A 256630-nucleotide genomic window follows, 5' to 3' on the forward strand; every position below is an offset into this window, starting at 1 on the left:
ACAGATGGCTGTCAAGCCTCTGCTTAAAGACCTCCAAAGAAGGAGACTCCACCACACTCCTTGGCAGCAAATTCCACTGCCGAACAGCTCTTACTGTCAGGAAGTTCTTCCTAATGTTTAGGTGGAATTTTCTTTCTTGTAGTTTGAATCCATTGCTCCGTGTCCGCTTCTCTGGAGCAGCAGAAAACAACCTTTCTCCCTCCTCTATATGACATCCTTTTATATATTTGAACATGGTTATCATATCACCCCTTAACCTTCTCTTCTCCAGGCTAAACATACCCAGCTCCCTAAGCCGTTCCTCATAAGGCATCGTTTCCAGGCCTTTGACCATTTTGGTTGCCCTCTTCTGGACACGTTCCAGCTTGTCAGTATCCTTCTTGAACTGTGGTGCCCAGAACTGGACACAGTACTCCAGGTGAGGTCTGACCAGAGCAGAATACAGTGGTACTATTACTTCCCTTGATCTAGATGCTATACTCCTATTGATGCAGCCCAGAATTCCATTGGCTTTTTTAGCTGCTGCATCACACTGCTGACTCATGTCAAGTTTGTGGTCTACCAAGACTCCTAGATCCTTTTCACATGTACTGCTCTCAAGCCAGGTGTCTCCCATCCTGTATTTGTGCCTTTCAATTTTTTTGCCCAAGTGTAGTACTTTACATTTCTCCTTGTTAAAATTCATCTTGTTTGCTTTGGCCCAGTTGTCTAATCTGTTAAGGTCATTCTGAAGTGTGATCCTGTCCTCTGGGGTGTTAGCCACCCCTCCCAATTTGGTGTCATCTGCAAACTTGCTCAGGATGCCCTCAAGCCCATCATCCAAGTCATTGATAAAGATGTTGAACAAGACTGGGCCCAAGACAGAACCCTGTGGCACCCCACTAGTCACTACTCTCCAGGATGAGGAGGAGCCATTGATGAGCACCCTTTGGGTTCGGTCAGTAAGCCAGTTACAAATCCACTGAATGGTAGCATTGTCTAGCCCACATTTTACCAGCTTCTTTACAAGAATATCATGGGGCACCTTGTCAAAGGCCTTGCTGAAATCAAGATAGGCTACATCCACAGCGTTCCCTTCATCTACCAGGCTTGTAATTCTGTCAAAAAATGAGATCAGATTAGTCTGACATGACTTATTTTTCAGGAACCCATGCTGACTTTTAGTGATCACATGTTCTGCTTAAATATAAATTAGATATTATTTGTCTGCAAGAAACCCATATCAAGAAAGATCATAAAAGATTACTAATAGATCCAAAGTTAGGAATTGAATTTATTGCGGCTGATGATAAGAAGAAAAGAGGGGTAGTGATCTATGTTAGATCGTGTTTAGAACCACAACTGTTGTATACAGATGAAGAGGGGAGAATTGTTATGATTAAAGTGAAACATCAGGGAGAAATATTCTATATTGTGGGTGTGTATGCACCGAACGGGTAAAAAGCAGAGTTCTTTAAAAAAACTGGAAAACAAACTGTTGGAGTATGTGGATGGGAAAATGGTATTGATGGGAGATTTGAATGGAATATGTGACCCAAAAATAGATAAGACGGGGAAAGGAGGGACAGAAAAAACAGGGAAATTACCACAAGCTTTTTAAAAAATGGTTAATAATCTGGATATGGTTGATGTCTGGAGACATAAAAATGAAAGCGAAAGAGATTATACCTTTTTCTCTAATTCAAAAAACATGGCGAGTAGAATAGATGCCATTTGGCTATCAAAAGAGGTAGTGAGGAGAGTTCAGGAAGTTAAAATAATACCCAAAACGTTATCGGACCATAATCCAATGTTGTTAAATTTAAGAACAAAATGGAAAACAGAAATAAGGTGGAAATTAAACAATTCTTTACTTTACGATGAAAAAATAATAGAAGGGGCAAATAAAGAATTAAAAGAATTTTTTGAGTTGAATGGTAATAGAGAAACAGATATTAGAATAGTTTGGGATACGAGTAAAGCGGATATAAGGGGGTATTTTATAAAAGATAATAATATATTGAGGAGAGAAAAAGAGAAAGAGAAGAAGAAAATTATGGAGGAATTAGAGAAAAAAGAGAAAGAATTAAATAAAAGACCCCAGGATGAGAAATTAAAAAGAGAGATTAGTATACTTAAAGTGGAATATAAGAATAAAATAGAACAAGAAATGGATTGGGAATTAAAAATTTGGAAACAGAATAATTTCGAATTTGCAAATAAGCCAAGCAAATATTTAGCTTGGCAACTAAAAAAGAAAAAGAATGAAAAAGTGGTAAATAAAATAAGAGAAAATGAAAAAATAATAGATAAGCCCCAAGAGATCATGAAAAAATTCGTTAAATATTATGAGGAATTATATAAAGCAAAAGAGGAAAATAAGGAAGAAATTAAAAAATATTTAGAGAAATATAGGTTAAAAGTAAATATAGAAGAAAAGGTAAAAGAAATAGAAGCACCGATAACAGTATTAGAAATCAGGAATGTATTGAAAAGATGCAAATCAGGAAAATCTCCAGGTCCTGATGGATTACCAATAGAGTATTATAAAAAATTAGATGATATTCTCCTCCACCAGCTAAAAGAAATCATGAACCAAATATTAGAGAAAGGAAGGGTTCCAGATTCCTGGAAAGATGCATATGTCACCATCATACCAAAAGCAGGAGCGGATTCGGAATTGGTATCCAGTTATAGACCAATATCATTACTAAATTCTGATTATAAGCTATTTGCGGGAGTAATAGCTAAATGATTAAAGGGGATATTAAAAGAGGTGATACATCCAAATCAAGCAGGGTTCCTTCCCGGGAGACAAATATCGAGTAATACGAGAAATATAGTAGATATTTTGGAATACCTAGAGTTTAAAATAGACAAAAAAGCGGCATTATTACTGTTGGATGCTGAGAAGGCATTCGACAATGTCTCATGGGAATTTATGAAACAACAACTAGAGATATTGGGGTTCAAAGAAAAAATTAAGAAAGCGATAGGAGCAATCTATGAGGAACAAAATGCAAGATTAATAATAAATGGAAGTGTCACCGAAGGTTTTCAGATAACGAAAGGAACTCGCCAGGGATGCCCCCTCTCCCCGCTATTGTTTATAATGATATTGGAAATTCTATTGAATAACATCAGAAATGAGAACAAATTAAAGGGAATTGTAATTGGGAAAAACACCTATAAAGTGAGAGCGTTCGCTGACGATCTAATAATAACAACTCAAGATCCAAAGGAAAATATACCAACAGCACTAGAAATAATAAACTCATATGGGAAGGTGGCAGGTTTGAAGATTAATTATCAAAAAACGACGTTACTTACTAAAAATATGAATGCAGAAGAAAGGGAGGAATTACAGAAACAAACAGGAATACAAGTTAAAACGAAAGCAAAATATTTAGGAATTTGGATAGCACCAAGATGTATTAAACTATATGATGATAATTATAAAAAAGTATGGGGGGGAAATTAAACGGGACATGGAGATATGGAATAAATTGTCGCTATCACTGTGGGGAAGAATCTCAGCGGTTAAGATTAGTGTACTCCCGAAAATGATCTTTTTATTTCAAACGATACCGATTCTAGGAGGTATGAAGTGTTTTTCAGAATGGAGAAAAGAGTTAACGAAATTTATCTGGAGTGGCAGAAGACCTAGAATTAAATATCAACTGCTGACCGACCGGAAGGAGAGAGGGGGGTTTGCCCTCCCAAACTTAGAGTTATATCATGCGGCAGCAGGTTTAACTTGGTTAAAAGAATGGATAACTCTGAAGGACACAGAATTACTTGATCTGGAAGGGGTGGACAACCGTTTTGGTTGGCATTCATATTTGATTTATGATAAGGTGAAATCCCATAGAGGCTTCTTGAATCATTTGGTAAAAAAATCATTATATTTGATTTAGAGTAAATATAAGGGAATTTTGGAACCCAGGATACCTCTATGGGTTTCACCAAAAGAGGTGGTAACTGTCAAAAAACTTAATATGGATATCAAAAATGCCACGTACCATGAATTATTGGAAAAGAAACAAAATGAACTATCACTAAAGAAATATGAAGAAATAAAAGAACATCTATCATATTGGCTCCAATATTTTCAAATAAATCAAAGATTTATATTGGATTAAAAAAATGAAAAATCTAAATTTGAAATCGAATTGATTCAAAAGAAAGGGAAATTTATTTCAAATATTTATGATCTGCTTCTAGAGTGGGAACTTAAAGAAGAGCAAACTAAATCAACAATGATAAAATGGGCCCAAGATTTTGGATATAATGTCCCAATAGAGAAGTGGGAAAGACTTTGGAAACAAGATATGAAGTTTACTGCCTGCTATAACTTAAAAGAAAATATATTAAAAATGATGTACAGGTGGTACCAAACACCGGAAAAAATAGCCAAAATGTTTAAAAACGACTCGGATTTATGTTGGAGATGTAAAAGAGAAAAAGGGTCAATGATGCATATGTGGTGGAGCTGCGCTGAGATAAGTAACTACTGGAATTTGATATATGAAGAGTTGAAAAAAATATTAAAAAATACATTTAAGAAGAAACCAGAGATATTTTTATTGAATTTAATACCGGAGGAAGTTAAAACACCAAAAAGAGTATTGCTTATGTATGGGATAGTAGCAGCAAGGATTTTTATAGCTAGAAATTGGAAATCAGAGAAGGTACCAAAAATAGCAGAATGGCAGACACTGATGGTGGAGTATATACAATTGGCAATGACATCAGCAATAATAAGAGGGCAAACAAAACAAAAAGTGAAGAAGGAATGGGAGATATTTAAAGAATATTTAGTGAAAAATGGAATATCGAACTCTCTAATAGCGGATTTAGGCTGAACTTGAATTATAAAATATGAGTAAAAGATAAGTGGTTAACGTATCTATGAATGTGCAGAAAGCTAGGAATAATAGAAATTACAGACGGAATAATTGGAAGATCAACTTTTATTTCCATTTTCTTTTTACTTTTTTTCCCCTTCTCTTTTTTCTTTTCTTTTTCTTTTTTTTTTTAGGTTTGTATTGAGATTGCATTTTTTCTTTTCTGTCTTTTTTGTTGTGTGTATTTCTCTCTCTCTTTTTTTGAATATGTGATCGTTTGTAAAGTTTGTATTGCTTGTATTTATGTTTTTTAAACAATAAAGATATTTTAAAAAGAAGAAGAAGAAAGAAACATTCTTCATCCACCCTCTTCGATTACATCTAGGAGGTTTCTGTTTTAAACCTCTGAAGAATTCCATTATCATTCCACCCACTATTACCTGTGAACTTTTTGTTGGCATGAGGACCTTGTTGAATATCTATCTAGCCTATTGCTGAATGGTTCAGTCGCGTAAACATTTATTTTGCACAGTGCTTTTATTCTATGACTCTGACCTATACATGGCTTTGTTAATTATTTGGCTTAGTTGAATGACCATGATTTCATTCCTTTAGATTAGCTTTCAAGTAAATTTCCTTGTTACATTTTCCAGCCAGAGTGTGGTGGTTTTGGTTGTTTATGGTTCATATTATCACCACAGTGATACCTTGTATAGCTTGCTGCATCTGGGGGGGGGGGGCTTCAACATCCATGTTGAGGCGACTGGCTCTGGGGGTGGCAGCTCAGGAATTCATGTCTACCGTGACAACCGTGAGGTTGTCCCAACATGTTGTTGGCCTCATGCATATCGCCAGGTGCACGCCAAATTAAGAGGAGAACCCTCACTTCAGCAGGGATCAAATTAAACATCAGAGAAAAACATTCAGAGCATCAACACTGAATTTCCCCCCAAAAAACCACGTGTTATCTTTTTAAATGAGGAATATGTATCAACCACCAAACAATAATACTTTAGCAAAAATAAAGATAAAAAATATCACAAGAAAAAAGAGAGAAAACACTTTCCCCCACTCCAAAAGATTAAAAAAATAAAAAATAAAATCCATGGTTAATGTTGATTTTTCTGACAAGGAGATCAAACGAGGAGGTGAATAGAGGCCACTCCCACAGCCGCGTCCCTGTTTAAACTGCAAGCAGCCACGCCCCCCGGCCACCCTGATTGGCCAGCTGGGGGGCGTGACGCAGCTAGGAGTTCATAGCTGTCAACTTCCGGATTGGAAGTGACTTCCGGTGCCGGCTCTGCCCGATTAAAAACCTTCCTCAGCCTCAATCCTGCTCTCAGGTTCCCTTTTCCTCCCCCAAAACCACCACTGGCCATGGAGATGGAAATTCCAAAATCCCGTTTTTGCTACTCCTCAGGGAAGCTTCTGTGGGTATTCATCAAAATCTCTATATCCAATATTGCCTTTGCATGCTGACCCCAGAAATGTAACACACACACACACACACACACACACACACACACACACACACACACACACCCGTGCAAGCCTTGGGCCTTGATGTAACAAAATCCCCTCAGATTGAAGAGCCTCTTGTCAGAGGTTCTGAGGAGAGAACAGTAAAAATATAGAGCAGGCATGTCAAACTTGCAGCCCTCCAGATGTTTTGGACTACAATTCCCATCTTCCCCAACCACTGGTCCTGCTAGCTAGGGATCATGGGAGTTGTAGGCCAAAACATCTGGAGGGCCGCATGTTTGACATGCCTGATCTAGAGGATTTCATGGGTGTGTGTGTGTGTGTGTAAATTCTCATGTATACAATTATTTTTTCCCAAGGTGCTTTGTAGCAAAGAGTTAGATACTTACCTGTATTTTCAGATTTTCAGAGATCCCCTCTTCTTATCCTTTTGTATAACGGGCCTAAAAGAATGTTTCCTGTGCTAACATGTTTTATTCTATTAAAGATTGTACTTCTTGTTGCTCCTGTGTTGTTTCAAACTCAACAGGTATAATATCCATTTCCCTTGACACTTCCTCCAGGGATTTTAGGAGGGTGATATCCTGTTTTATCCTGAGAGAAACCCTGTGAGGGAGAAGAGGCTGAGCTGAGAGACGTAGGAAAAGGAGACACATTAAAGTTTATGGTCAAAAGGGATTTGAACCTGGGCCTTGTCATCCCTAGTCCAACACACTGGGCACTCAGAATGGGTCCCTTTGAGGTTTTATTGCCCTACTGAGTGTTTTATGGCTCAGCAGGGCATCTTCCAGCCCGGCACACTCCCAGAAGCTGCGCGCTCTCGGCTGTAAAATGCAGAGTTCCGTCTTCCCCTTTCTTGCACAAACGGAAGCTTGTGGAGCCTTCAGAAGTAGCTCATGAATAAATCCACGAAGTCCAGCTTCTGCTAATACTACTGAACTTTATTTACAGTGAAAATAACAAACAAACCTGGTGAGAAATCTGGCATGGTTGCGTCTTCATTGCAACCAGAAACGAAACTAAAAAACAGCATACAGAGAACAAATGAACATTCCCGTATGTAGGGAAAACTCCTCCCTCCTTCTCCTCCTCCCCAGTGACCAGCGTCACAGCTTCAGGCTTTTAACCCTTGCCAGCCTGAAAAACTCCACACCCCCTCTCGCCTGGACACTGGGGAACAGTGGGTATCTAAACTCACCCCAAAAACAACCCTTCACAGAATTCCCCATGACGTTGGAAACTCAAGGGCTTTGTGAACCCATCTGCTAGGTTCTCCTGGCTTGGACAGTACTTCAGCTTTACCAAGCCTGCCTGTACGCTTTGACATACGTTCCGGAAGCGAATGTCCAGGTGTTTGGTTCTGGCCTTGAACTGTCCAGACTGTGCCAGTTTCAAAGATGGCTGATTGTCGCCCCAAACAGTGATGGGCTGGCTACAATCACCATATATCTCCTGGACCAAACATCTGTAGTACTCCAACTCAGTACAAAGTGCAGACAACGCACAGAATTCAGCTTCCGTCGATGACATAGCGATTAGGCTTTGCTTGCGCGACCGCCAACCAATCAGAGAATTTCCAAACCTCACTACTAAACCAGTCACTGACTTCCTGTCCTCTTGATTGGCCCAATCCGCATCTGCAAAACAAGTGAGTTGTGGCTCACCTTGTGCCGACATCTCCAAACAGAACTCTTTGGTCTCCTGCAAATACCTCAGCACTCTCTTAATGCCATTCCAGGCATGCACACTAGGCTTTGAAGCCTCTCTGCTAAGCAAATTTACTGCAAAAGCAATATCTGGTCTACTCCACTGTGACAAATACAACAGACTTCCTAGAGCAGACTGAAACACTTCAGGACTCTCAAACGCTACTCTGTCCTTTACCTGTGACTCTTTCACGAAATTTGTCTCCATGGGTGTTCTGACTCCTTTACAGTCAGACATTCTGAACTTCTCAAGCAACTGTTCAATCTTGCCTTTCTGGCTGAGTAAAAAACTTCCATCCTCAGACCTATCTATCTGCACACCTAGATAAACTTTCACTGCACCTAGGTTCTTGAGTTTGAACCTCTTACCTAGCTCTTTTGCAAACTTTTGCACTTGCTTCTGGCTCTTAGCTAAGAAAATCAAGTCATCTACATAGACCAGCAACAATTCTTGCTGTTCTCCTTCACCTCTGAGATACAGACAACTGTCAGCTAGACTCTTCCTGAAACCTAGGCTCTCCAAAACAGAATCAAGACATGAATTCCAGTTTCTCGCAGATTGCTTCAAACCGTAGATCGACTTGTGCAGCTTCCACACCTGACCTGGCACATCGCCCTCAAACCCAGGTGGAGGCAACATGTACAGTTCCTCCTCAAGGTCAGAGTTCAAATAGGCGGTGTCCACGTCGAAGTGGTTGACCACTAGACCTCTCTGCGCTGCTGTCGCTAGAAGCATCCTAAACGATTCCAATCTAGCAGTGGGGCTAAACACTTATGAGAAGTGAAGTCCTTTCTGCTGCGTGAAACCTCTTGCCACTAACCTGGCCTTGTACTGAGGTTCACCAGTCACTGTGGGTTTCAACCTGTAGACCCACCGACTGCTCACTGCTTTCTTACCTTCTGGCAACTGTGTCAAGCTATACACACCAAGAGATTGCATGGAGTTCAACTCCTTCTCCATTGCAACTTTCCACTTACTAGCTTCCTCCACTGGTAACTGTTGAACCTCTTCAAAACTCTCAGGTTCACACACTGCTAGGTTCGCCCATACACTGATGGCTGAGAACCTATCAGGTGGTTTACCTTTCGTGGTGCGTTTAGAACACCTTGGTCCCACATCCTCCCCCTCTAAATCCGAACTGCTTGTCTCTGACTGTGGCTCTCTTGGACTTGCAGCACTGTCAAGAGACCTACTATGCTTTGCAGCCCCCTCTGGGCTTGATTTGGGTGATGTGGGTGACCTACCACGTTTGCTGTACTTCCCAGGCTTGGCCTGGGGAGAAGTCGGTGTGCTTCTGACTTCTTGCTTCACTTCCCTAGGAGCTACACCACTTGGACCAGCTGCCTGACCTGGGTCTGGCCCTGCAGCACCTGGAACTCCAGCATCAGCCACCTGAGTTTCCTCTTCCTGGTCAAAACCTGAAGACCAGTCAAGAAGAACTTCAGGGTTAGCATCCAACCCTCTTGTTCACAGAACGTAGCACTCCTGCTAATGTGAATGCGGGATTGATCCCCTTCTGCCGGCACAAACCTCCAAGCCTTTGAGTTTGGTTCGTAACCGCAGAAGATCATCTTCTTGGATCTTGGTCCCCCTTTTCTGCGCTTCTTTTTCGGAATTAGAACCCACGCCTCACACCCAAAGGTTCTGAAATAGTGCACCTTGGGAACCTTGCCATACAACATGTAGTAGGGCGTGGTTTCCACAACTGAACTATACACGCGGTTCGTACAAAAATTAACAGCTTTGTAAGCCTCCCCCCCAAACTTCTGTGGTAGCCCTGCATCAAAAAGAACGGCTTCCACCAGCTCGGACAGTGTCCGAAACTTTCGTTCAGCAACGCCGTTATCTTGTGGGCTGTAGGGGGCAGACTTCCTGTGTCTGATTCCCTTGCTACGAAAGAACCTCTGTAGCTCTGAACCCAAAAACTCCATCCCCCTGTCACTCTGGAAACATTTGACAGTAAGGGAGAACTGTAGTTCTACTTCGGCTACCCATTCCTGTATCACTTTTGCAGCCTCTCCTTTGTCTTTCAATGGGATAAGCCAAGAAAATCTCGAAAAATCATCAATTAAGCAAAGACAGTATTTTGAACCTCCAAGACTTGGGGTTCCCATTGGTCCAGAAAGATCCATATGGACCAGCTGGAATGGCTCTGTGCTCTTCCTTTCAGACCTAGGATAAGAACACGTTTTCACTCTGGCTTTGGAACAAGCTCTGCATTCCAAATGCCTGTGGCAGGGTTTAAACTTGCACCCTTGTGTACATTCAGTGGCCTTGGCCACGTACTTAAAAGAAATGTGCCCAAATTTCCGGTGCCAGTCATGAACACAACCTTCATGTATAGCGCCCCCTGGGGCACTTGGGGTATTGGCGCACTTAGCTTGGGCTTCACCAGTGTTACTTCTACCTGATTGCCCCCTCCCATCCAGGACAAACAGACCATCTGACCCAACAGTAACACTGACCAGCTTAACCCCATCTCTGGAAATGGTACACACGTCATTAGCAAAACCCAAATCAAAACCATCACGCATCAAACAAGAGACACTTAAAAGACAGTTTTTCATGCCTGGTAAAACATAAACATCAAGATCAGTGTCTAAACATTGCATATAAAAAACACCACTGCTTTTTATAACCCCTGTTGAACCGTCAGCTAAGTTCAGGGATTTTTCCTGTTCCAATGGCCTGCAATCACGTATCTGGCCTGAAGGGGGCATGATGTGGTGGCTGCTTCCACTGTCGATAATGAAAGTAAGACAGTTCTGTCCCTTGTTTCCGACCATCGCCATGGCAGCTGAGCTCTCGCTGTTATCAGCAACTTTCTCAAAACACTGTGCACGCAGCTGCGTCGCTTGCTTCTTGCCCCCACCTTTGGGCTGGTCACCATGGAAACCTGGCTGGGTGGCCTTGGCTGTTTCCTGAGCTCGGCAAAACCTGGCTCGGTGCCCAGGAAGATCGCAGCGAAAACAATGGCCTGCAAACTTCTGTCCAGTGGTTTGCGATGGGCTTGTAGAAACTGCCCCCCCCCACTGGGCTCCTTGCGTGTGTGGAACCTCTGCAAATGGCGATTTGAGCCACAGATCCAGCAAAGCTTCTCAGCAACACCTTCAGCACGTTTCCAGGCGACGTACGCACTTGCTTCGCCCCCTCTGCCTCCAGCAGATTGGCCTCCTCTGAAACCCCCTCCTCTCGTCTCCTTGAGAGCTGCAGCTACTTCACCTGCTGCTTCTGGTGGGTTTGGGCTCTGGGCGTCAAGCCTGGCATCATCCCTTTGGAACTGCTTCTCCCTGCAACTGCCTGCCAAGGGAGTGGTCTCCAGGACCTCTTTGTGGCTCTCCACTCCAGCCATTTCAGCATGCATCCCTCTGTTGCTTTGCCTTCCAGCCATTACTGCTGCTGTGGGGTCTGTGCACTTAGCTAGCCCCTCCTTCTCAAAGCTAGGGATTTTTCTGCTGCTTTTCAAACCACTTTTGCAGTCAGCTTGCTGCTTTCTGCTGTTACAGACCCAGGCATTTAAACACAGTCTCTGGGTTTTCCCAGCATGTTCCACAGACCCTTGGGTCCCAGCCATTCTGCCATACCGCCCCCGGGGCTTAGTGTCCAGCATTTACTCACTGAGCTGCTGCTTGTCCTCCGGCAATGGCGATGGCGAAATTCCAGCTTCCAGTCCAGCGGCGTTCTACCAGCGAGTGCATCTACCCCTACCGACTGTAGGAGTAGGTATCTCACAGCTGGCTTTTCTGTGAGCACTTCTGAGGCTCTCACAGCTACAATCACTCTTTCTGCCTGAGTGATTGATTAAGGCTCCATAACCTTTGAGGTTTTATTGCCCTACTGAGTGTTTTATGGCTCAGCAGGGCATCTTCCAGCCCGGCACACTCCCAGAAGCTGCGCGTATGTAGGAAAAACTCCTCCCTCCTTCTCCTCCTCCCCAGTGACCAGCGTCACAGCTTCAGACTTTTAACCCTTGCCAGCCTGAAAAACTCCACAGTCCCTTCAGAGCATAGCTGCCAAGTTCTCCCTTTTTTTAAGGGAAATTCCCTTATGCTGAATAGGCTTCCTCGCGAGAAAAGGGAAAACTTGGCAGCTATGCTTCAGAGATGTCATTGAAAGCCCTCCCTGCAAACTTCCTGCATGTTGTAGCTTCTCTTAAGAGACATGGGGGAATGATCAACGGTCTCCAATGTCTGTATACTAATGCACAGAGTATGGGAAATAAACAAGATGAACTTGAGACAGAGAAGGGAGGGAGGAGGGAGGAGGGGTCATATTTTGTGACCGCTTCTCAGTATGTATTATCATGTAGTATCATGCATGTTGCTTTAAAACAAAGATTAAGTAGTTGCAGGTATGTTTATATGAAATGCTTAGTGGAAGTGTTCAATTATCTGACTTGGTCCTGCTTAAAACTATTGACTGTAAAAGGTCTGGAATTCAGATTTAATCCTAATTTATTGTTTAATTATTTCTCCAGTAAATTAATGAAAGACATTTGTGAATCCAAACTGATAGGTATTTTTCATCCAAATCACAGTTTCAAGTATTGCTTGCTTTGTAAAGCTGTGGGAGAGGCATACATTACAGCAAAAGAATTTGATCAAGTTAATGTGTTTTAATCAGCTATTGACAAACCAAATCATCTATTCAAAAAGCAACTGAGATTCTTGTACAGAAGCTGGTAAAATGTGGTCTAGACAATGCTACCATTCAGTGGATTTGTAACTGGCTGACTGACCGAACCCAAAGGGTGCTCATCAATGGCTCCTCTTCATCCTGGAGAGTAGTGACTAGTGGGGTGCCACAGGGTTCTGTCTTGGGCCCAGTCTTATTCAACATCTTTATCAATGACTTGGATGATGGGCTTGAGGGCATCCGTAGCAAGATTGCAGATGACACCAAATTGGGAGGGGTGGCTAATACCCCAGAGGACAGAATCACACTTCAGAATGACCTTAACAGATTAGACAACTGGGCCAAAGCAAACAAGATGAATTTTAACAAGGAAAAATGTAAAGTACTATACTTGGGCAAAAAAAATGAAAGGCACAAATACAGGATGGGAGACACCTGGCTTGAGAGCAGTACATGTGAAAAGGATCTAGGAGTCCTGGTAGACCACAAACTTGACATGAGTCAACAGTGTGATGCAGCAGCTAAAAAAGCCAATGCAATTCTGGGCTGCATCAATAGGAGTATAGTGTCTAGATCAAGGGAAGTAATAGTACCACTGTATTCTGCTCTGGTCAGACCTCACCTGGAGTACTGTGTCCAGTTCTGGGCACCACAGTTCAAGAAGGATACTGACAAGCTGGAACGTGTCCAGAGGAGGGCAACCAAAATGGTCAAAGGCCTGGAAACAATGCCTTATGAGGAACGGCTTAGGGAGCTGGGTATGTTTAGCCTGGAGAATAGAAGGTTAAGGGGTGATATGATAGCCATGTTCAGATATATAAAAGGATGTCATATAGAGGAGGGTGAAAGGTTGTTTTCTGCTGCTCCAGAGAAGCGGACACGGAGCAATGGATTCAAACTACAAGAAAGAAAATTCCACCTAAACATTAGGAAGAACTTCCTGACAGTAAGAGCTGTTCGACAGTGGAATTTGCTGCCAAGAAGTGTGGTGGAGTCTCCTTCTTTGGAGGTCTTTAAGCAGAGGCTTGACAGCCATATGTCAAGAATGCTTTGATGGTGTTTCCTGCTTGGCAGGGGGTTGGACTGGATGGCCCTTGTGGTCTCTTCCAACTCTATGATTCTATGTGCTGGGGCATAAGGGGATCACAGCGGGCAGACATTTCTGGGGGGTCATTGCAGGAGTGAGGAGCATTGGGCTGTAGGGGTGGCCAGGAAGTGTGCGAAGCGAAGGGCAAGTTCACTCCTTGTCCTGAGGATGGGATCTGGGAGATGGGGAAATGGGAAGGTGAATAGGGCCCCTCCTTCCTCCTGATGCCTCTGCTCTGTACCTGTGGAGCCCAGGAGGATCTGAGAGACCCTGAACTCCAAAGTGTACTTTCATGGTGCAGATCCAGCAGCCCTTCCCCATGCATTCCCAGCATCCACCTTCTCAGGAGAAGACCCTCCAGCCCTTTTTTTTCTCCAAAGAGAAGCCCTATGTGCAGGATAGAGATTGGCTGGCCCTTGTGTCAGTCATGGTGAAACTCTCCCTTCTCAGCACTGATTGGCTTGCTGTTGGGTCAGTCGGGAGAGGAACCCGCTCTGCAACAGAGGAAGCAGTCTGCCTCCACAGAGGAAGAAATCCTGCTCCACAGGATACATGATAACGGTCACTGATTGCACTACCTGGGGAGTCTGGCCATGCTTTTGCGCTTTTGCCATGGTTAATACATTAGTTCCTGAATCCAGGTCACAGACTCACCCTATTCATACACAAATATGCCCTTAAGACTGCATTTGTAAGCAAAAAGACAATGGGAAGGCTTTCCCCATTTTTCTTCCTTACTGCAGAGGTATATTTGAGGTCATTGGGAGAGTCAAAATGGCTTCAGGATTGCTCTCCCATACTATTTCAGACACATAGTTCATATATGTAGATATGTGTGCATTTATGAGTGTTTACTCTATATTGGAGACCTTAAAATTCTTATAACAAAGTGAGGTTTCACTGACAAAGGGCTGCATTCATTGAGAAAATGGGGCTAAGTGAAAGCACTTGCTGTTAACAGGTGCCCTGCGGTGCGATTGGCAAATATCTGGATACCGTTTAGCTGAGCAATGTTTGCAAAGGCCGTTTTCAGGGTCGGTTCCACAGGTTATTGCACATTATCAGACGCTGGCGATTTTGTCAAAACTACTCACTGAAAACTGGCACCTGGATGGGGGGCTGGGCTGTTTCTCCTCCGTATGTCTTGGCTACTAACTACCGGTAGAAAGAGGACGTGAATGTTATGGAGCAAGGCGGGAGAGGGGGGGAGACGGTAGTTCATTCATTAGCCTGCAAAGTAGTCCGAGGTTGACGTGCTGATAATAACAACAACTACAACAAAACTCCACCAGCTCTCACAGGGAAATGGTTCCTTAAACGAGCAGCCACCAAGGATGAGCACTCCATTTAAAATAAATAAAAATATATATTTCCACCATATCAAAGCTGCTCGGAGCTACAGCCAACTTCAAGGCATCAGGGATCCTGAGTGATCGCATCCGAATTTCCTGGAAAGGGAACACGCCCATTTGCAGACCCAAAAGAGAGAAAACGAAACCTACTCTCGCTTCCTGGAGACTCCGCCATGGCTGCCACTCGGAGTCTTGTCCACGATCTGTGCAAGGTAACCACTTGCTACATCTGCCAGGAGTATTTCAGGGATCCTGTCATCATCCCGGAGTGCGGGCACAACTTCTGCCGATCCTGCCTGATCGAGTGCTGGGGGGAATCCGAGGGAGAGGCTTCCTGCCCTCAGTGCAGGGAAACGGTTGAGCAAAGCAGCATCAGGAGAAACCAGCAGCTGGCAAATGTTGTAGAAATAGCCAAGAAATTCAGCCATCTGCACGGAAAAAGGGAGGCAGAAGGAAAAGGAAGGGTCTGTGAGAAGCACCAGAAGCCCCTGAAGCTATTCTGCCAGGAGGACGGAAGCCCCATCTGTTTCGTGTGTAATGTTTCCAAGGAGCATAAAGGCCACGAAGTGGTTCCTATAGAGAAGGCGTCCCGGGAGTACAAGGTAGGAAAAGGCAGTGGGTCTTTCTTGCGGGTGGAATAGCTGCAGACAAGAGGGGCTTGCAAAAATAAAAATAAAAATATTGTAATGTATTCTCTCCACTTGCAACCCAAAAGGAATTCTCCAGCAAGAGACCTTGTGCAGCCTGATAAAACTAAACTTCCGAAACTTTATACAATAAACATTTCTTTTTCCTTTTAAGGAATTGAAGTGCACCAGTGACCCCCTGAATGCAGGCTGCAACATCTAGGAATAATTTAATAAAAGGGAGGGGAGAGATGTTGGAGTGTGTTCATTGTGGGGGATAAATAGCAAAACCCACATGTTTCTCAGCTCAGATATAGGGCAGCTCCGTTTCTGCCTCAACGGGGTTGAAAAAGGGGAACCTCTGCAAAAGACCCAGGGATGTGGGGCAGGGAGCAAACATACAATTCAGCTTGCTTGTTAATGTGTAGCGCAGCACAATTTGGTCTTTGTTTTGTTTTCAGGATCAGATCAGCAGCTGCCTAGAAAATCTGAGGAAGGAGAGAGAGAAAATTCTAGTACTTAAAACTGACACAGAAAAGGAAAGCCAAGACCTGCTTGTAAGCATCATTTTTACTTTAAGGAGAAAAAGTGCTATAGTCGAGAATCAATATCTGGGGAAAATGAAGATGGAATACAGAAGGGGGTTTCTTTTTGGCCAGCTGTATCTCCCACAGAATATGAAAGACCATTTAAAGGAGGGGGCTTGTAAGTGTTTACGAAGCTCTTTCTCAGCTGAATATGTCAGGTGTGCCCTTCCAAGGGAATTTGGATAACTGGCCTCTTCATCTTTTAACAGCAGGCTAGATGCCTGATATTGGCCCACTGTTCTCTTCTTTCAATCTCTTTGCTGCAGAAACAAACAGGTGCAGAGAGGGAAAAGATGGTGGCTGATATCAGGCGACTGCGCCAGCTTTTGGAAGAACAGGAGAAACTTATTCTGGCCCAGATGGCAGAAGTGCAGAAGGAGATTGCAGCAAAAAGGAAGGAGCACCTGGCCAGACTCTCCGGGGAACTCTCCTCTCTTGAGAGCCTCATCCGGGAGATGGAGGAGAAGCATCAGGAACCAGCGAGTGAATTCCTGCAGGTGAGGCCTGGTCTTGATGCGAGAGGGTGAAGTGTGCTGCTTCAAACTACAGGCAGGAGGATAACATGTCTTAGCCCCCCATCCCCCAAAGAAAGCTGCTGTAAAGAAAACAATGAAGTACATGAAGGGTGAAAGGCCTGGGATCGCAAAAGGGGCCCTGTTAGATCAAACTACAGGCCCCTTCATTCTAGCATCGTGTTCTCGCATTGACCAACCAGAGGTATCTGGGAAGCTTTAAGAACCAGTAACGCTCTGATTTCTTAATTCCTTATTGGACCCCCTCGAGCCCCCTTTTTAACGGTTCCAATATCGGCTCCACTTTACAGGTTTCATTTTTTTCCCCAAAACCTCCTATTTCCCCGTCTGCAACCTATATAATTGCTTAAAATCCCCTTCAAATGTCTAAGTTACAATACTTCTTAACATATATTCTAAATTTCTTCCAGTCTTCTTGCAGCTTCTCGTCTCCCCGGTCGCGTAGTTTCCCGGTCAGGTCAGCAAGTTCCATATAGTCCAACATTTTCATCTGCCATTCATCCACTGTTGGTAGCTCAGATGTCTTCCAGTACTTTGCTAGTAATACTCTTGCCGCAGTCGTGGCATACAAAAACAAATTCCAATCTTTATTAGGTAATTCTCTTCCCATTATGCCCAAAAGAAAGGACTCTGGTTTCTTAATAAACGTAGTCTTAAAGACTCTTTTCAATTCATTATAAATCCTTTCCCAGAAGTCCTTTACTAATGGACACGTCCACCACATATGATAAAACGTTCCTATTGCCTCCTTACATTTCCAACATTTATTATCCTGGTTATGGTACATCTTTGCAAGTTTTGCTGGGGTCAAATACCATCTATACATCATTTTCATCATATTTTCTCTCAAGACCGTGCATGCCGTAAATTTCATATTCTTTTTCCATAACCTTTCCCAATCCTCCATCATAATGTTGTGTCCCACATCTTTTGCCCAATCTATCATTACCTTTTTTGTTTGTTCATCTTTCGTATGCCACTGCAGTAGCAGATTGTACATTCTGGAAAGATTCTTTGTCTTTGGATCTAGCAGTTCTGTTTCCAGCTTGGATTTTTCCTGTGAAAAACCATTTTTCTTATCTAGCTTATACATTTCATTTATCTGGTGGTATTGGAGCCAGTCATCTACCTTACTTCTTAACTGCTCATACGTTTTTAACTTTAATTGGCCTCCTTCCTCCACCAAGATATCTCTATATTTGGGCCACCTGGCCTCCGTAGTCAATTTTTTATGAGCCTTAGCTTCCAAAGGTGAGATCCACAGGGGTGTTCTCCTCTCTAATAAATCTTTATATTTAATCCACACCTTCAACAATGATTTTCTAATTACATGATTTTTGAAACTTTTATGATTCTTGACTTTGTCATACCATAAATATGCATGCCATCCATAAGCATTATTAAATCCTTCCAAATCTAAAACATCTGTATTTTCTAGTAAACACCAATCTTTCAACCAACAAAAAGCGGCAGCTTCATAATAAATCTCAAGATCTGGCAGGGAAAAACCTCCTCTCTCTTTACTATCTGTTAACAATTTATATTTAATTCTCGGTTTTTTCCCTTGCCATATGAACTTAGATAACACCTTCTGCCACTCTTTAAAGCATTCCACCTTATCTATAATTGGCAACATTTGAAACAAAAATAACATTCTTGGCAATACATTCATTTTCACAACTGATATTCTTCCTGACAAAGACAATTTTAAATCCGACCATCTTTCAACCTCCCTCTTGATCTCATTCCAAACTTTCACATAATTATTTTTATATAAATCCAAATTTTTCGCAGTTAAATTCACCCCTAAGTATTTCACTTTTTTCACAAATTGTAGGCCGGTGGCTTCCTCCAATGTCTTTTTCTCTTCCGGTGTCAAGTTTTTATCTAACACTTTGGTTTTACTTTTATTCAATTTAAAACCAGCAACACTGCCAAACTCTTGGATTAAGTTCAGTGCGTTAATCGCACTGGTTTCTGGGTCTTGCAAAGTTAAAACAAGGTCATCAGCAAAGGCTTTTAACTTAAATTGTTTCCTCCCTACCCCCACTCCTTTAATCGATTCCTCTCTTCTAATCATTGACAAGAGCACCTCCAGGACCGATATAAATAAGAGGGGTGATAGGGGGCACCCCTGTCTGGTTCCTTTTTCAATTCTAATTTCCTCTGATACCCCACTATTTACAATGATTTTTGCTTTCTGCTCTGTGTAAACTGCATTTATCGCATTCATAAAACCACTTCCCGTCCCCATCCTTTCCAAATTCTTCTTCATGAAGGCCCAAGAGATATTATCAAATGCCTTTTCCGCATCAATAAAAATCAACATCGCTTTTTTGTTAATTTTCTCCTGTAAATACTCCAAAATATCAATTACATTTCTAATATTATCCTTCATATGTCTGCCCGGCAAAAAGCCAGCCTGGTCCGAATGAATCAAATCCCCCAACACCGTCTTCAATCTGGAGGCCAAAATATTTGCAAAAATTTTATAATCCACATTCAATAAGGATATGGGGCGGTAATTCTTGATTTGAGTTTTGTCCATTTCTGGTTTTGGTATCAGCGTGATGAAAGCTTCTTTCCAGGAGTCCGGTGCCCCCCCTCCCCTCAGGATCTCATTGCACAAATCTGTCAGTGGTCTTATCAGCCATTCCTTTAAAGCTTTATAATATTTAGCTGTCAGTCCGTCCGGTCCCGGGGCTTTCCCGAGTTGCATCTGATTTATTGCATTTTCCACTTCTTGTATCGTTATCTGGTGGTTAAGTAGGGTAGTTTTATCCTCTGGAATCTTTTGCAACCCATTTCTGTCCAAAAACTGCTCGAGCTTGTCCAAATTCTCCTTTTCTTTTTTTATATAGCTGTTTGTAGTACTTCTGGAAGCATTTTCTGATCTCTGCAGGTTTCTCTATATTTCTCTCATCCTGAATTAAATTTGTTATTATATTTTGCTTCTGTCTTTTTTTTAGCTGCCAAGCAAGTAATTTACCGCATTTATTTGCAGATTCGAAAGTCCTCTGTTTCATCCATTTAATTTTCCATTCTATTTCCTGATTTATCAGAATTGCATACTGGGTCTGCAATGTCTTGATTTCTTTCTGTAATTGCTCACTCTTAGGTTTAGCTCTCAATTTCTTCTCTTTCTCTTTCAATTGATCCAGAATATTATTCTTTTTCTCATTTTGTTCCTTCTTCCTCTTTGCATTCTGCTGAATCAGAAGACCTCTCATAACTGCTTTACTTGCGTCCCATACTGTTTTTTTTTCCAAAGAAGTATTCAAATTTATCTCAAAATAATCTCTCAACGACTTCTGAGCAATCTTTAAGACCTGTTCATTTCTCAACAACGAATCATTCATCCTCCATCTGAAAGAACCCTGCTCAGTTAATTTTAAGTCCAGAAATACTGCATTATGATCAGAGCATGTCTTTGGGCAAATTTCCGCTTTATGTATTCTTGGCGCCAACTCTTTCATAATCCAGATATAGTCCAGCCTACTCCAGGAATTTTTTGATTGAGAGAAAAAAGTTTGTTCTTTTTCTAATGGGTTCTTGAGTCTCCACGTGTCTATTAAGTCCAACTCATCTATCATCTCAAAGAAAGATTTGGGTAATCGTCCCTCATTTGATATTTTGTCTCTTTGGGATCTGTCCATCATTGTGGAGACTGCTCCATTCAAGTCTCCCATCAAAAACATCTTATATTCCATATAGTCCATCAGAGTACCATGTAGCTTTTTGTAAAAATCCGCTTTGCCATCATTTGGTGCATAGATTCCAACTATTAAAAATTTCTCGCCATTCGCTGTTATTTCCACCGCAATATATCTTCCCTCCTCATCCTTGAAAATTTTTTTTGGCTTATATTTTTCTTTAACGTAAATCACAACACCCCGTTTTTTCACCTTGTCAGCTGTAATGAATTCCTCTCCCAATTTTTTGTTTTGTAAAATTCTTCTATGAGATCTATTCACATGTGTCTCCTGGAGACAAATAATGTCCAATTTTTGTTTTTCCAAAATATGAAACACCCGGTGTCTTTTCTTGGGTGCGTTTACGCCGTTCACATTCCAAGATACCGTCCTCAGCGCCATGATGAGTTAATCAAGTGCGCCTGGGCCTGCCCCCAGACCAAGATCTGCTCCCAATCCTGTTAGGGGATCAGTACCTTGTTCTGGCAGTCTTGATGTTCGTCCTTGTCCTCCTTTCAACTCTGCTCCGTGGTCCTCCAGAAATCTTCTTTTATCCTCCAAAGATCTTATCTTAATTTTCTTTTGCTGGTACTGAAAATGAAGACCCTCCGGAAGATCCCAGGTGTAGGGTATGTCTATTTTTCTCAATGCTGTGGTTAAGTCTAGGTACTCACGTCGAAGATCAAGCAGGTATTTCGGTATGTCCTTATACAGAATTACTTGGGTATCTTTTACTCTTAGGGTCTTTTGATAATGTAGCTGGAGTATTCTATCTCTCTGTTCCCTTGTCTGGAATGTCACCAAGCAGTCACTGACTGATTTTCTCTCCCTCTTTGATCTTGTTCCAAACCGAAAGGCTTTCACTATTTGTGTCTCCAGCTCATCAGTAGGAATGTCCCAAGCTTTGTTGAATTCTTGGATCAATGCCGCCTTCAAATTGTCCTGCTCAATCAAGGGAAGCGATCTCACCTTTAAATTTACTTCACGTTCTTTAAGCTGGAGCAGGGAGATCGCAATTTGTGCCTGATGTCCTTGTCTTTCCAAATCCCGCACTTTCCCTGTCTCCAGCTGTGTAACCCGTTGATCCACTTCCCCAACCTGGCCCTTCACCTGTTGAATTTCTTTATTCAATGTTCCTAATTCAGTCTTAATCAATTTCAATTCTTCTGTATTCTTTTTTAGCTCTTGTGAGGTTTTATCCTGGCTCTCCCTCAAACCACTCAATAATTGCAAAACTTGATCCTCAAAAGACGGCGAGACTGACCCCTTCCGTCCTTTTTTAGCAGTTGCAGCCGCTGATGAGAGCGTGTCAGTAGTTGTCATATTTCCCCCAGCTGCAGCTTCTATTCAGAGCAGCTCAAGGTCAAAGTCTTATCTCTGTTGTTTCCCACAAGAGCAGAGCAATTGTTTCCCACCCGAAACAAGCTGTTTTCCCTTCAGGGGCAGGCCAGGCACTGGCTGTTATATTGTTTCAATGGCGGCTGTTATACTGTTTCAATGGCGAGGGGGGGAGAGATACTGCAACATTTTAACCTCAGTCTTTGCAAGTTTCTATTAGTCACAGGCAGTCTGCTTTTCTGCTTTCTCAAATACCAAGCCTATAAAAAGTTTCAAAGTAGCAAATTCAGAGCCTTTCACAGTTAATTGCTGTCTCACTGACCGGTCCCCGCTCCCGCGGGGGAGGAGAAGTTTTCCTTTTTTCTATTTAAAATCACCTTCTTACAGGGGAAACAGCACAACAAAGTTCTTTTCTCCCCACTGCCCCCTGTCCCAGTGGGGGGTGTTCTTTGATCCGCAGGATTTAAAGCTTGCCGCTGTAAATTCTTAAGTGGCTGCAGCAGTCTTTCCCCTGCTTCTTAATTGCCGTTACAAAGGGAGAACCCGACCTCCGTTTCAAAGGCTCTCCCTCAGCCAAATTAAATCCAATTAAGTAAGCGATAAAAGTCTCTTACTCACGGCTCATCAAAGTTCTTTAAACTTAATTTTGGAAGAAGTCCGTCGCTTACAGCCCTCCGGTACTAGCGGCTTTGTGTCCGAGGGAAGCAAAACGCCTTGGGAAGCTCGCGCCTCCACTCCGTCCTCTCTCAGCCCCCCTAAATTAGGGGTTCTGGGGGTCGGAGGAGGCACCCCACAGCCTCTGCCAGGTCCACGTCAGCGAGAAGCTCGACCCGCTGCTCTTTTGGGGATCGCGTAGCCGCCGCGATAGCCCCTTATCCCCGGAACACGCAGAGAAGCCACGGAGCTGGCTCTCTTACGACCGATCGGGCCAGCGACGTTCCTGGAAGTCGTAATTTTATTGTTATTATTGTTTTTTTTCTTCTTCATTGTATATGTTTTCATTATATGTTATATTTTGGATGTGGACATTTGGATTTGGAAATAAGATTGTCATGATTGTCTTTATTTGTTGTTTATAATCGGAAAATTTAATAAAAAATATTAAAAAAAAAAAAAGAGAACCAGTAACGCTCTGCCCCCCTCGTGTTTCCCTGCAAGTGGAGCTCGAGTTTGGAGCACGTTGTCAGTCAGGTGAGGCAGTGGAAGTGCTAGACCGTTGTCTTGCCTCGGTAATGGAATGGATGAGAGCCAACAGACAGAAGCTCAATCCAGATAAGACTTAAGCAGTATAAGTGGGTGGTTCCCTAGACTGGATGGGTGGGAGATGGCCTGCTCTTGATGGGGTTACACTTCCTCTGAAGTAGTGGGTACATAGCTTGACGGTTGTAAATGGGGCTGCCTCTGAAGTCGGTTTGTATTATTTGGTTGTTCTTGTTTTGTTTTTATTATGAACTACCGTAGCTGTACCCGGTCATGCGTTGCTGTGGCTCAGTCAGAGCCCCCATTTCCCAGGACAGGGGGAAGATGTCACCCTCCACCCCGACCCCTCTCTGTTTCCCCATCACATACCATATCCACAGTTTGGGGAGGGTCTGCATGGTTTCCCCAGCGGATCCCGGTGGGCAAGGGGGCCAGCTGGCCAGCTGCAGGTCTTGTTTGAGAGGGTCTCCCATTTCCCACGCTGGATTCCGGCGGGCGAGGGGGCAAGCGGGCTAGGTGGAGGTCATTAGCGAAGGCAGACAAGTTGAGGGCGACAGAGAGGGCCGAGGTGCCGGCAACGGAGGGAGAGGATCCCACCCACCCCGGTCCCCCAGAAGATACTGCCGGTTACCCGCTCCAAGAACAGTCTACATCCTATAGGATTGGTTACAGGTAGGTAGCCGTGTTGGTCTGGGTCGAAGTAAAATAAAAAAATTACTTCAGTAGCACCTTAAAGACCAACTAAGTTTTTATTTTGGTATGAGCTTTCGTGTGCATGCATCTGAAGAATATCTGAAGAAGTATCTGAATAAGTGTGCATGCACACGAAAGCTCATACCAAAATAAAAACTTAGTTGGTCTTTAAGGTGCTACTGAAGGAATTTTTTTATCCTATAGGATATTTTCCTTTGATATCCAACAGATGGCGCTATTGTTACACAAAAGGATATGGTGTCTGTTCCTTTGACATCCAACAGAGGGTGCTATTTTTACACAAAATCATATTTTTACCTGTGACAGGTGTGACATCTATATAATCTAAGTCTAAACAAGCACTTCCATATTGGAACGGAACATTTTGTCAAAATTTCAACGCAATCAGTCAAGCAGTGGTACCTCGGTTTACGACCGCTGCGGTTTGCGAACGATTGGTTTGAGTACGCCGTGGACCCGGAAGTGTTTACATCCGGGTTCCGGAGCGCACGGATGCGCAGAAGTGATCTGCGCAGTGTGCACATGCGCACAAGAACCACTCCGTTTACGGACTGCTCGGGGAGTGAACGGCTCCCTGGAACCAATTGTGTCCGTAAACCAAGGTACCACTGTATAGGGTGGTACACAAAATGGATAAGGACAACAGCAGCAATAACAACTCTGATGACAGTGCTCTGGCTCCACATACATCTTTCCTTCTTTCCTTCCAGGATATTGGAAGCTTCTTGCAGAGGTAAGTGATGGAAAACCCCTGCCTTATTCTGATGCTACAAAAGTTCCTTATTTAGCAGGTGGGAAACTCACTCTCCAATTCCTCCTTCTAGAGGTAGTTTAGGACTCCATTGTCCATTTCACGTGATCACAGACAAAATAGGGACACATTTCCCTAGGCATTTGTATCTATTGGTTCCATCTACAATCACAGACAGGAAGCCATTCCCACTGCATATTTCTGAAGGCTATTCTCTGTGATGGATTCATTTACTTTGTAATTGATAGAAAAAGGAAGGACATTTCCAAAGGTAAATATCTTCACTGTAACTTACCCTTAAATATCCAGTGTATTTCAGGCTCCTGCCGGTTCTTCCTCAGCCATTAGAAGGTAAGAAAGTGCCCTGCTGGATTTGGCCAGTGGCCCATCTAGTCAAGCATCCTGTTTTCACAGTGACTAACAAATCACTGTGTAAGGATGCAGTATTGCTCACTTTCCAGAAAAAAATAATTTGCATATATCAGCTTCTTTACCGTCAATCTCATATTCCTATATTTCCTTCAGTATATTTTGGAAGCAGGTGTATGTTGGTTTTTCTTCAACTTCTTAGATGCTTTCTAGATCCACACATCATCTAGATGCTCCCTTTTGCTCCCAAGTCTTCATGATATATTCATCATCATGCCTTTATCATCAGAATGAGACACCTGCCTTGTCAGAAGGATGGTGTCTTGACTTTGTTCTTCTCCTTCCAGGTGTCAGGCAAAGGAGAACTTAGAGGATCCTCCTGTGGCCTTTCCTCCTGCCTTGAAGTGGAGGATCTCAGCCTTCAGAGATATAAATTCCCGCCTGAAGGGAGTCATGCAGCAGTTCAGAGGTATGAATGAATTAATTAATACTTTATTACGGTCAAAGACCAGCTCTTATAAAAATTCCTTTGGAAGAACAATTCCAAAGAACATATCATACATGTGACGCTTTATACAACAATAAAAACGATATTTATAAAAGCAATGGGGGTAAGAGTGCTTAAAAGCTTAAAATTTAAAACTTAAAAAGCTGCCACAGAAAACTGAGCCTGTCGCTCAGGGAACCATGTTTTGGGACATTCAGACGGGCTGGTTCTTCCCAGGAGAGAGTCTATGTCTGCATATCTGGACACAGAATCTGGCGACCATCCTGGTTATCTTCTGGTCTTTACCTAAACAGCAGCAGGTCGTATATTTGCTTTTCCGGGAGGCCTACTGACCTCGCCAGTATGGGATCCAAGATCTCCCTGCGTGCTTCTTCATAGAAGGGGCATCTAAAGAAAAGGTGCTCTGGGCTTCCTATTTCCCCTAATGGGCAGACACAGAGTCTTTGAGCATATGGGATTTTTTTGTAGGATCCTTCCAAAACAGGCATGGGCAGTGCCGCGCTTCTGGCGAGTGTATACACCAGGGTCCCCAAACTACGGCCCGCGGGCCGGATGCGGCCCAATTGGCCTGCCAATCCGGCCCGCGAAAGGTCTGGGGATCAGCATCCCCAGGTCTGGCGATCCTGCGCCTTTCCCCCACCGCCGCCAAGCTAGTGCCAGAGCCGAAGTGCGGCGCTGCGGCTGGGGGCTTTTCTCCGTCTGCCTCCCCCTTGGCTCGGGGAAGGCAAATGGCGAGCAGCGCCGCACTTCGGCTCCGGGGGACGCTCTGTTGGTCGGGGTGGGGGGAAAGCGGACTTGGCTTTTCCCCCCACCCTGACCGCCACAGCACAGATCTGATCATGCCGCCGGTGCGCGGCGAAGCGGCGGGGGAGAGAAGCACTTCTCTCCCCCGCCGCCTCGCCGCGCACCTCTAGCATGAGATGGGGCTTCGGAGATGGTCTCCGAAGCGGCGTCTCATGCCGCCGGTGCGCGACGAGGCGGCCGGGGGAGAAGCGCTTCTCTCCCCCGCCGCCTCGCCGCGCACCTCCAGCATGAGACGGGGCTTCGGAGATGGTCTCCGAAGCGCTGTCTCATGCCGCCGGTGCGCGACGAGGCAGCGGGGGGGGGGAGAAGCGCTTCTCTCCCCTCCGCCGCCTCCCGCCTGTCTTCCCCGGTGGTGCATTCGTAAAGCGAGGCACCACTAAAAAAATATAGTCCGGCCCAGCACAGGGTCTGAGGGCGGTGGACCGGCCCCCGGCTGAAAAAGTTTGGGGACCCCTGGTATATACCCTTCTTGCGGTTTTTGATAAGAGAAAGGAGAGGTAGGGTGCCGGAGCGGCTATATATCTCTCAGGTTCACCCATTTTATATTCAGGGTATCTTGAGCAGTCCTGTTGTCTCTCAATGTCTATGAGTCTTTGTCTGACCGTGGCTTTTGCTTGGCCCAATCCCATACTTAGAAGGTACAAAGCCCATTTTCTGGAGAGTGTTCAGGACTGCTAACTGCCAGCCAGACTGGAACTGGTCACAGAGGATCAATGGAGCTATTCCTTGGGGGAGCAGATTTAATGTCAGCCATTTGTAAATTGATGATAGGCTGATTAAAGCCTCCACTCTCATTGTTCCCATTTCAAGTCTGACCCATGCACTCGAAACGGATCTGGGGACGTGTAGGAGGGCTTTGAGAAATTTGGATTGTACGCACTCCAAGGGAGAGGAGGGCGGACCCAGGAAGGCTCCGTAGAGGAGCTGAGCCAGTGTTTTGGCCTTAAATAGCTTAAGGGCCACAGGAATGAAAAAGCCACCTTGTGTTCTAAAAAAATTTGAGGATGCCGTTTGCGGTTTTTTCGGCTGAGCTCCCGATAGAATTTATGTGAAGGTTGTTGGATCCTGAGGCCTGTACTACCATTCTGAGGTATTTGTAATTTGTAACTTGTTCTAATTTGTGGCCTTGAAGTTCCCAGGTTCTGAGCTTTGATTGTTTCCCAAAGGCTATTATCTTGGCTTTTTGGTAATTGATTTTAAGGCGTTCGGTTTCGCAGTATGTAGCAAGCTTCCTTATTCCCCGTTTGAGTCCAATGAGGGTTCTGGATAGGATTACTGCGTCGTCGGCATATAGTAAGACTGAAATGTGCCGGTTTGCAAGCTTTGGTGGACGGAATTCTAAATCATTTAATGCAGCTACTAAATTATTTAAATAAAAATTTAATTGTAGTGGGGCCAGAAGGCACCCTTATCTGACACCCTTATACGGTAGGTTTTAATGGGATCTGTTAGATGTCCTAGGTGGCTGCTCCTAACTCTGAGGCACAAATGGTTTGACTGCGGCGAAGGAAGGCGATCCGTGCGCTTTACTTGACCCCCCTCTCTCTTTCTCAACTCCACCAGGTGAAGGGCTAAGTACCACAAATGTTTCCCCCCACCGATCAGGGACCGTTGCCGAAGCCATGGGCAAAGGCGACCCAAAGAAGCCCCGGGGCAAGATGTCCCCGTACGCTTATTTCGTGCAAACGTGCCGCGAGGAGCATAAGAAGAAGCACCCGGACGCTTCGGTCAACTTTGCCGAATTCTCCACGAAATGCTCCGAGACATGGCGGAGAATGTCAGCAGAACAAAAAGGCAAGTTTGAAGACATGGCAAACAGTGACAAAGTTCGTTATGAGAGGGAGATGGAAAGTTATATTCCTCCTAAAGTAGAACCTGAAGAAGATGAGGAGGAGGAAGAAGACGAAGAAGAGGAGGAAGAAGATGAAGAAGAGGAGGAAGATGAGGAGGAGGAAGAAGAGAAGATGAGGAGGAGGAAGAAGATGAAGTTATAAAGCTGCTGTAAAGATTTTGTGCTCAAAAGTCAATGATTCTGCTAAGAATGTGAAGTTGAGTGCAGCTCATTGTTGCTACAGTATAAAAACTGTACAGAATTGTTCTAGTTACAGGTAGGCAGCCGTGTTGGTCTGACGTAGTCGAAACAAAATAAAAAAATCCCTTCCAGCAGCACCTTAGAGACCAACTAAGTTTGTCATAGGTATGAGCTTTCATGTATCTGAAGAAGTGTGCATGCACACGAAAGCTCATACCTATGACAAACTTAGTTGGTCTCTAAGGTGCTGCTGGAAGGAATTTTTTTTATTTTGTACAGAATTGTGTATAGGTAACGTAATTGTAGGGAGACCTGTATTCTGATGTAAGTAGTAGCTGAATGCCACTACTGTTAGATTTTTAAAAGCTGATATTGTCAAATGTTCAGGCATATTTAATGGTTCTTTGGATTCAGCTTGATTTTGAGCAGGGTTAAAAAAAAGGTAGTAAAATTGGTAGTCAACCTTGTCTTGTATACTATTGCATTGTATTACTTTTATAACAACTTTGTAATAAAATTATGTATATTAAAATAAAAAATGGAGGCACAAATTCAGGAGAGGGGGTCTCTGCTTCTCAGAAGACCAGGCCACTGCAGCTCTTCCGTCCATGCCTTATTTCCCCTTTTTTCCCAGAGGCATCTGTTCCATGAGAGCAGCATGCTGGGCTAGATGGCCTCTTGGCCTGAGCCTGCAGACTCTTAGGAAGCCCCCAGCCCAGGATGGCTGGCTTTTCTGTTCCTAGTCTCAATAAGACACAGGGGTGATGTGAGGGGGAAATATCCCTTTGAGCCATAATCAAATGTAATGGATTTTTCTATTTATTGTTCTATTAACAAATTTTTTTGACTAATATCAGTACTGGCAACATCCAACTTCCCACTGTACCAATCTGTGTCTTTATAAAGAAATTGCTTGACTAACTTTCCATAAGGGGGCGGACGGGACGGGATCGGGGACTGCAGAGCAGATCTTCTTCCTAATGTCCACCAGCCTGACTAATTTTTAAATGGGCTTCTCATTATGCTTCCACTGGCCACCTTTTCCATAAATGTGAGGAACAGTGTAGAAAAAGACGAGTCATGTAGCCCAGGCATCCCCAAACTGTGGCCCTCCAGATGTTTTGGCCTACAACTCCCATGATCCCTAACTAACAGGACCAGTGGTCAGGGATGATGGGAATTGTAGTCCAAAACATCTGGGGGGGGGCGAAGTTTGGGGATGCCTGATGTAGCCAATCAGGTCTGGGGAGCCAGGATGGAGTTTCTGCATTGAAGGTGGGAATGGCACTTCCCAGGTTTAACTGGGTTTGGCTTTAATAAAGATATCTATCTTTCTATCTATCTATATCTGGGACGCGGGTGGCACTGTGGTCTAAACCACAGAGCCTAGGGCTTGCCAATCAGAATGTCAGCGGTTCGAATCCCCATGACGGGGTGAGCTCCCGTTGCTCGGTCCCAGCTCCTGCCAACCTAGCAGTTCGAAAGCACGTCGAAGTGCAAGTAGATAAATAGGTACCGCTCCGGCGGGAAGGTAAACAGCGTTTCCGTGCGCTGCTCTGGTTCACCAGAAGCGGCTTAGTCATGTTGGCCACATGACCCAGAAACTGTCTGTGGACAAACGGCAGCTCCCTTGGGCAGTAAAGCGAAATAAGCGCCACAACCCCAGAGTCGTCCGCGACTGGACCTAACGGCCAGGGGTCCCTTTACCTCTATCTATCTATCCATCTATCTTGCCCTTCATCTTGAGACTGCAACAATAAATGCATTAACACAATTCATAGGAAAAGAAAGCCATACATATTAACAGTGAAATACAGTTGTCAATTTAAAAGATTGAGCTATCAATTTTCTGCATCGCTCTAACCAAACCACAAGAGATAATTGAATTTGTTCTTGGCTGATTGCTCATAGTTTGCTTGGGAAAAACAAACCATCGGCCCAAATGCCTACCAGGGACTCTCTGCATCGCACTGCAGAACATGGAAGGGAGTCCCTCAGAAGGTGGTGGACTCTCCTTCCGGGGAGGTTTTTAAGCAGAGGTTGGGTGGCCTACTGTTGTGAATGCTTTAGTTGGGATCCCTGCATTGCAGGGGGTTGGACTAGAGCAGGGGTTCCCAACAAAATTTTCTCGAGGACCCCTCATCGAGCCGCTATTGTGACAAGGACCCCCATTAATTCCTAATCCTAAAATTAAAAAGCGAGAGCCAAATTAAGAGTCTTTTTATATTTTATATTTATACATTTTTTTTACAGTTCTTCCTCTTCATCTGTAGGCCTTTGTCGTTTTACCAAACCACTTTTTAACCAACGGTCCATTTTTTAACGACGTGAACTGTAGCTTCCGCGAAAAACAACGCTTTGTTTACAAAGACGACTGTTTTGCAAAGAGGCAGCGCGCGCCAGGGAGGAGGGAGGGGAATGGAGAAGACAGGGTACCTGCGCAGTAGCGCACAAATGAAGCCGACGCGCGCAAAGCATCTTGGGGAGGTGAGCGTTAGTAGAATGCGTGCGCTGCCTCTTTGCAAAACAGTAGTGTTTGTAAAGCGCCACCTAACGGCATACAGCAGAACTACTGCCTCTATCTAATTCTAGTTTTGCGCTAGACTCTGCTCATGCAGGAAGCGGCCAAAACAAAAAATCTGCTATCATACGAAATATATTTAATATATTTTTTATTCTAATAGCATCTTGTGGACCCCTCTGGCATAGCTCGCGGACCAATGGGGGTCCGCGGACCACCTGTTGGGAACCACTGGACTAGAGTGTTGGCAAACACCTTGTAGACGCCAGGGCCCCGTGCCCTACCGGCCGTCAACCCTCCGGTGCAGCCAGGAGATAACGACCTAGACTCAAGAGCCTAGGCACGCTGTTTGCAGAATCCACCTAGCTTGAGCAGCCAGAGAGAGAGAGAGAGAGAGAGAGACGTGTTTGCATATTTACAGGTGTTTATTAAGCATATCTCAGGAGAGAGAAAAATGTGTCCTCTCCTCCTTCATCAGCACAGCAGAGACAAAGCATTAGCAATACACAATGGAAGTGCACAGACATGTGACATACGACAGCTACCTTAAGGTGGAATGAATTCCCAACATCCTCCCCCATTCTGTGTAACCTTTAAGCACCAGTATTTCCCATCTGTAGCTTTTGTACATAAACCTGAAGTTGTTCCTTGTTAACAACTTTGGGCAACAGATCAGCAGGAATCTCGTTACCTGGCATGTAGGACGCCTGAATAAGTCATTTCCGGATACACTCCTTTGCACGGTGTAACTTGATATGCAAGTACTTGGTCCTTTGCGTGCAACTCTCTGAAGCCAGCAAAGCCAAACAGGACCTGTTGCTTTGGTACTCCTGTATAGGACAAGTCACCTTGACTCTGACATCCTGAATAGAATGTTGTTGTTGTTGTTTAGTCGTTTAGTCGTGTCCAACTCTTCATGACCCCATGGACCATAGCACGCCAGGCACTCCTGTCTTCCACTGCCTCCCGCAGTTTGGTCAAACTCATGTTCGTAGCTTCGAGAACACTGTCCAACCATCTCGTCCTCTGTCGCCCCCTTCTCCTTGTGCCCTCCATCTTTCCCAACATCAAGGTCTTTTCCAAGGATTCTTCTCTTCTCATGAGGTGGCCAAAGTATTGGAGCCTCAGCTTCACGATCTGTCCTTCCAGGGAGCACTCAGGGCTGATTTCCTTAAGAATGGATAGGTTTGATCTTCTTGCAGTCCATAAGAATCTCAAGAGTCTCCTCCAGCACCATAATTCAAAAGCATCAATTCTTCGGCGATCAGCCTTCTTTATGGTCCAGCTCTCACTTCCATACATCACTACTGGGAAAACCATAGCTTTAACTATACGGACCTTTGTAGGCAAGGTGATGTCTCTGCTTTTTAAGATGCTGTCTAGGTTTGTCATTGCTTTTCTCCCAAGAAGCAGGCGTCTTTTAATTTCGTGACTGCTGTCACCATCTGCAGTGATCAAGGAGCCCAAGAAAGTAAAATCTCTCACTGCCTCCATTTCTTCCCCTTCTATTTGCCAGGAGGTGATGGGACCAGTGGCCATGATCTTGGTTTTTTTGATGTTGAGCTTCAGACCATATTTTGCGCTCTCCTCTTTCACCCTCATTAAAAGGTTCTTTAATTCCTCCTCACTTTCTGCCATCAAGGTTGTGTCATCTGCATATCTGAGGTTGTTGATATTTCTTCCGGCAATCTTAATTCCAGCTTGGGATTCATCTAGTCCAGCCTTTCGCATGATGAATTCTGCATATAAGTTAAATAAGCAGGGAGACGATATACAACCTTGTCGTACTCCTTTCCCAATTTTGAACCAATCAGTTGTTCCATATCCAGTTCTAACTGTAGCTTCTTGTCCCACATAGAGATTTCTCAGGAGACAGATGAGGTGATCAGGCACTCCCATTTCTTTAAGAACTTGCCATAGTTTGCTGTGGTCAACACAGTCAAAGGCTTTTGCATAGTCAATGAAGCAGAAGTAGACGTTTTTCTGGAACTCTCTAGCTTTCTCCATAATCCAGCGCATGTTTGCTATTTGGTCTCTGGTTCCTCTGCCCCTTCGAAATCCAGCTTGCACTTCTGGGAGTTCTCGGTCCACATACTGCCTAAGCCTGCATTGTAGAATTTTAAGCATAACCTTGCTAGCGTGTGAAATGAGCGCAATTGTGCGGTAGTTGGAGCATTCTTTGGCACTGCCCTTCTTTGGAATTTTGATGTAGACTGATCTTCTCCAATCCTCTGGCCATTGCTGAGTTTTCCAAACTTGCTGGCATATTGGGTGTAGCACCTGAACAGCATCATCTTTTAAAATTTTAAATAGTTCAGCTGGAATATCATCACTTCCACTGGCTTTGTTATTAGCAATGCTTTCTAAGGCCCATTTGACTTCACTCTCCAAGATGTCTGGCTCAAGGTCAGCCACCACACTACCTGAGGTGTACGAGACCTCCATATCTTTCTGGTATAATTCCTCTGTGTATTCTTGCCAGCAGACCCTTTGTTTTGAAATGAAACAAAGGGTCTTCTGGTTTCTCTTTAAGGCTTCCAGACTCAAAAGAGAGCAGGGCAATTAAAGGCACAGAAGTCCTGTCCTCTATTGAGTCTGGCAACCCTACATATACCCCAGAAGGAGGCAGTCTCCAGCAGAAATCCTTCCATCAGGATATCTGTTAATGGTCACTGATTGTTTTACCTGGGCAGCTTGGCCATTCTTTTGTGATGGTAAATACTTTGGCTCCTGAATCCAGGTTACATGCTCACCGTGTTCATACACAAAAATGCCCTTAAGACAGGATTTGCAAGCAAAAGGAAAATGGGAGGGCTTTCCTCATTTGACTCCCTTACTGCAGAGGAATATTTGAGGTCATTGGGAGAGTCAAAATGGCTCCCCATACTATTTCAGATACATGGTTCATATATGTAGATATGTGTGCATTAATGAGTGTTTATTCTATATTCAAAACCTTAAGATTCTTATAGCAAAGTGATGTTTCACTGCCAAAGGGCTGCATTTATTGAGAAAATAGGGCTAAGTGAAAGCACTTGCTGTTAATAGGTGCCCTGCGGTGTGATTGGCAAATATCTGGATACCATTTAGCCGAGCAATGTTTGCAAAGGCCGTTTGCAGAGTTGGTTCCAGAGGTTATTGTATATTTCAACAGGTGGAATGTGGCATACAAACATTATCAGATGCTGGCGATTTTGTCAAAACAACTCACTAAAGATTGGCACCGGGATGGAGGCCTGGGCTGTTTCCCCTCTGTATGTGGTGGCTGCTAACTAGAAAGAAGAAGTCAATGGAGTCGGGGGAGGGGGGCGGCAGTTCATTCATTAGCTTGCAAAGTATTCTGAGGCTGACATGCTGATAGTAAACAAAACAACAACAACAAACTCCAATAGAAAAAATCCTTCCAGTAGCACCTTAGAGACCAACTAAGTTTGTCATAGGTATGAGCTTTCATGTGCATGCACACTTCTTCAGATACACAGATTCTTAGATAGATAGATATTTCCATCGCATAAAAACTGCTTGGGGCTCCACCCAACTCCAAGGCAGCAGAGATCCTGAGCAATCGCATCTGAATTTCCTGGAAAAGACACGCCCTGGAAGGAAGGAAGAAAACCAAGTGAGGATTGAACCAAAGGTCAGCCTCTTTCTTTGGCCTAAGCCCCACCCACCCCGGCCTGATGTCCATTGTCCTCCCTGGCCAAGGGCAGGTCAAAGGCGGGCCCAAGAAGGTGGGAGGCACCTGTCCAGGTGAGCTCTCCCTAGGTGTCGTAAACCCCGCCCACCTGTGGGGAAGGGAGGGCGGGAATTGCAAACTTAAAAGAGAGAAAACGAAACCAGCTGTCTCTTGTTGGCGAGGGAGCAGCCATGGCTGCTTCTGAGGGTCCCGTGCAGGATCTCTGCGAAGAAGCCACTTGCTCCATCTGCCTGGATTATTTCAGGGATCCAGTGATCATTCATGAATGCGGGCACAACTTCTGTCAATCCTGCCTGATCCAGTGCTGGGGGGAATCCGAGGGAGAGGCTTCCTGCCCTCAGTGCAGGGAAACGGTTGAGCAAAGCAGCATCACGAGAAACCAGCAACTGGCAAATGTCGTGGAAATAGCCAAGAAATTCAGTAATCTGGTGGGGAAAGAGGAGGGAAAAGGAAGGGTCTGTGAGAAGCACCAGGAGCCCCTGAAGCTCTTCTGCAAGGAGGACGGAAGCCCCATCTGTGTCGTGTGTAATGTATCTAAGGAGCACAAAAGCCACGAGGTGATTCCTCTAGAGGAGGCGTCCCAGGAGTACAAGGTGGGAAAAGGCAGTGGGTCTTTCTCGGGGGTGGAATAGCTGCAGACAAGAGGGGCTTGCAAAAATAAAAATAAAAATATTGTAATGTAGTCACTTGAAGCCCAAAAGGAATTATCCAAAAAGAGATCTTGTGCAGCCTGATAAAACTAAACTTCTGAAACTTTATACAATAAACCTTTCTTTTTCTTTTTGAGGGATTAAAGTGTGCCCCCTGGCCCCCTGAATGAATGCCCAGGAGGATTCCCCTACTGAGCGCCTGAGGGCCCCAGTCCTGCCACTCACCACCTGGCTCCATAAAGGACTGCTGTTGCTGCTGCTGGGCAGGGAGGGCTCCGTTTTTTGTTTGTTTGTCTTAAATTGCTGTTATTTTTTTACCTATGTCATTTTAAACTGTGGTATTACTGCTGTATTCTTAGTTTTAGATTAATGTGGAAATTGTTTTCCATATGGTAGGAGTATTTTTTGATGTGGTTTATTTAGTGTTTTTGACTTTAGTAATTATGTAAATCTGTCATGTTGTAAGTCTCCTTGAGCATTTTTTTAACTGTGGAAAGGCGGCATACAAATAAAATGCTGGAGTAACTCTCCGGGGATGAAAGATTACAACATCTAGGATTAATTTAATAAAACAAGGAGGGGGGAGATGTTGGAGGTGTGTTCATTCTGGGGGATAAATAGGAAAAACCCACATGTTTCTCAGCTGTGATATAGGGCAGCCCCATTTCTGTCTCATCTGGGAGGAGAAAGGGGAACCTCTGCAAAAGACCCAGGGATGTGGGGCAGGGAGCAAACATGTAACCCAGCCAAACTTGGGCTTTTTTTTCTTTTCAGGATCAGATCAGCAGCTTCCTAGACAATTTGAGGAAAGAGAGAGAGAAAATTCTAGTACTTAAAGCAGACACAGAAAAGGAAAGCCAAGGCCTGCTTGTAAGCACCATTGTTACTTTACGGTGAAAAAGTGCTATAGTCTCTAGAATCAATATCTGGGGAAAACTGAATATGGATTACAAAAAGGGGTTTCTTTTTTAACAGCCTTATCTCTCATTTAAAGGAGGAGGGCTTGTGTTTATGAAGCTCTTTCTCTGCTGAGTATTGGCTTTATCTCTCTAAAATATCAGGCAAGCCCTTCCAAGGGAATTTGGGTAACTGGCCTCTTCATCCTGCAACAGCAGACTAGATGCCTGATATTGGCCCACTGTTCTCTTCTTTCAATCTCCTTCCTGCAGAAACAAACAGATGCAGAGAGGGAAAAGACTGTGGCTGAGTTCAGGCAACTGCGCCGGTTTCTGAAAAAACAAGAGAAATGTATTCTGGCCCAGATAGCAGAAGTGGAGAAGGAGATTGCAGCAAAAAGGGAGGAGCACCTGGCCAGACTCTCCGGGGAACTCTCCTCTCTTGACAGCCTCATCTGGGAGATGGAGGAAAAGCTTCAGGAACCAGCCAGTGAACTCCTGCAGGTCAGACCTGGTCTTGATGCGAGAGGGTGGAGTGTGCTGCTTCAAGCTACAGGCAGCCCCCAGCCCCAAAGAAGCTGCTTTAAAGAAAACAATTGGCACATGAAGGGTGAAAGGCCTGGGGTCACAAAAGGGGCTCTTCTAGATCAAACCACAGGCCCCTTCAGTCCAGCATCGTGTTCTCGCATTGGCCAACCAGAGGTCTCTGAGAAGCCTAAAAAACCAGTAGTGCTCTGTCCCCCTGAAAGTGTTTCCCTGCAAGTGGAACTCAGCTGCTTAGTATTGATAACTGATTGGGGTTATCCGGAGATTTGGAGCACGTTGTCAGCAATATGCTGGTGACTCTCCTTTACATCTGCAGGTGAGGCAGTGGAAGTGATGGACCAATGTCTTGCTCGGTAATAGACTGGATGAGAGCCAACAAACTGAAGCTCAATCTAGAGAAGACTTAAGCGCTATAAGTGGGTGGTTCCCAAGACCAGATGTGTGGGAGATGGCCTGCTCTTGATGGGGTTAGCCTTCCTCTGACGGAGTGGGCACATACGGTAGCTTGAGGGTTATATATGGGGCTGCCTCTGAAGACAGTTTGGATTATTTAGTTGCTTTAATTTTATGTTTATATTATGAATTTTATGTTTTTATCTTGTGATTTTATCTTGTGAACCGCCCAGAGACCTGTGGGTATAGGATGGTATACAAAATTGATAAGAAAAACAGCAACAACAAACTGATCACAGTGCTCTGTGTATAACTGGATCCACTGAAATCTTTCTTCCTTCTTTCCTTTCCTTTCCTTTTTCTTTCTTTCCCTCCAGGATATTGGAAGCTTCTTACAGAGGTAAGTGATGGAAAACCCCTACCTTATTCTGATGCTTCAAAAGTTCCTCTTGTAACAAGTGAGAAACTCCGTTTCCAGTTCCTCTTCCATTTCACAAAATCAGTCAGGAACAGGGACATGTTTTCATTTTCATTCGTATCTATTGGTTCCATCTACAATCACAGACAGGAAGCCATTCCCACTTTAAAGCCCTTTGCAGCCTAGGACCCTCTTACTTACAGGACTGCCTTTCCTGGTATGTCCCGCAGAGGACCCTAACGGGGCCGGCCCTAAGGCAAGGCTGGGTGGCGCAAGGCGCCAGGGTGCCGGGCTGCCGGGGGTGTGTGTGTGCTGCGCTGCTACATCCGTGCGGCAGCCGCGCTCGGAAACGGGGGGGTGCCGGAGGGATAGTTCCTGCCAGGGCGCCAGCTATGCTTAAGACGGCCCTGGACCCTAAGGTGCATGAATAATAGCTTAAGGGTCCTGGGCCTTAAAGAAGCCAGATTATCCTCCACCAGGGCCAGGGCTTTTTCAGTGATGGCTCCAACCTGGTGGAATGCTCTGTCCCACGAGACTAGGGCCCTGCAGGACTTGACCTCCTTCCGCAGGGCCTGTAAGACAGAGCTATTCCGCCTGGCCTTCAATTTGAATGAGCCTGATCCTCCATTCCCTTTTCCCTTTCCTTTTTCTATGAAGAAACCCTTCTGGAAGCCCAGAATTAAACTCTTCCCTGGTCTCCTTGCTAGCCCTAGCAGGACCAACTTGGCCAGTTAGTCCTGGCGATCACTTGATGTTTACAGAACTGGGTTTCCGCCCCCACCCCACTGCCCCCCAAAAAATCACTGAATTTTTTGAATTTTATTGACATGGATGCTACATTTATGTTGTATTTTATGCTGTTTTTTAAGTCATTCTTAATTAATGTTTTGTATTTACAGTTAGCCGCCCTGAGCCCGGTTTACAAATCGGAAAGGGCAGCTTATAAATAAAATATTATTATTATTATTTAATTAATTACATATTTCCGAAGGCCTTTCTCTACGAAAGGGGGAACACCCCAACGGTGCTTGTAAATATCTTCACTGTAATTTAGACTTAAATATCCAGTATGTTTAAGGCTCCTGCAGGTTCTTCCTCAGATGTAAGAGTGTGAGAAACGGTCTTGAGAATCTTCCATGTTCAGAAAATATTGCCTTAATTTCCAATATTTCTCCCATTTTTCAATGTAACCACTGTGCTAAAATACATTTATAATGTTAATTGTAAAAGGCACTCTAAAGAAGTATGAACTTTCTTGTTTTAGAAATGCACAAAACAGATCTATTTTGTTTTGTTCATTAATAACATGAAATACTTCACAAAAATGGGTGTAGTCCTAAAATCTGTGTATGGACCCAGTATTGTTCACTTTTCTTCAAAAAAAACTAATTTGCATATATCAGCTTCTTTACCTTCAACCTCATATTGATATATTTCCTTCAGTATATATTGGAAGCAGGTTTGTGTCGGTTTTCCTTCAACCTGTTAGGTGATCTCTAGTCTAGATCCACACGTCATCTAGATGCTCCCTTTTAGCATAGGAGAAACCTGCTCCCAAGTCTTCATGATATATCCATCATGCCTTTATCATCAGAATGAGAAACCTGCCTTGTCAGAAAGCTCCTTGCATTGGAAGGATGTTGGCTTGACTTTGTTCTTCTCTTCCCAGGTCTCAGGCAAAGCAGAAATTTAAGAATCCTCCTGTGGCTTTTCCTCCTGCCCTGAAGTGGAGAATCTGGGACTTCTGTGATATAAATCCCTTCCTGGAGGGTGTTATGAATAAATTCAGAGGTAGTAAAGAAGGGTGGAAAGTATTTTATACTGCATGTTTAGAAGTGTTCATGACAGGCTCCGGGTCATTAGCAGTGCCAGGAAAATGGAAGGCTTATTTATTTATTCTCTTTCAGTATCTAGAAGCCACACTTTCATATGTAGACGACTCACAATTGATTTTTCTTATTGAAAGGGGACAGTAAACCCTTCTTGCTGGGATCTTGGGGGAGCCTCCCAGATTCCAGTCAGCAAGATAAAGGGTTTGAAAGCTCTTTCCACGAAGGGTTTAGCCACCACTCAAATCACTTTTAAGACCTCTGCCATGATTACTGGTCTCTGAGAGGCTCTTGCGAGATCTCAGATTGCAGGGGTGATTCCGGGTGTTGTTCTGACTTTGCACGATTTTCCTTTATGCACTATCCCCAGGAATGTAACCCTCCCTTAAGTTGCCAGTTGTCTGTAAAAAAATTGTACTTGACCACTTCACAATTTCTCAGCCAGGCTTTGGGTGCTTTCACACATCTCACTTTTTGGGAATTTCTCCTGTTCGTTTGGCCCTGAGATTGATGTAAGGGGGGCAGAAGGAGGGAAGGAGGGGGGCTGTCCAAGAGCCAGCCAGGAGCAGAGGGGACTGGGGTTGAGGCCTCCCATCCTGGAACAGGGATGTCTGGATCTTGTTGTGGATGGGGAGATCTTCTGGGGGGTCTGTCCTCCAAGATTTGGGAAGGCCTGAACCTTGACATCATTCCTGCCCTGGTGATGCAGGGTGAATTTCAGATAGTTTTAACTGCAACTCCCATAATCTCTAGCTGGCGTGGCCAGTGGTTTAGGGAGGATGGGACTTGTAGTCCACAACTACCCTGACTACAATCTCATGAGCTTATCTTGTTCTTTCCAGGTTTGTTACCTGAATGATGCTGTGGTGCTAAATCTCGGTTTCTTTTCCTCTTCCAGACACTGTAGAATATGAACTTCAGCTGCGAAAAGGTACATTTTCGGGTCAAACAGAGGCACAAATTCGGGAGAGAGGGGATTCGCACCTCAAAAGACCAGGCAACTGCAGCTCTTCCGTCCATGCCTTTTTCTGTGCCAAATGTCCGTAAGACACCCAGGGGTGGTGTGAGGCCAAATGCTCCCAGCACATGAGGGGGAAATACCCCTTGGAGCCATACCAAATCACCACCCCTTTTAAGTAAGAGTAAGGTTTAAGAGTGGGAAATAGGGGGAAGGCAAAAAGTGCATGACCACAAATAGCTCAGAAAATCACTGCAACAGCCTTTGGGGGCTAGAAGGTAAAAGGGTTCTGGTGTCAATGGCAGGGAGCTGGGGGCTGCCTGAGTGTCAACTCCAGGGGTCCTGCATCTCTGCAAGATGGGGGTCTTCCCTCTGATATTTTATTGGAGGGGAGACATGATTTCTCTGCTTCAACATGATGGTGGACTAGAAAACTTTAGTAAAAATCGCTTTTTGACTACCTTTCCATAACGTGGCAGGAGGGGGGGGGAGAACTGCAGAGCAGATCTTCTTTCTATTGTCCACCTACCTCACCAATTTTTAAACGGGTTCCTTCCATTGATGATGCTTCCACTGCCCACCTTTTCCATAAATGTGAGGAACACTGAAGAAAAAGATGAATCTCATAGCCAGTCAGGTCTAGAGAGCCAGGGTGGGGTCTTTGCATTGAAGATGACAGGTAGGAATGGCACTTCCTAGGTTTAACTGTTTGGCTTTAATAATGTTACAGGTATTTAACAATTATATATACACACACAGACACACACAGACACACACACACACACACACACACACACATATAGGGATTGCAACAATAACTGCATTAAAACAATTCATAGGAAAAGAAGGAGATTCATATCAACAATGTAATAGATGTCCATTTAAAAGATAGAACTATCGATTTTCTTCATCACTAACCAAACTGCAAGAGATAATCAAGCTTGTTCTTCGCTGACTGCTCATAGTTTGCCAGGGGAAAACAAACCATAGATCCAAAGGCTACCAGGGACTCCTGCAGAACATGGAAGGTGGTGGACTCTCCTTCCTTGGAGGTTTTTAAGCAGAGGTTGGGTGGCCCGCTGTCATGAATGCTTTAGTTGAGATTCCTGCATTGCAGGGGGTTGGACTAGAGGACCCTAGGGGTCCCTTCCAAATCTACAATTATACAATGCACTTTCAAGAATCCCAAGTAGGACATTTCACATAGGGGTTGGGGAAGCCTAACCACTTTCTTGCTTTTCAGAAACTACCTGGAAGGATGGAGTATAACATAAATGTAACTGAAACGGGAAACTTGAATGGTGGTTACAAGGAGGAGGATGCCAGTTTTACCTGGCATGTCCAGCATGGTCTGCCCCTTCTACCATGAATGGTGGGGGTGACCTTAGACAAGCTGCTGTCTCTCAGCCTCAATCCTCCCATCTGAAAAATGGGCAAAGTAAGGTTGACTCAACTTACAGGGTCATTACAAAGGTTCTATGTAGATAATGTGTGAACCCTTGAAAGAACTGCAAATGTTTCCAGAAGTTGATGGAGTCCCTGTTCATTTCAGAGGGGATGCTATTTCTGTCATGTACCAAAAGAAAAGTCAGCTTCCCAGTTGACATCGTTTCTCTTCTCTTTCCTCATCTGCCCCCACAGAAAATGTAACTTTGGATCCAGACACAGCAAATCCTATCCTTATCCTGTCTGAGGATCGAAAGAGTGTTGGAGAGGGAGAAGTGAGTCAAGACCTGCCAGACAACCCTGAGAGATTTGACACATTTGGCTATGTGCTGGGATGTGAAGGTTTCACATCAGGAAGACATTTATGGGAGGTCATTGTGGGAAGAGAGGAGGAGTGGGGGGTGGGGGTTGCCAGAAAGTCTGTGAAGAGGAAGGGTGTTCCTACTGAAGGGATCTGGGGTTTGGGGAAGATGAGCGGTGGGTACAAGTACTTCTTCCCCCATGAGGACTTCGTTCCAAGTGAGGAGCCCAAGAGGATCCGAGTGACCCTGAACTGTGAAGGGGGGCGGCTGTCCCTTTACAATGCTGATACAGCAGCCCTTCTCCACTCATTCTCAGTAGCCTCCTTCTCAGGAGAGACCCTCAAGCCCTTCTTTTTCGTGAGCGAGGAAGCAAACCTGAGCCTCTCTTGACTGAGGGTGGAGACAGACAAGCGTATATTCATTGCCATTATGACGTATTCAGTCTCCTCTTCAGGACTGAGCTGACTGGCACTTGAGAAACCACATTTGCAGAACTGTGATTGGCCATCCCTTGTGTCCATCATGATGCAACTCTCCCTTCTCAGGACAGCTTTGTAAATGACACTGATTGATTGGGTCCCCTGTCAGTCCCCAAACTGGCCTGTTCTCTCTCCCTTGGGAATGGGCTATTTCTGTCAGTGCAGGAGGTGCAAAGGGGGGGAAAAGCAAGAAAATGATTTAGGAAACAACCCCCCTCACACACACATTCCTGTTTCAATGTAGTTCTCTCTCCAACCTCCAATTCTGACAAGTTTTCGACAGACAATACCATCATCTTTTCTGAATAACATCAAAATTATGCACGAACATCACTTAAATCCTTCCTCAGCCTCAATCCTGAACTCAGATTCCCTTTTCCTCCCCCAACATCTTCACTGGCCAGGGAGATTAAAGTTCAAAAATCCCTTTTTTTGCTACTCCTCCGGGAAGCTTATGTGGCAATTCAGCAAAATCTCCATATCTAAAGAGACTTTTTGTGAGTTGAGTACAGTTGCCCAAAACTCACGCACAACTTACTTGCGATCAAAACACAAATTAATAAATAGAGAGAGGGCTAGAGATGAGGAAAAACTGTTAGAAGGGACTCTGAGATCTCAGAAAAGTCTCCAGAACCCAGAAAGCAATGGATTTGGCAGTGGGGGAAAGAGTTTCTAAGTCCACCTTGCTTTACTGGCCTCTAGGAAGGTCAAGATCTCTAGCTTCGAACAAGTGGGATGGTTGCTTGGGGGGCATTTTCAGGGGTTTTCCTGACTTACGCAATATTGCCTTTGCAGGCTGACCCCAGAAACATTAACCCACCCACCCCCAGAGCAGGTTTTGGACCTCGATGTAACAAAATTCCCTCTGACAGTGATGAGCCTCTGTCACATGTTCTGAGGAGAGAAAAGTGACAATCCAGACTGGATTTCTGACGGGGTAAATTCCTATGTATACATTTTTTTTCTCCAAGATGCTTTGTAGTGAACAAGCAGATACTTATCTGTATTTTTTAGAGATAACCTCTTCTTATCCTTTTGTGTAATGGGCCTGAAAGAATTTGGGGATGTGTTTCCTGTGCTAACATGTTTGACTCTATTAAAGATTATACTTCTTGTTGCTCCTGTGTTGTTTCAAACTCAACAGGTATAATATCCATTCCCCATGACACTTCCTCCAGGGATTTTAGGAGGGTGATATCCTGTTTTATCCTCAGAGGAACCCTGTGAGGTAGAAGAGGCTGAGCTTGAGAGACTTAGAAAAAGGAGACATGTTAAAGTTTATGGTGAAAAGGGATTTGAACCTGGGCCTTGTCATCCCAAGTCCAACACACACTACACTCAGAATCTGAAATCTTAACAATGGTCCCTTCAGAGATGTGCTTGAAAGCCCTTCAGAGATGTGCTTGAAAGCCCTCCTCTACAGTTGTACCTCCGCTTAAGAACTTTATTCGTTCCGGATGTCCGTTCTTGAGCCGAAACCGTTCTTAACATGAGGCGTGCTTTCGCTAAGGGGGCCTCCTGCTGCCGCCACACTGCTGGAGCGTGATTTCCGCTCGCATCCTGGGGCAAAGTTCGCTACTAGGAACATCTACTTCCAGGTTAGCGGAGCTTGTTACCCAAAGCATTCGTAAGGAGGACGGTATGTAACCTGAGGTTCCACTTTATATGTTGTAGCTCCTCTTCAGACCTTCCTGTGTTGGCTGTGAATGTCTGCAGTAGGAGTCAATCCCGTTTGAGTGAGGGGCAGATTTCAGGGGCTTCCCTGCATGAGCTTGTATTTCGCACCTGGATCCATTCTTGATCTCAGCATTCCTATTAAAAATGAAAGCAAATCCCCCAAGTCTGAAGTCTGCCCTCCCTTACTTGTGGGAATCCCACCACCAGGAGAGAAGTGAGTCTCAGCCGTATTGACACCCTACTTTTTAACACACAGTCAGTTGTGGGCAAATGGGGAATTAAAGGAATGCCAATTGCCATACCATGTTTCTCCTTTTTTAAGACACTGTCTTATAACTGGTTTCCCTTAAAAAAAAACACACAGGGTGGCTTACTTTCGGTGGGATGTCTTATTTTTTAATTACCGGTATGGTTTTTACGGCTCAGGGCGCTGCTGGGCTCTCTTGAGTGCTTGGCGCTGCAGCAGCCATCGGTTCCGGGTGGCGGGGCGGCAGGCATCCTTGGCTGGGCCAGGCAGAGGCTGCTGGCTCAGGCACTCCACCCGTCGCTGCAGGGCACTCCAAGCTCCTTGGCCGGGCCAGGCAAGGAAGAAGCAGTGAGCCCAGTGGATGGCGGCAAGCACGGAAGCGGCAGGGACGGCGGTGGACGAGAAGGCGGAGCACGGGGATGCAGCCAGCAAGGCGGGAGCGCGATCAGCTGTTAAGCGGCACTCTTGGAGCGCTGCTTCACAGCTGATTGCGCTCCTGCAGTGCCGGCCGCATGGAGTGACTCTGTGAGTGGAGGTGCCTGTGGGGGTTGGTTTGCGCGGCGCGGAAGTATGGCTTATTTTCGGGGTATGTCTTATATTTCTCAAATGCTTAAAAACCCTGCCATGGCTTACTTTATAACTACATATTAAAAAAGGGGAAACAGGGTAGTTCCCCACCTCATTTTCATCTGAAGCATTGCAACCAGTGCCAAACAGATGGGGCATACAAAAAGGGAGAGGTATTTTAATTCAACATTTTTACCATCGTTACCCAAATGGCAATTCTCAAATCGGAAGAGGAAGTGAAGGCAGGACATCTGTAGGAAATTGAGCCTACAGTGGTACCTCGGTTTGCGAACGCAATCCGTTCCGAGGAGGCATTCACTCGCCGAAGGCACACTTCTGCGCATGTGCGAAGCGCCGATAGAGCGCTTCTGCGCATGCACGTGCTGGGCAGATTGCGTCTGCGCATCCGATGCCGTGGAACCCGGATTTAAACACTTCTGGGTCTGCGGCGTTCGTAAACGGAGGTAGGCGTAAACCGAGGTTCCACTGTATAGCCATAGCTGCCAACTTTAACCTTTTCTCGCGAGGAATCCTATTTGGAATAAGGGAATTTCCCTTTTAAAAAGGGAAAAGTTGACAGCTGTGCCTATAGCCCCGTGCCTACTTCCCTGGGATAACCCCCTTTGAACTTACTCTGAGTAGACATAGGAGTGCCCTTTATTTCCTGGATAGACAAAAAGGATTAGCTCACAGGTTTAGGTGATTGCCTAGAGAAAGGTCTTGTTCACACAGCACATCATACAGTTTTGGCCACTGACTTGCACACCCTTTTAAAGTTGGTGAGATGAAGGGTTTGAGACCAAAAGCCCTTTCCTGTTGTTTGCCTCCACAGCTTCAGCTTATTCAGAGGTAGACTGCCTCTGCACCAGGAGGTTTCATTGAGCAGGATGGTGTCCTCTGGCAGCCCCAGAAACAGCCCTCCCTCCCTCTGACCTGGCCAACTACTGCCTCAGGGTCTGTGCAGGTAATTCTTAGAATTACTTTATCATCCTTAATGAATACAAGCAAAACATTAATGTGTACATAGGGATGACTCTGACTACTCTTTTTTGTGTGTGTTTTCTCCCCCCCCCCAAACCTTTAGGCTGTCTATGGGCCTGAGGACCCAAAAGCTTTCCAATGTCTCCCCCATGACACCTAAGCCCTTTCTTCCGCTCCGGACTGAACATCTCCAACTCCACTTATATCCTGCCCTGTTAGAAAGGGAAGTTTGGTGTGGGAGACAGGGGGGAAAGGGATGAAGGGCCCACAGCAGAGGCAGCTGGGGAATGTGCCGTGTGCCAGCCCTCCCGCCAACCTGAGGAACTGATCTCCTATCAGCCAGCCCTGAGGACCACGACTGCTGCGGTTGATGCCAGGCTGGCTGTGAATAAAATTCATCTTATCTCTCATCTCCTCTCATGTGGGTGAGGAGGCCAGTCTGGTCTGAATTCCAGAGGCCTGGATGGGTAAGCAAGATGGAGTTGGGTCTCGCCCAGTTGCGCCCACCTGGGTACCCGGTGCAGGATCAGGGCAGAATTGGGAGCTAGCGAGTGGATGGTTGCTGTGGTCTAGAGGGATTCTCTTTTTCTCTCTCCAGCTGAATGGGGATCTAGAGCATCCGGGTAGCTCAGGATCCCTCAGGATCCCTCTCCCACTTTGTGATGCCCATTTGGCCTTGTGGTATCCTCTCGAGCTGTGCGGGATTATCATTATCATAATCCTCATTATTATTGGCTTAATGAATACAACACAAATGTTAGTGTTTACATTGGGAGAAACTTCTGCTAATGCTACTTTTTTGGTGTCCTGGAACTATGATGCCGGCTATGGGCCTGAGGACATCCACCCCAGAAAGTTTTCAGAACTGTCCCCTCAGCTCTTTATTCAGTTACAGACCCTTCCGCAGAATGTCAACACAGAGACAAGAGGAATCATAGAGAACTTATAGAGGAATTATAGAGAACTCGGGAGTGCAATTTCTGTCATGGGTCTAAAGAAAAGTTTGTCTCTGAGCTCCTGCTGTTTCTGTTCTTTTTCCTCGTCTGCCCCCACAGAAAACACAGCTTTGGATCCAGGCAACTTTGGATCCTGCCTCATCCTGTTTGAGGATCAAAAGAGTATCAGAGATGGAGATGTGGATCAAGATCTCCACAACAATCCTGAGAGATTCGACACACGTCTCCATGTGCTGGGGCATGAGGGGATCACAGCGGGGAGGTCATTGCAGGGAGTGAGGAGCATTGGGCTGTGGGGGGGGGGCATAAAGTCTGTGAAGAGGAAGGGCAAGTTCCTTCCTTGTCCTGAGGATGGGATCTGGGAGGTGGGGAAATGGGAAGGTGAATACGGCCCCTCCTTCCTCCTGATGCCTCTGCTCTGTCCCTGCTTGAGGAGCCCAAGAGGACCCGAGTGACCCTGAGCTCCAAAGTGCCCTGTCACAATGCAGATCCAGCAGCCCTTCTGCATGCATTCCCAGCATCCACCTTCTCAGGAGAGACCAGCCCTTCTTTCTCTCCAGGGAAAACCCATATATGCAGGATAGAGATGGGCCGGCCCTTGTGTCAGTCGTGGTGCAACTCTCCCTTCTCAAAGCAGCTTTCTACACAGCACCGGTTGGCTTGCTGTTGCGTCAGTCAGGAGAGGAAGCCCGCCTCTTGTCCTTCCCCCCAGGAAGCTTTCCCAAAGGAGTCACTTGTTTGGTTCATGTCCTCTCTGAATAAAGTGACAAAGGACTGCATTCATCTCCAGGCAACAGGAGAACGGGGCCTTCTTTGCAGTGGCTCTTTGTCTGTGGAATGCTCTCCCCAGCAGGGAAGTTTGCCCGGCAGCTTCATTATACAGTACACCTTTAGGCATCACGCAAAAATGTTCCTTTTTAACCAGGCCTTTGGAAAATCTGCTTGACATCCTTTTAAAATGTTATTGGGTTGTTGTTTTTATTCTGATTATATGTGTTGTGATTTTTTTCTGTGAACCGCCCTGAGACCTCCAGGTATACAGAGGTATATAAATTCGAGGAAGAGGAAGAGGAAGAGGAAGAGGAAGAGGAAGAAGAAGAAGAAGAAGAAGAAGAAGAAGAAGAAGAAGAAGAAGAAGAAGAAGAAGAAGAAGAAGAAGAAGAAGAAGTGGTGAATGGAGCAAGGCGGGGGAGGGGAGCAACAATTCATTCATTAGCTTGCAAAGTGGTCTGAGGCTGACGTGCTGATAGCAAACAAAACAACAACAAAACTCCACCAGCTCTCACAGGGAAATGTTTACTTAAACGAATAGCCACCAAGGATGAGCATTCCATTTAAAATAAATTAAAATTAATATATTGCCACCATATCAAAGCGGCTCGGAGTTCCAGCCATCTCCAAGGCAGCAGGGATCCTGACTAATCACACCTGAATTTCCTGGAAAGGAAACATGCCCATTTGCAGACGCAGAAGAGAGAAAACGAAACCATCTCTCTCTTCCTGGAGTCTCTGCCATGGCTGCAGCTCAGAGTCCCGTCCGCGATCTCTGTGAGGAAGCCACTTGCCCCATCTGCCTGGAGTATTTCAGGGATCCAGTGATCATTCATGAATGCGGGCACAACTTCTGCCGATCCTGCCTGATCCAGTGCTGGGAGACATCCGAGGGAGAGGCTTCCTGCCCTCAGTGCAGGGAAACGGTTGAGCAAAGCAGCATCACGAGAAACCAGCAGCTGGCAAATTTTGTAGAAATAATTCAGAAATTCAGCCACCCGGAGGGGAAAGAGGATGGAGAAGGAAAAGGAAGAGTCTGCCAGAAGCACCAGGAGCCCCTGAAGCTCTTCTGCAAGGAGGACGGAAGCCCCATCTGTCTGGTGTGTGACAGATCCAAGGAGCACAAGAAACACGAGGTGGTTCCTCTAGAGGAGGCGTCCCAGGAGTACAAGGTGGGAAAAGGCAGTGGGTCTTTCTTAGGGGTGGAATTGCTGCAGACAAGAGGGGCTTGTAGTGATGATGATGATGATGATGATGATGATAAGCATTCTCTCTACTTGGAGCCCAAAAGGTAATTTCCAGCACGAGACCTTGTGCAGCCTGATAAAACTTCTGAAACTTAATACAATAAACATTTATTTTTATTTTTGAGGGATTAAAGTGTGCCGTCTGACCCCCTGAATGCATGCTGGAGTAACTCTCCGGGGATGAAAGATTACAACATCTAGGAATAATTTAATGAAAAGGAGGGGGGAGATGTTGCAGGTGCGTTCAGTGTGGGGGACAAATAGCAAAACAAACATGGTTCTCAGCTCTGATATAGGGCAGCTGCATTTCTGCCTCAACTGGGATGAAAAGGGGGAACCTCTGCAAAAGACCCAGGGATGTGGGGCAGGGAGCAAATATATGATTCAGCTTGCCTGTTAATGTGTAGCGCAGCCCAACTTGGACTTTGTTTTGTTTTCAGGATCAGATCAGCAGCTGCCTAGACAATGTGAGGAAGGAGAGAATGAAAATTCTAGTACTTAAAGCAGACACAGAAAAGGAAAGCCAAGACCTGCTTGTAAGCACCATTGTTACTTTAAGGTGAAAAAGTGCTTTAGTTTAAAATCAATATCTTTGAGCATGGGAAAAATGAATATGGAATACAGAAAGGGATTTCTTTTTGAATACCTTATCTCCCACAGAACATGGAAGACGGTTCAAAGGAGGGGGTGCGCTTGTGTTTATCAAGCTCTTTTGCTGCTGAATATTGGCGTAATCTCTCTAAAATGTCAGGCATGTCCTTCCAAGGGAATTTGGATAACTGGCCTCTTAATCCTGCAACAGCTGACTAAGTGCCTGTTATTGGCCCCCTGTTCTCTTCTTTCAATCTCCTTCCTGCAGAAACAAACAGGTGCAGAGAGGGAAAAGATGGTGGCTGAGTTCAGGCGACTGCACCAGTTTCTGGAAGAACAGGAGAAACTTCTTTTGGTCCAGATGGCAGAAGTGGAGAAGGAGATTGCAGCAAAAAGGGAGGAGCACCTGGCCAGACTCTCCGGGGAACTCTCCTCTCTTGGCAGCCTCATCCGGGAGATGGAGGAGAAGCTTCAGGAACCAGCAAGTGAACTCCTGCAGGTGAGGCCTGGTCTTGATGTCATCAGGTGGAGTGTGCTGTTTCAAAGTATAGGCAGGAGGATAACATGTCTTAGCCCCCCACCCCGCAAGAAAGCTACTTTAAAGAAAGCAATTGAAGGGTGAAAGGCGTCCATCCTCGGGTCACTAAAGGGGCCCTGCTAGATCAAACCACAGGCCCCTTTCAAACTAGCATTCGGTTCTCTCATAGGCCAACCAGAAATCTCTGAGGAGGGGAAAAAACAATAGTGCTCTCCAAACCTGTGATTCCCAGCAGTTGGCACTCAACTGCTTAGTATTTATATTATAACTTACTGCAGAAATGGCTCCACTGACATCTTTCCTTCCTTCCAGGATATTGGAAGCTTCTTGCAGAGGTAAGTGATGGAAAACCCCTGCCTTATTATTATGCTAGGAAAGTTCATTTTTAATAGGTGAGAAACTCGCGCTCCAGTTCTCCCTTCCAGAGATAGCTTAGGATGCCATCGTCCATTCCAGAAGATCACAGACAAAAATATGGACATGTTTTTGTAGTCATATGTAGCTATTGGTCTCCTCTAGAATCATTTTCCTGCTTGGCAGGGGGTTGGACTGGATGGCCCTTGTGGTCTCTTCCAACTCTATGATTCTATAGGAAGGAAGCCATTCCTTGTTCTCCTCCATTACATATTTCTCCCTTTTCCTTGATGGATTCATTTACTCTGGAATAGATACAGAAAAGTGGGGACATTCCTTATAGAAAAGGTAAAGGTAAAGGACCCCTGCCAGTTAAGTCCAGTCGTGAATGACTCTGGGGTTGCGGCGCTCATCTCACTTTACAGGCCGAGGGAACAGGCGTTTGTCCGCAGACAGCTTTTTATCTACTTGCATTTTTTAGCGTGCTTTTGAACTGCTAAGTTGGCAGGAGCTGGGACCAAGCAACGGGAGCTCACCCCATTGCGGGGATTCGAACCATCGACCTTCTGATCGGCAAGCCCAAAAGACTCAGTGGTTTAGACCACAGCACCACCTGCGTCCCTTAAATATCCAGTGTATTCCAGGCTCCTGCAGGTTCTTCTTCAGGCATAAGAATGTGACAAAGGGCCCTGCTGGATCCGGCCAGTGGCCCATCTAGTCCAGCATCCTGTTTTCACGGTGACTAACCAGATGCCAATGTGAAACCCACGATCAGGATCTGAGCCCCAGAGGACACTCCCCTCCTATGGTTTCAGCAACTGGAGTTCAGAGGCTCCACTGCCTTTGACCCAGCCACCGTGAATAGTAGACAGTGAGAGCCTTGTCCCCCAAAGAATTCCTTTTTTAAATCTTCCCTGTTTAGAAAATACAGCTTTAATTTCTAATATTTCTCTCTACTTTTAATTTAACCATTGGGCTAAAAAATATTACTAATTTTAATCGTTTGAGATCGTCACTAAAATTGACGTAGTTCTAGATCTCTTTCTAAGGACCTTGTATTATTAATTTTTCTTCTAAATCTCAGCTTCTTTACCTTCAATCTACTCTTCAAATATTTCCTTCCATGTATTATGGAAGCAGGTGTGTGCCTGTTTTCCTTCAACTTCTTCAATGCTTTCTAGATCCACACGTCATCTGGATGGTCATTTTTGCTATAGAACTCTGCTCTCAATTCTTCATGATAGATCCACCATGCCTATATCATCAGAATGAGACACCTGCCTTGTCGGAAAGTTTCTTGCATTGGAAGGATAGCGACTTTGTTCTTTTCCTCTCAGGTCTCAGGAAAAGGAGAACTTAGAGGATCCTCCTGTGGCTTTTCCTCCTGCCCTGAAGTGGAGGATCTGGGACTTCTGCGATATAAATCCCTTCCTGGAGGGTGTCATGAACCAATTCAAAGGTAGTTAAGAAAGGCACCAGGGATTTTATACTGGATGTTTAAAAGTGTTTATGAAAGGACCCAGGTCATTTGTAATATATTTATGTTATTAATTTCTTTTCATGTCTAGATGTGAACAATTTAATATACAGATGATTCACAACTTATTCTGATTTTACTTACACAATCAAAACATTATGTGGATTGCAGATAAATCAATAGAAAGCAGGCAGGAAGGCCTCATTGGCCAGGCTCTGGAGGCTCTCCTGAGAAATTCCCTACACGGAAATTGCTTTTAAGCCCTCCTCCTTGCTTACTGGGCTCTGAGATGCTCCTGCAAGATCTTGCCGGGCTTTATGCACAATGCCCAGGGATGTAACCCTCGCTTAAGCTGTGAGTTGTTTGTAAAAAGTTGTATTTCATTGCTTCACATCTCTCAGCCAGACCTAGGTGCTTTCACACTCCTCTCCCATTTCCCAAGTAGCCTCAACTACAGCCTTTTTGGGCATCTTCTCTGTTCCTCTGGCCTTGAGATTGATGTAAGGGGGCAGAGGGAGGGAAGAATGGAGGCTGTCAAAGAGCCACCCAGGAGCAGTTGAGAACTCCAGTCCTGGAACAGGGATGTCTGGATCTTACATCTATATGAAGCTGCTGGGAGAGATCATCAGGGGGGTTTGGGCTGGGGGAGGAAGGGAATGTTAGCCGCTTTGAGACTCTTTAGAGTAGTGATAAAGAGGGATATCAAATCTAAACTCTTCTTCTCTTCCCATCTCCCAGCCAGGCCTTAGGTCAGGCATGTCAAACCTGTGGCCCTCCAGATGTTTTGGCCTACAACTCCCATGATCCCTAGCTAGCAGGACCAGTGGTTGGGGAAGATGGGAATTGTAGTCTAAAACATCTGGAGGGCTGCAGGTTTGACATGCCTGCCTTAGGTGCTTTCACACTCCTCTCCCATTTCCCAAGTAGCCTCAACTACAGCCTTTTTGGGCATCTCCTCTGTTCCTTTGGCCCTGAGATTGATGTAAAGGTGGCAGAAGGAGGCGGGGGGCTGTCAAGAAACATCCGGGACCGGAGGCAACTGGGGTTGAGACCCTCAGTCCTGAAACAGATCTTACACCTAAGGGTTGATATTGACGGGGAGATCTTTTGGAGGTCAGGCTCCTCCTCTTAGTTATGAGCAGGCCTGAACTTGGACATTGCCCTTGCCCTCGCTTATGCAGGTATGGCCATTGTGGCTTTCAGACATTTTCAGCTGCAACTCTCATAAGTTCCAGCTGTTGTGGCTGGCGGTTCGGGATGATGGGAGGCACCACTCTGGCTACCACATCTGCAATCTCAGGAGCTCATATTGTTGTCACCAGATTTGTTATCTGGATGATGGAGTGATGCTAAATCTCTCTTCCTTTTTCTTCTCCAGACACTCTGGACTCTGGACTTGAGCAGCATCAAGGTAAATTTCAGGGTCTAAAGGAGGCACAGTTTCAGGAGAGAACTGTGCAAAGTGCTTTGAACACTAGAAAGAAGTGCAAATGTTTTTAAAAAAATCATTATTAAGCACTTACGGAACACCCCAGTTCTGAATGCAGTGCATTTTCATATTTCTCTCATGTGTCTAAAGAAGTGTCAATCTCCCAGCTGACGTCGTTTCTCTTCTCTTTCCTCATCTGCCCCCACAGAAAACGTAACATTGGATGCAGACACAGCAAATCCCTGGCTCTCCATCTCTGAGGATCGAAAGAGTGTGCGAAGGCGGAAACTGTGTAAAGACCTGCCAGACAACCCTGAGAGATTTGATACACATGGCTACGTGCTGGGATGTGAGGCTTTCACGACAGGCAGACATTTCTGGGAGGTCATTGTGGGAAGAGAGGAGGGGTGGAGGGTGGGGGTTGCCAGAAAGTCTGTGAAGAGGAAGGGCAAGTTACTTTTTGCTACTAGGGAAGGGATCTGCGGTTTGGGGAAGTGGGGCGGTTTGTACAAGTTCTGCTCTCCCTGTAAGGCCCCTGTTCCAAGTGAGGAGCCCAAGAGGATCCGAGTGACTCTCAACTGTGAAGGGAGACGGGTGTCCTTTTATGATGCAGATACAGCAGCCCTCCTCTGCACATTCCCAGCAGCCTGCCTTTCAGGAGAGACCCTCCAGCCCTACTTCTTTGTGAGGGAGAAAGGGAACCTGAGACTCTCTTGACTGATGGTGCAGACAGAGAAGCGTATATTCATTGTCATTATGACATATTCAGTCTCCTCTTCAGGACTTAGCTGACAGGCACTTGAGAAACCATATTTGCAGAACTGTGATTGCCCATCCCTTGTGTCAGTCGTGATGCAACTCTCCCTTCTTGTTCCAGCTTCATAAATGACACTGATTGATTGGGTCCCTTGTCAATACCCAAACTTGCTTGTTCTGTCTCCCTTGGGAACCGGCTATTTCTGTCAGTGCAGGAGGTGCAAAGATGGAAAGAAGCAAGAAAATAATTTAGGAAACAACAACCCCCCCCCAATTATTCCTGTTTCAATGTAGTTCTCTCTCCTACCTCAAACTCTGACTTAAGATTTCTATAGACAACTAGCTGACCCGGCCACGCGTTGCTGTGGTTCTTTCCTGTGATCCCCACCCCCCACCCTGTCCCAATCCATGACGTATCCTGCCCCTTCTCCCTCCACCCCGGCTCATCCCTGTGTTTCGGTAGGATACCCTTCCCTCTGTTGTTGCATGGTTGATTATGTCATTTGGTTTGTGGGTGTGGCTTAGATTTCACAGGAAGGGAGGGGGGAGGAGGGTATAACGTCACTTGAGGGCACTGTTTGACTTGGTGGAAACCCAGGTTTCTACCTGCCCAGATGCGGAATTTGAGGGGTTTTTTGTCCCCCTCGGGGAGTGGCCTGGATCGTTGTGTCAAAATTTCAGGACGATCAGTCAAGCGGTTACGGAGAAAAGTGCGGCCGACACTTTCAAGATTTTTACATGTTTATATATATAGATTGCCTTTGCATGCTAACCCCAGAAATGTAAACACACACACCCGGTGCAGATCTTGGGCCTTGATGTAACAAAATCCCCTCAGAGTGAAGAGCCTCTTGTCAGAAGTCTGAGGAGAGAACAGTAAAAATCTAGAGGATTTCATGGGGGGGGGTGTGTGTAAATTCTCATGTATACAATTATTTTCTCCAAGGTGCTTTGTAGCGAACAGTTAGATTCACTACAGTTAGACCTGTATTTTCAGAGATCCCCAGTTCTTATCCTTTTGTATAAGGGGCCTGAAAGAATGTTTCCTGTGCTAACATGTTTGATTCTATTCTTCTTGTTGCTCCTGTGTTGTTTCAAACTCAACGGTATACTATCCATTCCCCATGACATTTGCTCTAGAGATTTTTGGAGGGTCATAATCTGCTTGATCCTCAGAGAAGCCCTGTGAGGTAGAAGAGGCTGAGCTGAGAAATTTAGAAAAATGAGACACGTTAAAAGTTTATGGTCAAAAGGGATTTGGACCTGGGCCTTGTCATCCCTAGTCCAACACACTGGGCACTCAGAATGGGTCCCTTCAGAGATGTCCTTGAAAGCCCTCCCTGCAAACTTCCTGTATGTTGTAGCTTCTCTTCAGACCTTCCTGTGTTGACCGTGAATGTCTGCAGGAGCAGTCTATCCAGATTGAGTGAGGGGCAGATTTCAGGGGCTTCCCTGCATAAGCTCGTATTTCACACCTGGATCCATTTCTTGATCTCAGCATTCCCATTACAAACGAAAGCAAATTCCCCAAGTCCTAGAAGGCTCAAGGTTGGGGCTATCTGCCACCCATAACCTGAGCATAAAAGTTTTTCAATAAAGGTTTTCTTCCACATGGGCAGGTGGTAGATGGGTTCAGTGGGGGAAAGCTAGGAGTTGTACAGCAGATTAAAAAAAAACCACTAGCATCCATCCTTTCCTATCTTTCACACTAGCATTCTTAAAAAATAAAAATTTTAAAATCCATATGAAAAAGGCTCTGAAGTCCAGCTACCTTCACACCTGCAGGGGGCAGCAGAGACCACGAGTCACCACTTCAATTTCCTGGAAAGGAACCCCACCCCTTTCTTGAATGGGCAAAAGAGAGAGTGAAACTTAACCCGCCCCCGCCGCCCCATGGCTGCCTCTGGGGTCCCATCCATGCAGGACCTCTGTGAGGAAGCCACTTGCCCCATCTGCCTGGAGTATTTCAGGGATCCAGAGATCATCCCCGATTGTGGGCACAACTTTTGCAGAGCCTGCCTGAGCCAGTGCTGGGGGGAGTTGCAAACTGGGGCATCGTGTCCTCAATGCAGAAATACAGCTCAGCGAAAAAGCATCAGGCCAAACCAGCAGCTGACAAATGTGGTCGAAATAGCCATGATAGTCAGTCTTCAGGGGACCCCAAAGGGCCTGAAGGAAAGGGGGGGTCTGCAAGAAGCACCAGGAGCCCCTGAAGCTGTTCTGCAAGGAGGACGAAAGCCCCATCTGTGTCGTGTGTGACAGATCCAAGGAGTACAAAACCCACCAGGTGATTCCTCTAGAGGAGTTGCCCCAGGAGCACAAGGTGGGAAAAGGCAGTGGGTCTTGTTGGGGGAGGGCAGGATAGCTGCTTCTGCCATGAACTTTAGCGGCAGATGGGGTGGCCTCAAACCTCCCGTTTGAAAAATGGGGACGATAAAAATGACTTTGCATACAGGGTCCATGTAAGGATTCGATGCAGATAAAATGCTTGAAGTGCTTTGAATACTTGAAAAAACATGTGACTTCAAGAATTATTATAAAGAACTTGTGGAGCATCCCAAACGCAGTGCATTGAGCGGGAATGAAATTTTTGTCATGTGCCTAAAGAAAAGTTCGTCTCTGCGCTTGTGCTGTTTATGTTCTTGTTCCTCGTCTGCCCCCAGAGAAAATGCAACTTTGGACCTGCCTCATCCTGTGTGAGGATCAAGAGAGTGTGAGAGATGGAGATGTGGATCAAAATCTCCCCAACAATCCTGAAAGATTTGACACACACATCCCGATTTGCTGGGGCATATGGGGATCACAGCAGGCAGACATTTCTGGGGGGGTCATTGCAGGGAGTGAGGAGCACTGGGCTGCGGGGGGGGGGGAGTCTGCGAAGCGAAGGGCAAGTTCCCTCCTTGTCCTGAGGATGGGATCTGGGAGGTGGGGAAATAGGACGGTGAATACGGCCCCTCCTTCCCTTCTGATGGCTCTGCTTCTGTCCCTGCGCAAGGAGCCCAAGGGGATCTGAGGGACCCTGAACTCGGAAGTGTCCCTTTCATGGTGCAGATCCAGCAGCCCTTCTCCATGCATTCCCAGCACCCATCTTCTCAGGAGAAACCCTCAAGCCCTTCTTTCTCTCCAGGGAAAACTCATATGTGCAGGATAGAGATGGGTCAGCCCTTGTGTCAGTCGTGGTGCAACTGTCCCTTCTCCGACCAGCTTTCTACACAGCACTGATTGGCTTGCTGTTGGGTCAGTCGGGAGAGGAAGCCGGTCTGCAACAGAGGAAGCATCTACAGCAGAAATCCTGTCTCCATGGGATACCTGATAATGGTCACTGATTGCACCACCTGGGGAGTCTGGCCATGCTTTTGCCATGCATAGCTGCCAGGTTTTCCCTTTTCTCGCGAGGAAGCCTATTCAGCATAAGGGAAAATCCCTTAAAAAAAGGGATAACTTGGCAGCTATGGCCATGGTTAATACTTTAGTTCCTGAATCCAGGTTACAGACTCACCCTATTCATACACAAATATGCCCTTAAGACCACGTTTGTAAGCAAAAAGACAATGGGAAGGCTTTCCCCATTTTTCTCCCTTAGTGCGGAGGAATATTTGAGGTCATTGGGAGAGTCAAAATGGCTTCAGCATTCCTCTCCCATACTATTTCAGACAAATAGTTCATATATGAAGATATGTGTGCATTTATGAGTGTTTATTCTATATTGGAGACCTTTGTTGTTGTTTAGTTGTGTCCGACTCTTCATGACCCCATGGACCATAGCACGCCAGGCACTCCTGTCTTCCACTGCCTCCCGCAGTTTGGTCAAACTCATGTTGGTGGCTTCAAGAACACTGTCCAACCATCTCATCCTCTGTCGTCCCCTTCTCCTAGTGCCCTCAATCTTTCCCAACATCAGGGTCTTTTCCAGGGAGTCTTCTCTTATTGGAGACCTTAAAATTCTTATAACAAACTGATGTTTCACTGACAAAGGGCTGCATTTATTGAGAAAACGGGGCTAATTGAAAGCACCTGCTGTTAACAGGTGCCCAGCGGTGTGATTGGCAAATATCTGGATACCGTTTAGCTGAGCAATGTTTGCAAAGGCCGTTTACAGAGTTGGTTCCACAGGTTATTGCACATTATCAGACGTTGGCGATTTTGTCAAAACGACTCACTAAAAACTGGCACCGGGATGGAGGGCTGGGCTGTTTCTCCTCCATATGTCTTGGCTACTAACTAGAAAGAGGGGTGTGAATGGAGGGAGGGGCGAGGGGGGGAGACGGCAGTTCATTCATTAGCTTGCAAAGTAGTCTGAGGTTGAAGTGCTGATTGTAAACAAAACAACAACTACAACAAACTCCATCAGCTCTCACAGGGAAATGGTTCCTTAAACGAGCAACCACCAAGGATGAGCATTCCATTAAAAAAAACATTTAAAATAAAATATATAAAACTCTATATTTCCCCCGTATCAAAGCTGCTCTGGGCTCCACCCAACTCCAAGGCAGTAGGGATGCTGAGTAACCGCACCTGAATTTCCTGGAAAGGAAACACGCCCATTTGCAGACGTAAAAGAGAGAAAACGAAACCAGCTCTCTCTTCCTGGAGTCTCTGCCATGGCTGCCGCTCGGAGTCCCGTCCGCGATCTCTGCGAGGAAGCCACTTGCCCCATCTGCCTGGAGTATTTCAGGGATCCAGTGATCATTCATGAGTGTGGGCACAACTTCTGTCGATCCTGCCTGATCCGGTGCTGGGAGTCATCCGAGGGAGAGGCTTCCTGCCCTCAGTGCAGGGAAACGGTTGAGCAAAGCAGTATCACGAGAAACCAGCAGCTGGCAAATGTTGTAGAAATAATTAAGAAATTCAGCCATCTGGGGGGGAAAGAGGAGGCAGAAGGAAAAGGAAGAGTCTGTGAGAAGCACCAGGAGCCCCTGAAGCTCTTCTGCCACGAGGACGGAAGCCCCATCTGTGTCGTGTGTAATGTTTCCAAGGAGCACAAAAGACACGAGGTGGTTCCTCTAGAGGAGGCGTCCCAGGAATACAAGGTGGGAAAACCACCCCACCCTCTGAATATATATAAGGGTCTGGTTGCTTCTGTTTCAAGTGTATCTGAAGAAGTGTGCATGCACACAAAAGCTCATACCAAAATAAAAACTTAGTTGGTCTTTAAGGTGCTACTGAAGGAATTTTTTTTATTTTGCTTCGACTCAGACCAACACTGCTACCTACCTGTAACTAGAAGGTGGGGAAAGGCAGTGGGTCTTTCTTGGGGGTGGAATTGCTGCAGACAAGAGGGGCTTGCAAAAATAAAATTAAAAATAAGAAAATGTAATTTATTCTCTCCACTTGCAGCCCAAAAGGAATTCTTGTGCAGCCTGATAAAACTAAACTTCTGAAACTTTATACAATAAACGTTTCTTTTTCTTTTTGAGGGATTAAAGTGTGCCCAGTGACCCCCTGAATGCAGGTTGCAGTAACTCCCCTGGGACAAAAGATTACAACATCTAGGATTAATTTAATAAAAAGGAGGGGGGACATGTTGGAGCTGTGTTCAGTGTGGGGGACAAATAGCAAAACCCAAATGTTTCTCAGCTCTGATATAGGGCAATTCCATTTCTGCCTCATCTAGGATGGAAAAAAAGTTTGGAAAGTGTTTAAAGATTACATAGCAAATTTTGTGGGAAATGCTGATCTTTCAGATGACTTATGAAGGCTCAAAAATTGTATATCAAAATGGAAGTAAGGATATAAGTATTTACAGTGGTGCCTCGCGGCTAGACGAATGCCCTGCTAGATGAAAATTTCGCTTAACGAAAGGGTTTTCTGATCGGAGATTGCCTCACTATACGACAAGGTTTTCTATGGCCACTGCTTCATCTTGCGAAGCGTGGCCATAAAAACCTCCGATGAGAAAATCAGGGCATTCATCTAGTGAAAGGGGAACCAGCTGTAGGGTGGGGAGAAGGCAAAGGAAGATGAGCTGTCAGCGCCTATCAGATGATCTTCCTCTGCCTTCTGCCCGCGCTGCAGCTGGTTCCCCTTTGTGTTCTGCCTTCCGAACCCCCGTCAGATGCCGGCTCTGTCGGGCAGGGGGGGAGGCGCAGGAACGATCCTGCGCCTTTCCCCCACCCCGCCTGTTCCCAGGAGCTGAAGTGCAGGGGCTGCGGGGGCTTTTCGCCGCCTGACGTCCCCTTGGCTTGGGGATGTCAGGCGGCGAAAAGCTCCCACAGCACCGCAATTCGGCTCCGTCCCCTGCTCTGTCGGGCGGGGTGGGGGAAAGGCGCAGGAACGATCCTGTGCCTTTCCCCCACCCCGCCTGTCCCCCGGAGCCGAAGTGCAGCACTGAGGGGGCTTTTCGCCGCCTGACTTCCCCGAGCCAAGCGGCCGATCCCGGGCCGGCTTGAGGGCAAGCGCGGCACGCTTTCTCTTGTTAGCCCCGTGCGCTGCGCTCGCCCTGTCCTGTGCCAGCTCTGTCGGGCGAGGAAGCACCCGATGGTTCTCTCTGCCTGCTTCCCCGAGCCGTAGCGCATCGGGTGCTTCTTCGCCCGACAGAGCTGGCATAGGACGGGGCTTCCGAACCCCCGTCCTATGCCGGCTCTGTCAGGCGGGGTGGGGTGGGGTGGGGAAGCAGACTCCGCTTTCCCCTCACCCCGCCCGACACAGCGCAGATCAGCCGAGGCTTTTCGTCCAATCCGCGCTGTGTCGGGCGGGATGGGGGGAAAGCTGTCGGCAGCAGGGGGAGAGGAAGGAAGGAAGAGAAAGGGCTGCTTTCTCTTCCTTCGTTCCTCTTCCCCCCGCCACCCAACAGCCCACATCTGACGGGGGTTCGGAAGCCCCGTCAAATGCCAGCTCTGTCGGGCGAGGCAGTGGGGGGAAAGAACCTCCGCTTCTCCCCAACCCCCGCCCGGCACACACCTCTCTTGACTTGGGGAAGGCAGGCAGGCAAGAGAGCAAGCACCTGCCTGCCTTCCCCGAGCCAAGAGAGCACCCATAGGAACGCATTAATTGACTTTTAATGCATTCCTATGGGAAATGGTGACTCGCTAGACGAAATTTTCGTAGGACGAATTGAGTCCTGGAAAGAATTTATTTCGTCTAGCGAGGCACCACTGTATATGAGTAGAAGGGGGGAGCGCAATATAAGATTGGCTGGAAAGAATGATAGGGTGGGTGGAGGGGGTGTTAGAGATGAAAAATTCCTCGAAAGATTCCATCAACAGTGTCTCCGAAAAATTGTACACATCACTTGGGAAGACAGGCGAACTAATATCAGTGTAGTGGAAGAAGCAAAGATCACCAGTTTCGAAGCAATGATTCTTCAACATCAACTTCATTGGACTGGTCATGTTGTGCGGATGCCTTCCAAAGCAACTGCTCTATTCCGAACTTAAAAATGGAAAGCGTAATGCTGGTGGTCAACAAAAGAGGTTTAAAGACTGTCTCAAGGCAAATCTTTAAAAATGTAATATAAACACTGACAACTGGGAAACACTGGCTTGCGAGCACTCCAGTTGGAGAACAGCCTTTACCAAAGGTGTCATCGGCTTTGAAGACACTCAAACTCAGGATGCAAGGGAGAAATGTGCTAGGAGGAAGGCACGCTTGGCAAATCCACACCATGATCAACTCCCGCCAGGAAACCAATGTCCCCACTGTGGAAGGACGTGTGGATACAGAATTGGCCTCCACAGTCACTTACGGACTCATTGTTAACGCCGTGTTTATGGAAGACAATCTTACTTGGCTACAAGTGATCGCCATAGAAGAAGAGGAGGAGGAGATGAAAAATGGTTTTTATTATGTATTGATTATGTATTTTTTTTGTAAGTTCTGTAATTTATTTTTGGTTTAAAATAAAACTTTATAAAAAATGTGTAAAGGGTAAAGGGACCCCTGACAATTAGGTCCATTCGCAGACGACTCTGGTTTAATGGCCAAGGGAGCCTGCGTACAGCTTCCGGGTTAATGTTAATGTGTAAGGCAGCCCAAATTGGATTTTGTTTTCTTTCCAGGATCAAATCAGCAGCTGCCTAGACAATGTGAGGAAGGGGAGAGAGAAAATTCTAGTATTGAAAGCAGACACAGAAAAGGAAAGCCAGGACCTGCTTGTAAGCACCATTATTACTACTTTAAGATGAAAAATGCTATAGTCTAGAATCAATTATCTGGGCGGGGGGTGGGGAGAATATGGAATACAGAAAGAGGTTTCTTTTTGAACAGCCTTATCTCCCACAGACATGAAAGACCATTTAAAGGAGGGGGTGAGCTTGTGGTTATGGAACTCTTTCCCTGCTGAATATTGGTGTAATCTCTCTAAAATGTCGGAAGTGGGCTTCCAAAGGAATTGGGGTAGCTGGCCTCTTCATCCTGCAACAGCAGACTAAGTGCCTGATATTCACCCACTGTTCTCTTCTTTCGATCTACTTCTTACAGAAGCACGTGGAAGCAGAGAGAGAAAAGACTGTGGCTGAGTTCAGGCGACTCCACCAGTTTCTGGAAGAACAGGAGAAACGTCTTTTGGCCCAGATGACAGAAGTGGAGAAGGAGATTGCAGCAAAAAGGGAGGAGCACCTGGCCAGACTCTCCGGGGAACTCTCCTCTCTTGACAGCCTCATCCGGGAGATGGAGGAGAAGCTTCAGGAACCAGCGAGTGAACTCCTGCAGGTCAGGCCTGGTCTTGATGCAAGAGGGTGAAGTGTGCTGCTTCATAGAATCATAGAGTTGGAAGAGACCAAAAGGGCCATCCAGTCCAATCCCCTTCCAAGCAGGAAACACCATCAAAGCATTCTTGACATATGCCTGTCAAGCCTCTGCTTAAAGACCTCCAAAGAAGGAGACTCCACCACACTCCTTGGCAGCAAATTCCACTGCCGAACAGCTCTTACTGTCAGGAAGTTCTTCCTAATGTTTAGGTGGAAGCTTCTTTCTTGTAGTTTGAATCCATTGCTCCGTGTCCGCTTCTCTGGAGCAGCAGAAAACAACCTTTCTCCCTCCTCTATATGACATCCTTTTATATATTTGAACATGGCTATCATATCACCCCTTAAATGACAGGCATTTTTAGTCACATAGAAATGTTGCTGGAAAGAAAACATGAAGGATGAAAGGCATCAGTCCTGGGGTCGCAAAAGGGGCCCTGCTAGATCAAACCACAGGCCCCTTCATTCTAGCATTGTGTTCTCGCATTGGCCAAACAGAGGTCTCTGAGAAGCAAAAAAACCAGTAGTGCTCTCCAACCCTGTGATTCCCAGCAGTTGCCACTCAGCTGCTTAGTAATTATAACTGACTGCAGAAATCACTACACTGACATATTTATTTCTTTTGTTCCAGGATATTGGAAGCTTCTTGCAGAGGTAAGTGACGGAAAACCCCTGGCTCATTCTCATGCTACAAAAGTTCCCGTTCAACGGGTGAGAAACTCACTCTCCAGTTCCTCCTTCTAGAGATAGCTTAGGACTCCATCATCCATTCACAGACAAAAACAGGGACACATTTTTTCTAGCTTTTAGTCTCATCTACAATCTTGGGAAGGAAGCCATTCCTCGTTCCCCTCCATTGCATATCTATGAAAGCCCTTCTCTGTGATGGATTCATTTACTATGCAATTGATACAAAATTCAGAAATGCACATACCAGATCTATTTTGTTCTACTCATTAATGCAGTGGTTCCCAACAGGTGGTCCGGGGACCCCCAGGGGTCCACGAGCTATGCCAGAGGGGTCCTCAAGATCCTATTAGAATAAAAAATATATTAAATATATTTCGTATGATAACAGATTTTTTGTTTTGGCCACTTCCTGCATGAGCAGAGTCTAGCGCAAAACTAGAATTAGATAGAGGCAGTAGTTCTGCTGTATGCCGCAAGGACTACAAGAAACTTGGAGATTAGGCAATGAAAAAGATCCTTCCATTTGCAACCACATATCGGTGTGAGCAAGCATTTTCTTCCATGTGTTTCATGAAAAACAAATACTGTATAGGAATCGGCTCGACATGCGGTCGGATTTCAGAGTGAAAGTTTCAAGTTTGGAACCTAATATTTCAGAAATAATGGTCTCAAAGGACAGATTTAACTCATCTCATTAAGAACTGAAAATTAAAACTAACTGTATACTGATGGAGTACTCTGTTGTAACTATAAAAAACGTATAAATATAAAATGTAGAAAGACTCTTAATTTGGCTCTCACTTTTTAATTTTAGGATTAGGAATTAATGGGGGTCCTTGTCACAATAGCGGCTCAATGAGGGGTCCTCGAGAAAATTTTGTTGGGAACCCCTGCATTAATGCTTCACTAAAACTAGTGTAGTCCTAAAATCTCTGTGCAAAAGCCCAGTATTGCTCACTTTTCTTCAAATAAATAATCTGCATATATCAGCTTCTTTACCTTCAATCTCATATTCCTATATTTCCTTCAGTATATTTTAGTTTTCCTTCAACTCGTTAGGTGCTCTCTAGATCCACACATCAACAATATGGTCATTTTTGCCATAGGAAAACCCTGCTCCCAAGTCTTCATGATATATCCATCATGCCTTTATCATCAGAATGAGACACCTGCCTTGTCAGAAAGTTTCTTGCATTGGAAGGATGTTGGCTTGACTTTGTTCTCCTCCTCCCAGGTCTCAGGTGAAGGAGAACTTAGAGAATCCTCCTGTGGCTTTTCCTCCTGACCTGAAGTGGAGGATCTGGGACTTCAGCGATATAAATCTCTTCCTGGAGGCTGTCACGAAGAAATTCAGAGGTAATAAAGAAGGGCTGAAAATATTTTATACTGGACATTTAAAATTATTCATGACATGCTCCAGGTCATTAGCAGTGCCAGGAAAATGGAAGGCTTATTTATTTATTCTCTTTCAATATCTAGAAGCCACACTTTCATATGTAGATGACTCACAACTGATTTTACTTATGCAATTGAAAGAGGAGGATAAACCCTTCTTGCTGGGCACCTGGAAGCTCTTGTGAGATCTTGGGGGAGCCTCCCAGATTCCAGTCAGCAAAGTAAAGGGCTTGAAAGTTCTTGCCATGAAGGGTTTGGCCACCACTCAAATCACTTTTAAGACCTTTGCCATGAGAGGCTCCTGCAAAATCTCATGGGGCCATCTTGAGATCTCAGATGGCAGGGGTGATTCCGGGGTCATTTTGACTTTGCACGATTTGCCTTTATGCACAATCCCCAGGAATGTGACCCTCCCTTAAGTTGTGAGTTGTCTGTAAAAAGTTGTCCTTGACCTCTTCGCATATTTCAGTCAGGGTTTGGGTGCTTTCACACATCTCACCCCTTTCCCAAGTAGCCTCACCTACAGCTTTTCGGGCATTTTTCTCGTTCCTTTGACCCTGAGATTGATGTAAGGGAGGCAGAAAGAAGGAGGGGCTGTCCAAGAGCCAGCAAGGAGCAGAAGGGACTGGGGTTGAGGCGTCCTGTCCTGGAACAGGGATGTCTGGATCTTCTTGTTGAGGTGGAGATCTTCTGGGGGTCCTGCTCCTCCAAAATTAGGGAAGGCCTGAACCTTGACGTCACCCCTGCCCTGGTTATGCAGGGATAGCCTGTATGGTGAGTTTCAGATAATTTTAACAGCAACTCCCACACTCTCCAGCTGGCGTAACCAGTTGTTAGGGACGATGGGACTTGTAGTCCACAACATCAGGAGTGCACCACACTAGCTACAATCTCATGAGCTCATATTCTTGTTGCCAGGTTTGTGATCTGAATGATGGTGTGATGCTAAATCTCTGTTCCCTTTCCTCTTCCAGACACACTGGAATATGGACTTCAGCTGCAAAAAGGTACATTTATTTATTTATTTATTTATTTATTTATTTATTTATACCCTGCCCATCTGGCTGGGTTTCCTCAGCCATTTCGAGTTCAAACAGAGGCAGAAATTCGGGAGAGAGAGGATCCACTTCCCAAAAGACTGTAGCTCTTCTATCCATGCCTTAAAGGTAAAGGGACCCCTGACCATTAGGTCCAGTCGTGGACGACTCTGGGGTTGCGGCGCTCATCTCGCGTTATTGGCCAAGGGAGCCAACATACAGCTTCCAGGTCATGTGGCCAGCATGACTAAGCCGCTTCTGGCGAACCAGAGCAGCACACGGAAACGCCATTTACCTTTCTGCTGTAGCGGTACCTATTTATCTACTTGCACTCTGACATGCTTTTGAACTGCTAGGTTGGCAGGAGCTGGGACCGAGCAATGGGAGCTCGCCCCGTTGCGGGGATTCGAACCACTGACATTTTGATCGGCAAGCCCTAGGCTCTGTGGTTTAACTCACAGCACCACCCACAGTCCATGCCTTATTTCCCAGAGGCATCTGTTCAGTGAGAGCCGGGTGTTGCACAAGATGGGCTCATGGCCTGAGCCTGCAGAGTCTTAGGAAGCCCCCAGCCCAGGATGGCTGACTTTTCTGTGCCAAATCTCAATAAGACACAGGGGTGGTGTGAAGCTCCTGGCACATGAGGAGAAAATATCCCTTTGAGCCATACAGGTCCCTCATAAGATCCTCTTAATTTCCCATTAAGAGTGGGAAATAAATGCATGAGCACAAATAGCTCAGAAAATGGCTGCAACAACCTTTGGGGGCTGGAAGGTAAATGGGTTCTGGTGTCAGTGGCAGGGAGCCGCCTGAGTGTCAACTCCAGGGGTCCGGCTTCCCTGCAAGATGGGGGTCTTCCCTCAGCTTCTGTATTGGAGGGGAGACATGACTTCTCTGCTGCAACATGATGGCAGACTAGAGAAACCTGAGTAAACTTAATAGAGCAGTTACAGGTAGGTAGCCGTGTTGGTCTGACGTAGTTGAAACAAAATTTAAAAATTCCTTAAAGGTGCTGCTGGAAGGAATTTTTTTAATTTTGTTAAAAGAGCAGGACAGAATTGCACCACAGACCAGGGTAAAAGGCTCAATGGGAAGACAGAAGTCCAGTCTGGCCTGATCCTGTACACCACAAAAAGAGAATCGTAAGAGCTGGAAAGGGGGCAGCAGGTGGCAGCATAAAGGAAACTTGTTGTTGTTTAGTCGTTGAGTCGTGTCCGACTCTTCGTGACCCCATGGACCAGAGCACGCCAGGCACTCCTGTCTTGCACTGCCTCCTGCAGTTTGGTCAAACTCATGTTGGTAGCTTCGAGAACACTGTCCAACCATCTCGTCCTCTGTCATCCCCTTCTCCTAGTGCCCTCAATCTTTCCCAACATCAGGGTCTTTTCCAAGGATTCTTCTCTTCTCATGAGGTGGCCAAAGTATTGGAGCCTCAGCTTCAGGATCTGTCCTTCCAGGGAGCACTCAGGGCTGATTTCCTTCAGAATTGATAGATTTGATCTTCTTGCAGTCCATGGGACTCTCAAGAGTCTCCTCCAGCACCATAATTCAAAAGCATCAATTCTTCGGCGATCAGCCTTCTTTATGGTCCAGCTCTCATTTCCATACATCACTACTGGGAAAATCATAGCTTTAATTATATAGACCTTTTTCGGCAAGGTGATGTCTCTGCTTTTTAAGATGCTATCTAAGTTTGTCACTGCTTTTCTCCCAAGAAGCAGGCGTCTTTTAATTTCGTGACAGCTGTCACCATCTGCAGTGATCAAGGAGCCCAAGAAAGTAAAATCTCTCACTGCCTCAGTTTCTTCCCCTTCTGTTTGCCAGGAGGTGATGGGACCAGTAGCCATGATCTTAGCTTTTTTTATCATATTTTGTGCTCTCCTCATTCACCCTCATTAAAAGGTTCTTTAATTCCTCCTCAAATTCTGCCATCAAGGTTGTGTCATCTGAATATATGAGGTTGTTGATATTTCTTATTATCTTAATTCCGGCTTGAGATTCATCCAGCCCAGCCTTTCGCATGATGAATTCTGCATTTAAGTTAAATAAGCAGGGAGACAATATACAGCCTTGTCGTACTCCTTTCCCAATTTTGAACCAATCAGTTGTTCCATATCCAGTTCTAACTGTAGCTTCTTGTCCCACATAGAGATTTCTCAGGAGACAGATGAGGTGATCAGGCACTCCCATTTCTTTAAGAACTTGCCATAGTTTGCTGTGGTCGACACAGTCAAAGGCTTTTGCATAGTCAATGAAGCAGAAGTAGATGTTTTTCTGGAACTCTCTAGCTTTCTCCATAATCCGGCACATGTTTGCAATTTGGTCTCTGGTTCCTCTGCCCTTTCGAAATCCAGCTTGCACTTCTGGGAGTTCTCTGTCCACATACTGCCTAAGCCTGCCTTGTAGAATTTTAAGCATAACCTTGCTAGCGTGTGAAATGAGTGCAATTGTGTGGTAGTTGGAACATTCTTTGGCACTGCCCTTCTTTGGGATTGGGATGTAGACTGATCTTCTCCAATCCTCTGGCCATTGCTGAGTTTTCCAAACTTGCTGGCATATTGGGTGTAGCACCTTAACAGCATCATCTTTTAAAATTTTAAATAGTTCAGCTGGAATATCATCACTTCCACTGGCCTTGCTATTAGCAGTGCTTTCTAAGGCCCATTTGACTTCACATTCCAGGATGTCTGACTCAAGGTCAGCAACCACACTACCTGGGGTGTATGAGACCTTAATATTTTTCTGGTATAATTCTGCTTCTGTTAGGTCCTTACAGAAGGAAACTCTTACTTATCTTTAAAATTATATTCTTTTTTTAAAAAATATATTTTTATTAATTTTCCAATTAAAACCAATTATATCACATTCATTATTTCAAATTATACACATATATATATCAATCAAACCGAATGTTATGCCAAATCATCTAGAGAATTTTTTTTTGGGTTCCCATGCTTCAAGAAATTGGGGATTCCTCGCAACCGTCCACTGCCGTCTTTTTTCTAAAGTTCAAATCGTCTCTCCAAGTTCATAATAATCCAGATCTTCCCCTTACAGTCACATAGATGTTTTCCACTTTCAACCGATTGTTTCCCAGCTGCTGAGATAAATATCAAACAGGGTTTCACAGATGTTCTTTCTCCTGTGTGGGTTAATCAGTCCAGCCTCCCCATAAATCTTCTTAGTCTGGAGCTCCCTGTTGCGTCGAAGCAGCGCCATCTTAAAAAGCTCAAATCACTTTCGTTTTCTCTCATAGCCATGTAGATTAACGATCTTTATAAAATTTACAGCTTTTCCAGGCAGAAGACCCAAACATCAAACCATAAACTCTTGGTAAATTAATGGATCTCCTTGCCCTATAGCTGAACTTAGCTTCAGGTCGCTGCTCCAATTCAAAGTGCGTCACAGCTCATAAATCCTCCGAACGCGTCCAGGACTCCTTCCGTCCGACTAGGGGGGGGGGGGCTTTTCTCATCGGCAACTCCACATCTTTAAAAAATATGCTCAGTAACAACAGTTTATAAAGTTCAACTCACACAGTCTTTTGCTTCTCTTTCACTCCAAACAAGCCAGGACATCGCGTCTGGGAAGGTACGAAGTAACTCATATGAAGAAAAAAAAAAAACTCACTTCCCTTATCGCTCCGTCCCCATCAATCCTTCTTCCAGATGAAATACAGCCTTTGACTCCTCTCCCTCAGCAGCATAAATTTCTCAGCAGTAAACAGCGCTTCTTCCCCTCCTTCTGAAGTATGTCCATAGATTTAAGCCTAATTATCTTCTTTAACCATGGAAATCCCCGCCATGCAGATTAGCGTCCGGGAGTCCTGGCCCTCGTAAGTGCTTTTCAGCCCAAGCTCCCCCCACTCCATAAACAGTCGGAGTGGGTCTGGGGGCATCGCGGGCCAGCGGCCCCTCTCCGTAACCCCCGGAGAGGGTAGGGGGTTGCCATTTACTCCCCTAGCAACCGCCAAATTCCTTACGAAGGTCAGAGGGATTGAAAACAGGTCCGCCATTCCTGCCGGCGGAAACCGGAACCTCTAAAATTATATTCTAGGATGCTTTTAGACAACAGCAGTGAGTAAAATGCATAAAGGCCAATCAATACAACAATAAACTAGAAAAACATTTAACAAAAAATTGCACTGGCAACATCCAATATCACATTTAATTTCCAAAGGCTGCTGTATAAATGTGTCCTTAAAAAGAAATTGCTTGATAAACTTTCCATAATGTGGCCGGGGGGGGGGGGACGGGACTGCAGAGCAGATCTTCTTTCTGATGTCCACCAGCCTGACCAATTTTGAAATGGGTTTCTCATGATGCTTCCACTGCCCCCCTTTTCCATAAATGTGAGGAACAGTGAAGAAGTAGCCAGTCAGGTCTGGGGAGCCAGGATAGTGTCTTTGCATTGAAGGTGACAGGTGGGTGTTAGAAATTTGGAGGAGATTGAAGCTCTCACTCTGGGGAAGAATCTCAGCGGTAAAGATGGTAATTCTACCTATGATGCTCTTCTTATTTCAAGCAATCCCCATAATAACGGGACAAAGCACATTTAAAGAGTGGCAGAGGACCATATCTAAGTTCATTTGGCAAGGACAGAAACGGAGAATCAAATTTAAACTCCTAACAGATAAAATAGAAAGGGGGTGTTTCACTCCCTGATTTAAAGTTGTACTATGAGGCGGCGTGCTTCACGCGGATAGCAGATTGGTTGAAATTAAAAAACCCACAGTTATTAGATCTAGAGGGATATGAAAATGTCTTCGGGTGGCATGCATACCTATGGTTCTATGTGGATAATGTGTGTTAAGTGCTTTGAACCCCTGAAAGAACTGCAAATGTTTCAAGAATCCTTATTAAGAACTTGATGAACATCCCTGTTTCGAATGCAAAGTCATGGAGTCCCTGTTCATTTCAGAGGGGGTGCTATTTCTGTCATGTGCATAAAGAAAAGTCAGCTTCCCAGTTGATGTTTTTTTTTTATTTTTAACATAATTTTTATTGGTTTTTACAAATTACAAAAGATGGTACATACATAAACACCTTTTCCACCTTCTTCCCACCCCCCTCCATGGGTCCTCCCCTGCCACAGAAGTATCCCACGCAGGTGATCAGTCAGAAGTGGTCCATTTTATGATTGGGTTTCTGTCCTCCTCCCCCTCCCCTGCCCCCCAAGCCCCCCCCTGCCACCAGGGAGCTCCAGTGAACCAGGGCAGTACGCAGGAGTTCATCCATCCAACCATCTATTGTCATACCAAAAAAAAAAAGAAAATACAAAAAGAGAAAAAGAGAAAAAAGAGAAGAGGAAAAAAAAAGACAAAAAGGAAAAAAGACAAAAAAAAAAAATTCATCATAATTGTTAAATTCATAATTGTTAAACCATATTTTGTGGGCTTCCCCACCCTCCCACCCTTCCCCGGTTTTCCTCCCTTATTTATCATCTTCAACAGTTTCATAGTTCATATTTTATAACATACACCTTTATATCTTATACCACTTTTAAACTATTATCATTTTCGCCTATTGTCCAATCACTGAGAAATCAAACTCCCATTTTTTCTTCCCGTGCCTAATTTTTACCCCTCTATAGGCCTCCATATTTTCACCTTTTTCCAGAATCAATTCACTTTTTAAACCTATAACTATTCCCAAACTAACCTTACTCCCCCCGAGTACCTGCTCCACCCCTCCAATCCAGCAAGTTCCATAGTCAGCAGTCCAGTTATAGTCCTATTAACCCATCCTTACAATCACCACTTCACTTTCCCTTCACCCCACCCCCTGTTTGCAGTCTTTTGCCATCCAGGCCTCCATATCAGACCCCTGAGCTTCTTCTCTTCTCTGCTTAATTTTTCCTTCTTCCCTGTGGTCATTCTGGAGTTCCAGTAAATCCAGTCGTGCCCCCCTCGAAGGGGAGGCACTCCATCCAACTTTTTGTAGAGTAAAATCATCATTTTTTTCGTGATGGGCTTCATTTTGTGTTAAATCATCACAGTCATCATCATTGTCATTCTCACATTCATCTTCTTCAGTTTCAAAAGCTTCATCTTCTAGGAAATCATATTCTGTCATCACAATCTGGAATTGTTGCTGTAACACTAGCCGTTGTGTCTCCTCTTGACATAGTTCTATTCTTGTTTCCCACATTAAGGTCAAAACAGTCCGCTGAAACTCAGGCGGGTACCTTTTTGTTGACATAGTTCAGTCCTGTCAAGGTCAAAACTTGTCACATGGGGTGGAATATGATCGCAGTCTATTTTCTCGACTCCATTTTAACAAGCTGGCTGCATTCTTAAAAATAAAGTTCGAACTCACATTTCAAAAGCATATAAACCAAAAAAAAATTCCCAAAAAGTCCAGAGATAAAGATAGAAATAAAATTTAACTATAAATCCTGGTCAGCTCACTGGGTTTTCTGGGCTGCCGGCTCCCGAGAAAAAGAAAGGTCTTTCTTAGTCTTAACTTCATTCTGCAGGGCAATCACAACAGTCTCTCTCCCCTTTTACCCTGCATTTAGGGGAGATTCTCTTTGATGCCTTTGAGGAATCCTTTTAAGTTAAAATCTTCTGTTTACGGCTTCGGGTTTCTGTTTACTGTCTCTTATGTTACCGTGGGGGGGGGGGTGGCTTCCTCTTTTCCCCTCTCTCCCAGGTCCAAATTGTTGCCTTAATTTACATTCCAAAGAATCCAAATTACTCACAGTCTATTCATTTGCTGAATGTTCTTTGAAGAATTGGCCACCTCCACTTCCCAGACTCGCAGCTTCGCACTCTCAGAGCAGCAATGTCAGCCTGTCCGCCGCGGTTCACCTCCTCGCTCTCGGGGGCTTAAACAAAGCCGATCCGGGGAGGAGAGAGCCCGCTTTTGGCGCCGCCAGGCAAAATCTGTCCCCAAAAAGCACGATTTGGGGCTTTTAAGGAGGTTTCGTTTCGCTGGAACGATTCCCTCCACCTCTGAAGCGCCGAGGTCCGCTCCGCTGTGCGGACCCCCGTCTGAGCAAGATGGCGTGGTCAACCGGAAGCCCCCAGTTGATGTTTTTTCTCTTCTCTTTCCTCCTCTGCCCTCACAGAACATGTAACTTTGGATCCAGACACAGCAAATCCCTGGCTCATCCTGTCTGAGGATCGAAAGAGTGTGAGAAAGGGAGAAGTGCGTAAAGACCTGCCAAACAACCCTGAGAGATTTGACACACATTTCTATGTGCTGGGATGTGAGGGTTTCACATCAGGCAGACATTTCTGGGAGGTCATTGTAGGAAGAGAGGAGAGATGGGAGGTGGGGGTTGCCAGAAAGTCTGTGAAGAGGAAGGGTGTTTTCTCTTTTGGTCCTATTGAAGGGATCTGGGGTTTGGGGAAGTGGCTTGGTGGGTACAAGTTATGTTCCCCCCATGAGGACCCTGTTCCAAGTGAGGAGCCCAAGAGGATCCGAGTGACCCTGAACTGTGAAGGGGGACGGGTGTCCTTTTATGATGCTGATACAACAGCCCTTCTCCACACATTCTCAGCAGCCTCCTTATCTGGAGAGATCCTCCTGCCCTTGTTTTACGTGAGCGAGAAAGCAAACCTGAGACTCTCTTGACTGAAGGTGCAGACAGACAAGCGTATATTTATTGCCATTATGGCACATTCAGTCTCATCTTCAGCACTGAGCAGACAGGCACTTAAGGAGAAACCATATTTGCAGAACTGTGATTGGCCATCCCTTGTGTCAATCATGATGCAACTCTCCCTTCTCAGGCCAGTTTGTAAATGACACTGATGGATTGGGTCCCCTGTCAGTCCCCAAACTTGCCTGTTCTCTCTCCCTTGGGAATCGGCTATTTCTGTCAGTGCAAGAGGTGCAAAGGGGGAAAGAAGCAAGAAAATAATTTAGGAAACAACAGCAACCCCCCCCATTCCTGTTTTGATGTACAGTAGTGCCTCGACTTACGAATTTAATCCATTCCGAAGACACCTTCATAGGTCGAAAAATTCGTAAGTCAAAAAGCGCCATTGGAAACGCGATTTCCCATAGGAATGCATTGGAAATGGAAAAATTCGTAAGTCGAAGCAACCCTATCTAAAACCGCCGCAATTTCCATTCGGATGTCGAAAAATTGTAAGCGTGCGGCCATTTGCCCCATTCGTAAGTCGAAAAATTCGGTTGTCGTGTCATTCGTAAGTCAAGGTACCGCTGTAGTTCTTTCTCCAACCTCCAAATCTGACTTAAGATTGGTAGAGATAATACCATCCTCTTTTCTTAGTAAAATCAGAATTATGCACGGGCCTCACTTAAAACCTTCCTCTGCCTCAATCCTGCTCTGATTCTCCCCCAAGACCTCCACTGGCCAGGGAGATGGAAGTTCCAAAATCCCTTTTTTGCTGCTACTCAGGAAATCTTATGTGGCAATTCAGCAAAATCAGAAAGCTGTTTGCTAGTTGAGTACAGTCAGCCCAGAACTCACACACAACTTAATTACTGTGATCGCAGCCTGGCATCCTTCGTCAAAACACAACTTGATAAATGGAAAGAGGGTGAGAGACCAGGAAATATTGTTGGAAAGGACTGTGTGAGATCTTACAAAAGTCTCCAGAGTCCAGAAAGCCTTTGGCAGTGGTGGAAAGAGTTTCTAAGTCCACCGTGCGTCTCGGACTCTAGAAAGGTTGCATAAAGCTCTCAAGATCTCTGGCTTCGGACAAGTACGGAAGATTACTTGGGGGGGGCATTTTCCGGGGTCTTCCTGACTTATGCAATATTGCCTTTGAATGCTGACCCCAGAAACCTAACCACCGTGCAGGTTTTGGGCCTCAATGTAACAAAATCCCCTCTGACAGTGAAGAGCCTCTGTCAGAAGTTCTGAGGAGAAAACATTTACAATCTAGAGGATGTCCGGGGGGGGGGGGGGGTTAGATTCCCACATATACAATTATTTTCTCCAAGGTGCTTTGTAGCAAAGTGTCAGATACATACCTGTATTTTTAGAGATCCCCTCTTCTTAACCTTTTGTATAACGGGCCTGGAAGAATTTGGGAATATGTTTCATGTGCTAACATGTTTTATTTTATTGAAGATTGTATTTCATATTGCTCCTATGTTGTTTTGAACTCAACAGTATAATATCCATTCCCCATGACCCTTCCGCCAGGGATTTTAGGAGGGTAATATCCTGTTTTACCCTCAGAGGAACCCTGTGAGGTAGAAGAGGCTAGGCCGAGAGACTTAGAAAAAGGAAACACATTAAAGTTTATGGTCAAAAGGGATTTGAACCTGGGCCTTGTTATCCCAAGTCCAACACACTGGGCACTGAGAATCTGAAATATTAACAAGGGTCCCTTCAGAGATGTGCTTGAAAGCCCTCCCTGCAAAGTCCCTCTATATCAGGCATCCCCAAACTTCGGCCCTCCAGATGTTTTGGACTACAATTCCCATCATGCCTGACCACTGGTCCTGTTAGCTAGGGATCATGGGAGTTGTAGGCCAAAACATCTGGAGGGCCGAAGTTTGGGGATGCCTGCTCTATATGTTGTAGCTCCTGTGTTGTTCAGACCTTCCTGTGTTGACAGTGTATGTCTGCAGGAGGAGTCTATCCAGTTGTGAGTGAGTGGCAGATTTCAGGGGTTTCCATGCATAAGCTCGTATTTCGCATCTGGATCTCAGCATTCTGATTAAAAATGAAATTAAATCCCCCCAAGTCTGAAGTCTGCCCATTCCTTTATTTATGGGAATCACACAAACAGGAGAGAAGTAAGTCTCAGCGGTATCTGCCATGTCAGTGAGAGAGCAGGTATCCTATTGACGCCCTACTTTTTAACACACAGTTGTGGGCAAATGGAAGGGGGGAAATGAAAAGAATGCCTATTGCAATAGTTCCCCACCCCATTTTTTAAAAAGAAATATCTTTATTGTTTAAAAAGGCATAAATACAATCAATACAAGATACACACATATTCACACATTCAAAAAAAGAGAGTTATATAAAGGATCAAAAAAGACAAAAAGGACAAAAAGAAAAAAGAAGAAAAAAAGAATTTAAAAAGAGATAAAAATAAAGATTGGTCTTCCAATTATTCCGTCTGTAACTTCTGTTATTCCTAATTTCTTGCACATTCATAGATAAGTTAACTACTTTTTTTTTATTCATATATTGTAACTCAGATTCAGCCTAAACCCACTATCAGAGATTTCGATATTCCGTTTTTCATTAGATATTCTTCAAATATCTCCCATTCTTTCTTCACTTTTTGTTTTGTTTGCCCTCTTATTCTTGCAGATGTTGTTGCCAGTTGGATATATTCTACCATTAACGTTTGCCATTCTGCTGTATTTGGTACCTTCTCTGATTTCCAATTTCTAGCTATCAGGATCCTTGCCGCTACTATCCCATACATAAGTAATACTCTTTTTGATGTTTTAATTTCCACCGGTATTAAATTTAACAAAAATATCTCAGGTTTCTTCCTAAATGTATTTTTAAATAATTTTTTCAACTCATCATATATCATACTCCAATAGTTACTTATCATAGGGCAGCCCCACCACATATGTATCATGGATCCTTTTTCTCTTTTACATCTCCAACCAAGGTCTGAATTGTTTTTGAACATTTTGGCTATTTTCTCCGGTGTTTGGTACCACCTGTACATCATTTTTAATATATTTTCTTTTAAATTATAGCAGGCAGTAAATTTCATATCTTGCTTCCAAAGTTTTTCCCAATGTTCTATTGGGACATTATATCCAAAATCCTGGGCCCATTTTATCATCGTTGATTTAGTTTGCTCTTCTTTGAGTTCCCATTCTAGTAGCAGGTCACCCCATTTTCAACAGAAGCATTGCAACCAGTGCCAGACAGATGGGGCATACAAACAGGGAGAGGCGTTTTAATTCAACATTTTTATCAGGGTCGCCCAAATGGAAATTCTCAAATCAAAAGAGGAAGTGAAAGTAGCACATCTTTCAAATCTTTTCTGAGTTCTGGTTACAGGTAGGTAGCCGTGTTGGTCTGGATCGAAGTAAAATAAAAAAAATTCCTTCTGAATTTTTTTCAGAAAGGTGCTACTGAAGGAATTTTTTTATTTCTGAGTTCTGTAGAACAAAGAGGAAATTGAGCCTACAGCCTTGTGCCCACTTCCCTGGAATAAGTCCCTTTGAACTTACTCTGAGTAGACGTATAGGAGTGCCCTTTATTTTCTGGATACAGACCAAATGGATTAGCTCACAGGTTTTGGTGATTGCCTGGAGAAAGGACTTCTTCACATGGCACATCATACAGTTTTGGCCACTGACTTCCACAGCCTTTTAAAGTTGGTGAGACAAAGGAGGGTTTGAGGCCAAAAGCCCTTTCCTGTTTTTCGCCTCCACAGCTTCAGCTTATTCAGAAGTAGACTGCCTCTGCACCAGGAGGTTTCACTGAGCAGGATGCTAAATTCCTGTTGAAATTAGGCTTTCTTAGCACCATTTCCCCCTCTTCAGAGGTGGGGCACCTATGAGAATGGTCCACCCTCAGATGCTGGGGGATTTTCTGGCTGATATGACTGGCACTTCTGTTGAAGCCCTGGTCAATCTGTGAATATCCGGATAGCTCACGATCCCTCTCCCACTTTGTGAAGCCCATTTGGCTTTGTGGTATACTCTCAAGCTGTGCAGGTTAGTTGTCATAATCCTCATTAATATTGGCTTAACGAATACAACACAAACATTAGTGTCTATGTCGGGATAAACTGCTGCTCATGCTACTTTTTTGGTGTCCTCACGGGACTCCTAGGCTGGGCATCCACCCCAAAAAGTTTTCAGAACTGTCCCCTCAGCCCCCTTTATTCAGTTACAGACCCTTCTGCAAAATGTCAACACAGAGACAGCAGGAATCATGATCCACAAGGATCCAGAATATGAAACTGAAATCAGTTTTTGGTGGATTTGTAATTCCCTCAAATGTTTTGCCTTCCTTTTTACTCCGACATAGAGCCAAATTAAGAAGGGAATCCTCACTTCAGCATGGATCAAATGAAACGTCAGAGAAAATTGGTCAGAGCATCAACACTGAAAAAAAAACATACGTAATATTTTTTTTTCCTTTTGGAATATGCATCAACCACCAAACAATAATACTTTAGCAGTACAAGTGAAAAGAGTGAGAACCCTCCCCCCCCCCCGCCCAAAAATAAAAATAAAAAATGCCATGGTTAGTGTTAATTTTTCTGAGAGGAAGGACAGACTGGAGATGGGATCAGTGGATGGGGGGGGGGGGGAATGGGAAGAAGCTGGACCTGAAAAGCAGCTTTAAAATTCCCCAGGTCTGTGGGTGTGGATGGGTGTCCAATTGTCCCGTGGAAATGTGCATCGCAGTGGAGGATTGGGCTGAACATTGTGCCCTACAGGTTGGAAAGAGTCGGCAGAGTTAGATTCATTCCCTGCCTGGCGTTGGAGGCTGGCGGTGCAGCTAAAAAATAAACAAAAGCACTTTTCTCTGCCTCTCCTAGGTGCATGGCTCCTTCCTATTAGCAGCAAGGAATTCTGCCCATTCTCTTTAAAAATACAGTAAATAAATTTCCATATCAAAGTGACCCAGTTCCACTTAAAGGCACATATCTAAGGCAGCAGAGATCCTGAGTCATCCTGCTTGAATTTCTGGGTGGGGCAAGCAATAGCCAAGAGCTCCGGAGCAAGGAAATCTTAGAGTCACGCCCGTGGAATCTCCTCCTTTTTGCGCGCGAAAAGCAAAGAAAACGAAACCAGCTCTTTTCTTGCTGGCGGGGCAACCATGGCTGCTGCTCGGGGTCCCGGCCAGGATCTCTGCGAGGAAGCCACTTGCCCCATCTGCCTGGAGTATTTCAGGGATCCAGTGATCATCCCGGAGTGCGGGCACAACTTCTGCCGATCCTGCCTGATCCAGTGCTGGGAGAAATCCGAGGGAGAGGTTTCCTGCCCTCAGTGCAGGGAAATCATTCCGCACAGGAACCTCATCCCCAATCGGCCGCTGGCAAATGTTGTGGAAATACTGGTAGCCGAGAAAATCTCTCTTCCAGGAGAAAAGGGGGCAGAAGGAAAGGGGAGGGTCTGCGAGAAGCACCAGGAGCCCCTGAAGCTCTTCTGCAAGGCGGATGAAGCCCCCATCTGTGTCGTGTGTGACAGATCCAAGGAGCACAAAAGCCACGAGGTGATTCCTCTAGAGGAGGCGTCCCAGGAGTACAAGGTAGGAAAATGCAGTGGGTCATGATTTGGGGTGCAGTGGGGAGAAATAGGTGTGGACAAGGGAGACTTGAAAAATAATCTTTTAATACACACACACACACCAAACAAGAGAAAATCTCCAGCAAGAGATCCTGGGTTGCTTCACAGGAACCAAATTCTGGGATGCAGAAGGGTGGCCTAAGCACACTATTCAACTTGCCTATTATCTGTATACTAAAACGTTTGTTTCTAAAGAAAGGAACCAAACTGCTTTCTCTTCAGGATCAACTCTGCAACTGGATAGAAATTCTGAAGAAGGAGACACGGGAAACTCTGGCAGTTAAAGCAGACTTTGAGAAGGAAAGCCAAGACCTGCTTGTAAGTGTTGCTCTTCCCGGGGTGTGAAAAAGTGCCATATATTTCAGATTCGCTGTCTAAAATCCAGAAAGGTGTGTGTGTGTGTGTGTGTGTGTGTGTGCATGTTTATCTAATGCACCCCCTTACTATTTATAATGGCCTGATTGCCCACAGGAAATGAAACAGCATGGTGTGATAAGCTTGCTTCTGAATATTGGCGCAATTGTCAGATGTGCCCTTCCTAATGAATTCTCAGAACTGATCTCTTGAGTCTGCAACGCCACACTCCGGTTCCTGAGACTCACCCACTGTTCTCACCTTTTCACTTTATTTGTTGCAGAAACGAACAGAATCAGAGAGGGAAAAGATGGTGGCTGAGCTCAGACGGCTACGACGGTTTCTGGAAGAACTAGAGAAAAATCTCCTGGCCCAGATGGCAGAGGTGGAGAAGGAGGTTGCCCGGAAAAGGGAGGAGCACCTGGCCAGGCTTTCAGAGAAGCTCTCCTCTCTTGACAACCTCATCCAGGAGATGCAGGAGAAGTATCAGCAACCAGCGAGTGAACTCCTGCAGGTAAAGTCTGATCCACACGGTGGAGTGTACCAATTCACGTTACAAACGGGGAGATACTATTTTTGAAATCTCCCCCACCCACATTAAAAAGTAGCCAATCAGGGGAGGAAGGCTGAACTGCTATACATTATCCCAGTCTTCAACACTTTACAGCCTGAAACTCACTTTTAAACCAAACATGCATTTTTTAAAAACAAAAAAACCTGACCCTGCACAAATGGCTGTACTTTGCCATTTGACTCACTTATCTTACAATTATAGATCTGTATGTATTTGGTGGGGAAGGTTTGGTTTAAATATATATACAGTATATGCCTGTTTCTGCTTTAGCTGTTGAGCGTTTGAAATAGACCCACTCCATGTTACACAGGGAAATGTCTTCACTGAATTTCCCTGTTTCTTTCCCTCTAGGATATCAGACGTTTCTTACAGAGGTAAGCACAAAGATCATCTAGGATCGCTGCTTGGGAACAGCCACATCTAAGGTGTAGGAAACTACAGTGGTACCTCAGGTTAAGTACTTAATTGGTTCCGGAAGTCCGTACTTAACCTGAAGCGTACTTAACCTGAAGCGAACTTTCCCATTGAAAGTAATGGAAAGTGGATTAATCCGTTCCAGATTAACACCCCCTAAAACAGCAATTTAACCAAAATTTTACTGTCTAACGAGACCATTGAGCCATAAAATGAAGGCAATAATAAATGTACTGTACTATAAAATAAATCAGACAGTATTTTAGGTGGGGGGAAAAAACATTTGCAGTGCAGTGGTACCTCGGGTTAAGTACTGAATTGGTTCCGGGGTGCCATTTGCACCACGAAAAGTACTTAACCTGAGCGGCACTTCCAGGTTAAACATGCCCAACTCCTGCAACCGTTACTCATGAGGCATGTGGCTTTACAGAAAGCTACTCTTCATTGGAAGAGTGGCGGATTGATGATGGTCTTCTCCCCCAGGTCTCAGGCAAAGGAGAAGTTTGACACTCTCCCGTTTGCTTTCCCCCCTGCCCTGAAGTGGAGGATCTGGAACTTCTGCGATATAAATCCCTTCCTGGAGGGTGTCGTGAAGAAATTCAGAGGTAATGAAAAAGAGCTGCAAGGTTCATGTTAAAAATTGTGCATGGATGCCTCGAGGTCAAGGGCACAATACTAGACTAGTATAATCCCTCCTTCCCGCTGCAGGGAGGCCCAAGGACCAGTTTAGTTCAGTATTGAATGAAAGGTTAATTGCACAAGGCCAGCTCCAGTTCCCAATTCTTTCACATTTCCACTACAGGGTCATCTAGTCCAACCCCCTGCAAAGCAGGATTTTTTTGCCCAACATGGGTCTTGAACCCGTGACCTTGAGATTAAGAGTCTCCAAGGCTCATGTTATCATTACCAGATTTCTGACCGGGAATGGTGGCATGGCACTGAGTCTCTGTTCCCCTTTCCTTCTCCAGAATCTCTGTGGTCAGGACTTCAGCTGAGAAAAGGTAAATTTCCAAGTGTGTTTGGGGTGAGGAGCTCCAAGAGGTCTCCTTCGGAAGGGGGTCATTGGAGGCACATTTCATGTTCATTTCACATTTCATTTCACATTTCATTTCTGTGTCCATTCACTAATAAAGACTGGCAGACCATAGGTGGCGGCAGCACACAGCTTAAACGATCCGGCAGGTGGGTCCACTGCTCCACATCAGAGAGATTTCCCCCCATATGCTTTAAGCTCAAAGAACCCAAATTCTGTTGTGTGTCCTCTTCTGCCCATGACTCACTCAGCTGTGTTTTTTTCTTCATGCACAGACAATAAGATTATATCCTCCTTAGCCCATGAGTCCAGACATGTTCCCTTTCAAGACTTCTCAGATGTTTCTTTGTTATTTTGTCAGGGATGTTCTTAACCAAAAAAGGAAGGTGGCAACTCTGCTGGGTTAATTCCTCCTAACTCATAATCTCCTAAAATAAGGGAGGCACTGCTGAACACTTACATCCAGGTTTTCGCCGTTTGAGAACCAAGGCACCACTGTATCGCCCAGCCCTACAGTGCAGCTGCCCCCAAGAGCCTGCTGGCCTGAGGCAACTGCCTCACCACATGGAAGCCTTGTTAGACATGGAAGCCTTGTTAACAAAATAAGGAAGTGCTTTTCCTCGCCATATGTTTAGACGTAATCCAATCTCCCACCTGACATTGCTAGTCTTCTCTTTCCTCACCTGATCCCCCCACCCCTACCCCACTGCAGGAAATGTAACTTTGGATCCAGGGACAGCCCATTCCCTGCTCATCCTGTCTGCAGATCTTAAGAGCGTGAGGAAGGGAGAAAGACATCAAGACATCCTAAACAACCCAAAGAGATTCGACTACCAATACTACGTGCTGGGACGTGAGGCGTTTAGGGAAGGCAGACGTTTCTGGGAAGTCGCTGTGGGGAGCGAGGGGGAATGGGCCGTTGGGGTGGCCAGAGAGTCCGTGAAGAGGAAAGGCGAGTTCATCCCAGGTCCTAAGGAAGGGTTCTGGCGCATAGGGAAGTGGAGTGATCAATACAGGGTCTCCACTCGCAATGGGCACCCTGTTTCGATTCTGGGTGGGGAGCCCAAGAGGATCCGAGTCACCTTGAACTGTGAAGGGGGACGGGTGTCCTTTTACAATGCTGATACAGCAGCTCTTCTCCACTCATTCTCAGAAGCCTCCTTCTCTGGAGAGACCCTCCTGCCCTTCTTTTACGTGAGCAAAAAAGGCATCTTGAAACTCTCTGCCTAAGGGTGGAGACAGATGGGCCCATCTCACAGCACTGATACAGCTTCCTCCCCAGCAGGGGTGGGCTTTGGCAATATTTAGCAATACACTGCCCTAAGCAAGGTCAAAATTTGCCAACCCCAAATGGTTTTTCTCAGTTGTGGGCATTCTCAATTTTGCGCCCCCTTTAGCTCAGTCACCCTAAATGCAGGATCAAACTCACAAGGTTACTTCCGCCCTGAGGAGGAGCCATAAGTTGCAGCAGAGTGATTCGCTGGCCCATGTGGCATTCATGACGCCACGCCTCCTTTTCAGCCCGGTCCTGTACAAGGGGTGCTACCCAACTGAGCAGACCCTTTCCATTGTTTGACAAAGTTGGCCCTGTTTATTGACTTAAATGGGTATACTTTGAATAGGACTAGCTTTGGGCACCACGCACAGCAATGATTTTGGCTGGTTCTTGGGTCAATCAAGAAGACTATCATCATCATCATCATCATTTATCATTTGTACCCCGCCCATCCGGCTGGGTTTCCCCAGCCATTCTGGGCAGTTTCCAACAAAGATTAAAATACAGTGGTGCCTCGACTTATGAATTTAATCCGTTCCGAAGGCACCTTCATAAGTCGAAAAATTCGTAAGTCGAAAAACGCCTTTGGATACGCGATTTCCCATAGGAATGCATTGAAAACGGAAAAATTCGTAAGTCGAAGCAACCCTATCTAAAAATTCGTAAGTTGAAAAATCCCTATCTAAAACCGCCGCGGTTTTTCCCCGGATGTCGAGACATTTGTAAGCGCGCGGCCAATACCTCTATTTGTAAGTCGAAAAATTCGGTTGTCAAGTCGTTCGTAAGTCGAGGTACCACTGTACATTAAAATGTCACACATTAAAAACTTCCCTAAACAGGGCTGCCTTCAAATGTTTCCTAAATGTCAGGTAGTTGTTTTTCTCTTTGACATCTGATGGCATTCCACAGGGCGGGTGCCACTACCGAGAAGGCCCTCTACCTGGTTCCCTGTAGCTTTGCTTCTCACAGTAAGGGAAGCATCAGAAGGCCCTCAGCACTGGACCTCAGTGTCCGGGCAGAATGATGGGGGTGGAGACGCTCCTTCAGGTATATTGGACCGAGGCTTTTTAGTGCCAGCTTCTAATAAACACATGTCTGTATGCAGTTTTGACCAATGTACACCCCCCCCCCGCAATATATTTCTCCTAGCATAATGCATCTTTGTATGTTATTTTCACAACAATATTCATTTTCATGCTGCCAGTTTTTGAGCACTTTCACCCAATAGATATTCACAATAAGTATTGGGAAATATTTGGATTGCAATATTTGGATAAATGTACATTTCAATGGATAGCTATGTTTAGGTTGTCAGGTGGCTATTGGAACGTGTGGATCAGATTGATTCAGTTTTCAGAATGTTCCTTTTTCAATTATTTTTTAAAGCATATTTTTATTAAAGATTTATTGGTTTACAAAAGTATGTGCAGTGTCTCTTTTTTCCAAGTTACATTTCCTACAGATCAGTTTCATTTGTTGAGACATTAGTGTTACATTAGGAAGAAAAGGGGGGTGGAGGGGGCGTGGTGAGTGGGGGTGGGGTGGCAATGCTTCCATTCTACTTAGTGTACGTGGGGGTTTTTTGTGTCAGCCTCGCTTGTGCGGGTTCTCTTTACTATTCACAGTGGTACCTCAGGTTAAGAACTTAATTCGTACCGGAGGTCCGTTCTTGACCTGAAACTGTTCTTAACCTGAGGTACCACTTTAGCTAATGGGGCCTCCCGCTGTCGCCGCACCGCCGCATGATTTCTATTCTCATCCTGAAGCAAAGTTCTTAACCCAAAGTACTATTTCTGGGTTAGCGGAGTCTGTAACCTGAAGCTTCTGTAACCCGAGATACCACTGTACAGTGGTACCTCTGTTTGCGAACGCTTCTGGTTATGCATGCTTCGGGTAACAAGCTCCGCTAACCCAGAAGTATGTGCTCCTGGAAGTGAACTTTGCCCCCAAATGTGAGCTGAAATCACGCACCAGAGGTGCAGGTGCAGCGGGAGAAGCCATTAGCGAAAGCGCGCAACAGGTTGAGAATGGTTTCCTGTTACGAACGGACCTCTGGAACGGATTAAGTTCATAACCGGAGGTAACACTGTATTCCTTTGGTGGTGAGAGAGGTTGGGGTTGGCCTAGGGCAAGCATCCCCAAACTGCGGCTCTCCAGATGTTTTGGCCTACAACTCCCATGATCCCTAGCTAACAGGACCATTGGTCGGGGAAGATGGGAATTGTAGTCCAAAACATCTGGAGGGCCGAAGTTTGGGGATGCCTGGCCTCGGGGGATTAAGGAGGCAGAGGAAATATTTAGGTTTTTTTAGGAGAGCCAATATGGCTTCTGGATTGCTCTCCTGTACTATTTTAGACATGTGGTTTATATACGTATGTGTGTTTACCTTGTGCAATTATCAACAATTATTCTATATTTGAGAGCTTAGAATTCCTGTAACACCTGGCACCTATATAATGATGGTGCCAGATGAGAGCATTCCACAAGTGGGAATTGGCCCAACATGGGGATGTCGTCTACTATCATTTAATGTGTGTGTGTGTGTGTGTGTTAGGACAGCGTTTTTCAACCACCGTTCCGCGGCACACTAGTGTGCCGCGAGAAACTGCCTGGTGTGCCGTGACGAGAAGGGTGAGATGGGCGAGATGTTGCCTGGTGTGCCGCGACGAGAAGGGCGAGATGTTGCCTGGTCACGTGCCGCGGCGAGAAGGCGGCCGCCATTAGGGGGCGTTGACCCGCCGGAAAGGAAGCCAGCTGGGTCACGACGCGGGGCGAGCGCGGCTCTGAACAGCCACCACCACGGCCTCGGACGCGAGAGGCGGCCGGCCGGTGCTGCTGCTGCTCCTTTTCTCGCTCTCGCTCCTCTTGCTGGCGGCGCCCAGGGCTTGGTCGGCGCGAGGCCGACAAGCAGAACAGCCTCCGGAGGGCAGCCAGCGGCGTCTACCGGGGCGTGAGCGGCCTCTTTGGCGAGAACGTGCGCACCCTGCAGAAGGTGAGGCGCCAGGGAGGCCGCAGCGGCGCCTGGCCTGGACTGAGGAGGGGCAGGCCCGTTGCTCCCGGGGGGTCGCGCGGGTTGCAATGGATATCTGGATATTTATCCAGTGGATAAAAAACGGGGCAGGTGCTGGCGGGGGCACGATGCTTGCCTTTGAGATGTGGGAGCGAGGGGGCAAGCAATGACCCGGAGAGGCAATATCCGTGTCCTCTGGGTTTCTGTCAGTAAGGATAGTGGTTTGTTTAATGGCAAGATAATAATACTGTAATGGGAAACTACGAACTTTACAGCTATTCAAGAGAATTACTTTATATATAGTCAATATAGGCACAGAGTTAAATTTTTTAACTTTTTTAATGGTGGTGTGCCTGGTGATTTTTTTCATGAAACAAGTGTGCCTTTGCCCAAAAAAGGTTGAAAAACACTGTGTTAGGATATCTGATGGGTTTGGGACTTTGGAATTGAAAAATCTGCTTTTAAAAGTCCTGCTCCTCTGAATATCAAAGGTTATGCAGAGCCGGTAAAATTTTCTGCTATCATCGCGTACAGAAAATTCCTTTACAGTATTGCAATTTTTACATATTTCCTGCAGACACCCCTTTACTAATGAGCATCGTAAGCTTGAGTGCTCTGCTTAAACACAGAGCTGCATTTCTATGTTATCTTCTCCAGGGAACAGAAAGCTATCCAAGTGGGACTTGGGTGACCTCTGCCGGCACGTGGCGAATTAAGTGTTGGAGAGCAAGAGGAGAAAAATGGCTATCTGTCAACAGATGAATGCAAGCCCAAGAGGCTCAGTAGTTTAAACCACAGCGCCACCTGCATTTTACCTTTTTTTGTGCATGGTCAGTGCTGCTTCGGCTACCTAAGTGCAACAATACTCACAGCCCGAAACAGGTTACAGAGGCAACGATATGCTTTTGTGGACTAGACTCCAGTTCACCAAATGCATGAAACAACTGGAATATTTATAGTGTGCCTGGAATAATCCTACACAAAATGGAATGGTAACAATCCCTTACTTCCATAAAAATCATATTAAGAGACCACTTGTTGCTGTGCATATACAGTACCATACATTTAAAGTACATTATTATTATTAAATGTATTATACTGTCCTTCATCAGAAGACCACAGAGAGATTTACAGCATAGAGCACGAATGTCAAGATTTAATATCTGTACAATATTAACAAGACAAGTCACCCAAGACTCTGAATTGTGCCTCAAAACAAACTGTCAATCAGGAAGCCAAAGGGCTTGTCTCCTGAGTAAATTTTATTTATTAAATTTCTATACCACCCTTCATCTGAGGAGCACAGGGCAGTTTACAATATAGAAACACAAAAATACATAGCATAGTAACAAAACAAAACAAAAACAACCAATAGCCCCCACCTTTATTGAAACTCTTCAAATGGAAACATTGAAATTCATGGAAACATTGAATTCTCTCTTTAAAAACATTCTTTAAAGTTTTCTTTTATGTATTTTTAATTGAAGCAGGTCAAACAAATCAATATGATAAAAACAACAGAAATGCAGGGAAAAAAGCAGCGAGTGACTTCTCAGTTGGGTTTCCACTAGGGAACTCTGAGGAAAACATTTCTGATTTTCTGAACATGTACAGCAGGCATCCCAAACTCAGCCCTCCAGCTGTTTTGGGACTACAACTCCCACCATCCCTAGCTAACAAGACCAGTGGTATAGTCCCAAACCAGCTGGAGGGCCAAGTTTGGGGATGCCTGATTTACAGGGTTCCTCCCATGGGTGAGCTCTCTAGTCCTGAAGTACCATCAAAATTTCCCCTACATTCCAAGCATTCATGGTTTTTTGTGTGTGTCCTGTGTGGAGCTTGCACATGGATTTAACTATTTCCCACTCAGGGCATTTGCAGGGTCTCTCCTGTGTGGACTCCCTAGAGCAGGCTTCCTCAACCTCGGCCCTCCAGATGTTTTGATACTACAATTCCCATCATCCCTGACCACTGGTTCTGCTAGCTGGGGATCATGGGAGTTGTAGGCCAAAACATCTGAAGGGCCGAGGTTGAGGAAGCCTGCTCTAGTGTCTGAGGAACACGAAGCATCGATAAAAACTTTTTCCTACACTCCATTTATGAGGTTTCTCTCTCTTGTGGAGCTTGTGGCGTAGCTTGAGGGGAGGCTGTGGGTCTGTGGCCCTGGGCACATTTTCTTGGGGCGCAACCAGGCGCCCCCACAACAGGCTCCCTCATCGGAGCCTGGCTCCAGCACATGAGGGAGCTGTGGAGGCAGCTTTCTGGCGCAACAGTCCAATGCTGGCAGCTGCAGCTATACTCCAGGGCAGAGAGAGGAGAGTTGGTGGCAACTTGGGACTGAAAAGTTTGTTTACTGAGCTGGTTGAGTCACCTAGTGTGTTTTTCCCTGTCAGCAAACAGTTACCTAGCAACAGCTCCTGATTGGCCAGAGTTCCAAGGGAGGCAGTTGGAGTGGAGTGACAGTGTGAGAGATTCATGGAGTCTGTGAGGGGGATTCTGTCAGGAGAGTTTGTTCTGACAGTGGGTAGAGCTGAGGAGAGCCGAGAACTCACATGATATGCTCTCAGGTTCTGAATCGCAGAACACTGTTAAAATAGAAAAGACACAGTCCCACACGGTGTTCACAGGAAAAAAGAGTCCTCAGAGGGAATACTGACACAAGCATCCCCAAACTCGGCCCTCCAGATGTTTTGGAACTACAATTCCCTGACCACTGGTCCTGTTAGCTAGGGATGGTGGGAAGTTGTAGTCCCAAAACATCTGGAGGGCCGAGTTTGGGGATGCCTGCTCTGACAGGAAAGGGCAGTAGCTATTCTGAGGCAAAGGAGGATTTGGGGGGCTGTAAGGAAACAGTCCAGTTAAAATCCTAAATTCCTGAAGTGTGTGTGGAGAAGCCTGATCTATGGAAGATGTGTAAAAGAAAATAACCTTAAGCCTGAACAACATTCAGCCTTTAACTTGAAACCGTACTCATTTTAATAAAAAGCAACAGCACTGTTTGTTACATTTCGGTGGAAGAAGAACCAAAACTCCTTGTTTACATCTGTTATAATACAGTTTGTTTGCAACCCGTTTTCCCAAAAGAAAAACCCACTGTCACTCGTGATTCATTCTCCTGAGGGAAAAGGAAACAGAGGGCTGGCCTAGCGGCACCAGGGAGAGAAAGTGCTGTTGTGCCGTTGCACCCCTCTCCTTGGCTGGGTGCCGCCGTGCGAGGATGCTGCCAAGGCAGTTTTCTCACGCCCAGCTGCAGCATACCCTCCACCGCTGTGTGGATCTTATGATGGCTCAAAAGGCACAAGCGTCAAGCAAAACACTCTCTACACTTCATGCAGAAGTGTGAAGCCTCTGGTGTTTGAGAAGGTGTGCTTGTTGGGAGAAACACTTCACGCACTTCACACAACGATAGGGCTTTTCTCCTGTGTGGATCCTCTCATGAGCCTGAACCTGCGATTGCTGAGTGAAGCGTTTTCCGCACTCAGAACATCCATATGGTTTTTCCCCTGTGTGGAGCTTCCAGTGACTCCTCAAGCCCGAGTGTTGGGAGAAACACTTCCCACACTTGCTGCAACGATAGGGCTTTTCTCCTGTGTGGATCCTCTCGTGAGCCTGAACCTGCGATTGCTGAGTGAAGCGTTTTCCGCACTGAGAACATCCATACGGTTTCTCCCCTGTGTGGATTCTCTCGTGTGCTATGATGTGTGACTGCTGGCGGAAACGTTTCCCACACTCTGGGCATTGGAAGGGCTTCTTTCCAGTGCGAACTCTCCGGTGGCTCAGGGGGACCTCTTTCCTTTGCGGTTCACGTGTTCGCTCAGAAACCGTGGTTTTTCGACAGAACAGGTTTGATGCTCTAAGCAACCGTGAGGTTTTTTCTCCAGTGTGGCATTTCTGATGTTCGATAAGGCAGATCTGAGGGAGATCTTTCCCATACACAGGGCACAACGGCCGTCTCTCAACATCACCTGCAAAGGATAAACAACAATTCACTTCTGAACTTGAGAAGGAAGGAAAGGAAGGTAGTAAAATTAATAAAGGAAGAAAACAATACATGAAGATGTGCAAGAAACTGAAAATGGTTGGGGTGTCTGCGTAAATTTATCATCTCTCTAAGTCTGTCACACTGCTCAATTATTTTTACTTCGCCCTACACAAGGGGGGGGGGCATTCAGCTCCTTTCTGTGAACCACAGGAACCAGCAGTCCCATGCAATTTATCTGTTACTGGACGCCATCTGAACTGACTACAGGCTGAGTATGAAATGTTTTAATATTCCTTCATAAATAAACTTCTTGCACATAGAAAAGCAATGTGTCAGGGAAAAACTTCCAGCCTTAAATGTCCTCAATGACAGGTTGGTTATGAATGCACTTGGAGGTTCACTCCCCCCTTCTTTTAAAGCAAGCATTAAGACATCAGACCATAGAATCATAGAACTGCACAATTGGAAGGGACCCAAAAAGTCTTCTAATCCAACCTGCTGCAATGCAAGAGCTGGATAGTGTGTGGTGCTGATAACCCTAAAGTTGCAGGTTCAATCCCTGAGGGTCAGCTGCACATTCCTGCATTGCAGGGGGTTGGACTAGATGATCCTTAGGGTCCCTTCCAACTCTGTGATTTTATGAGACAGCTAAAGAATCTCTGACAGATGGCCATCCATCCTCAGGGTTTTTGCCTCTCACCAACCAAGACAAATATTCCTAAATAGGAGCCAAGATAAAATAGTTGATTTTTTTTAAAAAGCAACCTTGGTTCTCAAACTTAATTTGTTCTGGAAGTCCGTTCAACTCCCGAAACCGTTCGAAAACCAAGACGCTTGGCTTCCAAAAAACATTCAAAAAGCGGAACACTTACTTCCGGGTTTTCAGCATTCGGAAGCTGATTTGTTCAGCAACTAAGCCGTTCAGGAACCAAAGTATGACTGTATAGTGATTCTTATAACATGGCAAGGGACAATGTCAACTGGAATCTGTGAACTAGTCCACAGCTTAGGGGAGGCACAGAGGCTGTTACAGAGGTGATGACAGTTCTCTTCTTCACAGTGCAGAATAAACTTTGTAGATAAGCAGAGCTGAGGTGGCAAAAGGAATTAAAAGACTTCTACCATAAGGATGCAATGTTTTCTGGGTGATTATAACTCTCTCTTGGAACAAAATGGCGCATACATAAGAGCCAATTCTCAAGAGGCAATTAAGAGTTCCTGGTAATCCCCAATTGGTTTTTGTTTTTGTTTTGTCAACCAGGTTCCCTTAACTTCTCACCTGACTTGGTGTCCGACATCTCTGATGCATCCAAGACTTGAGTACACGACACCCAGGGCTGTTCTCCCTGTTCCAGCTGGGAGATGAGAGGAGGCTTAGCCAGTAAAAATCCTTGCCAAGAAGGAACAAAAGAGTGAGTAGTTTGGTGGAAACTTCCTAAATTTGGGGGTGGGGAACCTGTGCCTCTACAGATGTTGTGGCATTCCAACTCTCATCAACCCCGGCCAACATGGCCAATGGCCAGAGATTTGGGGGTGTTGTAGACCAACAATACATGGAAAGCTGCAGGTTCCTGGTTCCTGCTACAATTGAAGGGTGGGGTGGGGAGAGAACAGAAGACAATACAAGCTCCTTTCAAAAAGCTGTGCAGGGCAGATGTCTACTAGCTCCATCTAGTATGCTGGCTGAGATTCTATCTGCCTGCACACTGTCTCGCCAGAGTGGTGCTGGTGCATGCTCTGGTAATCTCCTACTAGGACTACTGCAATGTGCTCTATGTGGGGGTCCCTTTGAAGGTGACTCAGAAATTATGTACAACTAGGCTGGTGAAAGGGAGTGGCTGCTGGGACCCATATAACACTGGTCCTAAAGGATCTACCTTGGTTCCCAGTATGTTTCTGAGCACAATTCAAAGGGTTGGCGCTGATCTTTAAAGCCCTAAATGGCCTCGGCTCTGTATTCCTGAAGGAGCATCTCTACCCCCCTTTGTCCAGCCCGAGGTCCAGCTCTGAGGGCCTTCTGCCGGTTCCCTCACTGCGAGAATTTCTTATACTGATTCCCGTGTTTTGGTAATTTGTAAACTAATTAGAGATTTCTCTTGAAATAAGAAGCGGTACACAAAATAAATAAATCACCACACTGATGTTTAACTACCGCAACAGCTGTGCTACCCCAGGAGAGCTAGATTTCATTTTTACAGACCACCCGACCGTTGCCTGTAGAGCTCAGCACAGAAACCAAAGAGGCTGCTGACGCAAGCATAAAGCAACACATTTCCATGTTGCCAATGTCCCAGTGCTCTCTACATTCTGGAGAAAGAAAGCTTGAAATGGAAGTCTGACCAACTGAAATAAACTCAACTCTCCTGAAAATGTAAAGGATTGGTGGGAGAGAAGACAAACACACAGGTTCCTTGCAAATCATTCAGCCTCTACCAGAAGAGTAATCAAAATGCTTACCTAAGGAGGCCAAGTTCTCATAATTCTCCATCATGACTTCAGCGTACAAGACTTTCTGATACGGATCCAGCAAATCTCCTTGTCCCTCGGTGAAATACACGGCCACATCCTCAAAAGTTACTGGACACTACAGGTAGAAAAAGGCCTCGGTTGTTCTCTTCTTTTGGCTGGGACTTAGCCCAGGCATCCCCAAACTTCGGCCCTCCAGATGTTTTGGACTACAATTCCCATCATCCCTGACCACTGGTCCTGTTAGCTAGGGATCATGGGAGTTGTAGGCCAAAACATCTGGAGGGCTGCAGTTTGGGGATCCTGACTTAGCCAAAGTGATGCCTAAAATTCAGAGATGGTGGCAACCTGGGAGGGGTGGCCCATAATCTGCAGTGGTGATGTCATCTCCTTTACTTATCAGAGTGCTGTTCAAGGATGGGTGATGTATAATGATAATGGCATAAAGGTAAAGGGACCCCTGACCATTAGGTCCAGTCACAGACGACTCTGGGGTTGCGGCGCTCATCTCGCTTTAATGGCCGAGGGAGCCAGCGTACAGCTTCCAGGTCATGTGGCCAGAATAACTAAGCCGCTTCAGGCGAACCAGAGCAGAACACAGAAACGCCGTTTACCTTCCCGCCGAAGCGGTACCTATAGGTGTGACCAAAATATGGGCACCCCTGTGTGTGCGAGAGCGAGTGAGCATGAGGAGGGGGTCCATTTCTTTTCAACTGCCCAAGTAAACCGTGGTTTGCTTCTTTCCTCTAGCACCACCTTGGCCAACTTGGTTCTTTCCTGATGCTTTGGACTACAACTCCCATCAACCTCTGCTCCCTGCACAATGTACTAGAGGCTTGGTGGCACATTGGAAACATGTCAGAATTTGTCCTTCCAACCCCAGAATTATCCATTATGACTAGCAGAGCAGATACCACCTACCCAATCCTTCACTAGAAATGCTAAGCATTCAACCTCGGGTCGTCCAAACGCCCAGCGTGCAAAACTGCAATTATTATTATCATTATTATTATTCCCTACCCATCTGACTGGGTTGCCCCAGCCTGAATCACTGGCAACGCTGTTGCTATTAAGTGTTATTATTATATTTATCACCTTTATTAAAATGTACGCACCACCCTTTGTCAATAGAACACAAGGGAAACCAAGTCGGTCTCGGTTGCGGCATCTTAAAAGAGGCCACCATTCGAATCCCGCGCCATCCCGCCTCGTTTAAGAAGAGGCTGCGCGTAAGGGAGACGAGTTACTGCAAATCGCGCACGTGCGCAACACGCACACACGTTCGGACGATCACCCGGGCCTTTTGAGATCGTGGGAACTGCGCGCAGCTACGAGCCTCTTCCTCCCGAACCCGCTCGAGCTCTGCCCAACTCGGGCAGGCGCAGCCGAGGAGAAACGCGCCCCTAATTCGCCCCCAAATTCCTGCAGAAACCGAAACTCTCTCCCCACCGCGCCTCCGGCATTTCCCCGCCGCCACCCACCAGCATCTGCACCACGCGAAGAGCAAGGATCATTCAGAGAGACGTTCCCTCGAAGCTGCTTCCTTTCTTGCCAGTGCACGCCCCGCTTCTTCTATCCCGGGATCTCAGCCCTTCGGGCCCCTGTTCCAACAACCTGCAGAGGTTTAGACCACTGGTCCCTTAGCCTAGGAATTTGAATTTCCTGGAGGATTTATTTTGCGTCGTTTGCGTCCGTCCGTCCCCCACAATACCACTTCCTGCCGGTCCTGGGAAAAGCAGGAATCCAGGGGTCTTCGTTTTTATGCGCGCGCGCACACACACGCAGCCTGAGTTTGAAAGACGACATCGAATCAGATTTGGAAGGGACCCTGAGCATCGTCATTAGTCCAACCCCCTGCAAAGCAGGAATACGCTGCTGTCCCACGTGGGGATGGAATCTGCGACCTTGGTAGAATCAGCTCCATGTTCTAACCATACTCTGCTCCCAAGGATCTACTTGTGGTGCATAAAAAGAAGCTTTTGGAGTTCATTAATCATTTTAAACCATTGCCCTTGGGACACGTTCCACCATGGGAGGGTTAGAAGAAAGTTGTGCAGCCTTGTTTTCTCCATATTGGAGGGGGGTGGGGAAGCAGTGAAACTAGGCAAAAGATTCACACCCACCATGCAATGTAGACTATAAGAAAGGAAAATGTAACTTTTTTCATAAAAGCTATGGGTCTTGGAGAAGTTGAATCTGCGTAGAAGGATTGCAAACTGAAGTAATTGTGAATTAGAATGCTTCTATTGTATGCTTTGACTGGTGTGCAAGATCATTCATGTCTGCCGGAGATTAGCCTTTTATCGCTTGAATAAATAAGAAACATGGACTGTGGGAGATAGAAATGTAGTACTTTCATATAAAAATCACAAGGCAGCAGTTATTAGGTCATTCTAAGGCATAATGCTGCTATGAGGCAGAATGTTCCCTTGCTCAGTGCCATAGATGCAAGACTCATGCAAAATGTAGCTTTCCTTCTTCCATGTGCTATAAGGCTGGTTGTAATACTGGATAGTTTTTTCAAAAAAGTTGGATCAGCAGGCGTCAGCGGGTATAGAGCTTGCTGGCACCACTCATGGCGACACCTGCTGATGGTCAAGGATAAAGTATAGAGACATTTATTTCCAGGTACCCGGTATTTTCTTTTGCTTGAACTAAAATTTTTAAAAATTCCTTCCAGTAGCACCTTAGAGACCAACTAAGTTTGTCATTGGTATGAGCTTTCGTGCGCATGCACTTCTTCAGATTCTTTCTTTTGCTTGGCCTAGCAAATAATTACATAGGAGTCCTCCCCAGCCAATGGGGAAGAGGGGAGGGATCTTGGGCTCGGGATATAAATTTGTGCTTGTACTAATCTGGGTGTGGTTACACCAGACACCTGTCCTAGCAAGAACGTATCAGTAAATTTCTTTTGCTGTTTCACCAATCTTGTTCAGGTTTTATTGGGAAAGGTCCTAGGACTCAAAATCCTGGAACAAACCTACTTTATTTCAAGTTACAGGTTGGTAGCCATGTTGGTCTGACGTAGTTGAAACAAAATAAAAAAATTCCTTCCAGTAGCACCTTAGAGACCAACTAAGTTTGTCATTGGTATGAGCTTTCGTGTGTATCTGAAGAAGTGTGCATGCACACAAAAGCTCATGCCAATGACAAACTTAGTTGGTCTCTAAGGTGCTACTGGAAGGAATTTTTTTATTTTGTTTCAACTACTTTATTTCACACATAGACCACTGCCATTATCCCCATATGGCCTGCTGAGTTTCCCTGCTAAGCTATGAAACTGAAAGAAGACTGAAAGAATTTAAAAAAATTAAACAACTATTAACAATTTGTTAGATAATGTTTGGAGCATCGGAAAATGTTGATGACAATGGGATGGAACACAGCCAATAAGAAACAGTGTACAGTGGGAAATTTCAAAGGAAAGACATTGATTAGGGTTTGCTTGGTTTAAGGGGAGGACGAACAAAGATTGAACTGTTAAAAAGCTTTTCTAGGAAATACGGTCTGCCTCCCTGCTGCTATTACAGGCTGGCTGTTAAGGCGCCTGGGAAAATATGGAGCCAGAGGGTCGACCTTGGAATTCCTATTTTAGAATGAACAGAGGTATTTGGACTGGAAATTTAAGAGGTCTGCACAGAATCTTTGACAGAGTGGACTGTGCAGATAAGGAAAAACATCTAGTAAAAGTGAACTATTGGGCTTTCATACATGCAGAAGGGAGGAAAGGAATTTATTTTAGAAAGGTTGATTGGTGATTTACTGTGGATTGACAATTTGTGGAGTAACCTCACTTGTAGATGCTGTAAATGTTAAAATATTGTATGTGCAGGAACTGGTAAGTGAACAGCGGGTGGTTAAGGATAAGTAAGTTTTTTTAAAAAAACACCCTATTGTAATATAAGATTAATTGTAAGGAATGGAATGTGAACTAGAAACAACTAGGAAAATAAAGCAGCAACAAAAGGAAATGTTGGACACATCAACAACGTAGTGCAAGAAACCAATTTTTGTAGAAATTGCATTAAATTTGGGTTAATTTGCAGCTGATCTGGTAAAATTTAGAAAACTAATAAAAATGATTTGGTGAAAGGTTCCCTTTATCCGATTAAGAGAAGTCATGTGAAAAGAACGGAAGGAAGAACTTTACCTGCCAGGTGTGCAGCCAGAAATTTTCATGGAAGGCACAAAAATAGCCACATGCCTACGTCACTTCAAGTGCAACATTCATGTAGAGGAAAAAAAATCTGTCTTGGGCTGAGTGTTACAGTTTTCAGTATACTGAAGTGTGCAATCAAATACACACACTTACCTGGGAGTAAGTTCCACTGAGCACATTGAGTTATATCTGAGTTAACATGCACAAGGGCTGCTCAGTAAGAATTAACAAAATGGAAATATCCGAATTTCGCATCGTTAGCGCTTCTTAATTTTAATTCAGATGGGAGCAAAGTAAGACACAACATAAATTCAAAGCTTTGCATCGTTTGATCCAAAGCAAAGGCAACCTACATTAATAACAAGGAAAGCAGATGTAACATATGCTAATAAACTCTGTTTATGCAAACATTTTAAATGCAAAACTAAGGAAAGCTAAATGCACTTTATATTTTCAAGAAAAAACGACCCCACCTCCACTAAAATATTAGGCACTATGTACTCATCTGATTTAAAACCAGTATCAAAGAGACATTCTCCTGTGGCAAATAGGGGAAGCCTCTATAATTAAGGAGGCAGGGAAATGTTGAGTTCCTTATTTTTCTGGATATTGATTTGCTACAAATTGCTCACATGTGTGGGTAGACTAGTAAAAAGAAAGTGAATTTAAGGCACTAGGTTGATTTAAACAAACAAGCAAAATTATGTTAATCAAACAGGGAGAGATTTTTAAAAGGTTGCAGTTGGTGTCCCAAAGAATTCATCCAATTTATTCAAGTTCTCAAAAGGCGACAACACTTTGCAAAGGCAGGCAGCCACCCTTGTGGGCTTACAACACACCCTTTTAAATTGCCATGGCCTAAACAATCTTCACAGCTCGTCGCCTTCAGCAAACTAGAACCTTTTCCGCAGCTTCTCCTATCAACAGTAGCAGCACTTTGGATATTATTCCCTTCTAAGCGCCCCTGCCCCACACCAAATACACTCCTACGACCACACTGAACTGCTTCTCAAACAGCTTCCCTTAAAAAGCAGAGGAAGGGGAGCTGGTGCCCTCCCAGGTCCAATCAGCACCAGTCAACACAGCTGGAAGCCAGGGATTATGGGAGTTGTAGTGCTGCCAACGAAGATGGAGGTTCCTCACCCCTGCCCTGAAGTTCAAATTAGACATTGATTTTTTTTGGGGGGGGGAAACCTGCTAGTCAGCTGCATCTCCTTTTCCTGTATGGATGGCTCAGTCAGTAGACCACAAGACTCTTATTGATCTTGGGGTGGTGGGTTCGAGCCCCACATTGGGCAAAAGATTCGTGAGTTGCAGGGGGTTGGACTAGATGATCCTTGTGGCCCCTTCCGGCTCTACAAATTCTATAACTCTCTGACCCAGAACTAATTAAATAAATTACAGTCATACCTCGGGTTACGTACGCTTCGGGTTGCGTATGCTTCGGGTTGAGTACTCCACAAACCCGGAAGTATTTTTCGCCCCACGCGCGGTCTGCGCATGAGCAGAAGCGCTCTGCGCAGGTCGTGCATGCGCAGAAGCGTGATATCGCGCTTTTGCAAAATGGACGCTCGGGTTGCGTACTTTTCGGGGGTGCGAACGGCACCCCGGAACCGATCAAGTACGCAACCCGAGGTACCACTGTAATTTAAACTGCAAGAAGGCATGAAAAGGCATGAAAATCACAGCCAGGCACTCTGGCCTATCAGTCTACCCCACTTGTCAGAGTTTCCACAACATCCTCCAGCGATGCGGACCGAGCCACCATTCAGGCCAGTCTGGTAAGTGCTGCTGGCTTTTGAAAGGGGTTTTTAAAAAAAAGGTTTTAAAAGGCTATAGGTGTTTGCAGGCTTTTTCAATGATGATCCCCACTACACGTAATTTCACATGTATGCACGGTACCCAAGAACGTAACCCCTGCGTTAGGTGGGGAGATGGCTGTATACCGTAATATTTTAATAGCTTTCACGTGTGCAGTTGTTTTACATGTGCGGTTTTAAAATTATTTTTAAACTAAATTTGTATTTTAAATTACATCGCTTTAACTTTTTGACGGATGCTGCCCTGGGCTCCTTTGGGAGGGAAAAGGACAGGACAGAAATTTAATAAATAAAAATAATACGGTTAATTGTACTTGTGAAATTGCTTCGAGGTGCTTTGCAGGAAGAAATTAACAAATAATAATAATAATAATAATAATAATAATAATAATAATTCCAGGAGGCAGGGAAATGTCAAGTGCAGTAACATCACACCGCTGATCTCTTTTCACTTGATGTTACTGGAGAAACTGGAGGAATCAGATGCACGTCAGTCGTAAGCACAAATCTCTCAATTCACGTCAAGTTCAGGGCCTTGGAAAAAGCACTGTTCAATGCAAACAGCTCTGGACTCAGGTGCTTCAAGAGTTTATTCACCTGAGAGAACTCCCCAGTGCTGAATTCGGAACTGTGGCAGTCCAACGTGGGTTCACATTTCCAAGCTTAGTCCTGTGCAAAACTCTCTGGGCGATTTGTTAACAGGGAAATACAACTCTCATGGGTCATTTCATGTCAAGTGATCCAGTGACTTTTACCTTGCCATTTTATATTGCTTTCAGTTTCCTAAAAGTAGTACAGTTGTACCTCGGGTTATGTACGCTTCGGGTTGCGTACTTTTCGGGTTACGTACTCGGCAGACCCAGAAGCGTTTACTTCCGGGTTTGCCGTGCATTCTGCGCAGTTCGCACATGCGCAGAAGCGCTCTTTCGCAGTTGTTCGGGTTATGTATTTTTCGGGTTACGTACCGCAGCCCGGACAAATCAGGTACATAACCCGAGGTACCACTGTATAAGGGAAGATCCCAGATTTCAGCAAGCTATCATTCTGCTTTGAAATACATTTTTAAAAGAAAAACCTGACTGGCTTTTAATTGAATAACTTTTAAAAGAAATGCCTGAAGGTCTTGTTTATTCTGTTATATTTTACTTCAAGAAAACCCACTTATGCTAAATAGAATCCGATAAGGCAGACATCTACGTACAAAATATTTTTATTGAATGTGATATCATTGAGATCCCAACATGAAATTTTGCAGAAAGCTCTTAGAAATATGAAATATTCCATATATTTTTTGGGGGAAATTTTAATCATATTGATTTTTTAAAATCACCTTTAAATTTTTTAGCTTAATTTTAAAATTTAAAGGAAATCCATCGTGTGCCACATCATATTAAACTTCTGAAGAGATTGATATTTTTAGTTTTGAAATATCTCCATTCTGGGCTGAGCTTTTAAGGTTTTTGTGTAGTAGGGCATGATCAAAATTGCCAATTTTTTGAAATTCCAAACCTTCGTACCTCAAAAACGGGATGAGATAAAAGAATTAAAAATTTAGATTCAAACTTAGTTTTGCTCATTCAACAAGTACTAAGTTTTAAGAAAACTGGATGGTAAAAAAAGTAATTAAAAATTGGATCACTTGATATGGAATGACCCTCACTAAGGATTCAGAGCGCTTCTTGTTTGACTGCTCCAGGACAAGGCAACTTCCCTGCGGCAGACAGCTTCTCTTTCACGTGAAACTTCTGGTGCTTCACGATGTGCGACCGGTGAGAGAAGCACTTCCCGCACTCCAGGCACTTGTAGGGCCTCTCGCCCGTGTGGACCCTCTTGTGAGCCAAGACGTTCGAGCGGTCCGAAAAGCGCTTCCCGCACTCGGAGCAGGCAAAGGGCTTTTCCCCCGTGTGGACCCTCTTGTGCCTCACCAGGGACGAGCTGTCGGCGAAAGACTTCCCGCACTCGGAGCAGGCGTAGGGCCTCTCCCCCGTGTGGATGCGCTGGTGTTTCACGAGCCCCGACTGCTGGGCGAAGAACTTGCCGCACTCCAGGCACGTGTAGGGCTTCTCGGAGGTGTGGACGCGGCAGTGCTTCACGAGCGCCGAGGGCCGAGGGAAACACTTGCCGCACTCCAGGCACTCGTAGGGCTGCTCCCCAGTGTGTATCATCCAGTGGCTCACGAGGGCAGAATGCTGGTCAAAACATTCCCCGCACTCCAGGCACTTGTAGGGGTTGGCTCCTTGGTGCACTCTCTGGTGCGTCACGACGTGCGACCTGTCGGCAAAGCACTTCCCACACTCCAGGCACTTGTAGGGCTTCTTCCCCGTGTGGACCCTCTGGTGCCTCACGAAGGCCGGGTGGTCGGCAAAGTGTTCCCCACACTGCAAACACTTGTGGGGCTTGTCCTGCAGGTGGGTTTTCTGGTGGGCCAAAAGGGACGACTCCAGAGCGAAGCCCTTTCCACACTCCAGGCACGTGTGGGGCCTATTGGGCGTGTGGACGCGCCGGTGCTTCACGAGGGACGAGGGCTGAGGGAAACACCTCCCGCACTCCAGGCATTCGTACGGCTCCTCTCCGGTGTGGACCCTCCAGTGGCTCACGAAGGCTGCATGCTGTTCGAAGCCATCGCCGCATTCCAGGCATTTGTAGGTTTTCTCTCCTGCCTGGGTCGCGACATGGCCCGGCTGCCGAGCAAAACACTCCCCGCACACCAAACACCGGAAGGATTTCTTGCCCACCAAGATTCTCTGGGGCACAACGCCACAACGATTCCCGCACCGGGGGCACGCTTCCATTTCCAGAGGGTCACCTGGTAGGAGAAAGGAGGATTTCTTAGTCCATTTTACAGAGGTATCATTGAAATAATAATAATAATAATAATAATAATAATAATAATAATAATAATAATAATAATTTATTATTTATACCCCGCTTATCTGGCTGGGTTCCCCCAGCCACTCTGGGCGGCTTCCAACAAAATATTAAAATGCAGAAATCCATCAAACATTAAAAACTTCCCTAAACAGGGTTGCCTTTAGATACCTTCTAAAGGTCTGGTAATTGTTGTTCTCTTTGACCTCTGGTGGGAGGGTGTTCCACAGGGCGGGCGCCACTACCGAGAAGGCCCTCTGCCTGGTTCTCTGTAACTTGGCTTCTTGCAGTGAGGAACCGCTAGAAGGACCTCGGCGCTGGACCTCAGTGTCCGGGCAGAACGACGGGGGTGGAGACGCTCCTTCAGGTATACTGGACCGAAGCCGTTTAGGGCTTTAAAGGTCAGCACCAACCCTGGAAACTGTTTTCTGTAACTCTATTACTGCCAGGTATGGCATAGCCTCCAAGATAGACAAGAAAAGGCTCCAACGAGCAGTAAGAATTGCAGAAAGGGTAATTGGTGCTAGTTTGCCTTCATAGAATCATAGAGTTGGAAGAGACCACAAGGGCCATCCAGTCCAACCCACTGCCAAGCAGGAAACACCATCAAAGCATTCTTGACATATGCCTGTCAAGCCTATGTCATAGAGACACTTTATGCTATCCGAGCTAGGAAGAGAGCAGAGGGAATTGTCGCAGATCCTTTGCATCATCTGTTCAATTTACTTCCATCTGGACCTCGCTACAGGACTCTATACACAAAAACGGCTAGGCACAGGGAAAGTTTTTTCCCTTGTGCCATCAAACTGTTAAATTCGTAGCTGTGTAGCGGAAGGGGAGGCCAGTTATGGGTGGGGTTCCTTTGCTGTGTTATTGTATTGTGAGTGGAACAGTGTTTGTATAAGGTACGTTTACATTGCAATGTAGTTGAAGCAAAATTCCAAGTATGTTGGTACTTGGCCAATAAGTTATTCCTATACGAATGGAATCATAGAATTGTATAGTTGGAAGGGACTCCTGAGTATCATCTACTCCAACCCCTTTCAATGCAGGAATCTCAGCTAAAGCATCCCTGACAGATGGCCATCCAACCTCTGCTTAAAAAGGAGTTCAAGAGGGCTCTATAAAGTTTCTTTCTATGTGAAGGAAACAGGAAGGTTTCTCCAAGGAAGAACAACTCCACAACCTCCTGAGAACCCACATTTTATGTTCTATGGAGTTTATGGATCATTAAGCGTACATAAGAGTGCAACGAGACTGAGTGTTTGGGTGGGGGAGGAGGCTCGTTTAATTTCATTGTACACAGGTTGTACAATGACAATAAAGGTATTATTATTATTATTAATAATCCTGTTAAAATAGAATAGAATAAATAAATAATTGCCAACGAAGTTTGCTGCTGGGCCTGGGAGGGAGGGAAGCTCGTAAAGAACAACAATAATATGTAGAGGTAAAAATGAATGAATTCTTCACTGTGAGTGTCCACCTGGTTAGTGGCTAGTATGTGATGTTTTTTGTGGTTTTAATTGTTTTTAATCATCCTCTATGACAATTATCTTGAGATAGTGGTTTAGAAGTGATTTAAGAAATGGATGGTGATGGTTTTGTTGAATCTATGCTGTTACATCTTGGTTGGAACAGCCTTACTTGTTTTTATGATTCAATTATTGTAACTTGCCCCGGAATGTTGTGGTGAGGGGTCGATAAGAAAATAAATAAATAAGTAAATGCAGAAGTGGTAAGGAGTGTTCCAGACAATCACTAAAAGGGGGAGGGGCAAGAGGAGAAGATCAGCTGGCTGAGGTTGTTTTTTTAATCACCAACGACTTACCTGAGCAGGCGTCAATGATCCCTGCTTCACCTCTGTTTTGGGATTCAGGTACCCAGAGTTCTTCTCCTTGTTCCATCTGGGAGATGAGTTCAGGCTTTGGGCACAGAAATCCTGTAGGCAAGTCAATGTGAGTGTGTCAGTTTGCATTTCTTAGTACATAAAGTATTGCTCTAATGTGTAGAGATCTTTCCTATTCTGCTTAGTTCAAGAGGGCTCTAGAAAGTTTCTTTCTATGTGAAAGAAACAGGAAGGTTTCTGTTGTTTGGATTATTTCTTCTGGGAAGCTGAGTACAGCTGGTTTATACTGCTTCTGTTAATCTTTTTGTCAAGGCCATACTGACTACAATAGTAAGGCCAGGAGGAGCCTGGGTCTCACTCACTTTCTCATTTCTGTCTCCTTTGTTCTGGTGTTCCGTTTCTGTTTCTACAGTTTAAACTTATTATAAGTACTGTAAGTTTTATTGTAATTGCTGCAACTGGATTTTTTATGGACTTTGCTGGATTTGTGACTGTTATGCTCATTTGCCTTCAGTATCAGTAAAGCTCTGCTGGATGAAGTACAATTGCTTCTGGTCTGTTTTGGGGGAACTCTGCTGCGTGTTTAAGTTTCTTCCTGCTCTTCCTTCATGGCTGACAGACAGTTATTATTACTTGATGTACCTTGTCAGAGTTCCTGAAATAGTGTTAGTCAAACTGAGTCCTGGGGAAATCTGAGATTCCTCAGAAGCTCTTCACAGGTGCATAACAAGAATTCCCACAGATGAGCTTCTATCTTATATAGTGCAGATATGGGTTGACAACCTCAGTGAGGATCAGGCCTCTACACCTCAGCCTAGGCTACCTCCCGTGTCTTTCACCTTTTGCAAAGCGAGTCTGCAAACTCCTTACCCAGTGAGGCCACATTCCCATAGTTCTCCATCATGACATCCCTGTACAAGGTCCTTTGGTCTGGATCCAGCAGAGCTCCCTGGCTCTCCGTGAAATACACGGCCACATCTTCAAAAGTCACCGGACTCTGCAAGAATAAAGGGTTTTGTCTAGTTTCCACTACTTCATGAACGACATTTCAGTTTTTGTTTTTGTTTTTTTAAAAAATGTAATCAGTTAGTCAGTGAATAGTTTGAAAAGATTTATGGCATGTTAGCTTTAAAAAATGTGATTTTACAACAACTTCTTTGTATGGGTAACATTCCTAGTTCTAAGCTAAAAAGGTAAAGGTAAAGGGGCCCCTAGACCATCAGGTCCAGTCGTGTCCGACTCTGGGGTTGCGGCGCTCATCTCACTCTATAGGCCGTGGGAGCCAGCGTTTGTCCGCAGACAGGTTCCGGGTCATGTGGCCAGCATGACAAAGCTGCTTCTAGTGAACCAGAGCAGCGCACGGAAATGCCGTTTACCTTCCCGCCGGAGCGGTCCCTATTTATCTACTTGCACTTTGATGTACTTTTGAACTGCTAGGTGGGCAGGAGCTGGGACCAAGCAACAGGAGCTCACCCCATTGCAGGGATTCGAACCGCCGACCTTCTGATCAGCAAGCCCTAGACTCTGTGGTTTAACCCACAGCGCCACCTGGGTCCCTAAGTTCTAAGCTAGGCATAGGCAAACTCGGCCCTCCAGATGTTTTGGGACTACAACTCCCATCATCCCTAGCTAACAGGACCAGTGCTCAGGGATGATGGGAATTGTAGTCCCAAAATATCTGGAGGGCCGAGTTTGCCTATGCCCGTTCTAAGCCCTTTGCTCCTGGACAGGCAGGTGTCATTTTGGCTATATAAGCACCGACAAAAGGAAAATGTAGGTCACTTTTAGTATGTACACTATGATGTTAAATATGCTTACCACTGACAGAGAAGATAAGTAAACCTCAACATTGCAGGCGCGGAACAAAAGGCACATGCCTTTTCTGGCCTTAGGAGGCTGGATTCTCCCTATACAACCTCTTCCATTTTAATGGGAGTTAGAATCATAGAGTTGGGACCACAAGGACCATCTAGTCCAACAACCTGCAATGCAGGAACTTTTCACCCAATTCCTCCTCCTCCTCCTCCTCCTCCTCCTCCTCCTCTTCTTGGGCTAGTCACACTTCTCCGAAGTCTCTCAGCCTCACTCACCCCGCAGAGTGTTTGTTGTGGGGGAGGAAGGGAAAGGAGATTGTTAGCTGTTTTGAGACTCCTTAGGGTAGTGATAAAGTGGGATATCAAATCCAAACTCCTACTCCTCCTCTTCTTCTTCTTCTGAACGTGGTTCTCCTATCTTGTGCCAATAGCTCTATAGCAGTGTTTCCCAACCTTGGGTCTCCAGCTGTTTTTGGACTACAATTCCCATCATCCCTGACCACTGCTCTTGCTAGCTAGGGATGATGGGAGTTGTAGTCTAAAAACAGCTGGAGACCCAAGGTTGGGAAACACTGCTCTATAGATCAGGAGAGCAGTAGAGCCTGTATTTCTGAGCCCCAGCAGAAAATAAAGCCAGTTGCTTGGCACCCCCCCCAGCCCAATCCTATTCTCTGGAGAAGCCTGTGCTACCTTGGCACCCTCCAGATGTTGCACTCCATCAGTGCCCATCAGTCCTGGCCAGCACGGCCAATGGTCAGGGGGATGATGGGAGTTAGAGTCCAGCAGAAGCAGCAGGAAGGGACCAGGCTTGGGTCAGTTGCCTGGCATAAACATCCTGCTGAACCCAGCGGAAACTAACTCTCAAGTCCAGGGCAACAGCCATAGGTGCCTGTTCCTTCCCCATCGCGAGCCCGCCAGCAGCTGCCGCAAAGCCTTCCTCCTTACCTGAGCCAGCTCCGTTACTGCCCTTGTCATTTCTACAGAAAGCGGGGATAATCCAGATTCAAGCGCCGACATCATTCTGCATCCTGTGGGGGTGGCTTATCAAAATTGGGGATACGAGCAATAGAGAGTCACATACATACATGCAACCCTCTTCCCCCCACTTGTTTTCAGAGCACCCTCTACTTCACTTTCCCCTCTTCTCCCCGCCCCCAGCCAAAAAGAAGGAGTTTTCCTCCTCCTCCTCCTACCAGCTCCATGACGTCTTTCGCCCCTCGGGGTGCCCCAAAAGCCAGCCTACCCACCCACCCACCCCTTGCGCGCTTTCCCAGGACTCCTGCGGTCGTTTCCTCGGTGTCGCTCCTGACAATTCCATCCCATCCCTCATCCGGGCTCCTCCAAGCTGGGGCGCACGGAAGCCCAGTGGCCGCTGGGAATTGTAGTCCTTTGTCCCCGCGCTCTTCCGTTGCGTGAGGTTACGTTTTGCAAAGGTGGTTTCTGGGAATTGTAGTCCACGCTTCCCTGCTCTGCTGGCAGCTGGCGCTTTGGAAACCAAGTTGGTGTTTCAGCTTTGGACAGTTCTTGCGCGCACGGGGGGGGGGGAGCCTAACGTTGTTTTTGTCGTTTTTCTTGTTAATTTATACCCCGCCTTTCCCCATGACAGATAAAAATAAGAACAGCTGAAAAACTGGGAGGGGGGAAAACAATAATTAAAAAACAATTAAATTAAATATAACGTTAGGGAATCAGGGGTCAGCAAACTTTTTCAGCAGGGCGCCGGTCCACTGTCCCTCAGCCCTTGTGGGGGGCCAGACTATATTTTGAAAAAAATATATGAACGAATTCCTATGCCCCACAAATAACCCAGAGATGCATTTTAAATAAAAGCACACATTCTACTCATGTAAAAACACATTGATTCCCGGACCGTCCGTGGGCTGGATTGAGAAGGCGATTGGGCCGCATCCGGTCCCCCGGGCCTTAGTTTCGGGACCCCTGGATTAAAGCATATACAGAGCTTTGCTAATTACTGCAGAATTTCCTCCCCCCCCCCCCGCAAATGTGCTGGAAAGTCCTGCATTGTAAAGGGTCGGACTAGATGACCCTTGGGATCCCTTCCCACTCTACAATTCTGAGATTCTATAAAATATTTGTTAAACCTCAACAATATTCCGCCGTACTCATGTTCCGTGTTTGCATTGATGCTGCATAATGCTGTTCTCCCACCCTCCCCTGGGTATCTTCTCTTTTTTCTTTCTTATTTCCCTCCCTTCTCTTATGATTTTAAAGGTGCAATAAAATTATAGGGGGGGGGAGAGATAAATAAACAGGGCCTTGCTGGATCAGGCAAAGAATCCTTATGGGTGTATAAGAACTTCGGACCACTTTGATCGGCCGAACTGGCAGTGTTACAGGTACCATATAATACTTGCTCCAGGTTGGTAAGGGATAGATCTTTTAGTGTGGCACCATTTACACTTTGGAACCCCCTGAGTATTGACATCAGGCAGATGCCTTCACTGAACTCTTTTCAGTGCCTGCCGGAAACATTTTTGCTTATGCATGCCTACCCAGATATATAGAATGCTGACGTGTTTTATTCAGCTTTTTATCTTGCTGTTGATTTCAATTTTTTAAAGAGTTGTTTTTACTGATAATCTCATTGTTTTATTCTTTTTTATTCAAACTGCTTTGAAGTTGTTGGTGAGTTGTTGTTTTGCAATCAAGCGGTATACATTTTTATGCAGTAAATAAATATTGAACCGTAGAGTTGTTTCCCACGAACTTACTTTCTTTTTTTAAAAAGAAAGGCTTGTGCTGTAAGTTATGGGATATAATAAACATAGTTAAATGAAAAGATAAAGTGAAATTACAACAACGGATATTGTTTTATGATAACTTGGAAGTTCCTTTATTGATTACAAGGAATATATGTTAAAACTTTTATTAACCGTTAACTTGAAAAGTTACGTTTATCAATACAGAACACAAAGACAAGAGATATCACACACAAAAAACCAGGTAAGGAAAAAATCCAATCAGGTTACATCGTTTAATGCATTCTTCTTACCCACTCACATAAATGATCCAATATACAATACCCTATATACTGAGTGTATTCTGAGCATCCATTTATTCAGCCAGCTTACAGCAAGCCCAACTTACTCTCAAAACCTCCAGAATATTATTCCGCTTTAAATATTACAAGCACCTTGTATATTAACACTAGATATATGCTGCTGGAGCCAGAAGGATCGTTATGTTCTACCTCCAATGTCGGAGAAAGTATGCCTCTGAAAACCAGCTGTGAGGAGCTGCAAGTAAGGAGAGCATAGCTGTGATCAGGATTCCTGCTTGTGGGCTCCCCATGTGCTTCTGGTTGGCCACTGTGAGAACAAGATGCTGGACCTTCCAACACAGCTCTTCTGACGTTCCTATGAACCGGTGGCGACCATTGTAGTTTCACTGCCCAGGCACCAGTCGTTACTCCATTTGAGGCCACGCAGCGCTTGCTGAATGTGCAACTGGCAAACTCGCCTCCAGTGTTGGGGTCTGATGGCAATTGACACTGGTCAGCCCCCATGAGCCACCGGAACAGGGGACACATGCTAACGGTCTCTGCCACAAAAACAACACCCATTTTGCCTTGGCGAGAAGAGCAAAAACAACAGGGTCACCGAAGAAAGGGAGCAAAAGGAAGGTGTGACCCCCCCATAGTGCTGCAACAGGGTCACTTCCTCGCCTGCCAGGAGGCTTGGGTGTGTGGGGCAGATGTCTAGCCTGCAAACACCAGTTAGTGAGCCGAGTGGGCACTGGCCAAGGAGGAGCAACCCCAGGTCTTTATGGCAGCACCCAGAGCAAGTTGAGAGAAAAAATGTCAGGAACGTGGGTCAACAACCCCAGTGTTACCCCTGAATTTCTCAAGTGACTCTGGGGGCGCAAATAACACACCAACCTGTGATTTTGATTTAGCGACAACTTGCTACCTCCCATTTATTTTGGATCTTTCGGGGGTGGAGGGGGACATTTCCTCCATCTTTATTTTCCATTCCATCTACTTGATGAAATTATTTTCCTCCAGTATTTCTTAATTTTTAATTCAAGCTTGCTGAATTTCATTCATTCATATATCTGCATCTTTTTAGCCTATTCAGTTTTTATTTGAACCAGGCTATTCCCACCTATGCAATACTGATTAATATTTTTATCATTTTTTTCTTTATTTGCAATATATCATTCGTAAATGGTATACACTGCTGGTTTTTTGTTTTTGTAACCCCACCTCCCCACACAGAAGCACCATGTGTCTTAGTTATGTTTAATATTTAAGTCATTTCAGTTTTCAAACAAAGGTATCATCCCACAAATGTGTTCTGCTGATTCAGAAAATTTTTCAGTTTTATCCAAGAAGCGTGTGTCCTCGTTCTTTCCCATACAGAGCTACTTTATAATTATATTTAATATAAAAAAAATCTACAGAATTCTTACAAAGTAGTTCTAAGGATATGGGATTCATAAACTAATTTTGTCATCCAGAGCATTCATTTTTCTCTCCTTACATAATCCTATGAAATTTAACTGCAATTTGCTATTAGCTCTATCAATCAGGTTTCAAACACTGAATCTTGAGATTGCTATCCTAATCACACTTACTAGACAGCAAATCCCATTCAACACAGTGGGATATTTGTCTCAGTAAACACGCGCTCTGAATCAGTTGAATATATCCAATAAAACTGATTTTTCACAACACCACAATACTCAAAATCTAATACCTACTTCAATTAAGAAATATTTTTTTAAAAAAAAAACCCAATGTGATTAATTAATATATTACACCAGCCACTAATTAATCATCACAGGTCCCTAATTTGCCATCTCTCTCCTCACGATTGTAATGACTGCAGTAGTCACACTGTGGAAAACATTTACAGAACAATGCATACATATCCAATATTAATTTGCTGGAGTCTTTTTATCCAACATTTAACAACAAGATCATTATGCATATCAAATGCCAACTGCTCATATAAATTCCCCTATCTATTAAACCGATTAATAAGTTCCCTCTTTTATTTAACACCAACAAAGTTTTTAATTAGGGTTGCCATAGTTCATAAAGTGAAACTCAGGACACAAAAGTTATTGAGCTTTTTTTGGCAAAGTTTTCAAGCCTTTTTTCTTTTTTTTGCTAAATCTAAGTGTGTTTTTAAAAGCAATTTTTAATGACAATTGCCAAAATCTAAACTACCGACAAGGGCTACGTCTGGAAAATTCCACATGTATGTCAACCCTATTTTAACATTGCACATGATCCTGACATGTGCAGTACTTTTGAGTGCCCTTTGCTTTGACCGCCAGCGTTAAGCAACTAACTGTTCCAAACTCTCCCACCGAACTCAAATGAGAGGCTGTAGAATCATAGAATTGTAGCATTGGAAGGGACCCCGAGGGTCATCTAATCCAATGGTCCTCAACCTTGGGCCTCCAGATGTTTTTGGCCTACAACTCCCATGATCCCTAGCTAGCAGGACCAGTGGTCAGGGATGATGGGAATTGTAGTCTCAAAACATCTGGAGGCCCAAGGTTGAGGATCACTGATCTAATCCAACCCCCTGCAAGGCAGAAATCTCCCCCCCACCCAGCTTGGGGCTCGAACCCATAACCGTGAGATTAAGAGTCTCGTGCTCTGTTGACGGAGCTACCCTATCTGAGTTAAGTGCAAAGCTCATGTTTTGCACGGATTGTCCCCGGTTCAGTCTCTGGCATCTGCTGCCAATCAGTTAGGACCATACCATGCTAGATGGGTTCAAGGTTTGACTATAAGGCAGCTTCACGTATCTCGCTATGAGATTAGGAATTGCTTAAATTTGGCTGGGTTGTGCCTATTGATTCTCGCTTGATTCTTCCCAGTTGTCAGTGCCTAGGGGCTGTATCCAGTGCTGCAGTTCCATTGCATAAGCAAAACTCCACTCATGAAGCGTTCAGCGTTCAATGCAGCCCTTTGTAGTGATTAATACTATGATGTTGTGTTTTTAAAAAAAGAAAACGCCAGAAATATTCTGAGCCTATTTAAAAAAAACCAGAAAGCTTTAAAGCGTAATTTGAGCCATGCCAAACGCAAAAGAACAAGAAGAAATGAAATATTACATGTATACACGTACATACATACTGTTTCTATGTAGTGGAATATCAAAATAAATGCAGTATATTATAGGATTATAATGGAATGATAAATTATCAAATGCAAACTTCACGTAAATAGCAAGCTGGAACAAAACATGCAGCACAAAGGAAACATAGGGGGGAAATGAAGGTCATAAAAACAACACAATGAGCAAAGACTGGTACAGATGTACAGAATGGTGACCCGCGAAACAAACTTTCCAAGTGCTAGGAATGAACAAGTTCGGTTTCGCAAGGTTCACTGAATTACTTCAAAAATCTCCAAAGCCGTCCCTATAATTCCTGGGGGGGGGGGGAAGAGAACGTGAATTTAGTTTGTTTTGGGGGTAGAACTTTGAACCATGTCTAGTTCAGCTTCCGCTTCTTTCTCTTACGCTTGCTTTTGACACTTCTAGACTTCTTGGGCCTTTAAAATCGTTCATTGTTTCAGCAAAACCAAACAAACAATTCACACCTTGTGTTCTTAAACTATATTTCACTCTTCAGCACAGCAGTCTGTAGCATCCTGAATGCTGAGATTCTTTTTGGTCAAGGATCCTTTAGGCGCCCTTGAATTGAACTGTGGACTGAACTACTGGTAGTTTGTTTTGCAAAGGGAAGACACTGAACTGGGATTAGCTCCCTTTTGGACTCACTGAACTTGAGCTAGTTCCTATTTAAAAAAGAGAGCTTTCTAAGCTCCCAACTGACTTTCCAACTTGGCCTTTAGCTAGGTAGCCAATAAGTATAAATAATTCATTTAACATCCCCATCGTTTTAATTTTTTTTATATTTGTAGCCCACCTCTCCTCCAAGGGGAAGCACATGCCCTCCCCCAAAAAATTTATATCAATTTATTCTGGTGGATTAGTGAGAAAAATCCTGTCATGCAAAATGGTGGTTTAGGCAGGGCTGGCCTTGAATGAGGCGGCCAGGAAGGAGAGCTGAAGGCAAGAACTGGGGTCTCAATGGTACAAGAAGACTTTTCAAAGTGTTTGCCCTGGGAAGGGCGAGGAAGGGCGCCATTTTGGCTCTGCTTCAGGCCGGAGATAAACAGCATTAGACTCTGCTGCAGGCCGCAAAATGCATGTGTGTGGGTGAGAGAGAGCTCATGCTCACACCATACATTTAAAGCAGTATAAAACTACTTTATAAACAGTCATGGCTTCCCCCAAATAATTATGGAGAGCTATAGTTTGTTAAGGGACCCAAGTGGTGCTGTGGTTAAACCACTGAGCCTAGGGCTTGCTGATCAGAAGGTTGGCGGTTCGAATCCCTGTGATGGGGTGAGCTCCCGTTGTTCAGTCCCAGCTCCTGCCAACCTAGCAGCTCGAAAGCACGTCAAAATGCAAGTAGATAAATAGGAACCGCTATAGCGGGAAGGTAAACGGCGTTTCCATGTTTTGGAACGGCTCTGGTTTGCCAGAAGTGGCTTTGTCATGCTGGCCACATGACCTGGAAGCTGTACGCCGGCTCCCTTGGCCAATAATGAGAGATGAGCATGCAACCCCAGAGTCGGTCACGACTGGACCTAATGGTCAGGGGTCCCTTTACCTTTACCTTATAGTTTGTTAAGGGTGCCGAGAGTCGTTAGGAGACTCCCTACATTCCCCCTCTCAGAGCTACAGTTCCCAGAGGGATTGACTGTTAAACCGCTCTGGGAATTGTAGCCCTTGTAAGGGGAAAAGGGAGGTCTTCTCTCAACACTCGGCACCCTTAACAAACTACCGTTCCCAGGATTCCTTGGGGGAAGCCATGGCTGTTTAAAGCGGTGCAACAGTGCTCTAAATGGGATCCCTGAGAAGGGGTCTGTGCATATTTTATACCCCCAAATCCACTCACTCTGTTCCCACCTCTATGGGATCCCTTTCAGGGTGAAGTACTGTCGCCTACTATCTGGGCTGAGAGAGAGGTTCTCTCCTAGCAGCTGCAATGTCCCCATGGGATACTGCTTTTCCTTTCAGTAGCACATGGTGACGGCACATTTAATGCAACCAGAATTTCAGAAACACTGCTAGGAGCTGGAGCTAAACCTCCTTCCTGTCCCTGGTGACCCCCAGCCATTAAAAACCAAGCCTGCCCCTATCTGTATATAAGCCTGCTCCAGGTTCTGGTTTAATTTTAAAATTCAAATAACTTTTATTGTTTTTCAAAAAAAGGGGGTGAGGGAGGTTATACAAGATTCTGCAAAACAGTGCTATCAAACAGGACTCTTGTGGCAAGATACAAAGCCCGTATACAATTCATTGTCAAACATAAAAGAAAGCCAAAATAAATAAACGGCACCTACGCAGATGTGTGGAAGGTAGCGACTAGAACTGTGTATAACGCAGACGACGTAATTGTTGAGCAAGACAAGCTCTGGGCTCTGTTGATCCCCCTAGAGCAGGGTAGTGACCCGTGTGTTTCCAGACTACAACTCCCTTCGTCTCTGACCGTTGGCCATGATGGCTGCAGCTAAATGGAGATGGGGACTACATTGGCTTGCCCATCCCTGCTAGCTAGGGCTGGTGGAAGTTGCTGTTGCAAAACAGCTGGACACCCAAGTTTGGGAAACTAGATCAAGGATGGTGAACACGTGGGCCTTAGGCTAAGTGAATTGCACATGGGTGGCAAAGAGGAGGAAAAGAATGAGAAGAATGAGGGACAGCAGGGTGGTGAAGGAGAGTGGAAGGCAGATACCCTACAGACTTTGAGCTCTGGCTCCACCCATCATAGACTTTGGCCCCACGCACTGCTGGCATGATGTGGCCCCCAACAGATCACCCTCAAGAGAAAGCGGCCCTCAGTGTGTGTGTGTGTGTGTGTGTGTGTGTGTGTGTGTGTGTGTGATTTCACCCCCCTGCTCTAGAGTACCACAGAATACTACAAACCATAATATAGATAGCTAGATGCTCCTAAGCATTATCTCGCCTTAGAGACACAGAACTGAGCATAAACTAGGCCGCTAAACAGCAGCAACCAAAGTATTTAAATGACAACAGTGCTAATTGGAAAAATGAAGTGCTTTTCCCCACCGTACCATTCTGACTCAAACCCTAACGCGACAGGTGCCCGAAATCGGGCTTCAGGTCGCAAAACTGCCTTACGGAACATTTTAAAGTCAGCATTACAGACCGGAACAGCTTTGGTTATACATATATCTGTAAGTTCAGCTGAAATCTTTCCTCTTCTCTCAACTACTCAAAAGTCGCTTATAATTTTCTTTATGAAAGGCCGGATTCCCTGCTCTCCCTGCAGCTTCTGTGATTGATGGGAACATAGGTGTGGCTTAAAGAGATGTTCAGTAAACGAAGGTGCAATTTTACAGAGGAGCTGCTGAGGTTTCTCCCCTTGGGACTCGAGGCTCCACAGCAATAAAGCAGACTAGATATTCAAGGATAATGGCGGCAGCCCTCCGCAGTAACGTCACTCCTGAGCCGGACACTCGGAATCGAAAGAGTACATACCTGATTTCTCCCACACCGCTACAGCCTAGTAACAAGGACAGATATGAACATTTCAGAGTGGTGGAATGACTGGGAAGGCCCTCTGCTGCCTTCGGTATGAATATGTGTTTATTCTCTTAGCCTGGGCGTAAGCTCCGAAAAGTTGGAGCCAGGGAAAGGGCAGTTGTGGAGAGGGCCAACTGGCTAGCACCTGTGATGTCACAAACAGCTTTCCCTGCTCCCCCGTTAGGCAAATGGTCGTAAAATACTTGGCAGGTTGGGTTTTCCTGTTTGAGAAAAGAACAACAAAAGAATGTATGTGAGGTCCGCTGCCTTGTTTGTTAAAGGTAGACAACACACACATAACAAACAACTGAGCCCATTTGACTTGTCGGTGTGTGGCTGCCCTGCTGACTGCAAAGTCAAGCTCGGGTAAAGAACTGTGGTTATTTGCTAAATACTAAATCCGCCTTCAACCCAAGGTACTTCTCATCTAAGCCTGAGAAGGCCCTCCTGGCATGCTTCCTAAAGGTATCTGGTTGGCCACTGTGGGAGCAGGTTGCTGGACAAAATGGGCCTCTGGCCTGATCCAGCAAGTTCTTCTTATGTTCTTAAGTGCTGGCTATTTGATACAGAATAAGGCTCCCTTCCTCCATCAAGCTCTCGTGATTGTTGAGGCGTTGGCTGGCTTTCGCTCTCAAGTGAACTCTGTGGTGAACACGGAGGTGCGAGTGCCGAGCGAAACACTTGCCACACTCCAAGCATTTGTAGGGCTTCTCTCCCGTGTGGACCCGCTGGTGCTTCACGAGGTTGGACAGCTGAGAGAAGCATTTCTCGCACTCCATACACTTGTAGGGTTTCTCTCCCGTGTGCACTCTTTGGTGGCTCACCAGGGCCGAGCGCTGAGCGAAACACTTCCCGCACTCCTGGCATTTGTGAGGCCTCTCCCCCGTGTGGACTCGCTGGTGGTTCACGACGTCCGAATGGATGGCGAAGCACTTCCCGCACTCCAGGCATTTGTAGGGCCTCTCCCCCGTGTGGATGCGCCGGTGTTTCACGAGGTCCGACTGCTGGGCGAAACACTTCCCACAATTCAAGCACTTGTAGGGCTTCTCCCCCGTGTGGACCCTCTGGTGGTTCACGAGGTTCGACTGGTGAGCAAAGCGCTTCCCACACTCCTGGCACTTGTAGGGCTTCTCCCCCGTGTGGACCCTCTGGTGGTTCACAAGGACGGACTGCCGCGCGAAGCATTTCGCACACTCCAAGCACTGGTAAGGCTTCTCCCCCGTGTGGACCCTTTGGTGATTGATGAGGACTGAGTGGCGTGCGAAACACTTCTCGCACTCGGGACACTTGTATGGCTTCTCTCCCGTGTGCACTCTCCGGTGCCTGACAAGCTGCGATCTCTGGGTGAAGCATTTCACGCACTCCAGGCATTTGTAGGGTTTCTCCCCTGTGTGGATCCTGTGGTGGTTCACGAGGACCGACTGGCGCGAAAAGCACTTCCCACACTCCAGGCACTTGAAGGGCCTCTCCCCTGTGTGGACCCGCTGGTGTTTCACGAGCTCCGAATGGTGAACGAAATACTTCGCACACTCCAAGCACTTGAAAGGCTTCTCTCCCATGTGGACCAACCGGTGTATGACGAGATCCGGTTTCTGAGAGAAGCATTTCCCACACTTGCGGCACGAGTTCTTCTTCCTCAAGATACCTGGAAAGGAGTGAGAAGTGAGGGAGGGAACACTGACAGGATTGACCTTCAACTCCAGAAGAGGAAGAATCGTAGAAAGTCAATCAAGGTGAGTTGTGGGAAATAAGCTGTAAATTTCCTGGAGAAATTTTTGCCACGGGAGGCGATGGCAACCAGAACGCCAAATCGGGTGGCTTTAAAACTGGAAGTAAGCTTACTTACTGGAAGTAAGTAAGTAAATTTTTGCCACAGAAAGCGGTGGCAACCAGACCGCCAAATCAGGTGACTTTAAAACAGGCTTAGACAAACTCACAGAAAAATAAGTCTATTCATGGCTACTAAATGACTTAGGCCAGGCATCCCCAAACTTTGGCCCTCCAGATGTTTTGGACTACAATTCCCAACTTCCCTGACCACTGGTCTTGTTAGCTAGGGATCATGGGAGTTGTAGGCCAAAACATCTGGAGGGCCGCAGTTTGGGGATGCCTGACTTAGGCCCTAAATATGTGAAAGACTGTCTCCTTCCTTGAAGACCCTCTTTGATGTTAAAATCAGAAAAGGGAGGGAGCCCTTTGGGTAGTTCAGAGGTTTGGTGGCTGGGGCGACCCGAGAGAGGGTATTCTTTGTGGCAGCCCCAAAGTTGTAGGATTCCCTCCCCACACAGGGCAAGCAAGCGTTTCAAAGAAAAGTGGTGGGAAGAGGCAACACATCCAAATGTAATGGCTGAGACTCATGGCTGGCCATGTATGGGTGATGGGGACACTCCTCAATGGATTATTTGCCTGCTGGCGTGCCCTAACCTCTCACCTGAGCAATTGCTGCCCAAATTCCGAGGATCTGGTACCCATGGAGCTTCTCCTTGTTCCAGGCGAGTGATGAGGATAGGCTTTGCAACTGGAAATCCTTGACAAAAGATTTTTTTAAAAAAATTAAAAACCCTCCTCTTCCTGCAATTTTTTTTAAATAATAATTTTTATTATTTTTCATATTATACCGATCACCAACAACCCAGACAAACAAACGTGAACCCTCCCCAGGCTGCCGATACATCGGATGTACATTAACTATAAAACATATTTAAATCTATCATATGTACAATTCTATATGTATTCACATTCCGCAAGGTTTATTTAGCTTTTAACATTTTAATTACCGCAAATTGTTCAAACATACCCAAATAATAGAGTAACTTCTCCAGCCAATCCTCCTCTTTCTCACTGACCTTAAATCCTTTCATTCTGTGTATCTTCACCGTTAAGTATTCTAAAATTATAATTCCTTCAGTAGCACCTTAAAGACCAACTAAGTTTTTATTTTGGTCTGAGCTTTCGTGTGCATGCACACTTCTTCAGATACACTTGAAACAGAAGTGTCAGACCCTTATATATATACAGAATGGTCTGACACTTCTGTTTCAAGTGTATCTGAAGAAGTGTGCATGCACACGAAAGCTCAGACCAAAATAAAAACTTAGTTGGTCTTTAAGGTGCTACTGAAGGAATTTTTTTATTTTGCTTCGACTCAGATCAACACGGCTACCTACCTGTAACTAAAATTATAATATTATTCCATTTTTCCCTCCATTGGTTTACCTCTAATTTTTCTGCATTTTTCCACTTACTTGCTATAACCTTTCTGGTTGCAATTACCATCAAATTTACTCATTTACATTCCTCTTTTGTTTTTAACCTGGTGTTAAAAACACTGGGTAACACCTCTTCCTGCAAATATAAAGGAGGAGTTTTTTCTCCCTGGCTTAACAAAACAAGGAAGCAAAGTTCCTTACCTAAGGAGGTCACGTTCTCATAATTCTCCATCATGACCTCTCTATACAGAGCTCTCTGATTTGGGTCCAGCAGAGCTCCTTGCGCCTCTGTGAAATAGACGGCCACATCTCTGAAAGTCACCAGCCTCTGGAAGAAAGAAGAATCCTTGTCTCAGCCTCCTCTGCCTCAAAAGCTCTCACCCGCAGAGAGAAAATGAAAGTCTGCAAACGTTTCTATATTTCATTCCATAGTATTTATATACCAGAGTGCTTTAAACAATTAGTCCCTCTTCCCAGAGAGCTCTTGGGAACTGTAGCTCTGCAAGGCGAGGAGGGATTCTATCTTTTATATATATATATATATATATATATATATATATATATATATATATATTGATTTTTTCAACAATACAACATTAAAAAAAACAGAACAAGAAAAACACAATACATACACCACATCAACATTACAACAAAAACAAAAATATTCCCAGTCAATCTTATATCACATATCTTTGTCGACTTCCTCCATTCCCTCTCAACTACGTTTCTATACAGTGGTACCTCGGTTTATGAACACAATTGGTTCCGGAAGTCTGTTCATAATCTGAAGCGTTCATAAACTGAAGTAATGGAATGTGGATTAATCTGTTCCAGACGGGTCCGCGGAGTACTCAACCTGAAGCATACTTAACCCGAAGTATGAGTGTAATTGGTTCCGGAAGTCTGTACTTAACCTGAAGCGTACTTAACCTGAAGCGAACTTTCCCATTGAAAGTGATGGAACGTGGATTAATCCGTTCCAGACGGGTCCGCGGAGTACTCAACCTGAAGCGTACTTAACCTGAAACATGGGTGTAATTGGTTCTGGAAGTCTGTTCATAAACTGAAGCGTTCATAAACTAAAGCGAACTTTCCCATTGAAAGTAATTGAAAGTGAATTAATCCGTTCCAGATGGGTTCGCGGCATTTGTAAACCGAAAATTCGTAAACCGAGGTGTTCATAAACTGAGGTTCCACTGTATATCACTTCCTTAGTACTTTCCAAATCTTGATTCCAATCTTGCGCGGAGGGGTCTCTTAACAACTCTCAGCACCCTTAACAAACTAGTTCCCAGGATCCTCTGGGGGATCCTATGACTGTGGAAAGTAATGTTAATAATGTACAGTATCATGTGCACACAAGCCAGATGCGCAATCCCCCTCAATGGGCAGCACTTTTCCGTGGAGTTAAAAGGGTCTTTTTCCATGTACCCCAATCACTTCCGCTTGGAAGGACTTTGGGCCCCCAACGTCTTACCTGAGTTGGCTCAGCTGCAGCTCTTTCCCATCCTCTGGAAGGAGGAGACAAGCCGGACAGAAACATGGCCCTCATTTTGTCTTCTGTAGAAGTTAAAAAGCCGAAGAAAAAGTGGTTCATTGAAAGGACTAAGGGGGGGTTCCTCATTTTTCAACATTATTGTACATTGGATTTTCTGAGGTAAAATGCAAGAAGGGAAAAGGAGACACACACACCCTCTATATTCCCCTCCCAGAGCTACAGTTCCCAGTGTTCCATGTGAAGAGGATTTGAGTGTTGCACCACACTGGGAATTGTAGCTTGTTGGGGGTGGGAGGGAAAAGCCACCATTTACCTTTTTCCTCCACACCCAGGGCCGGCCCAAGACATTTTGCGGCTTGAGGCAAAGGGAAGAGGCGGCAGAAGCTGACCACGCAGGCAGCCGAATCGTGCTTCAATGCTGGCGAGACGACAGCAGCCTCTTCGACCTCACCTGAGGCTAGCAAGCCACCTTTGGAGGCGCAGGCCGGGCGACATGGCACTTGCTCAATTCCATCCTCCCCATTCTCCGCCTCACCTGCTGCCCTGAGGCGGCCACCTCAGTCGCCCTAACAGCAGGGTCGGTCGGTGGCCCTGTCGATACCCATCTGTCGCCCAACTGAGCAGAGCGCTTCCTGCATCTGACAGCGCAGACGCCAGTCCGCAAAAACTTCTGCCACCATGACTTCAGGCGCCCCGAGACCCTCTTTGCTGTGTTAGCTGCAACAGACTTGCATCCTTGTGCCCCCCCCCCCGACTCTGCCAACCCGCACATGCGTTTTGGAGTAGGGGTCAAGGAGAAGTACACTATCAGAGGCTACTAGCCACAACGGCAACGTCTTCCCTTCACTGTCGGGAGACAGTGCATGCTTCTGTATACCAGTTGCCGGGAATCGCAAGCAAAGGGGACTGCTCTTGCACCTGGGTCCTGCTTGGGGGCGCTGGGTTGGCGACTGTGAGACCAGGACTGGGCGAATCCTGCTTTCGGTGCACCATATTGATCGGTTTGCAATCCTTTTTTTTTTTTAGCCACCCCTCATCCAAAGAGATCCCAGAGGCATTGACACATCTCTCCAGTTAAAGGAGCAAGGGACACAATAAAACAGGAAAACGCAAACTAAAAACCAAGTTGTTAAAAATAAAAATAAAAATCCTGCTACTATCGAGATGCTGCTTGGTGCCCTCCACTCTAACCACCCCTAATGGTCAGGGGTGATGGCAACTGCAGCCCAGAAGGGGCACCCAGCAGGGCTGCAGAATTGCTAAATGATCCGACTTCTTTCTGCTTTGCTTTTAAAAAATCTTTTTCTTCCTGCCCTTCCCTTCACATCTCGTTCGATTGCTAAAAAGGGGAGAGCGCAGCAGGCACCCAAGCAAGCCATGATCTCCTCCTGCCCACCGCTTCTGCCTCGCTCCCCGGGATTTCCCCCATTCTTCCTCTTCCACCTTTCCAAGGTTTGGGGGGGGGGGTGTTTGGGGAGTGTGTGAGCGGCGGAGGGAGAGGAAACAAAGGAAAACTCAAAAGCCCTGCAGCCGCTCCCTCTCCACCCCACACCGCTTCCAGATTCATCATTATCAAAATCTAAGACAGAATCAGAAAAAGTGGGGCGAGGGGGAGAAAAGATGGGAGCCCACCCCACCCCCTTCTCCAGGAGGCCAAGCGCCCCCGTTTCTGGACCCTCACCTGCAATGGCTAAATTGCGCACAGGCTCCTCCAGGATGCAATTCACCAAGGTTGGGGGGTGCCACCCCACCCCCAGATCCAATGTCTCCGCTAGATCTCTTGGGATTCAGACAGCCTGGCTGCTGGGAAATGTAGTTCTCCCCCCCCTTATCTCTCTCTCTCTCTCTCGCCCCCTCCTTTGCGTCCGCCCCGCACAAAAACCAAGCAGAGGGGATTCTGGGAGCTGTAGTTCCCCCAGCGCAACCCTCGCCTGTGATTTATAAGCAAACGCAAGGCTATCGGGAGCACTGGTATTAAAAATATAAGGAAGGCCTGCGATGGGCTTGCCTTTTTCAAAACCAAACAGAAAGCAACAACAGCTTTTGGGGGGTTATAAGCTCATCGTGGTTTTATTCTGATCAAGTCCATGCCCCAAATCCGCTAAAGTGTTTTATGTTTCCTAAATGGTGTGTTTTATGACGTCACGACTCTCGTCTGATTTGCTGCTGAAGAACATCTTTGGTTTAAAAGGGAGGTCAGAGTGAACTAGCTGTTAGGTTGCGTTTATTGCTTAGAGAAAAACAAGAGTTGGTAGACCACGGGACTCTTAATCTCAGGGTCATGGGTTCGAGTTTGGGCAAAAGATTTCTGCATTGCAGGGAGTTGGACTTTGTTGTTGTTTAGTCGTTTAGTTGTGTCCGACTCTTTGTGACCCCATAGACCAGAGCACGCCAGGCACTCCTGTCTCGCACTGCCTCCCGCAGTTTGGTCAGACTCATGTTGGTAGCTTTGAGAACACTGTCCAACCATCCCATCTCATCCTCTGTCGTCCCCTTCTCCTTTTGCCCTCAATCTTTCCCAACATCGGAGTTTTTTCCAGGGAGTCTCCTCTTCTCATGAGGTGGCCAAAGTATTGGAGCCTCAGCTTCACGATCTGTCCTTCCAGTGAGCACTCAGGGCTGATTTCCTTAAGAATGGATAGGTTTGATCTTCTTGCAGTCCTTGGGACTCTCAAAAGTCTCCTCCAGCACCATAATTCAAAAGCATCAATTCTTCGGCGATCAGCCTTCTTTATGGTCCAGCTCTCACTTCCATACATCACTACTGGGAAAACCATAGCTTTAACTATATAGACCTTTGTCAGCAAGGTGATGTCTCTGCTTTTTAAGATGTTGTCTAGGTTTGTCATTGCTTTTCTCCCAAGAAGCAGGCGTCTTTTAATTTCGTGACTGCTGTCACCATCTGCAGTGATCAAGGAGCCCAGGAAAGTAAAATCTCTCACTGCCTCCATTTCTTCCCCTTCTATTTGCCAGGAGTTGATGGGACCAGTGGCCATGATCTTAGTTTTTTTGATGTTGAACTTCAGACCATATTTTGCGCTCTCCTCTTCCACCATCATTAAAAGGTTCTTTAATTCCTCCTCACTTTCTGCCATCAAGGTTGTGTCATCTGCATATCTGAGGTTGTTGATATTTCTTCCGGCGATCTTAATTCCGGCTTGGGATTCATCTAGTCCAGCCTTTCGCATGATGAATTCTGCATATAAGTTAAATAAGCAAGGAGACAATATACAACCTTGTCGTACTCCTTTCCAAATTTTGAACCAGTCAGATGTTCCATATTCAGTTCTAACTGTAGCTTCTTGTCCCACATAGACTAGACGATTATAAAATTGTCTCATTCACTGCAGCACAACCTTCTCTCAGACCAGACCAGGCTGAGGTTGCTACAGGGTAGAATTTAGGATTGCCAGAGCCTCTGTTTGCTTTTGGATTTCCAGATCTTTTCCCTCAAAAGGCACCCTAGTCTAGTCCTTTCACTTATAGGGATATAATGAAAAAACACTCATAACGCATTCTGTTGTTGTTTTTAAATACAGCACCTCGCTTGTATTTGAGCTTCATTAGCAAAATATGGTTCAATGGTTCTAATTACTCCATAGCTCCCTGCTCCCAATGAACTTACATAGTGACTGCGGAGAAATGAATATGAGTGAGTTCGGTCGCGGTTGGCAAGAATGAGAATATTATTATTATTATTATTATTATTATTATTATTATTATTATTATGACTGTATTATTATACCGCCCTTCATTCGAAGATCTCAGGATGGTTCCCAGAACAAAAATGAACGGTAAAAACACAAAATGCATAATAAAAACAGAAACAAATCTCTAACTCCCCTCCTCCTTCCACAAACATGTAAAAGGATATGAGATGTCTGTCAGCCCAAATCCTGATTAAACAGGAACATTTTTACCTGGCACCTAAAGATGACTAATGAGGGTGCCCGGCGAGCTTCCCAGGGGAGAAAATTTCACAAATGAAGACAATTTGAACAACAGTCACAACAGAATGGAATGCCTCTGTCACATGACTCACAACCGGCCAATCACATGGCTGAAACTCAGGACGCAAGGGAGAAATGTGCTAAGAGGAAGGCACGCTTGGCAAACCTTAACCGTGATCAACTCCGCCCGGGAACCAATGTCCCCACTGTGGAAGGAGCTATTGCGCCAACCAGGAGCTATTGCGCCAACCGCCCGTCTTGCTGATACACAGCAAAAGCAGGGCTTTGGTTAAAAGCATTGGCTTTCCTCCTCCGCAGAACTAGCCCCGGCGTTCAGGAGGTTCCATCAGCCTCCAGGGACAGACCATCCAATCTGGCCTTACCACCCATCCAGACTTTATGAGATGGTGGTCCAGGCTGCACACAGCACCTCTTGGATGTACACAGAAGCCTATTTATAGTTCTATTTTTTTTCTGAATAAATTTTTATTTATTTTCAATCAACATTGGTGCATCATAAACATTATATACATTATATACATCAAGATCTACGGCGTGACTTCCCTCCTTCCAGCCGATGGTAAGTTATTTCACTCTTATATCGTATTATCTAATTAAATATATATGTACCATTGTGAGAGTTATGTTATAACCACTAACGTTTTCATACCTTTATAATTGGTCTTAGCATATTCAACAAATTTACTCCATTGCAGTTTGAACTTTCCTTCATCCTGATCCCGGATTCTATAGGTTAGATTGGCCATTTCCATGTAATCCAGAAGCTTCGACTGCCACTCACTCATTGATGGAATATCGTTAACTTTCCATTTCCTAGAACTGGGCTATAGTTCTAGGAAGAAACGGCACGCAGTCGTGGGCATATGATGCCAGTGGGCACCCCGACGCTAAAATATTAAAGTATAACTCCTGCTCATTGAGCAATAGCAGCTGGTTGGAATCAGGTTTTTCAAAAATCCACTCACCTTCCTTGACTTGCTACCGGTCTGCTGGCAGCTCTCACCTTCTTGCATTCCTTCTCTTGCAACATGGTTCCCAGTTTATGTGCCACTGGGAGTCTAGACATGTTCTGGACAGGCATGTGAGTCGTGTATGTGAGTGCCAGGCTTTCCCCTGCCCCTCCCTACCCGGAGCAAAGCTCCACCCGATCGCCAACTGCTGTATTTTAATTTTTAAAAAAACTTTGATTTTTACTACCAGTCTGATTTTGAAACCCCACGATGGAATTGTGTTTTAGTTGACAAGATGTGTGAAGCACTTAAAAGTGTTTTTGCCTGGATTACTCAGCTGGTTAGAGCATGGTGCTGATAACGCCAAGGTTGCAGGTTCGATCCTGCATATTTTTCTGCATTGAAGGGGATTGGACTAGACAATCCTCGGGGTCTCTTCCAACTATAATACAATTGGAGAGGCGGGAAGCTCTCTAAGTGGCTCACATAATACAAAACGTTCCTAAGAAAATACAGATAAAAACCAATGCGCTTTTAAAAAAAACCACACACAACCAAGCACACCTAATAAAATTAGGCAAATCTAGATAAAATTCAGTTGTAAAGCCAATATACATAATATAAAAATCGCAAGTCTGGGGAGGCCTGTCTTAAACTAAAAAGTTTGCAGCTGGCCTTGAAAAACGTACAAATGCACCTGCAGAGAGACAGGTGCATTGAAAAACGTACAAATGCACCTGCCATGTCGCCCGGCCTGCGCCTCCAAAGGTGGCTTGCTAGCCTCAGGTGAGGTCGAAGAGGCTGCCGTCCTCTCGCCAGCATTGAAGCACGATTCGGCTGCCTGCGTGGTCAGCTTCTGCCGCCTCTTCCCTTTGCCTCAAGCCGCAAAATGTCTTGGGCCGGCCCTGGGTGTGGAGGGAAAAGGTAAATGGTGGCTTTTCCCTCCCACCCCCAACAAGCTACAACCTGCAGAGAGACAGGTTGTAGCTTCACTAAATATTGAAATACGACATGTGATCGGGTTGTAGCTTTTGCAAAAGCACTCAGCTTTTCGGCAGAGGGGAGCGGGCAGCAGTATTTTGAAACTAAAGACAAAACCAGCAAGATAAGCTTTGCTCTCTGTCTGGACTGTGCTGTGCCTCTGTCTATTCCACCCCAGCATCATTTGCCAGCAATAAGGGACACAGCTCTCTTGTTCGACCGATACGAGTTGCCTGTATTGTGGTGCTTGAAAACTAGGGGGAAGGGAAAAGAAGCAAGAGAAAATGGTTCTGGTCACATATTAAGTTTATTTTGCAGCTATTATTTATCTTCTTTTAAAATAAAAAACACACAAGGATCCAAAGGGGGCAGGTCTAAGTGCCATCAGAGTAACTGGGAGGGGAGTACACACACTCACACACTCACTCTCTCTCTGCATTTTGCAAACTTCCCTTTGCCCCTCTCCTAGACAGACAGACAGACAGAGAGACAGCCACACACACACACGATTGGAGACAGTAGTTTAAAATAGACACCCTTCCTCACTCTCCCACATTTCCCCGAATGCACAGGTTCCTTAGCCTCAGCCACCAGGGGGCAGCAGAGGCGCACAGAATGTCTCAACTGGGCCACACGGTGGGGGGGGGTGTTGGGGGGAGGTAGTGGCCGCGGTGCCAACCCCCAGCACCCCGAACCGCAGGAGCCAATCCCCACTGACCCCTCCTGGAGGCAGCCGCGAGACCAGCTGACAGAAGTGGTATAGCCCGTTCCTTGACACGAGCCAGGAGTTCCACTGAGGGGGCAGGTCCGTTCCCCTGGCAGGAGGGCCCCCACTTTCCGTTAAGGGTGCTCTTCTCCCCGGTGTCGTCGGGGGGGCGGGGGCTCCCTTTTCTACCCTTTCCAGCAGGGGCCGGGCTGGGCTAGTCCCCTCCCCCGTGCTCCCCGAGGTACAGGGTGCGCTGCGGGGGCCGCCTGCCTGGGGGCAAGATGGGCCTTGGGGCCCGCAAGGCTGTGCGGGCCGCCGCTCTCCCGGAAAAGGCCGGCGGGGAAGAAGGGTGGGTGCGGTTGTCGCGGGTGGCAGCGTCGTGCCGCCTCAGGAAGGGAGGCACCGTGGAGCTCTTGATGTGGATGACGCGAGTGTTCATGACCTCACAGTCTATCTGCATCATCACTTCGTAGCCCAGGGACGAATTGTACAGGCTCTCTGGGGGAGAAACAAAACAAAGCAAGAAGGCGATTGTTATTTGTTTATTTCATATTTGCTTCGTAGAATTTATACCCTCCCTCGGGAGGGAATGAGAATAGTCGTCTTTTCCTCCCTGACTGTACATAACATATTATATTATTGTAACCCGCCCCGGCACCTTATGGTATAAATTTTATAATATAGGTAAAAAAAAAGGTAAAGGTAAAGGACCCCTGGACCTTTAGTCAAAGGAGACTATGGGGTTGCGGCGCTCATCTCGCTTTCAGATCAAGGGAGCCAGCATTTGTCCAGCTTTCCAGGTCATGTGACCACCACGACTAAACCGTTTCTGGTGCAACAGAACACTGTGATGGAAGCCAGAGCGCATGGAAACGCCGCTTACCTTCCCGCCACAGCAGTACCTATTTATCTACTTGCACTGGCATGCTTTCAAACTCCTAGGTTGGCGGGAGCTGGGACAGAGCAATGGGAGCTCACTCCATTGCAGGGATTCGAACCGCTGACCTTCCGATCGGCAAGCCCAAAAGGCTCAGTGGTTTAGACCACAGCACCATAGGGTTATACATATATAGATATGGAGATGTCAATATAGTCGATGACTGCATCTCGCACAAAACATTTGGACACAAAGTCCTCAAGTCTACCCGCACGTTTTCTTTTCTTTTCTTTTTTACCGTTGAGAGCCATGGCTGGCATCACGAGTGACATTTTTGGGCGGGAGGTTTTGTTGTGGCTGATGGCAGGCAGCAGCAAGTGATCCTAAAGTTACAAGAGGGGGAAAGACAGGAGGAGAAAAATCTGTCAGTTTGCATTTCTTTGTGCAGAAAGTATGTACTGATCTGATTCTATTCTACTTGATTCCAGAGGGTTATGGAAGCTTCTCTGTGTGAAAGAAGCAAGCGGAAGGTTCCTGATGTTTGGGTTACTCCTTCAGAGAGGCTGCGTACAGCTGGCCTAAACTGGTTCTGTTATCTCTTCTGTCAAGGTCATGCTGACTATAATAGTAAGGCCAGAAGGAGCCTGGGTTTCACTTTCTCTTTCTATCTCTTTTCCTTCTGGTGTGGTGTTCGGTACATAGTATGCTTAGTGATACGGTTTAGACCAGGCACCCCCAAACTTCACCTCTCCAGATGTTTTGGACTACAATTCCCAACTTCCCCGACCACTGGTCCTGTTAGCTAGGGATCATGGGAGTTGTAGGCCAAAACATCTGGAGGGAGCCGCAGTTTGGGGATGCCTGGTTTAGACTTATTAGAAGTTATTGCAAGTTTAAGTCTGCTGCAACTGGATTTCCTATGGGCAGTGCCAGTCCTGAATGTATTGGATTTGTGACCATTATGCTCATTTGCCTTCAGTAGCAGTAAAGCTCTGCTGGATGAAATACAATTGCCTCTGGTCTATTTTGGGGGAATCCTGCAACGTGTTTAAGTTTCTACTCTGCTAACTATAAGTCCGAGTTCTGCTCTGGATCAATATTGAGTGGAATTTCATGACAAAATCATCACTGATGTAAGAATTAGAGACCCAGGGTGTGCTGGCGTTCAAGGACACACCCTGACAACCTCTCTCCATTTGGCTCCCAGACTCCACAAATGCCGGCACAAGGAGCTGTGTTCATCGTCCCGGATGCCTGCATTGCAAGGGGTTGGACTAGGTGACTCTCATGGCATCTTCCAATTCTACAATTCTATTATCCCAGCGCTTTTTTAAAAAAAAAAAACCATTAAAAAGATGGGTGCAAAGCAGAGGTAGAAATGGGGCATGGCTGGGAAAGGGATGTTGCCTGGGGACAGCCCCAGCATCCCTGAGCGCCAGTCATGCTGGAAGGGGATGATGGGAGTTGTAGTTCACCAACAAACTACAAGAAAGAAGATTCCACCTAAACATTAGGAAGAACTTCCTGACAGTAAGAGCTGTTCGGCAGTGGAATTTGCTACCAAGGAGTGTGGTGGAGTCTCCTTCTTTGGAGGTCTTTAAGCAGAGGCTTGACAGGCATATGTCAAGAATGCTTTGATGGAGTTTCCTGCTTGGCAGGGGGTTGGACTGGATGACCCTTGTGGTCTCTTCCAACTCTATGATTCTAACATCTGGAGGGCCACAGTTCAGGTTCAGCAACATCTGGAGGGCCACTTGTGGCTTCCAAGAAGGGGGATATTCTCCATTTGCACCTTTGCCCCGTGTGTGCCTATGCAACCTGTTATCTTCTGCCCAAAGCATATATTGAGCCTACTACAGTCTAAAAGGCCTTCCTCTACTGCTTTCTTCCTGGCTCGCTCTCTGGAGCCACATGCCTGAAGCAGAACATTGTGCAAAGCTAAATCCGGGTCACCACACTGCCTGCTCAACTCTCCCAGTGGCTCAGTGTCCCTGACAGCCACTCTTTACTCACCCTGCGGAAGGACACCACGTAGAAAGTATCCTCGCGGCGGTCAATCGCGTCCATGAAGTCGTGTTCTGTGTGGTCGGGGTGCTGATATACCTGCAGCTGACTGAGGGAATTCCTGGAAAGGCAGAAGAGGGGGGTGGAGGGTAGAGAGGAGATCTGTTTGCAGGGCTCCCTCCACCTCATCACTGTCACGGGACACAGGAATGGAGTCTCCGGCGGGTGGGTGGAGGGAGCAACGAAGCAAGGAGCCTATCTGAAGAGGCTTCACCAGGCCTCCTCTCCCTCAGCCTGGAGGCAGCTGTCCCATTAGCCAGCCTCTGGGGGAGAGATGGGAAGCAGGGCTCACCCCATCCGTTCTGCTGTGAGAGGCCAGCTCAGTCACGCACCTCCTACCCCTGAGGTGTGCCAGCTGGTCATTATGAGAACTTAAGAATTGGTGCTGGAGTTTGAGTTCTTCCTCTTCCCTCCCTGTTCGCTTTTCTTCGTGTGTGTTGGGAGGGGGAGGGGTTACCTTGTAAGCCAAAGGGGCAGGGAGAGCGAGAGTGTTTCCACATTGAATCAGGGCGCTAACTCAAAACAATTCGGTGCAGAAGCCGCTTACCTCTCAGGGTGCCTGGGGGGGCTGGCAGGCACGTAGCGGGAGGGGCTAGGGGGCTTCTTTTGTGGCTTTTCCTGAAATGAAGAATGAGAGCAAGGATATGAAGAGGCTGCGAAGCAACAGAGCCCCTGGCACTGCCCTCAACCTTTCTGGCAAACCACAGTAAGATTCTGGGTGCCCTGGTCTAGCCCCACAAGGGATTATCGCCACTGCACCCCCCCCCCATTTCCCTGCCCAAAGAGTTGCCTCCCCGCAATCCACATCACACCTGGCTGGCTTGAGCTGCTTTGCGAGACTGCGAGGGTTTCCTGCGGTTGATCTGGTGCCGGCGGACCCAGCCGCTGAGCTCGTCTGCCAGTCTGTAGGGGGGAAGAGGAGGCAGGCAGAAGGATCACCCACAATGTTCCCAGGCCTCAATGCTCACAAAAGTCCTCCCCAAAATGCTTAGCCGCAACTGCACCCCCTCCCTTCTCCTGCCCCAGGACCCACCTGAGGGATTCAGTGCGATTGAACTGGCGGCAATCGGAAGCGAGGAACAACTTGTCCAAGTCCCTCAGCATCAGGTCCTTCATGTCAGAGAAGGGAGCCGACAGGTTTCTTGGGGTGGAGGAAGAGAGAAAGGGGGGGGGGAGGGAAGAAAATGTGAATTTTAAATAAGAGATTGGCTGAGAGAGGAAATCAAGTGTTGAGGTTGGATCCTGACAAGACAGAAATACTGTTTGTGGGGGACAGGAGGCGGGCAGGTGTGGAAGACTCCCTGGTCCTGAATGGGGTAACTGTGCCCCTGAAGGACCAGGTGCGCCGCCTGGGAGTCATTCTGGACTCACAGCTGTCCATGGAGGTGCAGATTTATTCTGTTTATCAGCTCCATCTGGTACACAGGCTGAGACCCCCACCTGCCTGCAGACTGTCTCGCCAGAGTGGTGCATGCTCTAGTTATCTCCCGCTTGGACTACTGCAATGCGCTCTACGTGGGGCTACTTTTGACCACATAACACCGGTCTTGAAAGACCTACATTGGCTCCCAGTACGTTTCCGAGCACAATTCAAAGTGTTGGTGCTGACCTTCAAAGCCCTAAATGGCCTCGGTCTAGTATACATGAAGGAGCGTCTCCACCCCCATCGTTCTGCCCAGACACTGAGGGCCAGTACCGAGGGCCTTCTAGTGGCTCCGTCGTTGCGAGAAGCCAAGTTGCAGGGAACCAGGCAGAGAGCCTTCTCGGTAGTGGCGCCCGCCTTTGGAACGCCCTCCTATCAGCTGTCAAAGAGAAAAACAGCTACCAGGTTTTTAGAAGACATCTGAAGGCAGCCCTGTTTAGGAAGGCTTTTAATGTTTAATAGATTATTGTATTTTAATTTTCTGTTGGAAGCCGCCCAGAGTAGCTAGAGAAACCCAGCCAGATGGGCGGGGTATAAATAAATAAATTATTATTATTATTATTATTATTATTATTATTATTATTATAGAACTGAGAAGAGCACATGGTGATTTGGGAGTCACACAATCTGTAAGCAGCTGCTCAGCCTGGAGGAAAACCACATTTCGAGAAGAGCACGAGGTGGGCTGGCTGCAGTTGGACAGTCCCCTTCCCTTCCTGCCAAGCCAACTTTGCATTTTACACCATACAACTGTAATGCAGGAATCTCAACTAAATCATCCATGACTGATGCCCACCCAAGCTCTGCTTAGAAACCTCCAATGTCACCTTTGAGTTCTTTGGGAGGAAATGGGTGGGGCAGGAATGCTATAAGTAAATAAAGTAAGGCCTGGGGAGGGGAGTTGGCAGAGTCAAATGGGGCCGTCAGAGAGGCATGGAGGGCTATTGTTGGGCCCCTCCAAGCCTGAGGACCCTCACCCCTGGTTTAGCATCACATCCAAACACAGTCAAGGATTTCTTCCTAGTTGCCAGGGCCCCCAAAATAATTTTAACAGAGAGATGCACAGGCAGGTTGTTTCTGCTGCTCTTCACCACCTTGTTGTTTCTCCTGCCTGCCCCCCAAATTTACCGGAATTGTGCCTTTCTCAGCCTGGCTGGGGCCTCCTCTTTCCGCTCTTCCTGCTCCTCCTCTGGAGTGTCATGGGTCTCCTCTGCGATGCCTAAAAGGTGCCTCCGGCCAGGGCCAGCCTCCACCTCCTGCTTTGGCAGCTCCACATCTGCCGCCTTGCGCTCACTGATGCTGGAGAGATGGAAACCGACAGTTAAGTTCCCTAGAGGGGTTCAGGGACACTCTACCAAAGAGATCTGAGCTTACTTTATTATTGTTTTTATTTCATTAAAATATCTATGAACGTATCTGTAAAGGTAAAGGACCCCTGGACGGTTAGGTTCAGTCAAAGGTGGCTATGGGGTTGTGGCGCTCATCTCGCTTTCAGGCAGAGGGAGCAGGCGTTTGTCCACAGAAGGCTTTCCAGGTCATGTGGCCAGCAGGACTAGACCGCTTCTGGCGCAACGGAACACCGTGACGGAAGCCAGAGCGCACGGAAATGCCATTTACCTTCCCGCCACAGCAATATGTATTTATCTACTTGCACTGGTGTACTTTCGAACTGCTAGGTTGGCAGGAGCTGGGACAGAGCAACAGGAGCTCACTCGGTCACAGGGATTCGAACCGCCAGCTTTCCGACTGGCAAGCCCAAGGGGCTCAGTGGTTTAGACCACAGCGCACTGAGTCACAGCATGTGACTCCTTCCCTAACGTGATGCAAAAAGGAGAGTTGCCTACAAGAAATGTGGGGTGGGGAGAGCTTTCAGGGCTCTAGTCCAACTTCAACCCAGGAAATATGCTTCCCTATCCAGTCTGCTAAACTTTGCCAAACATCCAACAAGCCTACACATGCCGGCTTTACCACCTACGAGTGAAACCAATTTCTCTGGGGCCTTGCCAACTTCAGAGGCTCCCAGACAAGGACTGCCCTAGCCAAGTCATTCATTTCCCAATTGTGGGACTGGAGGAACACCCTCAAGCACTCTGAAGCCTCACCTGACAGGCCCAAAGTTGAAAGCTATGAAGAGCAGCAGCACCATGACGCAGATGACTTTCCGGTTGCCAGAGCCAAATTTCAGCTCGTTGTTCTGCAGGGAGAAGGCAAGAAACAAGTGGTTATGGCCACAGAGTCATGTCGCCCACTTAGAAGTCTCACTGCCCTTGCAGTGCCCAAATCGTTATTATTCAGCCAAGGGACATCAACTGTGTCCCTTCCAATGGGATTGTGAAAGCTTGGGGCTCCCATTTGGGGAGTGGGCATCATCGTATCGTAGCCCTGCATGGTACTGGTAGACAGCCCAGCCGGCATCTCGTACAGAGGGAGACAAACCAGAAAACATCTAGACAAAGGCTCCCGTCACTGAAGAGCAGCTTTTCAATAACCACTTGCGTCCAAATGGCATGTTTAAAGATTTCAAGACAAACAACCAAACAGTGATTGTTTTGAAAGCGAACTGCTGTTCTTCATGAAACAATGGAGATGTTAGCAGCTGAGCCACTGGAATCAAACTGGTGAAAAAACTCATTTTACTGGTAGCCAAGCACTAGAACAGTTTTTGCTGCTGCTTTAGTTTCCTGTGTGTGTCTTAATGTTTATTATAGATTGTATTTGGGAGGGGAGGACTTGGAATTTATGATAAAGGGTGGTAAATAAATTAAATATAAATATAATGACACCTCCACAGAAGAGGTATAAGCATTTCAGTGCTGGTGAAGTATTTCTAGATGCAGAAGCGATGCATTTCAGCAGGTATGAAGAGCCCAGCACAGGAGGGAAGACAGATATGGGAAAGGAGGAAGTCTTAGTCTACAAAGGAAGAGGAGCACGACATTTGTTCCCTATTTTCTCCTGCAAGGAGAGCCAGAACAGGCAGAAGGAAAACCACACTGCCAGACTCCTTAGGATGACCCTGCATTCTGGCTCTCACATGTTCACTCCAAACTCCATCCATCTGCAGAGGTGAGACTCGTGTGCAGTCATGCAACCGCCCCAAGCAAATGTGTAAGAGGCAGTCAGGCAGAGTTTCTTGGGCCATGGCCTCTCCTGTTGCACCATAATCACTCCCTCCAATAGCAGGCTCAGGTGGTGAGGGCCAACAGGACTGGGGTTAAAGTGGGACCTCAGAGAAACGAGAGAGGTTCATGCTTGCTCAAAGGAACCCCGAGGTTTACAGAAGTACAGAAAGAATGGGAAAAATTAAAATCTAACGGGGCAACCCCACCTCTCCACCAGCCTGAAAATCAGCTCAGTGAGAACCAAGCAGCCACAGGGAGTGCCGAGTGTCACTGGCTGACATCCGGAACAGAAGAGCTCCTGTTAGGAGGCAAAGCTACACTGCAGCATTTTGTTGCAGTCCTGCTGGTAATCAACAGATTGCTGAAATGTGGATGTAATGCGGATAGACAAATATGGACGCACACAAGGTGTGGGGTGTGTGAGGGACCCAACAAAGTTGCAGGTCTGGCCGGCAGGCACTCACCTCGTTCAGGACACAGTCCAGTCGGCGGCGAAGGAGAGTGTTCTCCCGCCGCAGCCGCTCATTATCTGTCAGGGCCTCCCGCAGTCGAGACTCCAACCCTTGCAGATATTCCTTCTTTTTCCGCCGTGACTGGCACGCCGATTCACGGTTCTTGATCATTCGCTGCTGCCTTTTAAGTACCTTGATCTTTGGAGAATTAGCAAAGGAGGTGGGGAATGTTACTCTCTCACACACGCATACAATCTCGCTTTAAAACAGAGATGGGGAAGCTGCGGCCCTCCAATTGTCATTGGGTTACATTACAATACAAACGCACAGCACACATGTGGCCGTAATGTTCAGCCATATAACCCCCCCCCCAAGTCATGTGTGTTCAGGAGAAGTCCCAGGACAGGACCGGTGAACCCAGGAGCTGCAGAAAGAAGGGGGCCAAAAGGTACTTACATCGACCTCTTGGTTGCAGGGTCCTATTTGCGTTGGCGCCGGGACAATGGTTTTGGTTTCTGGTTTGGGGGCAGAGGGAGCTGGCTTTGCTGGGAGACTTTCCTTTAAAGGGGACTGAACCTTGATCAGCCCAGAAACGGGGAGATGCAGCAGCTCAGACTGGGAAATCACAACACTCTGTGCTGGAACTGAGGTTAAAAAAAAGAGAGAGGCAAGGTCCTATAAATCCATGCCTGCCACACATACATTGTCGTTTTGCCCCACAAAAAAAGGTTCTTTTCATTTATTGTTAAATTTCTATACTGCTCTCCCTCCCAAAGGAACCTCAGGGTAGCAAACAACAATGCAGCAAAAGAACACAATTAAAAGTAACATAAAAACAGTTTGAAAGGTTGAGCTGCCCACATTTTCAGCCTCGTTTGGGTTTTTGAGCAAGGTGGCCCCATGTCACTTTTCTCCCTGCTCCCCGCCATGATCAGCCCCCTCCCAGGAGACCGAGAAAGCCCACTCTGAAGGAGAATGCCAGCTCCACTGAAGTGAGTGAGCATCAAAAAGCACAGAGAGCTGAAAGAGTAGGGTGGGGGAGAGTGCCACTCTTCCAACTTCAGCTCTATGCAACTCTTCCAACTTCAGCTCTATACTGTGCAGCTGGGTGCCACGTTTAAAAACATTAGGAAAATCTGAAAAGAGGACTTGTGTGCCCGCTAGTATAGCGTGCTCAGTGGCACTTGGAACCTGGGATCAAGCAGGCTCCTATTAGCCGAACCTTTCTCTTGTTTCTGCATTGCCCAATCTGTGGCCTTCCATATGCTCTGGATCACAACCCCCAGCCAGCAAAAGCATTACCTGAAATCGCTGGGTTGATAGCCTGCGGCTGGGATACAGGTACAGGCTGCAATAAGATGGTCTTACTGGACGTGGCTGCAGGCTGCACTGGGACAGTGGTGACCACAACTGGCTTTGGCTGAATGGGGGGCTTCCGGCTGAGAATGCTCTCGGCTTTATTGGGAGCTGCTGGTTTCCCTGTAACAGAACGAACTGATCAGTGAAGCCGCTTTTCTGAAGGGCACCATATTAGGTTAAACTAAACGACCCAATTTTTTGCCACAGGAGTCTCATATTTACTTAATTTGCATCCCTTTCTCCCTAGCCACTTGCTATTTCTGCTCACGCTCTCTCACCCACTACATACCTGTCTCAGCAGCCGGGACTACACTGATGTGCACAGTGCCAAAGTGGGGCGGTAGTACATCTCCAAACATGCACGGAGGGGTGGGGGGTTGCTCTGTCTTCACTCCCATCACGTCGGCCTGGCCAGGGGCCTGCGGGAGAAAAGTGCAGACCTGAGCACAAGAGCTTAAGGAGGCAAGATTCTACTGTATCAAGAGGTCCGACAAGCATACCTGCCCTGAGAGATCAGCGGAGGAGGAGGAGGAAGAAGAGGACAGCGTAGAGGAATCAGAGCAATGCGACGAGGCGGGGGAGACGGGCTCCGACTTCACCTGCAGCTCTAAGGAAGACGGTGAACAAATCACCAACATGCTTTCACTGCCAGCCAGTTCAACCATGGAAACAAAGAAGTCGTTCAAACTTATCTCCTCTATGCCCCTGTGCCCCCTGGAAGTCTGCATTGAAAATAAACGCTGGACAAGCATTTGTCTGGGAGGTGCCAAGGCAAAGAGAAGTTCCTTGTTGCCAAGAAGCCCAATCTAGCCCTGAAATGGGCTATATTGGTGTCCAATGGCAAAGGGCAGCTTAACTCCTGCCAAGCTGCCTTCAGGAAGAAGAGGGAAACTGCCAGCCGCAAGCCACAGGTTATTCTGCGGTTTTGAGCCTTAGCTGGTGGGGCAGAGCTTGGGGAGATCAGTGAAAGCAATATGCCCTCTCACCCCTTCTGCTGCTCTACCCACCAGCCAGTTTAGTTGCTAATCACTGACATTGAATATAAGATATTCCATCAGACACTTTAACTAGGTGGTCCAGGATGGGGGAGGGGAAAAACTTTGCTCCATGTTAATTCTAGGGCAGGCTGTTCAAACCATACTGAGGCTCAGAAATGACAACTGTTCTGCTGTAACAGACCAATGACTGACAGTGGCCAGTTAGATGTCTCTGGGAAACCTATGACGAGGGCCTGAAGGCAACAGCCCTCTCCTCTACCCCTTTAGAACTGGAAGAAAGGGATCTCCCTCTGTAGCATGGGGCTGCTTTATACCAACTGGTCCACGGGTTCTACCTAGTCCAATATTCTCAACTCTGACTGGCAGTGACTCTCCAATGTTTCATTGAGACCCTTTTAAACTGGAGAGACAGGGGAATCAGACCTAGGATCTTGTCCATGCACCTCCACCCAGAGTGCTGGAACATTCTTTGCATTAACTCACAAAGGCAATCTAGCCTAATGTGGGTCTCGTCCCCATGCACTTGGTCCACACACTTGTATACTGTATCATCCTACCATATACAAACAGCTCTGCATCTCTCAGGCTCTCAACAGCCCTTGCACAATCTCACAAAGGAACTTACCTGGGAAGAGAGAATCGTGCAGTGGGTCCCAAGGTGGGTCCGGGGGCACCGTTTCCATGTCCAGGTCGAACCCATCACTAAACTGCTGCCCAGAGCATTAGGATAGAAAAAAAACTGATCTCTGTGTGTGTCTTTCTGTGAAGCATTTTTACCCCCCCCCCTAGCCATAAAAAGCAGCTTGCAAAGATCAGTAATAAGGCTTCAGGTTAACAATCTAAATGATGCAACAGAAAATGGAAAAAGGAATTGTGTAGGGAGAAGAAAAATGCAAACTCATGCATCAATTCTTAATGTTACAACATTCCATTTCCACTGTAAAGGAAACATTTCAGGGAGAAGATGAACCACACGTCGTTAGTGTTTTAGCAGAGATGGAGGAGTGCTTCCCTTTTCGCCTTCTGTACATCCTGAATGAATTATATCTATATATACACGCACGCACAGCAGACAGGCAACAAGCCAGTGAAAGGTGTGAATTTGAGGGTATTATTGTGGGTGTAGTTCATTAACAAGTTTGGGATTTATAGTTTTGTAGGGCAAGAATGGGTTAAACTTGTAGCAGGAGATGAGTGCGTGTGGCTTGGCGTCACAGATTTGGTAGTACACATCTGGGCAGCTTATTCAAGGACCGAGGTCTCACCCACGCCTGCTGAACATAGATAAATCTAGTACATGCAATCTAAAAAGGAAAATGCCCCTTTCCCTGTGAAGACAAGGGACCTGGATCTCCCAGATGCAAACCCAGCTCACACCATCCTATATCAGTGGTGGCGAACCTATGGCACGCATGCCAGAGTGGGCACTTATAGACCCCTCTCTGTTGGCACACGGGCCATCACCCCAGCAGGGCCGTTCCTTGGGGCTGGCAAAGTGGACAGCTGCTCTCCCCCATCACACAGTGGACGAGAAACGCTCCCTATAGCATGCACCGGCCACAGCAGCGTTGGGGGATTTGCGCACCCGCCAACCAGCTGTATTTCGGCCGCACCGCTCCCCCCACGCCGTGATTGGTTGGATTGTTTGCTGCCATGAGCAGAAGAAGGTCAGTGGCAATATTGAAGGCAGCCCTGTTCAGGGAGGCTTTTAATGTTTAATAGATTACTGTGTTTTATTTTTCTGTTGGAAGCCGCCCAGAGTGGCTGGGGAGGCCCAGCCAGATGGGCGGGGTATAAATAATAAATTATTATTATTATTATTATTATTATTATTATTATTATTATTGCGTGTGACTTGCGGCTGCGTTGTGGTTTTTTTTCTGCTGCTGCCGAGCGTTGAGACAATTTGTAGCTTCAGCCTGCTACAGAAAGTGTTGTCCATGTGTGTTAGTGTTTATCTGCACGTCCCCCCACGAAGAAGCTCCACAATTCCTGCCAATCCTCCCCACAGTCAATCATTATTATCCCATATTAAATGGCCATGTTGGCACTTTGCGATAAATTAGTGGGTTTTGGGTTGTAGTTTGGGTACTCAGTCTCTAAAAGGTTCACCACCACTGTCCTATATCATGCACAAGCCCTATAATGCATACATGTGCCCTCAGAAGATGTAGCAACAGGAATGAGGGTGAGCAGGTCCTCAAGACAAACAGCTTTAAGGACTGATGTTAAGTAGCAGGGAGTGGATAAAAGATAAACAGGAGGTGAGAAGAGCATGCTGCTATGCAATGGGAGGGATCACAAGGAAGTAAAAAGCCTTTTCTAGGAAGACATGTGACAGGAGGCAGCTCTCACCAGGGAATGGGCACAGCCACCATCCACAATGCTGCGTTCGAGGCAGGGGAAGAGCTCAGCTGCCACATCCCCATCGTCTTCCAGGCAGCTGTACAGACCTGCATCTGTGGGGAGAATGGGAAGGTGCAGTCAGTAGGGCAAGTAACAGACTCAAAACATGTTTTCACCCTTTACTGCTCTCCTTTTTCACTTACAGCCCATAACAAGCACATCTGTGGGTGGATGCATTAAGCATGGCCTTGCCCCCACCTTCTCCCCAAATACAACTAGAGCTGCTCCCCCTTATAATACAGTTCTGGAATTCTAGATTCTGATGATTAGCCACATAAACAACTCACTCCACGGTAATACAAATAAGCATGTTTTTGCCAGTTTGACTGAATCCACTAATATATTTTAAAGATTCCCCCCTCATTTCACAACGTGTATACCTGTATTTCAATTTTCGCTGATGTTGTTTACACATTATATTTTGTTAATAATAATAATAATAATAATAATAATAAAAGACCACACATGGTTTGTCCTTTACCTCACAGCAGGTGCCTTTGGCTTCAACTACATTATGACAGGTAAAAAACAAAGCAAAGCGCAAGCAACCTTGTGGTACTTCAAAGACTAAAGTCAACGTGTCCCGAACATGACGGATGGGGTTAACTCTGGGGGTGGGAGGTGGGGACCTGTGAACCTCCGGATCTTTGTTAAGGCAACAACTCACACATCCCTGAGGCATAAGCTCAGTCGGTAGAGCATGAGAAACTTTAAAAAATAAATTATTTTTGCATTTTTCTATTTTACATAAACAAATGAATTAAAAATATAAACATATAATACCTTCTGACTTCCCTCCCCCCATATTGTTGATCTTAATGTAATTATTTCCCCCTCTGTATCTCTATCATAACTATCGTATCTATCATTGCAGGGGGCTGAACTAGAGTCCACTTCGGCAGGTGCATGGCAGGTGGGCAACCACCAGGTGAAGCTCCGCCCCTCCGCTTCGTGGAGACGCAGAGGGCCTGTCGCGCACCTGTTTAAACTGTGGGCCAAGGTAGCGCAGGGTCCTCGTTCCCTCTCACCTTCTTCGCCTTTGCAGCCCCTTCCCCAACAGCCACGCTCCGCCCACCCCAAACAAGCCCCGCTCACCGGCTCCCCACCCCTCCTTCCGCCCCCGACAACCACCCACCCCAGTCCTCGCTGCTCAGCAGGTTATCCGCGCGGAAACGGGTCGAGTCGCTCAACAGGAGCAACTCCGAAGCCAGCGCCGCCATCTTCCTTCCGCCTTCCCGGTACACTACGCTGCACTGTCGACTCCGACTCCCGCCCCCGCCGCTGCCATAACAACAGAAGCGCCCAATAGGACGCCGGTTCCGACGCCACCTCGGCCAACCAGAGCGAGCAAGAGGCGGGTCACGGCCACAATATCCACCAGTGGAGAAGGATGATGATACGGAAGTTGTACCGAGCCGGAACGCACGCGGAGAAGGCGGAAGGCGAAAGTGCGCTTGCGCGCGGCGGTTGCTATAAACAGCGCGCAAGCGCATTATGGAATACGAAGTGGTTTTCTTTTTAATGTGCGCTTGTTTTGTGGGATGCCTCACGGAGCCACCCTTGTATCGAAGGACGCATGCGCATTGGGGAAACTGCGCAGCGGCAGCGCTTGTCCCCGGACGCCTTGAAATTCCAGCGCGAGGGATTGAGCCGGCACCACGCTGCATCAACGCGTTCCATGAGGCATGGGTGGGGTAAGTATTAACGGCGCACGCGCACTGATAAAATAGAGGTTTCAGGCGCTGCGCTGCGTTTGCGCGTGTATTAGAATCTTGGAAGAGCGCATGCGTATAGAAGGGGAAAACAATACATTGACGCGCAAGTGCTTATGGGAGTTGTAGTTTGGTTTTATTTTGTAAATGAGGGGTTTCTATTCCTTTTGAGAATTATTATTATTATTAGGCCTCTTTGGCCCTTGAAAAATGTTGGATAAGTGGCATATTCTTAGTCTCAGTTTCCTGTTTGTAAAATGAAAACAGCATCATTCCTCTCACACGGGTGTTTTAAGGATTGTTGTTGTTTAGTCGTTTAGTCGTGTCCGACTCCTCGTGACCCCATGGACCAGAGCAAGCCAGGCACTCCTGTCTTCCACTGCCTCCTGCAGTTTGGTCAAACTCTTCTTCGTAGCTTCGAGAACACTGTCCAACCATCTCGTCCTCTGTTGTCTTCTTCTCCTTGTGCCCTCCATCTTTCCCAACATCAGGGTCTTTTCCTGGGAGTCTTCTCTTCTCATGAGGTGGCCAAAGTATTGGAGCCTCAGCTTCAGGATCTGTCCTTCCAGTGAGCACTCAGGGCTGATTTCCTTCAGAATGGATAGGTTTGATCTTCTTGCAGTCCATGGGACTCTCAAGAGTCTCCTCCATCACCATAATTCAAAAGCATCAATTCTTCGGTGATCAGCCTTCTTTATGGTTCAGCTCTCACTTCCATACACCACTACTAGGAAAACCATAGCTTTAACTATACGGACCTTTGTCGGCAAGGGGATGTCTCTGCTTTTTAAGATGTTGTCTAGGTTTGTCATTGCTTTTCTCCCAAGAAGCAGGCATTTTTTAATTTCGTGATTGCTGTCACCATCTGCAGTGATCATTTCTTCCCCTTCTATTTGCCAGGAGGTGATGGGACCAGTGGCCATGATCTTGGTTTTTTTTTTATGTTGAGCTTCAGACCATATTTTGTTTTAATGATAGTAAGGCACATTTTATATCATATTGCACTTAAGGTTGCTGTCCTTTTTATTCATGCATCTTTCTGGCTCTATTTGTATCTATTTTAACAAGCAGTCTGGTGCACAGGTATTTTAACAAATGACACTTCTCCTTGTATGGAGCTACAGAGTCAAAAAAGAGAAATGCGTTCCGCTGCCGATGGTTGATGTTTAAAGATGCTAGGAGCACAAGGGACTATTTATTCATTTATATGTTTAAAAACCCATCATTTTTGTTTTGAAAAAAAACCAATACAAATAAAAAATATGCCAGATTTAAAATGCCATTTACTTATTTATTTTATATAAAAATTTGTATGCCGCTTGATTGTAAAAATGAAACAAAACCTCAAAGTAGATGTGGCACATAGTCCCTTGTTTTGCCAGGACAGCAGGGGAAATTGTGGCAAACTTTTTCAGAGGCACATCAGGGAATTGGGTGTTATCAACTAGTCAAGGGAAGCTTGCCATGAGTGATCTCATTGCCCCACAGCACGACTGATTTGGCATGATATGCTGTAGATGTAGCTATAATATTATCAAAGAGTGGGGTATGAAATAACTTCAGGTTTCCTTTGCTTTTACTACTCTCTCTTATCTGCCATCAAATCTAGATTTGCAAAGAAACGCTTCTCCTTCCCTTTGTTTATATTCCAGCAGAAGCAGCCAGTTCCTAAGGTTGCAACATTTTTCCAGCAGCAGAACAAATTTAGACAGGGAAGATTTTCCCAGGAAAAAGTGGGTGCAGGGAGCCTACTTGAATAAAATATTGGGGGGGGGGCTAGGTAAGCCCCACCCCACATAATCAATCACATGACGTGGTGCCCACACACCATTTGAATGGCAATGCCCATCAACCTGGGGGGTGCACCCCCCTCAAATATTTTATGGGGGGCGAAGATCCCCTGGCCCCTAGGAGTTGGCTCCTATGAATGGGTGTGAGAAGATTTTATATTGATAGATTGCTGCTAAGGTTACCAGGGGCAGCCCCCCCAAAATAAAAGTACAACCCTGTCAATTCCCTGGAGAGGGAAGGGACTCATAGAAAGTGTGTGTTGATGTGGATATCCAAAATTGGACAAATCTCAAAATACGGAAATTGTTCATGGGATGCTGAAGGGTCCTACCAACCAAAAGTCAAAGAAGCCCTTCCTGATCGTCCCACCCTCACCATTATGAGACAGGTGATTGAACTTCAGTAAATAACGTAAGTAATAATCATGTTTAAATCATGCTGCTTCCTCAAAAGAATCCTGGGAACTGCAGTTTGTTAAGGATGCTGGGAAATAGTGGCTTTGTGAAATGGAAACTTCAGTTCCCAAGATTGCTTGGGGGAAGCTATGTGCTTTAAATGTACGGAGTGCAGCAAGCCTTAGGAAGAACAGTTGAAAGAGCTGATTATGTTTAGTCTGGATCAGAAAATATTAAAGGGAGGCATGAGAGCAGCCCTCAAGTATCTGAAGGACTGTGGAGTGGAACTGTTCACTGTTGCACCCAAGGACAGGACTAGACCCAATGAGGTGGAAACTGTGAGGAAGCAGATTTTGGCTAAGCGTTAGGTGATGTTTCCTGACATCATGAACGGTTTGACAGCAGAATGGGCTGCACTGGAAAGATATATGGCTTCTGTGGAAGGATAGCTGAAGAGGAAAAAGACTGTTCTTTTCACCTTTGCATCTGTGTTCTTTCTTGGGTTTCTATTTTCCTTTCATCATCCCATTTCCTGCCCCAACCCGCGAGTATGAGACTGCAGAAAAAAATACTCCCAAGAGAGAAAAACATTGTGGATCCCATTCTATTTCACAACCATCTCCTGCAAAACATACCGACCGACCCCCCAAATTATGCTTCTTACAACAAGTTGGTGTATTGGAGCACGCAAAGTGCTTATTTTATTTAAGCAGATTTAAAAGTGGAATGGTGAGGTGGAGGGGAGGCTAAAGGATGCTCAGGTCCGTTCGATTCCTGCGTGCACGGGAGTTGTCAAACGGACCGTCATTCTCCTCCTGCCATCCCTCATTTTATTCCATCAGGAATGTGGCTTCTGGATCCCAACTTCTGTCGTGGCAGCAGGGGGGTGTGCCCCTTGGCTGACAGCAGAACTAGTAGATGGTGGCATTGTGCTTTTTTGCTTGCCTATAAGAAAAGACAACAATATGATATGTGGGTGCTGCCCAGACTGTCAAGAATGCTGATATTAATGCCTGCTCTTATGGTTAGCAAAGGCTGATACAGAACTACTAACCTGGTTCCCTCCAAACATTTTGGACTACCAGCTCTCTTCAGCCCCAGATAGTGGTCAGGGATGATGGGAATTGTAGTCCAACAACTTCTGGAGGGCCACAGGCTTCCCATCCCTGATCTACTTGATCCTTGGAAATGCCAGGAGAATGATACTAAGATACCTAGAGATGGACAGCTCTGTCGTCCAACACCATGCTGCCTCTCCCTAGCCTCCAACATTTGTACCCATATCCCTGCCCAAATCACTGAGATCTTCAGAAGAGTTGCTGCTGGTGGCCCCCCATGGCTCAGATGTGCGGCTCATTTCCTCCAGAAACGCTACATTAGGTATTTGCCCGATTCTGTAGAGCTGCCTCCCAGCTGAGATTAGACAGGTCCCCTTCCCATTGAACGCCTGGCAAAGACTTCTTTTTCTTTCAGGTACCTTAGAATCATAGAATAGAATTGTAGAGCTGGAAGGGACCATGAGGGTTGTCTAGTCAAACCCCCTGCAATGGAGAGATATTTTGCCCAATGTGGGGCTCGAACCCACAACCTTGAGATTAAGAGTCTCCATGTGCAGTACTGACTGAGCTGTCCCAGGACTGAAAAATACCTTTCTCCTACAGCTGACATTTTCTGTTTTGATGATCAGTTTGTTTTTGTAAATAGCTTTTATGCGCACTGCTTAGAGACTTCAGTAATTTAACCCATATTTAAATACCTTTAGTAAATAAGATGACATCTGCTGCCTGTGACAGCTGCCACATTCTGCCTCATAGTAAGGCATGAAAAACACTTGCATTCCCCAACCCCAAGCAAGGGTATGAATATGAAAGAAGGTCTTGTCTGGGAAGATTTTGGACAACGAATGAAATAAAAAATTGACAACGCAAAAAGCAATGGGGGTGGCGGCAGGGGGAAGGAGTCACTGAGAGCAGCAGATGAAGCCACATGTGTTTGGGGTTTGGTTGCAGGGGGGTGGGGGTCCAATCAATTGAGAGAAAGATTAAGGGATTTACATAAAAGGTTTTGTGATTCTTTTTTAGGGGGTGATTTAAGGAAGGGGCTTAAGCAGAGGCCTTATTTCCTGGAAGGGGGCTCTTCCAGAAGATTGGGGCTGGCAGGGAGAGAGGGGGGGTAGGGTGGGGGGGTCACTTACCCAGCGGGCACGCCCCATTCTTGCATGCCAGCACAGGCTCCCCCAGATCTTCGTTGCGCAGCGATGCTGCTATTCTCCTAGCCACATAGCGGCAAGCTGAATTGGAGAGAGGAAATACTTAGCGATCTGCTATTTCCCTGGAGGAGATGGACACATCTGTGTGGCTGGTACTGGCTCCTGTCCAGGAATTCAGCCTCTAGTCTAGTGAGCGTTTACTTCCTAGCTTTTTGCCTGCACACAATGTGCCCCCCCTCCCAATTCTAAGAGAACCCAGGAGTCCAGGCTCCCCTTGCCTCCATTTGCAGACCCTCTACGTACCACCAATTATAAGTCACACCATGCTTTGGGAAGGAGAGTGCCGGTCAGCTTGGAAATTCTGCTATAGACCCCTTGCATAAACTGGATTATACAAGGCAGGAAGGAAGGAGGTGGAGTTGAAGAGCAAAGAAAGGCATTATGGGAAATGTAGTTTTATTACCTCTACTACAAGGTCAGGGGTGGGGGGGTAGCCTTGTTGATCTGTCGCTGCGAAGCAACAAAGGCTTTTAAGCGGCTTAGGCTTAATTGTTAGTCTCTCTAGAATGCCACAGGACTTTTCTACCCCATCTCAGAAAATCCATGAGTCCGTTCTTGGGGCTGTAATTTGTCTTTAGTGCTGTATTCTTTAAATTGCCATAACCTGCCCTGAGACCTTATGGTGAAGGGCAGGTAAGAAATCAAATAACTAATAATAAGGTTGTGTACCTTCCATAGTCTTTTATATGCCCCTTGAGGAGTTTCCAGGCGTCTCCCTGCCACATGTCCATATTTCTTTGCCTTTTTTCTCTTGTTTTGTTTTTTAAATGACTTGTGGGATTTTCCATCAGCATTGAATCCAGCCAAGTACGGAAGGTGACATCACGTTGCAGGAAGTCCCTGTCTTTCTGTCTTTACCTGTCCTGATATTAATGTATATGTACTATATTTTAAAAAACCACCGAAACGAAACAAACCTTTCATGCTGGAAAGCAGCAGAATGATTCTGTCAGCTTAAAGCTTAAAACTTAGGGCATTTTTCATATTACCTGCATTTCTGACCAGCGGCGTACCCAGGATCAAAACTGGGGGGGGGGCAAGCCATGGTCGTTCAGGGGCAGGGCCAAGGCATGGGAGGGGAGGGGCCACAAAGTGGGAATGTGGGCGGGGCTACGGAGCCCATGTGAAACTGACTCCGGGAAGAAGTTTCATCCTGGGCGCTGCCGTGGCTCCTGCTGCTGCTGCAGCCCAAGCAGAAGCGGTGGCGGCGTCTGCTGCGCGCTCGGAGGGCGCGCCGACCCAGGAGCTGCACCGCTGTGGACTATTGTTGCAGCCGCCAGGAGCGGCCCATGTGCAGCCCTCGGAGTTGGGGCCAGCGGGGTTGGGCATGCTGTTGAGCCGCAGCCAGAAGGAGCATTAAGTGGTGGCGGCAGCGCCGCCGGGGTTGGGCTGGGCTGGTTAGGGACGCGGCTCCCGCACTGCCCTCACGCTGGAGCTCGAGGACGGGAGGGAGAAACGGAGAGGAGGAGGAAGCCGCTTCCCTGTCTCCATTGCTCCTCCTTTCCCTTCGCGCGGGTCCCTTCCTCCCAGTGACGTCGCTAGCCTTTATGCGCGTCATGGACACCCTGCCCCCCTGGCGGGGTGCCTTCTGATTTGCTGCCCCGGGCTAAGACGCTTCAGGCTCTTCTTGCGGGACCCCGACGCATCTCCAGCTCAGCTGCAGCCACCGTGAAACAGTACGATTTTTTTAAAAAATTGCTTCTGGGGGGGGGGCAGCTGCCCCTCCCTGCCCCATGCTGACAGCTGCCCCTCCCTGCCCCATGTTTCTGACAGATGGCTCTGGCACAGAACTTGGGAGTTCACATCCTGTGAAAAAGATTGTGGTTTTTTTAAGCCTCAGCTTCTCTCTGGCCACTGACTGAAAGCTGCATAGACAAGATGTCAAGAGGAAAAGGGGTGGCTTCCTATAAATTGGAAGGGGAGTCCCCTGTTTCATAATGGCGAGGGTGGGGTTGTCAGGGAGTTCTTCCCTGGCTTCTGGCAAAATAAATACATTGCCCCTGCTTGCCTGCCTGCCTTTTCTCCTAGCATCTCCTGAGGGAAGGTTTCTGCTTAGAATGGTTGCTAAGACAGGTGGTTGCTGAGGAAATGACGTTTGGGAGGGGGGGGGAGAGGAAGAAGAAGGAAAAAAAGAAGAGGGGAATGTGGAGGGGGACTAGATAAACGAGTGTGTGACTGAGGGAGAAACTGAAGTATATGCCCTGCTCATCCATCCAGTGCTGAGCAACTGAGGTAAGGGGAGGAGAGCATGCTTAATAATGATGGGGAGGGGGTGATAAATAGAAATCGTGAGATATAGGATGAAGTGGGAAATATCAGGGGACTTTCACAGACTAAAAAGATGATTAAGCATTTTGCTGCTCTGTCAGAAAGGTCATTGCAGCACAGATGTGTTTTTGGCGGAAGGAGAGATGGGGTGCTGAATTGTTTGAGAACCTCATTGTTCTGTTTTATGTGGCGTATTAAGTCTCTTTTGTGTTTGGAGCCAGTTTCTGGGGGACAGCTGGGTGTACTATGTAATCTTCATAACGAGGAAGAATGAGCTAAAAGTTGGCTGTCAAAGACAAGCCCTGCCCAGTCATTGGTTGACTTGCTGTGATGTCATCAAATGGCCGCGGGCATTCTAGTGGCTCGGGAGAAAATGGCAGCCCTAGAAGGGCAACAAACATGGCAGGACCTACCAGGCTCTGCTAGTGAAAGGCTAATTAATTTGGACAAATGCCCAAACTTCCCCTTCACGTTCAGAAAAAAATGCTTCTTATAGCCCTAGCTTGCTTGTCCTCACGATGACGCTGTGATTTAAGCTGCCGCTGTTCCCATTTTACAGATGAGGAACTGAAGCTGGAAGGTTGTTGACTTCGCCCAGAGCCACACAGGGAATCCTTGGCTGAGCTGGAATTTGGAGTTGGGTGGAAAGGTAACAACTGTGCTCACTGCCATATGCCACACTGGGTCTCAGAGGCGTCTGGGCTCAGTGTGGGGAGGCAAGGCAAAGGCGGTGCAATTGTCCTTTCTTTTCAACGCCATTTTGTGCTTTTTCTTCTTCGCTGTTACTAGGCCCGATTGCCTCCTCGCAAACAGCTGCATCGCATCCCCAAAGCTGGCAACATCTGACCAGTTGATTACATGATGGCAAGTACAGAGCCAGTCACCGAGAAGATGCCCGGCAAGAAACCCAACCAAGGGTCAGCCGTTAGCCAAGAGAGCGGCCACGGCGCATCCGTTGGGAGTGGAGGAGAGAAGGAGAGCAGGGCCGAGGCGGAAGGAGAGGACCTGAAAGAGAACCTTCCCCCTCGGGACCCAGCCAACAGGGACGTCCCTTGGGCTTGCCCGGACGGCACGTTCGTCAAACTGGTCCTGGAGCCTGGCACGGGCTTAGATAAGCCTAAAGAAGGCTCCCTCTGCCAGGTCTTCCTCGAAGCTGAGCCAGGATCGCCCTTGAGTTACCCAACGCACCGGTGGGCTGAAGTGGAGCTGGGTGGCGGCGACGCCGAGTGGGACGGGGTCGTGGACCGTTGCCTGGAGACTATGCTGGCTGGGGAGCAGGCCGAGGTGCGGTTGGCGGCGGGAGGCACTGTGACCGTCCGGTTAGCGAGCTTCACAGAGGCCAAAGACTCCTGGGAGATGAGCGCCGCCGAGAAGTGGGACTTGGTCCTTGGCAACAAAGAACGGGGCGGGGAGCTGTACCGGGCAGGGGATGTTGCCGCTGCAGCGCGGCGCTACGCCAGGGCCTTGCGGCTGCTCGTGGTAGCCGCCCCTCCACCAGACTACGACCAGATCAAAGCCGAGCTGCATGCCAACCTGGCTGCTTGCCAGCTGAGGCTGCACCAGCCGGCCAACGCCGCCTGCAACTGCACCAAGACGCTGGCCTTGCAGCCGGCCAACACCAAGGCCCTCTTCCGGCGGGGCTTGGCTCACGATGCCATGAACGACCTGGAGGGGGCGGCGCAGGATCTGAAGGGGGTTCTGCAGGTGGAACCGGGGAACCGGGCAGCCCGGAGAGAACTGGAAAGAGTCATGGAGCGGATCAGGGCGCGGGATGCCAAGCTGGCCCGAGCCATGCAAAAAATGTTTGCCTGAATAAAAAGAATGCGGCAGTGCTGCTGGTGTTGATCTTTGTGGTATGTTTTCTTCATCCTGCCCATTTATAGAGCACATGATGTAGCGAATGTGGCACCCTCCACGTGTTTCGGACTACAACTCCCATCATCCTCTTGTCATTGGCTGGGGCTGATGGGAATTGTAGTCCAAGACACTCTGAAAGTACCAGGTTTGTTTCTCTGAATGGGTTGTCCCCCGCCCCATTTTTTTTGCTTCTCTGTGACGTGAATGATGGTTACTCTGAAAACCAGTTGAAGGAAACCACAGGGATTTCCCATAGGCATCTGGTTGGCCACTGTGAGAGCAGGATGCTGGACTAGGTGGGCCATTGCCCTGATCCTGCAGGCTCTGCTTTTGTTCTTAAGTCCATTCGAGTGGATACACAAACCCTTGTGTGGAAGATCAAAGCTAGGACTGCATAATTTCTGTGCAGCCACACAATACTGTACACAGATACAGATCTTGGCAACCAGCATGGAATTTGGCTGGGTGCAGAGACTGCTGCCTTCCTTTTATTTTAAACATGAGCACGTTTGCAACCCTTATGGATGGAAATGTATGGGCTGTGCCTGGTGAAATCTCAGCAATTAAAAAGGGGAGACCTGTTTTCTGAGCTGCTAGGATTACATTAGACACGTGATTTTACTAGAAATATTGCCTAGAAGTCAACACCTTCAAAATATTACCCCTCATCTCATACAGAGCTTTCATTTTTTTAAAAAAACTATATATACAGTAATGGCAAATTTCTAGACCTTATGGCTGCAAAAACACTTAGTGTGAAAACACATGGACTTGGTAGAATCTTGGAAGGAGGACTGGGTGCAGGGCTTCAACCTGCATAGGGCTTCAATATTTGGTGGTGTTTTGGGATCATCCCATAGTTGCAGAGTTGAATAAATGTTATTTTTTCCCCCCAAGGGGCAGCATATACAGACTTATTTTGCCCTACAGACCATCTCTCCCTTCATGCTCTTTAACACAGCCTCCTCTTTCCCTAAAATCCTTCGAAAAGCAAAATTCTGGAAACAAACTACAAACATACCAGCTGCTTGTAAACTGCCGTAATTCCCTCCCCTGTGTGGTAGATTATTTGGGGTGGGGGGTGGGGAGAAGGGGTGTTTCAGGCAATCCCAAGCAAAAACCTTGGCGCAACCCTGAAATGATGGTGCGTTGCTGGCGAAAGCTGGGTGATGGGTTCCAGTCAGGCGTTCTGATGTAGCCAAGAGAAGCTGCTCAGAAAACCCGCAGTTCTCCCTTGCTGTTATCATTGCGGGTTCTTCCCATTTGCCACCCCTGCAGCCAACCTCCTTTTACCGTGGGCTGTCTCACATGCTCCACTATCACTTTGAATCCATACGTACCCCTCTTGTTGTTCCTAAGCAACCATCTCCTGAGAGACAGCAGAGCTTGGGAAGTCCATATTGGGGGACGGGTAAACAGAGGGGAAATAATGGGGAGGGGGGAGGGAACACTGGGTTTTGAAAGAGAGAGAGAGAGAGAGGAGGTGAGGTGAATGGCGGGGGAGAGGAAATTCTGAATTTTCTGGCATAGCTCATACACCATCTGCAAAGACACCGAGAGGAGCTGAGGCCAGGCAGGATCCAGGAGGAATAGATGGGCCAGGTTGTGACAAGGGGGGCTTGGCATCTATCCCCATTGTCGAGAAAAATGCAAGGGGTTCCACGCAGAGCAAATTGGGGTGCCGGTGCTAGTAGCTAATGCTGTTTAAAAATACAGCCAGGTAGGATGTTGAGAATCAATCAAATGTCTTTATTAAGTAATAGAGAGAGATTCTGTAACCAGTCACTTGCAAACAGAGAGATAATAATAACAGAGTCCAACATCCAATAAAAGAAAAGTGGGTGTGCGGGGAATGAATTGGGAGCTCATGTGACGGAATATGGGGTTTGGTGGAGTCTGGGGCGGGGCGGGTGGCCTGGAAATGAGAAGCCGAACAGCCAATACCCAGATTTAATTATGCCCTGCAGCGCCTGAGCCATTCAACATATGCTTACACTTCTGTGCCCATGTCTAGCCTCATATATGCTAAATTTTTCTCAATGCTCCTTGGAGCCAATCTGCTTGTCATACAGAATGAAGTGGTATGATTCCATGTTTAAAAATACCCCACCCCTAAAAAAAACAACCCCACACACCCTTCCCTGCATTTAGTAAGCTAGCCCATCAGCATGAAAGGTTTAGCATAGTTCTCCCTCTGCTGTGCTAGTTTATTCCATTCAGGGAACTTTCTGAAAAATCCCATCCTGGACCAGCAAACTGAAGTGCTATAGTCCAGAATTCTACTGCCTTTTTTTTTTAGCACAGTATGCTGACTGTCTCTAAAGTTGGCTCTGTACACTACAGAATGAAGTGACAGTGAACTGTCCCATTTCAGATCGTAGCTGGGGAATGCCATATTTGAAAGTCGGCTTAGAAACAAACAAACCTCCTTGTAAATAAAACAGTAGTTCCTCAACCTCCCCCCCCCACTCCCTGCAGACCACTGGAAAATTGCTGACTTGATTATTTTTCTTCCCAGCATAGCAATGCTGATGTGCCGCACTAGATACTGTATGATTTCTAGGGAAGGTTTTTAGCTTTTGTTTTTTGCTGCTTTTGTCTCCTATATATTGTATTTATTTTGTTGTGTCAATACAGTAAGCCATAAGAAAGAAAAGCAGTGACTAAAATTCAATTTAAAAAGCAACATGGCTATTTGATATGACGGATGTGCCATCTCCCAACCTCAAGCACAAATCCACAGACATACTGCAGACCCTGCGAATGAAGCTTGCGGGTTGTCTGTGGACCATAGTTTGGGAAGTCCTGTCTATCAGGAAGCCCTGATAGAAACTTATCTTCCATAAGAAGGGTCTCGTCCATCTCTTCTCCTGCTGTTCGTTACATTTTCTATTTAAAAAATCCCATCCTTCCTTCAAAGAGCTAAGGACAGAATACATGGTTCCTGTGTTTAATCCTCACCACGACCCTGTGAGGTAGGTCAGGCCGTGAGACGGTCATGCAGCCAAGTGGTCAAAGTCAAATACTGTATACTCTTACATGTTCATAATAATAATAATAATAATAATAATAATAATAATAATAATAAATTTATTATTTGTACCCCGCCCATCTGGCTGAGTCTCCCCAGCCACTACTCTTAGTCTTATCACTGATACTTATAAGCCGCTCTGGGGCTCGGGAGTCATTTTTGGTTGAAGAACAGGATAAAAATGCTGCTAAGATACATACGCTTTGCCATTACATCACATGGGCACTATTTACAAGGTGTCATTAAAGTAGGGGATCAGTTTATTTTTATTTTTATTTTAAAAAAGTGAAATCTCCGCACTCCCCGCAGCTGCAGTCTGAAGTGCTTGCAAACCGTAGACTAGGCCTCACTGGGTTACTCCGTACAAGTCAAAATGCCTTTCTTGCAGTCTTGCCCTGGCTTCTGCCTTGCTCACGGGAAATACCACTGTCACACCCTGTTTTTTGAGGCTCTGCTGCTTGTTCCCCATATTTTGCCCATTCTCCACCTATTTCTTTTTGCTTTTTAACAAATAAAAAATAACTAAAAGTGGTTGTGGTATGTTTTTCATATGGCAGCCAAGGAACGGCCTTGCTCTCCAAATGAAAGTTTTAAGTGACTGTTTATTACCTCTATAAACCCAGCTTGTAAGGCAAGCAATGTGGATAAGAGATGGCTATATTTTAATCTACCCACAAGCATTGAGAAGAGAGTGGGTAGGAATCCGAATAACTGGCTACATACAAGGCTTTGTGTGATAGCTCAGTCAGTAGAGTGGGAGACTCTTCATCACAAGGTTGTGAGTTTGAGCCCTACATTGGGTGAAAGATTCCTGCATTGCAGAGGGTTGGACTAGATTTATCCTTGTGGGTCCCTTAGGTAAAGGCAAAGGTAAAGGACCCCTGACAGTTAAGTCCAGCCGCAAACGACTCTGGGGTTGCGGCTCTCATCTCGCTTTACTGGCCGAGGGAGCATGACAGTTTTTCCGGGTCATGTGGCCAGCATGACTAAGCCGCTTCTGGCAAAACCAGAGCAGCGCACGGGAACATCGTTTACCTTACCGCTGGAGTGCAACTTATTTATCTACTTGCACTTTGATGTGCTTTCAAACTGCTTGGTTGGCAGGAGCTGGGACCGAGCAACGGGAGCTCACTCCGTCGCGGGGATCTGAACTGCCGAAGAGATCCTTTAAAGCAATACAGGGAAAGCTCAAGAAGGGCTGGGCAGCTAGAAGCAGATGCCCAAATGAAATGGTGAAGGGAAGGCTTTGGCTTCCTAACTGCACGTGAATATTTTTGACCGCTATCTTGAATAACGGTTTGGGAATCAACCTATTTTAGAAGGGGTTCCTATCTAAAACGGAGAGCTAAAAGACAACAGAGCGAGGCTGTATTATTTAGTGCAGAGAGGAAGGGTGGATTCGGATGGAAAACAAAATAAAAGGGAGGTAAGAGGTTCAAACTGCCCCCAATATTCGGTCACTCCACCTCCTCCTGCAAGGAAGGGAGAATTGTCTGATGGAACAGCAGCAACATTGGCAGAGCATCTTATTTGGCCTTATTTCACATGGTGGAACTACCAGAAAGCAATTGTGGATACAAAGGGATAATGCTTAATGAATACACAGGTGTGATGCATTGTCCTGTTAAACGGGCAGTCGGATGCATGCAGAATGCAGCAGAAGGAAGGCGGCTGTTGCCATGGGCGCGAGAGAGCGGAGCCTACTCTTTGGGGAAGGAAAGAAGCAAGCAAAGTACTCTGGATTAAAATAAAAAAAATTAAAAACCGGCAGGATGGAAAATTTGTTGCGAGAAGCCCCAGCTGACGGACCCCCTCGGGTGTGTCAGCATTCAGTCTGAATATCGTCTTCCGGAAGTCATTTTGCTGAATAGGTACCATTAATACTGCCGAGAGCTTTGGGGGAGACGGTTACCAAGCATTCCAAGTATTGTTGGCGGTGGGGGAGGAGACGGTTGCTAAGGACCGCAGGGGAGACGGTTGCCAAGGACCATCCTTGGGAGCAACGGTTGCCGGGGTGTGTTGTCGTTTTCCTTCCAGGGCTGTTGACACCAATTGCCAGGGGCACAGGAGGAGTCGGAAGGCAAGGCTGCCGGGCGCTAAGGGTCCCAGTCATTGTCATGGTGCTGGGCAGCGATGATGATCACTACAGTGAGGATTGTGCACAGGACCATGGCCGCGATGCCCACAGCCAGGCTGATGAAGGAGAAGTTGCGGGCCTCTCGTGAGGCAATTTCTGCTGATACGATGTCGCCGCGGGCAACTGCAGTCCGCACCTGAAGTGAGAGTAGAATGGTTATTTCGTGTGCTGTTTAATGCCAAAATAGGCTTCTGAGCAGTTTACAAAACATACAACCCAATTATTTGATTGATTGATTGATTGAATTAATTTATACACCACCCTATACCCGGAGGTCTCAGGGTGATTCACAGAATAAAATCAAAATATAAAACCACAAAATACATAATCAAAATAAAAACAACAATCCAATAACCCCCCCCCAAAAAAATTTTTTAAAAGAGCATAGGTTTGCCTGTTCTGGGGGTTCCCCCAGGACTCTGCAATAGATTTGGGGGTGGTCAGTGTGTGTGGGGGGGGAAGAGCTCCCAGGCCCTTTTAATATCCTCCCATTTTTTGTTAGCCTTTGTTAGACTGTTCATCTCTTCCCTGTCCCTGTTTTTATCCGCTGGACTGTTTTAAGGGTTGTTTATTTTTTTGATAGGGACGCGGATGGCGCTGTGGGTTAAACCACAGAACCTATTGGGCTTGCTGATCAGAAGGTTGGCAGTTCGAATCCCCACGACAGGGTTAGTTCCCGTTGCTCTGTCCCAGCTCCTGCCAACCTAGCAGTTCGAAAGCACATCAAAGTGCAAGTAGATAAATAGGGAGGGTAAACGGCATTTCTGTGCACTGCTCTGGTTCGCCAGAAGCGGCTTAGACATGCTGGTCACATGACCTAGAAGCTGTACGCCAGCTTCCTCGCCCAGTAAAGGGAGATGAGCACCGCAACCCCAGAGTCGTCCGCGACTAGACCTAATGGTCAGGGGTCCCTTTACCTTTATTTTTTTAATATGGTTTCAGCTTTCCAAATAGCTCCGTTAATTTATTGTGGTTGTCTATGGATTTTGTTCTCTGTGCTGGTTATGGATTTATTGTGGCATCTTTGCGGTATTTTATTTATATTTTTGACTTTCAAAAGCTGTTTTTAATTCTCTGCAAGTTGTCCAGAAGCCTATGTTTTACAGAACAATGAATAAATAAATAGTCTGGCTGGAACTTCCGCTCTGTGCTGCTCAGCTCCAGATAACTTAACCTTGAAAGAGAACAAACTACAGTGGTGCCTCGCTAGACGAATTTAATTCGTTCCACGGGTCTTTTCTTATAACGAAAAATTCGTCTAGCGAATCCCATAGCAATGCATTGAATGTTTTTATTTTATTTTTTTGCCCATAGGAATGCATTAATTGAATTTCAATGCATTCCTATGGGAAACCGCGATTCGCTAGATGAATTTTTCATAAAACGAATTCGTCTAGCAAGGCAACTAGAAAAAAACTTTCATTAAGCGGAAATTTCGTTAAGCAGGGCATTCGTTAAGCGAGGCACCACTGTACCCCAGTGTGGAAACTGGGCCCCAAGTGTGTAAAGGGAAATTAAACAGAAGAGGGACAAGGGGAGGCCAGGACAAGTAATAAACTCAGAGGGTGGAACTGCAATTCCCAGGATTCCCTGGGAGAAGAAATGATTATCAGCCATAAGCTATACAAAGAAACACACCCCATTGTGTTCAAATGCTTAGACCAGGAGTGGGGAGTCTTAGGCCTATGGCCCAAATATGACCGTCTGGGTCTTTCGATGTGGCCCTCAGGATTCTCTCCAAGCCACAGCCCTCACCATCCCTGCTCCCATGGCCTCCTTTGCCTGGAATGTGTCACTGAACTGTGAGAATCCCTTATGCTTGTCTGGATAGAGAGAGGTATATGTATGGAAACCCCTTGACCTATGCAAACCCTGCAACATTTCTCTGATGAAAATAGAGATGTCCCCTCCAAGTTTTCTTTGATGAAAATAGGGATGTCCTAAGGAAAGGCCAAAGTATCCAAAACTTTGGCCACCTCATGAGAAGAGAAGACCCCCCCTGAAAAAGACCCTGGTGTTGGGAAAGATGGAGGGCACTAGGAGAAGGGGACGACAGAGGACGAGATGGTTGGACAGTGTTCTCGAAGCTACCAACATGAGTCTGGCCAAACTGCGGGAGGCAGTGGAAGACAGGAGTGCCTGGCGTGCTCTGGTCCATGGGATCACGAAGAGTCGGACACGACTAAACGACTAAACAACAACAAGGAAAGGCATGACATTCCAGGATCAAGTCAGAAACCGGGATGGCTTCTGTAAATCTGGACAGTCCCTTGGAAAATAGGGACACTTGGAAGGTCTACCTATGCGTAACTGGGATGTAGCCAAACTATAAAGGGAAGAGTCACATCTGTCGCCCCACCCACTTTTGCCTGTAGCCCCACCCATCACTGACATCTACCCCCCCCTCACCTGAAGGTATTGCCTATGAGGCAATGTGGCCTTCAGGCTGAAAACATTTCCCCACCCTTAGCTTAGTGTCTAGTTCAGGGGTTCCCAAACTAAGGCCTGGGGGCCGGATGCGGCCCAATCACCTTCTAAATCCGGCCCGCGGACGGTCCAGGAATCAGCATGTTTTTACTTGAGCAGAATGTGTTATTTTATTTAAAATGCATCTCTGGGTTATTTGTGGGGCCTGCCTGCTGTTTTTACATGAGTAGAATGTGTCCTTTTGTTTAAAATGCATCTCTGGGTTATTTGTGGGGCATAGGAATTCGTTCATATAATTTTTCAAAATATAGTCCGGCCCCCACAAGGTCTGAGGGACAGTGGACCGGCCCCCTGCTGAAAAAGTTTGCTGACCCCTGGTCTAGTTAACTCCATTTAGGACTGTAGCAAAAACCAGTTTGTAGCTTTTATAAATTGCTCCAAGAGCACTTTTCCAACGTTGTCATCTTTATAGCATGTTCCCAGAACACTTTTCTCTCTGAGTAGGAGTCAGCGGCCGCCAAGCACCAGAGTTACATGCTATTTATCCTTTATGGGTGGGCGGGCGGGCAGGCAGGCAGGCAGAGATGGACTCGGCACCTCAGCTGGAGGCAAGAAACCTTGCGCTCTTCCAGCTTGGCAAAATGGCTGCCAGCCTCCTCTCAAGCACGGGATTATTTCCAGAGCACAGAACGAAGCGACTGAGTACAAAATGTGTATGCGTGTGGGAGGTGAGGAGTGCCAGCCAGACGTGAACAGGGAGTGCGCCGAGCATATGTTCCTGAGGAATTAAAACTGTTTCCTTTCCCCCCATTTTAACTCCTTGCAATATTCCTCAAAATCTTCAGCACGTTTCTGCGGATGAGAAAGGGTGGCTTATCGCTCACAACCTGGGACAGGATTTACCGTCGTGACAAGATTAAGACCTTTAACAGCAACGGTGTCGGTTGCCACCCTATTCAAGCCCATTGACCGCATTAATAATAATAATAATAATAATTATTATTATTATTATACCCCGCCCTTCCCAGTCAAGACTGGGCTCAGGGTGGCTAACAACAAGAATATCAAAGCAAACATAAAAGAGACAATTCAATTAAAATACAGATTAAATACAATGTTAAAATTCAATTTTAAAATTAGGAATCTACAAATGGAACCTCATTTAAATAGGATAAAACCTTAGGGGAGGGTAACACCGGGGTCAGACTGAGTCAGTCCAAAGGCCAAGCAGAACAGCTCTGTCTTCAGGCCCTACGAAAAGATGACAACTCCTGCTGGGCCCTAGTCTCCTGAGAGTGAGCGTTCCACCAGGTCGGGGCCTGTTACTGAGAAGGCCCTGGTCCTGGTCGAGGCCAGTCTAACCACCTTGTGACTCGGGATCTCCAGTATGTTATTATTTGTGGACCTTAACGTCCTCTGCGGGGCATACCAGGAGAGGTGGTCCCGTAGGTACGAGTGTCCTAAGCCGCATAAGGCTTTAAAGGTCAAAACCAGCACCTTAAACCTGACCCTGCACTCCACCGGGAGCCAGTGCAGCTGGCAAAGCACTGGATGAATGTGATGCTGTGGCAAGGACCCGCTGGAGTTTCTGGATCAGTTTCAAGGGCAGCCAAGCAGGGTTGCGCAACAGCCGTGATCATTGCGACCAAGATGTCGTTGAACTACAACTCCCATCATTCCTGACCATTGGGAAAGCTGCCAAGGAACGATGAGGGTTGTCGACCAACTGTTTAACAGTGGAACGGTCTACTTCGGAAGGTGGTGGACTGTCCTTCATTGGAGGTTGTTAAATGGATGTTGGATGGCAGTCTATCAGGGGTTCTTTTAGCTGCGATTCATCATTACAGGGGGCAGGACAAGACGAGCCACGGGCTCCCTTCCATCTCTACTGTTCTATGATTATAGGAAAATAGTTCCATAGACTCATAGAATGGTAGATTTGGAAGGGACCCTGCAAAGCAGGAATCTCAACTAAAGCTTCCAAGACCGGCAGCCATCCAACCTCTGCTTAAAAACCTCCAAGGAAGGAGAATCCACAACCCCCCCTGGGGGGGGGAGACCATTCCACTGTCAAACAGCTCTTATTGTCAGGAAGTTCTTCCTGATGTTTGGTCACAATCTCCTTCCTTGTAATTTGAAGCCATTGGATCGATTCACTCAAGAGCAGGAGAAAACAAACTTGCTTCATCTTCCATGTGACAGCCAGTGCCGGATTTATGTATAAGCTAAACAAGCTATACAGTTCAAGAAGGATACTGACAAGCTGGAACGTGTCCAGAAGAGGGCAACCAAAATGGTCAAAGGCCTGGAAATGATGCCTTATGAGGAATGGCTTAGGGAGCTGGGTATGTTTAGCCTGGAGAAGAGAAGAAGGTTAAGGGGTGATATGATAGCCATGTTCAAATATATGAAAGGATGTCATATAGAGGAGGGAGAAAAATTGTTTTCTGCTGCTCCAGAGAAGCGGACACGGAGCAATGGATTCAAGCTACAAGAAAGAAGATTCCACCTAAACATTAGGAAGAACTTCCTGACAGTAAAAGCTGTTCGGCAGTGGAATTTGCTACCAAGGAGTGTGGTGGAGTCTCCTTCTTGGAGGTCTTTAAGCAGAGGCTTGACAGGCATATGTCAAGAATGCTTTGATGGTGTTTCCTGCTTGGCAGGGGGTTGGACTGGATAGCCCTTGTGGTCTCTTCCAACTCTATGATTCTATGATTCTATAGCTTAGGGCCCCAAAAAATTTAAAGGGGAAAAAAACTGGACGTACTTTTCCAAAATATAAGATAAAAAACAAATAAAATAAAATGTACATACATCAACAGTGTTTTGTGTTGCGATAGGCTCCTATGATGTAGGTAATGGGCCCCGCCTGCTAGCCTGCTCCCTAAAATATCACATATAAAGGGCCCCATTACCTTCAGTAGCTTAGGGCCTCATCAAACCTAAATCCAGCCCTGGCAACAGCCCTTGAGATATTTGAAGATGATTGACTAAGATATCGTCTCTCAGTCTCCTCTTTTCCAGACTAAACGTACCTAGCTCCTTCAACCATTCCTCATCAGGCTTGGTTTCCAGACCCTTTATTATCTTGGTTGCCCTCGTCTGCACACCTTCCAGCTTGTCAACATCCTTCTTAAACTGAGGTGCCCAGAATTGGACACAGTATTCCAGGTGTGGTCTGGCCAAGGCAGAATAGAGTGGGACTATTACTTCCCTTGATCTGGACACTATACTTCTGTTGATGCAGCCTAGAAGAGCATTAGGTTTTGGTTTTGGTTTGCTAATGCAACCCCCCCCCCGCCACGCACACAGAAATAGAAATACATTTTAAATAAGACTGAAACCCTAACGAAGTAGACACTTGTTTTAAAGACCCATTTATCCCACTGAGAAAGCCTGTTGGAACAGGAATGGATTCCATAGTATGGGAAGAATGCAGATGCAGTGGTACCTCGCAAGACGAATGCCCTGCAAGACAAATTTTCCGCAAGACGAATGTGTTTTGCAATCTGATGGTGGCTCGCAAGACGAATACGTTTTGCGAAAAATTTAATTAATACGTTCCTATGGTCAAAAAAAGAAATTTCAGTGCATTCCTATGGGAAACCGCGATTCGCAAGATGAATTTTTCGCAAAACGAATTGACTCGTGGAACGAATTAAATTCGTCTTGCGAGGCACTACTGTAGTAAGTGCTGGTTGTATCTTGACATGAAGGCTTTCCCACAGAACAAAGCCAGCCCCACCAAAAGCCCTGCTCTGAGTTACTGCGTAGCAGGTTTCTGGGATCTTTGCAGGAGAAGCTCTCCTGTAGCCTGCAGCAATCTACTGGGTTTACAAGGGATAAGGCAACCCCTCAAGTAACCTGGTCCTGAGCTGAACAGGGCCTTGTACGGATAGCTCAGCCGGTAGAGCATAAGACTCATGATCCCAGGGTCGTGGGTTCGAGTCCTGAAAGATTCCTGCATTGCAGGAAGTTGGACTAGGTTTCCTTCCAAGTCTACAGTTCTATGATTCTTGTCCCTCCCCTCTTCTCTTCCTCAGCTGGTCGCTCACCTGCACGGCCTTGATGATAGCAATGATCCCCGTGGGCCAGAAGCAGCAGATGGTGGTGAGGACTGCGATGGGAAGGTAATCGTGGGGCGGGCGCCTCGGTTCCAGGATGGCGATGCCGGGGGTCATCTGTGTAGGGGACAGAGATGGTGGAGGAGGAGGGTTGGCCTGAGGGTAGGCCTGCAAGCAAGAGGGGAGAAAAGCCCATGTCACGGGAGGAAGGAATCTCCGTTTTGCTTCTCTCCGGGAGTATCAAAGGTGGCCTAAAGCAGGCACCCCCAAACTCGGCCCTCCAGATGTTTTGGGACTACAATTCCCATCATCCCTGACCACTGGTCCTGTTAGCTAAGGGTGATGGGAGCTGTAGTCCCAAAACATCTGGAGGGCCGCAGTTTGGGGATGCCTGGCCTAGAGCATTCAGCACACTCAGGTGGATTTCATATTGTAAACCCCTCGGAAAGCATAGGCCCGGCCTAACTGCTGTTAGTAACGCACCAGGCACATGAATGGCACAATATATGTGAATAAACACTTCCAGAACTGTACCACTTCGGGATGCAGGTGGGAGACAGGGTTCTAGGGATGGGGAAGAATCTTGATTCACTTAAGGTTTTTAGATACAGTGGTACCTCGACTTACGAATAACTCAACTAACGAATGTTTCGAGTTACGAACGGAGCTCCATCCGCCATTTTGGATGCGGTTTAGATAGGATTTTTTTGACTTACGAAATTTTAAAATCCCCCCATAGGCTTCTACTTACGATTTTTTCGACTTACGAAGGTCCATTCGGAACGGATTAAATTTGTAAGTTGAGGGACCACTGTATTCACTTATGTTTTTACGTGTGACGAAAATGCGGGAGGCAGTGGAAGACAGGAGTGCCTGTTGTGCTCTGGTCCATGGGGTCACGAAGAGTCGGACATGACTAAACGACTAAACAACAAATGCTGCCCAGAGTTGCTGGGGAATCCCAGCCAGATGGGCAGGGTATAAATAAAATCATAATCATAATTTAAAAGGCAAACCTGCCAAAAAGCACACTCTCCAAAACAACGCACAGACTGAAACACAGCCACCTTTCAAACTTTGCTCCAGATTTTTGCAGTGCAGTTCTCCAGCCAGATAACGTGCACACAAATGCAGGTACTAGGTTAAAGTGTGCCTTAAAATGCACAAATGAATGACAATAGCATGCAAAAACTCATCATTTTGGTGACTCCCCACCTGTTCTGGCACCCCACATATATACACAGTGGAACCTCAGTTTACGAACACCTCGGTTTACGAATTTTCGGTTTACGAACGCCGCGGACCCATCTGGAACGGATTAATTCGCTTTCCATTACTTTCAATGGGAAAGTTCGCTTCAGTTTATGAATGTTTCAGTTTATGAACAGACTTCCGGAACCAATTACACCCATGCTTCGGGTTAAGTACGCTTCAGGTTGAGTACTCCGCGGACCCGTCTGGAACGGATTAATCCACTTTCCATTACTTTCAATGGGAAAGTTCGCTCCAGTTTATGAACGCTTCAGTTTAAGTTCTCCGCGGACCGTCTGGAACAGATTAATCCACTTTCCATTACTTTCAATGGGAAAGTTCGCTTCAGTTTATGAACGCTTCAGTTTATGAACAGACTTCCGGAACCAATTGTCTTCATAAACCGAGGTACCACTGTACTGTAAGTGGAAAATTGTACTGTAAGTGGGGAGCACCCTCTAAATACCCTCTCTGCTACTCTCTCTCCAATCCGGATCAGAAATACTGTAGCAAAACTATCCACAACTGGAAGCTGGAATTGAAGCAGGAGGCAGCAGAATGTGAGGAAAATTGGTGGCTGTGGCTGCTGCGCTGTCCCGCATTTCAGCTGTTAGGGGGGAAGGCTGAGCAGTAGGGTGATGACTTTTTTACAACCTCACTTCCCTGTATCATAATTTGATGAGCTTTCACTAAAGATTAGATAAAATCTTACTTTCAAAGAGATTTGATTTTAAAAAACCACGCACAAAATGATTTTAAAAAATTTATCAGTTTTTTGACCATTTTTGAAGTCACTGTAAGCAGATATAAAATTGAACCCAAGCTTTAGAGTCACATATATACAACATTATATAGGGTCATCAAACACACAAGGAAGCTTTTTTTAGCTGCATTAACAGTATAGACGCCGCTAGAGGACGATGTTTTGCTACCTCTCCTGTAGGTTCTTTTTCCAGCATGCCCGGCAGGGTCTGCTGGCTGAGTTTTAAGGTCCCAAAAAGGGGCTTTTACCTTGCGCAGGTGTGACATTTGTATACCCTATCATAGCTGCCAAGTTATCCCTTTTTTACAGGGATTTTCCCTTATGCTGAATAGGCTTTCTCGCGAGAAAAGCGAAAACTTGGCAGCTATGTACCCTATGTTGCTAAGAACACTCCCCATTGTGGAATGTGGTGTTGTGTCCAAATTTGATACGAAATATTTATAAAATTGTTAATACAATTTTATGAAATGGTAAAACGGCATGCAAAAAAAATTAAAACCGGTTTGTGTGTGACCTTTTTAAATATTTCAATGGGATATATACCTCATTTTAGTCATCAATAGGCAAAAGTTCATCCATTTGTGCTACAGGAAATAATTTTTGAGGAAAAAAATGAAAAAGTCATCACCCTACTGAGAAGCCGAAGAAGAAGAAGAAGAAGAAGAAGAAGAAGAAGAAGAAGAAGAAGAAGAAGAAGAAGAAGAAGAAGAAGAAGAGGAGGAGGAGGAGTTTGGATTTGATATCCCGCTTTATCACTACCCGAAGGAGTCTCAAAGCGGCTAACAATCTCCTTTCCCCTCCTCCCCCACAACAGACACTCTGTGAGGTGAGTGGGGCTGAGAGACTTCAGAGAAGTGTGACTAGCCCAAGGTCACCCAGCAGCTGCATGTGGAGGAGCGGAGACGCGAACCCGGTTCACCAGATTACGAGTCTACCACTCTTAACCACTACACCACACTGGCTCTCAGGAAAGCCCTGCTGCACATCCAGCCTTTTCTCTGCCCCTTTGGGCTCTGGGAAGGGCCACAAGAACTCTCCAGCTCTCTCTTCCCCATTTCCAGGTATGAATTAATTTATTTGATTATTTCCCAGCGCCACACATATATGCAATTGCACACAAGTTGATCACACCCATAAGAAGCACTGCAGATTGCCCCCCCCCCAACCATAAACAACTCACCGCCCCTACTGGGTAGACCGGAAGGTATGCCGTGCACGGCTGCAGCTGGACAGGGTATCCCGGGTGCATATAGCCTCCGATCGGTAGGGTCCCAACTGGTGGATGAGTCTGCACTACGTAGCCCTGAGGGGCTCCATTGAACTGAGTTTCCTGCATGTAGGGGTCCGGGGGGAGGCGCGGCAGGGTAGCGGAATGGTGGCGTGGCGGGCGTGGCAAGGTGGCTGATGTAGGGGGAGGGCGTGGCAGGGTAGCAGCCCCTCCAAGCCGGGGCAATGTGGCAGTGCCTGAGTGGACGGCAGTGCCTGAGTGGACAGCAGGGGTGTCGCTGTAACCGGGGATGGGGGCATCTTGCGGTGGTGGAGGAGGCGGCTGCAAAGGGGCGTTGTAGGGGGGAGGAGAGGTGTGGGGTACGGAGTCAGGGAGCCCTAAGGGGGAAGGAAAAGACAACATGGGGGGGGGGAACCACAAAGAAAATATATTAAAGAAGCATCAATATATACTCAGCAGCACAGCATAATTTGAGGTTAAAAGAATTTCAGAAATAGACTGGAAAGAGAAGTTGCTGAATTACAACTTATCACCAAGCTCAAAACCATGGAGGGACCTGGTTTGAACAGAGACATAGGATTCTTATCTCATTATACATGATAAAGCGATCTTCAGCCATCTCAACCCTTGCTTTTTCATGCAAAACCATTTGCAGTCGTTTTCAGTCATCAACAGCTATCAGTCAGTCAATCACCCACTTCCACCACCCTTCTGAGTGATACCCCTCCCCACCCCCTCCCCACCCCTTCTCCACATAAGTGCCTGGGGACTCCTATTTCAGTGTATCTGAAGAAGTGTGCATGCACACGAAAGCTCATACCAAAATAAAAAACTTAGTTGGTCTTTAAGGTGCTACTAAAGGAATTTTTTTAGCATAATTTGAAACATTGGACTTTAGCTGGTAAGGGGTTCAGAAACGCCCCCAAAACAACAACAACAACAATCCCCCAAACAGGACTACGTGTGTCTTTTCCGCGAAACCTCCCTTTCAACAACTGAACAAAGGCACATTCATTTAATATATCCAGCAACATTGTCTTGAATTCAAATCTCATCCACCAAAGTGCTTGCAATCCGCCTGAGCTTCTTGTTGCCTACAAATCAGATACGCATTCTCCCCATTCTGGCACTCAGATGACTGGTGAAAACGACTTTTCAAACAAACATACCAGACCTATGTATGCTTTTCTCTTAGCTTGGCCTCTCATGTTCACTCAAATAAGTTCTAACGCTGGTGGGATGCCCTTTCGATGGAAATCCAGCTAAACATCAAAGCACTCATCATAGAGATGCAATGTGACATTACTTCCCCCATACTGCACCTTTACCAGGCTGATGTACAAGGGGCAGAGGAAGGCACGCCATGCTGTCATATTGAACAAAGCCCAGAAATGAAGATTCACAGTCTGTATTTTGCAGGAGGGGCCCAAGCTTTAGGTTTGCACAATTAAGGGACGTCCCTTTCCCCCGATAAGCATTCATCATGCTTTGCGCTCATGATATTATTGGGGCGGTTAAACACAGCCGCACTTTCAATATCATTTGCACCTGCAAAAGCTTTGGGGTGCTTTGCTTGCAGTAAGTCAATGATATAGTAACGTTGCAGAAATACAGTAGAACTGCAGAATGGCATACCTGCCAAGTGTCCTGGGAAAAAACAGGATATCCTGGTTTTTTTGTGAGATTGTGGTGGCCATTTTGGGTGCTGTGCTATCGCGCTGCGCTCTCGCCCCCCAAAAAACACTTGGGGGGGCAAGAGTGAGTCGTGGGGCACATGACTCACATGGGAGTACGTCCTGGAAGATTAACATCCCAGTTTTGGGTGGGCTGTCCAGTATAAATCCACCACTAATGTACTATTATTGCATCAGTTACAGGCACTAGTCTGGAGGTCTTTTTGCAGTCTAGAAAGTGACAGAGAAAGAAATTGCAAAATGTGAGATGAATGAATGACTATAACTAGAATCATAGAGTTGGAAGAGACCACAAGGGCCATCCAGTCCAACCCCCTGCCAAGCAGGAAACACCATCAAAGCATTCTTGACATATGCCTGTCAAGCCTCTGCTTAAAGACCTCCAAAGAAGAAGAAAGATGTAGGAACACCCTGCAGGTCTATCAGGATGAACGCTCCTTGCCATATAACCACACTGTGTAAACAAATAAGAATGAAAGCTTTCTAAAGTCTGGATCTAGACCAGGCTTCCTCAACCTCGGCCCTCCAGATGTTTTGAGACTACAGTTCCCATCATCGCTGACCACTGGTCCTGCTAGCTAGGGATCATGGGAGTTGTAGGCCAAAAACATCTGGAGGGCCGAGGTTGAGGAAGCCTGGCCTAGACTAAGCATCATGTAAGCTTTGAGCAGGCAAATTAGGATGGATGCTGAATAAGCAGGTTGCCTGGGGGAGCCCTTTTCCCCAGCATTAGGTAACTAATTTTGTGTCTCTGCCTTTCCCTAAGCTACGCTCTTCCGCTCTTCCGTTCTGTGGGTCTTTTCAGTTTGCAAGCTTGAGGGCAGGGCCTCTGCCTCACACTTTAATCAATGCGAGTTGTTTTTTTGGAGATCACAATTGTCTGAAAAGTGAGGTGGATCGATGGAGAACGATTGTAGCATGGAACCGGTGAAAAAGAGGCAGGCAGTGGAGAGTGTGTGTCAGGGACCCTGGGGAGACTGAATTACAAATGTCTTTGGCCTGAGGCAGGGAACTAGTCTAATGTGCTGCCTCGACAGGCCCGGCTTGGGTGTTTGCCGCTTCCTTCTGAAATGGCAGCCGCTTGCCGCCATTTTGTTCAGCCTTCCATGCACCCCACCCCCACGTGCCCAAAGAGTTGCTCATAGGTTTTGCCAGACGAGCAAGCGGCAACCTTCTGGAAGCTTTGGACCAAAGCTGGGGCTGATGGAAGTTGTAGTCTGAAAAACCTGAGAGGAACCAAGGCTGGTGAAGGTTGTCCTACTAGGCCCACCAAGTTGTGCCAGCAAGGAGTAGCAAGCAGGCGTAGCAGCTGCATCCTGGCCACTGGCTCAGGGGTCTGCAGCTCAAAGGTCCACTATGAACATAGAGTTGCCTCTATGACAGGTCTGGAAGAACTGTAGCCCTCCCAAGGTAGTTGGACTCGTCCTCCCTGATCATTCACCTTGCTTGCTAGGGCCGATGGGAGTTGCACTCCAACAATACTGGAACATACCCAGCAAGGGTCCTGGAAAGACTGGGGACACCCCATTTTTTATTGCAAGAGAATGGTTGCCATTTTGGTCGCCGTAATTTCACACCACAATTTCCAACCCTCCCCCCCCCAAAGGCTTCCCCCTTATAATCTTGTGTGGCACCCCAAAACGTGTGTTTTGGGCACTGTGCCCCCCCCCAAAAAGCCTCTTTTTCCAGGGAAAATTGTGGTGCAAAATCATGCAAGATCATGGAAACCAAAATGGTTGCCATTCTATTGGGATAATTAAAAAATGGAAGATGGTGTCCAGGAAGATTGCATCCCATACTATGCCATCCCTGTGTTGGAGGGTATGCTGGGACACCCCCACCTTGTAGGAGCAGAGGAAGCTGGCTTATATCCATAGCTGCCAAGTTCCAGATAGAAAAATCCGTGACCAGCAGTGGCGCAGCACCGGAAGTCGCTTCTACGCGACTTCCGGACATGCGTAGAAGCGACTTCTGGTGCCGCTCGCGCCCATTTCCAAAATGTCCACAGCGCCAGAAGTCACTTCTACGCACTTCCGGACATGTGTAGAAGCGACTTCCGATGCCGCTGCCGCCCGATTTCCGGTGCCCATACATGGGCAGAGCGGCACCAGAAACATGGCTGCCTACAGGAGCTGCTTTCCGGGGGATTTACGGGATATAAATCCATTTGGGAGACCAGCGGGAAATGGTAAGAAAATATGGGGGTTTCCCGGGAAAAACGGGCTACTTGGCAGCTAGGCTTATATCGATTCAGACCCAGCTCTGTACTGTCTACACACCAGGGGTTCCCAAACTGGTCTGTGGACCCCCATTGCTCCTCAAGGTGTTCTGTGGCGTATCTGCGTCGAACATGAAAAAAAAATTAATTCTGTTTTTATTTCTCCTTTTATTTCTTACATCCATGGAGTGCAAATGGTAACGCAAGAAAATTCAAGAAATAAAAGAAGCAATAAAAAGACAATGAGAAACTATTCTGCCTCTAGCACAGTACATTGCAATTGCTACAACAGGCAGAGGGAAAAAAAAATAGTTAAGTGGTCCGGGAAGACCCTCCGCTATTTTCAAGTGGTTTGTTGACAGGGAAAGTGTTTGGGAACCATGAATCTACGCTGACTAGTGGCAGCTCTCCATGGCTTCATAAGGAAGAGCCAGCGGCCCATTTACTCCAGCATCCTGTTCTCACAGTGGCCAACCACATGCCTGTGGGAAACCACCAACAGGACCTGAGCACAAGGACCATCTCCCCTCCTGTGGTTTGCGGAAACCTGCATTGAGAAGCATTGCTGCCTCTGACTGTGGAGGCAGAGCATAACCATGGCGGCCAGTAGCCATGGAGTAGCCTTATCCTCTATGAATTTGTCCAGCCTTTTCCAGTTCTGCTTGGAGGTGCCAGGGATTGAACCTGAGGCCTGGCCTTCTGCATGCAAACAGATGCTCTGCCACTGAGCTGTGGCCCTTCCGTGCATGAGTTCGGTGCGCTCGGACCTCAGAATAACTCTCTTCCAACAGGCAATATGAAACCTCTGGATCGGCCGGGCCTAGTATAAAAGCTAGGAGCTTGGCTGTTGAGCTTTAAGGCTTCAGCATCCCCCGTGCTGGCAGCTCTACTCCTCTTGGCTGCAGCTGTGGGAGCCCATTGTCCTTCTGTGCCTGGAGAGAGCCCACTCTTCAACACTTACAGCCTGGCCCTGGCCCCCAAAACGTGTGGGATTTGTCAACAGCCGCCTGGTATCAGCGCTCTGCCTTCCCTGCCCGCCCCTGCAGTGATCCTGAAGGAGACAACTGTCCTAGCTCCACAAAGACCCATTGTTTGCCTAACATTCCCCACAGCTGTTTATTCCAGAGTCAAGCCAGGCAGGGCGAGGCAAACCACCTCAGGCAGCGTATTCGAGGGGTGGCAGCCTCTCCGGCCATTCCTCCTCAGTCCCCAGGCCACTTTCCTCCATTGGAGATCAGAGCGGCATGCTCCGCAGGCCTTCCATGCACCCACTAAACAGCACTATTGCTCTCAAGTGCGCTGGATAATGCTATCTACAGTAATGGCCTGCATGCACACCATTTATTCAGAGCGCGCACGCACACACACACACACACACACACAGTGGTACCTCGACTTACGAAGGTGATCCGTTCCGTGGCACTCTTCGTAAGTCGAAACCTTCGGATGTTGAAGCATCCATTTCGCGCATGCACAATGTGCGATTTTTGCACCTTGCGCATGCGCAGACCGCACACGCCCCTTCTGCGCAGGCACAGAACGCACGCGCGGCAAAAATACTTCCGGGTTAGTGGACTTCGTAAGTCGAAACCTTCGGAAGTCGAGGCATTCATAAGTCAAGGTACCACTGTACACAAATCCTGGGAACTGTAGTCTGCTAAGGCTGCTGGGATTGTAGCTAGGCCTACTACAGTTTCCAGGATTATTTGAGGGGCGCGTGCTCTAAATGCATGGTCTATATGCAGTCCAATTGCCAGCACTGAACTGCCAGTCTAGTCAGCTTCTGTCCAAGCAATGCGGGTGAGATGTGCAGGAGGGCAGTTTGGTCCTTTGGCTCAGGCAGCAAATTGTCTTGGGCCAGCTCAGAATCCAGGCCAAGGGGAAAGAAACAGGGATGCCCAGTCAGCTATGTGGTGTGTGGCCTACGGGCTCCCTCATGATAACAGCCTTTCTCTCTGACGCAGCCAAGAAGCAGTGGTGAACGGTGCTGCTTGGCTGCCCGGGGTGGTACATACGCAGACCGTCCTGGCGCGTACGCCGTGGTGTCACGACGCGGCCTGATGCATGTGTCGTGACGTCACGATGCACGCACCAGGTTGGACTGCGCATGTCCACACATGCGCAGTCCGTCCGTGGCGGTGCGTGAGGGTGGCGCCGGGTGTGCTCCGCGAGGGTGGCAGCAGCCGGCGCGTGAGGGCGGAGGGCGGTTGTGGTGAGGGCAGTGGCGCGCTCAGCCAGAGGAGGCCAGGGGCAGGCCAGACTGGAGCCAGGGGCGCCCCTCCCCCTGCCCCGCCCCTCCCTTGCTACGTGCCTGCCAAGAAGGGAGCACTCAACCGCTGAAAAAACCCTATAACAATACATTCACAATTAAATTGCAAATGAGCAACGTGAGCATTCATTGAGACTTTTCATTAACGCTATCGCTCAGCATGGTGTGGTTGCCATTAGAGCGGAGGAAGGGGGTGTCACAGGGTCTAACCCAGGCACCCCCAAACTGCGGCCCTCCAGATGTTTTGGCCTACAACTCCCATGATCCCTAGCTAACAGGACCATGCAGAGATGTTGCAGGACTGCCCAGCTCCGGCACAGGCTGATTGGAAAGAAGCAAAACTGGAACAACGAATCACACAAAGACTCAGCAGGGTCTGTGGGTGGGTACTTTGGTCCTGCAAGAACCTACAATTACCTCCCTCCAACATGTTCGCTGTTCCTCTGCAGCGCACTAATGTGCTCCAGCCCACAGATACTGGCCTGAATTCTCCCCGTGCTCTTGGGCGAGGTGGCTCGTCGTGGTCATATCAAGCCCAGTAAATTACCTGAGCCCCTAAATACGCGGCAATCTCTCCCTTACCTCTTTCTCCTTGAACCCTGCTGCAGGCCCGTGCTAAGAGTCCTGCTAGGGAGCCGTATAGAACCCTGTACAAGAAGCAAGTAAGTTACCAACATCTGCACGGGGCCTACATCCTCAGGGTTTGGCACGCTCTGGCACCTGCTTCGCCTGAAAGGAGCAGGGAGATGGGCCGATGGGGTGCCAATAGGATAGTGGCATTGAGGCAGGGCCGTCCCTTCTGTTAGGCAGGTGGCAGATCCTGGGGGTGGGGTGGGGGGTGCAGTGGCAGCCCCCGTGGCCATTGCTCCTGAGCAACAGCAACCAGACTTGGCAACCTTAGAATGTGAGGAAAAACTATCCCATACAATATACTGTATCAAACTATTTTACATGAATATAACGCAGGTATTGTGCATTTAAAAAGGAATCAATATTGTTAAAAACAAGGTTTACATAATAAGATAATGTGTAATCTTATAAAAACAAGAAAAAGCAAAACAATGGGGTGTTGTTATATACTTAATAAGTGCAATGATAATAACATAGCTGCCAAGTTATCCCTTATTTTAAGGGATTTTCCCTTATGCTGAATAGGCTTCCTCGCGAGAAAAGGAAAAACTTGGCAGCTATGTAATAAACGAGCAACAAAAACAGTTTATGTTTCCTGTTTTCTTTTCCCAAGCAGAGATAATGTGTAACTGTGGTGTCAGCTCACTAAAAAAAGGTCGACAACTCGGGAAAAGGGGGGGCGCGTGCGCCAGAGGGATCTTTGCACCATGGCGCTGGATATGCTTAAAACGGCCCTGGGCACCATCTCCGTGCCTCATCAGATTGACATGTATTGATTACATTTATATCCTCCAACTCAAGGGGGCAAACATTTTATCCTTGAGGCTGAGAGATTCTGACTGGCTCTATGGTTAACCCAGTGAGTTTCATGGCTGAGCAGAGCAGAGGTTTGAACGCGGGTCCCAGGCCCTTGCCTGACACTCTAAAAACTATACCACCACTGGCTCTTATTAATCCTTTGTTGAAGAATTATTATTATTATTATTATTATTTATTAAACTTATTTGTGGCTCTTTCCAATGTGCTGCCTGCATTAACTTTGCTTGCCACATATATATGAGTTGGTGTCAATATGATATGATCACTCCGTATTGTTAGATTTTAGGATGGAATGCTGTGCTGCCTACGTTCCCTTCAGTTCGTATATTCCTTTTTGCCCACCAGCTCACTACTTTGTGTCAAGCTCAGCTTATTTCCTGACTAACAGCGCCATTTACTCAGCTGCACCTAAAGTATTCCACAGCACAGTTTCCCTTAATGAGGAGGTTAATCTGATTCGGCTTAATATAGGAAACAGGGGACCTTAATGCGCATTTATGCTTCCGCTGATCACAACGGCAACTTGCTCTTCAGCACAATAATGTCTCTTCCGGTGCCTTTGGGGATTGATCTGGCTCATTGCCTGCTATTTTATGGGGGTTCTGGCACACCTTTGTCGACATGTTAAATTCTAATGTGCTTTTAAAAGGGCATTATCTGGCACCGACAACCTTGGCCCAATAACTTTTAAAAAGGCAACAACAACGCACCCCTCATTGGCTTAGAAAGGAAAATTGCAATTAGAAACTAAAAGGAATTTTAGGCACCCTCCTTTAAAAGGGGCGGGGGAGAGAATATGATGATGTCACAATTTTTGTTCTCTTTGACAGAAACATAAAATCAGTGCATTGTCATGGCTGACAGTCTTCCTGTTTGAATCCATATGTTGCCTTGAAATCTTACAGTGGTGCCTCACAAGACGAATTTAATTTGTTCTGTGAGTCAATTCATTTTGCAAAAAATTCGACTTGCGAATCCCATAGGAATGCATTGAATTTTTTTTATTTTTTGCCCATAGGAACGCATTAATTGAATTTCAATGCATTCCTATGGGAAACTGCGATTCGCTAGATGAATTTTTCACAAAACAAATTCGTCTTGCGAGGCAACCTCCAATTGCAAAACCCATTCGTCTAGCAGGGCATTCGTCTAGCGAGGTACCACTGTATTTGCAGGACATGTTCTAAGAGCATTTTATTCAGAAATTAGCACCACTGAAAATCAGTGAGAACTTTATAAGGAAGGGCTTGTGCTGAACTCTGCAAACACCATTTTAGTAGTCGATATATCCCCATGATTAATTGGTAGTTGTTGCAGCAACGAGATCATGATTGTATTCACTTGCTTTGATATCCGCTAATCGGCTTGCTTTGATGTTACCCTTATCTGGGGACTTGAGGTGCTGGGCTTTGTGCCCAGAAAGGGGCACTATCTGTAAGATTTGGGTATTTGCCACCTATGCCCTCATCTGGTCTGGTGAAGTGATGAGAAGTGACATATGCTGCTTTGTGTATAAAGATTGTATGAATGTTTGCTTGGCTACGGACAAGCCATCTCCTCGCTGCAGTGTCTGCCCCACATCTATAAGGGCTGAGAGACTTGGCAGGCTGCTTTGCTTTTAAAGAAAGTCTAGGCCTTTCTTTAATAAAGCACTAGAACTGATCACTCGGACATGTTTGACATCCTTCTTCGGTTTCCCCAGCCACTCTGGGCGGCTTACAACAGAAAAATGAAATAAAATAATCTATTAAACATTAAAAGCCTCCCTAAACAGGGCTGCCTTCAGATGTCTTCTAAAAATCTGGTAGCTGTTTTTCTCTTTGACATCTGATGGGAGGGCGTTCCACAGGGCAGGCGCCACCACTGAGAAGGCCCTCTGCCTGGTTCCCTGCAACTTGGCTTCTCGCAACGAGAGAACCGTCAGAAGGCCCTCAGTACTGGACCTCAGTGTCCGGGCAGAATGATGGGGGTGAAGACGCTCCTTCAGGTATACTGGACCGAGGCCATTTAGGGCTTTAAAGGTCAGCACCAACACTTTGAACTGTGCTCGGAAACGTACTGGGAGCCAATGTAGATCTTTCAAGACCGGTGTTATGTTGTCTCGGCGGCCGCTCCCAGTCACCAGTCTAGCTGCCGCATTCTGGATTAGTTGTAGTTTCCGGGTCACCTTCAAAGGTAGCCCCACGTAGAGTGCATTGCAGTAGTCCAAGTGGGAGATAACCAGAGCATGCACCACTCTGGCGAGACAGTCTGCAGGCAGGTGGGGTCTCAGCCTGTGTAGATGGAGCTGGTAGACAGCTGCCCTGGACACAGAAGTGACCTGTGCCTCCATGGACATCTGTGAGTCCAGAATGACTCCCAGGCTGCGCACCTGGTCCTTCAGGGGCACAGTTACCCCATTCAGGGCCAGGGAATCCTCCACACCTGCCCGCCTCCTGTCCCCCACAAACAGTACTTCTGTCTTGTCAGGATTCAACCTCAATCTGTTAGACGCCATCCATCCTCTAGCCGCTTCCAGGCACTCACACAGGACCTTCACCGCCTTCACTGGTTATGATTTGAAAGAGAGGTAGAGCTGGGTATCATCCGCATACTGATGAACACCCAGCCCAAACCCCCTGATGATCTCTCCCAGCGGCTGCATGTAGATGTTAAAGATCATGGGGAAGAGGACAGAGCCCTGAGGCACCCCACAAGTGAGAGCCCAGGGGTCCGAACACTCATCCCCCACCACCACTTTCTGAACGCAGCCCAGGAGGAAGGAGCGGAACCACTGTATGACAGTGCCCCCAGCTGCTGCCAAACAGTGCAGGCAATACTGAGATAGATGAACGCAAGAGAGAAGAGAGGAAGGTGGTGACAATTGTGGAAGCGGAAATCCACCGAATGGTTTGGCTAAAACTCCCTTCTGCTTGTAGCCCCACCCAACATTGACATGTGGCCCTCAGAGAGTTGGCCAGAAGGGAATTCGGCCCTCAGGCTGAGAAAAAAATCCCCCCCACCCCTGCCCTAGAAACCTAGGAAGTACCAACAGAATAACAAACGAGATATCCAGCGATTTGCTGCCCTATTTAACAGCATCCCAAAATCAGCCACCTGAGGCAGCTGCCTCATGCCGCTGAATCACAGGCTGGCCCAGCAGCAACATCCACATCCCTAAACAGTAATTATGCTCTGGATATTTTTGTCCAGCTGCCCTTTCCCTTCAAATAGCAGTTCTGCATTAAATTATGTTGGCTATGTGTTAGTTAGTTAGGTAGTTAGTTTGTTCTCCCCCCCCCCAAAGGCCGCCCATGGCATCTTTTAGAGAGGCGGTCCCACGAGTGTGCAAAAAAGGAGAGCAGGTACACAACATATGCACCTAAGTTGTATACAAATGTTCAAGAATATGATATATGACATTGCTAAAGAGGATTTGGAAATGAAAATCAGAAAGGGGGGGGGGGGACATGGGCAAGTCCACATAACAATGATTGAAATAGAAATAAGGTAAGATCTGTAATTTTGTTTCTTGTTCTGTTTTGTGTTGTTTTATTGTGATTGATTATTGTTTTTGTCTTTGTTATCAATCTTATAAAAGGAATAAAAATATTTCAAAAAAACAACATACGCACCGACACACAATAGTACACTGACAGTTTTCCAGTGTGGTAAATATATATTATCCACTTGGGGGGGGGTCATACAACTGCCCTCTCTACACACAGAGCACACAAAATAGATCTTTATTCATGGGTTCAGCAAACTTTTTAAGCAGGGGGCCGGTGAACTGTCCCTCAGACCTTGTGGGGGGCCGGACTATATTTTTTGGGGGGAAATGAACAAATTCCTATGCCCCACAAATAACCCAGAGATGCATTTTAAATAAAAGGACACATTCTACTCATGTAAAAACATGCTGATTTCCAGACCGTCCGCGGGCTGGATTGAGAAGGCGATTGGGCCACATCCAGCCCCCGGGCCTTAGTTTGGGGGCCCCTGTCTTTATTCATGCTCTCTCTCTCTCTCTCTCTCTCTCTCTCACACACACACACACACACACCCTCTCCAAAGTAGGCCATCCCTCCAGAGGGTGAACAAATTCCCGTTATGGGTTTTTTAGGTCACTTTGTTTGTGCCTGCCTGCTTTCTATTTATAGAGGGAGAAGGAAGAAGTGTCCTGGAGGGGGAGAAGAGAAAGGGGGTGGGGGGGTGGGAAGGTTGTAGGGAGGTTAGGTGAATGAGTGAGTGGATTACAAAAGGCACATAGAATGACAGGATGGCTGCAGGGAGATGTGTCCAGCCCATGGAGAGGTTTGCTGGGATTCAGGTGCCCGGTCTTGGCCTCCACACAACCTGGGCAGGCCATTTTCTCCCTCGGCGTCAGTTACTGGCCTTTAAAACCAAGAGCATCTCTCTCCCAGGCAGGCTGGTTGTGGTGGCGAGGATAAACTGGCTTGCAAGGTTCCGAAAAATTCGTAAAGGTTAAATGGGGCATAACAGCCCAATGGCTGCTAACGTTTCAGGGCCAGCAAAGGACGAGGTCTTTTTTAAATTAACTTCGCTTTTCCTTCAGGACCGAAACCATTAGCAAACAAAGTTCTTCCCCCTGTTTCCGACTATCCCATCCGTCAATCCGTAATGAGCAATAATAGTACAAGGGGCATGATCCAGGAAATGTTAAGCTCTTCTAAGCCGTATTGATTCCAATTAGAGCGGTGGGCACGTGCCGAAGCGTCTTGCCGTACAATCGATGGGCTGAAGTGCTTAACTTGGGCGGAATTATGCCCTTTGTATTTGCCTAGCCCCCTTCCTAAACGCTCAAGGCGTTACCTCAGCAATGCTTACAACAGTGGTGCAAGGTAGGATAATATCATTCCTATGTCTCTGGCGGCGAGGCGGAGCGGTCACCGTTTTGCTTAAAGGCCCCCCTCCCCCCCCCCCGCGTACAATCTTGGGATTCAGAAGTAAGTCCCTTTGAGCTCAACGGGAGAGTTTAACATTAAGTGTGTACAAGATGGCAGCCTTGGTGAGTCAGTGGCCAAGAGGTGACGTCTGAATTGGGGAATCCCAAGCATGCAACTCTTTGTCTCAGCTGCTATAATGCATTGGTCTCAGAAAAATGGGTGTGCACAGATCCTCCAATGTCCGTATTTTCCAGGGACGGTCCCAGATTTACAGAAGCCACCCTGGTTTCTTTTTTGATCCCCAGAATGTCCCACTTTTGTATGGTTTTATTATGCCTTTATATACATTGGAAGCTACCTAGAGTGGCTGGGGCAACCCAGTCGGATGGGCAGGATAATAATAATAATAATAATAATAATAATAATAATAATAATGGAATAGGAACTATTTTCATCAGAAAAATGTTGGAGGGTTTGGTGTGCATATATGTATGCAAACAGGAAAGAGCAGAGTGTGTATGTGCACGGGAGAAAGGAAGGCTATACAAGGCCATGAGGTAAATTGGGGGTGGGAATCTTTTGCAACCCGAGGGCCACATTCCCTTCTGGCCAGGCTTCTGAGGGCCACATGCCAGCGGTGGGCAGGGCCAGAGCCAAAAATGGGTGGAGCGATAAGTTTACCTTCCTACAGGAGCGTCGTTTCTACACACCGCACACTTAGGCACACATGTTCTTCTCTATTCCTCCACGCAGGCAAGCAAGAGCCATCATCAGAGTTCAAGGACCTATTCCAGCCAGGCAAAAACCCTCAAGGAAGGCACAAGGCAGGGCTGGCGGGGTGTGGGTTTGTCCTCAGGAAATCTCCAAGCACCTGATGAAGAGCCCTGGAGGACCACATTCGGCTAAGGTTCCCCACACCCAGGTTGGCAGTATAGTGCCCACTTGCAAATTTCCTACACTCTGTTGTGTAAGTGTGGGAGAGCAACAGGTCACATGGGTGTCCATTAAACCACCCGCGTGATCCTGGCATGTCGTCTTGGAATGATGCGCACATGTTCAAATGGGCTGACATCCTTTGTAAGTATGTTAAATTGCCTCGCTAGTTCCCGTAAGGGTATTTTAGTTCTGGTGGGGCATAAAACAGAAGGGATCCCTTTGGAGTGGCAGCAATGAGTATGTCTCTGTGGAAGTTTGAGCTTCTGCTTGCTGCATGTTGTGTAGCTGCAAGTTCAGGAACAGTTGTGGAAAAAGACTTGTGCATGTCCATGCCCACGTGTTTGTGTATGGTGTGGTGGGCTGCATAAGTGCAACATGCATGAAATACATTTGTATACCATACTAGGATGCGGTGTGTTTGATTTCTGTTGTGCTTTGTGTGCATTGATTATGGGCTTTGTGTTAGTACTGACAGGGGTGTGTGGGCACCACGCATATAAAACACACCCATCGCACATTTTAAGCATGCCTTCTCCCAGAGAATCCTGGGACCTGTAATTTGTTAAGGATGCTGAGCAGCACTCTGTGGTGGGCAAACTGAAGTTCCCAGGATTCTTTGGGGGAAGTCGTGCCCTTCAAATGTGCACTGAACGAGCTTTAAATGTGTGGTGTTTGTGGTATATGACAGAGATGGGAAACATTTTTCACTCCAGGAGGCGCCACTCTTCCTTCTGGGTAACTGTCTGGGTGCCACATTCCTATACAGAAATATTTCTGTATTTTATTGTTTTGTTGGAAGCTGCCCAGAGTGGCTGGGGGAACCCGGCCAGATGGGCGGGGTATAAATAATAAATTATTATTATTATTATTATTATTATTATTATTATTATTATTATTATTATTATTGCAGGCAAGGCCAGAGACAGATACAAGTGGAGGAAGGAATGTGAATTTTACCTTTGTAAAGATAAAGGGACCCCTGACCATTAGGTCCAGTTGTGACCGACTCTGGGGTTGCGGTGCTCATCTCGCATTATTGCCCAGCAGCATGACATAGCCACTTCTGGTGAACCAGAGCAGCACATGGAAACGCCGTTTACCTTCCCGCTGTAGTGGTACCTATTTATCTACTTGCTCTTTGACGTGCTTTCGAACTGCTAGGTTGGCAGGAGCTGGGACCGAGCTCACCCCATCGCGGGGATTCGAACCGCCGACCTTCTGATTGGCATGCTCTAGGCTCTGTGGTTTAACCCACAGGGCCACCCGCGTCCCAAGTACCTTTGTACAGTGGGCTAATTTCCATCTAGGGCAGAGCTTTCCATGTTGGGGACACACTTTTTAGATATGCATTATTTCACGTCACAGTAATTCAGTTTTACTAGCAAACCAGAGGTTAAACTAACCCCTTTCCAGCCCCAGGAGGAGTGCGGGGAGCGTTCGCACGACACAACTGCACACTGCAGCCGGTACACTAATGTGTCGCGACACACAGTTTGGAAAGCTCTGATTTAGGCAAACAAAAACATTATCAGATATCAGGAGCACCTTCCAGACAAAGCACTCCTTGATACTATGAAGTAGGGCAGGGGTCAGCAAACTTTTTCAGCAGGGGGCCGGTCCACTGTCGCTCAGACCTTGTGGGGGGCAGGACTATATTTTTTTGGGGGGGGGAGTGAATGAATCTCTATGCCCCACAAATAACCCAGAGATGCATTTTAAATAAAAGGACACATTCTACTCAGGCAAAAACATGCTGGTTCCCGGACCCTCCGCGGGCTGGATTTAGAAGGCGATTGGGCCGCATTCGGCCCCCGGGCCTTAGTTTGGGGAGCCCTGAAGTAGGGCAAGTGAGGGATGTGGCCTGAGGATAGGTGTGTGGTCTAGGGAGAGTTCTGAGGGCCAGGTGGAGAGGCGTGGAGGGCCGCATCCAGCCCCAGGCCCCAGGTTCCATGGGTACAAGATCATATGTGACAGGATAAAAGAATGTGTGAAAGCTGTGTCAGAGAATTTATGTTTTGGAGGTTGTGGTCCAACTTCCTTTGCAAATGATGGGAAAATGCAAAGGGCCAGAGGGAGCTATGTTTACATGTAGTGGTGCACAGATGTGTGTGTGTGTGTGTGTGTGTGTGTGTGTGTGTGTGTGTGTGTGTGTGTAATATTTGTAAGTAAGGGAGACTCTTGAGAGAACTGAGTTCTGACAGCTCAGATGGTAGAGGGCGAGATTCTTAAACTCAAGGTTGTGGGTTCGAGCCCCACGTTGGGCAAAAAGATTCCTGCATTGCAGGGGGTTGGACTAGATGACCTTTATGGTCCCTTCCAAATCTACGGTTCTATCTGATTGGCCAAAGGTTCATTCCACATCCCTTCCTTTTCTTAAATGCAAGCAGAGTCACAATGAAGGAAAGCGCTTTAGATATTCTTATTAATTCTGGATGCCAGTCCTTAAATGCCCACGCCATTCCTTCTATATCAAGGGGAGCCCTTTAGATGTTGCCCATTTGTCATGTTGGATGGGGTTGGTGGCAGCTCAGGTCCAGTATCTGGAGGGCACCCCATCTGCCTCTGGATGAACAAGGTACACAAACACTGGGACCCACAGAGACCTCTACACCCCCTGCCCCAAAGGCAGAATCCCAAGCACACAGACCTACCCCCCACACCATTACTAACACAGAGATGCTGTGCGGCTCACACCTCAAACCCCGTTGTGTACCCCCACACTTAAGAAACAACAACATATGATATATAAATAGAGCCCCCTTCTCTCCACGGCGAAAATGCAGGTGCACATTCCTCACGGCAAAATTTGGCGAGGCAGTATAAACAGAAGCTTGTCAAGTCATGTCATATCAGTGGTATAATCCCTCTGCTCTCTGTACCTGCCGGATCGCATCTCCCATTTCACACACACACATACCCCGAACACCCAGACACATAACAGATGACATCACAAAGTGATGCACACACAGTTACCCCTGGCACAGCGCTCCTGCTAAACAGTCTCACACCTCGCACATGGAATCTTGCATCCCTCACCCATTGCACACGGTGACCTCCGTGGAAACATCTGATTAATGCACAAGCCCACCCAACCCTCCAGCACACCAAATATCCTCCTTTCTGTGCATGTTTGAGAGAGAAAAAAACCCAAATACACGCAAGCACATTACACACACACACACACACACACACACACACACACACACACACACACACACACACACACGGTTGAGGCTAACTCTCTTTTTCTCAGAAATTAATGGGCCTTTGTTAGCTGTATTTATTCATTTCAATGGGGTTGCTCTGAGTAGGACTAGCACTGATGCAATCTGCAGGCCCCCAGCTGGCTGCACAACCTGCCCTTTAGCTTCTGCACCCCTCCTTTGCACACCTGACACAACACAACCACATAGGCGTTTTCCACAACAGCTCCGCAGCACAAATCCCAGCAACCACAGGCACGTTGCAAGAGGAAGAAGCCTTCTGCAGGCAGGCAGGCAGGCACCCGCGCGCAAGAACTGCGCTCTGCACCCAATGCGACCCTCGTCCTCCTGAATTTCTCCATGGATAGAACATCGCACATAAATATTTCCATTCTCTGCACAACGCGCAGCATTTGCACGATCCCCTCCTGGCAGCACCACACACGGAGGGATAATTCCCACACACAGCTTGATGGACACATGTGCAACCCCCCCCCAAATATATATATCAGAGGGAATGGCGCACACACACTATATATAAACAACCTTCGTGTGCCATTCCCTCTGATGCAGATCTGATCTCTCCCCCCCCACTCCCCAACCCCACCAAACGCCCACCTTGCGCCCAGCTACACAGGCGGGCCCGATCCCAGCCTGATCGTTCCCCACCAGCAGCGTCCCTTCTTTCACCTGTTTTCTCCGAAGACATCTCTGCCGCTCTCGTCTTGGCTGTGACTATATGTATGTGTGTGTGTGTGTCTGTTGTGGAGGCGGGGTAGGGGTGGGGGGTTAGAGACCCACCGGAGGAGGGAGAGATAGCTCTCTGCGTCACCCCCCACCAAAAAAGCCTCCCTCGTCGTCTCCTCCTGTCTCTGCCTGCTTTGGCAGCCTCTCTCTCTCTCTCCCTCCTTCCCCGGACGAGCCACGCGGCTCTTGCTGTCCCTGCGAAGATGATGGGGGGCGATGGAGCGAGAAAGAGGCGCGCGCGGGTGGGGTGTGTGTGGGGGAGAGTTAAAGGGCCAGGCGGCTTCAAGGGCAACCCACGGAGCCTACCTCTCGGGTGCTTTTCTCCTGCGGTGCGGGATAGCTCGCTTTCAGACCCAGGAGGACTTTTAAGGGTCTCTGACATACATATATATATGTACAGGAAGCCGGGTTATAGTTATTGTTCCCATCCAGCTCCATATTGTCGACTCTGATTGGCAGCAGCTGGGCAGCAGGAGATGCCAGGGATCGAACTTGAGGTTTTCAGCATGCAAAGCAGAGGCTCTACCTATCATTGCAGAGTTGGAAAAGGACCCCCAAGGGTCATCTAGTCCAGCCCCCTGCAAAGGCAGGAATCTCAAGCAAAGCATCCATGGCAGATGGGCCATCCAACCGAAAACCTCCAAGGAAGGAGAGTCCACAACCTTCCGTCCCACTGTCAGAAAGTTCTTTCTCATGTTTAGTTAGAATCTCCTTTCTTGTAACTTGAAGCCCTTGGTTCGAGTCCTACGTTCCATATAACAGCGCTTGAGATGTTTGAAGGTGACTCTCCTGTCTCCTCTCAGTCTTCTCTTTTCCAGGCTGAGCATATCCAGCTCCTTCAACCGTTCCTCATAAGGCTTGGTTTCCAGACCCTTGATCATCTTGGTTGCCCTCCTCTGCACACATTCCAGCTTGTCAATATCCTTCTTAAACTGTGGCGCCCAGAACTAGACACAGAATTCCAGGTGTGGCCTGACCAAGGCAGAATAGAGGGGCACTATGACTTCCCTTGATCTGCACACTATGCAGTCTAGAATGGTATTCACTTTTTTTTTGCTGATGCATCACACCTTTGATTCGTGTTAAGTAAGACCCCTAGATCTACTGAGCTCTGGGCCTTCCACAAGCCTGGAGGCCCTGGCAGTGGTTGCCTTTCCAGTCAGGCTTGTTGCCTGATTCTGGAACTTTGCACTTTTCTGCCATATATGCCACTGAGCCCTTCCAGTGTGGTGTAGTGGTTAAGGGCAGTTGTCTTGTAGTCTGTTGAACCGGGTTCACGTCTTCACTCCTCCACAGGCAGCTGCTGGGTGACCTTGGGGTAGTCACACTTCTCTGAAGTCTCTCAGCCCCACTCACATCACAGAGTGTTTGTTGTGGGGGAGGAAGGAAAAGGAGAATGTTAGCTGCTTTGAGACTCCTTCAGGTAGTGATAAAGCGGGATATCAAATCCAAACTCCTCCTCCTCCTCCTCCTCCTCCTCCTCCTCCTCCTCCTCCTCCTCCTCCTCCTCCTCCTCCTCCTCCTCTTTTTTTCCCTGTCCCACAGCACACAAAGGGTGTGTTCTAGACAGTACTGCGCCTTTCACTGGAAGTCGGCCCTGTTATGTTTTCCCCTTTCCTTTTCCTGCTCATCTGCTGAGCTGGGCCCCTGGTGGAAGCAGCCCCATGGACATGTTTGCATGGACGTATTTTAACAGTGATTCCTGCACTGCAGGGGGGTTGGACTAGATGGCCCTAGGGGGTCCCATCCGACCATACAGTTCTATGTTTCTGTGTGATAACTGGTTTCCCTAAAACACAAGGGCCAGGGTAAAGGCCTTTTCAGAAGGCTCACCTCCCGGAGGCAGACCCACAGTACATTTTTAAAGTGCATTCAACACACATTTAAATCTCATGGCTTCCCCCAAAGAATCATTGGAACTGTAGTTTAATAGTGCTGGGGAGAGTAGCTCTATGAGGGTGAAACTACGACTCCCAGGATCCTTTTGGGGCAGGAGCCATGCGCTTACAATGTGCAGTAAATGTGCTTTAAATTTAATAATCGACAAACGATATCCTATATCCTTTTAAATGTGTTTGGGGTAGGTGGTTTGTTTTGCTCTTGTTTTTATTGTGTACAGTATTTTGTGTTTTTATATTGTGTTTTTATGCTGCAAACTGCCCTCAGATCTTTGGATGAAGGGTGGTATACAAATTTGATGACGACGACGATGATGATGATGATAATTGGCGTGCACTTGCCTCTTGCACCTGCTTGCCATTGGGGTCTGGTTGGCCACTGCGAGAAGAGGATGCTGGAATTAAATAAAGAGGGAGCTTAAATAAAGATTGAAAGAAGATAAAGTCCCTACCAGAGAAGAAGGGCAGATCAAGTTGATGGATTGTGACAAAATGGCTAAAATGACCAGAAGAATCAGAAATCAGAAAAGACAAATTTTTAAATAAGGAATGGGGGGAATTTATAACTTATTTTATTGTAAACAGTTAAATGTAGGATTGGAATATCACTTGTAGTTTAATGGTGAATTTTGGATACAATGGAGAGATAAAAGATTTGGATTATTATAAAAGATGCAGGAGGAAAGAATTAACAATAGGACCCTCAAAGGGAAGGAGGGCAATCCAAGAGATTCCTTGCAATCTTGCTTTTATGTTGTGGGCTGGATATAAATGATGTAAAATTTCAATCTGAAAAACCAAATAAACAAAATTTATGGAAAAAAATAAAAAGGGAGCTGCCTTCCACTGAGTTCCTTTGGTCCAGCTCTAGCCCAGTACTGTCTACACCAGGTATGTGGATGGATCAGATTGGTATCTCCCCGCATCCCGGCAGACCAACCTTGACAGGTGAGCAGGACCATCTATGTGTCAATCATCAGACATCCTAATGACTAACAACATGTAACAGGCTGGCACACCCAAATGCAGGACTGTACTCATGGGGTTCAATCCTGCTTTCTGCCATTGTTGTGGTTCTACCTGCCCTGCACCTGACATCACCTACGGCATCATTTATGAAGCAGGGGGGGCATTAAGGTTGCTGCCTTTGCCCTCGCAAAACACAGGACAGGACGTGGGGGGTCGGGAGATGGGGAGCATTCCCCCCCACACACACCCAGACACCTGGTGCTGAAATAACTTCAAAGCACTCCACCACCATCTGCGCTGCAGCCTAACTGGGCAGCGGGAGTGCCAACTTGGCCACGCCACCATGGGTGCCATGCAGTGTGCATGGCTATGGCAACGAAATTTGTTGGTGCCTGGCCCCTTGATGAGGAATTTTGTGGGTGTTTCAGCCCCCAGGCCCCCAGGGTGTTGGCACCTATGCCGAACGGCCCCTCTGGAACTTGTCGCATGCACACAAACACAAATTTGTAACAAAATAAAAAAATTCCTTCAGTAGCACCTTAAAGACCAACTAAGTTTTTATTTTGGTATGAGCTTTCATGTGTGTCAGAAATAGACTGGAAAGAGAAGTTGCTGAATTGCAACTCATTAGCAAGCTTAAAACCATGGAGACACCTGGAATGAACAAAGACATAGGATTCTTATCTCATTATACATGATCAAGCTTTCCTTAGCACCTCAGCCCTTGCTCCCCCCCCCCGCAAGACCAATTGCAGTCATTAACAGTCGTTGACAGTCATCAACAGGTTTACCACTCCTATCAGCCCATCACCCATTCCCATCATCCCCACCCTCTGAATATACATAAGGGTCTGGTGGCTTCTGTTTCAGTGTATCTGACGAAGTGTGCATGCACACGAAAGCTCATACCAAAATAAAAACTTAGTTGGTCTTTAAGGTGCTACTGAAGGAATTTTTTTTATTTTCTTTCGACTCAGACCAACACGGCTACCTACCTGTAAACAAATTTGTAAATATGCCTGTGCTTTGGCAGCAAGGTTTAATGGAGGATGTGGTTTTCTGAAGCACCTCCCCCTCCTTTAAAAGTGGGGGTCAGGGTAACCTGGGAGAGGTTTGCAAAGGGATAGATGGAAATGGTGGGGAAAGGTAGGGCTAGCAGGGGCATAGCAACGGGGGTGCGGGACTGCAGTCTGCACCAGGTGTCAGGCTGAAGGGGGGGTTACCATTTGGCGGCCCCCCGCCACTCCCCTAAAGCAGCTGCTGCCGCTCTCCCCTTTCCCCGGCTCGCTGTAGGCTTGGGAGTCGTGGGGGTGGGTGGGGGGCGCCGAATGGGTTGAAAAAGCGTGGTCCGATCCCCAAACTAAGCACCCCTCCCTCCCACTTCCAGCTAGACAGCGGCGGATTTAACTTTCCATGTCAACCTCAAGGGCTCTCCCAACACCTTATCTCTGCCACCTAGCACCCCTTTCCTTAGCAAAGCCCCACTCACCATACAGGTGAAACTCGGAAAAATTAGAATATCGTCAAAAAGTGCATTTATTTCAGTAATGCAACTTATTATTTTTTATTTTTCTTTTAATTCTTTTAATTTTTACAAATGCTTTCTTTTGGAAATTCCACAGTAATAAAAAAAAAGCTACAATGATACAGAAATAAACAAAAAAAATAAACATCGCTATTACATTTCATTAATTACATTCCATTTATAATTGACCCCCCCTAACGACAAATAATTACAATTACAACAAATAAAGGCTTGACTTATCTTGCTTTGCATGTCATGCATCTAAATCTCATATATTGCTTTCACCTTTTAAGTTGCACTACTGAAATAAATGCACTTTTCGACGATATTCTAATTTTCCGAGTTTCACCTGTATGCTCCTGGGGCTAGAAACCCGGAGAAACAGATCCCTCCTTCCCCCGAGGCTCGGGGTACACTTGGGGGGGGGCGGCATTGCCCCCGCGCTCCTTAGTACTGCAAAAACTTTCTTGATGTGGGGGGGGGGGAGGCGGACGACGACTGTCCTGAATTCCACAACGATCTCCCCCCAAGAGTGGTTTTGTACAACACTCACAGAGACACAGTGGCCCTAGGAAGAAGAAGGGAAAAAAAACAAATACAGTAAGGAAATGGGGTGGGCACTGCGCAATGAAATCACAGAATTGTAGAGTTGGAAATATGGACCCCCAAAGCTCATCTAGTCCAACCCCGTGCCATGCAGGAATCTCATCCAAAGCAAATCCAGGTATTGATTGGAGAAAATTATTGTTGCTCCCCATGGAGACCCGCGTGGTGCTGTTTTTTGCTTAATGTTTCGCTGACATTCCTGCGTTTCAAAATTTCATTCAAAGAAGCACGTGGCAGCTAGTAGCCACTTTCTGTGTTGTCTCGCAGGGTGTGTGTGTGGGGGGGGAGCGGCCTTTCGTTTAATTTTCTGCAAAGCTTCCGGGAAGCATTGCCGGCACCGACTTCCATCCCATCCTGCCAAGGAAGCGGCGCTCCGTTGCAAGAAGGGGTTGGGCTCTCCTGACGCCAAAGGATGCTGCGAATGCAACCTTGGCTGCTGAGCAGGGGAGCACAGGCAGCCGGAAGTCCGTGCGCCGCGCAGACAGCAGCAAGCAGCAGCAGCAGCTTCTTGTGAAGAAAGGAAGTGGGAGGCGTCTCTGTGTGCAACCCCCCCCCCTTTGGCACCTGGAAGAATAGAGTAAGTGAGTGAGAGAGTAAGGGAGGAGGATGGCAAGGGACCAGATCTCCTGGGCTGTGGCTGCTGTTTCTTTGGAACGCTGCGCCTCTGAGCATCACTTTGGACCATTAGGGAGGAGAAGATTTGTTCAGGTACCCAAGCCAGGGCCGATGGCTGATGCATCTGCCAAAATGTGGGGCTTTCAGAGGCTGCTCTCCAGAGGACTGGGGGATGGAGGGGTGTGTGTGCCTGCCCTCTGCGATGGGACCTCCTAGTGAAAGGCGACCCCCTGCAGCCTGATGGAGCCTTAAGAAGGCTCAGCAAATGCAACCCCACCCCATTTTGCAGGAAGCTCTGCCAGAATGCCCACACCCCCCCCCCCCGGTCAGCACTGCAGTCACTGCCCAGCCTCTCCAGCTTCATGTGAGGCCTGATCTATGCATGCAGCCAAATTCATGCAGATCTAAAGAAGAGATCAAAGGGTGGATCAGGCCAGTGGCTCATCTGGTGCAGCATTCTGGTCACCGGCCAGAAGCCCCTTAGGGGAAGCCCACAAGCAACACCTCTCCTATAAGAAAGTGAGCCCTCCTGCAACATTACTGCAGATCGGAGGAGGATAAAAGCACCAGGCCACAACAGAGCCTTATGCTTCCCGCCTCTTTCCCAGCCCCACTTCTTATGAAGGGGCATAGCCAGTATTTATGTTAGGGAAAGCCAGTACACTCATCTTCTGTCTGGCTCTGTCTAGCAGGTTTGGAATGAGATGTCTCAACAAGAGTTGTTTGTAAATTACGTGTTTTTTTTTGACCCCAATTGCTCAAAAAAATCTGTCAAAATCTTTCTACAATTTCTACTTTAAGTTAAGTATTTTTAATTGCTTTACAGTGGTACCTCGGGTTATAAACGCTTCAAGTTACAAACACTTCAGGTTACAAACTCCGCTAACCCAGAAATAGTACCTCAGGTTAAGAACTTTGCTTCAGGATGAGAACAGAAATTGCGCGGCGGCAGCAGGAGACCCCATTAGCTAAAGTGGTGCTCCAGGTTAAGAACAGTTTCAGGTTAAGAACGGACCTCCGGAACGAATTAAGTTCTTAACCAGAACTTAAGTTCTTAAGCACTGTACTTTATTTAAGGGGGCAGCTCGCCCTCCCCCCCGCTACGCCTCTGTGTGACCAACCCCTCATGTTAGTCATATAAGTCACTGTATCTCTTCATAGGAACCTAGGGCACCGTCTTGCCCAGTCAGGGTGATGATCCACCTACCCCAATATTGTCTACATTGACTGGCAGCAATGTCTCTCCAGGGTCTTGCAAAGGGTGTGTGTCTTTCTGAGCCGGGACGGCGGTGGTGATGTGGTCTAAACCACTGAGCCTCTTGGGCTTGCCGATCGGAAGGTTGGCAGTTTGAATCTGTGCGAAGGTGGTGAGCGCCTGTTGCTCTGCCCCAGCTTCTGCCAACCTAGCAGTTCAAAAGCACACCAGCACAAGTAGATAAATAGGTACTGCTGTGGCAGGAAGAAATACGGCATCTCTGTGCGCTCTAGTTTCCGTCACAGTGTCCCGTTGCACCAGAAGCGGATTAGTCAAGCTGGCCACATGACCTGGAAAGCTGTCTGTGGACAAACGCCGGATCCCTCAGCCTGAAAGTGAGATGAGCGCTGCAACCCCATAGTCGCCTTTGACTGGACTTAACCATCCAGGGGTCCTTTCACTTTCACTTTCCCTGCCCTGTCTAGTGATGCCACAGGAGGTTGAACCACGTGGCACTGCAAATTGTGCCATTTGGAGTTCCTTTTGAGTCAGCAGAGTCACCCAGAAAGTCTCCCAGAATCTTCTTCGTCAGTTCAACTCATCTGTTGGTGAATTCCCATGTGGGAATAAACCCCTTGCCCAGGCATCCCCAAACTGCGGCCCTCCAGATGTTTTGGCCTACAACTCCCATGATCCCTAGCTAACAGGACCAGTGGTCGGGGAAGATGGGAATTGTAGTCCAAAACATCTGGAGGGCCGAAGTTTGGGGATGCCTGCCCTTGCCCACGCCAGTTCTGCTTAAAATATTTATTGAAGAATTAACATTACAACTTATGCAACTATTGGTATGAGGGAAATAAATCAAAACTATATACAGAGAATCATTCCTGGTCTGTGCTCTCCAGCCATCTGGCCAAGGTAACAGCTACAGCTCTCTCCTCCAGAGCATGTCTAATAGAGAAGTCTGTTGCTAAGGAAACCCTGTTGCTGGGGAAGACCTGTTGAAGGGAGAAACTTGTTGATAGGGGCAAAATTATGCAAGGGTCATTTCAAGTCCGTTTTTAGATTACACTAACACTGGGGAGCTTCTTCACGCACATGGGGTTAAGGGGCTTCTCGGTAGTGGCACCCACCTTAAGGAAGGTCCTCCCACCAGATGTCAAGGAGATAAGTAACTATACAGTGGTACCTCGACTTACGAAGGCGATCCGTTCCGTGGCGCTCTTCGTAAGTCGAATCCTTCGGTTGTCGAAGCGTCCATTTTGCGCATGCGCGAAGCTCGATTTGGCACTTCTGCGCATGAACGCACGTGCGGCGAAAATACTTCCGGGTTTGCCGACTTCGTAAGCCGAAACCTTCGGAAGTCGAGGCATTCGGATGTCGAGGTACCACTGTACAACCTTTAGAATACATTCTGAAGGCTGTCCTATATAGAGAAGTTTTTAATGTTTTATTATGTTTTTTAAATATGCTGGAAGCTGCCCAGAGTGGCTGGGGCAACCCGGTCAGATGGGTGGGGTACAAATATTAAAATCATTGTTATGATTATTATTATTTCTCTCTTCTAAATCTTGCAGTCCGGAAGGGGAAGACTCCCAATAGGACTCTGAGAAGATGGAGGAGAAGCACCACAAAAGATGGAACTCTGTCAGCTGCACCGTGGGAGCTGCTTCCAGCTTCGCCACCACGCTGGTGACCTTCCCCGTTTACAAGACCATTTTCCGCCAGCAGCTTCACGCCTTGTCCATCACGGAGGCCATTGGCCAGTTGCGCCGGGAGGGCCTTGCCGGTTTCGCGCGAGGCATTGCCCCTCCACTCTTGGCCAGGACACTGCAGGGGGCCTTGATGTACGGCACCCATGACAACCTCCTTCGTGCCTTCTCAGCCAGGTCCCCCGGGCCTTACTCGCTGAGAGACCGAGCCTTTGCAGGCCTCCTCTCGGGCTTCCTGGAAGCGCTGGCCTTTGGCCCCTTCGAGAGGGTCCAGAACGTTCTCCAGGACGGGCGGACCGTGAAGCGATTCCCCACAACCTGGAGCATCCTGGAGGAATTCAACTCCTACGCCCCAAAGGAGAGGCTGGCCCTGGGCTACTACCGAGGCCTCAGCCTCATCCTGACCCGCAATGGCCTGGGCTGTGCCCTCTACTTCTCCTTCAAGGACCCCCTCCGCGACGGCCTGTCTGAGAGGGGCTTGCCCCGCTGGCTCCCCGCCCTGGTGTCGGGCAGCATGAACGGAACCGCCATCTCCTTCCTCCTCTTCCCTCTCGGTGTCCTCATTGCCAACGTGCAGTCTCAGGTCGGGAAGGAGGATACCCTCAGGCTCCCGGCGGCGGCTGCCACCGTCTGGAGGGCTCGGGGCAGGAAAGCCACACTCCTCTACAGGGGAGGGTCCCTGCTCATCCTCCGGGCCGGAGTCACATGGGGCCTCACCACAGCCATCTATGACTTGCTTGTGGACATCGGGGGCTAGGAGCCCAATCCCATGCCGTCAAGGCCTCCCCAGAGCCCTGGCTTGTGGGGGCAAGGGGACATTATTCTGGGCCAGGCCAGAGAGGAAACATCCCCTTAGGGGAGGCGGGGAGAGGAAAGCAGCACGGAGGACAATGTTTAATCTTGGGGCGGCGGCGGCGGGGGGAGATACCCAGTTCCAAAGCAAATACAGCAGGTGGAAAATACAGGTCACAGAATCCTCTGCAGAAACCTGAGGCTGATGGAGAAACAGCCCCTGCTGATCAGCCTTCCCCACCTAAGGCTTCTCCTAGATCCAGTCTGTGCCTCTGATTGAAGTCCTCAGCACCATCAGAAGTGGTTCCCATTGAGATGGGGACCTGCCTCTGAGGAACAGGCGCTTGAATGGGGCTGGGCAGGGCCAAAACTGGAGGTCCACACCTCAGGTTCTTCATTTTTTTTTGTACTGCATGCGGGCAGTGCTGGTTTTCTAGAAAAAGAGGTGCCGGAACTCACCACGAATGCCTCCCTCGTTCTCTTAGAAGGGTAATGGTGCCCACCTGAGAAGTGCCTAAACCAGGCATAGGCAACCTTGGCTCTCCAGATGTTTTGGAACTACAACTCCCATGATCCCTGACCACTGGCATTGTTAGCTAGGGATCATGGGAGTTGTAGTTCCAAAACATCTGGAGAGCCAAGGTTGCCTATGCCTGGCCTAAACCATAGGTCGCCAACGTCTGGCCCATGGGCCGAATGTGGCCCATGGAGGCCGTTTATCCGGCCCACGAGCCGCCCGGTCACCGAGCCACCCGCTCGGCAAGTCCCCAGTGCGCTGCGCTAAACTGGTGCAGCGTGGCGCAGGGACTCGCCGAGTGGTGCCGAAAATCGCTTCTGCGCATGCCCAGGTGTGATTTTCAGCTCCTGGACATGCGCAGAAGCAATTTCCGGAGCCACATTGCCCATCTCCGGGGCTCTGGAAATCGTTTCTGTGCATGCCCAGACGCGATTTTCTGCTTCCGGACATGCACAGAAGCGATTTTCGAAGCCCCAAAGATGGGCAGTGCGGTGCCGGAAATCGCTTCTGCGCATGTCCTGGGCATGTCCGGCCCACGGATTATCGTCCGTGGAAATGATCTAGCCCACAGCCGGAAAACATTGCCGACGCCTGGCCTAAACCCACCTGAGAAGTGCCGGAACTGAGTTCAGGTGAGCTCCAGCTGGAAAAAAACCCGTGCTGCATGCGGGTATTAATTAATTTAAGCTGCAGTGCTAAACAAGCATAAGGGGAAATCCATTTGAACACACTGCCACTTTCTTCTGAGTAAATGCAAGGGAGCTTCCACTGTTAACAAACCGAGGCAGCAAGGAACAAACGATGCAATGGTTGAATTAACTTGTACACTAAAGACTTTGATAAGGCCAAACTCACCTCTGACTCTTCTGAGGAAGTGGGCCTGTACTTATTGCTGCAGATATATGCACCCACATGCATACCTCGTTATTTATATTACAGTATACAGACACAAATCGTTATGTATAAAGTAGTAAACTTTGCTTTTTTTAAGTGAGCTGTCTCTCTGTACTGGCTAATGGCATGAATTAAACAGATTCAGTAGAAAGAACTCTTCGATTAATTACCTGAAGCTGGTCATGACTAGTCATTATTATTTTATTTAGTTATACCTGTAACTAAACTCAATTCAAAATGTGAATTCATTATGCTGATATGGAAAATAATAATCGAAGTCCTGGCTTCGGAGCTCCCACATTCCACCACTGGTTGGCGCTCAAAGCACCGGTTGCAAAAGCACGCAATTAACACCTGGCAGTCAGAAATGGGCCCCTTGTAACAATTTCAAAACTCACCCATCTATCCCGCCCTAAAAATTAATCAGTCCGTTGGCCAGCAGACATAGGACAGGCGTTTTTAGGAAGAGCGCCAGCCATCGAGACAGGCCGGCCTCGCAAGGCTGTTGTAAGAATTACTGTACTGCAATAACGAATCAATGCACGTGGAGTGCTAACGGCACAAACAGACATGTCCTGTTTACTCAGTGGTCACTTACTTTCGAGTAAGTGTGGCAGGGTTGAGGAACCAAGAAAGGTTACGAGAAAGCTCAGCCGTGCTGTCATTTCGATCAGATGACAATCCATTTGAACCCATGGCGGCGGAGAGGGATCAGTCAGAGGACACGCATCGGGGGCTGCCTGCAACAGTTCCCGTGTCTGGGCAAAGACGACTTTCCCCCGGGCAGGAGGAGGGGTGTCGTCACCATTCTGTTACCTGGGGGCACCATGCACGACAGCGCGCATTGAGCCGTCGGGGGTGATTTCCTGCTAGCACATTGTGGGGGGGGGGAGGCGACAGAGGGGCGCCACATCGCAGCTGCCGCTGCATCCTCGATGCTGGACCAAGAGCGCGAAAGACTTCCGAGGGAAGGTGTCTCATCATTGGATGCTTTGAGATTCCTGCCTTGCTGGGGGGTTGGGCTAGACGACTCCTGGTGTCCCCTTTCCACACTAGGGTTGGGCAATCAAGGAAAAAACCCCACCTGCCTTATCGGCCCCACTTCCCGGCCACGTGCTGCCTCTACCAGCTCGGGCATGCCCTCCCGAGGAGCGGGCGGGGAAGCGGGCCCGCCCCGTCCAGCCCTGGGGCGCGTAGTTTTCTCCGCCGCGGTCGCCGCAGCCCAGAGAGGCGAGGGGACTACACTTCCCGGCGTGCCGCGCGGCTCGACGCCAGCTTTAAAAGGCCGCCCCGGACACGTTGCCTTCGGAGAGCGCGGTGCGGATCATCAGTTCGAGGGTTGGAGGTAGTTGAAGGTAGCGGAGAGAAAGAGGGGCGGTGGCCGGAGCTTTGTGTCGGGGGGGGGGGGCTGTTGGGCTGTGCCGTCGAGGGGCGCGTGGCGGGAGGTTGCAAAGCCCGGGGAGGGGGCGCTCCTTGCTTTGATCTCCCTGGGCGTGGCGCTGGGTGAGACCCTTGGGGCGGGCGCGTTATGGCGAGGGAGGGGGGGCATGATGCACATGCTTTCGAAATGCTTGGCCGACGTTGACGTGGATGTACGCGGGGGGGGGGAATTAAGCATTTCCCTTGTGTTGTAGACAAAATTCCTACTGCGAGGTGCAGGATCTGTGGGTGTGTCCGGCAAATTCGGTGCATGCCGAATTCGGTGCATTTGGTGGTGCATGCCTGATTCGCAGTTTGGGTTGGGACCCTGTGGCCCGGTTCACATCGCGGTAAACGATGGTTTGGGGCCATCGAGCAATTGTGCTGCTGTTTGGAGGAAGCGAAATCCGAGCTTGCGTTCAGACGACCAGACTGACTTGCTTCAGCCGTCGGGCAACGGGAGCAGCTAGGGAGGAGGAACGCTGCAGAACTTTCGAACAACATGCACCTTGAACAATAGGGTTTTGTTTTTGTTTTAAAAAAATCTCTCCAGTACTGTATGTTTCTTCCAGCCTGATAACGCTTGTATTATTAGTATGACTGATGACTTAATTATGTCAATAGTGAGGGGAGAGATATTGTGTTGCACAGTACATAATGGCTTTTTCCACCTGCCCTGCCCCACCCTCCAGACCTAGGAGCCTTCACAGAATCATAGGGTTGGAAAGGGACCCTGAGGGTCCGTAGTCCAACCCCCTGCAATGCAGGAATCTGAACTGAAGCATCCATGACAGGTGGCCACACAACTCTGCTTTAAAACCTCCCAGAGAGTCTGTTCCACTAGCAAATGGCTCTTACTGTCAGAAAGTTCTGATGTTTAGTCGGAATCTCCTTTCTTGTCACTTGAAGCCCTTGGTTCGAGCCCTACCCTCCAGAGCAGGAAAAAGAGAGCTGTTTCCAGTGGAAAAAACCTGAAGGGGAGAGACACTGTTTGCCTTCGAGGGTGTTTGATTTCACCTGTGCTGCCCCTCCTTCAAAAGGGAGTTGCTACATTGGCAGGGCATTGAGTTTATGTGTATTTTATCGAGCTCAATAGAATGAAATATGAGTCATAGGGGCATGGAGAGTGTGTGTATTGGCATAACCGTACTTAGTCTTAATTGATTCTAATATTGCTTTATAGATTGTGAATGCTGTATCAATTTGTTAATCACATATGTTCTATTACATTTTATCATGGTGCTTATTTGTAAGCCACTTTGGGATTCCTTTTGAATGAAAAACATCAAATAAAAAACATTTCATGCAAGGCTCCCGCTGGCAGCGGGAGCAACAAGGGCACAAGGCTATTCAATATAGGGGCTTTGTGGGCCAGCTGCACACTGAGCAGGGGTGGGGGTGGGAAAAGCATGTGGCTGGCAAATAATCAGCTGCGCCAATATAAGATTGGGGACACACCTTACAGTACACATGAAAAGGATCTAGGGTTTTAGTGGACCACAAGCTTAACCTGTGATGCAGCAGCAAAAAAAGCGAATGCTATTCTAGGCTGCGTCAACAGGAGTATGGTGTCCAGTTCAAGCAATAGTACTATTCTATTCTGCCTTGGTCAGACCGCACTTGGAATACTGTGTCCAGTTCTGGGCGCCACAATTTAAGGATATTGACAAGCTGGAACATGTGCAGAGGAGGGCAACCAAGATGATCAAGTTGAAGGAGCAGTTTGTTTAGCCTGGGGGAAGATGGGGAGATAGGGCATCCATCTTCAAATATCTTAAGGGCTGTCATGTGGAAGAGGGAACAAGCATGTTTTCTCCTGCTCTGGAGGGTAGGGCTCGAAGCAGTCGAGGAAGAACTTTCTGACAGCAAGCGCCGCTTCAGCAATATCAAAAGCAACACGAAATATCAAAAGTACTTCAGAGATTTTCAGTACTTCCAGAGACTTTAGTTTGTTAATCTTTATGTTTTGAATTCTTCCATAAAGTATTTCACATTGTAATTGTTTCTGGCCATTGTGTTGCTTTTGATATTGCTGAGCAAGAGCTGTTTGACAGTGGAACGGACTCCCTTGGACTCTCCTTCCTTGGAGGTTTCTAAGCAGAGGTTGGATGGTCATCTGTCCTGTACGATCTACAGGGGTGCCTCTGGTTAAGAACTTAATTCGTTCTGGAGGTCCGTTCTTAACCTGAAACTGTTCTTAACCTGAGGCACCACTTTAGCTAATGGGGCCTCCTGCTGCCACCGCGCCGCCGGAGCGCGATTTCTGTTCTCACGCTGAAGCAAAGTTCATAACCCGAGGTACTATTTCTGGGTTAGCGGAGTCTGTAACCTGAAGCGTCTGTAACCTGAAGCGTCTGTAACCTGAAGCGTTAGTAACCCAAGGTGCCACTGTAGTTGAGATTTGTGCACTGCGAGGAGTTGAACTAGATGACTCTTGGGGTCCCCTCCAACTCTGCAATTGTATGATTTCAAATTATTTTGGACGTTTTATGCCCTTTAAGAACAAATGTGTTGGGTGCCAAACCCAAGTCTCTGACCTGGGTGGAATAAAGCCTAGTTTCTAGGGGTGTGTGTAGAGTGCCTTTCTCTCTGCTGTTTGGGTGCTGCCTCTCTCCCCCACCCCACCCCGCTTAACAGAAGTCTTTGTGCTTTCTTGCAGTTCTCGAGTTGTTTTCTCGCTTCCCTGTGGCCAAGATGTGTGACAAACCCGACCTCTCCGAAGTGGAGAAGTTTGATAAGAAGAAGCTCAAGAAAACCAACACGGAGGAGAAGAACACACTTCCTTCCCAGGAGAGTAAGTGTTTCCCCGGGGCAGAGCGTTCCCTGCGGGCGTAACTGGGACTCAGTTTCTTTTTCCTTGTGGCTGGAGGGAAACCAATCAGTTTGCAGAAGAAGCTTTGCAACTTGGGGAGGGCAAACTTGACCCATTGGCTGGCGGGGCAACTGGTTGCAGCTTCAAGCAAGGGCCCATGTAGCTTGTTGCCTGCAGAGTTCACTGGCATCTCTGGGGGTGGGGGGTGGGCAAGAGAGGTCCCTGCCTGAAACCACAGAGAAAACTGTAGAAAGGCAAGAACTCTGGCCACAAAAGTAAACTTTCTGGTAGCTCTAAGTCAGGCATCCCCAAACTTCAGCCCTCCAGATGTTTTGGACTACAGTTCCCATCTTCCCCGACCACTGGTCCTGTTAGCTAGGGATCATGGGAGTTGTAGGCCAAAACATCTGGAGGGCCGCAGTTTGGGGGTGCCTGCTCTAAGCTTACCAGTACACGTTGACTTTAAGACTATTTGCTGAAGAAGGATTTTCGAAGCAGGGCCTTATCCTGGCGCACTAACTTCACCTGGCATATAAACGTCAAGAAATAAATCTATCCATAAGAGACTATTTGGAAAAACTGAATCATTCGAACTATTAGTCCAACACAAGTTTACAATTTTCTACGTAAGCTTCAATCACGGACTAATAACTAACTTCTTTAGTTATTAGTTGAAACCACAGAGAGCCACGGCTGCCAGTCAGTGTAGACAATACTGAACAGGGTCTGAGCAAAGTTTGGTGCTGCTGGGAAAGCCCAGGGCAGACTGGTGCTGCTTGAGAGTCTTGACTTCCTGACCCCTGGCTGGGCTTGTTCTGCATTCAGCGGCCCCACCCCTGGGATTGGCGCTCCGGATAAAACTGGATTCCTCTTTCCTCTACTTCTGGTTCCTGGTGAGTAAGGAGGAGTATCCTGTGGCGGCAGAGGGGCTGCTGCTGCTTTCTGTCGACATAATCGACATCATCCGACAGGAATCTGGCTGCTGAGGAGGAGCTGAGCATGTCTGGGCATCTCAGGGCCCGACCTGAAAGAGTTTTTGCACTCGGCTGGCTGGCTGAGTGAGGCCTCCATGCCTCCACTTTTTATCATTAGTAGTATTTTTAAAAAAGAATTTCAGTTATTCGAATTAAGTGATGAAAGAAAAAAGAAATGGGAGGGAGTACAAAAAAATACAATAAGTATAGTATAATCCAATGCGTAGAATCGGTTACATTTCAATACATTATTATATATTGTCGCAATACATACATGATTATTATTAACCTATTATATGCTATGTAGGTAAAGGGGCCCCTGACCGTCAGGTCCAGTCGTGTCCGACTCTGGGGTTGCGGCGCTTATCTCACTCTATAGGCCGAGGGAGCCGGTGTTTGTCCGCAGACAGCTTCCAGGTCATGTGGCCAGCATGACAAAGCTGCTTCTGGCGAACCAGAGCAGCGCACGGAAACGCTGTTTACCTTCCCGCTGTAGCGGTCCCTATTTATCTACTTGCACTTTGATGTGCTTTCGAACTGCTAGGTGGGCAGGAGCTGGGATGACTGAGCAACGGGAGCTCACCCCGTTGCAGGGATTTGAACCGCCAACCTTCAGATCAGCAAGCCCTAGACCAGGCATCCCCAGACTTCGGCCCTCCAGATGTTTTAGACTACAATTCCCATCATCCCTGACCACTGGTCCTGTTAGCTAGGGATCATGGGAGTTGTAGGCCAAAACATCTGGAGGGCCACAGTTTGGGGATGCCTGCCCTAGACTCTGTGGTTTAACCCACAGCGCCACCTGGGTCCTATATGCTATAAACTTGTATCAAATGTCAGTATAATTTTCCAAAGTCTACGCCTATAAGCAGTACATTCATATCAATGTTAGAAACACGGGTATATAAGTTAATCGTTTATACAGTGGTGCCTCGCAAGACGAATTTAATTCGTTCCACGAGTCAATTCGTTTTGTGAAAAATTCATCTTGCGAACCGCGGTTTCCCATAGGAATGCATTTAAATTTCTTTTTTTGCCCATAGGAACACATTAATTAAATTTCAATGCATTCCTATGGGAAACCGCGATTCGCAAGACGAATTTTTCGCAAAACGAATGCGTCTTGAGAGTCACCATCAGATCGCAAGACTCATTCGTCTTGCGAAAAATTCATCTTACAGGGCATTCGTCTTGCGAGGTACCACTGTATAAGCAAATGACACCTTAAATCTAGATTACAGTTGCCCCAATGTCTAGGTGCCATTTCCCCCCACCCACTGTTTATTATTATTATTTTCCATTTCATTTCCCTACTGCTTTATAATTCAAAGAAAATATCGCCAAGCTGTTGACAACTCATTAAAACATGGAATTAAAAAAAAATCCACAGTAAAACAAATTCAAGCTTCAAGGAAGATACTTCAGGTATCTTAAGTCTCTTAAGTCTCAATTTCTCGATTTTACTTTCCCCCTATTTATTCATCTACTTAATTTACAAAGCTGCTCCATAGCAGAAGTACTCTAGGAAGCCAGTGTGGTATAGTGATTAATTAGTGGGAGATCAGGATTCAAGTCCCCACTCAGTCATGAAGCTCACAGCCTCTTAACCTACCTCACAGGGTCGTTGTAGGGATTAACTGAGAATGGGGGTGAACCATGAACTGCTTGGAGAAAAAGGTGGGGTATAACTGCAATAAATATGCCCTTCTGCATGATGGAGGGGCCATCCTGTCGCTAGCTAACCTGCCATCTAGAGATCCCCCACATGGATCTCCACGTGCTCGCAATTGGACCCATGCCAGTCGCAAAACACTCCTGGGTAATGTTTAACACTTGCCAGAGCACTAATAGTTCCTCCTTCTCTTTCAGCCATCGAACAGGAGAAGGAGTCTGCGAAGTGCTCATAGAGAAGGCCTCTCCGCATGGAAACATCCACGTCCTTCCTCCCTTTTTTTTAATTAAGCGAGGGGTTTTTGTAATACAATGATGTCTGTTGTGTATGTTGAGCAATGCAGCCTCCTCTCTAGCTGCTTCAGGGGGCCTTGAAGACCTGCCCCCTCCCCATTACTTCCTGTTTGGGGGCTGCCAAAGGGGTGGGGCAAAGGATGCCAAGAATGAAAAGAGTTCTGGGGCTCACAGGGCCCACCCGCAAATCCCCCTCCTTCCTCTTCCCACACGCAGCAGCTCCACCAGCCGAGCTCTTCAAAGTGTCACTTCCTCAAACCTCTTTCAGCAGCTTTCCTTGATTTGTTTTTGCTAGAAATGAAATGGGGAAATACCTATGAAAAATAAACAAACACGAACTCCTTCAAGGTTGTCTTTTGCGTCTTTGTCAGAACTGCGGAGACCTGTTGTTGCTTCCTCCCTTGTGGACTGCATACCCTCAAAAGTCTCCCGGTTTTCCAGGGACAGTCCTGGAATTACAGAAGCCATCTCAGTTTCTCATTTGATCCCAGAATGTCCCGGTTTTCCTTTTCCCTCCACATCTTAGAGAAGAATTAAAAGTGGTGTGTGTTTGTGTGTGTGTGTGTGAGAGATTGGGTGCGAAAACAGAGTCCTGTTTATACTGTAAATAAAAACCAAATGAAGGAATCATTGAAGCTGGCATACGAAGCCCTTCCTGTAATTTTGAAGGGAGATGTCACCATCCACTTAATTCTTTCATTGCAATGCTTCATGTTACAGCAATGGCAGGTTTTTGCATTTAAATTACAGGCCGACTATGCACCGCTTGTAAAATTTGGAAGGACAACGGGGGGCTGCTTCACATTTGTGTCCCATCAGGCGAAAAGGCAGGAAATAAACAAATTACACTTGATCACTGTACACTGATCTGTTTTTACACATGCATGTTCATTCCTGAATGAGTGCATCCTCACAGGTTGACGTCGTGTGTGAATTGGCTACCACCACAGAATATGTGTCATGCCTTACATCACCTTAAGGACAATTTAAATATGCAAGGGGTGCGTGGGGAGAGAAACTATCCAAATGTGCAAAAAATACCTATTTTTGACTTGCTTTGGAAATGCAGAAATCCGCCTTTTGCTGTGTTGTGTGAAGTTGCAGTAAGACAGCAAAACGGCTGGAAACAGAATACTTGGGACACGTTTGTCCACATTCTTAAGATAAAAGTATAACACTAAGGTTTTTTAAAAAATAAAAGGTAAAGGACCCTTGGATGGTTAAGTCCAGTCAAAGGCGACTCGGGGGGGGGGGTTGCAGCGCTCATCTCACTTTCAAGCCGAGGGAGCCAGCATGACACCATGACGGAAACCAGGGCGCACAGAAATGCCATTTATCTTCCCGCTGCAACAGTACCTATTTATCTACTTGCATTGGTGTGCTTTCGAACTGCTAGGTTGGCACTTTCAGGCCGAGGGAGCCAGCATGACGGAAACCAGGGCACACAGAAATGCCATTTATCTTCCCGCTGCAGCATTACCTATTTATCTACTTGCATTGGTGTGCTTTCGAACTGCTAGGTCGGCAGGAGCTGGGACAGAGCAACAGGAGCTCGCTCCGTCACGGGGATTCGAACCGCCGACCTTCTGATTGCCAAGCCCAAGAGGCTCAGTGGTTCAGACCACAGTGCCACCCGCGTCCCTGTAATCCTATAATCCACTTATGACACGTAGCCCACATCTGCACTAACCCTTTTTAAAAGAGTCCTAGCACATTAAACAGCCTTGGGTTTGCTAAGGGCGCTGAAAATGGCTAGGAGACCCCCTATTGCCCTCCCGCAGATACAGTTCCCTGAAGAGACTTTAGTATTAAACCACTCTAGAAATTTGAGCTCTGAGGAGGGGAATTGGGGGTTGCTCAAGAGTTACACCACCTTTGTGAAACTTTCTGGTTAATTCTTGCTAAAGAGAGGTGGCACAAGAACTTGCTTGAAGAAAACTGCCCGTTAAGAAGCTGTGAAGAATTACCGTACTGTCGGCACGGCAGCTGGAGAAACCACAACATGCTCTGTTACGTTTCGAGAAGACGGAGATACAAAATGTGTTTACATGACTTGCTTGCCTTTGAGAAATCCCGGGCCGTGTTCCCGTTAGAGGAGGGACTTGCCCTATGAGCCTAAAGACAGTTGATCCGTTTCTTCAACCATGCATGTGTGTCCGCCATGTTCTCTTTCGCTCCTCCCCAAACATGAAAGACAAGCATTTTCCTGAAAGAACCATTTATTTCATTATTCCACGTGGAAATAAATTAGATTTGGCTTCGAATTAAGACTGTGTAGAAAAAAAGAAAGCTGCCCCTCCCGGAGTGTTACAAAGGGCGTTCTGGCTAAGGAAAGGCTAGAGCAGGCATCCCCAAACTTCGGCCCTCCAGATGTTTCGGACTACAATTCCCATGATTCCCTGACCACTGGTCCTGTTAGCTAGGGAATCATGGGAGTTGTAGGCCAAAAGCATCTGGAGGCTAGAGCAGGCATCCCCAAACTTCGGCCCTCCAGTTGTTTTGGACTACAATTCCCATCTTCTCCGATCACTGGTCCTGTTAGCTAGGGATCATGGGAGTTGTAGGCCAAAACATCTGGAGGGCCGCAGTTTGGAGATGCCTGGGCTAGAGGATAATAAGCTTTGGCACAAAGGGGTGGTAGAGCACAGATTTTTGGCCTGAGGTGTTTGGAATTATGGGTGGTAAGTGTTGCTTTGAGGCAGAGAGGATCTTCTCTCGGGTCCCAAGGTGAGGAGTGTCTTCTCAAGGTTGCCTTTGATCGCTCCCAACTCCCCGGTTCCCCAGCAAAGCTCCCACATCATCCAGGGCCTTCTGGATGCTCCCAGCCAGGTGCTCAGCATTGGTCTCCTGGCAACAATTGAAGGCAGTGACAGCAAAGTTAACATGGGTAGGCAGGGGGTTGTAGCAGACAGCATAGCCGTCGGGGACTAGAGGCCCGTAGCACATCACACAATCCGTGCGGGCAGCTACCTGAGGGAGGAAAAATAAAATGTGATCAGCAGGTCATCACCACCCCTTGTTACTTCTTTCTCTTTAAAGTACTGTCTGTTTTTCCACATTAAGAATGACATAAACAACAATATTCCACAGGCTCTTCATGTTGGCTAGATTCAACGTGTTCCCCTCTATGGAGACAGAAGGAAGATATCTAGCTCTCCCAAAAGCCGAACGTTTATGTAAATGTGGGAAGAATGAACCAGATACATTGGACCACATTTTCTTTTCCTACAATTACGGTATTAATGCGAGAAGGCGATTGCTGGGTGCCTTGCAGGTGGATGCATCGATCGCGGCATTGCCAACTATTCAGGGGTTACTGTCGGATAATAATGATGGAGTTACTTTAGTGGTGGCTGAGTTTTTGTGCTCGGTTTATGCAGAGAGATTGGGCCACTGTGGAGAGGACCAGGGGATGCTAATTGAAAATTGATATATCGTTCTAAAATATTAATTTAATTAATATGTATTTCATTTCATGAAGTCTATAACGTGAATGTTTTATCCATAATTTTGGTCTGAAGCTCCTGAACTTGTCGTGCCTAATAAAGGTTATTGACTGATTAACAATATTCCACAAACCACAAAGGAAGTAAAACCAATAAACAAAGGTCTTCACTAGTAAGCACCAGCCTCAACAGCAACACACCGATTCAGAAGTCTGTCTGGTGGAACAAGCATGTTTTTTTTTCACTTGGTGCAGGAAAAATCTTGTGTAGGAGGAGCACCAGATTCAAATTCTCACTCAGCCATGAAGCTAACTAGGTGATGTTTGACCACTTCCTCTCAACTGGACCTTCTTCACAATCTTGGTTAGAAGAAGGGGAGGAAGGGAAGAGAATGTTGCCTCGAGCTCCATAAGGAAAAGGTATGACTAAATTGTAATAAGAATTGGGGTGGTTTGTTTTTTTTCAAAGGGATGTTGCTTGTCAGGCTTCCTGGGGAAGAGCATCCCACAATCATGGTGCCACCACTGACAAGGCCCTGCTCGGCACACCCACAGATTCTAAGAATGAAACCCAGAGAAGAATTTTTCCAGAAGGCCCTGGCAACCAAGGAGGTTCACGTGTGAGGAGGCGCTTGAAATATGTGGTACGACACATATTTTTCATGCTAAAGGTCCCAGGTTCAATCCTTAGCATCTCTGGGTAGGGTTGGGACAGAGCCCAGTTTGAAACTTTGGAGGGCCACTGCCAGTCAGTGTAGAGCAGTGTTTCCCAAACTTCGGCCTCCAGCTGTTTTTGGACTACAACTCCCATCATCCCTAGCTAGTGGTCAGGGATGATGGGAACTGTAGTCCAAAAACGGCTGGTGACCCAAGTTTGGGGAACACTGGACTGTTGAGCAATGGTGAATATATACCACTTTTTTTTTAAGGAAATTGCTGTACACAGGTATTTTATAAATAAATGTCATTGGGACATATAATTAGGGACTCAAAGAGGATGAACGGAAGATGTAAAGGACTCTGAGCTCGAGCTACACAGGAATGTGGAGGCCTAGCAGGCTCTACCTGTCCCGTGGAGAGTTTCCAGTAAGATGCCACGGCGTGGGATGTATCCATGAAAAGCTCCGGCACCCGGAAGCCATCAGCAATGGCCTCCAGCTTCATTCCCAGCAAATGGCGGTCGATGCCTTGCCCAGCCAGAGCCTGCAAGAGAATCAGAGGACAGAAGATTTCCCAGTGCTCAATGGGAAGCAGACTTCGTGACGCCGCTGTTCCAAGGCACCCCCCAAAGCTTGCATGCATTCCGGAAGCAGCTAGAGAAGAAAGGGTGAGCCTGCTTATCCAATTCAATGGTGTACAGTTATATTTCTATAGCTTGATACCTGTGGGCTCTTGTTTTCTTAAAAAAGGAACCCGGACCATAGGTGCAAAGTCTCCCGTATTCCCCGGGAAACCCCCGTTTTTCCAGCCGTTTCCCGCTGGCAGCCCGGATACCCCCATAAATCCCCTGGATTCTTATCGGCCCGGGGAGGCTCCTTCTGCGCATGTCTGGAGTCTCTGGACATGCGCAGAAGCAATTTCTGGCACTGCGGCCATTTTGGAAATGGGCAGGGCATGCGTGGAAGCAACTTCCGGTGCTGCTCTGCCCAGTTCCAAAATGGCCGCAGCGCGACTTCCGGTGCTGCGCCGCCACCGATCCCGGAGTTTTCAATCTGGGAGTTGGCACCTATGGCCTGGACTCAGAACAAGGAAAACCATGGTTTTCCTCCACACTTTCCTTGGTGTTGCAATACTTGTGCTCTGTCACCACGGGCTACTATTGTGCTGTTTGTTTCAGAACAAGAGCCGCCCCCCCCCTTAAAAATAGCTTCTCCTGAAACCACCACCATGTCATCACAGGGGCTCAGAGGAGCTTTAAATATATCTAAGATGTCACAGTTGGGGATTCACAACCTACAATCTTTTGGAAAGGGTGTGGAGAAGAAACCAAATCAGAGAAACAGCACAGGCAAAATAATTTAAACGCACTTCCTGTAGTCCTGTGGAGCTGGTCTAAATTCCTTCCCCCCCCTAGCTCCTACCCACCAAACCTTTTTGTTCTTTTCAAATACTGTAAGAAGGGATCCAGTCAAAGATTTACTGTTTCATCTAATTACGCCCTAATTGTCACCTCAGGGCTCAGGCCTACACGTAACAAGGTTTTCTTTTCTTTTTTAACACACACAAAATTCGGCTTCTTTCACTCAGCGTCAGATTAGCTCCCAACAAGAAACACGCTTTATGTGTTTTTAAAGAAAGAATCCTGCTGCCATTTTGTCTTGTAGCAGAATTTCCGATAATGAGCTTCCCATTCGCTACCAACAGGAAGACACAAGTCCTGCAGAACTCCTCACAGAGTCCCTTGTTTGCTGGTTACATTTTTAAAATCTCACTTTTCAGACGATTTGTGTATCCCACTGCCACTCGCATCAATTAGAGAGAGAAAGAGAGAGCATGCAAGGCAACGGGATTGCAAGCTAAATAAAAATACAAGTCGCACAAAGAGAAGGAAAGGGTCAGAAAAAAAGGTAGAGAGGGGAAATTAGTCATTCAAAGTGAGCTGTAAAAGGTGCTTCCTGTGTCTATTCTTTATACAACCAAGCGACTCCTGTACATGGGATTTTGTTACCTGCTCTGTGAGGGTGCTGTGGACCTCGGCTGCTTTCTTCAGCAAAGACAATCTTTCCGGAGCCTAGTGTGCAGAAGAGGAGGAAATGGATCACAGATGGAGGACAGGAAGTTCCAAGTCTCTCTCACACAAATAATAATAAATAATAATAATAATAATAATAACAACAACAACAATAGGTGGTATTTGCCTATTGACATTATTACCATTATTCATTACTAGGTTATACTCAGAACAGACGCTCCCTGAAATTAATGAACATAACTAAGTTGGGTCCATTCATTTGAATACGTCTACTCTGCGTAAAAGTTAGTTGAATATACCATCCAATGCATTAGATTTCTTATCCGCCCTTCACCATGAAGTCGCAGGGTGGCTTGCAACAATAAAAAAAAATACAATTCAAAAAATAAATTGTAGTCAAGAGAACTGACTGGGACCTAAATATATATGTGCCTCGGATGTCAAAGGTCAGGGGTGAGGAAGGGCGTCTTTTGCAAAAGTGCGTATGGTTTTTACTGTGTTTCTACATTTTGTTGCGAGGCTGCCTAGAGTGGACAGGGTACAAATGATATTATTAATTAATTAATATTACATAATGAAGGTGTCAGGTGCACCTCTGGGGGGATTCCACAACTTAGGGTCTGCCACAGAGAACAGCCTCTTTCCAAGCCACCCCCGCTCCCCAAATTCAAGGCAGTGGAATCGCCTGACAATCCACCCCTCTTTGCAGGGAACTCTGGGAATTGTAGCTCTGTGAGAGGGGAAGAGGGATCTCCTAACAACTCTCAGCACCCTTAGCAAACTACACTTCCCGCTGGTTCTCTCTCTGAGAGGGCCGGAAGCCATGGCCATTGATGATGTCTTGAATTGCATGGTGTGAGTGCTTGAAATGCATGGTGTGAATGTGGCCTAGTCTCCCAGGTCCTGGTTCAACACTCCAGCCACAATTCATCATATCCAAAGTTACTGCGGTCCACTCTTGTCCTTTCGAGCCTCCTTGGGAAGCAGGGGCTGGGTACCTGACAGTCGTCGTCAGCCATAGCTCGGACAAAGGCCAGTGCGGCAGAGGTAGTGGAGCGAATGGTCTCCGTCCGGCCACGGTGGAAGCGACGGAGAGAGGCCGACTCGGCGGTTGCGCACAGCTCCCCATGTGCCCTAAGGAAGGCACAGCAGTCAAACACAAACACACGGCCCCTCCCGCGCAATGCCCACAACCTGCCCTTCCTCAGATGAGCAATTCCACATAATACAAAAGAACATTCTTCTGTTTAGCCTTAAATGGTCTGATGCCAACTTGCACCTCTTTCTGGACAAACAGGACAGCACCTTCCATGTAACATTCCCTAAAGTCAGAATCATTCCTGTATAGCTCAAGTCGGTCTGAGCGTGGTGCTGATCATGGCATGGTTGCAGGATCGATCCCCGTTTGAGACAGCTAGTTGGTACTAGATGAACCTCAGGGTCCCTTTCCAACTCTACAATTCTACCTGTCAAGGCAGTCACCTCACCTGTAATAGGCTAGCTGCAGTGCCACCTGCAGGACGGAGTCTGGGCTCAGCCTAAGGCGTTTGAGAAGCTCCTTGCCAAACCCGCAGTAAGTGAAACAGCTGATGTGCAGGTCGGTGATGAGACTGTGATAAGAGAGAAAAGGGAGGCAGACTGATTAGCCAACAGCCAACAGCCCTCAGCTGCAGCTTGCAACCTGCCTACCTGACCACACATCCCCTTGCTATGCTAGAATCCCACTATATACCTTATCCAATCATCTTCCAAGGCCAGCTTAAATGGTAGAATCTTCAGCCAGTGCAAAATTCCACCGCTAGAATTTTGAGTCAGTTGTGCTGTTTCTGAAAGGGTTTCTGGTACAAAACGTCAAAGCTCTGATCCCTTTGGGACCAGGTTTTGCCTATAGCAGCCCAAGACCCTGAGAGTCACTGCTATCCAGACAACAACACAATGCTGGTGGACTAGATGGACAACAATCGGACATGGGAATGATCCAAAACGATGAGTTGGGGGTGGGGGAAGCCAAGTAAGCGGGGGAGGTGTCAATAGGAAGATGTTTCTTGCCTCTTTCTCATAACATTAGAACTCGGAGACATCCGAGGAAGCTGAATGTGGGAAGATTTGGGACACGGGGGGGGGGGGGGAGGAAATACTTTTTTCACACAGCACATGGTTAAACGATGGTAGCCGCTCCCACGAAAGGCAGCGATGGCCAACTTGGATGGCTTGGAAAAAGGATTAGACACATTCATGGAGGGTAAGGCTATCCATGATTTTATTTTATTTTTATTTTTTTTTAACTTAATTTATATACCACCCTATACCCAGAGGTCTTAAAGGTAAAGGGACCCCTGACTGTTAGGTCCAGTCGCGGACGACTGTGGGGTTATGGTGCTCATCTCATTTTACTGGCCGAGGGAGCTGGCGTACAGCTTCCAGGTCATGTGGCCAGCATGACAAAGCCGCTTCTGGTGAACCAGAGCAGCGCACGGAAACGCTGTTTACCTTCCCGCCGGAAGGTACTTGCACTTTGATGTGCTTTCGAACTGCTAGGTTGGCAGGAGCTGGGACTGAGCAACGGGAGCTCACCCCGTCGCAGGGATTCGAACCGCCGACCTTCTGATCGGCAAGCCCTAGGCTCCATGGTTTGGACCACAGCGCCACCCGCGTCCCACCCAGAGGTCTTAGGCTATGATAAACCACCTTCTGAATACTGGAAACCGCAGGAGGGGAGAGCACTGTTGCGCTCAGCTCCTGCTCGTGGGCTTCCCACGGGCATTTGTTTGGCCCCTTTGAAAACAGGATGGCAGACTAGATAGGCCTTTGGCCTAATCCAGCCGTGGATTCTTCAGTTCTCGTGGAAGAGGGCTGCTTCCTGTGTTCCTAAGAGGCACATCCCGGGTAAATTGCAGCTTCCCATGCCCTGCCTTTCATATGCAAATGGAGGTGGTGGGTAGGAAACAGAGGAACACATTGTACAGCGCCAGCCTCCATCGCTCCGACTTAACCTCCTCTCAACCTGTCCCTAAAAAAATAAAATATGTTTGGTACAAAAGAACACACTGCTCCCCTTGCAGCAGCCAGGTCTCTGCGACTCTGAAGCTGAGAGACAAGGCTTAATGGGGAGAAACAAGCAGCGCTGTGTTCTTCTTCCCTGAGCTGTTGCAGGGAGCTCTGAGTGAAAACCCAGCGCAAGGAGCAAGGTGAAGCTGGTTTCCACACTGGGAAATGCTCAAGAATGAGACCACACCATTTGGCTGTGTTTCTCCTCCTTCTGCAGCCTGGTCTGCCCAAATCCCACTCTGATTGTGACACCACTCTCAAACCCCCACACCCGGTCATTTACCCTCGCTAGATTCAACGTGCTACCACCTGCCTTATTGCAGGGCAGATTCGAGGGTAAACCATATGCGGAACGAGTCTGCCCCTGGGGCTTGATGGAGGTAGAAACTGTCTCTCATGCCTTGTTATGCTGCCGTTTCTACAGGGATATACGCCCAGTATTCATTACCCCTGCTATGCAAAAATCTTCAAATGAATCCGAACTTCAATGTCTAAAATCCCTGGCAGAGGACAAGGATCCTGAGATCACATTAAGGGTAGCCAAATTCTGTGCAATTGCCATAAAACTTAGGGAACATGCTGTGCTATCACAAGGATTTAGGCCTTGAATGACAATTTTAGGTTATATCAGGCATCCCCAAACTGCGGCCCTCCAGATGTTTTGGCCTACTACTCCCATGATCCCTAGCTAAGAGGACCAGTGGTCAGGGATGATGGGAATTGTAGTCCAAAACATCTGGAGGGCCGAAGTTTGGGGATGCCTGGGTTATATGGTAGCGACTAAGTTTTAATCTATATATTTTTAAACTGTTGCTATATCTGTATTGTTACTGTTGTGTCTGATTGCGAATTCAAATGTATCCCTATCGTGTTTTATGATTTCCCTGATCTTGTATGTGGGTTGGAACTGGTCTGTGACCGAAATAATAAAATTCATTCACTCATATACACACACAAACTCACATGTCCAGGTTCTGTTTGGCATGTTCGATGTCGCGCTTGATTTCTGGAGTGAAACAGAAGTAGAGTTTTTTGGGCAACTGCAGAGGTATCAGCGGGGCGCGGACTGGGACAGGATCTTTGCTGGCATTTGGGGAGGAGAGAGAGAGAGGAAAAATGCATTAAAAAGAAAGTGATGGGTTAAAGACCCACGTTTGTTTGTCTCCCTTTGGTAGGGGAGACAAACTCCTGATATTGTTGAGGCTTCAGTTCAGATCCCATCGGCAACCCAGGGGAAGCTCAGTCCACATTATGAATACAACCACCCTCAATAACATCTCGAATTCAGCATATAAGGTACTATAAACCTTCCAAATATCCGGATTGGTATCCACACAAAACTGATGTCTATAGGAAATACGTTCAAATGTAGCCAGGACTGTGAGTTCCTCAGGTCATTGCATAATGGACAAAAAATAGTTTTTAAAAGGCTTTCTCAAAACAGGAAGTTCCAACTCCCATCTTTCATCTGCCTCCCAATGTTGAAGAACACAGGAAGTCCCCCCCCCCTTCCAACAGGGCAGCTTTCGACAATAGAGGAACCAGGGCTGAGCATGCAATATTTATTCGTTTTCATAGGAAACTCAAGAGCTGCCCTCAACAATCTCCCCCCGTTTTCTGTTTTTACTTCCAGGCCTTCACATCTCCTACAGCACCACATGTCCCCACTCCTGCTATATATATTAAGGCAGTGTTTCTCAACCTTTTTTGGGCCAAGGCACACTTGTTCCATGAAAAAAATCACGAGGCACACCACCATTAAAAAAGTTTAAAAATTTAACTCTGTGCCGCCCTTTATTGACTATATAATTATGACTGTAAGAAACACTTGCCAATTGCTGTGTTGGTTGCAATCTCCTGTAATAAGGCTTCACAAGCCACTGATTTCTCTGCCAGCACAATCCTTTGCTCAGCAAGTTTCAGGTTGAGCTCATCCAGCCAGCTTCTTTAAGTTTGTCTAAAACCACCCTCCCGTGGTGGTGGCTGTTGAGAGCTGCGCTCACTCCGCGTCGTGACCCGGCCGGCTTCCTTTCCGGTGGGTCAGCACTGCTTATTGGCGGCCACCAGGCACGTGACAATGCAAATCACCCTTCTCGTTGCCGCACGTCGCGGCACACCAGCCAGCGTCTCGCAGCACACAGCGGTTGAGAAACGCTGTATTAAGGCTCCTAAACTTCCTCACAGTGATTTTTAAGAGAGCTTGAGCACCCAACATCCTTAGAACAATTTTTCAAAACAGAAATATGCTCGTCTCTTCCTCAATATCGCCACTGCACAAAGCCTTCTACTGGACCTGAATCTGACAAGCCCCACTTCCTTTCCGCGCTCCTGGTGAGGGCATTACCAGTAGTCAAGGACGTGGTCTATGATGGTGGCGATCGGTGGTCCTTCAGCAACGGCTTGTTCATAAAGCACCCCACAGGAGCCGTCTTCTCCCACAATAAACTGGGAGCACGGGGTGGGGAGCGAGAGAAGGCAAACATGTGGAAGGAAAAGACAAAGAGAGAGAAGGTGTGATAGACAGAAAGGACTTACGAGAGCTTCCATCTTGAAACAAGAGGCGGGGGACCTCTGGCCCTTCAGTTGTTTCTAGACTACAATTCCCATCATCCCTGACCTTGCTGCTTGGGGTTGATGAAAGTCAGCCTCCAACAACATCTGCAGGGCCAGAGGTTTCTTCTCCTTTGCTCAATGAGTCACAACGGGCAATTTTTAGTATCTACATTGTCAGCACCTATTTTGGATCCTGGCCTTGCCCAACCCTGGTACACAGTCCTGATAAGGTTTCCTACAAGGGCTGAAAAAGTTTCCATACCCCTGGGATAAAGAATAGGTAAAAGTAAAGGACCCCTGACAGTTAAGTCCAGTCAAAAATGACTCTGGGGTTGCGGTGCTCATCTCACTTTACTGGCAGAGCGAGCCAGCGTTTGCCCGCAGACAGTTTTTCCGGGTCATGTGGCCAGCATGACTAAGCCACTTCTGGCGAAACCAGAGCAGCTCACGGAAACGCCGTTTACCTTCCTGCTGGAGCGGTACCTATTTGTCTACTTGCACTTTGACGTGCTTTCGAACTGCTAGGTTGGCAGGAGCTGGGACCGAGCAACGGGAGTGCACTTCATCGTGGGGATTTGAACCACCGACCTCCTGATTGACAAGCCCAAGAGGCTCTGTGGTTTTAGACCACAGCGTCACCCGTGTACTTTCTACCTATTTCCCGATCCTCCATACATTCCAGGAGAAGAAGGCTTTTCCTCTCCCCACACATTTACATTTTCCTAATGGCATTAATGATGTTGTTCCTCTTAGGCCACATCTCCAATGTACATTTAATGCAGTATCGTCCCGTGTTAAACAGTCATGGTTTTCTACAACGTCCAACGCGGTTCAGAAGTCCATCCCTCTTCCTAGGGAACTCCGGTAACTGTAGGTCTGTGATGGGAATGGGGTGCGTGTGCCTCTCAACAACGCTCATCACCATTAACGAACTACCATTGTATTTTAATATTTTGTTGGAAGCCGCCCAGAGTGGCTGGGGAAGCCACTAGAGTATTATTTATTTATATATAAATAAATAAATAAATATTCCAGTGTTAGCTGAGGAGATTATAGCTCAGCAGTCGTCCTGTATCACAAGGGGCTTGTGACGTGTCATGTAAACAGGAAGCAGGAAGTACCTGTTGCTATTGTGTATCTGTATATATGACATCGTCTGTTTCTGTTCTGTCTGTTGTGTTGAAGCTTCCAGCCGGGATGGATCTGTCCAGTCCGGGCTGGTGTCAATAAATCTCTCTGTTTTAATGAACAAGGGAGTGAAAGTGATTTATTTCATGAGCACTGAAAGCTGGAAAGTTTCCGCTGCTACAAGCTGCAGTTTGAACTGTTATCTAAACTTCAGAAGAAAGAATTCCGAGACGTTTAGGAAACGAGGTTTGACTTTCGTGATAGTAGCAGAAACTGCGCAACGGGAGCGCACTGGACAGTTATCTGCTACGCAGCTTGGACTTGGATGCAGGCAAATAGATGCCTGACAAGCGTGCTAAGCAAGGGGTTTTTGCTACGCTTCTACAACTCTGCTAGTGTCCGTATTTTCCAGGGACAGTCCTGGATTTACAGAAGCCATCCCAGTTTCTGATTTGATCCCAGAATGTCCTGCTTTTCCTTAGGACGTCTCTATTTTCACCAGAAAAATATTGCAGGGTATGGTAGGACACCCCTGTTTTCATCAGAGAAATGTCGGAGGGTATGGAGCTATGCAACCCCTGAGCCAAGGAGATAAGTAACTCTACAACCTTTAGAAGGTATCTGAAGGCAGCCCTATATAGGAAATTGTTAACATTTAATGTTTTGTTATGCTTTCATATATGTTGGAAGCTGCCCAGAATGGCTGGGGGAAACCCAGTCAGATGGACGGGGTACAAATAATAAAATTATTGTTATTGTTATTATGGAATACAACATCCTTACTGTCATCAGAGAAATGTTGGAGGGTATGGAACAGTGGCTGGAGCCAGAGCCATTGCCAGGTCAGAGCCAACTCCTTATTTCGCCTCCACTGTCCCCTTGAACACTTGGCTTTTTCCCTTGCAGAACTCAGCAGGGAGGACAATGGAAGAATAGAAAAGCATTAAATAACTAAGTGTGACGACACCAAGCGGAAATGGTGTAGTACACCTTTAAAAAGGCTTGGGTTTCCTCATACCAAACCACTCTGGCCATGCATCTGACTGGCTATGTTTCCCCATAAGAACCACAAAAGCAACGATCCAATTCTTTCCTGCTTGCTTCTGTATTTATTTAAGTACAGCATTTGCTTAGGGTGTCTCCAAAGTTTCGGATATTTTGCAGGAATAAGCCAAGCGCCTACAGGAGGGCAACCCAGTCAGATGGGCAGGGTAATAATAATAATAATAATAATAATAATAATAATAATAATAATGGAATAGGACGTCCCAATTTTCATTGGAGAAATGTTGGAGGGTATGCCATTCCCAGGATTCTTTGGGGGAAGCCGTGCCCAGGACAATACTGCTTTTAATGTACAGTGCAGGAGCCTTAGTTGCTTCCCTCCCTCTCCAAAAAAAGCAGGACAAACATAATGCTACCCTTTTATGTGGTGCTCTATAGATGCTCTTCTTTATGGTCCAGCTCTCACTTCTGGACCATAAAGAAGGCTGATCGCCGAAGAATTGATGCTTTTGAATTATGGTGCTGGAGGAGACTCTTGAGAGTCCCATGGACTGCAAGAAGATCAAACCTATCCATTCTGAAGGAAATCAGCCCTGAGTGCTCCCTGGAAGGACAGATTGTGAAGCTGAGGCTCCAATACTTTGGCCACCTCATGAGAAGAGAAGAATCCTTGGAAAAGACCCTGATGTTGGGAAAGATTGGGGGCACTAGGAGAAGGGGACGACAGAGGACAAGATGGTTGGACAGTGTTCTCGAAGCTACCAACATGAGTCTGACCAAACTGTGGGAGGCGGTGCAAGATAGGAGTGCCTGGCGTGCTATGGTCCATGGGGTCACGAAGAGTCGGACACGACTAAACGACTAAACAACAACATAGATGCTCTATGGGATGCAGGTGGCGCTGTGGGTTAAACCACAGAGCCTAGGGCTTGCTGATCAGAAGGTCAGAGGTTCGGGTCCCCATGACGGGGTGAGCTCCCATTGCTTGGTCCCAGCTCCTGCCAACCTAGCAGTTTGAAAGCACATCAAAGTGCAAGTAGATAAATAGGTACCACTCCGGCGGGAAGGTAAACAGCGTTTCCATGTGCTGCTCTGGTTTCGCCAGAAGCGGCTTTTTCATGCTGGCCACATGACCTGGAAGCTGTATGCCAGGGGTCAGGGGTCCCTTTACCTTTTTATAGAAGCTCTGCCTTCTGAGCCCTTCCCTACCTGAACCAAGACACCGGGGGGGGGGGTAGCCACAGCGACGGTGCCTTCTCCAAGCTTTCAAAAAGGAGTAGCCCCCCCCCTCTTTACCCTGAAGTCGTCCTCACCTGCAGAGTCTTGTCGAACCACCGATTGCCGCTATTGGAGTAGCTGCCTCCGCCATGCAGCATCTGTGCTGCCAGGCGGCTGCTCGCCAGCGCATCCGAGACTTTCAGGATGGGAGCGTCCAAGCAGACGGTGAAGAGGCTGCGCTGAATGGCACGGGCCGATTCCCGGTTCAGCTTGTCTGGCGGCAAGGAGGGAGAGGGGGGGAAACAATACACGAAGGTTATGGCAGCGCTGCGGTGCAGCAGGGAAGGAGTGTTGCGCTTCCAAGCTGACCAATGTGTTGTTTTGAAGACGTGGACTACAACTCCCATCATCCCTAGCTAGCAGGACCAGTGGTCAGGGATGATGGGAATTGTAGTTCCAAAACATCTGGAGGGCCGAGTTTGGGGGTGCCTGGTGTAGACATCGATGCCTGACCCCTGGCTAACTTTCTTAGCCTCCACGGTTAAGTGTTCAACACTGGGGAGGTCTCAGAAAACTGGATTAAGAGCACGCTGCCACATGCAGGTGTGGAGGATTCCCTGGTTCTGAATGGGGCAACTCTGCCCCTGAAGGACCAGCTGTGCAGCCTGGGAGTCATTTTGGACTCACAGCTGCCCATGGAGGCGCAGGTCAATTCTGTGTCCAGGGCAGCTGTTTACCTGCCCGCGGACTGTCTCGCCAGAGTGGTGAACGCTCTGGTCATCTTGGACTACTGCAATGCGCTCTACGTGGGGCTACCTTTGAAGGTGACCTGGAAACTACAACTAATCCAGAATGCGGCAGCTAGACTGGTTACTGGGAGCGGCCGCCGAGACCATATCACACTGGTCCTGAAAGACCTACATTGTCTCCCAGTAAGTTTCTGAGCACAATTCAACGTGTTGGTGCTGACCATTAAAGCCCTAAACGGCCTCGGCCCACTATACCTGAAGGAGCGTCTCCACCTCCATCATTCAGCCCAGGCACTGAGGTCCAGCTCCGAGGGCCTTCTGGCGGTTCCCTCACTGCGAGAAGTGAAGTTACAGGGAACCAGGCAGAGGGCCTTCTCGGTAGTGGCACCCACCCTGTGGAATGCCCTCCCATCAGATGTCAAGGAAATAAACAACTACATGAAATATTTAAGATAAGATTTGGAAGTATAGGGAGGCTGTAGAGGCAGATTTGTAGAGGTAATATTCAGATTCCGATATAATGGTATAATAAGAATTGTTGTTAAATAATTAATATGGAAAAATAGATGATTGAAGTATAATATAGAAATTTGTTAGTTAAGGTAATAACAAGATAATTGAAGCATGATATAGAAATTACTAAGGATGATATATAATGAAAAGCAGAAAGGAGGGACTTGAGGAAGTCAACAATGTTAAGATACAGTATATGAATGATTTAATATGGTTCTTTTTATTTTTTGTTTCGTGTATTTTGTATCTTTATGTTTTGTGATTTACTGTATGTGATTCTTATTGTATTTTTGTGTTTTTTATGTTCGCTGTTTTTTGGTTTCAGATTTACAAAACTAATAAATCTATTTGGGGGGAGGGGGAAATAAACAAACAACTATGTATCTGGCTTTTAGAAGACATCTGAAGGCAGCCCTGTTTAGTGAAGTTTTTATTGTGATGTTGGGAGCTACCCAGAGTGGCAGGGGAGGCCTGGCCAGATGGGCAAGGTTATTATTATTATTATTATTATTATTATTATTTCATAAAGGAAGCAGTTTATAAGAAGTAAATAAGGAGGCCAGATACAGGATAAAGGAAGTCTTTTATTTGGTTGTTTGTATTGTTGTATGTTATGCTCACTGTATGCTATGTACACGTTTAATAAGGGTGGATATGTGTATTGGGTGGGGTGGGGAGTTTGTGTTATATTGTAAAATAATAATTTTATAGCTGACCCAGTCTCCCTACAGCATGCAGACGCAGAGATACCTCTCATGAGAGTGGTGTAGGCCTGTCCCCATGTGTGTCGGTGGTCACTAGTTAGCACCCCCAGGGGCTCCTTATCGGTCTTCCAAGACTGCGCACGGATTCGCTGGAGCTGCCAGTGCAGCTGGTCAACAGTGAGAGGCGTCCCGTCGCTGTTGTACACTTCAAGTTGGAAAAACTGCAGGAGGCATAAAAAGCAGCATCTTGTAGTAAGGTTTAAGCTTACTGGGAAACGATATATAATGAATTGAGAAGGATGTTTAAAATAACGCTTGTAAAACTTATGGAATATGCAGACATGGCGAAACTTACCAGAAGAATAAGAAATCAAGATAAGAATCTTTTTATAAAAGAGTGGAAGTGGTTTGTTGAATGTTTACAGATAAATTGTAAACAGGTAAGAACATTGGCAGGGTTATTGTAATAACCTGCAGTTTTACAAGAGTATATATTTAAAGTAGATGAATAAATGAGCAAGTTAAGTTAAGTTGGAGATGCAGAATGTATTAAAAATAAAGTTAAGGAACCGCAGAAAGAGGGGGGAAGGAAGTCAAGTTTTGAAACGTTAAAACAACTGTAAAATTAGAGAAATGTATAAACCTGAAAAGCATAAATAAAATAAAATAAAATGCAGTATAGAAGTTAGAGGCACCCGTTCCTGACAGGAAAAACAACCACCTTGTTCTCATCGGGACACACGTCAAGGTGCTGGTTTTAACCTTCTCCCACAAACTGCATTAAAACCTGTGATTCCTACAAACAGAGTGATCTGCCATGTTCAGAGCCACGCAATTTGTCCGTCTAGTACAGCACAGTTAGGGTTTCCATATTTCAAAAAGTGAAAAACTGGACAAAAAAGTTGTTGAGCTTTGGCCAGTCTCATTTAGTTTTTCGGAAATCGCCAAAAAGCCCAACAATTCCGATACGGGCTGCCATACGCCCCCAAGTTTTCCCGGATGTTTTTGTCGCTTTCCGAAAATCCTGCCCGGATGCAGTTTTTAAAGGACAAATCCCAGATTTGCCCAGGAATTCTGGACATATGGCAGCCCTAGTGCAGTTTGCACTCTCCCCCTGCATTTTTTAAAAATAAAATAAACACATTTTATTTATTATTCAGGTTGTTGCACAGCCTACTTTTACAAGTCATGTTGTATTTGATTTGGAAAAGAGAAAGCATATTACAGTGGTGCCTCACTAGACGAATTTAATTCGTTCCACGAGTCGCTTCGTATAGCGAAAAATTCGTTTTGCGAAGCGGCTCCCATAGGAACGCATTGAAGTGCGGTTTCCCATAGGGTGCCTCGCAAGACGGGGGGAATCATCTTGCAAGGCATCCTATGGGACGAAAAAATTCGTCTTGCGAAGCGCGCCATAGGAAACTTCGTCTTGCGAGTCTCCATTGAGTTTTTCGTCTTCTGAGGCATTCGTCTAGCGAGGTACCACTGTATACAGAAAGATACAGAGATATTTTTCACTACGTATGCACAGACAAAACTGAAAATCGTCATGTTAATAAGAAGCAGGACAAATGCATGACTGGAAGTGATTTAACACTTAAAGAGTTTTGGGCACTTCTAACTTAGGCAGACCTGAGTGCTCACTGGAAGGACAGATCCTGAAGCTGAGGCTCCAATACTTTGGCCACCTCATGAGAAGAGAAGACTCCCTGGAAAAGACCCTGATGTTGGGAAAGATTGAGGGCACTAGGAGAAGGGGACGAGAGAGGACGAGATGGTTGGACAGTGTTCCCGAAGCTACGAACATGAGTCTGACCAAACTGCGGGAGGCAGTGCAAGACGGGAGTGCCTGGCGTGCTCTGGTCCATGGGGTCACGAAGAGTCGGACACAAGTAAACTAAACAACAACAACAACAACTTAGGCAGAGCCCAGCCTACACTTGCGAGTCTAGCGGGACAGCGGTAGTTACCTGGAAGTTGCGGACTACCGTGATGTACGTAGGCGGTCTTCGGCCGGGTGGAGGCAGCAAGACGGAATCGTGTTTAGGCCCTGGAAGCCTGCACGAGGCAAAGATGCGGGAATATTGCTCCATACAGAGAGGGTAGCCTCGGGAATATTCGACTAACAGGGTCTGGCTGGCATGAAGGGTGGAAAAGGGGATAAACAAGTCAATGCCTTTCAAATCTCAATCCGTAAGGTTGCTGCTGCTGCTGCTCTGGGCAGTAGAGGTGATATGGGGTGTGTTTTAGACAAGGCAGTCCTCAAAAGCTTATGCCACAATATACGTGTTAGCCTTTATCGTCACGTATGCTCTTGAGGACTACTTATTAATTTGTTTAACAAATTTATAGAGCATTTCACAGCAGAAAGCTGCCGAAGCAGGGTGCAGGAGAGAAGCAGAATGAAAGACCAAGTTCCGAAAAGCCATTTTGGAAAACTCTAAAAACGATACAGCTATCTTTACAAGTTCTAAAAACAACAGGACATTTTCTTTCAGCTATACAGTTGCTCCATAAAGGACTGGGTCACCCCTCGGGGAAACGCTTCTTTAAACAACGGGAGGCTCGCGGCCGGCTTCCCTGCAACGGCGCCCGCAGCCCGAGAAGAGGGCGAGGGCGGCGCTGCCGGCGGGGCTTGAGTGCTGCTCCTCCAGCAGAGAAGACGCTCCGGGCACAGCGCGGCACGGCGGAGGCGCCCTCCAAAGCGCCTCCAGAACTTGGCACTGTGGCGCCTTGCGCCAGTAGCCTCTATGGCTAAGACGCCCCTGTGTGTCTTCTTATTTCGTAGTATATAATAAAATTGTAAGGATGTCGCCACGTTGCAATTTGAATGGTCACCAACAGGTGGCCCCCTGAGCTGCAGTGTGAGAAGAGGACAGGAATACTCACTGGTCAATCTTTGCCTTGAAATCCAACACACCAGCAATGAGCTTTGCAGCAAACCTACATGAAGGAGAGATTAAAAATAAAATCCCATGTTAAACACTCCATAGAGAAACCTCAAGCTCCAGTATTCATGCACCACTGGTCCTGGACTGCACAATAAACACGCTAAAATAGATTCCCTACTTAATAAAAACCATTGCTTTTGTTATTATGACCGACCAACTAAAAGGGGAAAAGATCAAAGAAGAAAGCTTCCAAGTTCTCAAGAGCTCTCCATCAAGCTAAGCTGGGCAATCCTTATTAGTTTTATACCTGTTAGAAAAAGTAATTATTTTTCAATGTGAGAGTGAAGCATGCCTCCAGTTATAATTCAGGAGCAGGGAAGTGTGATTTGGATATAGAAAGCTTGGGAAACGAAGCTTATCTGTGCTTTATGCACAACTATGTGTTTCAGAGCTTCAGAGAGCAGAGATTTCTTTGAGCACCCTTCTGAACAAAGAGACATGTTTTTAAGGATTGTATTTATACCTTACTTTTCAAGGGGGTAAAGCCTTTACTGAGCAGCTCGCAACATAGCTGAGCTAGTATAAATACAATTTAAAACATCCTCCCATGTACCTTCTCGGTCTCTCTTTAGAATTTTGGATTTAACTATTCAATTAGGAATAAATATTACATTGCCCAGGTAATGTTTAATTGTGGTGTTGTAAAATTCACAATAAAGTCCGTATAGCAGGCATCCCCAAACTGCGGCCCTCCAGATGTTTTGGCCTACTACTCCCATGATCCCTAGCTAACAGGACCAGTGGTTGGGGAAGAAGGGAATTGTAGTCCAAAACATCTGGAGGGCCGAAGTTTGGGGATGCCTGCCGTATAGTCTGTATAGTTAAAGCTATGGTTTTCCCAGTAGTGATATATGGAAGTGAGAGCTGGACCATAAAGAAGGCTGATCGCCGAAGAATTGATGCTTTTGAATTATGGTGCTGGAGGAGACTCTTGAGAGTCCCATGGACTGCAAGAAGATCAAACCTATCAATTCTTAAGGAAATCAGCCCTGAGTGCTCCCTGGAAGGACAGATCGTGAAGCTGAGGCTCCAATACTCTGGCCACCTCATGAGAAGAGAAGACTCCCTGGAAAAGACCCTGATGTTGGGAAAGATGGAGGGCACAAGGAAAAGGGGACGACAGAGAACGTGATGGTTGGACAGTGTTCTGGAAGCTATGAACATGAGTCTGACCAAACTGCGGGAGGCAGTAGAAGACAGGAGTGCCTGGTGTGCTCTGGTCCATGGGGTCACGAAGAGTTGGACACGACTAAACAACAACAACAAAAATTCACAAAACTATGGTTATGCTAAATACAAAAGAGAGAGCTGATAGCACCAGATTAGAACCAAGGCTCCTTGATCAGAAATCAAATACCAGAACACAGGTTTTTAATCACCAAGAAATCTATGTAAGGGCACCAGATAAGCCCCGTATATTTCTATAAACAGGTTTGTTTACATCATAAATTAAATCCTACTACCATTTTGCACACACCAGGGACTTGATCTGCAGTCAGATTCTCTACCACTGAGCTAAATGTGGAGAAGCCATCTCTGTGCCACCACTTATCTTATTTTACACCACCATTCATTAAATCCATGTTACCCACCACAAGTTATTGGAGAAAGCAGGATGGTGGCAAACCAGAAACAAATTCCTCTAAAAAGAGGGGGCACCCGGACTTGAACCAGGGACCTCTTGATCTGCAGTCAAATGCTCTACCGCTGAGCTATACCCCCGGCACACAGACATGTCTGCTTAGGGTGCCTTCTTATGGATACTGGTTTTGCAGCATAGTTCTCCTACTGCCTACTTATGACTAATGGCTTTTTAAATGCTCTACCTACAGGAAACTCTGATCTTCTTCTGTCTTAATGTAAAGGTAAAGGGACCCCTGACCATTAGGTCCAGCCATGACCGACTCTGGGGTTGCAGCGCTCATCTCGCGTTATTGGCCGAGGGAGCTGGTGTACAGCTTCCAGGTCATGTGGCCAGCATGACAAAGCCACTTCTGGCGAACCAGAGCAGCACACGGAAACGCCGTTTTCCTTCTCACTGTAGCGGTACCTATTTATCTACAGTGATACCTCTACTTACGAATAACTCTACTTGCGAATATTTCTACTTACGAACGGAGCTCCGTCCGCCATCTTGGATGTGGTTTAGATAGGATTTTTTTCTACTTATGAATTTTTAGATAGGGTTGCTTCGACTTACGAATTTTTTCTCCCAATGCATTCCTATGGGATTCGACTTACAATTTTTTCCGACTTACAAATGTGCGTTCGGAACGCATTAAATCCGTAAGTAGAGGTACCACTGTACTTGCACTTTGACGTGCTTTCAAACTGCTAGGTTGGCAGGAGCAAGGACCGAGCAACGGGAGCTCACCCTGTCGCGGGGATTCGAACCACCGACCTTCCGATCGGCAAGCCCTAGGCTCTGTGGTTTAACCCACAGCGCCACCCGCATCCTTCTGTCTTAGTATATATCAAAATTGTAAGGATGTCATCAGGCTGCCGTTTGTATGACCACCAGCAGGAGGCCGCACAAACTGCAGTGTCAAAACAGAGCAGGTGAGCAGCTCAGGCAGGCTGTTGGGGCGTAGCCCAGGCAAGACACAGAGGAATCGGCAGGATGGACTGAGGCAGCTCCCCAGCAACCATCCTGCTCTGCCACTGCTGCTGCTTCCCACCTCACAACTTTCTCCATTCCCCTCTTCCTCCACCAGCAGCAGTGGCATGTAGTGAAAAGACGCCCTGTGTTCCCCCTGCTACCACAACTGGTGGGGTGGGGAGAGGACCCCCCACTGCCACAGGAATTGAGAGGGGGAAACCTCTGCATCGTGAATTGCAGGCTTCCTTCTCTTGGTAGTAGGGGCAATGAAGGTGAGAAGTCACTGAATGCCGGTTGTGGGGCATGCAGGGAAGCTTGACATAGAATCATAGAGTTGGAAGAGACTGCAAGGGCCATCCAGTCCAACCCCCTGCCAAGCAGGAAACACCATCAAAGCATTCTTGACATGTGGTTGTCAAGCCTCTGCTTAAATACCTCCAAAGGAGGAGACTCCACCACACTCCTTGGTAGCAAATTCCACTGTCGAACAGCTCTTACTGTCAGGAAGTTCTTCCTAATGTTTAGGTGGAATCTTCTTTCTTGTAGTTTGAATCCATTGCTCCGTGTCCACTTCTCTGGAGCAGCAGGAAACAACCTTTCTCCCACCTCTATATGACATCCTTTTATATATTTGAACATGGCTATCATATCACCCCTTAACCTTCTCTTCTCCAGGCTAAACATATATGTGTGGTGGCAAGACCGTCGGCTTGGTCTATGCCACATGACCGCTTTTGGCCAACAGCAGCTATCTGCGGTGTTGGAAAGTAGACAGAGTAATGGAGCTTGCCCTGAACTGCCTCAGCAGCTACAACTGCATTTCAGAAGATGGCTGGTGGATTGGGTGAACTATGAAGGATATGGAACGTTGGTGAGATGTAAAAGGAGGGGAATTTGCAAGGGGTGGCGAGTTTGGCAGGGGGTAGTAAATGGGTGGAGCAATGTGAGCAGGGGCACAGTCTCAGTTACATAGTATTCCACTAAACCCATCTATGAGATTTCCCATTACAAGCTATTGGGGAAAACAAGGTGCTGGCAACACCTGGAAATACATTCCTCTAAAAAAAGAGGGGGCACCCGGACTTGAACCAGGGACCTCTTGATCTGCAGTCAAATGCTCTACCGCTGAGCTATACCCCCGGCACATAGGAATGTCTGCCCAGGAAGCCTTCTTATGGATACCAGTTTTGCCACATAGTTCTCTACCATGTACTTTCGACTAATGGTTTTAAACGCTCTACCTACAGGCAACTGATTCCACATCAAGCTTTCTACTGAGGAATAACCTCCTGCAAATCTCTGTGTTGCAAAGTGTTCTAGAGCAGAGTCAGTTCACACGGAGGCCACAGCTTTAGGCCCAACAACAATCCCCTGGAAATTATTACATATGAGAACACTACCTGCACTTCCTCTAGAGCCACATGGCAGGGGAAGATCAGTAAAGGCGGGCAATTTTATTTTCTTTTTAACCACCACTGATCTTCTTATTTCGTAGTATATAATAAAACTGTAAGGATGTCGCCACGTTGCAATTTGAATGGTCACCAACAGGTGGCCCCCTGAGCCGCAGTGTGAGAAGAGGACAGGAAGCCAGCAGCTGAGGGAAGCAGACAAGAGTAAGCAGTGTCTCAAATTCCTCCTGTCACTGGTGGGGAGGAGAGAAACAAAGAGGAGATAGAATTCCTCCCCTTCGTCCTCCTGCCCTGCTGCAGTTGGAAGCAAGAGGGAAAAAAGCCTGCAATTTAATACACAGGCTTTTTTCTTTCAGCCGTGGGGTGAAATGACCATGAGACACCACTTCCCAACACTGTGCCGCTGCTTACTGATCAAATGCTCATGCTACCATGCAATGTGCCAAGATCCCTGCCACTTCTGCCTCTCAGGAAACAACAGTGGCCTGCAATGCTAGGAAGCTGGGAGAGCAAGGCAGAACTAGCTGCACTTCCTCACCAGCCCCTTTAAAAAATAGGGTCTGTGTGTTTCACATCTGGGTTTCACAGTCGTGCCCATATTGGACGCGCATAAAATGGTTGCAGCTTCTATTTCCTTAAACCCGTCTTCCATAAGCTACTGGAGAAAGTGAGGAGGTGGCAAACTAGAAACAAATTAGTCTAAAAAGAGGGGGCACCCGGACTTGAACCAGGGACCTCTTGATCTGCAGTCAAATGCTCTACCGCTGAGCTATACCCCCGGCACACAGACATGTCTGCTTAGGGTGCCTTCTTATGGATACTGGTTTTGCCACCTAGTTTTTACCATGTACTTACGAGTAATGATTTTAAATACTCTACCCTACAGGAAACTCTGGTTGCATCATTTTTTCTACAGAGGAACAACCTGCTGCTAATTTCTGGGTTCTTGAGCAGAGTCAGCTCACATAGTGCATTAGCTATTTCTTTGGGCCCACCACCCCCTTGCAAACTCTGAGAACAACAGCTTAAACATCCTATATTTGCACATGGCAGCGGAAGATCAGTAAAGGTGAGGAAACCATCCTTCCACCCTCACCCATCTTTTGTCTTAGTATATAATAAAACTGTAAGGATGTCATCACATTGCCGTTTGTATGGTCACTGATAGATGGCCACAGAAAGTGCAGTGTGAGAACAGAACAGTAGGCTGGCAGATCAGGAGTGAGGAGCAGAGAGCATGGAGACAGAGGTAACCTGATGTGCCTGCCACCATGCAATGCGCTGAACTCTGCGCATCTTCCCCTTTCGGTAAGAAGCAGGAGCCTGCGATGTTGGGAAGGCAGGAGAACAGCAGAGCCCCACCTGCCACTAAAAAGAGGGGGCACCCGGACTTGAACCAGGGACCTCTTGATCTGCAGTCAAATGCTCTACCGCTGAGCTATACCCCCGGCACATAGGCTTGTCTGCCCAGCAAGCCTTCTTATGGATACCAGTTTTGCCACATAGTTCTCTACCATGTACTTTCGACTTAAACGCCCTACCTACAGGCAACTCATTCCACATCAAGCTTTCTACTGAGGAATAACCTCCTGCAAATCTCTGTGTTGCAAAGTGTTCTAGAGCAGAGTCAGTTCACACAGAGGCCACAGCTTTAGGCCCAACAACAATCCCCTGAAAATTATTACATATGAGAACACTACCTGCACTTCCTCTAGAGCCACTAGGCAGGGGAAGATCAGTAAAGACGGGCAATTTTATTTTATTTTTAACCACCACTGATCTTCTTATTTCGTAGTATATAATAAAACTGTAAGGATGTTGCCACGTTGCAATTTGTTTTTTTTTAAATATAATTTTTATTAGATTTTAACAAGAAATACAAGAAAAAAGAAAAAGGCACAAAAAAGAAAAATACATAAAAAAACGACAAAAAAAACAAAAAAAACAAAAAAACAAAAACAGATTCAGACTTCCTCATTTCCCCTTCTTGAGTTCTTATTGTTAAAAATAGTTCTCGCATTTTCCCATTCTAACTTCACATTCTTTTTTCTAAATTTCAACTTTTTCATCTTTTTCATTGCTATTATCCATTCTCCTTGTACTTTAACCTCTTTTCTCTTAACATCCTCTCTCCAAAATTATTATTATCTAATCCCTAGTCTCTTTCCCTTACCCAAAAATATATAAGATTCACATCCTAATTTATTACCCATTTACTTCCACCCACACAACAAAGTTCCCACCCCCCCTTCCCTGGAATCGAAGTCTCCAGATGAATCAGCCAGGTTCTTCATACAATCCTTAATACATTCCGAGATCAGACCATATTATTTCAGACAATACCAAATAATCCAAGACCTCTCAACCCACCCCTAGTCTGTCCCATACCAACTTTTGCCGAACTCTTGCCCCCCTCTTCTGTAATCCCATCACTTTGTATCTTTGCACCTTTTCATCCTCTTTCTGCCCCCCAACTGTTTGTGTCCTCCCCTCTCTCACCGGGGCGCTGATTTTCCCAACCTCTTTTTTGGGGTGCTTTTTTGCTTTTACCCTCTCCTGTTTCACTTCTCTCACCAGTGAAACAGTGTTTTCTCCTACTTTCCCTCCCTGTTCCACCCCTCCCACCAGTAAAACAGTGTTCTTTTCAGGAAATAAATCCATTGGTTCAGCATATTGTCCTTCAGTATTATCTTTCTCCTCTTCTATGTTTTTTACATACGTCACTCCAGCACAGTCCTGGTCTTCCAATCTTTTTTCTTCTCCCTTCTCCTGCTCTTCTATATCTGTTGGATCCTGTGTTTTACAGTCAAAAACAAATGTCTCGACAGTCTCTTCTCTCAGAAAGTTTACATCAAGCTTGGAGATGCTCACTTGCTTAGTAAGATCCAAAATTGTTGCCAATATTAAGTCCCACTGTGTGACTTCCTGTCCACTCTCTGGAACCTTCTCTCCTATTCCTTTGTCTAAAACCTCCTCCATCTTTGTACAGACCGGCCGTGGAGTTGAAATTTTAGTCCAATATATATGAAAAGTGAACAAATAGGCAAAAAGCCAAGAATCCAGTCCCACTTGGTCAGAATCTCTCTCTTTACTCCTTCTTTTCCTCAGAGTCAATACTGAGCAGCCTCAAGGCAAAACAAGTCCTCTTTCACTGTTTACAGCTCTCAGTCTCTCACATTCAGCCAGACACATTCCTTTGTATTGTGACGTTAATCAGCAAACTGACTGATCTTTCCTTTGACCCGTCTCATGCTGGATCTCAGTCTTTTGCAGAGATAAATACACCGCTTACTTTTTCCTTTACTCTGCCTCAGGAAAAAGCTCTTTTTACAGCATTTCTGGGTTTTCTAGCTTGCTGCGATCTTTAGTTACTCAATCGGGGGGAGATGACTTCCCTTTTTAATCTCCGCCTCCCACTGCCAAATTCTTGTTTCAAATTGATTGGTTTCAACTTACTTCGTCCAGATCGTAACTTTTTCAGGAAGAATCCACCGCCTGCAGGTTGGAGGCTCGGAGCTTCGCTTCTTGGAGGTAACGATGGTATGCCTAAAATGGCTCCCGCGACTGCCACTCGGCTGGCTCTCAGGGGCTCTTGCGGGCTTCCTGGGCAGCTGAGGAGTCGCTTCTGGAGCTCCGCCAGGCAAAATTTGCCCCCTGGACGCTCAACCAGGGGTATTTACGGGGATCCGCGTGCCCCCGCGGATTTCCCCCCCCTCCGCGATGCCAGAAACCTCGCAGCGCGAGGTTTCTGCGCCTCCATTTTCCAGCGCGGCAGACCGGAAGTCGCCACGTTGCAATTTGAATGGTCACCAACAGGTGGCCCCCTGAGCCGCAGTGTGAGAAGAGGACAGGAAGCCAGCAGCTGAGGGAAGCAGACAAGAGTAAGCAATGTCTCAAATTCCTCCTGTCACTGGTGGAGAGGAGAGGAACAAAGAGGAGATGGAATTCCCCCCCTTCGTCCTCCTGCCCTGCTGCAGTTGGAAGCAAGAGAAAAAAGCCTGCAATTTAATACACAGGCTTCTTTCTTTCAGCCATGGGGGGGGGAATGACCACAAAACACAACTTCCCAACACTGTGCCGCTGCTTACTGATCAAATGCCCATGCTACCATGCAATGCGCCAAGATCCCTGCCACCTCTCCCTCTCAGGAAACAGCATAGAATCATAGAGTTGGAAGAGACCACAAGGGCCATCCAGTTCAACCCCCTGCCGAGCAGGAAACACCATCAAAGCAGTGGCCTGCAATGCTGGGAAGCTGGGAGAGCAAGGCAGAACCAGCTGTACTTCCTCACCAGCCCCTTTAAAAAATAGGGTGTGTGTGTGTTTCACATCTGGGTTTGGAGCAATGTGCATAGTCGTGCCCATATTGAACGTGCATAAAATGGTTGCAGCTTCTATTTCCTTAAACCCGTCTTCCATAAGCTATTGGAGAAAGTGAGGAGGTGGCAAACCAGAAACAAATTCCTCTAAAAATAGGGGGCACCCGGACTTGAACCAGGGACCTCTTGATCTGCAGTCAAATGCTCTACCGCTGAGCTATACCCCCAGCACACAGACATGTCTGCTTAGGATGCCTTCTTATGGATACTGGTTTTGCCACCTAGTTTTTACCATGTACTTACGAGTAATGATTTTAAATACTCTACCCTACAGGAAACTCTGGTTGCATCATTTTTTTCTACAGAGGAACAACCTGCTGCTAATTTCTGGGTTCTTGAGCAGAGTCAGCTCACATAGTGCACTAGCTATTTCTTTGGGCCCACCCACCCCCTTGCAAACTGAGATCACGTCTGAGAACAACAGCTTAAACATCCTATATTTGCACAAGGCAGAGAAAGATCAGTAAAGGTGAGGAAACCATCCTTCCACCCTCACCCATCTTTTGTCTTAGTATATAATAAAACTGTAAGGATGTCGTCACGTTGCAGTTTGTATAGTCACTGATAGATGGCCACACAAACTGCAGTGTGAGAACAGAACAGTAGGCTGGCAGATCAGGAGTGAGGAGCATGGTGACAGAGGTAACCTGATGTGCCTGCCACAATGCAATGCGCTGAACTCTGCGCACCTTCCCCTTTCGGTAAGAAGCAGGAGCCTGCGATGTTGGGAAGGCAGGAGAACAGCAGAGCCCCACCTGCCACTAAAAAGAGGGGGCACCCGGACTTGAACCAGGGACCTCTTGATCTGCAGTCAAATGCTCTACCGCTGAGCTATACCCCCGGCACATATCCATGTTTGCCCAGCAAGCCTTCTTATGGATACGGGTTTTGCCACATTGTTCTCTACTGTGTACTTACGACTAATGGTTTTAATTGCTCTACCTTATAGGCAACTTTTGCCACATCATTTTTTCCCCCTGCTGAGCAACCACCTCCTGCAAATCTCTGCGTTGCAAAATGTTGTTGAGTACATAGTCAACTCATGCAGAGTCCTGGCCCAACCATCACCTGCTTGCCGGCTGAGAGGACACCTGTGAAAACTTCGTACACTTCCTATTGTTGCACAAGGCAGGGGAAGATTAGTAAAGTTGGGGAAATCACCTTTCTACCATCACTGATCTTCCTGTTCTACATTAAATTTCATTAAAAGCATCTCCTACCATGTTACCCACCACAAGTTACTGGAGAAAGCAGAATGGTAGCAAACCAGAAAACAAATTCCTCTAAAAAGAGGGGGCACCCGGACTTGAACCAGGGACCTCTTGATCTGCAGTCAAATGCTCTACCGCTGAGCTATACCCCCGGTACATAGGCATGCCTGCCCAGCAAGCCTTCTTGTGGATACTGGTTTTGCCACATAGTTCTCCTACTGTGTACTTATGACTAACCACTGCAAACATTATACCTACCAGGCAACGCTTCCACATCAATCTGTGTATTGCAAAGGGTTTCTGGAGCAGCCTGGTGGCCTCCAGATGTTTAGAACGTCCAACCCTCATCAGTCCAAACAGCTGGAGGACACAGCTAGTCTATGTGTTCGGAACCTTGAGGCTGGACTACTGTAATGTGCTCTATGTGGAGCTACCCTTGGGCCCGGCTCAAAAGCTCTGGCTGGTGCAGAATGTGGTGGCTGAGTTGCTGAAGGAACATCTGGTCAACAACATGTGACAACATTGTTCAAGCATCTGCACTGGCTGCTCATCTACTACTAAGCCCGAATCGAGGTCCCTGGATTAATTCACAAAGCCCTGAACAACATACGTTCTGGGTACCCAGGGTACGAGTTCCGGCTCGATCCCTGAAATTTGCCAGAGCATCACTGGTTGTTCCCTGAGATGGCAAGTCTCATTTGACAACAGGGAACTGAGCCTTTAATGTCACAGAATACTAGAACTGTAGAATTGGAAGGGACCTCCAAAGGTCATCTAGTAAAAGGTAAAGGACCCATGGACAGTTAAGTCCAGTCAAAGGCAACTATGGGGTTCTCGCTTTCAGGCCGAGGGAGTCGGCGTTTGTCCACAGACAGCTTTCCAGGTCATGTGGCCAGCATGACTAAACCACTACTGGTGCACGGAGGACTGTGACGAGTGTCAGAGCGCATGGAAACGCCGTTTACCTTCCCGCTGTAGCGGTACCTATTTATCTACTTGCACTTTGATGTGCTTTCGAACTGCTAGGTTGGCAGGAGCTGGGACAGAGCAACAGGAGCTCGCTCCGTCACGGGGATTTGAACCGCTGACCTTCTGATCGGCAAGCCCTAGGCTCAGTGGTTTAGACCACAGCGCCACCCGTGCCCCTATTTTCTATATGTACGGGGCTATAACACCCAGATAGGATTTATTCCTCCTTTCCCCCAAAGAGGGGGTAAGAAAAGCTGGATCTGCAGTCAAATGCTCTACCACCAAGCTACCTCCTTCAACAGACAGGGAGCGGAGTTATCTTTAAGAACTCTTAATTATGGATATAGGATTTGCCCAATCAGATGTTTCCAGAAAAAAGTGTTACCCACCATGAGCTTTTGAGGTAATGGAAGAAGATGTAGACATGCCTTTAAAAAGTTGGGAAGCACCTGAGCTTGAATCAGGCACCTCTTAGTCTGCTATTGCTGCTATTACAGTGGTGCCTCGCAAGACGAATATAATTCGTTCCACGAGTCAATTAGTTTTGCGAAAAATTCGTCTTGCGAATCGCAGTTTCCCATAGGAATGCATTGAAATTTCTTTTTTTGCCCATAGGAACGCATTAATTAAATTTCAATGCATTCCTATGGGAAACCGCAATTTGCAAGACGAATTTTTCGCAAAACGAATTAGTCTTGCGAGTCACCATCAGATCGCAAGATGCATTCGTCTTGCAAAAATTCATCTTGCGAGGTACCACTGTATTATTATTATTATTATTATTATTATTATTATTATTAATTACCTGTCCTTCATCCTAAGGTCCCGGAGTGGGTTACAACACTAAATCACAGTGTTAAAAACAGCTTTAGACACCTCAACATCACAAAAGTAAGATGGTTCCTAGAAATATATACCTCAAATGTATATTTGGCCCTCCAGACACGGAACTGTAGGTAATGTGGTCTTCCATCGGAGACTGTCCAATTGGATCAAAATTCAATCACAGAGGCCATAACGGGTGTTGCCCATTCAGAGCACATTGCACTGCTCCTCTGTCTAGTTTTGCTGGTTCCCAGGCTGATTCTGAGCTCTGAACGGTTTCTTAGGGCCCTGGTTCCACTTGTCATCTGATACGTGAACGTCTCCCGGGATGTGCAATGGTAATGCCTGCATGGGCACCGTGGGAATTTTTGTTCTTGGTGTTGTGGGGGAGGGGTACAAAGTAAAACTCTTAAAAGGGGGGGAGCAGGCTAATTTCTTACCAACAATGAGAAGCTCAGAGGCAGAGCATTTGCCTTGCAAAGAAGAGGTTCCAGGTTCAATTCCTGGCATTGCTAGGTAGAGATGGGGGGAAACTCCTGCAAAAAAACAAAACCCTGGAGAGCTGCTACCAGTTAGTGTAGACCATAATAATAATATTATAATAATATTTTTTTTAAAAAAATTTATACCCCGCCTATCTGGCTGGGTTTCCCAGTGTAAGGCAGTTCCTATGTCCCTAATTGTATCTGAGCATTTTTGTCCCATATCCTGGGTTCTACTAATTCTAGATTATTATTTTTAATGAAAGCTGAGAATGTGGGGATTATGTTTCATCTGGGGCAGGAGGTCACTGCCCCCCTTGCCCTCCCAGTGGACACCCATGTAAATATCTGTCTCCCTCCCAACTTCACTGAAGGCTGTAAAGATTAATTGACAGTATACAAGCACATATTTATTTGGTAGTTTTAACCTTCTGTTTTAACCTGCTGATGATCTTTAACATTTGTTTGCTTTCACGTTGTGTTTTGATCTTATTTTGTTGAAAGCTGCCCTGTGGACATTTTGCCAAGAAAGTAGGGTAGAAATAGAGAAAGTTATATTGAAAGATGTGAGATAGCTTTCCTGGTACTTTCCGATATATTCCAAGTAAGGAGCTTACTCTTTCATTTTATTTACTATGAACCTTTAAGGAAAGGGAAGGTGAGAAATCAAACAAAATCCCTCTTTTTTTAAAAAAAGAGGGGGCACCCGGACTTGAACCAGGGACCTCTTGATCTGCAGTCAAATGCTCTACCGCTGAGCTATACCCCCGACACATAGACATGCCTCACCTGAAGCTTAGTTATGGATACTGGTTTTGCCACATTGTTCTCTGCCATATATTTATGAGTAATTGCTTTTGAATATTCCATCTGCAGGGAATCTTCCCAGAGCAGCTTTGCTGGTAGGCAACAAACCCCATGCATAGCAAAGGGTTTTGGAGCATATTCCAGAGCACAGCCTCTGTTGACACAGAGCATGGACCACACACCTATGTTTGTTTGCCTTCCATTTGCAAGTGGAGAATACACCCAACACTTCCTGTAGCCACACATTATTAGCAGTGGAATCTCCTGTACCGGTGTTACTGATTTTGTTAAGAAAAGAGCAAAAGTGTCAAGACCTCCAACTCCCCCCCCCCCCCCGGAACCTGAAGAACCATAAAAACGGTAGAGCTGAAAGGGACTCTAAGGGCCATCTAGTCCAACCCCCTGCAATGCAGGAATATGCAGCTGTCCCATAAAGGGATCGAACCTGCAACCTTGGTGTTATCGGCGCCATGCTCAATCCAACTGAGCTATCCAAGGATGAAGCATCTCCCAGACCTCACAATCGGCTCAGAAAAAAGTAGGACAGTAGCTAAGTATTTTGCTTCTTTTTGAGAGTTTTCAAAATTCATCGGCGAGCTGGTTTCCCCTCAACTCTCGCCAGGTCAGACAAGGACAGGGGCTTGTCCTCACAGTCACACCAGGCCTCACACAGTCACATCTCCATGGGGCCAACCCTACTGTTAGGTGAAAGGAGGTATGCCTCAGGCAGCTGCTTTTGGGTGTCATGAGAGGGACATTATTTTTATAGCCTTACTGCTACGGAGAGGCACTGGGGAATTTTCTGCCACAGAGGCCAACATAAACTCAGCCAGATGGACAGATGATGATAATAATAATAATAATAATAATAATAATAATAATAATAATAATAATAATAATGGCCAGCCCTTCAGGGCTATGTGCCTTGACATGTGGGGACATCGAGTTGCTGCTCCAGTTCGGACAGCAAAATATACAGTCATACCTCATGTCGTGTCCACTTCATGTCACGTCTTTTCACGTTAACGTCCAGTGGCAACCCGGAAGTACCGGAATGGGTTACTTCTGGGTTTCGCCGCTCGCGCCTGCGCCAAAGCGCCAAATTGGGCCGCTCACCTGCGCAGACACAGTGCTTCAAGTTGCGGGCATTTCACGTTATGGGCGGGCCTCCAGAACGGATCCCGTCCGTAACATGAGGTACCGCTGTATTGGTATCGCTCAGATGTTCAGTTCAATGACAAAATTACCTGCCAAAGTATTTCAAAATTTTACCCACAAGGGGCGGCTTTGGGGACTGGAAGAACCAAAAATATAAAAGGTGTTTTCTCCCCCCGCCCGCCCCCCACACATAAGGGAGCACTGGACTTGAACGAGGAATATGGGGCCTGTCCTATCCCTTATTGCCATATTTTCCAAAGGAAAAACAATTATACATTTTAACTAACCTGAAACACTGGGGCTAGGGAAGGATAAAAAATGCAAATTCCTCCAAAAAGAGGGGGCACCCGGACTTGAACCAGGGACCTCTTGATCTGCAGTCAAATGCTCTACCGCTGAGCTATACCCCCAGTACAATTGTTCCTTCCCAAGAAGCCATCACAAGGATACAGGTTTGGTCACCCGGTCCACTTTGATCTGCTGCCAGCAACAGGTTTATTAACTGCAGGGATAGCTGTGGTTAATTGCCACCCACCCACTTTGTAATTATACTTTGTTTTACATCACGCTTAACTAGTTCGGTGTCCGGGTGAGCTCATTTCTAAACACCATGACTCAGCCTGAAGCAGTTGTGCAACAACCCAGATTCAAGCCAGGGATGTGTTCACACGAACAGCTTAAATAAGACCTGCTGCTGCAGGATTAACACGGCGTGGCGAACTACAACTCCCACAACACCTGACCACTTGGGCTGATGGGAGTTGGGAGTTCATAAAACTCTGGGGGGCCAAAGGTTCTCCCTGGATGAACAGAACCCATCTGGCTAGGTTTCCCCAGTCACTCTGGGCGGCTTCCAACAAAATATTAAAAATACAACAAAACATCAGACACTAAAAACTTCCCTAAACAGGGCTGCTTTCAGATGTCTTCTAAAAGTCAGATAGTTGTTTATTTCCTTGACATCTGGTGGGAGGGCATTCCACAGGGCGGGCGCCACCACCGAGAAGGCCCTCTGCCTGGTTCCCTGCAACCTCACTTCTCGCAGGGAGGGAATTGCCAGAAGGCCCTCGGAGCTGGACCTCAGAAGTGGGTTGTGCAGGGGGAACATAACCTGAACAGCCTAAAGCCAAGGCAGCTTCCCACCAACTCTCAAAATTCCCCACCCATCTTGAGTATCCTTCCATCCCCCACCCACTGCCCCCTTCCTTACCTCAATTGTCCTTTCCACTCATTAAAATCCTGCTTCGGCAACACGACAGCAGGGCTCGAGTGAACAGCCAGTGGCAGGCGGCTTTCCAGGTAGGCTGACTGAACCCACCAGTCTGTGATCTGGAATGAATAGGATACAGTTAGAATATTTGGAGGACAAGGGAATACAACACTTCTCTCTGCCCTGATGTGTCACCCCCAGGGCTTTTTTTCAAGAGGAAATAATAGGAACTCAGTTCCGGCACCTCTCAGGTGGGCGCCATAGCCACTGAGGTGTTCATGGTGAGTCTTCTAAACCACTGAGCCTCTTGTGTTTGCCGATCGGAAGGTCGGTGGTTTGAATCTGCTCAATGGCAATGAGCTCCCATTGCTCTGTCCCAGCTCCTGCCAACCTAGCAGTTCAAAAGCACGCCAGTGCAACTAGATAAATAGGAACCACTGTGGCGGGAAGGTAAACGGTGTTTTCGTGCGCTCTGGTTTCTATCACGGTGTTGCGTTGTGCCGAAGCGGTCTAGTCATGCTGGCCACATGACCCGGAAAGCTGTCTGTGGACAAATGGTGGTTCCCTCGGCCTGAAAAGCGAGATGAGCGCCGCAACCCCATAGTCGCCTTTGACTGTAGACTTAACTGTCCAGGGGTCCTTTACCTTTTTCTAGAAAAACAGCACTGGACTTCCCCATCCCCCAAGTGTCTTTCACAGCTCATTTATGATAGGTTTTGTGAACCTTTGTTTCTCCAGATGTTGCTGAACTACAACCCCCATCCTTCCTGGACATTGGACATGCTTCCTGATGGAAGTTGTAGTTCAGCAACATCTGGAATGCCAAAGATACCCCACACTTCATCTGGTTTTTGGTTGGCATCCCTCTGTCTCGGGAGACAATGGAGGAGTGTGCAGCGCCTGCTGTGGCTGTAGAGCCCGATGCAAAAGAGACATGTTTTGTTGCAGCCGGGGCAGGAGAAGGCGGCCGGTTGTGCTGCTGCAGATGCACCATGGCATTTCTTCTCTCTGCACTTCTCCGGCCATTCCTCCTCCGGTCACTGCTATGGATGCCCACAGCCTGACTGCCTGTTTCCAGGTGCTGCACCTCAATCTACTGTTATTATTTATTTGTGCACGGATTTTCATGTGCATAGCGCTTCACAGAGCACAACAGGGCAGGTCTCTGCCCCAGAGAGCTTACAATCTAAAATCTGGCACAGGTGGAACGGAGGAAGGGAAAGAAACAGGAGGAGGGGTTAAAGCAGGAGAAGAAAAACTGCAAGCTAAACTTTATGTTAAGTGTTGTGAGTAGCAGCTGGTGTTGGGAGGAAGGCAAGGAGCCCAATGGCAGGCGAGAAGGGAGTCTTCTCAAAGGCTTATGGGCGCTTACCCAGTTTCAGGAAGGAGGGTCATGGCTCTGACAAGTCCCTAGAGTCCTCCTTCCTGAAGCTGGGCAAGTGCTTACCGGGCTTTGGGACTGAGTTTTGAAGGCTCTAGGACCCTGCCACAGCCTCACGCCTCCTTCCCAAAGCCCAGCTTCAGCCAGAGCCACAAGGGCTGGAAGGAGGGCGTCAAATGGCCTTGCACAGGCGGCAGATTACCAAGGTCTGCTCCTGGGCCATACCCTGTCCGTCCTTTAAAACAGCCATGTCTTTCTCCAAATAATTATGGGACCTGTAATTTGTTATTTAGGGTCCCGGGGGCTGTTAGGAGACCCCGATTCCCCTCCCAGAGCTACAACCTCCTGCGTTCCCAGTGACTGTGAAACCACTCTGGAAACAGTGTTGCTGTTGTTTAAATTTGTGTACCGCCCTATACCTGTAGATCTCAGGGCAGTTCGCAGCATAAAATTACAAATTATATACAGTGGAACCTCTGTTTTCAAACACAACCCATTCCAGAAGAGCGTTCAGCTTCCGAAACATTTGAGAACTGAGAGGCAATAGGCGGTCGGCAAAACCCGCTGAGAAAATTGAAAAACACGCAGCAGAAGCTCTTCATCTTCTGAGGTGCGTTTGAAAATGGAAGCAATTACGCTCGAAAACCAAGGTGTATAATGAAGCTGTAGCTCTGCGAGCAGCTTAGCATCTCTCACTTCCCAGAATCCCTTGGGGGGGTGAGCCATGGCTGTTTAACGTGGTAGCATAGCACATTCAATGTATGCCGTGAATTTGCCCTAAGAGCTCTGCTGGGAAAGCCCCACTGCCACCGGCAGCTTCTTCCTGCTTTGTGGGGTCTCTCCGCAGAGCCCCGGATCCCCCTTCCTTACCCAGTTCTCCATGCGGTCCGCCCGGCGCTGCAGCCGTGCTTGGAGCCTCTCGCCATCTCCGCCAGGCACCACGAACTCAGCCAGCAGCTTCTGCGTATGCTCCAGCTCCTCTGGGCTCACCAGCGGCTCCAGGGAGCGCAGGTACCGGGCCGTGGTCTCCGCCAGCGACGGCAGGGGCTGGCGAGGGAGCGAGAAGGACGAGGCATGCCTGCAGTGGAGTGTCTGGAAGGGAAGAAAGGGCAGAGTCAAAAGAACAGTCACTCCCACTCAACCAGGGTCAGAAATTCCCCAGCAGCCACAAGGAGATCTCCATCTGGCTGGCCCCTTCAGCTTCCTTAAGCAGGTCGGCAGAAGGCCTTATTTATTGCATTTATAGCCCAGCTTTTTCTCCAAGGAGTCTACGGTTCACACACCCCTTCCTCAGTTAATCCCCGCAACGACCCTGTGAGGTAGGTTAAGAGGCTGCAACTGTCTCCAAGGTCACCTAGTGAGTTCATGACTGAGTGGGGATTTTAACCCTGATCTCCCAGGTCCTGGTCTGACACTTTAAGCACTACGCCAGTGTTTCCCAACCTTGTGCCTCCAGATGTTTTGAGACTACAATTCCCATCATCCCTAGCTAGCAAGACCAGTGGTCAGGAATGATGGGAATTGTAGTCCGAAAACAGCTGGAGGCACAAGGTTGGGAAACACTGCACTACGCTGGCTTCCTAGAATGCTTCCAGATCTGAATTTTTTAAATTGATGCTTGAATTTGATTTTTTTTTGGGTTGCTTTATTTGATGTTTTAATGTATGTGTTCTAAGCTGAATTGAATTCTTTTTTGGGGGGGTCCATCCTCCTCCCAAAAAGCTCAACAACTCTGGCTCCACCCACCCCATGCACGCTCCTCCTCCCTCCAATGACAATGGGTAGATCACTGCCAGTTTTGTTAATATTGGGAGTAGATCGCAGTCTCTTGGGAGTGGGACGTGCCTGCGGTATAGAAACGAAATGAAAAATACTAACAACAATAAGAAATTTCACTGTAAAAAAAAAAGGCACCGAGACATTCCATCACGGTGACCGTGATCTACGTTTAAGGTGCTGTTTGGCGATTAGCTTCTATATCTGAGTTTCTATCGCTGCACTCAACAAATATCTCCAATGGCTGCTGAGATTTCCCCAAGGGCAGATTCCCACAAACGGGTTTTAATTGAGCCGCCTTTGTGTGCTGCCGACCCGAAAGGACAACACATGTAAAAAATCCTGCCTCTGGCCCTTCACCTCAATAATGCATGGCTCTGCCCTCAGCATCTATGCACGGCACAAACAATAATGGCTGCTTTCAAATGAGTCCTGTGCAGAGGAAGCCCATTTAAAATAATGGTCCTACGTCAGTCATGACCACTAATTTCAATGGGTCTACCCTGAGTTTGACCAAGGCCCCCTCTGCATTATACAGCAGTAGCATACCACTTTAAACAGTCATGGCTCCCCGCCCTCTTCCTCAAATAATCCTGGGAACTATGGTTTTGTTAAGGGAGTTCAAAGGTGTCAGGGTGGCCTCAGAGAACTACAATTCCCAGAGTCCCCCGGGAAGAGGGGTTGCTTGCTAAACCTCTGTGAGTTCCACCCTTTACAGTGCTACAATTCTCAGCATCCTTAACAAACTACGGCAGGCATCCCCAAACTGCGGCCCTCCAGAAGTTTTGGCCTACAACTCCCATGATCCCTAGCTAACGGGACCAGTGGTCAGGGATGATGGGAATTGTAGTCCAAAACATCTGGAGGGCTGAAGTTTGGGGATGCCTGAACTACAGTTTCCTGGAATCTTTATGGGGGGGGGGGTTAAAATGAGTAGACTGTAGATTAAATAAACGGGGAGGAATGTGGGCACACATTCTTAGACGTCTGGTTATAGTGAGGAGTAGTGTGCAGTTGGGACGCGGGTGGCGCTGTGGGTTAAACCACAGAGCCTAGGGCTTGCTGATCAGAAGGTCAGCGGTTTGAATCCCCATCACAGGGTGAGCTCCCATTGCTGGGTCCCAGCTCCTGCCAACCTAGCAGTTCGAAAGCACGTCAAAGTGCAAGTAGATAAATAGGTACCACTACAGCGGGAAGGTAGACGGCATTTCCGTGTGCTGCTCTGGTTCGCCAGAAGCGGCTTTCTCATGCTCACCACATGACCTGGAAGCTGTATGCCGGCTCCCTCGGCCAATAACGCGAGATGAGCGCCGCAACCCCAGAGTCGGTCACGACTGGACCTAATGGTCAGGGGTCACTTTACCTTTAAGAGTTCATTGCCTCTGATTGCCAGTTTCTTGGGAACACAGGTGGGAAAACATTATTGTCCTCATGTCCTGCCTGTGGTCATTCTATGGCAGTGGCATTGTCTGTCCGGCCACTGTGGCAACAGGATGTTGGGACTAGATCGGGGCTGAGAAATTTCGCCACCCAGAGAGGGCAAATTCCAGGGGTCACATTCCAAAGGCAAAAGTGTTCCAGGAGCAGCTGCTTAAATTTACCATTGTGCAGTTGGGTACAAAAGTGACAGTGACACAAAGCCAGGTGTTTCTGCACTCCCCCAAACTCTTCATCCAGACAAGCAAAACACAGGAGGAGGGCCAGTGAGAAGGCACGGCTTGGTGAAGAGACCCAAGGGCCCGAAAATGAGGCTTGGAGAACTGCATTTAGCAACTGTGCCTGAGGTTCCCCATTCCTGGACTAGACAGGCCTAGCAGGAATCTTTGGGTGACTAAAAACCACATTTTTAAAGCACCGCGATTGGTAAACTGCATTTCCCAGGATTCTTGGGGTGCTGGTGGAATGTGCTTTAAACGCAGGTTGCATGCGCCACCTTCCGACACACAAAGCCAATGGCGGAGCAGGAGGAACTGGAAAAAGAGGTGGCACCATGTTCAGAGAGGCAGGATCGCAAATGGCTGTGTTTTGTTTTTTAAAACAAGAGTTTTGCGGTTTTGCTCTGTCTGGCGCGGCCCCACCCATTTGTACCCTAAGGGCCTCTCTCCACCCACTGCAGTGTTTCTCCGTGCCTCTCCACTCTCACGGGCGCTGCGATCATTTGAAGGCTAAACTCGTGGCAACTTCCCCCTCGTGGCAACTTTTCCCCCTTGCAGGCGGACGCTCGCCATATGGAAGCCCCGAGGGCGCGCACGCTTAGCAAAACAAACAGCGCTTGCTCGAGGGGCGATTCCCTCCCTCTGCCGCCCACTATCAAATGTGGGGTTTTTTTTGGGGGGGGGGGAGGGCTGGGTGCCGGGTTCTCCATTTCCCAACTCGATCCGATCCCGTGCATAGGCTTCCTCGCGAGGAGAGAGTCGTCGTCGTCGTCCCTCCGAGCTCCTCGGGATTTCCTACCCAAGTCTGCGCGCAAGGACGATCCCCAACCATCGCCCCTTCCCCATCTTGCAGACGCGGCTCCCTGCACGTCCGCACGCGGGCAGCGTGTTTGCAAAACAACGGGCTCCGCCCACGCTCGTTGGGATCGCACGCATCTCTCTCTTTAAAAAAAAAAAAAAAGCGAGGCTTTCCACTCACCGCGGATCTCAGTCCCGGGGGTTTCGTGCGGCCCCAGGCCCGCCACATCAGCCTCCACCTGCCCATCGCCGGAGTCCCATGCGCCCTCCTGAGCAGCTATGGGGTTCGCGGAGCTGCCTTAGGGGGCGGAGGGAGGGTTTAGGTGGGGGCGAGGCAGGAGGGCTGATTGACCCGGGTGCAAATATTTGTCATTTCCTGAAAGGGAGGGAGGAAGAGGATGATTGGGAAATGGGGGTGGGGCTTTCTCCTCGTGCCCCCCCCTCCCCACACCAAATGCATCTGCTAAGGTCCCGGGATTTGCTGTGCATTTGATCTCGAGCCGTAACACAACTGGCGTTTTTGCTGCAAGGGGAAAGAAGTTTTTGTCCGCGAAGGAACGGAACGTGTTGCAAATCTCTTCCAGCGACAAAAGAATGTTGCAGGCGGGGCTTCACATTGTAGCTGCAAGAGGATGCGAAATTGGCTTTGCAACCTTTTCCTGGGATACATCGTGAACACAGCGCGTCGCTGAATTAAGTTCCCAAGCTTGTATTTATCTGGGTGCAGAATATTCAGGTTCGCATAATTTTAATTGTACGCTGCCTTTTCGTAGTTAAAACCATGCTCAGACGGCTTACAACATGGGGGGGGGGGACAAATATGATTACAACATAGCAAAAGAAGTGATAAACAATAAATAAAACATCAAAAAAATGTGCAACCGATTTGTGCAATTCCCACATAAATTGTAAGACATAAAATAAAGATACAAAAAAATAATAATATCAAAAACAGCAACAACCCCACCCCAACAAAAAAAAACTCTTAAACAATACCCTAGCCCAAGAATCTGTTCAGCAGCCTCAGCTTTTGCAGCTGGAGTCAGTCCAGGCCCCACCCTCACAGGCCAGGCAGAAAAGGGCAAGGATAACAGGTCTCCCAGGCGGGACTCTCATACAGGATGGTCTCCACAGATACCAGCAGGTGAAGCTTTCAATAGCGTGGAGATATTATAAGCATCATCATTGTGTGAACCGCCCTGACCTCTGGGTATAGGCAGTATATAAATTAAATAAATAAATAAATACTGATCACTCCTCCAGATCAAGCTGCAATATGAAGGCATAGCCACAAGGGCCCATTGAAAAGCTCAGATCTTGCCCTTAAACCAGTTTTGGAGAAGCTGAGTCAGAGGAACATTTTATATTTTTTATTTTGTTCCTGTGTCTGGCAGTATAAGGATATACTACTTCAATTTTCCAGAGGCTGTACATGACTAAACTTTGAACCATCCTTAATTTTTGAGAGGCAAAATGTGGCTTGGTGGAATGAGGGGGGGGGGAACGGCAGCTAAGTTTTTTTTTTTGTGTGTGTGTGTGTGTGTGTATACATACACATACACATACATACAGTGGTACCTTGGTAGTCAAACGGCTTGGCTCCTGAACAAATTGGCTCCCGAATGCCACAAACCCAGAAGTGAGTGTTCCAGTTTGCGAATGTTTTTCAGAAGTTGAACGTCTGACACGGCTTCTGATCAGAAGCTGCATCTTGGTTTTCAAACCGTTTCAGGAGTCGAACGGACTCTGGGAATGGATTAAGTTTCTAGAACCAAGGTACCACTGTATGTATATATGTGGCAAGATCTGTGCTTTCCAACGGGTCCTTGTGGCCATGCTTCAAACTGCAGCCCTGCAAATGCAAGTAGGAAAAACTCATTCATCTACTAATTACTGTACTTTGTATCTGGCTCACATAAAAGGTCAAAAGAGGGAAGAGCTGTAGTTCAGTGGTAGAGCTACCGGTACTACCTTGTATGCAGAAGTTCCCAGGTTCTGTTCAGATTTCTCTTAATTGGTTCTCTGGGAAACAATCAGACTCTTGCTTCTCAAACTAATAACTCTGGGAGTCAATTAAGACTGGGCAGAAAGCCAAGTTCTGCCAGAGACATAGCAACTACTCTCTCATTGGTTGAAGGTCAGCACTGAACTCTGTTATTAAGGATTGCTAGCACATTTGTTCTGTGTGGTGGTGTAGGTGAGAGTTAGAAGGAGACGTGCTGTATCAGATGGTTGTGTGTGTGAGAGAGAGTAAGGATTTATTTTGCTTTGCTTTGTATATAGAAACACTGCTTTTCTTTTATTTAATAAATCCTGTATATAGTTATTCTGCATCCAGACGTCTAGTCATTGAAACCTCTGGAAGCTTCCGTGTTGTGCAGCGATTCTCTGCTATGTTTGGGCTAAAGCCGCTAGAGCTACGCCTGACACTTTATCAAAATTCTAAGAGTTCAATCCCCAGCACCTCCAGGGGAGATTTGGAGAGAACCTTGCCTGAAACCCTGGAGAGCTGCTGCCAGTCAGTGTGGACAATGCTAAGGTACATGAACTGATGCTCTGCTTCTGATGTTCCTTTAAAAAAGTACCATTTAAAAACTGAAAAGTTGCAATTCTGCTTGAGGCAGTGAAATGTGTTAGTAAATGTTCACAAGCAACAGAGAGGTGATTAAAAAAAAACCCATCTCGCCTGCAGTCTCGGGAAAAAAATGGGCCATACACCTTTATAAGAGACAATGTGGTTAGAACAATTACAGGGCAATGCTATGCTTGCCTGCTCAGAAGAAAACTCCATGTTAAGTGTTCATAACAATATTGCAGTCTCCAAATGCCAGCCATGCATGCGTTTACATGGCAGCAAGCCCAGTTTGACACAATAAGAATCATATGCAGGGAAACATTCAGTCTGTAAAAGGGACCACTGTCTGATGTTTTCTGTTCAAACCATGGGCCAATCGTGGACTGTTATTATGTTGATTATTTTACTATGAAGCTATCATTATGGATTTAATTATGGTTTTCTCATTGATGTTCTGTAATGTGTTTTTAATGCCATACGTTGCCCTGGGGTCTTCTGATAAGGGGCAGTATATAAATTGAAAAATAAATAGTATCAACAACAGCAACAATAATAATAACAGAGCTCGCAAGCCAAGTCACTGCACCAGTCTGGGGGCCGAATGTGCCCCCCAGGCCTATCTGACACCTTACTGCCATGCGGGTGGTTCTGTGGTCTAAACCACTGAGCCTCCTGGGCTTGCTGATCAGAAGGTCGGCAGTTCAAATCCCCGCCATGGTCCTTGTTCTGTCCCAGCTCCTGCCAACCGAGCAGTTCGAAAGCACGAAGTGCAAGCAGATAAATGGGTACTGCTACGGCAGGAAGGGAAACAGTGTTTCTGTGCGCTCTGGTTTCCATCACGATGTCCCGTTGCACCAGAAGTGGTTTAGTCATGCTGGCCACACAACCTGGAAAGCTGTCTGTGGACTAACGCCAGCTCTATCGGCCTGAAAGGGAGATGAGCACTGCAACCCCATAGTCGCCTTTGACTGGACTTAACCGTCCAGGGGTCCTTTACCTTTTTTACCGTTTTACCATAACTGTGTCCTTGGACTGTGATGATAATATCTCTTGCTGACCAAGATGGAGGATGGAGAGGGGTACATAGTAACCTCTGCCTTTTTTTCTTTTCTTGTCTTTTTGCATGGCTACAGTGTGGTCCAGAGCTTTCCAAACTTTTCATGTTGGGGACACACGTTTTAGACATGTATCATTTCACAGCGCAGTCATTCAGTTTTACCAGCAAAACAGAGTTTAAACTAACCCCTTAGCAGGCCCCGGGAGGAGCGTTCGTGTGACATGCTGCAGCCGACTTAACGTGTCACGACCCACAGTTTGGAAAATTCTGGTGTGGTCTGTTGTACAAAGGTACATGATCCATTGCTCTGCTCACTTTTGCCTCTGGCTCTGCCCAGCACTGGAATGTGCCCCCCCCCGAGGGACCCCTAAAACAGAATGTGGCCCTTGAGCTGGGGAAAAAAATCCCAATTCCTGCTGTTCATGCTTTGTTGTTGTTTAGTCATTTAGTCGTGTCCAACTCTTCGTGACCCCATGGACCAGAGCACGCCAGGCACTCCTGTCTTGCACTGCCTCCCGCAGTTTGGTCAAACTCATGTTCGTAGCTTCAAGAACACTGTCCAACCATCTCATCCTCTGTCGTCCCCTTCTCCTAGTGCCCTCCATCTTTCCCAACATCAGGGTCTTTTCCAAGGATTCTTCTCTTCTCATGAGGTGGCCAAAGTATTGGAGCCTCAGCTTCATGATCTGTCCTTCCAGTGAGCACTCAGGGCTGATTTCCTTCATGCTAACTGGGAACTAATGCATATTTAGCTCAGTGTGACCTACTTCTCTGAGTAAGCTATTAGGAGTGGAGATATTTGTCTCGGGCCCCAAGCCTTTACTTCTCCAAATAAAGAAAGAAACATTTCTTAGCAGATCAAAAAAAAAAGAAGAAACAGAATATTTGAGGTGCACAGAAGATAAAAACATGCACTGATTAAATCAGAGCAGACATTTTTATTTTTATTTTTATTTTTGTTTCTTTTAAAGGCAGGCATGCCAAACGGAATATTTCAGCTACATTTGACAAGTCATGTTTCCCTGAAGCAGCCCCAGAATACAGAGAGAGGAAAGGGTATGGTTTGCAACGATTCAATAGATCTTCTGGACCCTGGATATTGTCTGCTTTGCATCAGGCTGAATTTGTAGCATCACCCTCTTTTGTGGCTTCATGACTTTGCGGATAACTGAAGGCAGGAGGTGGAGGAGGAGGAGGTGCACAGTGGGGAGGAGAACAGGCAGCAGAGAAGATTCTGGAAGGATGGAGCAGAGCATATACAAGCAGACAAAGGTATAGCTATAGAAATAAACAGCCATGTGGGGAGTGATGGCGCCAGTAGCCCAATAATTACCGTATATCCAAACCCAGCTTCCAGTAGGCCTCAGGCAGGCAGGCCTGCTGATGTAATTCACACAAGCATGCATACACACACTGGGCCAGCTCTATCATTAGGCAGAGGGAGGCCACTGCCTCACAAACAGCAGGTTTGTTGCAAGGTGCCTCCTGTCACTATTTTGTGGGAGGGATTCAAGCAGAAACAGGAGCTGTAGGTTTGCACAATCAACATGTACTAAAGTGCTCTGTCGCCATGAGCTTGGTGCAGTTCAAGTTACAGGTAGGTAGCCGTGTTGATCTGAGTCGAAGCAAAATAAAAAAATTCCTTCAGTAGCACCTTAAAGACCAACTAATTTTTTATTTTGGTATGAGCTTTCGTGTGCATGCACACTTCTTCAGATACACTGGAAACGGAAGTGTCAGACCCTTATGTATATACAGAGGGTGGGTGGTGGGTGGGTGGGAATGGGTGATGGACTGATGGGAGTGGTAAACCTGTAGATGGCTGTTAACGACTGCTGATTACTGCAATTGGTCCTGCGGGGGGGGGGGGAAGCAAGGGCTGAGGCGCTAAAGAAAGCTTGATCATGCATAATGAGATAAGAATCCAATGTCTCTGTTCATCCCAGGTGGCAGTTCAGAAAGTGATTGAAAAGTTTGGGACGAACGAATGATTAATGGGAAGACACCCTGTCCTAAAGTGAATCTGGAACGAACGTGGGGCAAATGCTCATTGTTATATAACTGCCCTGCAAGCAAATCAGAATGAATGTTCAATAAAGACTGGCTTTAGCCCAGACATCCCCAAACTGTGGCCCTCCAGATGTTTTGGCCTACAACTCCCATGATCCCTAGCTAACAGGACCAGTGGTCAGGGATGATGGGAATTGTAAGCCAAAACATCTGGAGGGCCGAAGTTTGGGGGTGCCTGCTTTAGTTTTTTCCTCTTCCAGATTGTCTCTGGTTTGGGATGGCATTCAACAGGCAAGTTCCAGATCTGAAATTACAGTCGACTGGTCTTGTGCAACAAAGCAGCTTCCCCAAAAGATCGGTGATAAGGAAAGTGACAGGAACGATCGCTGGGAAGTGTGGGAGGGATAATGCTTGATGCAATGTCACTTTCCCCAATGCAATCTAATTTCCCCACGAACAAATCAGAATGGATGTTCATTAAATAGCACAGCATAATCTACAGTAATCTCTCTGCAAATGAATCAGGATGCATGCTGAAAAACAGATAATCTGGAGGATTCCAAAGCGTTCATTCTTTAGTTTGCTATTATTGCATTTTGATTCCCAGGGGAAGGAGAGGTGCTTTTCAGAAGCAGCAAACATCTGACACTGAACCACTGTGAGCTGCAAGGGATTGTGGGAGCATTCTGTGGAATGTGCAGTCAGTAGATGCAGGGCCTGCTCAGCCTCACTGTCAGCATGTGTGAACTCAGAAGCTGCCACAATCAAGTAACCCCCCCAAACTCTCTTGTGATTCACACAACAGAGAATTGCACTCATGGTGGATCTGTCTCTTCCAGACTGCTCCCTGCCCCCATAGATAAGCTTCTAGAAAATACCAGTGTTTCCCAGAACACAGAACCAAATAACTGTGTTGTTGTAGTTTGCCTATGAACCTTGGTTTGTTTTAGCTATGGCTTGGTGTCATGTGCGAACCAGACACCTTTCCATAACCATGGTTTGTCTGACTAGCCTACCCCAGATGCTTACAAGTTTGCAAAGGCATGAGCAAATATTTGGAGAAATGAGCCGTGGTATGTTTGTTTGTGGGATGATTTGTGTTTAACTTGTGGTTTGTTAAGCAAAGTATGGTGTAGCGTTAGGCTGTGAGGGTGTTGGGTGAGGAACACATTTGGAAAATCCTCACCATGCTGAACTCCCACCCAGAAAACTATGTCCCCCCTGTGGAAGGACGTGTGGATCCAGAATTGGCCTCCACAGTCACTTATGGACACATAATTAAGACGTTTGTCATGGAAGACAATTTTACTCGGCTACGAGTGATCACCAAAGGAGTAGAAGAAGGATGAGGAACAGTTTATAGCAAAATAGCAGTGTTTCATCTGTTACAGTGTTAAACAGCAGAGTCTTGTAGCACTTTAAAGACTAGCAGATGTCCTTATGGCATCTGCTTTCACCAATGAGAGTCCATCATGTGCAATAAGTGTAATCCTCAGGTGAGTCTCAAACCTTTGGCGAGTTAGGGACTTCTCTTGCATGCAAAGGAAGGCTCAGGCAGATTGAGCGGATGAGACCAAAAGTGGGTCCAACGGTCAAGAAGGTGGTTTCTGCATGTGCTGCAGAGGGAAGTGAGGGGCAGATGGGCCTCCTCAGCCTGGGAAGGGAGACCATCTAGGAGAAGGAAAGCTTATCATTCATAGAGGCTAAGGAGTAAACAGTTGGATGGTGCCTTGAATGCCTCCTGTCAACTCCTGCAGCCAAGCTAGCAGGGGCGTAGCCAGGATCAAAACTAGGGGGGGGGAGCCATGGTCGTTCAGGGGCGGGGCCAAGGCATGGGAGGGGAGGGGTCACGAAGTGGGAATGTGGGCAGGGCTACAGGGCCAGCGGGCCCGACGACATCGTGGCAGCGTTGGCAGCTACCCTGCTTGGCTGGAGAGGACGGGAGGGTCGGGCAGGCAAGAGGGGGTGGCAGGGCGGGCGAGGGCGAGAATTGTCCTACTCCTAGGCATAGCAGCCAACTCCTAGGGGCCTAGGGGCCTCCTCCCCCCCAATTACTGGTAAATACTGTATTTCAGGCATGTCCAACAGGTAGATCGTGATCTACTGATAGATCACTGGATGTCTGCAGTAGATCACTGGTAGATCTTTGGCTGCCTCCAAAGAAGCTGAACAACTGTGGCTCCCCTAAAAAAAGCTCAACATTTTACCTCTTCCCTGAAAAAAAACTCAACAACTTTCACCTGACCCCCCCCCAATGGGCCTTCCTCCTTCCTAAAAAAAAAGCTCAACAACTTTGACCCGAACCACCCCCCCCAAAGGGGGTAGATCACTGCCAGTTTTTAACTCTGTGAGTAGATCGCAGTCTCTTGGGAGTTGGCCACCCCTGGCGTATTTGAAAGAGTCATCCCCCCATGTTGATGGGCTTTCTATGTGGGGCTTATCTGCCCCCCCCCCATATTTTATTAAGGATGGAAGAGGGAAGGAAGGAAGGAAGAAATAGAGAGAGGGATAATTCATATTTGTGGGTGCCTCTGGGTGATGCTGGAACTCTGGGTGATGCTGGAACATCTGTGATGCTGGAACTCTGCAGCAAGAGGACGGGAGGGTCAGGCAGGCGAGAGGGGGTGGCAGGGCGGGCGAGGGCGAGGCAAGGCATGGCCGCAGTTACGACAGCTCCGAGGCGTTGCTGCATATCAGCATAATATTTCAACCATGTCGTGGGTTCAAGCCCCACCTTAGGAAAAGATTCCTACATTGCAGGGGGTTGGACTAGATGACCCTTGTGGTCCCTTCCGACTACAATTCTATGATTCTATTGATATATTACCATAGCATATACATCATTCTGCTTTCTTGAATTGTCCTATTCCTAGGCATAGCAGCCAACTCCTAGAGGCCCAGGTGCCCCCCCCCAATTACTGGTAAATACCGTATTTGAAAGAGTCATCTCCCCCATTTTGATGGGCTTTCTATGTGGGGCTTATCTGCCCCCCCCCCGTATTTTATTAAGGGTGGAAGAGGGAGGGAAGGAAGGAAGAAACAGAGAGAGAGGGATAACTCATATTTGTGGGTGCCTCTAGGTGACGCTGTGATGCAAGAGGAAGATACCGGTACGCCTGTTCAGGAGCCTTGTAAGCAGCTTTCTCTCTGCATGATTTACAGCAGGCACGTCCAACAGGTAGATTGTGATCTACCAGTAGATCACTGGATGTCTGTGGTAGATCACTGCTAGATCACTGACACCCCAAAAAAGCTCACCCAAAATTTTCCTCCTCCCTAAAAAAAGCTGAACTATGACCTGAAGCCCTAAACAAAAATGGGCCTCCCTCCCTCCTAAAAGAAGCTCAACAAGTTTGACCTAAACCCCCCCAAAACAGGGCTTCCCTTCCTTAAAAAAACTCAACAGCTTTGACCTGAACCCCCCCAAAAGGGGGTAGATCACTCCCAGTTTTTAACTCTGTGAGTAGATCAGAGTCTCTTGGGAGGTGGCCACCCCTGATTTACAGTATACAGATGCAGGAGGAGGGGCAGACTGGAACACCACTGCTTTTTATAAACATCACTGTGCCTGTCAAAGCTACAGCCCCCCTTTCTTATTCACTTCCTTTTGGCCTTGCAGAGCCACCTTAGTCAAATTGAATCCTCTGCACCCTCATTAAATTGCCAATAGAACTCTTAATTGCGAACCCTGAATGCTCATTAAAAACTCCCACTGAAGAACAATAGGGTGAAGTGGTGAGCTATCACATATTGCCTGGGGAATATCTGCTCCATTGTCTTAACTGCTTAACTACCGGTAGCCACTTTGCTTTATTTATTTGATGTGTTTTTGTTACAGCTGTGTTCCCGCCCCCAGCAAGCGGAGACTGAGCTGCTCTTGCTAAAGCAAAGCCCTTTCCACTTCAGTTTTGGGAGGGGAAAAGTGCTGGTTATGGTCTGTAAAATACATTAATTTTTTGCTTCTGGGGGGGCAGCTGCCCCCTCCTGCTCCCCCTGCCTACGCCCATGCAAGCTAGTGCCAAACATCTTGCTCTGCTTCCCTTTGGACCACATCAGTGAGGCCAAGAGGTCTTGTCACCCGGGCAGCTCAGGACCTCCAAACACACTGACCCAGGCTTAAGCCCCCAGGAGATCACTTTGGTCCTGTCAGACCAACACGGCTACCTATCTGCAACTAGTCTTTTCCCCTTGCAGGTATATAGATACATGTGTCTGGTGGTGGGTAGGGATGGGGAGTTGTAAGCTGTGGGTTCAGAGGAAAATGACATGCAAGAAGTACAGATAAGCGACATGCTGATTTATTTGTTTTTTAGCCCTGCCAATTTCAACCCATTTGGCAACATTTCCTTTTCCCTCTTGCTTCTTCAGAAGGCTCCCTTGCCCCTTTACAGCTCCTTGAGCAACCACATCTTTGACATTTCCCACTTGACAAGCCCTTACTGCTTTTGGATTGTTTCCCTAGCAAACAGAGTCACATGTCGCGAGGTTAAGTATTGGGTGGAACTCAGCTTCTAAGGGAATATCACTTTTTCTTAGGAGAAAGTTGTGCACCGTTCATCAGGAGTGTTGCTGGGATGCCAGTGGTCTCTGATGCAGTGGCGGAGGAATCCTCTTCAGCACCCGGGGCGGGGCAGCCCGTACAGAGTGCGCATGTGCGGCGTCCCCTATGGAGTGCGCACGCGCTCGGCCGCTCTACAGCTGGGGGGAGGCAGGGGCCATCTTGTCACCCCCCCGAGTGGCACCTGGGGCGAACCACCCCCTCCGCCCCCACTTCCGACGCCCCTGCTCTATTGGACTGCAGCGAGGGCTTATTTAGGATTCACTGAGGGCAAGGCCCCTAGAATGTATTCCCAATACTAGGGGTGAGGAAGACCAAAATAGACATTAGAGCAGGCATCCCCAAACTTCGGCCCTCCAGATGTTTTGGACTACAATTCCCATCTTCCCCAACCACTGGTCCTGTTAGCTAGGGATCATGGGAGTTGTAGGCCAAAACATCTGGAGGGCCGCAGTTTGGGGATGCCTGCATTAGAGCCATGATGTTCCATTTTTCACTCAAAAGTGGCTATACAGCTTTCAGTTGCGTCTCAAAATTCCCACTGAGCAAAATATAATGTTGTTGTTGTTGTTGTTGTTGTTGTTGTTGTTGTTGTTGTTGTTATTCAGGTCATTTCTATACCGCTTTATATTTTAAAGAAAAAAATCAAAATATCAAAGCAGCTTACAACTTAAAACATCAGATAAAACAATCTAGAACAAAACGTTACTGCAGAAAGCCAAATGCGAAGCATGCATTTGATGCAAATATTTCAAAATAAAAAACATTCCAAAGGAGGTCAACTGCAGAATGCTGCACATTTAACGCAGCAAAGCTTGCAACTTTTAAAAATCTTAAGCGTTTCAAAAGAAAGCATTGCTAAAAGGAGTTAAATATGAAATGCACATTTAAAACAGCATGATTTGCAAGAGGATAAAATATTGTCACCGGGAAATTGGAAGGGGAGGTGAGGGACCCTTCCACACACACACCATAAGAAGTGTTTCCGCTGCACATTACCAAACCATTGACTAATTTCCTTGCCTTTTCACCTGTCAAACCAAGTCTTCTAATGTCAAGAGCAGGGCTCAGCAAACTTTTTCAACAGGGGGCTGGTCCACTGTCCCTCAGACCTTGTGGTGGGCAGGACTATATTTTTTGGGGGGGGAATGAATGAATTCCTATGCCCCACAAATAACCCAGAGATGCATTTTAAATAAAAGCAGACATTCTACTCATGTGAAAACACCGGACAGGCCCCACAAACACCCCAGAGATGCATTTTAAATAAAAGGACACATTCTACTCATGTAAAAACACGCTGATTCCCGGACCGTCCGCGGACCGGATTGAGAAGGCGATTGGGCTGGATCCTGCCCCTGGGTCTTAGTTTGCCTACCCATGGTCAAGAGAAAATAACAGCAACATATCTGCAAATGCATTGCATCTGTAAAGGAAGCTCAGCTCAGGAGCCTGTGACTCCCTGCTTAGCCCCAGGTCTCTCAAAGGAAAACAGGGCAAGTGTCAATACCAAAAGTAGCAATTCACTGATAGATGTACCGTATCCATGTACTGGCTCAGTGGGAAAAATTCTCAGTTCTGATGGCTTTCCTTTTTTCTACCTGAGACCACACCTTTTCTGTGACATATCTACGGTGTCTTGATGATGCATCCTGAGATGTATTTTGGGAACTTTGGGAAACTTTGAAATATGGATGTAAACAATTGATTAAGGCTCCTCTCTGCTTCTTCTACAGTGGTACCTTGGTTTAAGTACCTAATTGGTTCCGGGGAGCCATTCGCTCTCCGAAAACTACTTAAACCCAGCGAGCGCTGATAGAGCACTTCTGTGCATGTGTGCGCCGCGGAACCCGGAAGTAAACTCTTCCGGGTCCGCGGAGTACTCAAACCAAGAGTACTCAAACCGCAGCGGACATAAGCCGAGGTATGACTGTATGTTGTAGTTTGGAGTCTTGTTGAAACAATAAAGATCAGACCTCCTGGCCACTGGTTTGCTTCAATTTCTTGGCTGTAGTCTTGTTTGACCTTCCAGCCTAAGCCGGCGGAACTCAATGCTGCAATATCACCATAGGCACAGAACATACCGTATCTGCTGCTGTTGCTGCCAGTTCTGCCAACGGTGGTTCATGGCAGTAGCTTGTGTGCTCCAGGGATATGCGGATAACAACAGTGGTCCCTTAGCATGTACCATATATGTGGGAAATAAATGTAGGAAGTAAACCATAAATTAATATAACGCGATGGAGTTCCCAGGTGTAGGTGTTGTCACCATATGAAAGGATATGGAATGGATCTCCTGATGAGGTTGTAGCTCCCGGAGACCCTCTTCTCCAGAGTACTAAAAAAATAAAAAATAAATCCATTCCAGTAGCACCTTGACACCAACTAAGTTTGTCATTCGTATGAGCTTTCGTGTGCATGCACACTTCTTCAGATATACAGAAAGACTGTATAGTTCAGTGGTAGAGAATCTGATTTGCTTTGGATATAATTTGTCTTCAGGAAACACATGTGGCAAAAAAACATAGTTATATTCTTAAAAATAAAAGGTTGGGTAAAGAGTTTATAAGTTCGATGGAAAAGAAAAAGAGAGGAGTGGTCTTGTATATAAAGGAGAAATTAGATCCGAAATTGATTTTTAAAGATGAAGAAGGAAGAATAATCGCGGCTCAAATATCGATTGAGGGAGAAAAAATGTTAGTGGTGGGAATCTATGCACCGAATGAAAATAAGGCTGAATTCTACAAGAATCTGGAGGAAAGGTTGACTGAATATATGGATCAAAAGATAATGCTTATGGGCGATTTCAATGGAGTGACAGTGCCAGAATTGGATAGGACCAAGAAAAGGAAGAATGAAGGTAAATTACCAAAATCCTTCTTTGAACTAGTAGAAAACCTGGGTCTAGTGGATATTTGGAGACTGAGGCACCCTACAACTAAACAATTTACATTCTTCTCAGAACCAAATCAGAGTTCGGGAAGGATAGATAACATGTGGATCTCCAAGGAACTAGTGCCCAGGGTGAGTAAAACAGAGATAATACCACGTACACTGTCAGACCATAACTCTATATTCATGGAATTGAAAAACAAAGACCAAAAGTCCTTCAGGTGGAGAATGAACGAAGATTTATTTGATGATAAAGAGGTGGTCTCGAAAGCTAAGAAGACCCTGAAAGACTATTTTCATTGGAATTTATACAAGGATACCGGACTGGATATGGTATGGGATGCAAGTAAAGCAGTGATGAGAGGCTTTCTAATACAGCAAAACAGTTTTCTGAAACGAAAGAAAGAAAGGAAGAAAGAAGAAATTTTGAAATGTCTCATGGAAAATGAGAAGAACCTGATTGATAAACCCGAGAATCAGCAAATAAAGAATAATATAAAGATGTTACAGACACAATTCTCCATGTTGATCAATCAGGAGATTGAGTGGAAAATAAAACAAATGAGACAAAGAAATTTCGAATCGGCGAATAAAACAGGAAAACTGTTGGCTTGGCAGTTAAGGAAACGTCAAAATCAGAACATAATAACTAAGATTAAAACAGAGGGAGGAACGACGGAAGATTCAAAGGAGATTAAGAAAACCTTTCAAAAATTCTATAAGGATTTGTATTGCAAAAAGAAAGAAGATGAGAAGAAGATCAGTGAGTATCTAGGAAAATATGGATTGAAACCAATTCCAGAAGAAGAGAGGAAAAAGCTAAATAACAGGATAACGACACAAGAATTACAACAAGCAATAGGGAGAATGAAACAAGGTAAAGCACCAGGACCAGATGGTTTAACGGCGAAATATTATAAAGTACTGAATGAACTGTTGGTTCCAGTTTTAGAGGAAATGATGAATGATATTCTGTTGGGGGGAAAGATCCCAAATACATGGAAAGAGGCATACATAACATTGATCCCAAAGCCGGATACGGATGGCTTAGAAGTCAAAAATTATAGACCAATCTCATTATTGAATAATGATTACAAACTCTTTGCAGATATAATGTCCAAGAGATTGAAAGAAGTTTTAAATCAAATAATACATAAGGATCAGGCTGGTTTTCTTCCTGGTAGACAGCTAAAGGATAATGTAAGACACATAATAGATGTAATAGAATATCTGGAGACCAAGATAGATAAACCAGCTGTCTTGATGTTTGTAGATGCTGAGAAAGCTTTTGACAATATATCTTGGCAATTCATGAAGAGGAATTTGGAATCAATGGTTGGGAAGAATACATTCGTGAATGGGATCGAGGCGATCTATTCAGAGCAAAAGGCAAGATTGATAATTAATAACACCCTAACAGAATATTTTGAAATCACAAAAGGAACTAGACAGGGTTGCCCTTTATCACCGTTATTGTTCATCATGGTCCTGGAAATATTATTGATCAGATTAAGAGACCTATCTACAATTAGAGGTATTAAGGTAGGTGCAAAGCAATTTAAAGTGAAAGCCTTCGCAGATGATTTAGTTTTAACATTGGAAAATCCAAAGGAAAGTGTTGCAGAAGCTATAGAAGTAATGGAGAAATTTGGTCAATTGGCAGGATTCAAATTAAATAGACAAAAAACCAAGGTTATGGCAATGAATATGTCGAAAGAAGAAAAACAGGAATTACAGTTAAAACATGGACTCGACGTGGCTAAAAAGGTAAAATATTTGGGAATATGGATGACAGCAAAGAATATTAATCTTTACAGTGATAATTACGAACAAGTATGGAAGGAAATAAAGAAAGACCTGGAAAGATGGACTAATATGAAAATGTCATTCTTAGGAAGAATTGCAACAATAAAAATGAATGTATTACCTAAGATGTTATTCCTATTTCAAACTATACCTGTGGTTAAAGGTACGAGGCAATTCCAAGAGTGGCAAAAGATTTTATCAAGATTTGTCTGGCAGGGGAGAAAACCTAGAATAAAACATAAGATTTTGGTAGATAAGAAAGAAAGAGGTGGATTCGCCCTGCCAGACTTGAGACTTTATTACGAAGCGTCCTGTATCTGTTGGATAAAAGAATGGATAACTCTAGAGAATACGGACTTGTTAGATTTGGAAGGTTTTAACAATAGATTTGGATGGCATGCATATTTATGTTATGACAAAAAGAAATCACATACCGGGTTTACGAATCATGTGATAAGAAGATCTCTGTACGAGGTGTGGGAAAGAAATAAAAGGCTGTTAGAGACTAAAACACCCTGGTGGGTCTCACCAGCAGAGGTATTAACAGTTAAGAAAGTAAATATGGAAAAGAGGCGGGCCACGTATGAGGAAATCTTGACGAAAACTGAAAAAGGATGGAGTTTAAAACCTTTTGAGGACATTAAAGGAGTGTTAACAGGATGGATAGAATACCATCAAATAAATGATGTGCTTAAAGAAGATAGAAAAATAGGTTTTGAGGATAAAAGATCCAAATTTCAAATAGAAGTGCTAGAAGGCAAAACAAAGCTTTTGACAAAGATGTATGATCTGTTGTTGGAGTGGTATACAAAAGATGAGTTGACAAAAGAAGTGATGATTAAATGGGCAAAAGATTTGGGGCATAATATTGAATATGATGCGTGGTTGAAACTATGGAATCAAACTTTAAGATTTACAGCATGTACTGCCTTGAAAGAAAATGTATATAAGATGATGTACAGATGGTATTTAACTCCAGTTAAGTTAGCTAAAATGTATAGAATGAGTGATAAAAGTTGCTGGAAATGTAAAGAGAAAGATGGTGAATTTTATCATATGTGGTGGACATGCGAAAAAGTTAAAAGATTTTGGGAAAGTTTATATAATGAATTGAAAAAGATGTTTAGATATACCTTCCCAAAAAAACCAGAAGCATTTTTGTTAGGAATAATAGGAGGAGAGATTAGAAAAGAAGATCAAACACTGTTTATGTATGCAACAACCGCGGCTAGGACTTTGTTAGCCCAAAAATGGAAACTACAGGAATTACCTACAATTGTGGAGTGGCAGATAAAAATGATGGACTATGCTGAACTTGCTAGATTGACATGCAAGATTCGTGACCAGGGGGAGACAAGGTTTCAAAAGGACTGGAGTAAATATGTGGACTATATGGAGAAAAACTGTAGATCATTAAAAACTCTCGCAGGATTAAAATAAACCTTACGAATTGACCAATATGTTAAAAAAGGAACTGCAAAAAAGGGAATTAACAAGAAAACCGCATGAAGGGAGGGGGGGAAGTCATAGCTCGGCGGAGCAAGGTAAAAGATGTGAATATAAGATTTTGTATAAAAGATTGGTTTTGTTAATTTGTTGAATTTGGAAAATCGGAATAAAATGTATTTTAAAAAAAAAAAAAGAGAATCTGATTTGCAGGCAGAAAGTCCCAAGTTCAAATCCTGGAAGGAAATTATTTTATTTTTTGTTTTGACTACGTCAGACCAACACAGCTACCTACCTGTAACTGCTGCAGAGTACTGTACAGGTGATATTTTAGGTCCTGAGCTCTATAAGGCTGTGTACACCAGAGAAAGCACATTGGACTTAACTCATTGAACATGGCCAGCTGGCAGCTGGTGCAATACTTCTGCCTAAGTGTCAACATGTGGCAACAGTCTGTTCCAGTGGTTTATACAGGATACAGCTGTAGATGAGAAGAAAAGAGAGGAGTCTGGCTGTTGCACCTATTCCAGCATTCTCAAAATGGCCAGCCAGGTGCCTCAACAGGAAGCCTGAGCACCCGCAGCAAATGCACATGACAGCAGTACTTGGTTGCAACCCTAATTTGAGAGCAAATGCCATTAATGTTAATAGGATTTATGCACGCGAGGGAACTATTGCAGGGGATTATTAGGTTGTAAAACTAAAAGACGCGGGGGAGGGGTTGGTTCAAGAGAGTTCTTTTAGTGCGGCTCCCCTTTCAGTCTGAGCTCCCTTACTGGCGACTGGTAGAAATCAAAGCCTACATCCGCAGGCACTGGAAGCAGACACTTTGGTTTGCATCCATAAGAGGCAAATTAGCCCTTTTTTGTTATTACAGTATTGTTGCTGCAAATCCAGATGTCCGGGA

The 256630-nt window shown here is 46.6% G+C and overlaps 13 protein-coding genes, 1 long non-coding RNA gene and 9 other non-coding genes across 27 annotated transcripts; 8 read left to right on the forward strand and 15 right to left on the reverse strand.

Annotated features, from left to right (window-relative positions):
• The first annotated feature begins 15234 nt into the window (after positions 1-15234).
• Positions 15235-43617, forward strand: LOC118081009 (E3 ubiquitin-protein ligase TRIM7-like). The gene is made up of 13 exons (XM_060270985.1): positions 15235-15691; positions 16177-16272; positions 16569-16799; positions 24490-24512; positions 25247-25368; positions 27775-28005; positions 34561-35054; positions 35886-35981; positions 36281-36511; positions 37324-37346; positions 39034-39155; positions 40092-40124; positions 41793-43617. Exons 1-13 carry the CDS (start codon positions 15263-15265, stop codon positions 42287-42289), a joined length of 2628 nt encoding a protein of 875 aa, XP_060126968.1. The 5' UTR covers positions 15235-15262; the 3' UTR covers positions 42290-43617.
• Positions 24634-28378, forward strand: LOC132591581 (high mobility group protein B2-like). The gene is made up of 2 exons (XM_060270820.1): positions 24634-25368; positions 27775-28378. The coding sequence occupies exons 1-2, from the start codon at positions 25353-25355 to the stop codon at positions 28203-28205; spliced, it is 447 nt and encodes a 148-aa protein (XP_060126803.1). The 5' UTR covers positions 24634-25352; the 3' UTR covers positions 28206-28378.
• Positions 43618-48307: 4690 nt separating the features above from the next.
• LOC132591573 (E3 ubiquitin-protein ligase TRIM7-like) lies at positions 48308-55837 on the forward strand. 2 transcript variants are annotated; one of them, XM_060270778.1, is made up of 7 exons: positions 48308-48749; positions 49265-49360; positions 49684-49914; positions 50266-50288; positions 51645-51766; positions 53163-53195; positions 53422-55833. In XM_060270778.1, the coding sequence occupies exons 1-7, from the start codon at positions 48321-48323 to the stop codon at positions 53928-53930; spliced, it is 1443 nt and encodes a 480-aa protein (XP_060126761.1). In that variant the 5' UTR covers positions 48308-48320; the 3' UTR covers positions 53931-55833. The 2 variants fall into 2 exon arrangements, with proteins under 2 accessions (XP_060126761.1, XP_060126762.1); XM_060270779.1 differs by lacking the exon at positions 50266-50288 and having other exon boundaries at positions 49265-49383; positions 53422-55837.
• A 2712-nt stretch (positions 55838-58549) lies between these two features.
• On the forward strand, positions 58550-76655 carry LOC118080123 (E3 ubiquitin-protein ligase TRIM7-like). Its single transcript, XM_060270788.1, has 6 exons — positions 58550-58999; positions 62388-62618; positions 63285-63307; positions 64578-64699; positions 65713-65745; positions 72847-76655. The coding sequence occupies exons 1-6, from the start codon at positions 58571-58573 to the stop codon at positions 73353-73355; spliced, it is 1347 nt and encodes a 448-aa protein (XP_060126771.1). The 5' UTR covers positions 58550-58570; the 3' UTR covers positions 73356-76655.
• A 1503-nt stretch (positions 76656-78158) lies between these two features.
• On the forward strand, positions 78159-84018 carry LOC118080990 (zinc finger protein RFP-like). Its single transcript, XM_035107074.2, has 7 exons — positions 78159-78948; positions 79209-79304; positions 79624-79854; positions 80266-80288; positions 80812-80933; positions 81297-81329; positions 82074-84018. Exons 1-7 carry the CDS (start codon positions 78517-78519, stop codon positions 82589-82591), a joined length of 1455 nt encoding a protein of 484 aa, XP_034962965.1. The 5' UTR covers positions 78159-78516; the 3' UTR covers positions 82592-84018.
• A 4890-nt stretch (positions 84019-88908) lies between these two features.
• Positions 88909-89881, reverse strand: LOC132591634 (gastrula zinc finger protein XlCGF49.1-like). The gene is made up of 2 exons (XM_060270986.1): positions 89872-89881; positions 88909-89612 (listed from the first exon to the last, which is right to left on the reverse strand). The coding sequence occupies exons 1-2, from the start codon at positions 89879-89881 to the stop codon at positions 88975-88977; spliced, it is 648 nt and encodes a 215-aa protein (XP_060126969.1). The 3' UTR covers positions 88909-88974.
• Positions 89882-97439: 7558 nt separating this feature from the next.
• On the reverse strand, positions 97440-124545 carry LOC118080124 (zinc finger protein 708). Its single transcript, XM_060270987.1, has 10 exons — positions 123535-124545; positions 118894-118976; positions 117618-117744; positions 116639-116734; positions 114761-115852; positions 105861-106007; positions 105551-105633; positions 103662-103788; positions 102774-102884; positions 97440-100880 (listed from the first exon to the last, which is right to left on the reverse strand). The coding sequence occupies exons 1-10, from the start codon at positions 123668-123670 to the stop codon at positions 99742-99744; spliced, it is 3141 nt and encodes a 1046-aa protein (XP_060126970.1). The 5' UTR covers positions 123671-124545; the 3' UTR covers positions 97440-99741.
• Positions 124546-125104: 559 nt separating this feature from the next.
• Positions 125105-139495, reverse strand: ATF6B (activating transcription factor 6 beta). Of its 3 annotated transcripts, none has more exons than XM_035107059.2 (16): positions 139359-139495; positions 138173-138276; positions 136443-136524; positions 135320-135426; positions 135109-135238; positions 134763-134939; positions 133917-134104; positions 133473-133658; positions 131989-132080; positions 131015-131185; positions 129497-129604; positions 129276-129366; positions 129011-129081; positions 128413-128524; positions 126698-126782; positions 125105-126020 (listed from the first exon to the last, which is right to left on the reverse strand). In XM_035107059.2, the coding sequence occupies exons 1-16, from the start codon at positions 139441-139443 to the stop codon at positions 125737-125739; spliced, it is 2073 nt and encodes a 690-aa protein (XP_034962950.1). In that variant the 5' UTR covers positions 139444-139495; the 3' UTR covers positions 125105-125736. The 3 variants fall into 3 exon arrangements, with proteins under 3 accessions (XP_034962950.1, XP_034962949.1, XP_060126565.1); XM_035107058.2 differs by having other exon boundaries at positions 136443-136527; XM_060270582.1 differs by lacking the exon at positions 139359-139495 and adding an exon at positions 139203-139287 and having other exon boundaries at positions 136443-136527.
• A 194-nt stretch (positions 139496-139689) lies between these two features.
• On the forward strand, positions 139690-149558 carry FKBPL (FKBP prolyl isomerase like). The gene is made up of 3 exons (XM_035107118.2): positions 139690-139917; positions 147218-147307; positions 147448-149558. Exon 3 carries the CDS (start codon positions 147517-147519, stop codon positions 148468-148470), a length of 954 nt encoding a protein of 317 aa, XP_034963009.1. The 5' UTR covers positions 139690-139917; positions 147218-147307; positions 147448-147516; the 3' UTR covers positions 148471-149558.
• Positions 142792-144749, reverse strand: LOC118081026 (uncharacterized). The gene is made up of 3 exons (XR_004692034.1): positions 144634-144749; positions 144316-144411; positions 142792-143066 (listed from the first exon to the last, which is right to left on the reverse strand). It is a non-coding gene; the product is annotated as an uncharacterized LOC118081026 (long non-coding RNA).
• Positions 149559-151829: 2271 nt separating the features above from the next.
• Positions 151830-164781, reverse strand: PRRT1 (proline rich transmembrane protein 1). Its single transcript, XM_060270988.1, has 4 exons — positions 164745-164781; positions 163369-163793; positions 160166-160342; positions 151830-153819 (listed from the first exon to the last, which is right to left on the reverse strand). Exons 1-4 carry the CDS (start codon positions 164779-164781, stop codon positions 153643-153645), a joined length of 816 nt encoding a protein of 271 aa, XP_060126971.1. The 3' UTR covers positions 151830-153642.
• Positions 164782-174515: 9734 nt separating this feature from the next.
• SLC25A53 (solute carrier family 25 member 53) lies at positions 174516-190095 on the forward strand. The gene is given in 2 exon segments (XM_035105057.1): positions 174516-174535; positions 189204-190095. Coding segments are annotated over 2 exon segments (912 nt in total).
• Positions 190096-192754: 2659 nt separating this feature from the next.
• TMSB15C (thymosin beta 15C) lies at positions 192755-199058 on the forward strand. 2 transcript variants are annotated; one of them, XM_035107121.1, is made up of 3 exons: positions 192755-192886; positions 195620-195754; positions 198616-199058. In XM_035107121.1, the coding sequence occupies exons 2-3, from the start codon at positions 195655-195657 to the stop codon at positions 198651-198653; spliced, it is 138 nt and encodes a 45-aa protein (XP_034963012.1). In that variant the 5' UTR covers positions 192755-192886; positions 195620-195654; the 3' UTR covers positions 198654-199058. The 2 variants fall into 2 exon arrangements, with proteins under 2 accessions (XP_034963012.1, XP_034963013.1); XM_035107122.2 differs by having other exon boundaries at positions 192803-192896.
• LOC118081028 (carnitine O-acetyltransferase) lies at positions 198826-239749 on the reverse strand. The gene is made up of 14 exons (XM_035107123.2): positions 239561-239749; positions 236021-236242; positions 233770-233888; positions 218656-218709; positions 217737-217902; positions 215813-215987; positions 213896-214074; positions 210241-210341; positions 208860-208979; positions 206336-206458; positions 205847-205982; positions 204825-204887; positions 203222-203359; positions 198826-201681 (listed from the first exon to the last, which is right to left on the reverse strand). Exons 1-14 carry the CDS (start codon positions 239624-239626, stop codon positions 201454-201456), a joined length of 1890 nt encoding a protein of 629 aa, XP_034963014.1. The 5' UTR covers positions 239627-239749; the 3' UTR covers positions 198826-201453.
• TRNAC-GCA (transfer RNA cysteine (anticodon GCA)) lies at positions 220368-220439 on the reverse strand. Its single transcript has one exon. It is a non-coding gene; the product is annotated as a tRNA-Cys (tRNA).
• TRNAC-GCA (transfer RNA cysteine (anticodon GCA)) lies at positions 222385-222456 on the reverse strand. Its single transcript has one exon. It is a non-coding gene; the product is annotated as a tRNA-Cys (tRNA).
• TRNAC-GCA (transfer RNA cysteine (anticodon GCA)) lies at positions 223436-223507 on the reverse strand. The gene has a single exon. It is a non-coding gene; the product is annotated as a tRNA-Cys (tRNA).
• Positions 224105-224176, reverse strand: TRNAC-GCA (transfer RNA cysteine (anticodon GCA)). Its single transcript has one exon. It is a non-coding gene; the product is annotated as a tRNA-Cys (tRNA).
• On the reverse strand, positions 227203-227274 carry TRNAC-GCA (transfer RNA cysteine (anticodon GCA)). The gene has a single exon. It is a non-coding gene; the product is annotated as a tRNA-Cys (tRNA).
• On the reverse strand, positions 227877-227948 carry TRNAC-GCA (transfer RNA cysteine (anticodon GCA)). Its single transcript has one exon. It is a non-coding gene; the product is annotated as a tRNA-Cys (tRNA).
• TRNAC-GCA (transfer RNA cysteine (anticodon GCA)) lies at positions 228399-228470 on the reverse strand. Its single transcript has one exon. It is a non-coding gene; the product is annotated as a tRNA-Cys (tRNA).
• On the reverse strand, positions 231292-231363 carry TRNAC-GCA (transfer RNA cysteine (anticodon GCA)). Its single transcript has one exon. It is a non-coding gene; the product is annotated as a tRNA-Cys (tRNA).
• Positions 232898-232969, reverse strand: TRNAC-GCA (transfer RNA cysteine (anticodon GCA)). The gene has a single exon. It is a non-coding gene; the product is annotated as a tRNA-Cys (tRNA).
• Positions 239750-256630: the final 16881 nt, after the last annotated feature.

Source organism: Zootoca vivipara, chromosome 2 (genome assembly GCF_963506605.1).
Source record: "Zootoca vivipara chromosome 2, rZooViv1.1, whole genome shotgun sequence".
NCBI lineage: Eukaryota > Metazoa > Chordata > Lepidosauria > Squamata > Lacertidae > Zootoca > Zootoca vivipara.

What these genes read in the sequence shown, in the direction of transcription:
- LOC118081028 (XM_035107123.2), bottom strand. Translation starts at nt 239,626, where the DNA reads ATGGGCAGGTGGAGGCTGATGTGGCGGGCCTGGGGCCGCACGAAACCC. An exon ending in CTGCAGCTAGCCTATTACAG is followed by an intron (nt 205,983 to 206,335) that starts GTGAGGTGACTG and finishes TGCCTTCCTTAG; the next exon opens with GGCACATGGGGAGCTGTGCG. An exon ending in GGAAACTCTCCACGGGACAG is followed by an intron (nt 201,682 to 203,221) that starts GTAGAGCCTGCT and finishes TTCCTCCCTCAG; the next exon opens with GTAGCTGCCCGCACGGATTG.
- LOC132591573 (XM_060270779.1), top strand. Translation starts at nt 48,321, where the DNA reads ATGGCTGCAGCTCAGAGTCCCGTCCGCGATCTCTGTGAGGAAGCCACT. An exon ending in CAGCAAGTGAACTCCTGCAG is followed by an intron (nt 49,915 to 51,644) that starts GTGAGGCCTGGT and finishes TTTTCCTCTCAG; the next exon opens with GTCTCAGGAAAAGGAGAACT. An exon ending in TGGACTTGAGCAGCATCAAG is followed by an intron (nt 53,196 to 53,421) that starts GTAAATTTCAGG and finishes CTGCCCCCACAG; the next exon opens with AAAACGTAACATTGGATGCA.
- LOC118080124 (XM_060270987.1), bottom strand. Translation starts at nt 123,670, where the DNA reads ATGAGTGAGTGGCAGTCGAAGCTTCTGGATTACATGGAAATGGCCAAT. An exon ending in TGCTAAGACCAATTATAAAG is followed by an intron (nt 118,977 to 123,534) that starts GTATGAAAACGT and finishes TAACTTCTACAG; the next exon opens with AAGACAAAATGAGGGCCATG. An exon ending in TATTCTGTATCAAATAGCCA is followed by an intron (nt 106,008 to 114,760) that starts GCACTTAAGAAC and finishes ACGCAACGGAAG; the next exon opens with AGCGCGGGGACAAAGGACTA.
- LOC118080123 (XM_060270788.1), top strand. Translation starts at nt 58,571, where the DNA reads ATGGCTGCCGCTCGGAGTCCCGTCCGCGATCTCTGCGAGGAAGCCACT. An exon ending in ATTGGAAGCTTCTTGCAGAG is followed by an intron (nt 63,308 to 64,577) that starts GTAAGTGACGGA and finishes TCCTCCTCCCAG; the next exon opens with GTCTCAGGTGAAGGAGAACT. An exon ending in TGGACTTCAGCTGCAAAAAG is followed by an intron (nt 65,746 to 72,846) that starts GTACATTTATTT and finishes CTGCCCTCACAG; the next exon opens with AACATGTAACTTTGGATCCA.
- ATF6B (XM_035107058.2), bottom strand. Translation starts at nt 139,443, where the DNA reads ATGGCGGCGCTGGCTTCGGAGTTGCTCCTGTTGAGCGACTCGACCCGT. An exon ending in GCTGAGCAGCGAGGACTGGG is followed by an intron (nt 138,277 to 139,358) that starts GTGGGTGGTTGT and finishes TTCTCCCCACAG; the next exon opens with ATGCAGGTCTGTACAGCTGC. An exon ending in AAGCAGCTCAAGCCAGCCAG is followed by an intron (nt 129,082 to 129,275) that starts GTGTGATGTGGA and finishes TCTTCATTTCAG; the next exon opens with GAAAAGCCACAAAAGAAGCC.
- TMSB15C (XM_035107121.1), top strand. Translation starts at nt 195,655, where the DNA reads ATGTGTGACAAACCCGACCTCTCCGAAGTGGAGAAGTTTGATAAGAAG. An exon ending in CACACTTCCTTCCCAGGAGA is followed by an intron (nt 195,755 to 198,615) that starts GTAAGTGTTTCC and finishes CTTCTCTTTCAG; the next exon opens with CCATCGAACAGGAGAAGGAG.
- LOC118080990 (XM_035107074.2), top strand. Translation starts at nt 78,517, where the DNA reads ATGGCTGCTGCTCGGGGTCCCGGCCAGGATCTCTGCGAGGAAGCCACT. An exon ending in CAGCGAGTGAACTCCTGCAG is followed by an intron (nt 79,855 to 80,265) that starts GTAAAGTCTGAT and finishes CTTTCCCTCTAG; the next exon opens with GATATCAGACGTTTCTTACA. An exon ending in ATCAGACGTTTCTTACAGAG is followed by an intron (nt 80,289 to 80,811) that starts GTAAGCACAAAG and finishes CTTCTCCCCCAG; the next exon opens with GTCTCAGGCAAAGGAGAAGT.
- LOC118081009 (XM_060270985.1), top strand. Translation starts at nt 15,263, where the DNA reads ATGGCTGCCACTCGGAGTCTTGTCCACGATCTGTGCAAGGTAACCACT. An exon ending in ATTGGAAGCTTCTTACAGAG is followed by an intron (nt 37,347 to 39,033) that starts GTAAGTGATGGA and finishes TTCTCTTCCCAG; the next exon opens with GTCTCAGGCAAAGCAGAAAT. An exon ending in TGTTATGAATAAATTCAGAG is followed by an intron (nt 39,156 to 40,091) that starts GTAGTAAAGAAG and finishes TTCCTCTTCCAG; the next exon opens with ACACTGTAGAATATGAACTT.
- FKBPL (XM_035107118.2), top strand. Translation starts at nt 147,517, where the DNA reads ATGATGGCAAGTACAGAGCCAGTCACCGAGAAGATGCCCGGCAAGAAA.
- PRRT1 (XM_060270988.1), bottom strand. Translation starts at nt 164,781, where the DNA reads ATGGCGTGCCTTCCTCTGCCCCTTGTACATCAGCCTG. An exon ending in GCCCCTTGTACATCAGCCTG is followed by an intron (nt 163,794 to 164,744) that starts GTAAAGGTGCAG and finishes CTTCCCCCTTAG; the next exon opens with GGCTCCCTGACTCCGTACCC. An exon ending in CGGTCTACCCAGTAGGGGCG is followed by an intron (nt 160,343 to 163,368) that starts GTGAGTTGTTTA and finishes TCTTGCTTGCAG; the next exon opens with GCCTACCCTCAGGCCAACCC.